This window comes from Glycine max, chromosome 9 (assembly GCF_000004515.6).
Source record: "Glycine max cultivar Williams 82 chromosome 9, Glycine_max_v4.0, whole genome shotgun sequence".
Classification (NCBI taxonomy): Eukaryota; Viridiplantae; Streptophyta; class Magnoliopsida; order Fabales; family Fabaceae; genus Glycine; species Glycine max.
In genome coordinates, this window is record NC_038245.2 from 42,618,954 (window position 1) to 42,907,311 (window position 288,358).

The 288,358-nt window shown below is 31.4% G+C and overlaps 23 protein-coding genes, 2 long non-coding RNA genes and 3 pseudogenes across 49 annotated transcripts in view; 16 read left to right on the plus strand and 12 right to left on the minus strand.

Moving 5' to 3' along the window:
* Positions 1–7,355: 7,355 nt before the first annotated feature.
* On the minus strand, positions 7,356–10,881 carry LOC100803222 (rac-like GTP-binding protein ARAC7). Of its 2 annotated transcripts, none has more exons than XM_006587464.4 (8): positions 10,515–10,881; positions 10,080–10,167; positions 9,870–9,979; positions 8,833–8,896; positions 8,661–8,725; positions 8,471–8,536; positions 8,204–8,316; positions 7,356–7,605 (listed from the first exon to the last, which is right to left on the minus strand). In XM_006587464.4, the coding sequence occupies exons 1-8, from the start codon at positions 10,614–10,616 to the stop codon at positions 7,578–7,580; spliced, it is 636 nt and encodes a 211-aa protein (XP_006587527.1). In that variant the 5' UTR covers positions 10,617–10,881; the 3' UTR covers positions 7,356–7,577. The 2 variants fall into 2 exon arrangements, with proteins under 2 accessions (XP_006587527.1, XP_003534211.1); XM_003534163.5 differs by having other exon boundaries at positions 7,356–7,608; positions 10,515–10,864.
* A 3,363-nt stretch (positions 10,882–14,244) lies between these two features.
* LOC100306620 (uncharacterized) lies at positions 14,245–15,825 on the minus strand. Its single transcript, NM_001250734.2, is given in 3 exon segments — positions 14,245–14,675; positions 15,225–15,304; positions 15,617–15,825. Coding segments are annotated over 3 exon segments (489 nt in total). The 5' UTR covers positions 15,772–15,825; the 3' UTR covers positions 14,245–14,421.
* A 914-nt stretch (positions 15,826–16,739) lies between these two features.
* LOC100306098 (uncharacterized) lies at positions 16,740–18,181 on the plus strand. Its single transcript, NM_001250568.2, has 3 exons — positions 16,740–17,165; positions 17,263–17,376; positions 17,929–18,181. The coding sequence occupies exons 1-3, from the start codon at positions 16,785–16,787 to the stop codon at positions 18,052–18,054; spliced, it is 621 nt and encodes a 206-aa protein (NP_001237497.1). The 5' UTR covers positions 16,740–16,784; the 3' UTR covers positions 18,055–18,181.
* A 13,431-nt stretch (positions 18,182–31,612) lies between these two features.
* LOC100803754 (auxin-responsive protein IAA27) lies at positions 31,613–35,159 on the plus strand. Its single transcript, XM_003534164.5, has 5 exons — positions 31,613–32,465; positions 33,171–33,394; positions 33,738–33,879; positions 34,277–34,338; positions 34,794–35,159. Exons 1-5 carry the CDS (start codon positions 32,008–32,010, stop codon positions 34,829–34,831), a joined length of 924 nt encoding a protein of 307 aa, XP_003534212.1. The 5' UTR covers positions 31,613–32,007; the 3' UTR covers positions 34,832–35,159.
* A 53-nt stretch (positions 35,160–35,212) lies between these two features.
* On the minus strand, positions 35,213–36,042 carry LOC106794636 (uncharacterized; annotated as a pseudogene).
* Positions 36,043–39,249: 3,207 nt separating this feature from the next.
* LOC100779831 (uncharacterized) lies at positions 39,250–41,199 on the minus strand. The gene is made up of 2 exons (XM_006587465.4): positions 40,616–41,199; positions 39,250–39,986 (listed from the first exon to the last, which is right to left on the minus strand). Exons 1-2 carry the CDS (start codon positions 41,091–41,093, stop codon positions 39,592–39,594), a joined length of 873 nt encoding a protein of 290 aa, XP_006587528.1. The 5' UTR covers positions 41,094–41,199; the 3' UTR covers positions 39,250–39,591.
* A 5,930-nt stretch (positions 41,200–47,129) lies between these two features.
* On the plus strand, positions 47,130–50,124 carry LOC100780366 (rRNA N6-adenosine-methyltransferase METTL5). Of its 2 annotated transcripts, none has more exons than XM_041005038.1 (4): positions 47,130–47,518; positions 48,179–48,267; positions 49,125–49,184; positions 49,690–50,124. In XM_041005038.1, the coding sequence occupies exons 2-4, from the start codon at positions 48,202–48,204 to the stop codon at positions 49,822–49,824; spliced, it is 261 nt and encodes an 86-aa protein (XP_040860972.1). In that variant the 5' UTR covers positions 47,130–47,518; positions 48,179–48,201; the 3' UTR covers positions 49,825–50,124. The 2 variants fall into 2 exon arrangements, with proteins under 2 accessions (XP_040860972.1, XP_006587529.1); XM_006587466.4 differs by lacking the exon at positions 47,130–47,518 and adding an exon at positions 47,533–47,812.
* Positions 50,125–50,759: 635 nt separating this feature from the next.
* On the minus strand, positions 50,760–57,494 carry LOC100804285 (polyprotein of EF-Ts, chloroplastic). The gene is made up of 6 exons (XM_003534165.5): positions 57,300–57,494; positions 54,263–56,040; positions 53,967–54,062; positions 53,442–53,681; positions 52,056–52,773; positions 50,760–51,660 (listed from the first exon to the last, which is right to left on the minus strand). The coding sequence occupies exons 2-6, from the start codon at positions 55,980–55,982 to the stop codon at positions 51,027–51,029; spliced, it is 3,408 nt and encodes a 1,135-aa protein (XP_003534213.1). The 5' UTR covers positions 55,983–56,040; positions 57,300–57,494; the 3' UTR covers positions 50,760–51,026.
* A 13,440-nt stretch (positions 57,495–70,934) lies between these two features.
* Positions 70,935–72,883, plus strand: LOC100804813 (uncharacterized). The gene is made up of 5 exons (NM_001255780.2): positions 70,935–71,357; positions 71,440–71,553; positions 72,253–72,320; positions 72,495–72,540; positions 72,682–72,883. Exons 1-5 carry the CDS (start codon positions 71,145–71,147, stop codon positions 72,796–72,798), a joined length of 558 nt encoding a protein of 185 aa, NP_001242709.2. The 5' UTR covers positions 70,935–71,144; the 3' UTR covers positions 72,799–72,883.
* Positions 72,884–80,741: 7,858 nt separating this feature from the next.
* LOC100780906 (aldehyde oxidase GLOX1-like) lies at positions 80,742–85,284 on the plus strand (annotated as a pseudogene).
* Positions 85,285–87,732: 2,448 nt separating this feature from the next.
* Positions 87,733–89,886, plus strand: LOC100805352 (probable xyloglucan endotransglucosylase/hydrolase protein 26). Its single transcript, XM_003534167.4, has 4 exons — positions 87,733–87,937; positions 88,350–88,450; positions 88,630–88,823; positions 89,178–89,886. Exons 1-4 carry the CDS (start codon positions 87,772–87,774, stop codon positions 89,584–89,586), a joined length of 870 nt encoding a protein of 289 aa, XP_003534215.1. The 5' UTR covers positions 87,733–87,771; the 3' UTR covers positions 89,587–89,886.
* A 2,350-nt stretch (positions 89,887–92,236) lies between these two features.
* On the plus strand, positions 92,237–97,551 carry LOC100805890 (casein kinase 1-like protein 3). Of its 11 annotated transcripts, none has more exons than XM_041005039.1 (18): positions 92,237–92,603; positions 92,721–92,761; positions 92,921–92,990; positions 93,209–93,357; positions 93,611–93,706; positions 93,818–93,888; positions 94,084–94,145; positions 94,228–94,291; positions 94,401–94,485; positions 94,557–94,683; positions 94,948–95,030; positions 95,106–95,163; positions 95,243–95,376; positions 95,543–95,737; positions 95,834–96,278; positions 96,556–96,633; positions 96,954–97,034; positions 97,128–97,551. In XM_041005039.1, the coding sequence occupies exons 1-14, from the start codon at positions 92,528–92,530 to the stop codon at positions 95,723–95,725; spliced, it is 1,299 nt and encodes a 432-aa protein (XP_040860973.1). In that variant the 5' UTR covers positions 92,237–92,527; the 3' UTR covers positions 95,726–95,737; positions 95,834–96,278; positions 96,556–96,633; positions 96,954–97,034; positions 97,128–97,551. The 11 variants fall into 11 exon arrangements, with proteins under 11 accessions (XP_040860973.1, XP_040860975.1, XP_040860976.1 ...); XM_041005046.1 differs by having other exon boundaries at positions 92,259–92,603; positions 95,261–95,376; positions 95,834–95,957; XM_041005041.1 differs by having other exon boundaries at positions 95,261–95,376; positions 95,834–96,633.
* A 1,573-nt stretch (positions 97,552–99,124) lies between these two features.
* LOC102666737 (uncharacterized) lies at positions 99,125–102,143 on the minus strand. 4 transcript variants are annotated; one of them, XM_006587468.4, is made up of 2 exons: positions 101,661–102,143; positions 99,125–99,740 (listed from the first exon to the last, which is right to left on the minus strand). In XM_006587468.4, the coding sequence occupies exons 1-2, from the start codon at positions 101,665–101,667 to the stop codon at positions 99,268–99,270; spliced, it is 480 nt and encodes a 159-aa protein (XP_006587531.1). In that variant the 5' UTR covers positions 101,668–102,143; the 3' UTR covers positions 99,125–99,267. The 4 variants fall into 4 exon arrangements, with proteins under 4 accessions (XP_006587531.1, XP_006587533.1, XP_006587532.1 ...); XM_006587470.4 differs by having other exon boundaries at positions 99,125–99,793; positions 101,661–102,141; XM_006587469.4 differs by having other exon boundaries at positions 99,125–101,139; positions 101,661–102,140.
* A 1,079-nt stretch (positions 102,144–103,222) lies between these two features.
* GLYI-11 (putative lactoylglutathione lyase) lies at positions 103,223–106,811 on the minus strand. Its single transcript, XM_003533348.5, has 9 exons — positions 106,599–106,811; positions 106,102–106,300; positions 105,883–106,007; positions 105,685–105,749; positions 105,283–105,495; positions 105,147–105,194; positions 103,955–104,062; positions 103,595–103,735; positions 103,223–103,474 (listed from the first exon to the last, which is right to left on the minus strand). Exons 1-9 carry the CDS (start codon positions 106,696–106,698, stop codon positions 103,433–103,435), a joined length of 1,041 nt encoding a protein of 346 aa, XP_003533396.1. The 5' UTR covers positions 106,699–106,811; the 3' UTR covers positions 103,223–103,432.
* A 6,049-nt stretch (positions 106,812–112,860) lies between these two features.
* Positions 112,861–116,197, plus strand: LOC100806416 (ninja-family protein mc410). 2 transcript variants are annotated; one of them, XM_003534169.4, is made up of 4 exons: positions 112,861–113,010; positions 113,144–113,282; positions 113,861–114,923; positions 115,274–116,197. In XM_003534169.4, exons 3-4 carry the CDS (start codon positions 113,981–113,983, stop codon positions 115,768–115,770), a joined length of 1,440 nt encoding a protein of 479 aa, XP_003534217.1. In that variant the 5' UTR covers positions 112,861–113,010; positions 113,144–113,282; positions 113,861–113,980; the 3' UTR covers positions 115,771–116,197. The 2 variants fall into 2 exon arrangements, with proteins under 2 accessions (XP_003534217.1, XP_006587534.1); XM_006587471.3 differs by having other exon boundaries at positions 113,144–113,277.
* Positions 116,198–118,731: 2,534 nt separating this feature from the next.
* Positions 118,732–120,660, plus strand: LOC100806950 (E3 ubiquitin-protein ligase ATL42-like). 2 transcript variants are annotated; one of them, XM_006587473.4, is made up of 2 exons: positions 118,778–118,946; positions 119,034–120,660. In XM_006587473.4, exon 2 carries the CDS (start codon positions 119,073–119,075, stop codon positions 120,330–120,332), a length of 1,260 nt encoding a protein of 419 aa, XP_006587536.1. In that variant the 5' UTR covers positions 118,778–118,946; positions 119,034–119,072; the 3' UTR covers positions 120,333–120,660.
* Positions 120,661–124,252: 3,592 nt separating this feature from the next.
* LOC100781992 (protein phosphatase 2C and cyclic nucleotide-binding/kinase domain-containing protein) lies at positions 124,253–133,914 on the minus strand. Of its 4 annotated transcripts, none has more exons than XM_006587475.4 (16): positions 133,024–133,914; positions 132,246–132,922; positions 130,607–130,738; positions 130,259–130,474; positions 129,957–130,082; positions 129,715–129,777; positions 129,204–129,286; positions 128,185–128,416; positions 127,799–128,109; positions 127,619–127,682; positions 127,475–127,541; positions 126,715–126,995; positions 126,549–126,614; positions 125,380–125,501; positions 124,893–125,049; positions 124,253–124,782 (listed from the first exon to the last, which is right to left on the minus strand). In XM_006587475.4, the coding sequence occupies exons 1-16, from the start codon at positions 133,388–133,390 to the stop codon at positions 124,534–124,536; spliced, it is 3,213 nt and encodes a 1,070-aa protein (XP_006587538.1). In that variant the 5' UTR covers positions 133,391–133,914; the 3' UTR covers positions 124,253–124,533. The 4 variants fall into 4 exon arrangements, with proteins under 4 accessions (XP_006587538.1, XP_006587537.1, XP_040860983.1 ...); XM_006587474.4 differs by having other exon boundaries at positions 130,259–130,489; positions 133,024–133,913; XM_041005049.1 differs by having other exon boundaries at positions 126,715–126,992; positions 133,024–133,912.
* An 11,128-nt stretch (positions 133,915–145,042) lies between these two features.
* On the plus strand, positions 145,043–154,677 carry LOC100783066 (sugar transport protein 14). The gene is made up of 12 exons (XM_041005500.1): positions 145,043–145,184; positions 145,538–145,860; positions 146,792–147,421; positions 148,025–148,462; positions 150,761–150,850; positions 151,429–151,472; positions 151,587–151,663; positions 151,983–152,145; positions 152,701–152,806; positions 152,951–153,133; positions 153,632–153,868; positions 154,564–154,677. The coding sequence occupies exons 1-12, from the start codon at positions 145,043–145,045 to the stop codon at positions 154,675–154,677; spliced, it is 2,547 nt and encodes an 848-aa protein (XP_040861434.1).
* Positions 154,678–159,820: 5,143 nt separating this feature from the next.
* On the plus strand, positions 159,821–163,314 carry LOC112997790 (probable glycosyltransferase At3g07620; annotated as a pseudogene).
* A 17,138-nt stretch (positions 163,315–180,452) lies between these two features.
* LOC100784134 (ethylene-responsive transcription factor TINY) lies at positions 180,453–181,883 on the plus strand. Its single transcript, XM_003533352.5, has one exon. The coding sequence runs from the start codon at positions 180,737–180,739 to the stop codon at positions 181,424–181,426; it is 690 nt and encodes a 229-aa protein (XP_003533400.1). The 5' UTR covers positions 180,453–180,736; the 3' UTR covers positions 181,427–181,883.
* A 32,316-nt stretch (positions 181,884–214,199) lies between these two features.
* On the minus strand, positions 214,200–224,402 carry LOC100807481 (kinesin-like protein KIN-14I). Its single transcript, XM_003534171.5, has 24 exons — positions 224,138–224,402; positions 223,600–223,814; positions 222,967–223,039; positions 222,646–222,777; positions 222,336–222,574; positions 221,881–222,208; positions 220,006–220,105; positions 219,737–219,918; positions 219,509–219,624; positions 219,264–219,366; positions 218,850–219,002; positions 218,589–218,735; positions 218,295–218,501; positions 217,867–218,031; positions 217,689–217,796; positions 217,439–217,579; positions 217,164–217,358; positions 216,911–217,037; positions 216,602–216,804; positions 216,332–216,514; positions 216,004–216,096; positions 215,483–215,680; positions 214,727–214,998; positions 214,200–214,597 (listed from the first exon to the last, which is right to left on the minus strand). The coding sequence occupies exons 2-24, from the start codon at positions 223,755–223,757 to the stop codon at positions 214,411–214,413; spliced, it is 3,810 nt and encodes a 1,269-aa protein (XP_003534219.1). The 5' UTR covers positions 223,758–223,814; positions 224,138–224,402; the 3' UTR covers positions 214,200–214,410.
* Positions 224,403–234,477: 10,075 nt separating this feature from the next.
* Positions 234,478–239,175, minus strand: LOC100808019 (N-acylphosphatidylethanolamine synthase). 4 transcript variants are annotated; one of them, XM_006587476.4, is made up of 5 exons: positions 239,046–239,169; positions 238,536–238,923; positions 238,294–238,379; positions 236,922–237,059; positions 234,478–234,907 (listed from the first exon to the last, which is right to left on the minus strand). In XM_006587476.4, the coding sequence occupies exons 2-5, from the start codon at positions 238,870–238,872 to the stop codon at positions 234,623–234,625; spliced, it is 846 nt and encodes a 281-aa protein (XP_006587539.1). In that variant the 5' UTR covers positions 238,873–238,923; positions 239,046–239,169; the 3' UTR covers positions 234,478–234,622. The 4 variants fall into 4 exon arrangements, with proteins under 4 accessions (XP_006587539.1, XP_006587540.1, XP_003534220.1 ...); XM_026123816.2 differs by lacking the exon at positions 234,478–234,907 and adding an exon at positions 234,932–236,348 and having other exon boundaries at positions 239,046–239,175; XM_006587477.4 differs by lacking the exon at positions 238,294–238,379 and having other exon boundaries at positions 238,540–238,923; positions 239,046–239,170.
* Positions 239,176–244,119: 4,944 nt separating this feature from the next.
* LOC100808547 (subtilisin-like serine-protease S) lies at positions 244,120–249,704 on the minus strand. 2 transcript variants are annotated; one of them, XM_014762285.3, is made up of 11 exons: positions 249,247–249,704; positions 249,051–249,164; positions 248,828–248,925; positions 248,546–248,704; positions 247,736–247,847; positions 247,000–247,531; positions 246,381–246,475; positions 246,041–246,283; positions 245,826–245,940; positions 245,253–245,436; positions 244,120–244,833 (listed from the first exon to the last, which is right to left on the minus strand). In XM_014762285.3, exons 1-11 carry the CDS (start codon positions 249,321–249,323, stop codon positions 244,271–244,273), a joined length of 2,292 nt encoding a protein of 763 aa, XP_014617771.1. In that variant the 5' UTR covers positions 249,324–249,704; the 3' UTR covers positions 244,120–244,270. The 2 variants fall into 2 exon arrangements, with proteins under 2 accessions (XP_014617771.1, XP_003534221.1); XM_003534173.5 differs by having other exon boundaries at positions 249,051–249,145; positions 249,247–249,701.
* A 5,676-nt stretch (positions 249,705–255,380) lies between these two features.
* On the plus strand, positions 255,381–255,782 carry LOC102667984 (egg cell-secreted protein 1.3). The gene has a single exon (XM_006588234.3). The coding sequence runs from the start codon at positions 255,381–255,383 to the stop codon at positions 255,780–255,782; it is 402 nt and encodes a 133-aa protein (XP_006588297.1).
* A 1,926-nt stretch (positions 255,783–257,708) lies between these two features.
* On the plus strand, positions 257,709–258,994 carry LOC100809085 (uncharacterized). Its single transcript, XM_003534174.4, has 4 exons — positions 257,709–258,021; positions 258,097–258,270; positions 258,393–258,560; positions 258,705–258,994. Exons 1-4 carry the CDS (start codon positions 257,944–257,946, stop codon positions 258,834–258,836), a joined length of 552 nt encoding a protein of 183 aa, XP_003534222.1. The 5' UTR covers positions 257,709–257,943; the 3' UTR covers positions 258,837–258,994.
* Positions 258,995–270,274: 11,280 nt separating this feature from the next.
* Positions 270,275–276,551, plus strand: LOC100809628 (diacylglycerol O-acyltransferase 2D-like). Its single transcript, XM_003534175.4, has 9 exons — positions 270,275–270,777; positions 270,885–270,959; positions 271,101–271,186; positions 272,557–272,663; positions 272,747–272,902; positions 274,795–274,881; positions 275,089–275,186; positions 275,691–275,778; positions 276,195–276,551. Exons 1-9 carry the CDS (start codon positions 270,563–270,565, stop codon positions 276,294–276,296), a joined length of 1,014 nt encoding a protein of 337 aa, XP_003534223.1. The 5' UTR covers positions 270,275–270,562; the 3' UTR covers positions 276,297–276,551.
* A 6,284-nt stretch (positions 276,552–282,835) lies between these two features.
* LOC121172774 (uncharacterized) lies at positions 282,836–283,095 on the minus strand. The gene is made up of 2 exons (XR_005886395.1): positions 283,033–283,095; positions 282,836–282,935 (listed from the first exon to the last, which is right to left on the minus strand). It is a non-coding gene; the product is annotated as an uncharacterized lncRNA (long non-coding RNA).
* A 4,514-nt stretch (positions 283,096–287,609) lies between these two features.
* The window catches only part of LOC106794640 (uncharacterized), a 4,536-nt gene continuing 3,787 nt past the window's right edge, over positions 287,610–288,358 (plus strand). Inside the window, exon 1 of the long non-coding RNA XR_003262874.2 lies at positions 287,610–288,358. This exon is cut by the window's right edge and continues 2,848 nt beyond it. This is a non-coding gene — a long non-coding RNA (uncharacterized lncRNA).

Sequence of the window (288,358 nt, forward strand, 5' to 3'; positions counted from 1 at the left end):
TAGCAGTGTGCCTGGTTTTGTAGCCCACTCGTTTAAGGGGGATGCCAATGTACTAAACTCAAATTTCAATAATGTCTAATTTTGTCTTGGGTGTTTTGCCTAAACAACTCGACAAAAAAAAAATATAAGAAAAATAATAATTAATGCATCTAATTTTTTTTTAAAAAAAGATAAATAAAATTTTTAAAAAGGTCTTTATAATTAGAAATAATGAAGTAATATTTACTACTTTTAAATAGAGTCTTACTATCTAATGTCCTTAAAATATTATTGATTAAGAAATTAAAGAAAAAAATATCATTATTAAAATTATAGAAGAATCTAAAAAATGATGTGTATATTCTAAAAATAAACATTATTCCTTTTAGTCTTTTAATCATTGTATTAAGAATATTGGTTAATATTGATGTTCCCTTCATTGTATTTATGACGCACAACATCATGTAATGACAATTGCATAAATGTGTGGGTCCTTGGGAGCTTGCTGACACATCAGGACGTGTGACATAATTCTCCCCCGAAGGTGCCACAGCCCACAGGCCCCACAGCAATGATGCCAACATATCACATGGGCTCCTTAACGGTGTAACAAGTGATTGCCAAAAGCCCACAATGATGTGGCTTTTCCAAATCATTATAAGGAATCAGTGACAAGAAAGCAGACTCTGCTGGATCAGGAGTTCAAGAGGGATACTCTTCAATTTCTCATTAATAGTACTTAACTAAAGTTCCATACTTTATAGCAATAATCTTATTTTAGTTAGAATAAGCGTTCACGTTTACTATCTTCAAATAAAATTACTTTTCATTCTATGAATGATAATTGCTGGAAAAAAAAAAAGTAAAAGAGAAACCATATAATCCTAACTTAAATACCACATAACAACAACATTATTTGACAGCAAAGTATTATGTGTCAACAAAATATTATTTGACAGCAGAACATTATTTCTTTTTCCTTATATATATTACATTTATGAGTTGTCCACAAATAATACAAGAATATGCTTTGATTTTATTTTGTCCTCCTAGGTTCTAGGTCATTCTATTTCCATTATACAGACTATAAATAATGTAATCATTATTATTATTGAACGAAAAATTTCATACCAATTCTATTTGTCTCATTTCCTTTATTTTTCTGTTATGGTATCAAGAGCCCTTTAAGCTTCCAGTCGCCATCTCCCTATGGCTACCTCCGGCTCATTTGGTGAGGACGATCTTACTCCACCTCGCACTCCACCATCACCACCTTCCTTGTCTCACATCACAATGGCCCAATACTAACAATTGATGGATCTTCTCAGCAAATCCTCTGGACCTGGTGGTGCAAGCTCAGAGACTACTCTTACACGAGCCAACCTCACTCATTCTAACCCAAATCAAATTCACAATTCTGATTTTGGTAGTCATTTTGTTTTTTCTATTCCCACCACACACACACCTAACAATCTTAGTTCACACACCGTACCATGGATAATTGATTCTGAAGCCATAGACTATATAAGTTGTTCCTTAGATTGTTTTTATACATATTTTAAAATTGCACCAGTAAAGATTCATTTACCTAATGAATTCACTGTACAAGCCCACATTTTGGGCAGCATAAAATTCACTCCAGATTTTATTATTCATAATGTTCTTTTTGTCCCTGATTTTAGCTTCAATCTTTTGTCTATTCCAAAGTTATTATATACTTTCCCATGTCGTATTATTTTTTCTAGTGATCTTTCTAAAATTTCTTGTGAAATACAGGACATGAGCACGTTGAAGACGATTGGTTTGGCTGACTTGAAGGAAGGCCTTTTTCACTTGATAATTGGAAAGGATAAAAGCCCATCTACCAACAATATCATCACCACCAACACCAATACCTCCAAGCTTTGGCATTTTAGATTAGGTCATTTATCTGGTAATCGTCTTAATGTCTTAAATCAACAATTCCCTTTTATTTCAAAAGATTCTAATGAAATTTGTGACATTTGTCATTTAGCTAAACAAAAACGATTGCCCTATTCTCTTAGTTCGAGTAGAAGCTCTAAAGTTTATGAGTTGATTCATATGGATATTTGGGGATCATTTTCTAAATCATCAATTCATGGACATATATATTTCTTAACTATACTTGATGATTTTAGTAGATATACTTGGGTGGTTTTATTAAAATCAAAAAGTGAAGTGAAAACACATGTTTAAAATTTTGTTAATTTGGTTGAAAATCAATTTGAAACAAAAATTAAATGCATTCGATTCGATAATGGTCCTGAATTTTTTCTTAAAGATTTTTTTTCTTCAAAGGGTATAATTCACCAAATTAGTTATGTGTATACCCCTCAACAAAATGGAAGAGTGGAACACAAACATCAACATATCCTTAATGTAGCTAGGGCCCTTATGTTTCAATCTAAAATTCCAACAAATTTTTGGTCCTATGCTATAAAACATGTCGTTTTCCTCATAAATCACGTTCCCTCTCCTATTATTTCTTATAAAACACCATTTGAGCTTTTATACAAAATTCACCCAGATTTTTCTATGATCAAAGTTTTTGGTTGCTTATGCTATGCATCAACTCATAATCAAACTCACAAGTTTCAACCTCGTTCAAGAAAAAAGGGCATTCTTAGGTTTTCAAAATGGTACCAAGGGATATGTTATTTTAGACATTAACACAAGAGAAATATTCATTTCCAGAAATGTTGTTTTCCATGAATCATTCTTTTCCTTCCACACAAACCAAAACCTCTCTACTAGCGAAGCCCAACCACATTCATATATAGACCCAATTTGACATACACTACCCACACCACCTCAATTTACCCCATCCACACCTATCACAACAAACATTGAACCAACAATTCCTTAACCCAATGGCTCACCATCACCTTTCCTAAATCCTTCAACTCCTCCTATAATTGACACACCAAACCCCAACATCATTGATCAGCACATCCAAGAACCATTGTCTAACCATGCTTTACCACGTCACTCCAGCCGTGACACTCATCCTCCTTCTTACCTTTCTGATTATCAGTTTCAAATTCCTTCCCTCAAGTCTGCTAAATCCTCATCAACATGCACATATCCAATTCAGAGTTTCCTCTCATACACTCATGTCTCTCCTTCTCATCGCCATTTCCTTATGACTTTGTCATCTAAGCACGAACCCACCAGTTTTTATGAAGCTATGAAACATCAATGTTGGCGTGATGCCATGAAATGTGAGATCAAGGCTCTACAGTTGAATCAAACCTGGGACATTGTTCAAACCCCTTCTTATGTACGACCAATTGGGTGCAAGTGGGTATATAAAATCAAACGACTATCGAATGACAACATTAAGCGTTACAAGACTCGTCTTGTTATAAAAGGATACTTTCAAATTGAGGGCATAGATTATTTTGAAACCTTCTCCCCTGTTGTTAAGATGGCCACTGTTAGAGTTGTTCTTGCTCTAGCATCGATTAATCGATGGCACCTCCATCAATTAGATGTTAGCAACGCTTTCTTACACAGGGACCTCAGGGAGGACGTCTACATGGAGATCCCTCCTGGCTTGCTTGGTTACACATCAAGTCAAAGTTGCAAATTGAAGAAATTACTCTATGGATTAAAGCAATCCAATAGACAATGGTATGGAAAATTATCTAATCTATTGTTGACTTATGGTTATTCACATGCCCATGCTGATCGTAGTCTATTCATCAAGGCTCATAATTCTGAATTTATCGCTCTAATTGTATATGTTGATGACATTGTGCTAACTGGTAATTCCCTTGCTGAGATTGAACGCATTAAGCATATTCTTCACACTAATTTTCACATTAAGGATTTGGGGAAACTAAAATATTTTTTGGGGATTGAAGTTGCACATTCTGATAAAGGAATTTCATTATGCCAACATAAGTACTGTTTGGATTTACTAAAAGATTCAGGTATGCTTGGGTGTAAGCCATCCTCCACTCCTATGGATAGTTCTCTTCAACTCCATAATGATTCCTCTGGTTTTCTTGACGATCCCCTATCTTATAGACGCCTAGTTGGAAGACTAGTCTATTTGACAAGTACACACCCTGATATTGCCTTTGCTACACAACAACTAAGTCAATTTATGTCAAAACCAACAAAAGCCCATCATGCTGCAGCTGTCCGTGTTCTTCGATATCTCAAAGGGTGTTCAGGCAAATGCTTATTTTTTCCAAGGACTTGCTCTCCTCATATACTTGGGTTTAGTGATGCTGATTGGGCAACGTGTATTGACTCTAGGCGCTCTATTACTGGTTATTGCTTCTTTATAGGCAATTCGCTTGTTTCATGGAAAACCAAGAAGCAAACTACAGTCTCACGTTCCTCTTCTGAGGTTGAATATCGAGCACTTGCTTCCGCAACTTGTGAATTACAATGACTTTCTTATCTTCTAAGAGATCTACGAATTCCCCTTTCTAAGCCTTCCGTACTTTACTGTGATAATCATAGTGCCCTTCACATTACTGCCAATCCGGTCTTTCATGAATGCACCAAACACTTGGACATTGATTATCATCTAGCCCGTGAAAAGTCCCAAGCTGGACTGATGTTACTGCTCCTAGTCCTTTCTTTAAATCAAGTTGCAGATATATTCACAAAGACTCTCCCTCCTCAATCCTTCAGCACCAATCTTTCCAAGTTGCAGTTATAAAACATTTTTGCACCTCCAACTTGTGGGAGGCTAACAGAGAAAACATATAATCCTAGCTTAAATACCACATAACAGTAACATTATTTGACAGCAGAGCATTATATGGCAACAAAATATTATTTGACAGCAAAGCATTATTTCTCTTTCCTTATATATATTACATTTATGAGAGCATTATTTCTCTTTCCTTATATATATATATATATATATTACATTTATGAGTTGTCCACAAATAATACAAGAATATGCTTTGATTCTATTTTATCTTTTTAGGTTTTAGGTCATTCTATTCCCATTATACTGACTATAAATAATGTATTCATTGAAGAATTTCATACCAATTTTATTTGCCTCATTTCTTTTATTTTTCTGTTAAAAAAGTTACGAAGCAAATTATCGAATGGATTAACTTGTAAAAAGCTTTTCTTTGAATACTTGGATTGATTTTTCTCAATTTGAATATGGAAAAAGGTTTCTCACAAATTCACATGGAAAAGTGATACATACCTTTACTCACCTAAATTTTATGAGGAAAAGGGATTATGTAGTAAATACCACACATTACATTTACAAAACTGTATTTTATATTCAAAAGACTAATGTGGGAATACACATGTAGCAAAGTAAATTATTCAGCATGTACTAGTTATAAAAGCATGGAAAATAATAAAAGCACGTATCAAATTGATTCCTAGATTGTCGATGACACGGAAATATAAATTGTTGCATGAAAAATGTTTTGATACGGTACATGTTTGGATTAGTGTCAATAAAATTGATGTGATTAATGTAAAGATGTTTTCATTACAAGTTATGAGTGAAAATAAAAAATTATTCAGGGTAGTATCAAAAGAAAGTGTCAAACATATTAATCAAAGTCATAATTAAATTTGACTTACTCTAGACTCAAATTTAATGATTTCAAACGTGTAACCAAACAACTTTCTTAAAATTGTTTCCTAAATTGTGGATGACACGAGAATATAAGCGGTTGTCTGAAACATGCTTCGATATCCCCTTCATTGTTGCTCATATAAAGAGGTGGCGTGATTCAAAATGATCTTTACTTGTGATGAAAAGACACGAGTCCGAAGTCTCAACCGTCTCTTTAAGTAGTATATCTTTCACTTAGCATTAAAATGTGTCATATTATGTCTTGTAAGGGGCATGTAGTTATGTATTAATGAGATATCTTTGACTACCAAAATAACATTTTACAGTATATTTTTCTTCACATTCACATGCATTCTAAATTAAAAAAAAATATTTACAAGAGTAAAGTACCAAGTTGATGCTTAAAAAAGTATTATCTCTTCTCCTAGATGATACTTGAAGTAAAATAAATTAGGTAGGCTAATAAATATTTTAAAAAATTCTGCTAAATAGTCTCTTAAATATTAAACTCTTCAAATTAATCCTAGGAATATATCAACTTAGATATTAAACTATTAAATATTCAACACTTCAAGATTATTTAAATAGTAGTTTGAGAATAAAGAGTCTAGTTCAATTAGTTAAACAAAATATGCGTGTTAAAAATCTTCTGATACTTTGTTTAATATTTATAGATAAAAAATAATAATAATAATAGTTTGAGAACAAAATTTCTTATTTACAAACTCTTTAATATTCTAGGAGAAATACATAACCATTTGTCTTAGTTACTTCAGAGAACACAACTAATTAAATAAGTTAATAGTATGTTAAGTTACACCATTTGGGATGTGGTTATTCATATTTACAAGGAAAAACTATTAAACTAAAGCCTGCACATTCTTTAGCAAATTGACGTGGTTTCTCACAGGCTCACAGTTGTAACGTGTGTCCACACTCCACACAGTTCACTTCTTGTTCTAAGTTAGTTTACTGAATTATGCTGTTTACCCCACATTGCAAGTAGTAGTGTAATTAAATTGATTAAGTAGAATATTTGAGTTATTATAAATTTTAATTCCTAGGTATAAAAAAAAACATATCCCCACACACATTGTTATTTATTATGACACGCCAACATCAATCTGATGAGGTTCAGTGGGGTCCTTAGGACCTTGTTGGCACATGAGACATAACTCCCCGAAGGTGCCACAGACCCTACAGCAATGAAGACAAGTGGTCACATGGGCTCCTCGAAGAGGTTAAAACCAACCACATGTCATTGCCAAAAGCCCACACTTGCCTTTCTGCCACACTTTCAAAATCACCAAATTGGACCAATGACTTTAAAAAGTAAAAACAGGCTTTGCAGATAGCAGGGGATTCAAGAGTGATACTCTCCTTCGTTGACTGTCTCAGTTCTCATTTACACTTTCTCCTAACTAAAGTACCATACTACTGCAATCATAATGGCACTCAGATTTAATACTCATAAGTCAAGTCATAACAACCAACACATGAAAATGCAGAACCAACTGCAAACTCAGAAAAAGATCTTTTTTATTCTAATGCAAAATGTCAAGGAACGAGAAATTGTTCTTCATAGTTTTCTAAGTTAGTGAGAGAGAACATGTCACTTTTTTTTTCTCCCTATAAAAATGGATATCTGAGATTTTGGAATGCTGCTGCTGAGAAATCATTATATATCCTCTGGAAAGTTTTATAGGGCATGGGCATGGGCATGAAGAAGCATTTCAAGGAAAAAATAACAAAAATTGGCAATATAAAATAAATACATAACAACTGAGAGAATGAAAAATTCCCTTCAGTGTCTAATAGGGTCTTGTAAAATGTAAAGTGGAAATAACTGGATATTACTATCTTACATCTTACATAAGTTACAATACAAGCATAAGGATACATTTAGATATGCGATCAGATGTCAGGGTTTCCACACTTAGATCTTGAAGCTTTTGCAAAATAACATCCAGTTCAAAAGTAAGTGACGGTGCAATTGATGTGCGTATTAAGCAGCACAGCCTCCGCACATAATACTTCTGTCAGACAGACCGGTAAAGATACAAGTTAGCATATATAGTCAAATAATGTCAATAGTATACATACAATTTCAGCATGAATGATCAAAATATGTATTCCAAAGATTCGAGGATAGTAATATCCAGTTATATATAAACAATGAATATAGACATGTGAATATCAGTATGAAAAATAATAATTTCTTCCTTCTCAACGGAGACTAATGCTCTTAACAAGACACTTCATGCAAAAGCTTGATTAGTGATCTAAACAAAACACATTCTCAGTTGAGACTCAATTTAAACGGGTTCACTTTTAAAACTTAGTCATAGTCTTTAATCCCTATTCATGCTTTTTCAGCAGCAGCATGGTCTTTGGTGCAGTATTTTTCTTTTCTTTCCTTTTTTGGGTACCAGCACCTATTCAACTTTGTCCATTCATCAATATCCCACAGCATAAGTAGTGACATCACCTAGCCCAGCAATTCCATTTCCTCTTTAGGAAAGTCTACTTAAATTACACAAAATCTTATCATCAATCTCATCCACCAAAATGCTTTGCAAAGATCAATGATTATAATAAGCATGCTTCAAAGTATAGGACCAAGGCACTTACACAAATGAGCAACCAGACCTTCTATGCCTTTTCTTCCTTGCCATTTCTTTCCTCCTTGGAGGTTGAGGTTGGAGAACAACCTTAATTGCAGTGTCAAACACTGCTTTGACATTCTAAATCATGAAAATATAACTTTATCAAACTCTGCATAAGCTAAGTTTATTGATTTTAATAATAAATATTTAAAAGTCATATCAACGATAATTCTTAGTGATAGACAGTGTAAAATTGTATACACTGATAGTGCATAAAATTTAAACTCACTACCTGTTGAGTCTTTGAACTGCACTCAATGTAAGCTGCTGCACCAATTTGTTTCCTCAGTTCTTCCCCCTATTAGCAATGTGCCATGATTGATAAATGATATCCTTTTCTTTACTTATATACGTAATACATAAAGTGCTTCATACTTATCAAATAAAATAAACTGAAAGAAGCTAATTTAAAGAATAGAAACCTCAGCAGATGTTATGACATTAGATCCCATGTGATCAGCTACATAACCCCGGTCTTCACGAAGATCTAGAATCAATAATTCAATACTTTATGTCAATAACTTCTTCTCTCTATTCAATTAGCAAAACAGCATAATAATAAAATTACAAAAGTTTGCATGTGCTGCTGCTTACCTAACTTCGTACCAACAAGAACAATTGGAACATTAGGTGCAAATCTACGCAATTCCGGCATCCACTGAAACAGAAAAGAGCATAAATGCAAAAGTTTAAGTGCACATAAATGCTATGTTGAAAATTGTCCATTATTGATAACTCCCAATAGGCTAATACTACAATGAAAACATGCACGTTCCATGCTACTAGTAAAGTCACAGGCCTAAACAATAATATAACAGCTACTCCATGCTTAGGCTTTGTTGGAATATGGGAAGAGAAAATTAGAGCAATAGAATAAGACAAAATTTTCCTCATAGTAATTTGAGAAAATATCATCTTTAGAAAATTAATTCTCATTCAAATATTTTCACATTATAAATTAATGTACCCGTTTAATATTATATTTTCCCTTTTGGATCAGATTGAACCGTTTGTTCCCCTCCCTCATTCCTACGGTACTGTTTCTTTTCCTCTTTAGTTTTCTAGGGTGATTTTCCTTTTTCTATCTTTATGTAGCCATCAATAGCCAAAAGTCAACAAAGGCATTTTGGCAAAAATCAACATAAACCAGTGATCGTTGAAGCTCCTTTCAACCAAACACTCTCATTATTCAAATGGATATATCTCTGGCCCGTGATCCTATTTGAAAATTGAAGCCGTTAATATATTTGCTACATTTTCATTATCGTTTTAAATAGTTTATAAGAGATATACTTCTAACACCTAAAAGTTTATATTGCACACTTTTACATTTGCAACAGGATACTTCACAAATATTGCAAACAACATTTAAAAAAAAAACAAAAATGGCAAGGAAGACACAGTAAAATAAAAAATTGTTATCCTTCATATCGGTTTTATGTACTCTCAAATCAAAGAAAATGGTTTTCATCATAAACTTTCTATTTTCCTTTCATCCCATCTTTTCCCCTAATCGACAGAGAGCCTAAAGGAAAAAAAGACTCTCACTTTCTAAAACTTAGAATCCAAAACTAAAAACAAGAGAGGATAATATGCAAAACAAGAGCAAGAAGAGATAGATAGATATGAACCTTCTTGAGAACATTTTCATAGCTAGCTCTGCTAATCAGTGAGAATGCTAAGACAAAAATGTCTGCTCCTCTATAGCTCAGTGGCCTCAACCTGCTATAGTCTTCCTGGCCTTTTAAAAACAGTGAAAAATGCAACAAGAGTTAGAGAATGATGAGCAACCAAAACACAGTTTCTGGACCATAAAAGTTCATGCGGGAAGCTCCTAGTACCTGCTGTGTCCCATAGCCCCAAATTGACAATGCTTCCATCCACAGCTACATTGGCACTGAAATTGTCAAATACTGTTGGTATGTAATCCTGCAACCCAAAAAATAAAAGAGAAACAAAAACACTAGTGAGTTAGATGATAAAAAAGAGAAGGGTTTCATCACCATACAGTTGAATCTTAGACAAATCAAATCAGAGATAATGAAACAAATCAACACATAGGAAAAGGAACCCATTTACTGATATTGTGTCTAACATTAAACCTAGGTACTATTCAACCCCAAAACCTTATCTTGTTCTTACAGTGTGAGTCTGAACAGAAAAGTACCATTCAGATGAAATACCTCCAAATTTCAAAAAATGAAAACAAGGGAGCTTAATGGATAAAAGAAGCATCTTTGATGGATGGGGTCTTATTATTTTTTTGAGGGACTTACAGTGGGGAACTTGTTGCTGGTGTAGCAAATGAGCATGCAGGTTTTCCCAACAGCTCCATCTCCAACAGTAACACATTTAATGAACTTTGAAGCATTCATCATATGAACACTGTTAGCTAAAAGACTAAAACTCTTGTGTGTTTTTAATAGAGAAAAGACCCTCAAAAGTTGAGTTTGAAACTAAGAAAGTGGTATTATTTTGATTCTCTCTAGGTTACATTAAAGGGTGTGAGATGAGATAAATAGAAAAAGAGAAAAGACCCTTCTTGTAGTTTCAAGAAACAAGACATAAAAAATACTAGTGAGTGAGAGGAAAAAAAATGACTTGAGCTCAAATGCAATGCATATTATAGTACTATAGTTTAGTTAAATGGTGTTCGTTGCTGAACTTTTTCGTTCCACTCAATACATTTCAAATCCAACAGAATTTTTTTTTGAATTACACAAATGGGGCCCCTCTTTCAAACGGTACCTAAGCACAGCTAAAACCTCTTCATTTGTTGGTTTCCAACTACATCTCATTAGTGACTGATAAGTGCTCATTACTGCAAATTAAAGTCACCGTTTCGACATTCCAACTGTACCCTGGGCCGGCTAATAATCATATTTGAAATATAATTTGAATATCAAGTTAATTCTTTGAAAAAGTAGCTCTACGTATTTGAATGGATGATTGAACAATAATAATCCATACAATAAAGGCAACACTAATTTTTTTGTATGCATATTCATTATCTATTTTATCCTTCAACTGTTATTAAAATTGCACAATTTTCATATTTTATCCACTCTCTTCTAAACATGATATATTCCTTGTACAATTAGTAACATGATCAAAATAATATTTAGGCTAGTAACTGTTATTGATTGATGAGTCTATTAGACCATCAATTATTAAATCGTTATTAGGTCATTCTGATAAGAATCACATAGACAAGATGAGAAGAAACTTGTTTGAACCTCATCACATTCACAAATGTCCTTGTTCCAAATGTTCACTCTTTAATGAGTGAGAGTGTATGTTAGAAATTTCACATTAATTAGTGTAAATAATGAAGACAAACTCATCTCATGAGCACAAACCTTTTTAAGTTTGAATTCAAACTCTTGAGTTTTCAATTTTCATTCAGCCTTCTCTCTTTTATTTTAAGAAAAATAGTAAAAAAATGCAAACATAATAGTATCAGTCTTCCCACTGCTACTAATAATTATGTGTTGAATCAACATTAAACTCATAATAAGATAGCAAAAACTACAATAAAATGTTGTACTGTTTTCTTGGCAATCTCGCTTTTGACTCATTATTACTTGGAGAAGAAGAATTCCAATTTTGAGACATGAATAAAGTTGTGACAGAATAGAAACGACGAACAAAACGCACACATGTCAAAACTCAACAGTCAACAGTAATATAATGGTCACCAGAGTCACCCAAGTGAGCCACTACAATACATGACTACATATTATTATTATTAAAAGTTTAACATATTTGTTTCGGTGAATTAACAATTAATTTAGTCCTTAATCTAGTTTTGCTCGAGAAAACAAAGGGAAAAAGACGATATTCACAAGATGATTAAACAAAAATAGGATAGAAAATGTCGATAGTTTGTTGTCTCTGTTGATGAACGTGAATAACATTGGGAAGGATGGACCCACGTGTCTACTACCCCACCACCCCCAGGTTTCCAGTTACTAAAAAAAACTCATATCCCGACAGATTCAAATTGTATTCAACCGTTTGAAGCTTTTTTTTTGTCTGAATCTGAACACTGCATCTGTCTCAGAAATTAAAAGCAACCTAAAGTACCTCAAGGTTAGGTAAGTTCTTCATATCCCGAATTAATCGCAGGGATGAATATATGCTTGAAGATTTTTGGTTATATTGTTTTGTTTCTATGTGCAAACATGTGATGTGAGCATATTAATATTTCTTACATAACACGTGGAATTTGTGAAAAAGCATCAAAATTTCATCTTATGTCAAAACTAAATTTGGTAGAGTGATAAATTAGGACGAATTGAGATGAAAGTGAGAAATGAAATTGAATGAAAGGAGAGAGTAAAAAAAGTAAAGATGAAACATATAATCAAATATTCATTTTATTACATTAAAATAATGCATGTTTTATATTAAAGGTATCACAATATTTTTTTTAACTAATTGAATATTAGTAGTCAATTATGTAAATTACATAATTAATTATGCACTTTCATCTAAAACCACCTAAAAGCAAAATCCAAATGATTGACCACCTAAAAGCAAAATTCAAATAATTGATCACCTAATTGACTATGTTATAAACATAATTGATCATATTACCATATGCAAAGAAGATGAATTTTTTTTATAAAGAAAATAACATGAGGGCCTTCTCATGGAGGGTTAATTTTGGTAAGTGCATTAGTATTCTAGTGTTATGTTTTACCAACCCTTACTTTCACTCCATTTTGAGATGAAAGTAAAAAAGGACTATGCTCATTTTTTTTTGTTCAAATTTTTCATTTATCTTTCTCCACCAAACATCCTTCTCTCCACTTTCACCTTAATTCAACTCAGATTATTTTCACCTCTAATTTATTCCCTTAAACCAAACACTACCTTATACATGTTGAGATACATTTGGTCAAATGGTTGCTCGTATCAGCCTTTTTGTCTTGACATAGTATTTCTCAATCTCGTGTAAAATACAAGTAGTATGTGAGATCGCAATTTACACAGTACTACTCGAATCCAGCTTAGAATGCTCACAAGAACCAACACTAATAATCAATTTCAAATCAGGACATTTAAGATTTTCTTTTTTAAAACTTATATTAAAGTGAATTAATACCAGCAATTTCTTGCTTACTTTATAGGTTTTCGTTGTCATCAGAAATGCAACATCAATACCTATTTCCTTTAGCGTGGTTTCATTAAAGGAAACAGAAGAATGTTGACGATCATCCGAAAGTGTGAAATGAATTCTGCTAAAGTTATGAATATTCCTAAAATTAAACTGGATTTCAACAGTATCCAAACTAAAGTGCTCGTGGGTTGTCGCAACTAGCAATGAACATGCATGCGCACTTTATTTCCCCATGTTTGCGCCTCTAATGTTAACATGTCCAACTTTTGTTAAACATTACCGTGGAGATTGGAGTAAAGTTTGGGTAGCTAAAAGCCACATGCATGGTTATAAAGTTCTAAATGCCATTTATGCAAAAATGACCCAAATATTTGGACCCATATAACAAAACTTTTTATGAAATTATCATAATAAAGTACAATAAGTTGATATCCTCTTTTTATTTGAAAGAGTTTTTTTTTACAAGGTGAAACCTCTTTTTACTCAAAATCCCAAAATTACCTCCATCAAATGCCCCTCTAACATTAATATTAGAGGACATTCTCTGGATTTTGAACACCTACTTAGCTGTGCTATAGCTCTGTTGCAGACGCTACAATAAAGAGCCATAACAATGCTTTTAGCGGCAGAGGCAGAGTCCGCTACACCACTTAATGCCGCTATAGTGCATAATTGACAAATATACAAATGCAAGCAATTGACAAGGGTCTTGTGGGGCACAACAAATTAATAGGCCAAATAATGGCCACGCATTTTCTGGTTGTGTAAGTATCCAATTTCACCTTTTTTTCTCTCTCTTAAGAATGAAGAGTTTACTACTATTTGATTCCACAAATATACCAAAACAAGCAACCATCAAACTTGGCAACAATTGACAGCATTTGAAACAAGAAATCTTATTTATTTCCATAATATGCACCATATCATGGCCCTTCCCAGAGCACACAACACAATTACATCTATGAAAAGGAAAATGTTTCTAGTATATTCTTGCATCAAAAGAGTCTCACACCACACATTAAAGACAGTTAAACAGCCAACAAGAGGATTCAAGGGTTTTAAAGGGCCTTGATGATCTCTTCAGCACTGGAGATGGTGAACTCTCCTCCACTTTCAACATTCGCAACCTTCACCTTGAGGTCTTCCACCAGCAGAGCAAACCTCTTTGAGCGGACGCCGAGACCCTTGTCAGTGAGGTCAAGCTCAAGACCAAGGGCATTGGTGTATTTGGCTGCACCATCAGCAAGGAACTTAACATGCTTGTTCTCTGGGAATGTTTTGGCCCATGAGTTCATCACAAATGGATCATTCACTACAAAATCAGAGGCAATTTCAGATTAGCCATTTAACAAACGATCTATCTTCAAGACTTCTATTACTAGCACCATGAGTAGTTTCTTTTGTAGGTCATAGTATGAGTATGGTTTCTCACCACACCACACAAAAGGCCAGTTCAATCCATATAGAATTATACCCATGATAAAAGCAAATCAACAATCAATAGCCAATAATTAAATAAACAATCAAGCAACAACAGGCTATTAGGAATCCATGTCCAGAAAAAACCCGGAGGCTCAACAAGTAGAAAAAGGATGGTGAATTTCAAGGCAAGTACCTTGGAAATTTAGATTAAATCATGCAACAATTGAGAAGAATTTTCAAACACAAGTCAACAATACTACAGTATACATCACTTGGCCACCATCATTATCAATTGATTGAACAATCGACCATCCCAAGTCAAATTAACCAACAAGTACACCCCCTTCATCTTCTTATGCTGACATCCCAAATCAATAACCAACAAGTATACAGCCATGCACACATGGAGGGGGAAATTATGATGTGTTTAGAGTCTCACCACTGATACAGATTATTTCGTCCACACCCTTCCCTTTCAGCTCTTCTGCTCTCTCAATGAAGCCAGGAACGTGCTTCAAGCTATTACAAATTCAGATCAAAATATTTAAAACACCACCATCTATACTTTATCAACACAAAACCCTACTAACAATCGAAACAACAACAAAGTAGCCCCAAAATTTTGGGGATTCAACACCAAAACCCATTACATAAGAATCAAGACCCTCCAATATCCAATTCATCATACCCCAGTTAAAAAATCACTTGGATCAACAAAGCAACAGTTCATATCTAATTTAAAAATAAAAACTTTGGGGGTAAAAATGCTGAATCTCAAGTACCCATGAATCTGTTTCAGTTTAGTTTATGGTGAAAAGGGAAAGTAAAGACCTGCAAGTAGGAGTGAAGGCACCGGGAACCCCAAAGATGATGACTTTCTTGCCGGTGGCGAGAGAGTGAATGGAGACAGTTTGGGGTTTGTTTTCTTCATCCAAGTAAGCCAAAATGCCGTCTGGAATCACGTTTCCCACTGCAATTGGAGCCATTGATGCTGATACTCAAAATAACACTCTGCAATGAAATTCGTGTTGTGTTTTCTTACTTCCTCCTACAAATCCAACCCGACTTATATAGCAAATAGTCCCGTGTTTTAGTTAAATACTGTAATTTGTTTATTAGATTTAGAGGTAGGACTAGGAACTGCCAATGCAGAAGCTTCTGGAAGAGAGGAGGCCCATCACTTTTTTTATTTTATCCTAAAAATCGAAGATTAGAGTTTATAATAATTTGTTGTTCAATTAAGTGTGTTAAATTTCATCAATTTTTTGTTATATAGAGGGATTTTAATAAAAAATTAAAATAGAAATTATGAAATAAAAACAAAAATTAAGTTTTCCATGTATTAAATACTACTTTTTTATTTCTATATTATTGTTTTTAAAAATAAAATTCATATGATAAATTTTGTTTTATGTTATATAACCTTATTCGATTGGAGTAAAAACATCTCTAGCTAAAGATACATATAAAATTTATAAAAAAAATATTATACATATATCTACATAGTAAGAGATTTTACTCTATTAATCAATATAAATTATCATATGCCATTATTTTATTATTTTATATTATATCTGTTGTAAAATTGATTTGCATGAATTACTATAAATCCTTAAATAAATTTATTTGTTTTCACATTTTAAAAATTAATCTATTTGGTTTCAAAATTTTAAGAACTTAAAAATTAAATTAAAATTTTTAAAATAAATTTAAAATAGAACTTTTATTATTATATATTTTTTCTTAACATGGAACTTTAGTACTCTGTTGATAAATAGAGACAAGTGATCTCAAAATTTAAAAAATCAGGAAAATTGATCACACGGTCCAATTTATTAAAAAAAATATAAGAATGGATAAATTGATTAAAAGCAGTACAAGATATTTTAGTACAGATTAAAACCAAAAAAAAAATATTTTAGGTATAGACATAAAAGCAATAGATTAATGAAGTAGGTTGAAAAGGCGTGCGTGCTCATCCCTTTAGGGTGAAAGAAGAATGGTGCTTTCGGAGGAGGAAATCGGTCGTCTATACCGAATAAGGAAGACGGTGATGCAGATGCTGAGGGACAGAAATTTTCTGGTTGGTGACTTCGAGATCAACATGTCCAAGCACGAGTTCAAGTCCAAGTACGGCGAACACATGAAGCGCGAGGACCTCGTCATCAACAAATCCAAGAAGGACAACTCCGGCGACCAGATCTACGTTTTCTTCCCCGACGAACCCAAGGTCGGCGTCAAGACCATGAAGACCTACACCAACCGCATGAACTCCGAAAACGTCTACAGAGCCATCCTCGTCACCCAGACCAACCTCACCCCCTTCGCCAGAACCTGCATCAGCGAAATCTCCTCCAAATTCCACTTAGAAGTCTTCCAGGTTCCTTTTTCCCCTTATTTTTCTTATGGTTTAATTACTCATTCTTTCTCTCTCTATGCTTTTCCAATGTGATTTTTATGATTATTTGTTGTTTCAGGAGGCGGAGCTGCTGGTTAACATTAAAGAGCACGAGCTTGTTCCCGAACATCAGGTTCTCACTGACGCCGAGAAGAAAACCTTGCTTGAGAGATACACCGTCAAGGAAACTCAGGTCGTTCATTTTCTTCATGTTTAGGGATTAAAATAACCGTGAGAGTTGTGTTTAGGGTTTTATGGATTAATAATGCACTTTCCGAAACTAAACTGGCTGTTTACTTGATTATTTAATTGGTTTAGTCCCTTGGTTTTCTGCAATCATGAAAATAAGGATTAAAATGATGGAACTGAAATGATATTTTTTGTTTTGGGAAACTCTATTGAATGAAACGGTTCTAACTAGAATGAAACTTTAGTGCATCACTCAAATTATTTAGTTTGGGAATCAATTTAGTGTATTACTCATTTTTACTTTATTTTAACTAGAATGCATTGATAATGTAATTTTTTTACACTGTTATCTAATCATAGACCATGGTGTATGGGAGAAAACTATTCTAATTGGTTGGCAGTGTGAAAGATTTTAGAGTGCTATTAAAAATATTGAAGTCAATTTTCGTTTTCTGTATGGGTTTGAACTTAGATTGCAATTCTAGTATTGTGCCCTACAACTTTCTGCTGATACTGACATGGTGCTTTATTCCTAATTTTTGTGGGCGGTTCTCAGTTACCTAGGATTCAGGTCACAGATCCTGTTGCGAGATATTATGGATTGAAGCGTGGACAAGTTGTCAAGATTATCCGGCCAAGTGAAACTGCTGGCAGATATGTTACGTACCGATTTGTTGTATAGGAATTTGCTTTAACATATTGGCAATATTGCCAGAGTGATGGATAGGGATATAAAGCCTTCTTTTTTTGCATGGGGGAACTCTTGATTTACAAGAAGTGAAATGTCTGATTGTTGAAACTTTTGGAATCAAAACTATATATTTAGATGATTATATCATAAATTGGTTGACATATGTTGTTATGATTAGTGTCAATCTGTTATATGGAACTTTGTTTCTGTTTATTAATAGCTATTAAGTTCTTTTGGTAATTTAGTGACAAGGAGAGCATAGGAGGGAGGTTTCATTTCTTTTGTCATTTTTCTGTGCATGATGCTGGTCCGAGTCTTGTATAAATTGGTGGCTTGTTCCTGCTTCATAATTGTCTATTTAACCATACGATTTAGGTGCAAATACCAGAATTATGATAAAGTCCTTCGATGACAGACGTTAACAACATTTGAACTTATGTGTCTTTAATTTTTTTTTCTTCTTATATTCATTCTCATAATTTTATTAGAGTTTATTCTTTATTTTTTTATATTAAAAAACACTTAACACTCATCATTCAAATGTCATTTCCTTATAATGACAAGAATTATGATTAATCTCCAACCCTGCTTTCCCTAGCATAGCAAGATTAAAAGCTTGAAGTTGTTTGAAACCCATACCTCCAAATTCTTTTTTCATAGTAAGCTTTTCCCATCTTAACCAGTTGATGCCTCTATCAGAGTTTGATTTATTGTCCCACCAAAACTCTCATGCAGTAGGTTGGGATTGATTGAGCAACAAACTTAATTAAAATTTCTTTACCAGCTTTTGAAAATTTTTCAGAAGATCAATGATTGAGCCTCTTGCAAATTCCTGTCTTTGATGAAGGAAAAAACTTGTTTCTTTCTTCTTCCAACTATGGGGGGAAGACCCAGACATTTGCCTCTTACGATGGTTTCAAGCACACCCAGAGTTGATGTAATGGGGGAGTGTTTGAGCCGAAGAGAACTTCTGACTTCTGGAAGTTGATGAGCTAGCCAGAACATTTGTCATAAGTATTAAGAATGTCTTTTATAATTTTTGCTTGGGTATCATCTGTTCTGCAAAAAAGAAAACAGTCGCCAGCAAACAAGTGTGTGAGGATGGGAGATCCCCTACCCTCCTTCACACCATGGATATCACCCCTCACCCCTCTTCTCATATTTTTATAAGAGATAAAAGTCCATTTGTGCACAAAATAAATATGTAGTGCGTCACCCTATCCAAGTCATCTTCCTGGATAAATTTTTTCAATAGAATCACCATTAATCGCAACTGAGGAATGAATAGACTGAAAACAGAGTTTGATCCAACCAATCCAAAAAGAAATATTAACAAAAATCAATAAAATTCAAATCTTCCTGGATAAATATGTAGTGTGTCAAAATCACTTTTAAGATAAAACTATTTAAATATAAATCATTTGACTTTAAACTCACCTTTAATAAAAATCAATAAAATTCAAAATTACATTTGTAAACGCTTACCCTTGTACACACTAAAAACATTTATTATTTATCCTTTCTGCATAATCATACAGATACGGAATCAATAATTTTCTTTTTGAGGTCTTTTCTCTAAGAAAACAAATAAACTGAACTTGTCTATGTAAGAATTTATAAACTTGATAGTCAGTTTTTATTTTATTTTTTAAAAAAGAAAAATGAAATTTTGGTAAAGATATACATTTCCTTTCCTCTAAGAAAACAAATAATACACTGATCTTGTTTATCTTATAAAATGTCATCAGGCCCAACTCTATATGGACTCTTCAGGTTCTTAAATGAGCCCAGAGTAAATTTTATTGAAGCCCGAGAAAGTGGTTTAAATCTTGGCCCATATTCGTGTCTAACATTATCTGTTTCTCCAATGGTGTACCCTCATTCCCTCGTTGAGTTGTATAATTTAATAAGTATAATTTTTCTATAGTCCTCGTGATTCATCATATTTTTTATTTTATGCAATTTAAACAATTATTTATTAACAGTATAATTCTAATGGTTCCATTACTTCCATACATCACTTCATTTTTTCCTTCTTTTTGTTGAGGAATAGTTATTTGTATAAACACTCGTTTCTTATATGCATTTAATTACCTTAGGCCTTAGCTGACTCTACTAATGCAACCGCATAAAATACTTCTATTTTTGTTCTATGAAAAATATACAATTAATATCTTATTTTATGAATACAAGAAACGAGTTCTTTAAAAACACATGCAGCATCATAATTTACAAATATTGATTAGATATTATTGTCATAATTTTGTTTTCAAATTAAGGATTTTAATTTTTATGCATTGAGAGTATAAAAAATGAAAAAAATATTCATTTATTTCCTATAGTGACATAAACTTTACTTTTTAGTTTTTAAACTTAAAATAATCCATTTTAATTCTTGTATAAATATTTTTTGTTCTCTTTTAATTTAGTTCCTACCTTATGCAAAGTTTATCTTTTAATCCTTGTCATTTTATAACAACAAAGACTAAAAGAGATTTGAAAGTTTTTTACATGGACCAAAAAGATGATTTTTAAGTGTAGAAACTAAAAGGTAAAGTCTATATAATTATAAAGATCAAATGAGTAGGCTTTTAAAAAAAATACACTTTCAATCAATAAAAAAATTAATAAACTTATCATATATGACAATTTGTTATTAAACAATAATGTAAAAATACTTCACGCTATTAGTGTATACATTACTTACTCTATAAGTTAATTTTTTTAAAAATATCATTGGTTAGTGAATTTTTTTGCTATGGCCTTCTGGGTCATGTATATGATAGTGGCTTCATGTACACACTGCTAGAAAATAAGCTTTGGTTGCACAATTTTGTTTCTGATTTGCATGGTTCTGTGTGTATGTACTTGTTAATGGGACTTTGTGCTGGTGTGAAAATTCTTTCATAGCCTTAGGCCCCAAAATAGGAATATCATTTTGGTATCATATTGGTATGTCAAATGTATCATGCATATTAATGTCATGTTTATATTATAAATGAAGTTTAAAAACCATGGATGAACATCAACAAAACTAGAAGGAAATGACTAACATAATGATGAAAATTAACAAAGAATCAAATAAAATGTTCAACACTGTTCATGTTATTGATCAGGTTAGAAATTATTTTAAGACTATTATAAAATAAACACGACTTGATATATAACAATACTTTTGCTTATATTAGTTTGTTTGTTAAATATATCCTTACGGTGAAGTGAGTAAGTCATTTGCTATAAGATGGAAAGATGAACTAGAGCTTATGTAGCATCTGCTATACCCTAGTGGCAACATGCACTTTGTCACATATAACTAAGATTTGGTGAGCCCAACTCTACTTGCTAGATGGACGAAACTTTGAGAGTTCTATAGGCTCACTGAAAATCATCATGTCACCTTGACCCACTATGAATATATTATTTTCTTTCTTACCTTCTTCAAAAGCAGCTCTGAACCAAAAGCTTTTCCTAAATGAGACTCTTTGTACCACCAAGTTCCTAACCCAGTCACTTTTAAAGGCTTACTCACTAAGTACAAAGTGACTTGTAATAGTTTGATGAGTAATTAAGCACTTCTCTCTGTATGTCAAATTTTGATATCATGTAGTTATCTAGTATGAATTTCTTTTGCATTTCAGGATGTACCAAGTACCATATACTGATTTATGAAAGTTACAAGATTCACTCATCTAAACTTGGAAGGGATGGAATGTAGAATAGTTTATAATCATCATAGGAAGACTACAAAAATTGGAAATGGATGGAAGACTTTTGCACAAACACATAATTTGCTTCCTGAAACTCAAATTCCAGATGCAACTTCTATCTTTGTTTTATTTTGACTTTATTTGCAATTAAAGTACATTACTACTCTAATATATTATCAATTTGTAAATTTTTGTTTATAATATGTTATTTTGTTTAGAAATGTTTATAACTACCATTGGTGCATAATATATTGATATACTTTGTTTATAACTTTTGGTGCATGAATGATTTATGCATTTTTATACAACTTTGAACGATAAGTTGTGATCTGAATTAATTACTACATGTTGTTAATTAAAAAAATAAATATGATATTTAAAATTAAATCATAAAACAACATCGGTTTTTAGGAAAATCGATGTTGTTGTTTATTGACAACATCGATTTTTCGTTGGTAAGAGTAAAATAACATCCATTATTCTAAAAAATCAATGTTGTTTTTTACTATAAAAATATTAGTTTTTAAACAATCAATGTTAATATTAATAAATTAATATTGGTAATTTTAATATCAATTAATAACTAATATTAAAAACGTATTTTCTAGTAATGTTATCGTGGACTTGAAGAAATAATTCCAATTGCCCGTCAAATCATCCCAGACCAACAAAGAATGGACAATTAACACCACAACCACCACTTAATCATAAAGAATAAGACAACTAGACAAGTAGAATCCCCACAAAGAGAAGCACAGTTGCAAAAGCAAAGGAGAATGGAAGAAGTCTACATACTGCACCAGTATTTTATTTTATAATAAAAGAAGATGAAATAACAAGCTTAAGAATCAATAAGCACAAAGGTAATGATTTTTAACACAGAGATCGAGGATAATCGTGTCGCTCAATCTCTTGCAATGGTGTAAAGATTGTATTCTAGCTAGCTAGCATCAGTTTGATTTTATTCTTTTATGTATTGAAACTTTAATTATCAATGATATTATATAATTCTCTTTGGTTAAAAAAAAATACACAGTGTAATAATTAATCATATCTCAGCCATTACTTTACACCCTTAGGAAAGCGAAAAAAACTAGTCAAGTAATTGTCCCTTCGGTTTTAACAACAACCCTAAAACACAATGGACAACATCCAAATATGGCCCAATAATTCAAATTACAAGTTAAATTGTTGTTCTTATTCCTGTTTTTGTTAAGTTCACACCTTAATTTTCTTAACAAAAATACCCTTTAACAGAAACATGCTTTTGTAGTGGTCAGTACACAATGAAACGTGTTTTCATTGTGATAGAGGCTGTGAATTCACCATTAGGATCCCGCAGTAGGAGTACGGTGATATTGACTAAGATGAAACATTTGAACCATATGTGTTGAAAATGCATTAGAATAAATTATTTTTGTGATTATTTGTAATCTTTTTTTGAAAAAAAGAAGAAGATAGGAATAGGAATAATAGCTATGAATCAAATTTTTGACCACAAATATATATCCTCTGAAATTATATATGTCCTGAATATTATGCTAAAAGTTAGTTAGGTAAAGATGGATCATTTTATGCTTTTCTCTATTTTCGACTCCAGCGGTCCTCTTCGCATTCCATGGCCTTAAACTGAGTTGACCACGTACTCGGTTCTTTATGTCCTTCAATTGTTTGTTTGGTAGGGTTTTAGGTGGTGAAAATTTATGCAGTAAGTTATGCTATAGCCAATATCATGTACACTTACAAATACACTTTCAACATCTTTTATTTTTCTCTTTCTCTTTATGTCACGTGATATCTTCAATTTTATTAATTTTTGTATTTCTATTTCTCTCAAGATATATACACCTAGATGTCCAGAAGAATCATTTTCCAACAGAGAAAGACAAAGAGAAATGGGAGATACAAGTTCTAGAATTTTAAGTATCGGCATTAAATTAAAAGATATTGAACTGCAACAAATATATATAACTGTTCTCTTTAATTGTACAAGATGAGATACAAGTTCTAGAAGATTTTTTATTTTATTTTTTATGGTATGACATCATGGCACGCGGCACTATCGAGTTCAAAATAAATTAAATGGCGCAATAATTAAAGATAATATTCAAAATTAATTAAGGTCCAGAAGAACTCAATGAATGTTCCAAAGATTTTTCTTTCTTCTCTGCTAATTAACCAACCAATCCAAGCTAGTAATGTACTTCAATATCAGAAATAAATCCAACTTAGTACATAAATTTTAGACACTAATCAAAAACTGTACGTGTAATTAACTTCTCTGAACAATACCAACAGTACAAGGTAGTGATTCTTGTCGTTTGAAGATACACTTAAGAGTTAAGACAGACCAAGATGTTTTAGTTTTGGAAATAAGCAATGAATTCCCTTTTTGATTTGATCATCATGTTCCTCATTTCCTGCCTCAAGTTCATTTTGATGATTTCCCATATATTATAACCACTCAATCATAATGACATACAAGTCACTGTTACTGAAAAAAAAAATGATACTTATATTATATGGGTTCATATAGTAAAGGGTTGCAGCAGCACTAAGAAAAAAAATCATGCAATGGATTTCAGCTGCTACAATAAAATTGTGGTGATCCTTGAGTTTTAAGTTAAATCAAGGTACATGGAGTGGGAGATGCCGACCCCTTGAGTGTCAATAATTTCATATCTTTGATGAAAGGGTCCCTCAAATGGTTGCAATGCAAGTTGGAATGCATTAAAAAACCATATATGCAGGCTTTTTGCAGTACGTATCCACTATATAATGTGCTAGATGACAAGCTTGAATCCTTTGCCTTACATGAACGTTGATAAGATTCTCCTGAGTGAAATAAAAAGGTATATGAATAGGCGTTTCCATTGAGCACAAACAAGACCTGGCTGATGATCAGTTAGTGGTGTGCATTGGAATATTGCTTTGAAAATTTGTAACTTAATCTTCCCTTTGCAACATGATGGAATTAGAAGACCTACGGTCATGAAATGATAATTTCAGAATAGAATCAAGACATTTATTTCCTTTTGAAAAATATAATTAATGCTGGTGCATGCCAACATATACTTAAATATTTAAATTCTATATAGTACTCTAGTATATTATTGATGCCTTACAGTTCTTAGGCATCATTAATTACTATAATGAATGGTCCTTATTACAGCAATTAATTGCCAAACCGCGAGTGTTCAACATTAATTATAGTATTTGTACAGTAGTGGATTACAGTATTTGATGGTTGTTCCCTTTTGAAGTAACCATGATATGCATGGTTTCATTTAGTTCTGCAAAAAGGTTTGATGCCGTTGGCCATGTACTACTAGCCTTTATGGAGTTTTACTACTCAATGCTTTTGTTTACGTCCCTCTCACATTCCTTCTGTACGGTTAGATTTACCTCTAGATTTATTATGCGGCCATATATTATATCAACTCTGCGCACATATGTTCTCCCTCTATTATCAGAAAAAAATGTTAGTTAATCATATCTAATAGTATTAATTTTAATTAAAAAATATTTTTTAAATTTATTCTTTATTAAAATTTGATACCAAGAGTTATGGAAACTAACAACTCAATTAAACGAAAAATATTTTAAAAATAATAACATTGAATGAGATAAAGCTAGTTGAATTTTTTTTACATAAACAAAAAATATATATTTTTCTTATATTTAAAACTAAAGAAATTATGTATATTAAGTTATCAATATGTTCTTGTATCGAGATTCAATCTGGTTTGTATAAATTACTCGTATGTTCTAAAATATATGATGTTTAAGGTTTTTGCATAAATATTAAGAAATATATTTAATTTGTTCAATTTAAAATAAACATAAGGTAATTTTTTAATATGTTTTTTTTTTATCTTTCTAATTAATGATTCATTTATTTTTTTCTATACACTACTCCCACTAAATATTTATTAAGGGTATCCTTGAAAAAAAAAAGTATTTAATGTAGCATTGACCTTATAAAATAACATATATTTTGGAATAATTTTTTTTTCCTAAAACGTCATATATATTCTGAAACGGAAGGAGTAATATAAACACAATTATCATATGAACTAGGTAAGCTGATTATTAATATTTATACAATATTTTTATTTATTTTTCGGGTGTTGTTTTTTTTTTTAATTCTTGTTATATTATTATATTATATTTTTATTACTTTTTTTATTCCCTTCTTTTTATCTTTTATATCCCAAAATCAATATATATCACAATTCTTAATTATATATTAGACTTAACTATTTTTTCCCTAAAATTAGGGTTTTTTTAGTCCTTTAAATGAAAATTTATATTTTATTATCCATCAAATTTGAAAAAAAAAATTAGTCCCTTCGATTCCAGTAGAATTTGAAGGACTAAAAATATAAATTTTTATTTGAATAGATGAACTAAAAAGAGTATTTTTTTTAAAAAAATTGAAAAGTAAAAATGTTTTATTATTTGAGAAACTAAAAAAATACCTTAATTTGAAAAATTAAAAAATAATTAAACCTGTATATTATTATCACTATTATTGTAGATTTACTTTTTCTTCCATTTCTTTTTTTACTCATTTTTTTAATTTCTTTCTTAATTGTCTTGTCCATAACATTATTTATCATACCTTTCCCTTTCTCTTTTCCTTCTATTCGTATATTAAAAAAATGAAGTGTAAGTTACTCATTTTTCATCAATTTTCACTGTAGAAAATCCCTCTACTTTAGAGTGTATTTGGTTTAAGAGAAAAAGTGAAATGAAAAAAAATAAAAAATAAACAAAAGATGAGAGTATAAAGTGAAAATTAATGTTAATTCTGTAAAGATTTTTTTTTAATTTTTAATCTTTATTGTCAAGTAACAACGTTAAATAATTTTATAACAATGCGTTATAAAAAAAAATGTGATAAAACAGTTTACAAACATAATTACATCTGATTGTTCTATTAAATTCTTTAATGATGTATGAAGTTAATAAATTATCAACGTCATAATTACACGTTATTTGATGACGATAACTAAAATAAAAAAACATCTCTTTAAAAACTAAAACAAAAAAAGTAAAGGATTAAAATAAAAATAAATTAAAAACTCATTACAAAATGGTTATTTAAAGCATTTGAAAAACATTTTGAGTTTTTTCTAGTACAAACCATCTCATATCACATATCTTATATAGGAGAAGTATTTTTTCTTGGATCAGCTGCTAAGATTATCATAAATAGTAAAGCTTATATATATATATATATATATATATATATATATATATATATATATATATATATATATATATATTTGAATTAATTTCTCTTCTTCTGTTGTTCAGTGAGGAGAATCTTGTACGAGAAACTGAAATAGCGGTATCAGCTTTCTCTGATCAGGTGTGTCAGATGTTCAGAGTGTGACGTTATTCATACATGACTATAGTAATCCATTAATTTAAGACACTATAAAAATGAAAATAATAAAAGAGGTTGGGATTCCACTACTCAATATGCCTTATTCAAATTCTAGCTAGATGGGTCAAGGAAGTGATGCTTTGAAGATACATGCTGTCTCCTACCCCTTACCAGAAAGTCTCTGCTACGATCATGACAACTATTTCCACACGTTGTAGTTAGACATTTCTTTAATTAAGTCCCTGTTTGGTAGCTGCAATTCTTTTTTTCATTTTCTATTTTGTGTCGCTACTATAGCTTGGGGTTGGCCTTGTTGACAGATCCTTTACGTTGGATTATATTTTTGGCTAATTGTTATCTTAAAAATAGAAATAAAATGACTGGAGCCAGATATTGTAGGTTAAAGGGTGGTTATTTTTTTGTTAGTAGGTTAAAGGGTTATTTAATATTTATAGTTATAGTAATATAAAAATGTACTGTTTAGTCGTTGTCTCGTGTTGATTAGACAATAAATTAGATTTTTTTTTATCTTTTTATCTTTTACTCTCTCCCTTTTGCTCTTATTAATAATCGTGCAAAGCACGGGCCCATAATTTAGTATTTGTATTTGTATATATTCCAATTCAACACTCCAGCTAACTGGCTGATTTATATGTTATTTCACTCAAGTTTTATTGAAATTTTCTATAGTGGAATTGAAAGTAATTGTTGGAGTTAACAAAAACAAAGTTTTATATATCATTCAGTGAGATTATATATATTTTGATGATTAAATATTAGTTTAGTTTTGTTAATAGAGATGATTGAATTTGTTATCTTTTGTTTTTACTATTCAACTCATTTTATATCTTCATGAGATTTACTATATGAATTATATGATTGTATTTACCTTGGTTAAAAACTAAAGTTTTAGGATATTGCTGTAAGAAGATTTTTTATATTTTTTAAGTGATAGTCTATGGATTAATAGGAGTACCATTAGTATCTGATCCAATGATTCAATGAGTTAGACAACACATGTAATTTTTTATTTAAGACAAAAAAAAATAGAAAAAATTAAAAAAAGAAAACACTAAAATTTAACCTCAACTATTATTTGAAAACTACTACCCTTGTATTTAGTATGAGATCGAGCTGAAAACATTGTGCGGATTATAGATTCAAACAAAGCCTAAGTAGAAAATAACCAATTGCAACTGGCACTATGAAAAATGAAAGCTACCCCATGATGATTGACGACGACTATCAACTAAAGCCTATTATTCTATGCAGAAATGGATGGGATGCTTTGAGTAATATTGAGGGGGAAATATGAGTAAATGTATTCGCAAATTTATACAATAGAGGAAAATAGAAATATTAGAAAAAGGTGTTAAAACACTAAAATTATAGTGAAGGAAGTTAGTTCTCTACGAATTCAGATTCAAATTTTCATAGTGGGAAATATATTTATATTTAATATCTGATTGTATCTCGATTATTAAAATTATTTTCAGATGAATATATTTGTGAGGAAACAATGTATAAAAATATATAAGAATCTTATGAATAATATTGCTTAAATAAAAAAAAAAAAACTAGCATCTTGCAAGTGAAAGGTTAAAAGCCGAGAGTTCGTATCCAGTAAGCACGGTGGCTATACTGTAGCAAAAGTGCAAGGCAGGTTGGACCCACAAATTGCCACAAACAAACAACTATTAAACATATAACTGCTGGTAGGAGAAAACTTCATGATAAGATAGTGGAGTGGAGTGGCCATTATAATTGTTTTGAGGAGAGAATAAAAATGTTAAGAGTGATTGATGGAGTGCTCAATAGCAATGCTGTTAGCACTACTGTTCTTTGGGCCCACCAACTACGAGTTAGAAACTTAGCATCTCTAATGTAGTTTTTCAAGTCACTTTTATATTATACGTAAATTTGTTTGTTTTTTTTTTTGGTCCATACACAATTTTGTTTTATTGGTAAGAAAGTTAAAATAAAATAAAATTAAAAACTCATATTTTTGTTTTTATGTACTTGGCTGATACTAGTTTATGGAAAGAAAATAACTTTTTAATGCTAAGAAAGAATATAATTTTTTATTGCTAAGAAAATTTTTTTATATAAGTAACTATTGTTATTTTAAATAAACTTATAATGTCACTAAACTGTCTCTAATGTGAGATTTCTTAACGATTTATTCTTTTAAGAAACCCATTAAAAACACCTTTTATTGAAGATATTCTAAGAATTTTTTCACACGAATCCACTTCATAGATGTGGATCTTGTCTTGGATTCTCTTGGTTAGAATTTAAAACGATTATAAAGCAAGGGAGAAAATTTTCTGAATCCATCTATGAGTCTCATACTTTTTTTCAGTGTCTTTTATTTCCACGTTTTATATTTACATCATTTGTATCAATAATTATTTTTTTAAGATGTTTGTGATACAATTTGGTTTGATTTTTTTTGTTAAAGTTACCGGAGTCAAATATAGAAAGGATATGCAGTTTACTTTTAATATAATATCAGATTCAAATCAAACTAAACTATTTTTTAAGGTTATTTAGTTTGATTTTTAGTTAAAAAAGTCATTTAAATCAAATATAAAAATTATATACAGTTTAGTTCGAATGCAATATCAAATATAATTTTTTTTACGGTTTGGTGTGGAACAATTTTGAGATTTTTAATATTTTAAATTTTATCTTAATATGGTTTTTAATTTTTTTTTAATTTAACTCACCAAAAAAGCTTAATGCAATATAATAGAAAAAAGGGTTAAATATGTTGTTAGTTATTTAAATTTGAATATTTTTTTTAGTTCTCCAAATTTAAAATTATTTTTTTAGTCCTTAAAATTCACAAAATACTTTCTTTAATCCTTCTGCATAATGTGAATAAAACAAAATTAGAGATATCCAATTTGTAAAAAAAATTTAATTTAATTTTCTATTTTATATTTTAAAGTGTATTTTATAATTAATTAATGAGAGTATTTTAATTAAGACATAATAATGTGCTGTTAAAAAAACCACATAATAATGTGTTATCTTAGTTTTTTTATTGGAAATGTTTTATCTTTGTACTTGATCACTTGATTTGCACTTACTAACCCTAAAAAATATAGCTCAACTTGATTGCACATTTTGTCACCTATTTTTCAGGATTTTTTAATCATGAATTATAATTTGTAAACTGTATATAGTAATCTAATTAATTTTTTTTTCACTTCCACTTGCATGATATGCTGGATTCTTAAAGTTTTGTTCAATCATAACCTAACCATGGCTTCATAAACATATTATTTTACTGTAAAAAAAACATATTATTTTAGTTCAAGGATAAAAATAAAGTCTACACACGCGAAGGACATGCGAATAAACTTGAATGAAGTATACTAGAATGCACCAAGTACAAACACAAATTTCCAGAGTCATTTCCTTTTCACCTCAGAAAAAAGAATCCCCACACCACAACCCCCCATTCCCCATTCCTCTTCGTCCTATCTACTTTCATGTTTGCTTCTTGTTTGATACATTGCTTTGTTTGGCAGAACTCAGAATTAAATTAGTGATTATTCTTTTATAAGATAAAATTTTCTTCAAAGCTGCGTATAAGCCAAGAAATTCTCCACCAATTTTTTATAACATTTTATTTTTCTTAATTAATGGTTAATAATTTTCTGAACCACTTGGAAATTTGGCTTTTCGAAAGACACTCTTCGTCCCATAATTTTCTCTGCCATTACTTGCTTTCCTTTTTGGAGCCTCAGTTACCCTTTCGTCCAAACGCTGCCTCCAGCGCATCTAAGCTTTTCTGCTTTTGGCGCAAATTAAACAAAATGTATAAGATTTTAAAAATATAAATAAATTACTCTAACTTTTCCTTTACCTTTTGTTTCTGACATTTTCTTTTATTTCTATAACTTATAACTTATTTCATTTTATAAATATTACAAACTTAAATTCATATTTTTTTAAAAAAATAAAAGCAACAAAACAGGCTCATGATAAATTTTGAATAATTAAACCAAATATTTTTTATAGTTTTATTTGTTAGATATTAAATAAATTATTTTTTAAATAAAAAATTATTCCTCTGCGTTTACATGAGAAAAAAAAAAATACAAACTCTTTCTATCTTTAATTAAATCAGTCGAGTGCTTACTTTATATTTATCCTCTAGTATTTACTGGTTGAATTAAATTACTAACAGCTTTATTAATTTTATCATACTATAACACTAATCTTAATTGCTATACTTAAATAAATTATCCAAAACAACAAACAAACTAATTTCTTATAAAAGTCATGAATGACAATGAAATTCATTTCCCAAAAGGAATAATAAAACGGGTAAAGTATGCCAGGGACTTTCTGGGCTTTGTCGGAGTGGTCTCCCACAAAAAAAGATTCACAACACGAATTATAAAACCTGAAAAAGCACATTCTTCAAAGGAATTTTCTTTTTCCATACAAAAATTAATTAATTTGAAGAATAAAGCAAACATCCAAAAACAGTTCCATATTCTCTTTTGCACAGTAATGCAATCACAATCTCTCATTCCCAGTTCAATATTCCCATTTCTTCCTTTTTCTTTTTTTGTTACACCACACACAATTCCATTGCTACCAGTTTAACAGAATGCATAGAGTTTTATAATAATATCATAGAAACAAACTGAACACATAAAAATTCAGTTCAGAGAAGCTTCTCTTCATCAAAGCTTCATATTTTTATTTTTATTGTATAAACTCTAATTCTCAACCTTAGTTTCTGTTTCCTTATCTCTCTCTTGTTTTCCACTTTTTTGAAAAGAAGTGATACTGTGTGGTAGTAGTGTGAGCTGAAGTTTGATGTCTGTGTCATTGGAGCAAGAAGGCTATGTAGGCTTATCAGAGGTTCCTGCAATGGAAGGTTGTTCTGAGAGGACTGGTGGTGGCTTGAACCTCAAGGCTACTGAGCTGAGGCTTGGTTTGCCAGGTTCTGAGTCACCAGAGAGAGAAGAGGGTGTGGAGGACAAGAATGTGCACCCTTTAGGCATGGTGAAGTGTTTGGTGTCAGGGGCCAAGAGGGGTTTCTCAGACACCATTGATGGGGGTTCTGGGAAGTGGCTTCTTTCTGGGAATAGTGGATCTGAGGTGGGTTTGGGGAAAGATGGTGGCTTCTTCTCTCCAAGGGGTGTTGGTGTTAGTGTTAGTGCTGCCAAGGCTGAGTGTACCAACCAACAAACTTGTGTTGTAAAAGATAAAGTTCCTCAATCTCCAAAGCCGTTGAATGAGAAGAAGCCTCAGATATCTGCTCCTGCTGCAAAGTAGCACCATCTTCTCCTTTAGCCTCATCATCATCACATATTATATGTGTATAATATGTTTTCTTTGTCAAAATATTTCTCCACTTTTTTTTGTTGTTGATGTCATGTCCTGTTTATAGCTTTTTCACTTGTGTGTGTGTGTATAAATATAGATAAAATGTTGGAAGCAAGAAGAAAATCGGATAATTGAAATAGAGGAACGAATTTTATTTTATTTTCTAAATATTTGATTGAAATTTAAATTGAAAAGACGGGAGAATAAAATCTATCAAGATGAGGTTTTGAGTTGATTAATTCTTGTTGATAATTATCTTCTCATGTTACTATGTTAGCCTCTAGTGTTGGAGAAGCTGATAACTCTTTTCTATGTAATTTAGGGGATGTTCCTTCTATGGTAATCATCATCCAACGGTTGATTTGGTTGTTCTGTAAATTTTCTTTTTCATCTTTGTTATCAAATTGTTTGCTTTTATGTATATGTTAGATTGAACTCCTCGGATTATTCAGTGTCCTAAATAACTAAAAGATCAATTTTCATGGTGAAACTTTTTTTCCCTCTTTCTGCCTTCTTTTGTGTTCTTAATTATCAATTGTTTGCTGTTGTTTTGAAGTTATGATGACTGACCTCTGCACAGATGGTTATCTCAATTGAAGCTCCTTGTACACTCCCTTTAATATAGTGTAATTTTGTGTTTTGTGAATCAGGGAACAAGTTGTGGGATGGCCACCAATCCGTTCTTTCAGAAAGAACTCAATGGCCACTCAGCCACAAAAGAATGATGATAATGCAGAAGCCAAGTCGGTATGCCTTTATGTGAAGGTCAGCATGGATGGTGCTCCATACTTGAGGAAAGTTGACCTCAAAAACTTTGGCACTTACATGGAACTGTCTTCAGCACTGGAAAAGATGTTTAGTTGTTTTACAATCAGTAAGTTTTGGTTTTCTTTACTAGCAAATTTTAATCAAGTTGTTACCCTCTTGTACAATTGTGCATAGCTTGTCAATTGGTTATATACCAATTATTCTCTTCATTTGATTTTGATGAGAGAAATATAAAGAATTAATCCTGATCAGAACTGGCACCCTTTTAAATCTATTTGGATGATTAAATCAGGATCCTAAGTCTTCCAATGTCACAGGCTCAGGCTGGTTGGTTCCATGAGCTGGGGAATTTTTACAGGAGTGCTATGAATAGGTCAACTAATTCTTTATCAATAAAATGTTACTTATGGTACAGATTCTGATTATGTTTTCACCAATGACAATTACAGGTCAATGTGGTTCCCATGGAGTTTGTGGTCGAGATAAGTTGACTGAAAATAGATTGATGGATCTCCTCCATGGTTCAGAATATGTGCTCACCTATGAAGACAAGGATGGTGATTGGATGCTTGTTGGTGATGTTCCATGGGAGTGAGTGCACATAATATCATATTGCTGTGCATTTAAATACCATTCCTTAAGTACTTTTCTTGTTCTCTATTCAGAATTGAAGTTTCACTTCGAGAATCCGAGTAATAAAAGTTAATATTAAACGTTAAAATAGATAGCTGAAGTAAAACTTTAATTCTGATTGGGAAACAATATCAAAAAGTACGAACGTAACTATATTTAAGTTTTATCCTTTCTGATTTGATTTCCATTTTTGGAGTTTTGTAATTATTAAAAAGTATTATTCCTGCTGTCAATGAGTTTAAACTATGATTTTCACAAATGCATTTTATTTTATGAAAAATATCAGAATCAACGACAACAGAGGACAATTTGATGAGTAATTAATTCTGAAATGATGTTATTGTTCTTGTTTTAGGATGTTCACCGACTCTTGCAAGAGGTTGAGGATAATGAAGAGTTCTGAAGCAATTGGACTAGGTGAGGCCGACACATTCAACAATGTGTTTTCTTTTATATCTTGTCGTTGCATTGAAAACCTCATCAGTCACCATATACTAGTCAATTAGCAAGACAATCCTAGCTTGATTTAACTCAATTGCAATCAACTAGTTGTCCTGCTCTGAATTACTTGACTAACACTACACGATGATAGCTACAACACTAAGTGGGTGAAGCTGTAAAATATAGTTAAACTATTTATGGAATTCATGGATTCTAGCAGCAAATCTTTCTTCCAATACGAGTATACTTTCTTGAACTCCATTCAATTATATATTTAATCTTACTATATTTTCTTAAAATGATGTCTCATGAAGGTTTTAATTGTCCAATATTAATGAGAGTTCTCATTTTGGAATTCTCTTTTACAATATAAAGAAATCGTTAGACACAAATTTATTAGTGTACTTACTAGCTACGTCTGATTCCTGCAGCACCAAGAGCCATGGAAAAATGCAAAAGTCGCAACTAGCAAGATGGTGTTGATACAGAAAGATGAATTATTATTATTACCTTTAAACACGTACATCATACAAGAGTCCAGAGGCAAGTGCAGGGCACAAGCTGGGGCTTTTCTTGCTTGAATATGTATGATATAATCCTACATATGGGATCCAAGTATCCTAGACTTTTTAGTAGGCAAGATATGTTTGTTGTAGACATTTAAGGTTTCTTAGGCTTGTTTCCCCTCACTTCTCTTCAATCACTGTCACTGTGGACTTCATAAGACTGAAGCTACGTCGTTACTATGTAAATTTTGTAACTTAAGTCTCATATATAGATTAGTTTGAGATGGTTAATTAGAGAATATTAAAAATGTCTAAATAATAAATTAGAGAAAGTGAAAAAATATATTTGTACCACTTTCTAGGACATGCAACATCACAGACCATAATAAAGTCCATTAGTGCAAGTGAAAACGAGCAGATCGACGACTAGAATGAAAATCCTTACAGATAAAATTCTAGAAAAGTAAATTCTGTAAAGAACTTAGAGCTGGCATAATCAGTGTAACTTGATACATCAAGTCGTAAAGAACTTCTTTATAAAAAATATAATATTTCTGTCATATAGTTACTACCGTTACCATCCCCAAGGAACTGTCCATTATTTTTTGCGCTTTGCTCATTACTAACATGAACTGGTGCAGCATGAAGGCTGTCACTGTCTTCATTCCTTTGAATATTTTCACAATGTGGACATGCTGTAGGCTTCCAGATCCCGGTTCTTTCGACTTCTTCAAACATGTAAAATAATGTCGAAGAAGGGTGTTGGACAGGGGCCATCTACGGTGAAATCCAAATGGCCATTATCTGATACTCGAATCTTTGCCACCATTGAAAGACCAATATCTATTCTACTTGGCAGGTAATTTTCTACGTTGTTACTGTTAGCATAATGATGCGCCAGGGTCAATATGCAAGCCTTTTCATTTCTTTTCTTCTTCAACTCCTCAACTAAAAGACCCTTCCTAGTTCCGGACCCATACGGGATAAGGCTTGTTGCCACCACGACCCCGAATGAATCATTGGTATATGTCGTGCATGGTGTATTCGTTGACGAAGCAACCGAACACACTCTGCTTCTGAGTGTTTTGGATGATCTATGGGAAAAGCGAACGCCTTGAACTACGCCATTTTGCATCCTATTGCTCAAATATTGAGTATATTCGTACAACATCATCATTGGTTTTTTCTCGATTTAGATTGTCTTCGATGCTGATCTCTAATAATTCCTCTCTTGAATTTCTTCCGGTTGTTTTTGTCATGAAGATTGCGCCAGTTAATCCTTCTACGTTGTATGAGGCTTCCCACGTCTGGCTCTCTTTTCCATTTTGTGCCCTCTTTTTCTCCCCTTCTTTAATATCAATGAAAGCTGATTGTCCCAGTTGAAAATGGGAAGAACACTATCCATTTTTTGAACACGGCCATGACTATTACCCTTGTCTATGTATATAAACATGGAAATAAATCATAAACATATACTCCCTCTTTCTCATATATATATATATATATATATATAACAAAGTAAGATTTTTAATAATTAATTTAAGAACAAAGTAAATCAAAGTCATTACATAATATGTACATAGGTGTCTATAAAAAAAACTTGGAATTGTTCAATAGAACGTTAGGGGGGAAATGGTTGTGAGAAAGATTGTTTGTGGAGGAGTGTTGTTATAGAAAAATATGGGATAGGAAGTTTGGATAGACTTGTGGGAGTTATTTAATATCACTAGAAAGGATTCTCAACGGTGGTGTGACCTTTTAAATTCAAAAGGCATATTGGGGGAGGAGGTGAGCTTTTGGCATGACAAGTGGTCGGGGGAGGTGGACCTATGATCCAAATTCAATAGATTATAGCTAAACTCGAAACAAGAAGGGTTCAATATTGCAGAGGTTGGTAAGTGGGAGGGGAATGCTTGGAGGTGGGAGTTAATTAGTGCGGAGAAGACCTTGGTTTGTTTGGGAGCATGAGGTGGTACAACAACTATGGAATGAGTTAGGGGACATAAGGCCAAGAAAGGAATATAGTGATAAGTGGGTGTGGCCAAGTGGTGGAGGGAAATCCTATGTGGTCAAAGAAGTATATATATAATGTTTTGCACATACATGGAAACTTGGAAGGCGAAAGGTTTTTCCAGCATATATGGAAACTGCAAATTCCATCAAGGGTCAAGAGGTTCATATGGAAAATAACTCATAACAGAATTCAAAGCAAGGAGAACCTACACAAAAGAAATATTCTTCCAGCCGGGGTAAGTGTGAACTGTGTGTTCTGTGAATCAGAGATAGAATATCCACTGAGCATCTACTTTTTGGATGTCGGTTCTCTTATGAGATATGGACACGATGTCAAGACCCATTTTTGGCAACACTTAATTGGGTTCTATACAAGGGGAGAATGCCATCATAGTATGGAGGGCTGTTTGGGCTAGCTTCGGTACTATGGGCAATATGGAGGCATGGGAATGCCATATAGGTATCATTTTTGCAAGACACCTAGTTTGTATGATTGTACGTAACAGAATGATTGGAAGACCTTGTGACATAGATGTCTATCTAAATAAAATAAACACATATATACATCATCATAGTCTACCTAACACACACACACACATATATATTTATTGCTTTGAAAAAAAACATAGATGTCTATCTAAATAAAATAAACACATATATAACATCATCATAGTCTACCTAACACAATAGATCGATATAGTTCTGAGCAAGAAGTCATAAATATATGAGAAAGATCGGTTTCAATACTAGCAACACAAAAATGAGAACCAACACTATTGGTTTTCAAAGAAGAAAATTGGTAGAGAAGAGAAAAATAAAATGTATGGAAATAAATTAATAGAATAAATAGAAATAGGTGAAAAATTAAGTGAATTGAAAAGTAAAGATATTTAATTAGTTTAAAAGTGTTTCAGTATATGTATAAAAAAAAGTGTTTCGATATAGGTTTCTGAGACATAAATATTCGAGATATAATAATTCTGAAACATAATAATTTTTTAGATGTCATAATTCCAAGTCGTTGAAGTAAGCCCAAGCTACGCTCTTTCCTCCTGCAATGAATGGCAACAGTAATTAGTTCATTCAACACCACACATCACTGATAGAGAAAAACTTATAACGTAATAGTTAATGAATAATGAATTTAGGCATGTTTTGTTCATTTTCTTTTATAAGTCAAGTAATGGAGATGCTTCTCTTAATCAACAATTATAACTAAAAACTTCTCATGATAATAACTTTTTAAGATATTTTTATATCCGTAGAAATAAAAAATAGTTCATGGGTTTTGTAATAATACCATTTCATGATCTTAATTTTGAAGTGATGGAGAGGTTATAATGAAATCGCAATTTCTTACAATAAAAATTAAAGACTTATTTCTCTAAATAACCATATGAGCTTAATTAAATAAACGTGATAACTTCAATTCCAAAAAAATGTTAAAAATTGAAAAAAAAAACTTATTGTAATTTAAAAGTCATATTAATATTTTTTTATTACAAAATCATATTTTAATATTCATGTATTCAAAGTTTTATATTTTATCTTATTTATGAAATAGGATCTTAGTGTCAAAGTATGGAAAATGAAATTTTTACATTTATTTTTATTTTGTGGAACAAATATAATTCACAGATAAATACTATGGAATACATTATATAAAATGTTGGTAAATGTAAATCTAATTTTAATTATGAAATTCACTAATTATGGTATTATAGTATACAATTTTAATATTACATCTTACGAAAGCAGTTAAACTTATAAAATAATAAGTTTTATTAATCTCTTTCAACATGAAAGTGAAGCTTTGGCATATATTCAATGCATCATTATTGGACACAACCATCAATAAAATGACACATTATTCAAAATTTTAATCAGAAAGAAAAAAAAAGGACATTTATTTGTTAATATGTGAATTTGGGTGGGTACCATACATGGACAAATATATTTTAAATACGTATACAAATAAAATTCACTTGATTATTGATTTTGAAGTAGAATAATCAACCTCTCCCCATATTATTTCGATAATTGAAAGTGAAAAACTGCAAAACAATGCCCGCAATCAAAGTTTTAATACTACACATTAGAAAAAAAATTACGTAAAAAAAAGTAGCTAGTGAGGATGTTTATAAGAGAAAAATAACATGAAAGAGAAAAGAGTGTCATTATCTCTAAATGGATTATTTTTTCTATATTGAGGCGCTGAACAACATAGCATTTCCTCTCTTGTAATCTTATTATTGAGATAAGAAAATTTATATATATATATATATATATATATATATATATATATATATATATATATATATATATATATATATGTGTGTGTGTGTGTGTGTGTGTTTTTCCTTACAAACATATAGGATGTGTTTGAAAAACTGTTTGTACTTGTTCCAATGTACATAAATGGAAAAGCTTATCCACACACATTCCAATGATCCAAACGGAAAAACTTCTTTCTGTATGGATTGAAATGAACGGATGTTTGAAGTGTTGGAAAGAAAATCCAAAACACACTAATAATAATTAAGATACAAACACAAGTTGGACATCTGGGGTTGCTCATGTCATAGCACCTAAATTGATTTTCTTCCTCAAAGACTGTCACTGCATGCATGCAGTACATATATATGCTGCTATCTTAATTATAAACTTCTTATTGGCAATTCAGCCTCAGCTAAAGGCCTCGGATGTTTCCTTAATAAACATTAAAATTACGACATCTAATCTTACCACCATTACCGGTCCCCGCGAACCTTCCCTCATTGGCGAACAATCTTGCATGAGGGCGTGCCACGGGAACAACACTATCTCTACTACGCGGTCTGGGATCTTGAGCAGCACAATGAGGGCACATGCTAGGATTCCAAACCCCAGTGCTTCTGACTTGATCAAACAAGTAAAACAAGGCAGAAGAAGGGTGTTGCTTGGGGCCCTCCACATCTATAACCACATTCCCTTTCGATGGTACAATCCTTGCTATCACAGAGAGCCCAAAATCTGCTTTAGATTTAGAGTAATCATTGATTCCGGGACTAGTAGCATGATAGTGCGTCAGAGTTACGGCGCAAGGATTTTCATCCTGAGCGCTACCTGTTGGAATATTATCTTTCAACAATTAATACTCTCTCCTCTTTTATGTATATATATAAGATTCAATCTCATAATTCATCAACATTAAAAAAATTAGTTTAGTTCACAATAATAAATTTATATTTTTTAAAATTATCTCTCTAATTAATATGTTTTTCTTTTTTAATTGTTTGTTAATATATTTCTTCTTCTTTAAATTAGAGATATTTTTAATCTAAAGATAATTAATACAAGAAATATTATAGATTGGGTTTTATAAAAAAATATTATTTTAAATTTAAATCTTATAAATAAAAAAATATGTGTTAATATCATAAAATATTTATATTAATTATTTATAATTAATGAATTTTATTTTATGATATTAAATTAAGTGAATATGTGATTATTAAATAAAATAATATGAACTTAAATAAAAAAATGTATAAATCTTAATTCATTAAAAAATAATAAGAATACTAGATTAACACATTCCAATAAACATTATATAAAAAAATACTTAAATCTGGAAACAATTAGGAATTCAAATATTTAATATTGAGACATGTTATACATGCTAGGCGTTTTGATTATTGTTGAATTTTCAGTGAATAAAGAATAGTAAATTAATGTTAAAATTGGGAGAGTACCATTATAGTGCCTTTGGAGAACAACAAGGCCAGCTTTGTGTCCCATCCCATACAAGAAAACACTGGTTTGCGTGACGCTGCCGTCTCCATAAATGGACTTAGTTAGTTGGAAGCATAATTTGTTGTTACGGTAAGTTGCTTTGCTGTCGACAAACAACAGATCATCTTTTCCATCTACAGTGGTTACGTCCAAACGAAAATCAAGGACCGAAACATGATTATTTGGATCGAGTTTATAGCAGGTTGATTCGCTGTGGAGTAACAAGAGCAAAGCCTTGATGTCACCATTCTCCATACGTCTCCATAGTTGCATTTCACAATCTGTAATGCCTACTTTGTATGACATAGTCCACACGTGGTTGTTTCCCTTTTCCTCCTGCAGTCTTCCCGAAAAGGCAAGGGAAACATGACTTCCTAGCTTAACATCCTCATCTATCCAAGCATTACTCAGAAGACTGATGCTTATAATGTTTCCCATATGCAAGAGAACAAATTGGTGTGGGATATCATGACACTCAAGAACAACAACACTTATTTAAGGGGCAATTTATTATCAGACTATAGAATCTTTTCACCATATCCGCAAGGGTAGCGTTATTCTTCCGCAGACTAATTAATTCAATTACATTCTTATTCTCTATCGCACTTTTTTCTTTTTATTCTTTAACTTGATCCTTCCCTTGCTCTCTTTTCTTTTTGTTCCATCGGTCCTTCCACTTGCTATATATATATTCTATAATATATGAAAATTGTAAATATATGTAAAAGTGAAATGGATCAGTTGAGAGTTGAGACATGAAAGTACGTATTATGAGGAAGGGTACGCAACAAGAGGAATGCAGTGCATGTACAGATACTGAACAAATGGATAACTAAATTAAACTAGGTCTTCTCTCGTACGTTATTGCATAGTTGGAACTTTCACATATGAAAATTATAAATATACGGATTACAGAATAATCTTTGTACTCTAATCGACTACACGTACGTACGTAGCATCTAATTAATTCTCTATTATATTTCCCAAACTATTTTTCTCTATATTGTGCCATTACCTTTTAACGATTGACTTATTATTCTTCAGCAATTGTTTGATTCTTGATTCATTTCCACTTGTTCGATTCTAGCTTTTATATCTAGCGTGGGGGGTGTTTGTTTTCTTTTAAATATACGGAGTAACATAAAAACTTGGGATAGAGTTTCAAAACCATTTTCTTAAATGACTTAAATTTTTGTGCAGAAAACATGAAGAAATAGCTAGAAACAAAAAAAAAAAGAACAAAAATAATCATGCAAAACATGATGAACACAAACAAATTAAAGATTTTTCTCTCGTATTATAAAACAATAATTCTGTACGTTCGTAGTAGAATATACACAACTATAATTGACAAGGTAAACATAATTTGTTTTATTTATTAGTGAATCACGTGTACTTTATATAGCTATTTTAAAAAATAATTCTTAACTATATTATATATTTTTGCTTATAAAATAAACTATATTATAGTTTTATATGTTAATGTCACATTTTAATTATATACATGTATACTGTAAACGAGTAAGTATATACAATGATTTTTTTTAAATATACTATAATTTTTGCATTTTTGTGGGATTTCATTTGTTATATTTATATATACTTTTTTTATGGATATAGGATTTATTTTTTAAAAAAAATGCAGGATTCTAAAAAATAAAAAATAAATATAAGAATAATAAAGCGTAAAAGTAAAAATCAAGAAACCTTGTTTTAAGAAAAGAATTTAAATAAGTATATAATAGTGTAATAAACTAATTTACACACTAAATGAAATTAAAATTCTTAAAAAAAAGTTAAAGGCGACATTAAAATAAAAAGAATATATTACATAATACATGAAGTTGTCTTTGATTAAAAATAAATAATTAAAATGGTTAAGTTGTATATAGTGGATAAATATGCATATGCAGTTGTGGAATTTCTAGGTGTGGCTTTAGTCCAGATGAAAATGAAAGAGACCGATGTTGGTTTCAGTGAATGTTGACTGATAAATATGGGGGTAGTGGTGGGGTGTGAAGCAGTTCTGTGTGTTTTTATTCATATGCATTTTGATTTTGATTTTTATTGTTCATTATTTAAGTTTATGCTCCTTCATCTAATTTTCTGTGACCTTGAAACCCTTACTTTTTTTTCTTCTTTTTTCTTTTTTTGGTAAGCTTGAACCCAGCTTTGGTTGTCAATTCAAGAAAACAGATCAGAACATGAGTGACCATTGACGTGTGTGTTTGTGCAAGAGAGAGAGGCAGAAAAACCACATGTTAGTAGATGCAATAAAAAGCAACGATTCACTAACCTTACCATTATTAGGAATAGGACCCCCTTCAAAATGAACTGCAGAATGTACGCAGTTATGATTCTCATCCTTCATATTAATTAGATTAATTAAATTTCTAAAGATAAATTTACCATTTAACAAATTAAATCAAAGGACCAATTTGGTGCAGAGAGTCTATGTATGTGACTACGTGGTGTGGCCTGATGATGAAGGACATATGAAGACTGAGGAGGTGCTGAGAGAAAGGTCTGGCTCTTTTCTTTTTTTTTTTTCTTGGGTAAATTAACTGCTGTCCTTTTATGCTAAATAAGTTGATAAATGATAATTAGTGTTTTTAGAGGATTGATTAAGAAAAACTAAAGCAAGAAAAAAAATATGTAAAATTATATTGTTGATGATTTTTTTATAATTTTTATAATAAATATTTTTTAAAATTTCTTAATGAATGTTCTAATAACTCTGATCAGCAAAACTCAAATATTTAATAGAATTATGATATTTAAACACTTAAATTATGATATTCAAACATGCACCTGTCCAACATCTTTCTTTTTTTATTATCACTTATAATATTTATATTTTTTTATCTTTTTATTTTTCTCTCACTAGATGTAAATACCTCGGAAAAGAAACAAAAATGGTGAAATCAGTACAAATTCAGAAGCATGTGTCATACCACCAACTTGTATGAGAATTGCTAGCCCCCCTGTTTTTCTGAGAAGGTTAATTATGCAAATTTTGATGGGCATGGTTACCTGTTGGGGACTAATTAATTTGTCAACAAGTGAGATGTTTGGAGAACGTTGAAAAAGAAGACCTTGTAAAACTATTATCAAGAAATAAAACTTAAAAGTCCTTGGTAGAATCATACACACCTTATTAAATAGAACATCTTGGGGTTCTTCATATAATACAACCAGCTATATATAAACTACTTATACTACTGTGCTACTATATATGAACAAAGTAGTGCGACACAGTGGCCGCATTAGCCTCTTCATCGTCCCTGCTATTTTTCTTCGACTCCACGACAACAATTGGCATTCCCATACGTACGTCAACGGTCCTGGTTGCCTTTGGCGACGAGATAGCATCAAAATAATAGGTAACTAAACTAGGTTTGGTGGTCTTCTCAGTAGAGCATGGTTGGGATGTTCATATGGGAAAACTATAAATACACATATTCCAGCTTAATCTTTGCACTCTCACCGCAAGGGAAGCGTTTTTCTTCCGCACATAATTTAATTATGTAGCATATAATTCTCCGTCATATTTTTCAAACCACTTTTCTCTCGCTAGTGCCGTTGCTTTAATTTGGCTTAATGATTCTTGATTCTTTTTCCCCTTGTAACTCATTAGTATTGATTGGATTCATTTAAGTGGCCTTAAGTACAGGAAACTTGCCGATAATAAGCACCTGAGAGTTGAGTTTTTTCATTTTGTGGGGGATGTTTTGGGCTTTGGAAGTTACGTAAATGCTGACTGAAGGAAAAAAAAAATACTATCAAGTACAGTAAAATGAAGAAATCCTAAAGTTTGACATTATTTTGAATTATTGGTGGAATGAAATGAAACTTAATTGATTGAGTCTATCATCCATCCCATTTCACGTATTACAATTACTTCTTTCTTTAGTTTATATGATTAAGAACGGTTTTTACATGTGTTATCCTTCTCATTCTCTTCCAACGATGAACTCAGGTTTTTAACTTTAAGAACCAGAAATGCTCTTACTACTAATGTTAATTTATTTAAATTATGAATGGATTACAGAATTATCTTTGCACTGAGTGCAAGGTTAATCGTTACTCACCCACAACTTAATTTAATTACATAGCATCTAATTCTCTATATATCAAATTTTCCAAACCACTTTTCTCTATCTTCATGTTCTCGTGTCATTGCTTTTTGTCGTTTGATTCTTGGTTCTTCCATATTTAAATGGCCTTAAGTACATGAAACTATCCTATGATATAAGCATCTGCAAATTTGATATTAATTATATATTTGTCAACCTATTGAAATTCACTTCAGATATAATTTTTAGAATTATATATAAAAATATATATATTCAACAATCTTATCACGTGTAATTCATGATTAAAGTATGATATAAAAATGTTTACACTCTCAGTACATTCTAATTAAATTATTCTTTTTATATGTAGGATGAGTGTTTTTTTAATTAACAATGTAAAACTTGTGATAGAAAACATTAAACATTTAATTGCTAAAAAACGGGGGGGGGGGGGGGGGGGGGAAATGTCTGGTCCCAGTTAGGGAAATATTTTTCCTGGTTTTAATTAATTTGGACCCCAATTTTTCTTGAAATTTAACCCAACCCACTTTAAATCACTCTTATATACATCATGACATAAAGTTGAATCTGACTACAAGTTTATATATTTGAAGAAGTAATCTAATAAAAAAAATCCTAAAAGACTATAACACTTTAATATTTTTATAACCAAAATTAATTATTTACAATAATAATAATTTTTTGATAAAAAGAAATAGAATAAAGGTTTTGTCTGGGTGAGTGAAAATAGGTCAAATTACAACATGTGTGATATTCATGTTTTTCCAGTTTAAGCTCAAGTACGTGAGTACAAAGTACATATATTGAGAGTAGTTAACCTTTTTAAATAAATTTCAGAATTTCCAGAGATTAGTTCTTGAATTTCTACATATACACATTGACATTGAGTTTGTGGAAAAAAACACTTAAGTTTTATCCCATGTAATACATTCTTGAGAAGGATGGGTAGAATAAAAACAATCACCAAAAAGAGAGAATAAGCCCAATTAAGTTTATGCAGATTGATTGGGCTGGGCCTTCCCAATGGAGATGGTAGAAGCAGAAAACGAAAGGGATGATACAAAATTAAGGTAGAAACGATGGATGGAAGTTGCCGGAAAACATGAAGCTTAAGCAGTTGGAAGGTCTCCTCGGTGGTCTCCAACAGTTCCCTCAACCAAAGGTAGAAAGGGGAACTTTTACCTTGGTGTATTTTTTTTTTCCTTTTGAGGTCGATTTTAAAATGTCATAAGCAGTAACATGTTACAAGATCGATTTTAAAATGAAATAATCAGTAACAAGTGTTATGACTCATTACAGATGGTAACATTTAGTATTATTATTTTATTTTATTTTTTTAAAATTTTTTTTATTTATAACTTTAAAGTCATATATTTTTTTATAATCTTACTCTTTAAAGTTGTAAGCTTTTTTTTTTTTTTTTTTTACTTTTAAAAGTTTTTTCTTTTAAGTTTTTTTTTAAATTGAAAACAAAACAAAAGAAAAAAAATAAATGAAAATTTTTGTAAAAAAGAAACTTATAACTTCAAAATACTAAGATTAAAAATAATATATATATATATATATATATATATATATATATATTTGAAGTAGTAAATAAATAAAAAATTAAATTGAAGTTGTAAAAATTTTATAACTTTAGTTAAAAAAAAATAATAATAAATTATAATAGATGTTAAATTTTTTAACTCAGACCTTATAATACTATTTCATTTTTTATAATAATTTTAGAATCAATCCTAAATAAAAAAATTACACCCGTTTAATAAAATTGAACAGAAAGGTTTCACCTTTCTCTCACTCTGTTTCACAATTTCAACATTTTTTATTCTTCTGTCAATCGTTACTATAACATTGGACAATCATTTCTTCCTTGTTTCTGGGTTGTGGCATCATGCTGGTGGAGCTTGAACAGTACCCAACAGTTATCGCTTCTCGAATGCTTTTTACTGTGCTCCCTCTTTCCCTTAATTCACCATCTTCCCTTGTTTCACTCTTTTATTCATCAAATATATTAAAGTTGGATTCTTTTGCCTTATCCCATGTCCATCATGGGGTGCTTGTTAATGGGTATCTTTTTTAATATATATATATATATATATATATATATATATATATATATATATATGCTTGTTTGTGGAAGTTGACCAACCTAGTATATGCAAAAAAAGGGTACTTGTTGGTCTCTTGTGGCAAATTGACCCCAGAGGTCACTTTTATAAATTTTTTCTAAAATTGGATTTGTTTTGAAAGTAATTTTCAAGGATTTGTTTTTGAAGACTTTCCGTCATTATTATAAGCGAAACATCACATGGTAGAGACAACATGACATTTCGCCGGTGGGAATAGGCATGACATTTCGTTATTGGGGTTGGTGAAACAGGCACCCATCACATCATGACAGCAGTGCCTTTTGTTGGTGGTATTAGCAAAATAGGGGTGATAGTTTCGCAGGCACCCATTTATGTTCAGGAAAATCAATTCCCATTTATTATGTTAATATTTTAATTTTAGTATATATTTTTTCTTTCCTTTTTAAAATCCTTTTTAATTTTAGTATATATTTTTTCCTGTGGCCATTGCATGCACGCCACGTTAACCACAAAACTCTCATTCCTATTTCGTTAACATCACCGGCGAAACTCTCACTGCTGCCGTGACCTGATGGATGCCTGTTTCGCCAATCCCAATGACGAAATGCCATGCCTGCCACATGATGTTTCACTTACAATAATGACTGAAAGCTTTGAAAAACAGACCCCCTTGGTAATTACTTTCAAAACATACCCAGTTCCGGAAAAAGTTTATAAAAGTGAACCCCTGGGTCAATTTGCCCACAAGCTTAGTAATAAAATTCTGTCTTTATTTTTCAATCAACCAAGTTTAGAGTTTTTCTATTGATCAAGAGGTTTTGTACCTGGAACTATTTGTATTTGTAGTTGAATTTTATGGACTTCAAATTATTCTGATGAAGTAGATCTTGGCACTTTTATGTTTGTAATTATTATTGGGATTTTGGAGCAACACCAGTCTGAATGAAAGCTTGTTGCTTGGTGAAATGTACTGATCTCTATCTCCCCAACACAATTTTTTCACTCTCCAAGTTGCTTCAAATTATGTCTCCAGAGAAACTATAATTGAGAGTTTAATAGATTAAACTGTGTTTCTGAATTGAGTCTTTAATTCTTATACTAACAGGCATATTCTTTATTATGCATTATTTATGACTCATGGACATTGTATGCTATTTACAAGTATTCCATGTATGATGACTTGTTCTAGTAGTTGTTAAACAAAATGATCAAGTGAGCAAGTCATCGATTTAAGGGGAAAGCTGGCTGAAAATCAATTCTGACTCTAGATTTTATATGTTGCTGAAAATTTTTCTATAACAAACTCATATGGTTATCTTGGTATTGTCTCTAGGTCCAATTGTTGATACAGTTATAATGAATTCTCCATTTGGTTCTCGGAAAAAAGGTGCACATTTGGATTTTCTCTCTGTTGCTTTGAAGGTAAGCAATATCATCAAAACTTAATTATAAATATATGATTTATGGGAATTCTAATATTACCTTTTGTCAGGTTGCTTCTCAAACTGTTTATTCCTTGCATAAGACTTCAACAAGAGATCTAAGTCGTTTTTATTTTAAATTCTAAATTCTAATTATTAGATTGATTAATTGAGATTTGCAAGACTGATCAAATGGTTTTAGACTTGTTATCCCCTGCATCATACTTAGTTTTTTTTTTTTCTTTTTTCACAGAAGGTATATCTGGCCACTAGTTACTAAGCTTCCCATTCCACAAGGATGCCATTAATGTTATTTCCTTGAACCTTTCTATTTGGATTTCCACTAGTGTGGCATCATTCTATTAACCTTGTTCTATTCTTCCTCCCAGTTATTCTTTTGCATCTAGCTTGCACTTCAAGTTTAGGCATAATATCGATTATATGTTGTTAGACTAAGACAAGTAGTGGTTCAGGTTGCTGGTTTAATATGAAATTTTAGCAATAAAGTAATTTTGGAAAATAACCATTCTTTTAATCATTTAAATTTTAGTGAGACGTGGTATAGCATGACCAGTTATTGTACTTTTGCACCCCTAGACTTCATATCTTTGGATGATTCAATGATTTAGTACTCCTTGAACTATCCTCGTTTTTCTCACACAAATTTTCCCCACAGTTGCAAGCTCAATTCTCCTACAAAATACAAACCACCACCAATGTCTGTCTCACTGATTGCTTGCTTGGTTCTTTTATGTTCATTGATGCATTAGCATGAATTCACATGTAATCTATAATTTTGTGTGGCTATTTTCTCCCCATTTGTGACAATACCATGTTTTCACTTTTATCTGATTGCAGCATGTGAAACGAATAGCATTAAGGGATTTCAATGCTAGCAGTGCTGAAGTTATATGTGAGGTGAGTGAAGTTTACCTCATACTTGATGTTTTTGAGTCTTATATTAAAAGTTAAATTTTTTCTGCATGCATCAACGTTATTTTTGCATGAAGAAAAGGTAAATCCTATTCCTATTTATTTCCTTGTAACGAACAGATAAGATTACTTTAACTATCAATGATAAGTTATTTTAACAGCTCCAGTTTACTCAAAATACTTCTGTAGGGTATCTGGTAAAACTCAATATTCTACACCTATGATAGTGAACCACTTTCCAGATTAATCGAATTAAGTGTTTGTATGTATGCTATTTCTAACAAAATGTGATGAGCCCATGAGTTTAAACTCAGGCCCTCCATCCCCACACCACGCAACTTTAATTCTTTCATAGGCTAGGTTTAAAAATTCTTCCATTCCATTTAACAATTCTACCTGTCCAGTTTTCTTATGGCAGTTATTTGTATAGTAACCATAGTGCAATTTACCTGACTCGTTGAAATCTAATTTTGAATTCTTGCTTTGGCAGCTTCGATTTGATGTACCGAAAATGTACAAATTTCATAAGAAGGAAGCAGAAATACTTGATTTGATGCAGAAACGGATAGTGTGTATTGGAATAGACGATAAGATTGCAAGTAAAAAGAAAATTTTTGGTACCTAAAAGGAGTAGAAACCTTCTCTATGTAACAAGCTCTTGCGCTTTAAGTTGGGTGATGTCACTTCTGTAGTTGTGTGTATCTATAAATTTGAGCAAGTTACAGTGCTCTTTCTGCTTTTATACGTAGTACAGAGCATCTTCTTGAAGTTGGTTATAACAGTTTGTCTGATTATGAAACCTGGTGATGTTTTAATTATCAATGCACGAAGTTGCATAAGATCTTGCCATCATAACAAGACAAAAGTTATAAACTTTTTTACCTAGCTCCTCATATGGAGCATGGGAATTTCTTGACCATGAGAACCCTTCAGACAAAATATAATACTCCCTCCTTTTCATATTGATTATCGTTTTAGCATTCTTTTTTTCCCATATTGATTGGCGATTTCAGTTTTTAAGGAGATATTAAAACTTCTATTTCAATTTTACCTCTAATACTATTGTCTTGTAATACTTGATGTATTTATAAAAATTAAGAGAGTAACATTTTAATAAATTGGTAAAAAAAAACATTTTAATAAAACTAGCTCTCAATAAATACTATTGTCTTGGAGTAATTGTCTTTCTTAATTTGTTAAAAAAATCTTAAAGGTCAATCAGTATGAAATGGAGAATAGTGAAACTGTTCAGTTTAATTTATTGAGAAAAAAATATCAGCATTTTAAGTTATTTTGAGAAAAAAATGAGATTTATTTTTCAGAAGAAAAAAAAAACTCGACATGCTCTAGATTTTGTTGTGCACAATTTTCGTATGTACTTTATATGTGAAACAAGTAGAACATGGCACAAGATGGCATGCCAATTTGGACATGGCACGAGAACTATTTGACTTTTGACAGCAACAAATGCCTTCCATCAATTAATTAAACTATACCATGCAGTTTTAAATCAATCATTTACATGAGAAGCAACGAGTCAATAATTAATGAAACCAGTAATTCAAAACTTAATAAAACTTGTAATTCAAAAATGCATCCACTAATATTTTTCAGCATACAAACTGTAGAGAATTAACACAAAATTTAGTCCTCGTGTATCCTCAATGTAGATACAGATTAGGAAAAAGTGTCCCTGCCGATTGCACATTTGGTTATTATGAAGAATCAATTGCTGCTGTTTCCAACATTAGTCTCTTGGACTTTTGTAACATGCATATGGATTCCCCAGTTACCATTCATGCTTGCTTGATGTTACTTATCCTAAAGTTATGCTGGTACTGTTGTTTCTTTTTCAGATGTCTCCCCAAGCGTAAACCGAACAAAACGGCGCACTTTAATGTTCTCTCCGAGTGCAGCTACAGTTTGCTTCACCAAGTCTTTCACTAAAACACTGTCATCCTTAATAAAAGGCTGCTCTAGAAGAGCAAGCTCCCCAAGCCTCTTTGAGATCCTTCCCTCAACAATTTTTTCTCTGATGTTCTCTGGTTTCGAAAGCAGGTCCTCTCTCTGCATTTCAAGTTCCTTTTCTTTGTTCACAATAGTCTCTGGAATATCTTCAATGGATACAAACTGCACCTGTGGGCAGGCTACAACTTGCATTGCAAGATCATCAACCAACTCCTTGAATTTCTCACCTCTACCAACAAAGTCAGTTTCACAGTTCACTTCAATTAGAACGCCAATGCGTGAATCGTGAATGTATGAACCAATTCTGCCTTCGGCTGCTAGCCTGCTGGATTTTTTGTCAGCAGATGAGAGACCCTTTTTTCTGAGGTATTCTTGGGCCTTTTCCAGGTCCCCTCCAGTTTCAGCTAGAGCTTTCTTACAGTCCATCATCCCTGCTCCAGTTTCTTCCCTCAGTTGCTTAACCAATGAGGCTGAGACTGCAACTGTTATTTGCCTGCAGCAGAATGTGGAACACTTTAAGATTTGCAGAGACATTACGTGCATGCGTGGGTGAGGGCAATGATTATGTCAAGAATAATTCAAAGACAATACATGCATGCACACGTGTGTGACTGTGTGCAGGTAAGGTTGGTATAAATACATGCTAGAAAACATAATATTAAACCTATTGATACAGTTAGTAGTAATGAGTCAGTTCTTTGAATTATTGTATATAACTGAGTCGATGCATAATTAATGCCATCAGCAAGACAATGTCTCCTTTGGCATAATTATGGCAATTATAACTCCTGTTTCTGAATCTTAAATAATGCACATTCCAGTAACTAATAACCTAAATTTAACAATTTAATTACTCAATAATAAGAAAGAATTCATAGCACTCCTTACTTTGGCTCGGTCTCCTTGGCTTCTGCATCTGCAACAGCAGGCTCCTCTTTCACCAGTATAGGTGCTGGTTTTGCTGCAGTTTGTGCCGCTACTTCAGCAGCAAAATCCTGGCTTTTCTTCTCTAAACCTTCTCCAAGGTTGAACCGCACAAACCTCTTAACTTTAATATTTTCTCCAATAGTTGCAATAGTTTGCTTGACGAAGTCCTTTACTGCTACCTTATCATCCTTAATGTAGGACTGCTCAAGCAATGCCAGCTCCTCAAGTCTTTTTCTTATCCGCCCTTCAACAATCTTTGATCTTATCTGCTCTGGTTTTGACAAAAGATCTTCTTTCTGCATTTCTATCTCTTTTTCTTTGTTCACAATTTCCTCGGGAACATCTTCAGTAACAAGAAACTCTACTTGAGGGCATGCAGCCACTTGCATGGCTATATCATCGACAAGCTCTTTAAAAATTTCACCTCGTGAGACAAAATCTGTCTCACAGTTTACTTCTACCAAAACACCTATCCTGCTGTCATGGATGTAAGAACCGATCCTTCCTTCAGCAGTTACCCTGCTTGCTTTCTTGTCTGCACTTGATAAGCCTTTCTTCCTAAGGTACTCTTGTGCTTTAATAATGTCCCCACCGGTCTCTGATAGTGCATTTTTGCAGTCCATCATTCCAGCTCCTGTTTCTTCCCGAAGTTGCTTCACAAGTGCTGGTGATATAGTTGCTGCAATCCAAAAAAAAAAAAAATGGGGGCAGATATTTAACTATTAGAAATCTTATGTAAGAATGTAAAGAAAAATCAATAGGGTGGAAAACCAAAAAATATCAATGAACGTAAAGTGTTGTTGGTAACAATTGTCATAATTTAATTCCCCAAAGGCAATGCCATTGATCTACTTGGAATTGCAGCCCTGAATTGGTTAGTCCAGTGGCAATATAGCAAACTTGTTATATATATATAGAGGAGGGATCAAGTTACACCAAGAGTAACTCTAAGAAAGTTACTCTTCATCCTCACCATTCATTTTCTTGAAATCTAATGGTTGTAATGAATGATTAATCAATAACCATTAGATTTCAAGAAAATGAATGGTGAGGATGAAGAGTAAATTTCTTAGAATTACTCTTGGTGTAACTTGATCCCTCCTCATATATATATATATATATATATATATATATAGATTGAAAATGAGAAGTATACAGATTAGGTAATGAGCAGTTAAACTACATAAATACAGCAACTATGCGCCCTCTATTATGTGCTCCACTTCACCCTGACATTTAAATATAAAAACTATAATACATGTATAAATTCAAGTCTTGCTAGCATACTTCAGTTTGATGCAGAAAAATGTGAAATGAAATAATATGAAAATCAGATGAAATTTAAACCTTTACTCAAGCTTTCTCCTGAAGTAGCACCAGTTTGTCCATCAGAATTAGATAAACTGCTATTTTTATCAGATGCAATTGCAACCTCTTTGTCTTCAACTTGTGAGGTAAAAGAATTTTCATTCTCTGTAGCCGGAGTTTGTTTTTTTGCTTCTTCTTCAGGATCATCAATGGAGGTTTTTACTACTTCAGTGGCAGAACTTTCAGGAGAAGGAACCTGATCAGTTTCTTCTGTTGCATCTGTTGACAGAGGATTAACACTTTAAGAACACTCCTTTTATAACAGTAAATGGAAAAAGAAAGAAAGAAAGAAAAGAAGAAAAAACCCAGCCTGCAAGATAAGGCGATTATAAGGTCAATTATTTTAGTTAAATAAAACTAATTGATTGGGCTCACCGTGGAAATGAAAGGCATGCAATATCATGTAATATATGAACATCAATTTTGTGAAACTTGCTAGCAATTCTCATTCATCAGCCAAAATCAACCAGGAAAATAGGAATTGAAAAGAAATTGAAGCATAACCTGTAGTCAAGCTTCCCTCAGGAGACAACTCGTCACTTTGTCCACTCAAACTAGTATCGCTGTCAATGTTCTCAGTAATAGCTCCAACATCATCACCTGCTTGTGATGCAAAGGAAATATTATTTGATAAATTAGTTGGAAAGCTCTGGTGCATGCATCTAATTACACAAAATATTTTGATTTTAGACTTACAATCCATATTTCTATATGTAAATATAAATTAGAAAGAAAAATAGACTGGCAGTAGACTGACAGATTTGTATAGCAGAGAGAGTGGTAGATAGATTAAACAGAACCTGCACTTTCTTGGGGAGCTGGTGCACTCGATGTAATATCTGATTCTGTAATTGCATCATTTTTATCAGGGCTAGGTTCGACCACATCACTGTCTGTTAGTACTGCAGCTGCAAACTCTTCCATTGCATTAGGAGTTTGTGATTGTTTCTCATCTTCTGCAACAATTTGATCAACTCCAGTTTCTATTACATTTTCATTAGCTATTTCAACAGGTGCGTCAGTTTTCAAATCGATTGTTGTGACATCTGTCTGAGTAGCTTCCTCAATTATTGGATTTACAGTAGATAGATCCTCTTCAGGAATTAAACTTCCAAAAGCTACCTCTTCTTCCTTCTCAATGGCACTATCTATACCTGTCTTTGGGCTAGAAACATTGCTGACTAGGTTACTTTCATCATCCACAATAGCTGTTGACGAGCCATTAGTTGCACTGGTTCCCACATTTTCAGAAATATCATCTTCAGCAGAAGGAACATCATCTGTCAACTTGCTGCTTTCTGGTTCCCCCTGCACGTCAGGAACATCCAATACAGTTTCCCCTTGATTGACAGTTCCCTTAATTTCTTCCAAAGTACTAGCAGTGGATGGTTTTAGAACCTCAGTCTGAGTTTTCTCCCTATCATCCAAAAAAGAAGCAATATCCTTATTCTTACGAAAAGCCACCACAAAAGGGTTTGTTGCAACATGGACAACCCCTTGGTTAAATGTTGAGTCCAATCCTGCAGTATCTTCCTCCTTCTTCATAGTCAATGTTACTTGTCCTCTTGTGATACGCAAAACTCGTACATTAACTTCTTGACCGACCTCCAGCGTAGTGTTCCCCATAACATTATCAAATCCATCATCAGGTTCCTCAGATACAGGTAGAAATCCTTCCTCCCCTTCAGGAAGTGATATAAAAGCACCACTCCTAGCCAAATTCTTCACTGAACCAACCAGTTGCTGCCCAATGGCAAATTTTGTGCTTTTCGTCACATTATCTTTCTTTGGACTGGGTTTTGAATTGTTCCTCTTCCCAGGTCCAGCTTTCTCTGTCTTGGTGGGTGCATCTTTACGCTGCTTACCAGTGTCAACATTTTCACGCATAGAGAGAGAAATACGCTGAGTTTCCGTATTCACTTCAATCAGCTTCACCTTCACTTCTTGGCCTACAGAAACAACACTTGCAACATCCTTAACATAGCTATCACTCAACATTGAAATATGAACAAGCCCATCTGTGAAAGCACCAATATCAACGAAGGCACCAAATGGCTGGACAGATTTCACTTTCCCAGTAAAAGTTGCCCCAGGTAACAAATCCTCATTCTTTACAGGAGGCATCTCACTTTTCCTTGCAGGTCTTGAACGTCTGGCTTTAGCTGGATCAGGGTTGGCATCAGACTTAGTAAATGAATCTTCACTTACTCCAACTTCATTTGAAGGAAGTTCACCAGAATCTTCATCAGCAACAGGACCTGGTTCCTCCACTGCTACATCTGTTTCTGTGGCTGATATGGAGGTTCTAGACTTCTTATGAAAAGAGAGTATCCTTTTGTTTTGTGGAAATGCTCCACTGGCAACAAATGAAGGTAATAGAAATCTCCAAGATGATGATCCAGGTTTTACAGTGCTCCTTGACAAGTTCAATCTTGTTAAAGTGTTATTCTTCCTTGTTGAATAGGTGAATCCAGGAATAATTGAAACATTGCCAATAGAGCATGGTATTACAGGATTCATGTTGGCTTGAATTGTAAAACTTGAGTTATATATTTCAGGATTAGTTCATCTTTGCCACCTTGACAAAACATATGAAGGATATGAACATTAGTAAGAACTGAGGTAACAAGTTTTTTACCTATGTGACAACTATATCAGCATATGTTCACAAAAACATCAAGCATAATCACATCTTTTACAAATCACGAGTAAATTCTTGACTACATTGCAGTTTAAATGACTCCATAATAACTACCCCACATGAATTTTACGGCAAGAAAGACAATCAATGAATCAAGGCTACATGACAAATGCTAGGAGATTTGGTATATCAGGATTTCCATTTAGTGTAGTAGGGGAACTAACATCACAAATGCAGTTTTTGATGATAATATAAGAATCTGTGTGGTTTGAGAAAATGTTTGCTGTCTTCATTTCCTATTTTCAAAAAATCTGTATGCTAAACAGTGAAAACAACACCAAAATTTCACCATTTCCTATACAGATGTTGGAAAACATGAAACACAGTGAAAACAAGGTAACTTTATTTTAATTATTAATTTAAAAAAAAATAGAAACAAAAAATGTTTTTTCAATCAAAGAGAGCCTGGTTTTTCTTAAAATTGTTTATCCACTCCTGCAATATGATTGGTTACTTTCATCTTACTGGTTTATTCATACATGATGTTTAGAAGAATTCAAAGCTCCAACTTAAACTATTTCACCTTGCTCAAAATCCTAAAAACATTGAGTTGTTGAATTTCAATATCTGGTTTTGGCAAATCCAACCACGTAACAAGTTCAGTTATCTCCTTTGCGTCATCAATGTTAATTTCAAAATAACAAAAACACGAATTATCAGCCTGTGAAAATTGGCATTTTCATCAGAATGTAACAGGCAGCATTAAACATGTTAGAATTACCACAAGTAAATACAATTTGAAAACCCCACCCCACAAATTGTTTAAGAGTCTAAAATGTAAATCAACCTTACAAATTGAACCAAAAAATAAAATTAAAATGAAAAAACAAGTCCTTTTAAGTTCATTTCATTGAAATACACACTACACATGCACATAATTGGCAAGGCCATTAAATCCCACGAGTCCTTTCGCAAAATTGACAAAATTAGCTTAGTGAATTAACCGTATTTTGTTTTAATTTCAAGCACAGTGCGGCGGAACTAGAATGCTCCGAGGAAACATAGCAACACTAAGAACTGAGTCCAAAGTTCAATTGAGCAACTTAAACATAGTACTATAAATTCCGCACAATGATAAGAAGTAGCACAGAGAAAAAACAACAATGACCCATCATAGTTTGAAGCAGAATATGTACCTCGGAAGCTTCAAAAGGCCAAAAAAAAAAACAGAAATTTTGGGAAGAAAAGAAAAAAAAGAGACTGAGTGTGAAAAATGAAGTCTTTGTGGTGAAACACGAAATGGATATGGATGATGATGAAGGAAGATAGATAGAGGGTGGAAGTGGAAGGAGGCAAATGAATGGCGAGGCTTTAAATCCTTATCTTGAGTTCACCCAACGTTGTTGTTTCTTGTCTTTGGTTCCAAATACACGCTCAAGCTGTTCGGCTTCGGCTTCGGCTTCAGCCGAATGGACCACGCTGATTACTGGGACTTGAAATTGGGCTTTGGAGCCCAAATCGACAAGCCCCTAGAAATTGGATCTACGGCCACTTCGGACTTGAAAATCTATATCCAGTTGTATTCACGTATTTTGTCAACCGAAAAGGAAAAAAAAAAAAAAAGAATTCACGAATTTAAATTTTGTTTTGTGAATTTTTTTGTGCATATAAGAATATCTAATCATAATCATTAAATTAAAAATGACCGTTTAAAAAAAATGATCATGCGCCGATAATGTCATTCAATCACTATTCTCAATCCAGGCATGATTTGAGTTAGGATTCCTATTCAATTACCCTTACCCTACTAATAAAGGCATGATTTGAGTCAGGATTTTCTTTAACAACCCAATCCAATGTTTTAGTGTGTCTTTAGTTATAGTTTTTATGACTTTCAGAGCATGCAATCCGAAAAATATGTTTTTTAGATGAAATATTAAAAGGATCTAACTCAATTAATCCAGCTTATGAATGTTATAAAACTTTTAGTATTGTATTTAACTTTTACAGATAAAAACATCTAGATAAATTGAGTTCAACCGAATATTTTATTAATTCAATCTCCAGATTGGTTTTTAAACATTACCTCGGAATGTTTGGTAATTTCAAAATTTTGATATTCGGTAACTATGGGACAGTTTTGTAGCCTTGAAAAAAAAAATGGGACAGTTTTGTAGATATTAAATTATTATTTTTAAAGAACTCCTGAAAATTAATTCTTATGGGTCTTTACTAAATTTAAGGCGAAACTAGTTCTTATCAGCGAAACTTAACTTTTTTTTTCTTGTAATTCTGAGTGAATTGAGTATTTGAAACGTAAGCTTCGTTTACTACAAGAAAGGAAAAAAATATATTTGATCCACGAAAGAGTTTTTTTTTTTTTTTTTTGAAAATCCATGAAAGAGTAATATTAAAGTTTAAATTTGACTTTGATTGAAATAATAAAACTTGAACTCAACTTATTTAGCACATTTATAACTTTTTATTTTCATTTTACCAATTGTCTCCTTAAAATATTTGTTAAACTTATTAATTTATTATTGGTAAACATATTATATTAAAGTATAAACTAAAAATAAGAAGATAGTGAAAAACATTTGAATAAGTGATTTATATGATAAAATATAGAATTATAATTTTTAAATTAATAGTTTTACATAATACCAAGTAATTGCAATAAAATTACTTATAAAAACAGCAAAACAAATTATGATTCATACTAGTTTCTTATTTAAAATCTTAGTTCCTTGACATTATATATGTGCATATATAAAAAAACATGCATTATATATTCGCAGGTTTTAAACGTTAAGCATGCAACACTTGAGATTAATTTATTTATATAATGATGTCTAAATTTAATAGTAATCTTGTTAGTTTGTTTAATTTAGTAAATGAGTTTGATTAAATTAAATACTTTATAAGTTAAATAGTTAGTTCATCGATAATTTTCATTGGTACATAAAAAATACTTAATGTTCAAATTTTTTATTTATATTTCTTTTTTAAATAAGAAGAAAGAGACCGATAGGGAGATGCACACCAAAGAAGAAGAAGAAGAAGATATCGATATAAATTTTAAATATGACCATATCATGTTAAATATTATTCGAGATGTCATAATTTTCTATGATAGATATCCGGTTCTATATTTAATTATGAAATCAACATTCTAATAAGATCACGTTTTGTGTGTCTGTATTTAGGATTAGGAAGAGTTTATGTTTATCTATAGATGAACTACTTGTCCTCAATTATTATTTTTTATTAACTAAAGAATTAACAATAAAACGTACAACTTTTAATATATGAAGATTTTTAAAAATAATCTAAAGTTTAATTCTACTAATTCAATAAAATTTATATTTAATTCCTCACCAAATACCTATTGAAAACATTTACCAAGAAAAAAAAATCAGAAAGCTCAATTAATATATATTTATTTCTCGAAGAGCATAATACTAGTATGATATAGCAAAAAAAAAAAAAGTAAAAATATCACTCGACACGTTACAAATTAAATAACTTATAATAATAGATACAATATTTAATTTGGCATATGATTGTATGTATTCACACCAGTTAGGCAAGTTCAAATGTGAAAAGAATATACAATAGCTAGAAAGAAACAATACATGATTACAGTGATGATGTGAACCGAACAGCTACAGCAGTAAAAGAAATATATTATGATATGATAAAGATAAAGATAAATTTACTTAAAAGGGGAACTATTAACTGAAAAGCAATGAAATTATATCTTTAACAGGATCATTAATCCAACTTTAGGTTTGTAACTTTTCTGTGAAAGAAAATTAGCGCCCCAGCTGAATAGTCCCAAACTATGCACGGCTGCACACATATTCGAAACCTGGGGATAGAAACAAAGGTTATCAGACATACAATGTCCAAATACATTTTCAATTATAATGGGCTCATTTTTAACCAATTGATCCATTTAAAGCACAATTCGTATCCAATATCAATTTTATTGTTTTTAGTGGATTTATCTTAAGTGTGTGACTCTATATGTTTTCTTGGATTTTATTTTTTTTTATGGGCAAAAGGGCCTATGTTTTCTTAGTAACAGGCTATAATATATAAGTTTTTTTATCAATAAATATTAATTTATTAATTTTATTAAAAATATGAGTTAAAAAAATTCAAACCCATAACCTTAATCAGGTTACAGTATATAATTAAGTATAAACATGCTACTTTTTAAGATTGCGAATAATTAGCGGTTTCTAAAAATACATTGCTATTATCTAATATAGAGAATATCAATGATTTGACATAATCATTTTGTGATTATTATTTTGTATAGGTCGACCTTTTGTACAAATTATATCTATTTGGACAAAAAGTATAGACTATGTCATCCCCTTATATAGTTTAATTTACGCTTCTTGACACTTTTAGTAGACTTTACTATATAAATATCTCAAATTTATATTTTTGAGTATGACCATGCATTTAACAATCTTACATTATCAAGTGAAACAATATTTAGATGTTACCTATAAAGAATATAGATCTGAACCCTGATAAAGATTGTGAATGCTGAACCTTGGCACCAAAGTAATGAAGATGATGCCCTTAATAAGGTAATTTAGAATTAAAGGAAAAATCATAATATAATGAAATAAAGTTAAGAACGATTTTTATTTTTTTTTTTATCTATGAAAGGTATGTTTTTCTCTTTCCAGGAAACACACACGGCCTTATTATAATTCAACCAGTATGCCTAATAAATTAGCTAAACCATGTGTGAAACTCTGAATAATATAATTTCAACACATTGAGGGAAATGACATCATCGGTATGGTTGAGATTGCGTTTATTCATATATTAAAGTGAAAGTACCAAATTGTTCTTTAAAATAAAGTTTATGATGAGCTGATTCTTTTATTCAAAAACAATCAAATTAATCCGAGAGAAGAAAATCTCGATGACACGTGAAAAGGACAGAGTATCTGTCATGTCATGCATGACCGAATGTGGCTGCTTCATGAGTCAATACTAGACAGAACTAATCAATTAAAGCTATTTCAAATTCACGCTTTATTATATATTTGAAATCGAATTTAGGGTGTGGGTGTATGTTATCAGATGATGAAGAAATAATTGAAGAACTTGAAAAAATTGAATGTTAAATGTAATATTTTCGTATTCCCGATCTCCGAATGCACGCCCCAATTAACCTGTAAAAGCTATCAATGTTTTAGGTTAGGGATATATATATATAGTCGACACAAATAATATTCAAGCAGACCAAGATTCATTGGTAGCCAGCAAAAATGCAAGAATATTTGAAATTAATACTTTGTGTTAAGATTCATGCATGCTTCAGACCTAAAAGAGAGGATAGAATTGGGAGATAAAATAGAACTGAAAATAGGATATGTATCCATAGTGAGAAAAGGTGTGTGCAAAGTGATTGTTTCAATCTTCTATATAGGCTAACAAACTAGCTTAGCTTCTACCCATCTTTTAACAAATTTCTAATCAATTAGATCTCTAATAGGTCCCCCAAACGGGAAGGGGAACAATACAAGTGTATAGGAAATCAAAGTGAATATGTAATAAAAAAATTGTCAAAAATACTTCGCCTAAGACGAATACAATAACAAATCAAAAGTCAACGGGCAAAAAAGTTTAACCATTAAGTTGAAGCCACAACTCAAGGCTTAACTACTTAACCAAAACTAAAACTAATAGGCTTAACCACAAAAAAAAAAAAAATACATAAAAAAATGAATAACAAATATTAATGCTTAACCACCATAAACTAGAAACACCAAAGCTTAAACAACAGAAGTCAAGACATAATGTTTAGCCACTCAAGACAAAACCATAACAATATCTCAATGCTTAATCATCTATGACCGAAACTAAACACAATGCTTAATTAATATTTTGTAAATTATTCAAACTTCTCTATAGATTTTAAGTGAAAGCAACGTGTGGTTTTAAATTTTCTTATTAAGGAAATCTGTAAAGAAATTTATGGATTATAATTTAGGATTTAAGATATTTTGAGTTTTGTCCAAATCATTGGCAATTTACAAATAAGAAACATAATATAATAAAAATAATTAAGAGAAAGTGTGTGATAAAATAAATAATGTAACAGAAAAATATAAAATAATACTATAAAAAATATTATAACTTTTCGTACGATGGTGAATTAAATATATATTATGCTGTAACCACTGTACTAGTGCCACTGAATCCTTCCAGCATATATCGTGTCAAAATTAAATTGAACAAATAAAATTTTATTATCTGCTTCCTCAATAACGCCGGATATAATTAATTTGAAATATATAAACCGTAAAGGTCCTCTTAACATATATGATTGAGACATAAAATAATAATGTAAATTAAAGCAGACGATGCGTGCTCCTAATCAATACAGCGCACACAACAAATGAAATTAGAGATCGGATGATTAATTAATTATTAAACAAACTTCACATTTATTTACATGATATCAAAATCAAGTGTATCAGAAAATCATATCCAAGATAGATTATAAGAGCACTAGGGGATGTTGGTTTTGTGAGACAAGGAGGACCTATCGCATTAATGCTGCCACATTTCCAAGTAATCAGTGGGACTTTATAAACATTTTATAATAAGGGATTCATATCTAAAGGCAAGCCAATTAAGTGTTGAATTTTTGCATTTTTCTCTCCACATGTGGGTCAGGACCATTCCTTGTAGTTTCCAAGGTCCCAGTCCAGTTGTGCCAATTATATTATATTTATGCATACTGTCCATAGAGACTTCTTCCATTTTTATTTTATTCTGAGAAAATCTTCTACCAAAGCAAAATATGGATTACATATAGATCAAAATATTTCTTAAGCATCTTAAGTAAAGATATCTAGAATTATAAGGTATCCACAAGTTTTAATCTGTACACAGATCAATCATGCATTTTAATTATAGTGCAGGGGCAGGGGGGCTGACACATTTTTATTTTTTTTATATATATACACTCATTTTGAAATTAAAAGAGACAATATTTTTATTGTCCAAATGTTTCTATTCACAAAACCTTTTTCTTATTATTAATTGGGCATCCAAATTATTAAAGATAAAAAGAAAATCTATAACAGCAATATAGACAACACCTTGTGACAGCAAAACTCGGTATGGTTCGGTTTATAAAATAGATTAAGACAAATTGAAGCATGCATTTTTACACATGCAGGATTTTGTGGATAATATATTCTTTATTAGAAACAAAATGAGAAATCTTAAAAGTTGACAGATTCCTAGTTTCTAGCTACATTTTATCGATAAATCATTGGCTTCGTGATTAAACCTCTTCATTGAAATGAAGAATTATAGTGAAATCCAATATATCACATGATTAATAAAATATTCTTAATAACACATCATTCTGTGTTGCGGTAAAGTTAAATTAGAAAAATAAAATTATAAAATATGTCAAATTATATTTTTTAAAATTTAATTACTACAAGAAAAGCGGAGTATAGCTGCGGACACTTATTACTTATTAGCGTTGGCCAACACAACTAATTAGTGTCGGTATAAGTTGATGTAAAATTGATTTTCATAATGTTTCATTTTATCTTCATTAATGTAATTCAGAAAGAAAATGATAGGTATAAAAAAACATAATAAAGAAATATATTTAAGAAAGCATAATATAAATGTAATGATAGTCTGAAAAAGAAAAGAAATACAGTTAAAGAAATATATTTAAGAGATAAAATGCAATATATAAATGTGATAGATACTAGTTTTAAATAATAATTTAAGAAGTATTAATGATACAATTAAAAAGTATGTAAACTTTTTTTTGGTGGAAAAAAGTATGTAAGCTAGCTCTTACCAAATAACACAGTCAAACTTCACATAACAAAAATTAAAAATTCACATACAAAAAATACTATGAAAGATCTCTCTCAATATATATATAGATAGATAGATTTGATTTGAACGTATATGAATATTTTTTATTCCATGCCACTGTTTTTCAAAATTTGGTAAGGTAACAATTAAAGTGATGAAAATGTAATCTTAGAGAGTTAATTAGTCTTATACTAATTCAATACATAAACTCTAATTGCCTTGATCATGATGAGAGGTAGGCACAAGTCCCCGTGTGTGTAATACTTATACCAGTATATATATATATATATGCGTGTGTGTGTGAAAAAAGAATTGATCGAGAATCTGATATAATATGAGATTGTGTGGATTTGAAACTTCTGGTGGTGGGAAGCTTTTGCTTAATTATATTGGCTTCTCTTACTAATGCAACCTGTCAGTGGTTTGCATGTGGCCACAAATCTACAGTAGATACCATATATTCCCTACATCTCTTTCCACTTCCTTTTGTCTTCGTTTTCTTATTTGTTACGATACAACGTACACACGCACACAATCACCCGCTTAGCTCTATTCCTAACAAACAACAGAATCAAACCCCATCAACATACATAATCCCATGTTTCCATCCCCATTTTGCTCATCTACGAGGGTGTTTATGATGGTGTTTTCTCTCGCTCTTCCCTTTTTTGTTGTCAAGGTTATCTCTCTGTTCAAAGTTAGAGAGACTAAACTAATACATCAAAGATTAAGAAAGTTTAGTTGAATTAATTAAATAGATACATGAGTTATTTTGTATATTTTCCAATATCTATCTTTGACTCTCCCAAATTAAGAAACTAATACATCAAAATATAAAGATCTATTTAAGAGGCTCATTTCTTTAAACAAATATTTTTTTACACACATAATTATCTGACAACCATGCTATCATATTAGTTCCCTCTCCCTAAAATGAGACGGAGCTAGAATATATTTTTTATTGAAATTAACTAGAGGAAAATAATTAAAACTTGTGATTATAAGTGTTAAAAATAACTAATGATCTTAAATTTGATTTGTGAAAATGCAGTTTGAATAAAGACACTTATATATTATGATTCTACTTTATTCAAATAAAATTATCTTTCATAAAAAATATCAGTGGCCTCCATGAAAGATAAATGCGACCGGCCTTGCATATAAATAATATTTTTTATATGATATTTAATTTATGTATTATAGTAGTAACACCGAATTTTTAGAAATTTCTCTCTCAATATATTCAACTAATTTTTTTAAAGAAAATTGTTTTTTTCATTTTTTTATAAAAATTATTTTTTTAAACTCTTTTACTGTATAGATGCTATTAATTGTAACTGAAAGTGTTAACATAAGCGATTGGTTTTCCCTGTTCCTCCCTCCCCTCCCATGTTTTATACAGTACGTGTGATTCCTTGTTCATTGTGAAAACATATGTTTGTTCTTTTTTATGTCTTATATATAGAACCATTCAATGCCTTGAATTATAAGCAAGTTCCGAAGGATGACCGTGAGGTTTAGCAAAATACTACTATATATTCCACAATAAGATGAATGTGTATTCTCTGTGTTATATCCTTAATTTAGAGCTATAAATCAAAACCTTGAATTATAAACAACAAGTGAAAGAGACGCAAGATTATGTTTAGTTTACCGAACTAATTTATTGATTATTACATTAATTATCATATATATCATCAGAAGAATATTTTTTAATGTCATCGAACATGATGACTAACAATATACGTGGCATGATTCTATTAGCAGTTTAATAAATCGCATAAATTATTTTTTTTATGCTAGAAAGGAAAGTGCCAAGTTAGAGGAGACGAATTTGGTTTACCAGAAAGAATTATATATTGAATCACCTGTTTCATGATTTGATTGAATTCGTTTTCCGTTAATAAATCATAGCTGAGTAGACTTCGTTTATCTTAATGCTTAGTATCACGCGCAATAGAATAATGATCCCGGCCAGTGGAAAGTATATTTACAATGCAAGCACAGCTCAAAGTAGTCTAACATAATGTTTGACAAAAAACGACTGAAGAGTTATTGTTGAAAAAATAGTCAAATTAAAAATGAGTTAAAAAGTTAAAGATTGTTACGTTGGTTATTAAATTTAAATCGTTTAATAAAATCAAAAGTTAAATTTATTAAAAATGTAAAATAAAATAAAATAATATGTTTATATGATTATAATATATGGATGGGGATCAATTTATTATGTGATAAAATCACATTTTCCACGCTGGTTGGCTAGCATCCCAAACTTCCATATAGTGTATGTCTTTTAAGTTTTAACAGCTTCTCAGATATTTTTAGGCCAAGTCTCAGGCACCTGACCATATCGTAAGACGTTATTGGCATCGTGTCTGAGATTGAGAGCTGTAACAAAATTTGTTATATGATTGAGCTCATTCCAACTGTTATAAATATATATCCTATACATGACCTAATAAAAAAAAAAAAGAGAATATATAAGTTGGAAGATAAATTTTTACTTCACCCCACTGGGATTTACTACATCCCAACTTGAAGATTCAACCCTTGGAAATGGAGCTTGATGATTCAATAGTATCATATCATCCTCCATCACCATTTCTTACTTACCCATTAGCTTGTAATTTTTTCATGTGTTTGATAAATTCATTGTAGTTAGGATTAGATGAACTTTATAAAATTGCTTTTTATAAGAATCTTTTTTGTTGAATATAGTTCCTTATTATTGGAGTAATTTTCACTTTATTTTTAATAAGTCACCAAAAACATGTAACCAAGAGAAGAATTAACAATCAGTAAGCAATTCCTTCCTCTATTCTAAAATATAAGTTGGTTTAGAGAAAAAAAAATATTCTAAAATATAAGTTTTATAAAATTAATACTACATTAAATATTTTTTTCTAAAATTACCCTCAATCAATATTTCATACATTAATAGGACATTCTTTTTTTATTCTTCTGAATTCTTTTGCCTAAGTCACTAGTATTTAGTCATATACTTATATCATTGATTAATTCTAAAAATAAATCACTTATTTTTTCACAAGTAGCATAATATACAATGGAGTTAATGGAGTTAGTTGAAGTGAAAATATCTTAGTCCATTAAGTTTGTATATGAATTTGTTATTATTAATGAGAATTATATGTCTTGAGAGTAAATAAGTAGAAGTACCATTTAATTAGAGATAAAATTATATATTAAAAAATCATTGATATTTTTTTTATAAAATTCAACAAATTAATTATTTTTCTTAATATATATGTAACAACTTTAAACAATTTATATTTTAGAATGGAAGGAGTATATATAAGTTGATTGTTAATTCTTCTTTTGGTTACATGTTTTTGGTGAGAGAAAATAAAGGGAGAAAAGTTGTGAGCCATCATATATAGAAATCCGTTATCATTGTAGCAACGACCGTATGACACCATCGCCCAAGTTGTCAACGTCAACATCTCTATCCAAACCTATATCCTCCAACTGTAAGGAGGGAGAAGGGAATAGGATGTGAGGAAGAATGGGGTGAGAAGAGAGGTTGCCAATGGTAAAAAGGTCTTATAAGTGATGACTAGATGGTCTAACCTTCACTTACTAGCAATGACCTAAGTGATTGGTGTTTAAGTATACAAACTTCAATAACAAGAAAGTACAAGAGGCTTTTGGATTAATGCTCAAACCAAAACCCAAAGAGGAAGTGTGATTTTATCTATAACTATTAATAAAGATAATTAACCTATTTAATGTACATATTTTTTATATTCTTAAATTATCCTTTAATATATAATTATTTTTATTTCTTTCATGAACTTTAAAGATGTAATTATTATCGCTCCCCCTAAAAAAATGTTACCATTACTTTTTTTAATTATTTTTTCTTGTTCTTTTTGAAAAATAAGGATAGAGGCACAAAGTGCCTCTTTTTCAACCTGTAATAAATAATGTTATTTTAAAAGTTATTCATTAACGATAGCTAGTCGTTGCTATCAGTCTCAATATATTATTGTTAATCGTTTACCACTAATTAATTTGTTGTAATGGCATGTTTAATGATTATATTAATAATATAATAATTACTTAAATAAAAAATTGGTCTTTATATTTTATTCAACCCATAATTTTGGATCTCTTATTTTAAAATAAAGATATTTGATTTCTTATTTTAAAAAATTCATAGTTTTGAATTAATTTTTAATTTTTCCTACATTTTTTAATATTTTAATTAATTAATTAATTCATTTATTGATGGTTCCTTAAATGAATATGTTTGGTTTAACTTTCAATTGAACTAAAATAAAAGAAATAAAATTAAAAATTTGACCAAAATTATAATTTTTTTTAAAATAGAGTATACAAATATCTCTATTTTAAAATGCCAGAACTAAAATTACACATTAATCAAAATAGAAATGCCAAAATTGTATTTAGTTAATTTTATAATAATAATGCTCATATAATTATATTAGTAGTATAAGACGTTATAAATACTAATAGTACATTAAATGTTAGTGTGCATTATATTAGTTTAATTTTGTTAGGCAAATGCTATATTATTAATGGAGAGAATTCCAATGCTTAATTTTTTTTTGGTTAATAAATAATTTTTTTAACAATTTTACTTTTTAAAGTATTTTTTTAATTTTTTTCCTTTATTTATTTAAATATTATTATTTATTCAAACTTAATTAATTGATAGTCCTACAAGACTGGTACGAGTTTGTTTCTGTTAAGCAAGTCCACACAGTAATCCTAAAAGATTGAAGCAAGATTGTCTTCCTTGAAATATAATTATAATTTAGACATAAAAAACTAATATCATTCTTGTAACGGTCTGTGTTTTAAAAATAACGTGACAAAACATTTTATATATTGACGTAATTATAGGAACCTAAACTGTAGCTGGTAAACGTTCACTAAACAGAAAATTAAAAATTGCGTTTGTTGACTTTGGCTGGCTTTTCAATTGAAGCCAAAGATAAATTTTCGTTCGTCAAATTGTTTACGCAATTCAATACATAGTATATCTAATAGGGTTTGATCCATGTTAAATAATGACTTTTGTTGCCAAAACTGATTTTTTTTAGCCACAAAATTTTAAGGTAAAAGGATCTCCACTCTTCCTTTTTAATTAATTTCGGATTATATTATTAACCTTAACGACAAAAAAGTATACAGTATTAATTATGAAATTTTCTTTTAACAAAAAGTTTTTCAAGTTACTATAATTAGGCTACTATAAAGATATTTTAGTAACTTACCAGAGAAGGCTGAGATGATAAGTTCACATATTAATTAGCAGTTACTATTATACTAAAAAAAAATATCTGAACGTGATTGTAAAGAAAATTTTCAATATTTGAATGAGGTGAGGCCCCAGGTCCCTAAATAGATAGGTTTAGTTCAAACCAATTGTCAACATTTTCAAGTCACAACTGATTATTCTAAGTGGATGCAGCAATGCACGATAAAAAAAAAAACTAAATTAAATAATTATGCAGTGCCTTTTAGGTCAGCAATTCCATCAGCCCCCAAGAAGATTAGAAGAAGAGAGGAAGAATGAAAAGGTAATTAGAGAAAGTAAAGAGGAAAAAAAAGGGAAGGGAAGCAGATCCCCAAATAACGTAAAGCAACAAAATCCTATTTTCTCTTTAACTATAACACTTTGTAAATATTTATAAATATGTCATCCGCTTAAGAAACAAATAACATACTTTTGGTGGGGTTAGTGGGGTTTCTTGTAATTTGCATGGGTTCACATGTCTGGCTAACAAATTAGAGGATATTCTAACTTTCCACCACACAAACAACTCATAAAATATGACCCACAAACCATGCGTGAAACAGTTCAGTTTGATCATTTGGTATCTCTAACAATTAATTATAACCCCATTATTATTATAATCATATATTTGGTATCTCATGTTGTATACTAATTATTTGTTGACTTATATATAATTGTTTGAGCTATCTCAATCTTTACTTATGTCTCCCTTCTTATTAGTTAAGCAACTTTTAGATTTAGATCAAGATAAAATAAATTTGTGGATTCTAATTAATTTACTCGATCAAAAATTAATTATTTTTTTAAAACTTAAAAAATGGTAAATATTTTTGGGATTTGCAATTCATACATGATTTGGTCTCAGATTAACATTTTAAATAATATTACTAAATTTGATTTATTACTTTCCCTTCTTAACAAGTTACTTATATGGAATTTTACAGCTGGTGCTTTTCAGGTCAGGCCCTTTAGGGTACTATCAGCTGAGACAAATTGACCGAGAACTAGGAAACCACATGCAGAGTGGAACCTACTTAACTCTTTGTTATCTTTTTTTATATATATTTTTTTCTTGGTACACAAAGCTTTGTAATTAATCTACTTTGATCAGTGTAATCAAAATAATCTTATATAAAAAGTACCCTAAGTAGAGAAGAATCAAAGACAATTAATTAATAATCTACATGCCACTTTAGAAGGCTATATATGCTGATTGCTGTGAGACTGAGAAGTGCCAACCTCATCATCATCACCATCCTCGGCATATATAGCGTAGCATACACTAACCAATTTTTTTAATAGAAAGAAAGTTTGAGCAAACATCTACAAAATGAGAGCTTATATTATATGGACAATAAACAATGATGTAAAATAAATATTAAAAAAATAGCATATATTATTTGCAGCCAACCTTGTGGCGCGTGGCTGCATAGAGTCTTCCAGTACAGCTTATTTAACATTTTAAATGTGAGACAATCGCTTTCAGAGATAGTCTCTAAAATCCGTATATAACAAATGGGCAAAAATTTAATTAAAAAAAATGTAATCATTATTGTCTCAAAAAAAATAATGAAGTTATTAAAGGGTAGAGAAGGAGAGAGATAAGGAGCATAGAATCTAGGCGTATATATATAACTTAACATTGAAATGTATACACAATCTGATCCAGCGATGCAATTATTCCTGGGTTTTGCTAGAAGCTTAAAAGAGAGAGAGCATAGGAGATCTCTGATTTCCAAGCCAGAAAATTAAGTGGAAGCAGTTCTTCCGGGATTTGCCAAAAAGCTAATTACCACAACCTATAGCTCTCTCTCTCTCTCTCTCTCTCTCTCTCTCTCTCTATCTATCTTCAAGACAAGAGAAAGTCATGGATAGTAGTTATTTTGGAGAGCCAAACATGGGAAATGAAAGAGTAAGTGGTTCTTCTTCGTCTTCTTCAAGAAAAGGGAAGAAGAATAATCAAGACAAGCCAAAGCAACCCCAAAGAGGATTAGGTGTTGCTCAATTGGAGAAAATCAGATTACATGGTCAAATGGCTTGTGGTGGCTATCACCCTCCATACCCATCTAACTTTAACAATGTAAGACCTCTTCTTTTCTCTGAAAAGCTATCTATATTTTTGGCTTGGATTTTGGTACTAAATCCTGATCAACAACATGCAGGAAGATCCAAGGGTGCAAACACCCTATTTATCAGTACCATCATCCTCATCTTTTTCTTACTCATCCTCATCTACATCTTACTCACCTTCATATGGCTTCCAACCCAACATTGTGGTATGTGTAGTTTTGGCTTTTCTTCAACCGATCTCAATTGATTTTACACTTCTACAGGCATATATATATACTATAGCTTTATTTTGTACCATATATGTTTAACTTATTCGTTTCAATTTTTTGTGATGAGTACTGAACATGTTCCACACATATATTTTCATAATTGTCAGTAACTATGACTTAAAACAATATATGCAAGTGGGCTTAAATTGTCCCCAAAGCAATTCAAGGTGGTTTATTTTTCTAACCCTTGTTTTTTTTTAATTAGGAAATGATTGACATGATATTTATCTTCTTATTAATGAAAAAGTTTATATATATAGCATAGCCCTAGCAATCTTCTTTTTGAATCTGGATTAATTGTCTCCTATTTGTTGGGTTGAATTTGAAAGTGCAAGGGTAGTACTAATTAACCCTAGGAGAAAAAGGGATGGACGGGGTGTTCTGCTAATTGAAAAGTATTTGAGTTAAATATAAAGTGATTAAAAGAGCCAAAAAATGTCATTCAAATCATGTTTGTCGTTTTAGTTTTGCTAATTAGTTCTCACATCTAATGTTGCAAAAACGTACAAGTAATAATTCTCGTGTTTCATAACATGTCCATGTGAGTGTAGTAATATAAACATATATATTTTTTTATGGCAAGAGTGGGTTTGGATCGTGGATCTTGAAATTGGACAATACTGTTTGCTTGTGCAGATGTCCCTACCCGAATATGAAAGAACAAACATTGGATATGGAGATTCACAGCCAACAAATATTGCAAGGTACTTAAAATCTTCCAGCCCTATTAGATCCTTTCTCATTATATATGAGCAAAGAGCAATATATGTGTTTATACATACTGGTTGGATTTTTGTTCTTCTCATTTTGTTCCATAATTCTTTGTCAAGAAGAATTTCTAGGCTAATATATATCTTTAATTGTTTGTTGCAAACCAGATGGGAACATTCCACTGCTCAAACTAGACCTTTACTTAACCTATATGTAAGGATTTCTTTTCAATTTGTATAAATCTCATTTGACATTCTACACAGAAAGCATATATTTGCCACCCAATATAATTAATCCATCTGTAAATTGAAAATGACCTTCATTATATATGTTGGTTTCTATAATTATATATAGGACTCACAACACATAGATACCAAGAAGTATATAAGTGGTTCCGGTGGTGCAAGCAGTCAGAACTCTGAATCAAGTGACACTCAAGAACCAGATTTGGAGCTAAGACTTTCTCTTTAATCTGCCACTATAGTAAGAGTGGCAATTCTAGTAATTGTAATGCTTTTATTTACAATTATGAATTGAAAAAGCACATGAACAAGCCAATGTGTTTGTTTTAAAGTTTCATCCTGAGATATCATATATATACTCTTGTGTCATGAAAGATATAGATTAACTACTCTTTTGCATAAAAGCAATGCAAACTTCTCTTTTAACGTATATTATCAAAGAAACTAAAGAGAAGTTATTGTATGATCTCTTGCTCTTAATTATTATTTTATTAGGTTAATTTCTCTTAGTTAGTATGCAGAATATATCTTTCATGAATTCAAGAATCTATCTTCGTTAATATGCTAAGCTACAAGGTTCCATATTATGTGACTAATGGTACTGAAAGCTGGGAAGGGGTTGATCATACGGAACTGAGAGAATATATACTACATTTTTTTTCTTCAGCCAATATTAAATTGGAATATGCATGTTAGAAAGGTCATTCAGAATTACTTTTGTTCAATTTTTATGTGTAAGAACCCCTTATGTAGCCTCAAGTCAAAATCAACCACTTAATATGATAAGACTCGTTTACAAACATATTGTCACAGACACAAACACATGCTGCTGTGAGTTCTGCTGTAACTGAAATGAACTTAATTTCACTAAAAATACTAATTAAGGTTGTATCTACCTTCAATTTTCTCCTGCAAACTCAAACTCTTGTCATTGTGAGTCTCTCATAGTCTCTAAGCTCAAATTTAGTTATCGGCCAGTTGGGCAGCTCCTTGTGAGTGAGTTACATAAAGGCGTGAGTAATGAACATAAGAACGTTAGCCCTTTAATTACCAAGAATAACATATTAGCAAATTACTGTACAACCTAGTAAAAGGTGGTTACAGTGGGAGGAAAGTGCGATTTCAGGCAGACTTTATTAAAGTTCAGCTGAACATATGCATATAGTGTATAAAGGCTCCGATTAACTTCTTCATGAACAATAGGAAAAGAAAATGAGATAACAATGAATTGGATTTTTCTAAGAAGTTGAAAAAGACAATTTCTATAAAAGTTGAGTATATAGGTTTATTTTAACTCATGAAAAAATTAAGTTCATTTTTATTTTATTTTTTTATCTTATAAATGTTTACGAGAAAATTTATATATCCAAATCGTCGAACCTTAATGAATTTTCAAACATATTAAGAAGCTTATGTGATTTGCCAGGCATAAGAACATAAAAATGGATGAGAGAAATTTAATCTATCATAAAATTTTCCACTTAAAATTTGTTAACACGAAAATTAATAGCTAAACATAGAAAAAAAAATGTTTTTCTTCATTTTCTTTTTCTTTTTAAATGAGGAAACAAACGTTTAAATTAAATCTAGCTAATACCTTTAGAAAACTAGTATAGTACTCCAGTAGCTAGCCACCACTAGCTAGCTAGCTCAGCTCTAAATTCCTTAAACTGATTCTAAGCATGAAGTTATGAGTTTATTATTTTCAAGTTGGTCCATCCGCAGCTAAATCGATGCATATATATAGAATTTTCCGTAGAAACGTGATACAGCAAGAATGTAAGAACTGAAAAAGAAAAGCGCAAACAGCGGAAGACAATAATTGACTAAGAAATTAATGTTAATCACTCTCCATGTCTTATAATTGAGTCGCAAAGTTGTATTCTAGAGAGGCACCTATTTCTTGTTTACAGCAAGAAAATCGAAGCACTGTTCATGACATGGAGTTTCTGCCTCAATGTGTAATGTGTAGTTGTCAAGGGGAGATTCGTCGTGTAGGTCAATTTTGTTAATCTTTTTTTATCAACAGAAGAATAATGATATTGTTTACGAACAATGATCAAGTACAGATAATAATTCTTCGTAATTAAATTTCTATCAAAGATTCTCATTAATCACATCACATCAAATGTCTACTCCACGTACACAAGTGCAGCAGCCAGTGAGAAATTCGTTTCTCACGTGTGAAAATGACAAGGATTAGGCAATCAAAATAGAAAAATATACCTCGAGAGCAAGAAAAGTCTTTAGATGACACGTTCAGCCAGGAAGTTAACCAACGGTTAAGTTGAAGGTTTTTGACAAATAGGGAAGTTTTGGTGCATGTACAGTTTAAAAGTTTCGTAGATGCCTTTCTAATTCTAGTTACTTAATTTCTTCATCTGCCAGTTTGTGACTTTTATTATAAGCAGCTTTAGGTGCTAGTGTGACCCCTTTTTTGACAAAATTTTGACTGAGACATTCAAAAGTAAAATTAAAAACAAATAATGGAGAAAGTTGGATATTCTATAAATTAAAGTAAAATCAATTTACTTAAATTACCTTAATAATTAAGACATTACATTTTTCACTATATAGTTAAATGATATATAGCTAGCTTTTGTGATAGTATGTTCCATATGAAAAAGCTAGATTTCATAGAAATCCTTGAAGAGTATCTTGCTTATAGAGATAAACATGTCAATGCTTCTTAAAGTTGGTTAGTTTTCAATATTTCCGTAACCAGGTGATATATATGTACAGAGTGTTAAAGCTATCAGTGAATCAACATCTAGAGACAAATGATGGAAAAACAGCTGTAATAATGTCAATCAGTGAAAAGAATAATGCAGACAAAATAGTTAATAGAGATCACTCCAAGTGGATGCTATTAGATCGAACATGCATAATCATAAAGGCTATATCTTCCAATTGATTAGTGCTAACTCCATTTTGATTCTATGCATATCTCACTCATAATTTTCAAAGAATCTTGCGTTCAATTTTGCTTTCACGTCAGATATATACTTTTGATGAAAAGATAACTGAAGGAAATATAACCCAACAAATGGGCATTAGTTCCAATAAAAGATTGTTATAATTTCAGACGAAGAATTTCTTTCAACTGTAATGTTAGAAGTTCAAATCCTAAAGTCTTTAAAAAACTATTTAATCATCACATTTAACTCATCAAGTGTTACCTTATTATCTGCTTTGTTGTAGATAGGAATATATCTGGTCAAATATATTAATTAAAAATAAAAATGCAGCGTTAATTTTTTTATTTTTAAAATCAATACACTCCACATGCATATAATATACTACTAAGTATTTCATGCATATTATACACGTTTTTTTTAATTTAAGTAAGAAATATAAGTAGTTTAGATTCAAGAAAAAAGTAAATTATAAAAATAACAAAAAAATAATTTAATTTATAGCATAAATAGTAAATATTTCAAACGAAAAAATAATATTAAAAAATAACTAAAGTTAAGATTAATTTGAGAGTTTGAAATCATAAAATAAAAAAAAGTTTTATTTTGAAACATGTATATAGTTAGTGTCAGTTAGGCCAACGATAATTTGACTATGCCAAATTAGCTTTAGTATTGTACTTAAAATAGCATTGCCCACGTCAACGCTAATATTAGAGTTATTCTTTTTTTAATAGTCATAACTTCCATTTTAGAATCGACCACACTAAGCTAATGTTAAGTGGCAACTTTGACAAAAATTAATATCCACAACTAGAAAAGTTTGATTTAAAGACGAAATTTAGAGATGGAACCTATTCTGTCTCTGCCAGAGACGGAAACAGAGACCAAATTTAAGAGGCAGAGACGGATAAAAATATGGATTTTAGAGACGAAAGACTCCATCGCTGTGACTTACCCCTGATTCATTTCCTTCACTTGTTTGAGTATGGTAGTTAGAGCAATCATCCGGTTCATTTCGGTTACTTGTTTTGTTTTTAACTTTTTATTCCATTTTCTTCTTGGGAAAAAAATATTACAACCAAGTTTAGCATGAGGCATGCCAAATTTGTATCTTGTAGGCGAGGATCCATAGTCCTTTTGCTAAATGAGGTAGGAAATTATTACCTTTAGACATTGTATTCTATGGGAGATAAATTCAGATTTGTTAATGATTATAGTTATAATTATAATGACTAAAAGTGGTGGGTATATTCTCACTTTTGAATTTGAACAGATTAGAGTATCTACTCTAATCTATGACTCCAAGTAGTTGAAGTTCAATGTACTTAGACCTTTTCTAATTTATGTATCTAAGCTTATCTAATCCTTTGCATACTGATTTTGTTGCTGCCAAAGATATTGGCTATGAAGTTTGAAGGTCCATTCTTAAAGTATCTTGGCTACTTGTGTTCTGTGTTTCACAACATAACATATCTTCTTAACTCAAGGGCTTTTTAAATTTGGCTTTGACAGCTTGAATAATTGATATTATAAAGTTCTGATATTAACGACAGGGAATCTTGAGAACGCGCGCGGGGGATTGTTGTGGATGTTTTATCCCCATATGCTAATTTAATTTTATGAGTAAATCGATCTCCAGTTTACAACTAGCATTGTTATTGCCTTTTATTTTAGTTTTTGATTTTATAAAACTTATAATTTAATGTACGTTTGCATGATTTTGTTTAATAGGATAAACAAATGGGAAATGAAGAGTGTGTTAGAGGAAAATAGCTCTTTTATTTACAATGGCTGCCACAATATACTTCACCAGACTCCTTATCTATAGGGAAATGAAGAGTATTAGTGGAAAACTATAGGGACTTATACTTCAACCTTTATATATATATATCTTTGTTGTGAGCATCAAACCTTCCGTATTACAACTAGAAATTAAAATTTTAGTTGTAATTATGAATTGAGTTTCAGAATTTCTGTTTTAAAGTAATGTCATGGATTACTTGATGTTTTTCTTGTTGTGTCTTCCCTTTCCACGATGTCTTTAATGCTTGTGAATTTTTCTTCTTTCAATATTTTGTTATGTTTTACCATATGGTTAAGCATGTACAAATGCATTAGTATAAGGTTGAAAAAAATTAAACTCGTTCCTTTTTTAGGCTTTATTTTAGTGTTGTATGGCATGTGTTTTTAGCAGTACCATTAGCAAAGTATAAGTTTGTACTTAATTTTTTCTTGGAATCAATTTTTTTTTTTTTAAAACAATGATGTGTATATTAAAAATAAGGTGGGCACTGAGGCCTTACATCATCATCAACAATATTAACAATTTGAGGGATCACCTCAAACCAGACAGTATCAGGATTCAAAAAAGTTAACTTTGCTAAAGTATCTGCTCCTCCATTAGCATGTCTATTCACATAAGACGAGACTTTCAAGAAGTTGCTTCTTAACAGAAAAGCACAGTCCTGAATAATCCCTGCAAAATAGCTATTCAAAGAAAAAAGATTAATTAGTTATTAAACTGATGAAAGTATAAATTTAAGTTATTCATTAGTTTAATGTGATTCAACTATAGTTTAATTGATAATAATTTAGCATATAATTTTAGTATTATGTAATATATTAATAAATTAACGTAAAATTGTAAAAAAAAGTTAAATAAAATTTCAAATTAATATAGAAAGATTAAAATGTTGTATACATTTTAAGATAAAATATTTATAATAAAAGGTTAAATAATAATAATAATTCATAAATAGAATTATTTGATCATTATCTATATATTATTAAAAACTGTTCAGCAGCAAACCATGTGTGAACGGAAGAGTGCAACATTATTATTTTTTTATTTTTACTTGTTTTTCCTATTTTCTCAATTTAATTTTTTTAAGAACCGTGTTTTGCACGGTTCCACGGCTAGTTTATTATAATATTAACAACTGTTTGTCTACTTTTTCTGTAAAAGTTTAAGCTAATTTTTTTATCATTAATTTTGAGCGATTTTAGATTGATTTGATCGTTTTTGACTGCTTTTCCCTTCTGTCGATTTTTTAAGTTGTATAAACTTAATAATTTTATTGATTCATTAATCTCCCATTCGAATTGACCGGTCCATTTCTACTTTTCATTTTACGTTTAGAGTTTAAAGCATAATGGAGTCAACCAAAAATGAACAATTAATGGGTATGCATTAACAAAATTTCACACAAATATCGATAGAAATAATAATTAATGTCACTGTGAAATATGAATTGAACACTGTTTTTAAAGATAAGAAAGGGATTGTGTGTCATCCTCTTGTCTCTTCTTTTATGTTTTTACCTGCGGGGATGAGCAACTATTTTTTTTTTTTGTTTTTACCTGCAGGGATGAGCAATTATTTTTTTTTTATAACCAGAAGGGTGTAATTTTTCTCTCATCAAATTTATTTATTTTCAAGATAAAATAATACATCAGTTATTATCTATACTTAAATCCATCATTTCCTTGATAAAAAAAGAAATCCATCATTTATATTTAAATGGAGATTAAATCTCAAATTCAAGTATTAAATTATTTGTGCTAATAATTTTTTATGACGAGTAAATTATCTTAAAGCTGGACTCTCACACATTCTATCCTTTTATTTACATCTTTTTATCCAGTCTCCCATCTTATCACATATTGGGTGTCAAGTCAACCAGTGTGACTTAATTGAAAAGAAGCGAATCCATTCTTTCTGCTGTAACATTATAATTATAACTAGTGGGTAAGTGTTTTTCTTTTTCGATGTTGCTAAGTATTTTTTACAAGAAATATTGTTAGATAAAATTACTATAAATAATAAAACTTTTTTTAAAATATTTAATATGACGCTGCTGATTCATGTACTCGGTAATAGAGATAAATTATCATTTTATGGTATATTTGTTTGTGAAAAAATATTTTTTAAAGCAATGATGTATTTTTATTTAATTAAAAAGAAAATAAAAAATTCTGACTGTAAAATGTCAGATTTTTTTTCTTTCTTTATATTTTTTAATTTTTTTTTTACCTGAAACGCAATTGATTAGCATAGTAGCTTATGTTAAATTATTCTCTAATCTTCTAAATAAAGCTTAATATGAGTGAATCAGAAGAAGCCTTTTGTCTTTCGATTCTCAGTAGTATTTTAGCTTATAAAAACAAGGGCTACCAAGTATACTTGATTGATATTTGTTTAATCTATTACTAAACAAAAAAAAAGTCTTTATTAATAATTTAGCATTAGATTATTTTTTCTTAATATAATCTTTAGATATAAATAAATAAAATCACTAATATCAACACATTATGAGTTTGTTTTAAAAAAAAACATTATGAGTTTATGCTAACATTATGATCTATTATTAAATAATTCCTTTAACCACACTCAACTCTTATTTAATTTTCATATAATGTAGTTTTAATTATTTTGATATTTAGTCTTTGATCAGGGTATTTCCATGTGAGAATGGATTTTCAACAGCGATTTTTTTATTGTATAATTACATTTTAGAATAAAGTAAAAGTTTACAAGAATAAATAATGAAATCATGACACTTAATTATGTAAAAAAAAATCATTGGAGAGAATCTCTTCCCCATATATATATATATATATATATATATATATATATATATATATATATATATATATATATATATATATATATAATAGTTTATGTTAATCTCCTTAAATATTGTCGCGTTTAGGAACTCTTGTAATAACTATCCTTACCAAACGGCACATATTATAATATTAAGCACTAAAGGCAACTTCTTTTTATAAAGGTAAATTAAATCATATATTTTTTTAAAAAAATGGTACTCAATTAGTACATGCAAAATTGTTAATGCAGGTTGGCAAAAAAAATTACTGTTACGAAACATATGTATAAAACAAGAAATAATAGCAACCATACAGTGATTCAATCAAAATCAAATCTTAAATTCAAGTAGTTGGTGATTTATTTTTGTATATACTAATTAAAGGGGCATCCGGTATAATATCCACCTTACACAAACAGAATAACAGATACACCTGTCACTAAGGAAAAGCAGCTCTTTAAAAACAAAAAAAATCAGCAAAAAATTATATTAAATTTACATCTACACATGCCAAAAACATAACTTTTCCACAAGCTAACTAACTATTCGTTACTTTGTATTTAAATCTAAATCAATTTAAATAACAAGTAACCATAGCAAGGTCCCTATTCCCTTTCCCCACTGATACATGTTTATGAAAGTAGAAGATGACGGTAGCCGTGAACCTTTGTATTGGCACGCAGTTTTCATCCATATCAGGAGAAAAATATTGTGATCATAATCAACCATTCCACAATCTACATCCCCATCCACTTACTTCAATCACATCCTTATCCCACTAGGCATGCATGTTGTGAACAACTCTTTTAAAAAAGGAAAAAGGAAATAGGAAATATTGGCAACTTGATTGGAAAGTTGTGCTCTGTTGCTTGGTAACATTTGCTTCCGGACGAAAAAATACTGTTTAATTTGATCCTCCTGTTTGCCTTCAAATTAAAGTAGTCAATATGGTCACATGTTTTTTTTTTCTCAAATGTAAAAGTTAATCTAAAGAAGATATATATTATTACCGTTACATGTGCAGATAAAATCACATTTATTGATAAAATAGTTTAAATCATTTTTTGGAGGCAAAATGAGTTTATTATATTACAAGAGTTAGAGAGTACTCATCCCATAACTTAATGTAGTATAATCCAAGCATTCAAGGTAATCAAAGAGAATAAAACAAGACCAAACGTCGTGATGTTAAGTCTGATAGAAACCTAGCTCTCAAGTTTCTGGACTAAACTAATTAAAAGCACATATTAGTTAATCAAATGTGAAATAAATAGGACTGAAAATTACTTCTAATTATATAAATCGGGTCAAAACAAAATATCATTTTGGAGTTTTACCGACAATTTGCTTGGGCTGATAGAGATCCGGTATTTTTTAAATCTTTATGTAAAGAATTAAAAAAAATCAACAAAAATGTGAATTATGAATGATTGGTCGAGGAAATATGAATCAAAAGTTTAATCTTGACATAAATTAAAATAATATATTTTTTTACCACAAGTTAACGAGAAGAGTTGTTTATTGACTCTTCCAAACTCGTACTCTCTCTCCCACTATAAACAGTGTGTCGAATTAGTTCAGGAGCTTAAGAACCGATAACTATTTATAAATGTTTTATCATCAAAAATACATTTACAAGCCTTTATTACACAGCAATAAAAGTATATTAACTAATAACAACTATTCATAGAAAAAATATTTTTAATTTTTTTAACCAGTATCTTAATTAAATGCAGTACTTGTTACGTAACATTTCATTCTAAAATTATTTGAGTCTTCACCTACAGGTCTGAGGTATTGGAATATTATTAGTTTATGATAATAATTTATACTAAAAGTGGATATACTTTGTCAGAAATTAAGAAATCAGAAACACCTTCTACCTTGCGTTACATTCCCTAATCAGAAAATTGCAACTTACCGTTTATTACAAGGCAGTCTCCAATGGCTAAAATCCATTTGCTATTTTGGCTAATGCTTAAACAACCAACGGTCATACGAAAGCCACCATGAAGGTTTATTAAACACAAACCTAACCTAAGGAACATAAACTAGACCCACCCAAGAGATCGATCTCTTTGAGGTTTCTCATCAAACACCTTTAGCCAACATTAATGGCAACTTTACACAGTGTTTTTGTTCCTCACCTTCTTGTTCCTTGCGGAGGATGCCAAGCACAAAAGGCAAAAAGTCAAGAAGAACAATGTTTTTCACAAGATTCTTGGAAATCCAAAATATTCCTATCATTGGAGCTGAGCTGAAAGCAGGCGTTGCGGATGGTGGTAATATAGCCATGCCAGATTTTGAAACAAAATACCTAGGGAAATGGAAGTTGATTAATAAGCAGTCGGGTGTATCCGCCATGCAAATCAATTTGATGCCCAATAACAAGATAGTTGTATATATGATGCCACCGTTTACCGTGTCTCTAGACTCCCATATCCAAAAGGGATGCCATGTATTCAATGGCATGATGATAACCTTAAGCTAGACCAAGAAGATTGTTTTGCTCATTCAATGGAATACGATATTGAGACTAATCAAGTTAGACCACTCACGGTTAGTGCCATCTTTATATATTTCTTCTTTTCACACATTACTACCAAACTAGCTTAGTGTTGTTTAATTAAAATGTGATGCATCATACTAATAACATCATCTAATAATAATAAATGAGTGTTTAATAACTATACATTGAAAACTAATTAAAAATTATCATGGATATAATTTTTAAGATAATCATTATAAAAATTAACAAATTTATTATATATAATAATTTATGATTTGATAACAATATGTAAAACACTTTCTATTTCATTAAATTTATTCTTGTCTCTTTTCATTTGTCATCATATCATGTATTGTATTTATCACTTTTTTTCTCTCCTCTTTTATTTTCTCTCTATCTCTCTCATCCTTCCACTCATAGCCGAAAATTTTGTTCCTTTGTAAACTCATGATTGTATTTTTATTAGATTAGATTTGGTATATTTGTACAAATGAAAGGAAACCTAATGTTCAACCATGATGAAACATTTTTCTTTTTCGTGACACACTTTCAAATTAAAGGGTACAAAAATGTGAAGAATCGATTAAATGCATGGCATAATGTAAACCTTAATTTGGTGCAGGTAAAGACAGATCCATGGTGCTCATGTGGAGGACTTACACCTGATGGTACCCTAGTTGTTGCCGGTGGTTTCGCAGACGGAGGGAAAACCTCCAGATACTATGGCGGTCAACTTGATTGCCAAGACTGTGACTGGAGGGAATACCCCGATAAATTGAAAGAGCCTAGATGGTACGTACGTACAATATTTATCCACTATAATCAAAATTAACATTTTTACTTAAATCTTCTGCAATGTTTACTTAAATTAGTGTCCATTATGAGTTTCTAATTGCACGCTTATGTTTATATATTAGTTTTATTCCCTTGTCATCAAGATATTAGAGTATTATAGTCTGTTTAGATACAACAGTAAAAGTTTTTTTTTTAGAATTTTTTTACTATTTTTTTTTATATATTTCTAATAGAGAAGCTCTGATAAATACTTATATCTTGTATCCAAAAAGATTCTTAGACCAATTAGCATGTCTGTTATTTTCCTACAAAAACCATGCATTATTGGTTTGGATGTTCTACTACTCTTGTATATGCTAGGTATGCTACTCAAGCAATTCTTACCAATGGAGAGTACATTGTGATAGGAGGTCGTAGATCTTTCAGCTATGAGTTCTTTCCAAAGGAAGGAAACCTAGTGAGAAACCCATATTTTTCCCATTCCTCTATGAGACCTCAGACATTGAAGAAAACAACCTTTACCCTTTTGTCCACCTCTCTTCATCTTCGCCAACAACCGTTCCCTCCTCCTCAACCCTAACACCAACAAAGTTGTCCGCACCTTCCCCGTCCTCCCCGGCGGTTCCCGGAACTACCCGGCTTCCGGCATGTCCTCCATCCTTCCTATAAAACTCGACGGCGGCAAATAAAGTAGTGCCGCCATCAAGGTAGAAGTCCTTGTATGTGGTGGAAACAGTCATGATAGTTTCATCTTAGCCGAGATTCAAAAGGTTTTCGTGCCAGCTATCAAAGATTGTAGTAGAATGGTGATCACAGACCCTAACCCTCAATCGGACAGTGAAGAGATGCCTTCAGGGAGAACCATGGGGGATTCTCTTATCCTCCCTACAGGACAAATCTTGTTCATAAATGGTGCACAAAAGGGTACAGCTGCATGGTGAGATGCTGATGAACCTAATAACTTCACACCAGTGTTGTATTTGGCTGAAAAACCTAAGGGTAAAAGGTTTAAGGTTTTGAAGCCTTCCAAAATAGCTAGAATGTACCACTCAACCTCAGCAGTGCTTCCTAGTGGCAAAATTTGGGTTGGTGGTAGCAACACACATGATACTTACAAGGACAAGGATAAGTTCCCAACTGAGACTAGGATTGAGGCTTTCTCTGCTCCTTACTTGGACCCAAAACTAGACAAACATCGACCCCAAATTGTTGAGAAATCTTCGGAGAAGAATGCAAGATATGGACCAGAAGTTGACCAAGCAAAACATTAAGGTCTCCATGTATTTTCCACCTTTCACCACTCATGGCTACTCTATGAATCAAAGGTTGTTGTTTCTCAAGACTTTCATTGTTCAAAACTCTGAAGGAATTTACAAGGTTATGTCCAAGGCACCAACTTTCCGTGAGGTGGCTCCCCCAGGATATTACTTGCTCTTCATTATCCATCGTGGAGTTCCCAGCAAGGGAATGTGGGTGCAAATTGGGGGGGGGGGGGGGGGGGGGGGGGGGTATGGTTATTAATTACTTACTAGCTCAATTTCAAGGCACACATGCATGGAGATTTTTGCCAATTTGTTTCTGTGGTAGTTTTTTTTAATATCTAGGAAATCCTCAATTTTGAATTACAAAATAAAAGATAAAGGAAGAGAGAGTTGTGTTAATTTTCGCACCCTTTTCTAGTCATGTAAAAGTTGAATTATTATAGTTCATGTACAAATAATTAGTTTGTCAACTTCTACATAGGAAATATAACATGTAAGGGGGACTTTGAGTAAAGAACGTACATGATCTAAAAGATGTCGTAATAAAGTAAAGTGAAAAATGATAAACTCACTCTTTAAAATTATTCTTCTTAGTTTTATCGTGAACACGATTTGAACTTGTGACCTCGTAGAAATTGTCCTAACTACCTACTATTAGGTCAATTTTAGTAAGTACATCTTTTAATATTAACTTGAAAGTAGAATTAATTTTTGCATAATTGCATTTATATATTTTCTTTTGAACTAGCTTTAATTATAAAATAAATTGAATAGAATTCATTAGTTAATTTTTCAATTTTCAAGTGATTCGCCATATAGAAATTTTTTAAACTTGCCTCGTTATACTTAGTGATTAATTTAGTGTAATAGCAAGAAAAGAATAAAGAAAATAGATACATCGATCGTGGGTTAATAGATAATGAAAAGAAATAAATGTAGTAGTTTTTTTACTAGCTAGTCATTTTAATTAACTTATAATTTATTTCATTAATTTATAAACTTATTTAATCAAGAAAAAATATGGTAAACAATATTATCTCATCATCTCTTGTGGTATTTTTTATACGTTGTTTGAATTTATAATTTATAATTTATAATTTTTTTTCTAAATTTTATGCTCAATATTTCAAGTAAAATCTATCTTAGAATATTATATTATTATTTTAAATCATTATACTATTTTTTTTATTAAAATATTTTCTTTAAATAAAAATGGTAAGAGTTCAAAATTAACTAAAAAACTGTAAAACTATAGTTATTTTAAAACATATGTTTTTTCTATAAAAAAAATGGAACTTATATAAATATATAATTTTACGTCGCCTTATAATTATTAGCTAATTTAACTACTAATTTTACCAACAACCAATTTTATATATAAGTTAATTAAGGAAGTTGAATGAGTGAATATATTTTAATTATATATCTATAAGCGGGGGTTTGGTAGGAAAGGAATTTTTTGTGTCCGACTAAAAATTATGAATCTTGAGAATCATGTTTTTTGAAAATCAGTGAAATTATTTTGGTTCACCAATAAAAATATTTAGATAAATTTTCAAAAAAATTAAAGAATTACATAATATTTTTATTAATTATTTAAATTATATATTATATTAATAAAAATAATATAACATTTTTACTCTAGTAAAAAAAATTAAGCTAAAAAAATAAGATTCTCACCTCTATCCGATAAGAAAACTAAAGTTTTCTTGAGAAATTTTGTAAAACAAATACTAAACAGGAGAAACTAAATATTCTCAACCCAAAATTTTCCAGAAAACTCAAATCATCTTCCTTACCAAATGCCTCCTAAGTATTTATGTAACTGGTTGTTGAGTCCATTAATTTTGTATGCCCCTTGGACTGGAATGATATTTCCTCCCCCCTTAAATTTTATATCATAAAAAATATAAAAAGAAAAAAATGTTCTAGCTTAATCTTAAAAGAAAGAGCTAGCATGTAGTCCAAATATATATATATATTCCTCGATCAGGGGTGCACGACCTTGGTGAAGAATCAACAATGGTAGCTGGATAGTCCAATATTGCACTAGTCCTAAGCACGACATTCCTCTCTTTCTCCGCGTTCCAGCTTCCCAGCGCCACTCTTTAATTATCATGCACCCTACCATGTAGTAAGTTGTAAACTTATAAACATCAAATAATAATCCGTTTCTATTGATTTTAAGTTCTGATTATACCAAACTCAAGTGCAGTGTTTGTTTTCTTTGTTAGCTAGACTCCTTTTACTGCATACTTTGTATTTATTTGTATATTCACTTAAGAGGATAATAAATAAACTATGAAATATAATAATAACATTTATTATTTCTATCATTTTATTTATGATAAATGTACAAAGTATTTAAAAGTTAAATAAAGATTTGAATATAATTTAAAATAGGTTAAATTAATTTTTTAATCTTTTAATTTATTTCTTAAATTTAAATTGATTTTTTAAATTTTTTTCGTTCAATTTGATATTTATTATTTTTTAAAATTAATTTAATTTAGTTCTTAATTTTAAAATATAAAAAAATCATACTTTATGACAATTCAAATCTATCATTAAGTGATTTTAAATCATTACAAAATATATATATTTTTCAAAAAAATAAATCATATTTAAAAATTAAAAAAAATCAAAGTAAATAAAAAAATTTAAAGAATCAAATTGAACTTAAATAATAAATTAGTGGGAAAAAACTTATTTAACCATAAAAAAAATATGATAGCTGTAAAAACACAACGTTACAAACAAGACATTTTGTTGAGTTTTGATCTTTATATTTACATATATATATTTGACAAAAATAAAGATTAACGTAAATTCAGCAAAAACAAAAAAAAAGAGAGATTAATATAATCCAAAGGACAGCTAATCTTATTAAACTTATTTATGATACCTGACATTAATTTTTTTGACTCTCTTCAAAAAACTAATTTCAACAAATCAAATCTAAAGGAAATGGTCAATACTCGGGAACCAGTTATTAAATTTTTCAAATATTTCCAGCAGAATATGTCACATTTTGCTACTACTATATAAAGACAGCACGAACCAGGAAACTATGCATTCAAGTTTAATTTCAATCCATAGAAGTTAATTAACATGGCACAAATTGAGAAATTGTTGGTAGCTTTGTTCCTTTTTGCAGTGGCACAAAGCATAATCCTCGTAGATGCCACCTTTTCCAAAAGCATGTACATCACTTGGGGTTCTCAACATGCATCAATGCAGGGTGAAGACCTCCAACTTGTGTTGGATCAAACCTCAGGTGAAAACTCCATATATAATTGCATCCAATTTATATTATCTCAACAGATATATTTGTCTTGGACAATAGAAAACATTTGCATTTATGATCAAGAGAATAATAAAGTTGCAACTTGCAACCATGCTGCATTCTTTAATACTATGTTGCAATTGAAATGACAGGCAATAATGATCTACTAATCCAATTACATACAAGTGCAGATATATATCAGGAGAAACAAATTAAATTAATCATTAATCTATCTAATGACTTAACTCTTAATTGACTGCATTGTTAAACTGTAATGAATAATTCCTCCAAAATTTCATCTTAATTAGAATATTTCAGTATGTTGATAGTTTATAAGGCTCTTTTTTAATCTCTCCAAAATTTCACCTTAACTAGAATACTTGGTGTTGCATTTGAATTTCAGGATCTGCAGCTCAAACAAAGAAAGCATTCTTATTTGGAAGTATTGAATCGAGAATCAAGCTGGTCCCTGGTAATTCTGCAGGAACAGTTACTGCCTACTATGTAAGTTCACTGGTGCTGAAATTAAGCACCTGATTTTTTTTCCTATTAAAAAAAGATGTAGTAGAGTTTCAGATATCAGCTAACTTCAACAAAATTGAATTAGTGAATAAAGTGGAAATATATAGATTTTACAAAAGGTAAAGTGCTAATTAATGCTTCATCACATAAAACGTGTGCAGCTATCCTCTACAGGAAGCCAACATGATGAGATAGATTTCGAGTTCTTAGGCAACATTTCAGGACAACCATACATTGTCCATACGAACATATACACACAAGGAAATGGAAGCAGGGAGCAACAATTTTACCTCTGGTTTGACCCAACTTCTGACTTTCACAATTACACCATTCATTGGAACCCCATTGAAGTTGTGTAAGTTGAAAAACTACTAAACTCTACCAGCACAAAGTTGATTCATTATTCATTTTTCTTAGTTCTATAAGAAAGAAATAGTCAAACTAGTCATATACCTTTTTTCAATTGTATCATGATCTATGTTATTGATTTGTTATCTCAGCCTAAGGTGATGGCATATTGATAGTTTGTTAGTTTTTTTTGTTAACAAGAGGGATCGAATCTGCAACTTTTTCCTCCTTCCCTTATTTTTTAACCATCCAACTAACCTATGTTTCCGTATATGGATAGTGTACCAATATATTTAGACTATTTAATAGTTAAACCTTCTTCAATTGTATTATGATCTATATTATTGATTTGTTATCTCAGGTGGTATATTGATAGTATACCAATTAGGGTGTACCGAAACTATGAAAATGAGGGCATTGCTTACCCAAACAAGCAAGGAATGAGGGTTTATACTAGCCTGTGGAATGCAGATGATTGGGCCACTAGGGGTGGGCTTGTTAAGACCAATTGGAGTGGTGCACCATTCATAGCCAGATTTAATCATTTTAGAGCAAGGGCTTGTAAGTGGAATGGAGCAGTTAGTATCAACCAATGTGCCTTAAATTTCCCTGCCAATTGGTGGACCTCTCCCACATACAAGCAATTGAGTTATGCCAAATTGGGACAGATGAATTGGGTCAGGAACAATTACATGATCTATGATTATTGCAGAGATACTAAAAGATTCAATGGAATGATGCCTCCTGAATGCTTCAAGTCACAATTCTAAACATAATGAAGGCATGCAAGCTGAAACGTGTTTTTTCATTTAATTATTGTTTTTTTTGTCCCATTTGTTTGTGTTTCAATCTCTGTGATTTCATTCTTGTTAGCCAATTCAATTGAATAATGTACACTATTTTGTGTATTGCAATTCAGTTTCATCTTCATTCCATGCCCATGGGTTCTTAGTCATACCTGTATTATCTTACCTGTCAGAGTAAATTGATTATTGGACATTGTTTAGATGACAAATTTATTGTTGCTATTGATCTTACCAATATATTAGTCTACAAAGGGTTCCTACTTTCCAGCATACTCTTTATTGTAGATAAAATTTGTGTAACCTTGTATTTGGAATTGCGTTTTCAAGCTACGTTAACACAGAAGCTACACATTGTAGCATATGATGGATGCAACTTTTTCATTATCTGAATGTGAGACACCCACTAAGATATTGTGCATTTGAATTTCTATTGGAAATCTCAAGACCATGGTTTGGGAAAAAGCTTGTCTCTTGCAGCTTTTCCTCAAACCATGATTTAGAAGTTATCAACTGAAATCTAAATATGCTATAAATAATATTGTGTGTCCTAACCTAATTAAATTTATTTAGAAAAACTAACATGGATTCACCAATAATAAAGATCATGTCTAATTCACCGAAAAAAATATCATGTCTCTTGTAGCTTTGATTAGTATAGTATAATATATAACTACGATGTTCAAATTTCCTCAAATAAGCACTAACTCGAATAAGAACAACCTACCCTATAAAACAACATTCAAACACGAAACATTGCCCTGTACCGCAAAACATGGCACATGTACACCCCATGGCAATAAAGCAGAGCTCCATGCATCATAATCAAGGCCTAGGATTCTACTTCAATATAGTCATCTCAGGGGACCAAAATTCATCATTCATTTCTTCAAAATCATTACTTGAAATACTTAAATTGTCCTAACATTTTAATGAATTAAAAAATTTTGATCCTCAAACACATTAAAAGAATAGCATTTAGTTAATATATCGGATAAAGTAATCAGTCAAGTCGAAGTGACATCTGACACATCCAAATCAAACATAATCTTCGACCACGTATCCACATATCTCAAATAATACATCTCGACCTTTAACATGTACAAACAATAAGTATCATTCGGTCATGATTATCATCACTAAATCCGCTTAAGAATAATCACTCAGTTAGAAACACTTAAACATGATTAGGGGGAGTATTACTGTCTGGTGACCTTAAGCCTAGCTAGGTTAGTATAAAAAGGAGTAGACATCAGGTAAAGAACTGATTCATTCTCACTTACTCACTATATATCATTAATAATTCTGAGTCGAACCCTCACTAATGCCTTTTACAGGTATCTTTACTTATGGACTCGAATTTTTAACAAGAAGTAATAAGCAGACTCCCTTCGACTCTAGAGACCCTTCAGCAAAAAGAAGAGTACCCGTTCCATTATTGACAGGAATAAACTATAATAAAATCAAGTATACAATCAAAAAAAGTTAATGATATGTCAAATATACAATATCTAACCAAGCTTTCAGTGAAAACTAGAACAAGTATCAGTAGACAAATAAAGTTGGATACTCTACTCTCTTGCAAGAAATAATTCTTGCGCTGAGTTCTATAACTAACTAACGATGTTGGAATTTTGTTCCTTGGTTAGGAATTTAAGCAAAAGACAACAAAGATAACTTTTTCAGCGCAAAGGAACTGTAAGCAAAATAGACAACCGTTATACTCGCGCACTCGTACGCTAACTACAACAATACCCGTACTTAGAAGGAGTTGTATAATTAAGGCGGTTGCTTCGGTGTTATATATGTATACATCACCGTCTAGTGTGGCCACATAAGTCATACGTCGTTACATGATTGAATTATTTTTAAGTCACACATCTAATCAAAGTAACTGTCTATAATTAAAAGAGAAATGCTAGCACACTTTTATTGTCTTTTAAAACTCTCTAATTAGAATTTATTATAAATTATCAGATTTTGTTTCTTATTTAATAATTCTATCTCTTTATTTGTATTAAATGAAAAGTGAAACTTATTAAAATGGATGATTTTTAATAAATTTTAACCAATAATAAATAATGTTACAAAGAATGTCACTATTATTTTTTAATTTAAAAAAAATCATATTTTGCTGATAGAATATCATTTAAATTTCTTTTTCGAAAACTTTTCTCATCATTTTTTTCTTAAATAGTATTATAATCTTGGAAAAAAACATGGTTAAATATTTTTTTATATACAATCATTAAAACTACATTATTATATTTTATTGTTATTTTTCAGAAAATTATATATAATTTTAATTTATGTAATACGCAATATTCTGTCGATATCTGATTTGTTATCTAGTGAACACAAAAAGTAAGTTAATAACTTAAATAATATTATATTCTTCGATTTTATTTTCCTACAAATTTTTATATTATCTCTTTTCGTAAGTATTGAATAAAAAATAAAAATATTTAATATTTTGAAACTTGAAAGTTTTAATGCATTTAAAATTTATCATAAAAGTAATAAAATAATTTGTAAAAAAAATATAATTATTCTGATAACTTATCAGTTATCATGTTTTTATCTATTTTATCTTTATCTTTGGCCGGTTTCATATCCTAACTATCAAACCAGCCCTAGATCTTAAAAATGTATTAGGATTGAACTTTCCAAAAAAGATTCTGACGGTGGAACTGGGAAACAACCTAGAACCGGGTCCGGTTGGGCCGTTGGCCGGGGTTGGAGTGAGACAAAATTGAAAGGACAAAAATACCCCCCGGATGCATATTTGTGTTGTTCTGTTCTAAGCGAGTGGTTTTGGTTTCGGTGGTGTTGCTCTGAGATCGAAGCGTTTGTTATTGTAGAAGCAGCTGATACATAGATAGATAAGGATAGGGATAGGGTTAAGGCCATGGAGCGCATCATCGGCGCCAAGTACAAGCTAGGTCGCAAGATCGGAAGCGGATCCTTCGGCGAAATCTACCTCGGTCTCTTTCTCTCTCTGTCAATTTTTTCTTCACAAATCTCAATTCCTGATTTTTATTATTGTTGCTTTCGATGTTGATGCTATTATGTTCTGATTGCGATTCAATTCAATTCTGCAGCCACTCATATTGATACCTTCGAGATCGTCGCCGTCAAGATTGTATGCTACTCCTACGCTTTTTTTCAAAAAAAATAAATTAATTAGTGCAGTTTCAGCTTCGTTTCATTATTATCTGATTATTTTTTGCGTAGTCATGCATTTTAGCGGATTCGGATTCTTAAACTCTTCGATTTTTGTTTTGTTGTTTATTTTTTGCAGGAAAACGGTAAAACGAAGCATCCGCAATTGCTTTATGAGGCCAAGCTCTACAATATTCTTCAAGGAGGAAGTATGCTCTTTTTTTTTTCTTTTTTCTTAATAGCTTGGTGCAATTTGAATTATTCTTTTAAATAATTGTTAGTATTGTGCATTTTTGTATGTGTGGTTAAGTGAATGAATGAATTGGTGTATCCGTGTATGGACTATGGAGTTGGAGAGTTTTACTTTTTGAGGAACTTGGTGAGGTTTGAAGATTTTGAATTTCTTTTTTTTTTTTTTGGAATCCAGGTGGAATCCCGAGCATAAAATGGTGTGGTGTAGACGGGGAGGATAATGTGCTTGTTATGGACTTGCTGGGACCTAGTCTTGAGGATCTTTTTGTCTACTGTGGAAGAAAGTTCTCTCTCAAATCCGTGTTGATGTTGGCCGATCAAATGGTAACCGGTCATCTCTTTTAATTATTGGGCATATGGGTTACAATGTTGTCTGCAAATTGTTAGTGATAGGTTCAGCTCAAAGGGCAGCAAGACCTCTTCCCTCTTGCCTCTTAGCCCTTTAAGTCCTGTCCTCCCAGCCTTATTCTTTTATTTAGTCTCGTGGAAAATTTTGCAGTCAGTGTCGCTTTGTTATAAATCTTGTTATGTGTGTGCAGTTGATGCTAACCTCAATTATTATTATTATTTTGTGCAGATGACTAGAATAGAATATGTGCATTCTAAAGGATTCCTACACAGGGATATAAAACCTGACAACTTTCTCATGGGACTTGGTCGGAAGGCAAACCAGGTGACTATCCTGTTGTGGTTTCGTCTTCATTTGGAGTTGACTTGCATTGTCATTCCCTCAGTTATTAGTTGGCATCAAATTAAATATACATGATCATGGTGTACTTGACAGGTTTATATAATTGATTTTGGGCTTGCAAAACGATATAGGGACTCCACAACTAATCGTCACATCCCTTACAGGTTTCTAACTTTCTACTATAGTATTCCATTGAATTCTCTTTCTCTCTCTCTTCCTTTTTTTCTTTTGGGTTTGATCCAATTTCTCAATCACTTTTCATGAATAACACTACTTTTGGAGTATTTCTTTTTTTGTTTCTTCTCTTTTCATCCCTGGTAAATATGCCAGAATTAATAATAACAAATTGTACTGCACAGGGAGAACAAAAACTTAACAGGGACTGCACGCTATGCTAGTTGCAATACTCATCTTGGGATTGGTAAGTCAGACGAAGTTATTTAAGCCCCTCACTCCAAATAAAATTCAATTTTTGTTTATGTTCAATTTCTATTTTTTTGTAGAGCAAAGTCGACGGGATGATTTGGAGTCACTTGGGTATGTGCTTCTGTACTTCCTTAGAGGAAGGTATGACATTCTAATCTAGATGTTTTGCTTTCATGGGCATTTTTTTTAATCTATTGAGAGCAATATAATGAAATGTTCTAACTTGTAATGACTGAACATTTGTGTTTAGCCTTCCTTGGCAAAACCTAAAGGCTGCAACAAAGAAGCAAAAGTATGACAAAATATGTGAGAAGAAAGTATCAACTCCTATTGAGGTAAGTGTTTGGACATTTATTTGATGTGTAGGGTTTTGATCACGATTCTTATTCATTTTTTATTTTCACAGGTATTATGCAAATCTCATCCTGTAGAGTTTGCTTCATACTTTCATTACTGTCACTCTCTGACCTTTGATCAGAGACCTGATTATGGATTCTTGAAGCGCCTTTTTCGGGACCTATTTACTCGAGAAGGTGATTATTTTGATGATTTCTTGAGTAACATGGAATCAAATTACCTGCAGAATTGTGTTTATATTCCTTTGAATATGGAAGTTATTATTATTATAACCAAAACTTGAGATTCAACATATTGTTTAGTATGTCAAAAGAAAGGAAGTGAGTTTTTTAAAATAAAATTCATGTTCAAATGTGGTGACAGTAGCAATATTTGTCTTTGTTTTCGTATCTACATTTATGTAATTTTCCTTTTCTATTTCTCCTTATTGGTATATGCAGGTTATGAATTTGATTATGTATTTGATTGGACTATTTTAAAGTACAAGCAGGCACAAAAGAATAGAGTCCAGCCTCACATATCTGTTAGTATATTTCCTTTACATGAATAGAGGTTTGAGTCCTCCCATGCTTATAATACTCATTTTGTTATATTGCAGACGGTCCCTGGAACAAGTAGCAGTCCTGCAATGCCAATGGATGTGGACAACCATCGAGGTTGGTGCATCTGAAATTAGTTACATAATTTTTATGATTCTGCATAAACAATGTTGTGTTCAGTATTACTTATTGGCAGGTATTAATGTTTATTCAGGGGATGTCTCAGCAGAACGTATTAAATCAGGCAATGTTACTGGTTCTGGTGTTAAAATTCAGTTTAAATCACCAGTTGGTAAAATTTTGGGCTCTGAAAAGCCTCTGGACAAGAATGTAAGTCATCTTTGAGTAAATAGTTATAAATTTTTTATTATGACTGTCTTGCAATGCTAAAGTTACAATTCATTGATTGCATGCTATTATGTTTCAAAATTATGAAATAGATCAGTGTTTAAGATTTAACAAGCATGATTAAATCAATTTCTTCATTTACTTGTAGATTTTTGGTGAATCGAATATACCCTCTACCTCGTACTCTATTGCTGGTACCTCAAGAAGGAACACCATGAAGCCCGCCTTGTCCACTGAAGCTCCTAAACCTGGACATGGGCAAGGAAGTAATAAAATTGGCCCTTCAAGTAGCTGGATTTCATCTGTGCAGCGCATATCTTCTGCCAAATGAATAACCAATATGGTAATTTTCTGGTTCATAATAAATGTGCTGCGGCAAATGTTATTGTCTCTATGCCCCACTTCTATCAGTGACAGTTTATATTATGTGTTTTTTCAGGTTTGATTCTGATCAAGAAGATTCCCTGTATGCATTCCGCAAATCCGTGGTATTTGCTTGCTTCAACTGTACAGGTCAAGAATTTTCAAATGATCTATCCAGGGAGACTGCCAATTGCTGCAAGGTTGATAAATTTCAAAGCTCATCTTCTGAGACCTTCTTGTGTTGCTTTTTTCCTAAGGTGACTGCAAACGATTGTTTGGTATAAATTACAGACTACCCAGGCTTGGCTGCTTTGCTGTATATAGATTTCAAATGTGACACGCAGCAATCTTGTGTATCCATGTTTTTATGTAAAATTAATGCGTGAATGTAGCCCTGTTTCCCCTTTTTGTTACTTGATGATAATTATCATTGGGCCATATGTTATATGGTGACTCAGTTTCATTTAAATTGATTGACGATATTATGAATTGTAGGTGTATTTTCAGTTGGTTCTGTTAAGGTATATTTGATTTTAGTTTTTTACTTTTGCTTGTAATTTATTTTTACACGGTTATGCTATTTTCACTGCCTAAATAATATACCATGTAATTATATATCATGCTTTAAAGCTTCCATAAATGAAATTTCTTTGAATGTGGGAAAATCTAAACTGGAAAAGTTTTTCTCATTAATATTTAATCAATTATTTTGGTGTTCTGACTTCTTTCATTGCTGTCAGATCATTTGCCTCTGATGATGCCAAGTTGATATTCCTGTTTATGTGGTCATGTTTTCAGAGAATATAACTATCATATCAGAGGCAGAATTTTGCCAGAATGATCCCTGAAATAATGGTTTCTTAACAGATATCAAAGGTAGTTTTGGTGGCATATATTTAATACTTCCAAACATATGATTGTGTTATGTTAGCCTATGAAGTTACTTAATTATTAAGATTTGTTTCTTTTTTTTGACAAATATTGAGATTTGTATCTCATCATTAGTTTTTTCCTTTTTGATAAATATTCAGTCTCTTGCCAGTGTCAAATTTTGAAATTTATTTAATTACCCATAGTTGGAACAATCAAAGATTTGCTGCTTTAGATTGCCTCTTGATTTTTATCAACTGATTTTTATGAGTTTTCAAAATTTTCAATTCAAACGTATTGCTCAAGAAGCATTTCTTTACTTGTAGGTAGCTCGAATTTGACTATCAGTCAGATTAACTTGTATTGCATTCTTGGGATGAATGAAAATCTGATTTTATTAGTTCAAGGTTTGGATAAATTACTGTATATTTGTTGTTCCTGTGATAAAAATAATTGTATATGAACAGCTCAATTATCAGTTCACACTTTCTCTTTTGCAGGATTTCTTTTTTCAACCTATATTGACTGAAGGATGAAATAGTGACTGACAGTTGGTATATATGGATGCCATTATCAACTGGAACATACCTCTCCATACAGATTGGGTTGTCGTAGCATTTTGGGAGTACTTCAGCTTTGTGACAAGCTTGAAATGAGAATTGCTTTTGATATGGATGTTGGTTAGCAAAGATAATTCAAGATCTATGATTCTAACCAACATTTCTGTAAGGTTGACAATTCATTTTTCAGTTGATGGACATGATCTATGATCATTGATTTTGTTGCTGGTTACAAGTAGGTCTCTCGAGGAAAGTTATAGTAGAGAAAACAATGCATCTGAAGGAAGCTCAGTTTCATATATTGAGAAACATTTGTTCTTAACAGTGTCAAGATGAATATTGAATTCCTTTTTTGGATAGACTATATACTTGGTGTCTATTGGTTAGAAAGATTTCCCATGACTTTCATGGCCCATGCCACTCCCATGTGTACAAGTTTAGTACAGTGATCAGCTTCACATTTTTTTACTAACATGTATACACTGTTTTGCATTATTGTCTAACTACAGACCTTGTCGAATTGATACATGTAACGGTGAACGGAAGCAACACAATGAAACACCTTTGCTACTGTAGATACCCAGAGTGAGGTATTCAAAATTTAAGTTCTTGTTTGGTATGAATGACAAACAAAAAGTCTTTTAAAACATGAATGTGGGGACTCTGGATTCCAAGTTATCCTACATTGCTTGATGTTGGTGTTTCACACACATCCAAGGCATGAGGTGAAAGGAAATTTTACTAGAAAGCAAGGAAAGCAGCATCAGAGGTTCAGCTGGTTATAAATTCTGAATTTCATGAATGAATACAGATGGGTTTAACGATTTTTGTTACGTATGCTGACATAATTGCATGAAGCACCTATCTTCTTCCACCTTTAAAGATCCTATGTGCCAATTAATGGACATAACAGAGTCTTGGAAGCAAGAAAAATGACTGAGGGCATTGTGCGTTAACATGAAAAGGGATTATTTCATTCTCTTGAATGCAACCTAGTCTTATATGCAGTTAATTCTTATCAAGTCTTTTTGAATAAAAGCTTTTATGATAATTATTCTTTTTATATATATATTATGTTGATTTAGCCTGAATAGGCCGAAGCAACTTGTATAGTTTGAGTTTGATATTTTGTTGTCATGGAGCTTTTCTTGGTAGGTGATTTGTGAAATTGGCTGTATGGACTAAACTCAAATTTTTTAAGAGTGGAGAATTAAATATCTCAATCAAACAATGGGAAACTAAAATCATGAATTTGAAAAAATAGAGAAAAAAAATTAGATTTTAATCCTTTTTTTTTCCTGTCCAAACATCAAAGTCATGGTGTATTTTAAAGAATAAAGTATAATTATATCACTTAACAACTTTATAATTATATATTATTGCAATTTTAATCGTTTAATTAATGATTATAATCATATTTTATCTCGTTTTAAAGAATCAAATTTCTATTTGATAGAAGGCGATTAGCTCTTTGTTGGTTCGTATTTTTTTATTTGTTCCTCGGTTATTTATTTTATATACTTTTTATTTATAGTTTTGTTTTGTAAAATATTGGTAAGCTAACCAGTAAAGTATATGCGATTTTATATATAATAAAGTAACTGCCTTACTAATTATTCTTTTTTATTTTTGGAACTCTAAATTTTTTTCTGTATTTTGAGTAATGTTGTATAATCTCATTCCTCAACAAGAGAAAAGATTTAATCAAATAGAGACTGGTTAGTGGATAAGTCAAAATGTAAAGTTACTTGGATGCCATTTTTTTAATTCTAATTTAATCATATCAAATAAAGTCAAATTGATATGATGACGACCACCATCACCCACCAAGAAAAAGGTTATTTTCTTTCTATCGTTGCAAGTATATATGGAAACTGTGCAAGTGTAAGGAGTTATTTTGCTTTTAAATTATTGAAACCATCCCCCGTGATGGAAGATTTTTGTGCTAACTAGCTTAGAAAATAATCAATTGGAAATTTCTCAAGCTCAATATCTCATAGGTGTTACCTAAGACACATTTCAAAAGGTACAAAAAATGTTTGAGCCCAACTAAAATTCTTAACTTTGTTTAAGCACTTAACTAATACTGATTTATCCTCTTCAAAACCTTGAGAACTCTCACTACTTCATTCAACACAATTGCTGGATCAGTAGTGTCAACTCCAACCATTGCAGCCAATAGTTCCATTTTCTCCTTTGTTTTTCCATCAAACAGCAACTCATCCAAACTCATCATCACTTCTTCATCTGATGCATCACCAACTCCCTCATTAGATGAATCTGTGTCTGACTTGGCACTAGAATGCTCCCCAAGAACATCACAATAGCCAGATGAGTCTTCATTTGGTGTGAAGCAATTGGAATTGTTCAGATCATTGAATTCCATGGTAGAAAACATGGGGCAGAATGTGCTTAAAAGGGTGTGATTATTTGGAGTGAAGAGGCTGAAAGAAGGGTAGGAAAAATATGGAAAAGTGTATTGTTCTTGTTCTCCAAAGGGTACCTTTGAGTTTTCTCTGCCATGATCCATTGTTGAGTTGCTGAGGAGGAACACTTTGAAAGAACAAAGGTTGTTTGATATATAAGGAAAAAATCAGTGCGTGCCTCTTGAAATGCCATAATGACAACCGTTATCAAGTTAGGCCAAGTGAAGAAAACGTAAAGAGTAAAAGTAATAAGGTAATTATGGACCAAGGAAAGAAAACAAGGTAATTATGGACCAAGGAAAGAAAACAAGGTAATTATGGAACATGGTTTTAGAAATTTGGGTGAGGCCTAATACTTTTCATATTTTTTTGGTTAACTATATATGGTCCCATCCTTTGCACACTGCTGTTTTCCTATATAGTATATTTGACTTCTGTAGTTTTAGAAAATATATTATATAACTTATATGCCATTTTGTTACTTCATACCTTCTGATGAACATTTATGAGTTGAGGTTCTATAAGCCCCACTCACTTCTCTTCAACACACATGCTAGTTCAGGCAAAAATGCAAATGCACTCAGCCACGCAATTACAATCAGACACAATTGAGTACATATTTGATTGATGAAACTAGATGAGTAGATTCTGCAACCATTGTATATGTTTAAAGATAAACTAAGGTGATTTTCTGGGTATGCTATGATTGTTAATTTCTTTTTAGTAACAATTTATACACATGTATTTTCAAGATGTGTGCCACCCTATTGGATATTCAATAGGAGTTTGGCTCATCTTAACAAGTTGGGACCTTTTAGTGTGTTTGTAAACAGTTCAAATGCCCTTGAACGAGAATTCAATACATTTATTGTATCACGTTAAGTTTTTTGGAATGTTGAAAATGGAAGTTGAAATGGCTAAACAAACACACCTTTATTTTATATGTTAATATGTCGGTCACAGTTTTACAAAACGGTTTGCAACCACAGTTTTACTGATAATGTTAGATTTTTTTGGGCTCATTTTGATCACATTATGAATGTAATTGTGGTCACATTGACTATATTTGTTTGTAATTTCTCAAAATAAAAATTATGACCACAATTTAAAATCTTAAAGTTGATTGTTAAGAAAAACATTGTTCACTTCTAGAAAGTCCATAAAATCCATAGACATAAATCCTTTGACACAAGGCATCTAGGCAAAATTAAATGGCAATGGACATTATAAAGCAGGGACCAGGACCAAAAGGAACAATAAGTGCCTAAAGCAGAGCTATGAATGGGAATCAAATCTGTCCTTTTCTGTCCAGCCCTAAAATGATGTCTACTACTAACTAGGAAGGTAAAACTTAACTTCAGGTTAGATTGAATATGATTGCTTCCTGTCATTCACTTGAACCACTAAATCCCCTAATGAAACCCAATCCTACCAGAAATAAAGTCAACGCCTCACTGAGTCACTGGTCACTGTACGATTTCAAGTTTGATGTGTTTCATACATAATCAAAACGCATCACAACTTCACTGTACCAACACAAACACACTGTTTATTATTGAAAATCACCAAAAATGTGTTAGTCCTACTTGTTATTTAATGAGCTCATTCATAATTTTATAGTTTCCAATAATTTTTAACCAAATTGTTTTAAGAAGATATTAGATGTATATTGCAGATACTCATCTTGACATAATGATTGCAGAGTTAACGGTGTTCTTAGTTTCTGAAAAATGAGTTATCTTCAGTTTTAGACCCTAATTTTTAAAATCATAATTTTTTGTTCCTATATTTTTCAAATACCCAACTAGTCTCTAAAATCATAAGTTTTCAACCCCTATAGAGCTAGCTATAGGAAATAAAGTTTGAGTATTTCAAAAATACATGAATGAAAAGTCGAGAACTAAAACTAAGGATGAACAATTTTTTAGGAACTAAAACTATGATTAACTGAATTTGAAGTGTATATTACAAGTTGAGGAATAAATCTAAAGATGATCAAATTATTTAGGAACTAAAAATATGATTAACTCATAGTTGAAACTCTCACCTCTCATCCTCTGCACTCTCCTTCCTCAACCACAGGATCCACACGCAATGCGCTCTCATCGATTTTCATACTTGTGATTTCTAGATTTCCTGAGTTGGATTTGAAAGAGCCTTTCTAAACCCATTGTGCAAAACCAAAGAATATTGTGGAACTGCGAGGAATTAAAAGAGAGCGTTTTTAGATCTACGATTTCCATATTTAAGACACTCATGTTTATTTTGTTTTACAAGTGACTGAGATTTGTGCTTGTAATTTTTTTTTTTCTTGTAAATTGACACTTTAATTTATTCTTGTAAATGGTCAAGAAAATTGAAGTGACGAAGGAGAAGACAAAATCCAGATGTTTTTTTTTTTTTACTTTAAATAATTCTGAAAGTTTTTAAACCATCATATAAGTTGTAATTTTTTAAATATATTTTTTTAGCCATCAGAAAATTATACTTTAAAATTTTTAACCGATGACATACAATACAAATTTTAATAAATATTTTTTTAGTAAAGATCCAAAATAAATTTTGTTAATTTATTGTAAATAGGGGTGGAAATAGGTCACGCCGACCTACATATAAAGTCTGGCCTGAACTAACTTATTTAATTAAAAGGTTAGGCTCGGACTTTTTTAAAAGCCTATTAAATTAAATAGACCAGGCTTAGGCTTATTAAAAAGCCTTATAAAGCCTGATAGGCCGGCCTATATATATATATATATATTATTTTTTGGATACTAATATATAATATTATTTTTCGGATACAATTAAATTTTTTTGTAAACTATTAGACTTTGATTACACATTACTACTCCATAACTCCTATTCCTATCATCAAGGACTTACACATTACGACTCCATGACTTCTATTCCTATAATCAAAGACTTTAGTGTCATGTGTCCTTTCATATTACTTTTTTTTTTTTAACTTTCCTATTACGTTCCTACTCCATAAAATATTAAATATTTATTGTCAAGAATGTTTTTAAAAAGACAGGTATTTATTATGAAGAATGCTTTTAAAAAGGCTATCAGGCCAGACCAGGCTTTTAAAAAGGTCAAGCCGAGCCAACATAAAAGTCTTTGATAGGCTATAGGTCTGACTCAGGCCTCAAAGATTCATCGTAGGCTAGACTCAGGTCTTTCAAAGTCTAACATGCTCTGTCTTATTCTCACCCCTAATTGTAAACCTCAAACACATTTTAGTTTATTTTTTCTAATTCCTTAATCCACGTCATTGTAAACTCAAGTGTTCACATCATTGAAAGGACACACGTCAACAGAATACAGAGATCCCCTAACTGTAGGAATCCAAAGAAAAACTTTTAATATATTAAAAGCCTAAAATTACAAGAAAAAAAATTAATAAAGATCCAGAATAAAAATTATTAATTTATTGTAAATCTAAAATATATTTAAGTCTACTATTAATTAATTAGTCTAGTGTGAATTAAAGTAGCTAGAGCTGCATAAAATAAAATAATAATAAAAAGTAGCTAGAGCAACTTTGTCGGGGTTCTTCTCTTAGTTCTTAAGATTCATCATTACGTGCCACGATACAGTTCAGAAACAATGTAGACAAGGAAAAAACTTGGTGTTATTGCCAAAACCATGTGTAATTGAAATTGTATAATGCAAGAATCATTTGTCCATGACCTACAAAAAATGGACTTGCGTATGATACATTCACTAACTCAAAAAAACTTCAACAAAGAATACCATTTCCTCTGCGCCATTGTTTTGATATTTAGTCTCCCAAAATTGCCATGATGATGACTCAAAAAACTATTCCAACTCCCTACGAAAGTCAACATTATCTACAAAAACCTGTACATTAGAGTTGGGAAAAAAACAAGTACAAGTTAGTCTCAACACAAATGCTTCACTATAAGATAATGAATAAACATCGTAATGGAAATAATGCTTAAAATGACCAAAGAAACATACAGTTTTCCAACCATCAGGATCAACACACAATGTGATCTTCGTTTTGATACCAGGTACAGGTCCAGGTTCCCGAGTAATCTTCCCTCCTGCAAGTTTGATTGCTTCTGCAGTTTTGTACACATCATCTGTGCCTATTGTAATCTGTGAAAAGAGAATGAATAGAAGAAATTATCATGAATGGAGGGCAAGAGACGTTTAATGATGAAACACACGGTAGTAAGCATTTCAATAAAAAACTCTCATGAAACATCAAGCATTTTGTAACTACAGAAAACAAAAGCAAAACTGGAATAATGATTACTACTTAGCAGATTCAAATGATATTATGAGGAATAAAAAAGGAGAGGAACTTCTGTCTACCTGAGCATAAGCATCTCCTTTATCATAATCTGTGACTCCATAGTTGTAAGTCAATTCCAGGACAGTGTTTTTTTCCTCTGGACCATAACCCAGTATTGCTATTGTACTCTACCAAAACGGGAAGAAGAAAAACCATGAATGATTGTGGGTGAAGAAACAGCAATCACATGCCCAATATATCAAATAAGTCACAGGAAACAAATTTTGGGCAAACAAAGCAAGCAAGATTAACCAAAGAATGGTAAAGCCGGCTTAAACCTCAAAAGACCAATAGATGATACATATATTTCAAAAGAAACAATAAAGGAATAAATTGAAAGCAGCATGGTAGGGCTGCATGCTCATAATTAATTTTGTTTATGAAAGGTGCTTCTCCCATTAGTTGTTTAACTAGCTTACATTGGATGATAGGTTTGTGTCTTCTTGACAGTTGTAACCTCATAGGGATACTGGTCTGCTAATCTTCACAGGTAATTTTAAGGACAATTACATACATATACAATTCAAGTGACATCTAAAACCAATTAAATACAAATGGATTGTATTGGAGTCAGCAACAATAAAATCCTCGGTGTATCATTAGTATCATGTTCATTTGTCTCAAAGGCACGAGCTGTTCAACAACCCTCTGATAGCCCCAGGAGAAGGCTGATTTTCACCACTAACCACCTGAAAACCTAACAATCTTATTTATATCCAGTTGATTGCTGCACACTCAGACATAGAAGTTCACATAGTAAAACATAATAGTCATTTGGTAGAGCACATACACAGAGCAGTCTTCCATTCTAAACAAGTCTTGATTCAGCATATTGCTGAACTGAATATATTTTTGCACACCACCAAAATTAGGCAAAAAGGACAGCATATTTTATTAGAATTATGTTGGAAACTCAAGTTATTTTATAACAAAGACACCAACATACATTCACGTATGGTCATAGAACAGAATTACTTTTTGCAGTACAAACCCCGGCAAGATCATTGCACCTTAGAGAGGATTGATTACATAGGAATCCCGTATCTATTGCCCTGGGGCTACATTTTATGAACAGTGCCCCCACAACAATCATATATAAACCATAAGTTCTCATTATCTTCTAATTTTTCAGTTTTAAGTACTTAGGCATATATTAGATACATTAAAAGATGTCAGTGCCAAATATATGTAACAAAATAGATATCAAGGCACCTTAGACTCTGGATCATCTTGTGTTCGAAGTAGCTCCATACCAAAAGCCTAAGCAGCAAGCAATCACAAACAAATCAATGTTGTGTATAGAAAATAAGAAGACTGTAAAACATCATAAAATTGCGTTGACCCTCACCTTCTCATAAAATTTAATGGAACGATCAAGATCACCCACTCGAAGCATTACTTTGCTCAAAGGCTCAGGAGAGGAAACCCTTTCGGAAAGTTCAAATTGATAACCATCAGGATCTTCAATATATGCAATTGTTGAGTTGCCTCCCTTGACAGGACTAGGCTCTCTAGTAATTTTCCCTCCCTTGGCTCTAACAAGTTCCACTATTCTTGAAATCTAAAGACAAGGAAATCATATTATACATTGGTCAAAAAGAAAAAAAGGAAATCCCAAGTAATAACCAGAACTGCATCTCCATCCCCACAACAAGAACAAAAGGATACATTTGGAGTAGTTCACACACAAAAATACATTTCACCAGTGAAAGATGTTTATAAATTATATCAGTAGGTTTGGGAAACTCACATCATCAACAGCAAGACCAAAATGGCCAAATCCATCTCCAATGTCATACTTATCAATCCCATAATCTGAAACATTGTTAAAGGAAAACCAACATTAAAAGAAGGGTTTCCACTGCTCAAGGACGCAAAAACTGGTTTCACAAAATGCAAAATTCAGTAATTATCAGGAATGCCAACAACAAGTTAGTCACATTCTTACTGTATGTCAGTTCAGCAACAAAGTGTGCATCCTCAGGGCCATATCCAAGAAAGGCATTAGTATATCTCTGTTCTTGCATGTCGCGCTTTCTGAGCAACTTCATTCCAAGGCACTCTCTATAAAATCTGAAATCACAACAAGTTTGTCCTCCCATGACAATGATCACTGTAGAGAATCATAGATATAACTATTTTGTAACTAATTTAATATTGGGCATACTTTATGCTCTTGTCCAAGTCCCCAACACGATACACAACATGAAGCATTCTTCTCTTGTCATGTTTGACCCAATCGAGCACATTTTCCTGTGTAGCAGCTGTGGACATGTTCCCAGATGCCATCACTCTCATGCACTTATTATCATCATGTCTTAAAAGCCTAGAAGATTTCAGGCCAAACTTATGATACAGTCTAATACCTGCATAAAAGAACCCAACAACAATCTCAGTTCATAAAAGATTACACACACGCCTCGACATGCAAGAGTACTACCAATCCATGTTAAAAACATGTCATGTCATGTCATGTGTCAAAAACATGGCAAATGCAACATTTATAGAAACAAGCACAATTTCATAATGAAAAATGGACAAAAAAAAAGCATTTTAAATTGGATACAAAATCTTGGATTGATCAAAGAGTGGATGAAAAAAGATACAAACTTGGGGGGACTATTTGCAAAAGGGTCAAAGACAACAGAGCTTATTAAGGCTTACCGCTACCGAGATGAAAAAGAGAGAGCTTTTCAGAAGGGTTGCAAGAGCGGAGGGAGGGTAACATGAAGGAAGAAAGTGAGGGACGAATTGAAGAAGCCATGGAAGGAGAAAACAATGTACAGAGTGAAGTGAATTAATGTTGTGAAACAGAAAGAAAAGAATAACAAACTCAAATGTTTAAAGCTAAGAATAAGATCACAGGGCTTTTTATGAAGATGATCAAATGGTTTAAATAGGGGAATCACGAATGATTCAGATAGGATCGATAAGATTAAGGAATTTTCTTTTATCTTAAATTTTAATCTTTTTATTTTTAAAAAATTATTCTTTTTTAAGTGTTAATTTTTAATCTCTTTCTATCATATTCCTTTTTTTTTTTTAAATCTTCTATCATATTCCTCTGTTCAGAATAAACTTTTAAAATACATAACTTAGAGAATGAGATTGAAAGAAGAATACGATCGAAACAGATTAAATTAAATGAAATTCAATTTAAAGATAAAGATAAAAAAATATATAGTAGATTAAAAGAAATAGACAACTAAGAAGATCAAATATGTAAATAATATATATATATATATATATATATATATATATATATATATATATATATGAAAATGAAAAGAGTAATTTGAGATGGTGAAAGTGATTTTTTTATCTAATTAAAAAGTTGTGTGAACCGTGAAATACACCTCAAAAGATGAGAGAAAACATTAAAAATGTTTAACTGCGGTAACGAGAAGAATATAAAAAAAAATATCTATAAGAAAACAACATTTTAATGTAAAAAAAATATTTTTTCTGTACAAAAAAAAAAACTAAGCCAAAAAAGTAACTTTTTATTTTATTTTTTTAAAAAGGTAATCTTTTTGTTAAATACTGCGGCTTTTTTAACTTCATTAATTTATTCTCATTAATTACAAAGATTTTCAGGTTCACAAAAATTACAATTATACGCTATTACAGAATAAGCATTTGCCTGGAATTATAAATATTTTTGAAGGTAAAATTACTGTTTTCCCTTAAGTTCAATATTTTACTAATTATTACTAGTATTTATTTACTTTATCTTATGCTCTAAAGTTTAACCATATTCAATTCAAATTAGGGCTTAAATAAATCCTTTTGGTTAAATTTTAATATTTGAAGTCCTATTTCAATTTATAAATCACGGAATTACAAATTTATCTTTTTTTTTATGTGAATTCAAATTTATCTTTGTGCGACAGTGTGAGTGAGAGAGTTTTAAAATCTAATTAACCTCTATTTTGGACTAAAATTAAATTTTATGGAGTTCTTTTTTATGTAGTTCTTTTTGGTCAAATCTCACTAATCCCACTGGTTACTTGTATTTGGAGTTTTAATCACTAATCCCACGGATTTTATTAAGAAACATAAAATTTGAATTTTGGAGTTCTTCAAAAAAAAAAGTTATGTGTAAATTGTTATAAACTTGTTAATACTTAATTTAATTCAATTTGTATGAATAAAAAAAACATATCAGTCATTTTTACAGCTTTTATATCTTATATAGGTCCTTGTATAGTTGTATACAATATTATACTTTAATATGAACAAAATTAAATTCAATAGTAATGCAGTAAAAAAAATTCAATAGTAAAATTTCATGAGAAATATATCAAAATTATCCATATGTAGATATTTCTCTATCTATACACCTAATCATCAAACCATATTTATCACTCATAAATAGGAAAAGTCAAATTCATTAATATACTTGCTAAAATCATGAGTGAGTGAACTAAACATGCAAAATATCAATTTCAATTCTATTATAACGAGTGACCTGAGTTTACTATTCTTTTAAACAAGAGAAAACTATAAATTTATAATTATTAATTAAAATTAATACGGTATTAGTTAAGAATTATAATTCCATGTTTAGCAATTATCAAACTAAATCTAAAGCCTTATCCTTTCTTTAGTGTGTGTAAGTTTTATCCTAAGTATACCTATAGGCTTTAGCCAATACATAATATGGACATATATGGACCAAAGTAACAAGGCATATTTGTTTTATAGAATTCATTAAATGAGAGTAAATTTTGAATTAATACTCAAATAAAGATAAGTAGTAAGATTTTTCACTTGTACGATTATATATATATATATATATATATATATATATATATATATATATATATATATATATAATTAGTGGTGAGAAAACAAATAATTAAAAGCTAAAATTAAATAAATTAAAACATAAAAAAAATATTGTTTCGACAGTAGTTCGCACCAGACCAGTAAGAGGAAGAAGAAAAGAAACTGAAATGACGGTAATCCGCACTGGATCAGTAAGGAGAGAGAAAAGAAAATACAGAGACAATTGAAAGTTTTATTAGAGAAGAAAGAAAAGCTTACAAAGATTGTTTATGAGAGTCTCTCCCTCTAACTTCTCTCTAAACTCTCTCTATTCCAAAGGGTACTCCACAATATGGTTGATGACTCATTTTATAGAATTGAAAAATACTGTAGCTACAGTTCAAGTCATTTTTACTCGAAACTGTTTATATAGCACATGTAACAAAGATTTTTTAATCTTCAGCTAAATTAATACCAAAACAGTTATCTTCGTTCTAGTAGAAATCTTTTGAAGAGTTCGATGAGTTGGTGTCTCCTTCTTCCTGACATAGCCTCTGAATCAAATGATAAATTTGAAATAGATCTCAAAACCCTAATCCAAATAGATCTCAAAACCCTAATCCAAAAATCTTCAAAATTTATCTGCAGTACTCAAGAGGGGAAACAAATAATAACCCCAACAGCAACACCAGCCCCCAAAACTTTCTAATAATTATATTTACAAAAACAAATTTTTAATTGTTTTGCAGATGAAGCCGAAATATTGGAACAAGAATCCCTTTAAAGCCACAGCAAAGGCCTTTCCTCTTGAATTCCATTTTAAACCAATAGCCAACAATAAAACAAGAACATTTTATGAGTTCATTTTAATAGATTCAAACTCGGCATATATTAAACATTTCAAAGACCCAAATGACCCTCTTCTAAACACTCATTCAACAATCCAAATTTTAAAGGTTTAATCCGGACATTTTGGAACCAATCAACATAAGTACAAAAAATTTTCCGAACCTTTTGACCCGATCGGTTATACTTATTGGGACTATATGAATGCCTAGACCAAAGTTTTTTGACATCAAAATAGCAAATACAAGCACTCATGGTTGATCTATTTCAAGACTAACACGATGTACAATTTTCCAAATTGGTTCCTTCAGTGGTGGGATTTTTTTGGACCAATTCATGAGATTTTTCATGAACAAGTTCAACAAGGATTTGCTAGTTCAAAAAACTTTTCAATTTTGAGGAATCATGAATTCTAGCAGAGCTCAAATATTTTTTTAGTTTTGCTCTTGCATGGATATTTTCCTGGCAATACAGATACAACAAAACAGAACACAACAAGCAATTTCCATCATTAGAGAGACATGCCTTTCTTAAGCGGTGGAACCAATTTGACACAACAAAAGCAGAGTCGGACAAGGTTAAAATCCGATTCAAAGCACATCCAGAGTTCCTTAAAGCAGCTGATCTGGAGACTTCATTATTTCTCAATCAGAAGTCCAAGCTAGTAGCCTTCCTAGCAGGATCTAAGTCTAAGGACCATCTAACCAAGAACTTAAAAAAGGTTCTACAATTACTTCAAAGCCAAGAAGAAAGAGAGTCTTCGTCAAAGAAAGCAGACGCCAACTCTTTAAACTCTTCAGAAGATTTCTACCAGAATGAAGATGACTGTTTTTGTATTAATTTAGCTGAAGATTAAAAAATCTTTGTTACATGTGCTGTAGAAATAGTTTCGGTAAAAATGACTTGAACTGTAGTTACAATATTTTTCAAATCTATAAAAGGAGTCATCGGTCATATTGTGGGGCACCCTTTGGAATAGAGAGAGTTTAGAGAGAAGTTAGAGGGAGGTGCTCTGAGAAACAATCTTTGTAAGCTTTACTTTCTTATCTAATAAAACTTTCAATTGTCTTTGTATTCTTCTCTTCTTTCCCCTTATTGATCTAGTGCGGACTACTGCCATTTCAGTTTCTTCTCTTATCTCTCCTACTGGTCCAATGCGAACTACCATCGGAACATTATTCTTTTTATGTTTTAATTTCATCTTTTAATTATTTTTTTCTCACCAGTAATTTCATACTTGCATATCATTCTGTTATTATATGTGGTTTCTACTCCTTTCTGTCCGTCCGATTTTTCGTTGAGCTCTGGTTTCAGAGCCTTATGGAAATATTGCTAAAATATAACTTCCAGTATCTTTGTCTTCATTTGGTTTTGTAGAAATATTTCCACAAGGGTACTTGTTACAAAATTTCTTGGATATGGAAACTTCACCCCACATGCACACACACGCAAACACATACTAAAGTCGTAAAAAATGAATGATTTCTGTTTTTTATATGAAGTCATAAGATAATTAATGACTTAAAAGTCGTCCATTTTTTTAATTAATTATTTGAAGTCGTAAAACGTTGTATGACTTCAAAGTCATCCTAATTTTTTTTATTTTAAAATTATTTTTTAACAACTCTAAATTAGTTTAAATTTATAATTTTATTTAATATATTTTTATATTGTTTTATTTAATATTTTCTATATTTTTGTTAATGTTAAGGAGTATTATTTGTTTTGTAAATTAGAAAAATAATGTAAGCAAAAAACTTAAATTTTAATCAAAAAATAAAAAAGTAATACATGTAAGAAAAATATTAATAATAGGATGATATCCCATAATGAATTCTTGTGGATATACATCATCGCCTTTTATCTTGTTACACTTGATTGATTTGTTGGTGATTGTTATGCTCGATTAATATATATAATAAGATGAACAAATCAATTTGAAATAAGCCTAAAAAATACTTATTGTATAAAATTGAAGGACTTGAAAGTAACAATTGCCCATATAAACAAGTTAATGAATAATATTATTTCTCCTTTTTCAATTTTATGTTTGTATTTAATTTATATTGTTTATTTTATATTAATGTATTATGTTATTTTTATCTTAACAACTATTTTTATTACTAAATTATTTTATGTTGTAAATATTAAAATAATTTTATCAAATAAAATTAATTAATAATACTTTACAAAACTATTAATTTACTTGATGATAAATATTAAAATTAATTAAAAAATATTTTTTAAAAATTTAATATTATTTCATAGATTTTAAGTTGTTATAATTAAAATATTTAAAAAGAATTTAATATTATTTAATAAATTTTAAGTTAACCTTATTTGTTAATATCAGAAACAAAAATATTAAAAACATTTAAACAAAAACACCAAAAATTAAACATTAAAACTAATTTAGAATGGTTAGAAATTAACTTAAAAATAAAAATTTTAGGACCACTTTAAAGTTGTGTTTTATAACTTCAAATAAATAATTTAAAAAAATGAACAACTTTTGAAATCATTAATTATCTCATGACTTCATATAATTCTTTTTTAGAAAAGCACAAGTCGACAACTCGTTCACTTTTTTACTTTTATATTTTTTGAATCTATTTAATTAAATATACTGCGATGGTTGCATTATTTTTTATATCATTTTGTTATTCAACAATTGGAAAGTTTTTTTTTCATATGTTATGTTTTCTTCTAATTAAAATAAAAATTATTAAAAGTTGTCTGGTATGAAAAAAAACAAAAAGTTTATATAACACTAAAATTAAACTAGTTTCCTGATCCATCAAATAAATTATAAGTACCCTCTTTTTCATACTACTCTTACTATATGTAATCAAATGATTTAAAAAACAAAAAATTATAAAAAAAAATATTCGTTCTGTTTTTGTATGACTTCATCATCGGAAGTCTTGAAAAACACTACAACTTATCTTTATTTGAATATTTATTCAAAATTTATTTTCATTTGGTTGAATTTCAAAAGAAATTACCCTTTGGTAAATTCATTATCAGGAGTCTTGATATGATTTTTTATCCTGTTCTAAATGTTATTTAGTTTTTAATAAAATAATTTTACAAAAATATAAAATTATCAATATATCTTAACCTCTAATTTAATGGTTTGTGTTGAATTAATTAAAAATAATTGACAGATCTGATTAAACCATTCCAAAGAAGTTTACTTTAAGACTTCAAATTTTAACCAAATGGACCCACCTACTAAACAATGTGTCTATATATATCTGTCATAAAATAAAATAAAATAAAAAACAATGTGTATATTATCATCATCATTAAATAAATGGAATCCAACGTAAGAATGACATTGCCAACGTTAGGAGATTACTTGTTATAAATATTATCTTTAAAGCATTTTCTATACTACTCTCAATCTTCCACTGATTACAGAGTCTAGGGTTTTGATCGTCCCTCTTCCCAATTTCAGGTATTCCCAGTTTTCCCCTATTGTTCTTCTCCACTTTTTTCAATCATTGGCGTGTGAACCCTAATTTCCTTGTTATGTGCTTTTTTTTTTATTTTTTTTTATGCATCTCCTTCTGCCATCGTCCATCTCACAGGGTAAGCTTTGGATCTCGGATCGGAGCCTTACCCATCTTTTCTAAATCTTCAAGGAACGCTTTGGGACACTAAAGTTTCCAAATTGTAGAGAAAAAAACAGAATGAGAGGGAAGACTTGAATCAGGATTCAGGGGTGAGGTGAGGTCTTTTTTTTTTTTTTTTTTGTTCTGTTTTGAGTCTATTTTGAATATTTGTTATTATTCTAATCTGCTGTAGATTTTGAAGTTTTATTTAAGAGTGTTTGCTGGATTTTTTTTTAAATTACTATTGTTTATTTGACTATAACATACCCTAGATGGTGTATGATGATTCAAGGGAGTCTTCAGCTTCCACATGGAGTTTTATATTAAATGAAATCTGTCCCATCCTTGATAATATAGATAGGAATGAGTTCTTTGTTTTTATGTCCCTTACCTTAAGTGAAAGAAGAAAACCTAGATACAATTCTTTAGGTGTTGTTTTGTTGTTCTCTCCAATCAGAATTGGAATTTCACCTTGATAATCCTGGCATAATCCTTTAATGTAAACTTTTATTACATGAATTGCTAAGGTGGAACTTCAATTCTGATTGAAGAACAACACATACAATACTTAAGAAACTGTATCTATGTTTTATCCTAAGTGAAAACCATGATTTTATTAATATTTTTCATTCCGTAAACCTGTGTGATGCCACTGATAATGGCTTGCTTTGTTTGACTGCAAACTTAATGCAGATATTTGAGGATGGTTACTTATGGTGAAAGGTGGGCTGATAAATAGGGAGTAAGCATGGAAAATTTGGTGAGCAAATAGTTTGATCTGCTTTGAATTTTGATAGGCTCAGAGATTACAATATGGAGGATGAGAGTGGGCTTGAGCTCAGCTTGGGTTTATCTTTTGGAGGCTCGTCAGCCAAACCCAAGGGTAAGAATGGTAGCTCCTCAGATGCTAGAGATGAAGAAGTTGGTAGGGGTGGCAAAATGGTGGATGACTTTAAGAGCATGTTTGATAATGTTCCTCAGAAGCCCGAATCTATTACTGGTACCCGAACAACTGATTCCCCAAAGCCTGAGGAGAACTTCTTTAGTGACCTTTCAAAGGCCAAAGAAGACAATGCTTCTTTGAATTTAAATGAGAGAGGATTTCTGGTTGCTAACATTAATAAGCCGGTTGAAATTGAGGAAGATAAAAGGTCCGAGGCAGCAAATAAGCGAAAAATGCCTTTTGATGAGATACCTAGAGCCTCTCATATTTCTATAACAGAGGATGGTTCAACCGCAGAAAATGAAGATGTGGCTGACTCTGAGACTGAGAACCCCACCTCCAGGCCCATCTCACACCACAGTGATGGTTCCAAAGGATTCATTAGAGTTAGTGCTTCTTCCGATGCTGCCAAAGAGGTTCGTGGAAGTGCTGACTCAAATGCTACTGACTTAAGTGGGCAGAAGAGGTTTACTGGGTCATCAGAAAAAGATTTTAAGCATGCCGGCATGACCTATGGTGCTTCCTTTTCTGTTCAACCTGTAAATATGTTGAATGTACCTTACCCTTCAGTAAAAGAGTCCAGCTCAGTTGGGGTACCAAGCCCTCAGATACCTGGAGTGATGCATGTGATGCCTACTGCTGCCACTGGTGAACGCTCAGGAGCCCAATCTGTGAGTAATGGGAGTTTGCCTGTGATGTTTGGATATTCACCTGTTCAGCTTCCTATGTTGGAGAAGGACAACTCATGGGGTTTGGTTTCTCGTCCTCAACAGTTACACCCTTCCTTTGTTGGCAGAGGTCCAACTAACTCAGGTACTTGTATGAATGGTTTATATTGCTAAATGATTGATCTTCCTAACTCAAGTACTTGATGTGCATGTAAGATCAATAAATTGTTAAAATGTTTTGGATTGTGTATATATTCTAAAATGCATCATGGTTACAAGCTTGATGAATTAAACCATATATGTTTGATCTCTTGTAAGATTGAAATATTAAACTTTTATGTCAGAGAAGTTACAGGTTATAAATTTTTGCATTTCTGTTCAGACTGCAGTTTAATATATTCTTGTAATGATTACAAACTCTATTTGTTCTCTGATAATTGATGCATACTGAACTTTTAGTAGAAATGACATTATATTGTTATTGTGTGGATGTAGCTGCACTACAAGTAATCTCAAACAATATATCCGAGGCCATGCCTTATGAAGGAAGGCCGTTAGAACGAACCAAAGGAGACGGTAAACAGCGTGTCACTGAAGAAGGCTCCTCCTCACAATCTGAAGATGTGAAAGCAATAAGCACAAACCTTAGGGCCAAAGATGCATCTGATAAATCAACAGGAGAAGGTGCAATCATTGATTTTTCAAATATTAAGCCAGGTCTTGCTGCAGATGTGAAATTTGGTGGATGTGGTTCTTATCCTAATCTGCCTTGGGTATCCACCTCAGGTTCCGGTCCAAATGGAAGGACAATTTCTGGTGTTACTTATAAATACGGCACTAACCAAGTCAGAATTGTATGTGCATGCCATGGTTCTCACATGACCCCTGAGGAGTTTGTTCGCCATTCAAATGAAGACCAGGCAGCTGCAGAGGGGAATACAGTTTTGGGGACAGTAGCAAACGGCAATCCTGCTGCCTCTTCCCACAGCTAATCTTGTATCGTTGTACGTTAATATTAAAGTTCTCAACAGGAGAGTCAGGGAAATCGAGCTTTGATTTTTGTATAGATGAATGAGATTCCTACCATTTTTCTGTATACACTTTAATAACTTGGTATTTGGCTATCCCGCTTTATTTACTTTGTAGCCAATGCAATCAAGTTTGCAGTTGTATTTAATAATGGCCCAGCTAGGATCATCTGTCCAAAGATCAGTAGTATAGGAATGTTTCCAGATTGCTAAGGACGTGTTATGCACCGAATTGGACTTCAAAAGGTGAGGATGACCTAGTCCTTAGAGCAATTCTCTGAGCTTTTCTTAGAGCATCTCCAAGGGAGTTACTTATGGAGTTCTTAAACTTAAGAACTAGTTCTTGTACAATTTCACCATTAAGACAATTGACTTAGCCGTTCTTATACAATTTATGATTGCTTATTTAAACGACAGTTCTCAAGGATTGCAAGATAATTGCATAACTTATTATACTATTAGAAAATTTAGTTTATGTTTTTAAATTTCACATGGCAACGTGGGTTACTAAAAATGAGTTAAGTAACTCTACTATGATTGCACAAGATGCCCTTGAGTAGTTGAAGAGAAGATGCGTTGTACATGCAGGAATACAACAACAAACGTCATGCTCATGCATGTCTCTTCACATTGGCTCATCCAAACCAACACGTGTGGTTATGATTACTCATTGCATTGAATATTGTTCGACATTGCTTCAAACGTCAAGCTTCCAGAAAATCTGCACCCGATTTTCACTCCCACCGATGCCTTTCTCTTCCAAACTCCCCATTCTAGAAACGTGACAAGGCCAGTGAAAAGGGTATGGGCAAAATTCACTTCCAGACCCCTCAAGGGAATTAATTACACTCTTGAACTAACTGCCATTTTCCTTTGTTTTCTCCATGACCAAACGGGGCCTCACTTATTGCAAAGGATCGATCTTAATAAGAAAGAGATGAAGAGTTGTTGAGCCAACTTCTATTTCTTTTTTGTTGGACAAGAGGGGCAACAACCCCCTCAAGAATCAATTAAAACCCATGCGGGAAAACAGTTGAAGCTACATCAGCCATAACAACCACAAAAATTAAGGGAAACATATAATCATAGACTTTGATATAATCCATGATTTGCCAACAAATCCGCCACTTCATTTGCTTCTCTCAAGATATGATTCCATTCCAACGCACCACCAGCCAACTTCTATTTCTAGCTATGGAGCTTCAAATCTTACACATTTACTTTTATCATTAATATTAATATTTTGTTTTCTTAGCACAATTACACTATTATCTAGTCATGTGTTTCAAAGTGTGGTAACACGTGATTCAACATTGATAAGAAAAAAAAAGTACTACATCAAAATTAAACTTGCTTTTTTACTCCTTCCTCATCTAGCAACATATAATAAATAATAATCATCCAAATCTAGCAGTTTCTATTTTTAATTTTAAGAGTTTAAATATGACAATGTGCCAAATAGAAAAAATTACACCCATTAATATTTCGTGTTTATCACGTATCATTAGCATTATCTTTTCCGCTAGTGTTGTTACCGTACAAGCAAGGAAAAACATTTATTTTGACCAAGCATGTTATATTTCTTCTACTCTTTTTTTTAATTATGAAAAGTTTATGATTTGGGTTTATAGTTAGGACAAACCTCTAGATTTAAGGAATGCTGACAGAAATACTTATAAATTATTATTTTTTAATTATGAAAAGTTTATGATTTGGGTTTATAGTTAGAACAAATCTCTAAACTTAAAGAATACTGACAGAAATACTTATAAATTATTCATTATGATCATCACATCAGCAGCAAAAATTAAATTTATGTCTTTAAGATATGAATTGGTTTCTTATCAATTGGATCAATCTTTGTTTGCAATGGCATTACCTTCTACTTCTTTGCTACGAAGTCTTGGAACATTACAGCTTTGATTAGGCAGCAGCAAGACGAGCATGTCCTTTATTGATTGGTGTATTATAATTGACTAAATCAAACTTGGAATTGGTATATTGACATCGTTTTTCAACACTTTCTTTTTTAAAGTTTCTTTTGCAGGGTCAGCGAAACTAATACTGTTAACTTGGCCTCTATTGGTAGTAAAATATTAGAACTTATAGGAATATAACAAGTTGTTAGGAAGGTTAGTGAAGGATTCATGATCATCATTGAGCATTGATAATACATTAATTCAAACAGCACCAAATATTCCATACTAGATGCAGCCAGATCAGATTATCTTTTCTTTTTTCTTGTCAATCTAATTTTTCATGTACTTTTAGGTTGATGATTAGATCATAAAAATAGCACCTTTTAATTAAGAGCGTGTGCCATTTCTGGTGCGTTAAGACCCATCATGTCTTTGATGGTTTGCCTAAGCTGCAAAGGTAGACTGAACCCAACACCTTCACTCGTGGGATGTGATGTGATAACTACTTTTGACATTTTTTTTTTTGGTTTTCCAAGGGTATTTTATTTCTGCACCCTTTGGTCATGAAGCCATGGGTTAAACCCTCCTCACAAATGACTTTTGTATTCCCTTGAAGCACAGTTTACCTACCACTGTTCCTAACCCTTTGTGGGGTTCACTACTTTGACATTTATATCACAATATCCTTTATGTATTTTTTTTAAGAATAAATATTTATTTCCTTTTATATTAATTATTTTAAAAATCATATATTGAAAGATGATTTTTGATTAGATAATAGTGTAAAAAAATTTAAATTATTAAACTCTTCTTTAAAAGGCTAATTTACTGAGTTACTGAAAGATATTGAGTTTTCATGTATCAGATTAAGTAGTACAGAAGAAACCAAAACGGAGTTCAGTTTAAATATTCAAATACAAGGTGAAATTAAGGAGTAATGTTCCATGTCTTATTAGCAGCAAGGTGGCGTAAGGATTAAACTAGTAAATTTGGCTTTGTCATATATATACCATATTATGTCATTGAGACACACACGCCTACCAAGTCAAAAACCCGAGTTAAATACACTTGTAGGCCAACCCCACCACCTTGTGGTCACTACTGAGTTCTGAATATTTTAAATGAAGAATCAAATTCAGACGCAAAACGCAGCCTGAGAAGAAACCAAGAAAACTGACATAAGGAAGGGTTGCTATTTGGGGGAGGATCAATGAATAATGAGTAATGTCTCCATGCACACACACCAACCATCTCATTATAAATTGCTAAGTTTTTCAACTCATCATCAATTGGCACTTTTTGCTTCAGAATGAATGCTTGAGGTTGAGGAGAACCAGAACCAGAAGCATGAATCAACTTGGTGGTGTTAGCGTTATCCTTCTGGTTCTCTCAGTCTTGTGTTTCCATGTTAGAGCACAGACTTCTGCACCTTCTTCAGGAGATGCTGTCTCCAATTTCCAGCCAAGCCTTGCTGTTGTCATAGGAATCCTTGGTGTCATGTTCTTACTGACATTCTTTCTTCTCATGTATGCAAAATTCTGTCATCGCCGCCATGGCGGCGCTTCGGCCGTTGGAGACTCAGAAAATCAACTTACTTTTGTGAGATCAAGGTCTAGATTCTCAGGAATTGACAAGACTGTCATAGAATCACTCCCCTTCTTCAGATTCTCTGCACTCAAAGGGTTAAAGGAAGGGCTGGAGTGTGCAGTGTGCTTATCAAAGTTTGAAGATGTTGAAATTCTGAGACTTGTACCAAAGTGCAAGCATGCTTTTCATATTGATTGCATAGACCACTGGCTTGAAAAGCACTCTACCTGTCCTATTTGCAGGCACAGAGTCAACCCTGAGGACCACACAACCTTCACATATTCAAACAGTTTAAGGATGTTAGCAGGTGAGGAATCTAACATAGAGATCTTGGTTCAGAGAGAAGAGGAAGAGCATCATGGTTCATCAAGATTCAGTGTAATTGGAAGCAGCAGCTTTCGGAAAACGGTCAAGGAAGAAGAATTACTCATCCAAAAAGGAGCAGAAGATAGTGATGGTAACCAGAAAGGGTATCATAAACACAACCACAGGATTACTATATCTGATGTTGTGTTCAAGCACAGGTGGAGCAACGTGAGTTCTTCAGACCTTATGTTTCTGAATTCGGAGATGCTCAATGATACATCAAGCAACAGATTCAGCAGCAACCTGGAATCAATTACAAGAGGGGTAGTGGTGGAAAATGAGCAAATTATGAACATCAAGGAGGAGATGGAGAGGAAGATTTCCTTTGAGAACAAAGTTGTTGGTGCACTAAACAACATCGTTTCAGATCATAAGGAAGATCCTCCTTTTACATCAGATTCTGCACCAAAGTATGTGAACCCGGGTGAGAAAAGGTCAATGTCAGAAATCACTGCTGTTTCTAGATTTGGAGATTTAGGCATGAAAATGAGGGTCTTGAAGGATTCTGATTCCCTTCAAAACAACCTTAAAGAGGAAAGAATGAGGCAGATTTGGTTTCCAATTGCCAGAAGAACAGCTCAATGGTTTGTGAATAGAGAAGAAAGAAGGTCTCTGCAATCTCAGAATAATAAACAACAGCCATTAGATGTATAATCCAATCCAATCCAACCTTCCCGAGGTACACATGTTTGGTTTCATTCCTTGATTAACAACTACATGTAGATTTCAGGCTGTTTTTTTGTTGATTAGTATATAGTTAAGTAAAGCAGGTACCGGTTCCTTGTTTTTTGTTTCAATCTCTCTAATTTTTTAATTCTTATGATCCGCATAAAAACTTTGTTAATCTTTCTATGACAGAAAATTTAAGGACCCCTCGTGACCAGAATAATAGAAACACTTGTAGACTTAATTGTGTCTTCTTTTTCATTTCCTAATCAAATTTTCTATTGATTTTCAACAAGAATTATAGAAGACAGCTTCATGCCGCTGTGCTCGATCAATAATGTTGTGTATATGTGTGTTAGCCATTTAATTTAAATATGGTCATCTTGGTCATATTGTATATATCTCTTTCTCTTCCATTCTCTTTTGCTCAACACATAAACATTGCACATTATTAACAACTAAACTTAGGAACAATTAGCTGAATACCACATTGGGTTCATTAATCAAACAAGTTCTTTTTCTTTAGCTCTTCTGATTAAGCAAGAGGAAAAAATGGATCAATAACCCGAAAAAGTTCAATAAACTAAAACACTAAAATTTGATTGAGCAAGTTAATTTTTATATGCTTAACCAATCCTTAAACTTCCAACCCCTCCAAAGTTTTGCACCTCTTCTCTTCAATTTTTCCTCCAATGGATTAAATCTAATAACCAAAGGCAAATTGCCAATTAACCAATTTGTAGCCGGTCAACCAATAGAAAAATAAAACTAATTAAGTCTGTAATTTATGTCATTAGGTTGAATAATGGCATATAATATGTATAAACTCCAGAAGGTTTTCAAAGTGAGTGGTAGTTTTTGTCAGTTTCTTCTGTCTGAAGTGTGCATATTAATTCATGGCGCAAGACATGCAATACAATACGCAAGAAAAATAAGTCCTATCCCATTGTCTTAATGGCAAAATAAAGGATGCCATTGCCAAATGTGACCTCAGCAATTACATCAGCCAGTTTTTTACACACTTTGTCTGCTATGTCAATAGTTTTTGTATTATGCAGCATGAGTCAGCTAGGTACTTACAAAGACAAGGTGCTTATATGGTGCAGAATTTTTTTACTTTAAGAGTATTTTATAGAAGACAAGAGGGCTGTTTTTGATCGTCAATCCGTCATGATAGATTAATTGTTAACATTATCTTATATAAATATTATTAACATTTGTCAATGTAGTTTAATATTAGTTACATTTTTTAAGGGGTAGGTCTCCTTATAGGCATTATCAGATTAAAATATTTTGGTTGGGAGTATGGGGGAAAGCGATTAAATAATAAACAAAGTTTAAAACCGGAAATAATTACATGTGCCTAGCTATCAGGCATGTGATGACATGATGATGAAGTTAGTCATCTCGATGTTATTATGTTCTTTTAAGTGACCTTGATTGGCTAAGCTGTAGGGTATAATTTGTAAGTACAAGGATTTGATTGTCGAAGTACATTATATTTTTCTTATGATGCATCTTGGTATGAAAGATCACTCAATTTGAATGGCCATCATCACATAACATGTTATATTTTTTAAAAAAAAGAGCCGAAAAGAAGTACTAAATTGAGCCTGCATTTGCTTGAAAGGAGGAAAGAAAAACAGTTCAGCATATTACTGAAAATGGGAAGGACAACCTCTTTTTTTTGTTTAATTCATGGGGCAACCTTGAATTGAGCATAATTTGTTAGTAATTTGAAATTTTCGCCAACACTTCGAAAAGGTTCCCTCATGTATATGGGCAGATGGGCCTAACAAACACACTAAAGCTGAGAAAGGCATGCAGCAAAAATCTATTTATAATATATAAATTATGAGTTACAAAATCATGTCACCACATTAAGCGAATAAATAACTGTATTTAAAAAATAAAATAATAATGAATAATAAAATGTATTATATTTTTTTGTTAAATTTATAATAAAATATTTGTATAGAATGAAGTATTTATTTTTACTCATGTATATTGCAATAAAGTTTGAGACATAATAATAGTATTAATAATTTAACTATCAAACATGCATATGCCATATAATAATAATAATAATAATAATAATAATAATAATAATAAAATTACATTTCATTTTAATTATAATCACTCTTAGTTTGTACTAAATAATTGTTGAAAAAAATCTATTTATTATGCTTATTTAATTTATTGACTATTAATTTTCTTATGGCATAAATATTCATTTTCTATTATGATACAAGACACATAAACTTCTTAGTTACATGTTTAGAAATTCCTAGTTTTCTCTTTTGGGACTGTTCCTTCCATCCCTTGTACATGTTTTCTTTTTTGCTTTTCTATCAATGAATTTCAGGCTCGGTTTGGTTGTTTTGTGAGAACATAGTTGGAATATGATTCCATTTACCTGTCTTTTAAAAAGAAACACATAAAATTATATATATATATATATGATATTAGCAATAAATATATATTTATAATTTTTAAACACTATCACACTTGCATACTATTGATGATTATAAATGAAAAATAAAAAAATAATTACAAATTAATACCTTTAGATTTTTTTCATTTTATATTTATATTATAAAAAATTTAAAATTATAAATATAATAAATAAATAATACATAATAATCAATTAATAAATACATGAATTAAAACCTATTATTCTTATATCAATATCTAATAATAAATATGCATTTAAAACTTTACTTTCTATTAATGTTACATTAATTAATACTATCCCCGGGTACTTATTGTAAGACACTTTAGATATAATCACATACCAATAAAAAGAGTTAATGAGATTTATTTTATTGATTTTTTTAAAAAATGTAACTAATTTTACTCTTATTAATAATCATTAACGTGTTCAAAGTAATATGATAATATTAAAATTTAAGAGTATTTTGAATCATTATAAATAAAAAAAACACAAATACTTATAGTATTTAATAAGGACAGTTCTTGGGAGAAAAAATAAATGTTAAATAGGAATGGTAAAAAAAACCATCAATTCTTTCTAAATAATGTCTTATAATAAAAATGAGAGGAGTATAATTTATTAAATAAATAAAAAATAAGTACAATAAATACATGAATTCAAATATTCTCTAATGTCACCATTAAAACCTATTATTTTCCTATATCTAATAATAATTATGCATTTAAAACTCACTTTTTTATTAAATATCTTAATTTTTTATTATTCTGGTCTTTTGTTACTTTATTTCAGTCCTTATAATATTCTATTTTTTTATTCATTTTTGTTCTCGTAATATGTGAATAATTTTTCTATTATTTCTTTTTTAAAATAACAAAATATTACGGGGACAAAAAAAAAATAGATATATTACAGTAACTTCAAAAAATTACAAGAATCAAAATAATAATAAAAATTACAAGGACCGCTTAAATTTATTTTGTAAAACCTAATTTTACAAGGAAAAAATAAAAAATATTATATTATAGGGACAAAAACATATCAAACCTAATTTAATATTTTTTTAAATGAAGGAAATAAATTAACCATGCATTTAATATCCAAAATATTTTGTTCACCTTTATAAATTTTATATAGTTTTTAATTTATAAATAAAAAATTTGATTTCCCTTTCCAATCCCTTCTAAAACTATACTCCAAACATACCCTAAATATTGCATTGTGTAAATAGCCCAGATATGCCAAAAATAACCCAGGTAGAAATACAACCAAAAGCTAATTAGACTTTACGGGGTGTGAATATAAAATTAAAAATAAGACAAATTCAACTGAACCGGGTAAACTTGAAATGGACGCAACCACAAGTTCCGGAAGAACAAAAATAAGATTACATTTTGTGTGCTAATATGAATATTATTCCATGAAAAAACTAAATTGCTTGAATTGCAATTGAAAATGAAAAGAAATTCAATCATTTACACATATATAATATTTACAGAGGAGGGAAATTACCCCCAAAAATAAATTAGAAAAGGGAGGAGATGAAGAAGATAATAAACCTACCCTACCCATTTTGCAACTAAAATATTCAAACTATAGGGAAATTCTGCATCTATTGCTCTCTTTGCATTTTCTGGTTAACTGCATTCTTGGATTGCAATTTGTCCAAATAAGCAAAGGTAAATACTGGTGCAGAGCCAAACTTCAAAAAGAAGACAAAACGTAATGGTGATTCTTCTACCAGTCCTCAAGCCATTCAGGCACATTAAGTTCTTTTACCTCCTGTAATGGGGAACCCAGATAACCAGTACTACAATCCTCAGAATGAACTTCCAAGTGCTGTGTTATACGAGAAATAATTTCCTGTGGAACGGGAAAGGTGTGGTTTCTAATCCCTTCCCATTCAACACCATTAAACCATGGGTGATTCTTGACAGAATCAGGACCTTGGCTACCAAGTCTAGTGTTTTCTTCCACTTCAAGTAGCTAAACCAATCAGTCAAATAAAACACAAATAGAATAAGTATGCATAGATGTCATTTTAAGCAATGCAAACTAAACAGAGTATCTTGAGAGAGTCTTAGTTCTTGCAATACCTTGGAGATGAGATCAACAGCTTCAGGGCTAAAAGTCTCGGGAAGATGTAGCTTCCTTTTTGCAATTTTGGCAACTGTATCAAGTTCATTTTCTCTCCATGATCCAAATGGCATCTCACCACGTAACATAAAATATATTAAAACTCCCAACGCCCACCTGCATAATCATCAATGATGACATTCACAAAATGCTATCGAGGAACATAAGTCAACCATAAATGCTTTACATGCTAGAGATTAAGAGTTTCTCCATTGTCAATGTATGCTAATACTGTTTGATCCAATTTGATGTAATGCAAGTCAGATGTAATTACAATCATATTGGTTGCAATTCCAAGGAATTTTTAATTTTGCATTCAGCAAATATAATGCTATTTTAGGTTATCTTTATATCTTGAGGAAATAAAGAAAGGAGTTTGCTACTGACAGGAGGAATTGTGAGGTTTAAGGAGAGAATCAACGTGTTTGGACAAGGTTTTATTTATACCAGTCAGCAGGGAAACCGTGGCCTTTTCCCAAAACAATCTCTGGAGCCAGTGAATCTGCCATCCCACAAATTGTGAATGTTCTCTCACCTGAAAGCTGTTTTCCAAATCTGAAGTCCACCAGCTGCAACCAGTTCAAGAATAATTGATCACATTATGCCATAATATGAATAATTTTTAATAGATATCCTTTTATCAGGTAAATTTTAGGACCAAAAAAATATTAATAGTGACATAAGTCACATAAATATCAGTGTTATCAAATTGCTTCCATGGTGGAAATGGCATGAAGTAAATTGCTCAAAATGTGATAGCAAGTGCATGACATTGCAGCAGGTGATGGTGCTATGGCAGCGTGGCAGTATGATGGAGTTGTGATTCACATTGTGGATGACTCCCATTTCTAAAGGATATTTTAGAGTTTTTTAACTGTAAATTACCCACTTGACAATTAACAATGAGAATGATGACAACATCAGGAGGGAGCAGCCGAGCAAGATTATATTTAAAATTTATCTGTCTCTACTTGATTTGTAGTCATTATTGCTACTTCTAGTTTCTAGTGGCATTAAGAAAAAAAAAATTGTTATATTTTTTTGACTTATGTATTCATCTATATGTTTTGTGTGGTTTCTATTGCATTCAGATACAGATTGCAAAGGCAGGGGGGCATGTATGATCTGTAGGTATCCCTAGTTTACACTTACCTTGGAGGTCCATCTCAAAAACATGTCACTCAGTATATTTAACATGTACGATAATTGATTACTTACTACAAATGTTTTTTACATGATAATTAAGAAGTGGATTTATTTCATTTTTATGAATATACTGTATGCTAGAGAGATTTTCTTCAACTTGAATGTTTGAAGACATATAACTAGGTTTATTTTGGGTCCCTCTCCCATTAAAATTCTGGCACTGCCTCTGATTGCATTTATATAACAGTCAGGGAATTGTGATAACTTTAATTTGATATGTTAGAAAACATTTGAATTATCTTCATAATTATTTATATAAGGTGTAAGATTTGTTTTAGGTATATTATGCATATGCATCCATCATTTGCCGCAATGCCATCTGCCATAACTCAATGGCGGATTCACCATTAATAATGCTAATAAACATGGATATGATATGATGAAAAGCAATAAAACAAAAGTTCCCAAACCTGTATATGTCCTGTCTGTTCCAACATCAAAACATCAGGTGACACACCTCTGTAGAGAACCCCATTCTGAAATCCAAGTATGAAATGCATAAAGTAAAAGAGCACCTTAGCCACTAGCCAAAAAAAGGCATAAAAACAAGACAAAAAAATTATTTAGATACAAGACCTTGTGCAAGTCTTCTAAGGCAGTAACAACAGAAGCCGCACAAAACTGCGCTGCTGATTCACTAAAAGGACTTGAAAGTATGGAAGACAAAGGGCAAGCAAGGCGAGTATTTAAAAGTATTCCAGCATACATAAGATCAGCACAAGTGCATAAAACCTGTGGTGTACAGGCTAAAGAGCCCATACCCATAATCAAATCTCTCTCTTTAAAGACTTGTGATTCCTTTCCTAGCTTTTTCACCTTTGGCTTAGAAAATCTCTTCAAAGTAAGCAAATTTTCTGCTACCAAAAAGTATTCATGCAGCAATGTTTGATTAGCAAAAACAAAAATCCAGCATACACTATTTCAGTATAGATTACAATTAAATGCTATTAATTGATGTAGGAAAAGACAACCAAGATACCAAAGAAGAAAAATAAGTAATTTTTTTTAAAAGAAAATATTGATATTTGGCCACTAAAAGATTAGGTTTACATCCATTTAGTCCTTTTAAATATTTTTAACACCCACTTTCTTCAAATTTGATTAATTAAGGGAAACTAATCCCCCAATGATTAGGTACTAGGTAGGTTTATATCAATTTACTCTACAAAAAGACTTGACTGAGTCAGATTTGGGAATTGAATTGATGGAACCATTGATTCATTCCATGTAAAAAGTAAAAAATTAAAGGATTAAATTTATGTAAATCAATTATTCCCCGGATTAAACCATTCATTAGTTATATTTTAAGTGAGAAATTGAAGAAATATTTATCTACCTGAATCTCTAAAATTTGCAAGCCCTATTTCAGAGCAGTCAGTGGAATATAGTGTCTTTCTCCACTCCTACCAGAAAAAAAGGTCCATAAGCTAATTTGAGGATCTCGTGCCCAATGAATTGGAAAGCAACAGAAAACTCTTACCAAATCTGAGAGCTGGACCTTATCGAGGGATGAAAATTCATAATTTCTAGAATAATCCCTTGACCTGTGATTAAATTAATGGTGTCAATGATATGAAACTTGGTTCTTGAGTGCAGTATATAAGCAAATAAGCAGAAACCACAAAGTTGTTGTCTAACATATGAACATATTAAAACGTACTTGTGATCTTCCTGAGAAATCTTTTGTAAGGAGCCAATAACAGATTCAAATTTTTCCTTTGTTAGTAAAGCACATACAACATCACCCACAGCAACAGCACTCAAGGAACCAATATTTTCACCAAGAAGGGCCCATTCACCAAAATAGCTTCCCTCAGGCTTCTCTATTGACAGTTCTTTTCCGCTCTGTACATCATCCTCACTTTGGATGTCAGGCTTGAGGCTGTAGGCATTTGGACAAGACAATAAATCAGAATCCAAAGTGATTTTCACTCGTCCCTTTTGGATAATGTACAATGCAAGGACTTCATTCTGCAAAGACATACTGAAGATCATTAGGAAAGGAACAGAAAATAAATGGACAAAAGCAATCAAGCAATAGCTTACTTTGTCTATTATTGTCTGCCCATTTGAGAAGGAAACTTCAGAAAGGGAGTCAGAAATCTGACTGAGTTGTAAAATTGACAACCTTGAGAGGAGATCTACAGACCGAAGCAACTTCAATGATGACAAGTTAGAGAATTCTGACATTAAAATCCCTCGAAAATCTTCTCGTTTTAAAGACCAAAGAGTTCCTTTTGTAACAGCACATACAGAAGCCTGGAGGGGTTTATTGTACCTGTAATGCCATTTTGGGAAAAACCAATATGTTAAAAATCTGCAAGGCAAACAACAAATATTGTCATGGCAGCTACAAGAAAAAATATAAGACATAAACATGACTTCAAATACAAAAACAACCATACTAAACCTTTACTGTTGTGTCAAGGCTCACCTTCATAAAAATGACTTCACATAATTCCAACAACAACAACAACAACAACAACAACAACAACAACAACAACAACGCCTTATCCCACTAGGTGGGGTCGGCTACATGGATCAACTTCCGCCATAATGTCCTATCAAGTACCATACTTCTATCCAAATCATTAAGTTCGAGATCCTTCTTGATAACCTCTCTTATAGTCTTTTTGGGTCTTCCTCTGCCTCGAATTGTTTGCCTTCTCTCCATCTGGTCTACTCTCCTCACTACAGAGTCTACCGGTCTTCTCTCTACATGCCCAAACCACCTAAGTCTATTTTCCACCATCTTCTCTACAATAGGCGCTACTCCAACCCTCTCTCTAATAGCTCCGTTTCTAATTTTATCTTGTCGAGTCTTCACCGCAACATATTAAGAGTTTAAAATTGGGTTGGGAAATTTATAAAATATTTCCCATATTCTGGAATAATGCATTTATAGTTGCACTTTATATGCCTGTCCGGATAACAGTCCTCAACAAAATCAATACCTAACCTAGAGGAAACTTGAATTGCCTCACAGCCAGATATTTCTCATGCCAAACAGAACTACTTCAATTTAGTAGAAGAATGAAGGTAAAAAGTAAGATTGAGTGACTAACATTAGAGCAAGTTCTCCAAAGCATGAAAGTTTTTCAGCTGTGTAGTGCTGCAAAACCCTAGGTGCCTCCCCATCTTTTTCTTCCTGCCATTGAAATAAATGTTGAGCAAGAATTGTAACACGTCTCATTGACAATACAGAAACAAACCAAAATATCAGAAAAGAGTCAAAAGACCAGGTACAAGCAGCATTCATTATCTTGAAACATGATTTCAACTTGACTATACCAAAGGCAAAGCCAATTATAAGAGCTGAAGTGGTGGACTGGGGTTTAAAAATAACAAAAAGCTGGTTTTCAAAAGAGGTCAAATCTTGGGAACCAACTTTATCACAAATGAAAAATTACTGGCTTGGAAAGTTGAGAAGAAATATTTATAGAAGTTTTTGAAGCCTGCAGATGCCACGACCCTTGCCTTTGCCTCTGACTAGGATAATTTTCAACATTTTCCTAAAAGAAGATCTGTGGAGCCATCACAAATTGATACTGCAATCAAATGACAAAGTTTATAAACCTGAGTCGCCGAGACCTCAAATTCTCCACTACCAACAACATAAAAACAATCACCTTCACCACCCTGCAAAGTATAACTATTGTCACAATTGTGCAATAACAAATATAAATGAAGCTAAAATAAAGAGAATTTTTTAACAAGATCCAAAGGCAATTTCCAACTTCATTTTCAGCCCCAGAAATCTACAAAAGTAGAAGAGTAATAGCAATCAAGAATTTTCGAGTTTCAACTAGAAAACTGACCTGTTTGACTATAATATCCCCAGGTTGGACTTCCACTCTTTGCATGCAATCCAATAAAACATGACACTGAGAATCAGTAAGTTTTCGGAAGAGAAAATGATCATGCAACGCCTGCTCTATGTGTGCCTGTGGCATATGAAGATGAAGCACCATCAAAGGCTCACAATTATTGAACTTGCCAATGGGAGAAACTAAATTTAAGACTTCATACTAGCATACCAGTGTGGCTAATGTTAATTCGAAAAGTGAATACCAGAGGAGTTAAATCAATTGTAAAAGTAAAAGATGAATCGGGGGTTTACTTCTTCTTCCCATGTCTTTCTATGGGCTGAGGATGGAGGAACCCAGGTTTGACCATTTTCTAGGGAATTTTCAAGTGCTCGGAGGCGTGCCCTTGACAATTCATGCCTTACGCGATGGTTTCTAGCGCTCCAGCCAAAGGTGGAAGGGGATTCTGAACCTGTCACCTCTACAACTTGAGGCACAGGGTTTCGCAAAACATCACCATAACTTGCTGACTGACCAACAGCAGACTAAATTGAAAGATTAGATAAGATACTAAAAACGAACAAGGGGAAATGGATGCGTGACGGTTTCTTGGAAAAAATATAAATGAATAGAAGCAGGAAAAAAAAGGAAAAGTACCATACTTCAGTTAGCCCATTTACATGCACAATGATGACTGTAATGTCATCTGTACGAGTTTCATACTGCAGCCAGAGCCGATAAGATTCTGCCACAATTGCAGCACAAGCATCACGAGGATCTTTAAATTTTGCAACCTGGAAATACAATGGCAATTAAAAGAAAAAATATTTGGGTTAAATTGGATGATAAACCAAATCTAGGTTTCAAGTTGCTTTAAATTAAATTTACAAAATCTGGTTTTAAGACCAAATACACATAGTCATCATTTACATGTATCATTATCAGAAATCTATAAGGATTTGCTTCATGATTTAATTTAGACTTTTGAAAGATAGGTTGCAAGGTCAATGATGTGTCAACCTAGTCTGTACATAAGAAATTTCTGACAAGCTTCTATGAATGAAGACAAGCCCTAGTACATTCCACATCAACAGGAGGACAACTTGACAATAATAAAGCACCTCACTGGAAAAAGAAAATATCATTCCCCAAAAAAACTGATTTTTTAACTTCCGTATTTATCCTACACGAAGGAGAAAGATTTACAAGATAAACATATGCTTACATGGCACTGAAATGAATTACCAAAAGCATCATGCAATTAAATAATTTGGGTCTCAAAATTAAGTTTCAATTAATTTTTACACATTTCAATTATTAGGCTTAATTATGGACAGGAATGTAGACACAAAATATTAACCAATTTGAGCATAACCCATGACTAGTTGATTATTCCACTAATAACAGAAGATTAAATTCAACAATTTTGAAAGTGAAACTAATAAATTATAATACTTGTTGGGACATTGCAGTAGCATTGCACCCTCCTAAAAATCATTTCTCTAGTTAGAATCAACTTCAGGCACAAAATGGTGGGCTTGGTTTAAATTGGATAGTGTGTTTGCAATTCTACAAATGCTAATCTTGCTTGAAACAGAAAAACAGCTTCATAATGAAAAGACTAATTGCTCCCTCTCATTTTTAAAAATATATTAAAAAAGAAAAAAAAATCCACAATCTGTTTTGGTGAATTATCACTAAAAGTGACTATTCCTAACAATACTAAAAAAGTTTTCCTTATTAAATAAAGGTTTTGAGAGTAGAAGGAATGTCTTTCAAAAAGAAAAAAAAAAAAGAGTAGAAGGAATTAATTATAAAGTGCTTCGGAACTGTGGTTTCTGATGCTGAAGTGTGGTGTATTTGGTTTGAGTATAATTTCAAATTTCCAGAATTCCAGAACAATTAGCTGTAAATTTCTTTCTCAGCGCCTTATATGGAAAATTCTGTTTCCCTTAACTTCCTTAAGGCTTTATGCTCAGGAGTGAATTTGAATATTCTGTCAAAAAAAGTCCCGAGTTGCATAAGTTGGTTCCCCTAATTTTAAGAAAGATTCATAATCCCTACTTCCTAACTCTAATTCCAGATACGAGAGAGACACAGTAACTAACATTAATCGTGCCAGATCGTGATTGCTACTGAAACGAAATAATAACAACCTAGCCACCAAACTTCTTTAGGAGACAAAAAAAAAGAGAGAGAGAAAAGAATATATGCCTTTTCACAAGAATAAAGCTGGCTTAAAAGAAAAGCAAGAGACATACATACATAGCAATAAAAGAGATCTATCTATCATATTCATACCATTTCAACCACAGTCTGGCTAGAGAGAAACTCAAAGACCCCATCACTGGCCAGCACAAAGAAAGGGTGATCCTGCGTGAGCTCAAACACAACAATCTCAGGATTGGCCACAACCCCAATAGTCTCAGCAATGGAATCACCAATGCTCCGCGTAAACGCCGTCCCCGGATACATCCCATTGGGCACCCACAACCTCGGAGGGTCACCATCATCACCTTCCTCAGTGCCCCAACACTGCACATCAGGGTTCTTCAACCCCTCAATCTGATCCAAAGTAAGAACCCTCGCCCCACACATTTTCACCCTCTCAAGCTCATCACTCCTGAAAGGCGTCTGATCAATCGACAAATCAACGGCCACAACTTCTTCCTCCTTCCCTCTCCTTTCCGCGATCACCGCCCTTGAATCGCCGGAATTCGCCACGTATATCGTCCTCCCTCTCACCAGCACCGTGATCGCCGTCGTCCCGCTCATGCTGTCATCCAGAACAACATCATTGTGCAGCTGCGAATTCGTCGCTAAAAACGCCGCGTGACAAGCCTCAACAGGATCGGCGCGGAATTTGGAGTTCCTGAGCAAATTCTCACACAGTTTCCTCTTCACGAACTGAGAACACTGAGCTCCGAACTCGCCATGGCCGTCGAAGACACCGAAGAAGTGGTCGTTAGGGCTCGTACCTGTTCAGGTTAAAAATAAAACACTCACTCTCACTCACACTCACAATGAGAATCACACACAAATAGAAAGAAAGACAGACAAATTTAAAGAGAAACAGTACCAAAAGGTGTGTGGATGCAGAAACTGTCTTGGTTAGCTTTATCGAGTGCATCGGGGTAGTAACCTCGTTGCGACAAGAACGAGTATCGCAATTCGAAGTTTCCGGAAGGAATCTTAACGATTCGGGAACCGTCGGGTGGAAGAAACTGCGCGGAAACCCTAGCAAGTCTCCGGATTCCAGCTTCGGAGTCTCGAGTGATGCTCAATTGGTTCAATTGGTCTCTGATTTCGCCTTCTTCAACATCCGAAGAGGAAGGGGAGAAATTCGCGACTTCGGCGACGTCGTTTCGGGCGATAATGGGGTCTCCGTTGATGCTTGAGCCTCTGCAATTGTCGCCTATGCAGACTCGCGAGTAAATGCAACCCATTAAGAGAAGAAGAAGAATGGAGGCAACAACGCTGATGCTAAAATTGGCATCAAGGAGTTGGAGTAGAGAGAGAGAGAAAGAGTGGTGTGGGGAAGTAAAAGTTGTATCCTAATATGAAATCTCAATTATTAAAAGGAAGGAATTTTGAGAAGAGGGAGAGCCACAAAATTCTTTGCAATAAATGAGCATGAAGCATGATGATTTTCACTTGGGAAATTAATGGTGAGTAATTAAAATACTGTATTATACTTTGTTGTTAATGTTGCAGTGAGGAGATATTTGTGAGAATTGGTGTGAATGTGGTATTAGTTGGTTGAATTGGGTGTCTCAGTTAACATAAACTCTTATTAGTCCCAAGTTTGTGAAAATTGATGGTTTTTGTGTTTTTGATTTTTCTAGAATGGATGTTATTAAATGGAGTTTAGTTAGTTGATGTGGCGTGGAAGGGGGTATTTGGTGTAGGCGTGGATGTGGCAAAAATGGTGTGGTTGGGTTAAAGAGACATTCAAAAGAAGAGAAAAAGGGGAATTGATGAGAGTAGCAATTTTGGAAAGGGGCGAAGAGATGGCATTACACTACCATGGTAGTGCACTGGTGTGGAGAAGTGGTGAGAAACTTTACAAGGGTCGTTAAGTTTAGATCCATGATTAGTTCTTTAGTTAATTAAAAAAAATCTTTGTGGGACATACTTTGAGTTCAAACATAATCCTCTTAAAATTCTAATTACAGTTATTATTAGAAAAATATTTATAATATATTTTTAAGAGTTAAGTTTTGTAAAAAAGGACTACTAGTATTCTTTCCATATGAACTTCAGGTATTATTTATAACTTATAAGAGATAATTATATTTAAATCGAGTATGTAATAAAGTTTTGTTTTTAAATATTTAATACATTTATATACTTAAAGATATTAATTATATGTATGTTTAGTTGTGCATCTTGGAGCGTATTTCTAAAATTTCATATTTGATCATTAAAATTGATGTAAAAGCTAGTAAGACTTACTTCAACCATATCCATGTTTGCTTGTGTTAAGTTAGAATAATTATATATCAATTAATTTCAATGAAGTTATGATCATCTGTCTGTCAGAACAAAAAAAAGAAGGAGTAATTTTGTATCAATAGAATTTACTTGGGTGTAAGTTCGGGATATTCCTTTAATCCACATTCCCAAATTATTTAAATCAAACAATTAAGATATACCCAGAAAAAAATTAATGTTTAATACCATGACAAATCAAAATTTCAAATTGTATTATTAAAAAGAAGAGGAAACGTATCAGTGCATGTGTAAGGTCAGAATCACAGCTTTTAACGTTTTCACGCGCCAAACCTGTTCCTTCACTGATCGCTACCTTTCATTATGCCCACCATCTGTCCTCAATGTTTAACATTACATAGTGTTTTCTTTATAATTTAAAAAATTAAAGTGAGAAAATTATTGTTATTGGTTTTTAGTCTTTTTTTAAGTAATTATCAGTTATTAGTCATAAGAGTCAAATTTGTGTTCCATTGATATTTTTATATGTTAACTTATCCTTTTGTCATTTATGAAGCATAAATTCCAGGGTTTATTTAATGAAAATTTTAACTAGTTGTCACTGTCAATACTAACATTCAATGTACGTTTGATTTAATTTATTTTAAAAAATAATAATTACTTGCTTTTATTAATTTCTTAAAAGAATTTTAAAAATAAACAATAGTTTATTAAAAAAATGATCATTTTAAAGCATATATATTATATACGCGAATTTTTAATAGAGGCAAATTTTAATTTCGTTGAATCTTTTTTTAGTTATTTCATATTAATTTATTTGAGTTTATAAAATTAGATTTACGTAATAGTATGCAATGTTGCATAATTCAAAAAATTAATTAGAATTTGAATAAAAAAATTCTGATATCAACAATCAACCATGATTATAATAAAATAGAGTATAAAAAATGGACCCGCTAAAAATTAGTTATCATGGCCATGAATTCTAAATTCTATCATTCAGCAACTTTTGTAGATTGTAGGGTCATTAATTGATGGTTTCAGTGACAGAGTTGTTATTTTTTCATCATTTGTCTGCATCATAAATCCCTTCTTACAAGCTCTGCAATGTGCAGCATACACACACCATGACTGTTCCTGATGCAAGGATCTACTGATTCTGTCACTAACAATGCATGACCACAATAGATTGATAGTATTTAATAAGTACTAGTATGGTATAGTTATCTAAGAAGTATGGTGTAGAAGACCATTCGGATCCACCATAATTCCTTATGACACATCATTTCCTTTTCTAGTTTCTTAGGTGGTCCCTCACTTTCTTTTCTCCCTTTCTTCTCTAACTTTAATGCTCATCCATTTATTTATTTATAAAAAATTATCATAGTGCATGAAGGATATTCTTGAATCAATTTAATTCAATACAAATTATAGAAACTGAATTGAAAAAGTGACTGATTATTATAGTACCATTATAGAAATCAATTTCAGAATATTATAATAATATCTACATAATTTAAAATCATCTAATCTAATAATTAGCTTCAAAATATTTTTAAGCTTAGACGTGTTTTAAATTCCTATAAATACAATTCTATCTAAATTTAGTCCTTATGCAAAAATTTTACTATTACTTTAGATCGTGATAATTTCTAGGGTTCTTTTTTAATTTTTAACCATTAACTATTATTTTTTGACATGTCTAACAAAAATGATGCTTAAATAATTTTAATTATTATACTTTTATATTTATTTTCAAAACCAACAGAAAAAAATTTGTGAATTTAATTTTTAATTTTTAAAAAGAGCACTCTCTATATTTTATACAATGATCATTTTTATTGTCACCATTAACATCATAGCCACCATCACCATTATCATCACCATCCACACCTAATATTGCATTGTCTTGGTCATGATTATCAATTCTATCATTATCATTATCAACATCAATATCACCAATATTTTCATTGTCGTTATCATTGACGTTCCCACCATCATTAATATCACTACTACCATTATTGAAACTTTCGTGGTTATATTCGTTATCGACATGATTTTTTTAATGTTAATTTATTTTTGATAAATAATAATTACTCACAATCATTTAAGTTACTCCCTTTAAGTCCTCCTCCACCGTAGGCGTCAATCCCACTAAATCCTCCCCACAGCCATCGCCTTTAATCCCTTCAGCACACGCTACCAAGTCAGGATATCAACTAATCACACATTCTTGGTAATTAATATTGAATGAATTATATATATATATATATATATATATATATATATATATATATATATATATATATATATATATATAAAACTAAAAAAAAAGGGGAAAACAATGTTAGTAACATATAGCATTATTACTCAACAAAAGAAAAAAAAACATTATTATAACATTATCCCTCTTGAAAAATATAGTAACATGGCAAAATCATCAATCATAATGTAAGAACTTCCATTTTCTTTCCCTTTATTTTCTTGATCATATCCTACCTATTTGTTATATTAACAGTGATGCTATTCACGTTACAATGTAAAATTAACACAAAAAGCAAAAGATTGTGATTTGACTTACCCATTAACAAACTATAGGTGGTTGCAGTGAAAAGTTGAGTATTAACCAAACACGTTCTGTTATTCATACTGCTTTTTTTTTCAACAATCTTTGGGTGCAATTTAGCTTGTTATTGTAAAGAACCAAGGATACACAAAATGGCAAATTAGCTAATAATAACTGGAAAAGAACTACGCACATAGGTTTGTTACATTCTTCCATTTTCTTAGCTCATTCTTTTGAAAGTAACAACAAAGGATAACATGTCAGTTTTTGCATGGCGAAAGGTGCGCAAGGCGACGAGATCGTTCTCCCCCAAGCACTGTAGGTCACAGAAACTGAACCAGCCTCGGTTTAGCACATAGTAATGATTTGAAACCTTAACCCATTTCTTGAGCATCATATCAAACTCATGGCCACCTTTGTCATACACGCTCACTGAAATTGCCTCTTTAACATCTTCACCATCTTTCAAGAACCCTAAGATGATGTCTTCAAACCCTAGCACGGACAAGAAGAGGTTCCACTTGTCATTGCTCAGTTTCGTCCTATATGGCATGCTCAACTAAGAATCTTTCACAATGCCCACGTTCACTATGAACTCCAGCTGCAACTCATCGTTAAATACAATTTCCTTTTCTACTGTTTTCTTGTTGCCTTCAAAGACCATGTTTTTTCCCTTCCCCGAATTTGATGAGCTCTCTGCCATAGCTTCTTCTTTTCCATGTGCAGAGAGGAACACAAATCTAGCTAGCTAGGAAATTTGTTTAAAATTAATGTTAATTATCAAATTTTTACGATGCTGTTTAGGATGATGTCTATTTCTATATTTAGGAATTTGTTTTTTTTTCTATGATTATAATACAATACAAGGTATATAAATACATGTTGTTTTCAAATTATTATGATTAGTTTTCCAATACTGGTTTAAAAAATAAAATTTTCAAATATTTTTCGTATCTCATACTGATAAATTATTAAAAAAACATCTCTCGAATTTCAATTTATCACGTCAATTACAGATTTAAAGAACACATTTTAAAATATTTTTATATCATTTTAGGATAAGTAGTTATAAAAAAATACTTTTCAATTTTCAAATTATCATGATTAGTCATCAATCACCGACTTAAAAGAATTTTTGAATATTTTTCATATGTCTTTGGATTAAAAGTTATTAAAAAAACCTTTCAAATTTCAAATCATTATGATTTGTTATTAACTATTGTCTTAACTCTTAAATATTAAATATTAAATATTTTCATTTTTTTTTGGATTAGAAGTTATAAAAATAAAAATAAAATAAGTTTCAAATTTCAAATTATCATGCTTAGTTATCGATTAGTGACTTGGTGATTAAATTTTCAAATATTTTTTGGATTACACGTTATTAAAAAAAACACCTTCCAAATTATCATGTTTAGTTATTGATTACTAACCTGAAGATTAAATTTTTCAATATTTTCCACATCATTTGATTTGATGAATTTTTAAGTTTTGTTTTAAAGTTCTTAATTCAGGTATCATATTTGATATATTTTATTTAATTTATTGATTTTAATTTTTTTCCTAATTTTAGAATGTCATATAAAAGTTAAGTAATCTAATATATTTGAAAGTATTTATTATTTAATGATTTTTATTCATGTTTTACATTTATTAATTTTAGACTCTTGGCTAAAGTAAGAAGGGAGCTTTCACCACCAGTGATATACTTAGCACAATTTTTGAATGCTTGTAATTTTGCTCTCTCTTTTTTCTTCATTAATAAAAAAAAGACTCTGGTCTAAATTTGATTGTTATTATTATGGATAATGTTTGACTAAATTACTTTGTTTAACAACAAGCAATATGTTAAAAAAAAAGAAGCAATAATGCTGTAAAAAAACAAGCAAGGATTATTCATTTTTCCAATCATACAATTCAAACCCAATTAGAATTGGGTAGGGTAACGGCCCGAATTGGGTCATTTAGTTTGAGTTAGCCTTTTCTTAGTGCACTTAATTAGAAGATATTTATTATATCTACTTCCCTCCTTTATTTCTAAGTACATTCCTCTTATTATTGTAAATACTTGTTGTACCCAAAATATGCCTATATCATTTCACAAAATATATTTTAAAATTAATGTTTAATTTTTTGTATTTTGGAAAATATTTTCTGAAATACAAAAAATTTAAACATCATTTTGAAATGTACTTTTCGAAATACATAATTATAGGTTATGAAAAGTAGTTTTTGGAATACAATTTTAATTTTATATTTAAGAGAGTACCTTTTGGAATTCAAAAAATTTAAACATCATTCTGTAATAAAAAAACATTAAATTTTGGAAAGTACTTTCTGAAAAAAAATTTACTTTCGAAAAGTACTTTCTAAAATAAATTTTAAAATTGTATCTCGGAAAATACTTTCCAGAAGTCAAAATTTTTTTGGAAGGTAAAATTGTGTTTTGGAAAGTACTTTTTGAAAGTAAAAAAATTTCTTGAAAGTACTTTCCAAAATTTAATGAAAAAAACATGTTACAACCATTCTAAAATCCAAAAAGATGGTTATTTCAGTATAGTAACAGACAAATAAAACATTCTAATGTGTTTATATCTCATGACTTAAACCTTTAACCAAATTACACAACACGTGTAGATCATGTATGAAGATTCAAAGCTTATAAGCACTTTTCTTAATGATAAGTAAAACCAAAAAAGTGAAGCAAGGAATATTTTATTGAAGGAGAGCATTATGGGGCGGGGGGCGGGAGTGGAGTGTACCATTATGTGAAGGAAAAAAGAGGATTTGAGATACTTAAGTCGTTTGAGTTTAAATAAGCAGAAAATAAATGTATTTAAAAACAAAAGGGAGTATATATAACAAATGCCAATTAGAATTAAGTTAGATTATAGGATTTATGAGTTTTAAATCCGACCAAATTCAACTAAATTTGACTACAAAAATAAATATATGATAAGAAATAGTATTTGTTTAATTCTTTCTGTGGGCTGTATGTGAAAAAGAAAAAAAAAACTAAATTCTCATCCCATTCCCTTGTAAGTCACAACAATTTATTTTGATTTTAGAGATTGTAAAATAATTTTAATGATTTTATTGGATACTAATTACAATGAGTTATAAAATATTGAAGCAATGAATACTAACTACTAGCTTATAGGAATTTAAGAAGCAACAAATCAATATTGAATTATTGATTTTGAAGGATTTTTTTTTTTTGTTAAAAGTTATAAATGACAACATTTTTTAATTACTCAATCTAATGACTCAAGCTAACCTAACTATCCAATTAAGGTCGGGTCGGTTGAATTGGATTGTGTTGCTAAAAATAAGACATTTGCAATATTTACTTTTCCTCTTTCTTACAATCTCCTTTTCAATTTTTTTGAATGATCTAGTCATAGATGATCTCGAAATCATTTTCTGAAGATTTTCTATGATTGGAATAGATATGAAGAAAAATTAAAATGAAAAACAAGAATTAATGATTTGAGCGATCAAGAAATGAATAACCATACATATATAAGTGGTTAGAGTGAAAATTGAGAAAGCAATGGACATTTCAGTTCTCTTATTCATAAGTTTTTTTGTAACAATCTTTGGTACAATTCAGCATGTTAATTTGCTATACGAAATAACCATAGTTAAGCAAAGTGGCTAATTAATTGACTAGCTGGAGAATAAGCACTACAAAGACCCTTATTATTATAACTGGCACCCCTTAATACTCTAACCATTTCTTAATTACCACGCCACTCTCACGTAAGTAACAACGAAAGACAACTTGTCAGTTATTGCATGGCGAAACGTGCGCAAGGCAATGATATCGTTCTCTCCCAAGTGCTGTTGGTTGCAGAAACTGAGCCACCCTCGGTTTAGCACATAGTAACTGATGGAACCTTTGTGAAATTTCTTGAGCATCATCTCGAACTCATGGCCATGTTTGTCATACACGTTCACTGGAATTCCGTCTCTAACATCCTCACCTTCTTTCAAGAACCCTAAGAAGATACCTTCAAACTGAGGCGTGCGCAAGAACAGGTTCCACTTGTCGCTGGTCAGTTGAGTGATATACGGCATGCTCAGCTCGCAATCTTTCACGATGCCAACGTTGAGCAGGAACTTCAGCTGCGACTCGTTGTAAGATAGGATTTCGTTTACCAATCTGTTGTTGTTGCCTTCTTCACTTTTTCCACTTTCTTCATGTTGTTGTTCATCAATAATGTTCTTTCCCTTCCCTGAATTTGATGATGAGTTCTCTGTCATTGCTTTGAGGAACAAAAATCTTTGGTGTGGTTCCTTGGAGCAATGTGTAGGTTATAATGGAAAATTGGCAAAATATATATAGGTAAGTACCACACACAAACCCTCACTCGTGTCACTCTCACTTTCATTGGCTCAATCTCGTCATTTGTATTTTGACCCACCGGATATAATTTCCTTATTGGGTTAGAATATTTAGAAACACATGTTTAAACATTTAATGTTTACTCAAACTTAAATTTGTTTTCATATTAGTATAACATTTTTTTTTTCAATTCATTCATTCTCCTTTGAACTTTTTAACTATTGGGATTCAAATAAAAGTCAAAAGTCATCAAAAGTCATTTCATATTTTAAAATTTGTTCAAATAATCTATAAATAAAAGAGAATAAATTGATACTTTTAAGAACACATTAATTTCTATTGTTTGAATTTCTTAATTTTACTACCTTGATTTAGTGGGGAAAATTAAAGTCAAGACCAATAATATCAAATTATTATTCAATAAAGCATAAATTTGTTTCAAGATTAATATAATATTCCTTTTCAATTTATTCTATTTTAAAAGTTTCCATTATTATTTAGATTCTAATAAAATAGTAAAAAGTCAAAAGTTATTGAAATCTATTAAAATTAATAAGCTATGAATAAAAGAAAACAAATAAATTAATACGTATATTTAGATTCTAATAAAATAGTAAAAAGTCAAAAGTGATTGAAATCTATTAAAATTAATAAGCTATGAATAAAAGAAAACAAATAAATTAATACGTATATTTAGATTCTAATAAAATAGTCAAAGGTCAAAAGTGATTTTATCTTTTAGAATCTATTCAAATTAATAAGCTATGAATAAAATTAATTAATTAATATGTATGTAAAATAATCAAAACCAATTTTTTTATAAGAACCAAAAAAAATCTTCAATTCATATTATATCTATCTGTCAAACATTTTTAGCTAATTTCTTACCTTTTTAACTAATTGAAAAACCTCTTTTACCATATTAATAGTAGTCGATAAACAATTTGTTTTTATTAACTTGTAGCATTTGATACTTCAAGTAGGATTTTAACTTTTAATTAATTTTTTATATTTTATTTCATTTTTACCCTAAAGTTATTTTGAAATAGATGACATGTTTATTGTATTTTATTTTCGCTATTATATTTTTTATTTTATTTTTGTATACTAATTTTATTTTAACTATTATACTATTTATTTAATTATTTTAGCATTGCACTAGAAGATATTTATTATTAAATAATATGAAAATATTAACACATAATTATATTTAAAAGTAAGCAATGATATTATCATATTAATTAACGAGGTATAAGTGTATAACACATATTAGGTGTATATTATTTTTATTTTATTTTAAACTTGATTACATTACTAAAAAAATTTACTTTCATCTGACAAGCCAAAGTAATCCTATCACTAGAAGTCAATAATTCAAAAGTAAATGTACAATTAATGAAATTTGACACCTTAGGCGACTAGCTAGCCTGGTAGTGACGGTTATTAACCTTGTAGGCTAGTACCATAGGTTTTATATATAGACATATTTTTACATATAGTAGTTGCATTAGAGTGTGCAGAGGTAATAACCATTAACTTAATTATACCTATCATCTCTCATGTAAGTAAAAGCAACACATATGAGTAAAACAAATAATGTTTACCTATGCTAATTAAACTAAAAAGTATTTTATTCTCCTATTATTAATAATATATAATATATCCTATGAAATATATTATTTGCATATAATTACATCGAAATATTAGCAAAAATATGTGAAAATATTATTACATTTCTCTAAAATAGATTTTAAATTAATGAAATATAATTAATAATTTTATTAAACTAAAAGTGTTAATTAACACCATTTCCTACCAAACCGATGAACCTAAAAATGTTTCTTTTATATATTCATTTTTCTGTCAGATTATTGTTCCATGTGAATAATTAATTAGTTGACAAAGCAGTAAGGTCGAGAGGTGAAAGCCTTGTTGTAATCAAATACTTGCACAATACTACGATATAATACTGATATGAAATACTCGAATTATGCTATATAATCATCAACAGAACTAAAATATGAATGTCTGAAAGGAACAAACTTTCCTTAATTATATAACTTCATGAAATAAAGATTGGATATATACAAAACAAATCAAAAATAAAGAAAATAACAAAATTTAATATCCCTTTGCTGTCATCAAATACAATTGCATAGTAGTACAATATAATACTCATCTAAAAATAGTCGAATTATGCTATATAATCATCAGTAAAACTAAAAATATGAATGTCTGATAATTTAACAACACAATTCTTTAATTTCATAATTAATTGAAGTCAAGCTTTCTCAATTAATGCATTCCTAATGACTTTCTTATTTTCCATATTACAGTGTGGCTAATGTACGTATTTGATACATAATCCCTTCATTATTAAACAAAGTTTCATCCAAAAAAAAAAAAAAATTGCCAATCAATAGTTTGAGTAGTTCACCAATAGCAAAAATATCTAGGACACCATACTCACTTCTAAATAAGAACTCACCAAAAAGCAAAGCACCGCCAATAAATGTTGTCACACCGAGAATAGGCAAGAGAATCGAGAGTGTACTCAGGAAAGTGCACTGAAATTTCTAGGTGAATTAGAAGTGACAGTTATGTAGAGATCACAAAATGAATCAACATATGCATGGCCTACTACACCTGTTCAACTGATTAACCCATTAATTACAGCTTCAACCATTGCATATCTCTACACTTTAAATCAGGATAATTTTTTTAACGTAAAAAATATATTTTTATTTTTTACTCTCGGTGTGTAGATTCCATTTAAGTGCATTATTAATAGCTGCCAGAGCCATATCTATGCGAGTATTCAACAAATTAAACCACACCCTTCAACCAAAATAAGGGAAAATAATATGTATTCAGTATTGCCATCAAACACAAACACACATACAGAATATCTATTCAGTATCCTATATATCCTATCTATTTAGATGGCCAAAGTGTAAAACTCGAGATTTAATAAATCTTACGTAAAATTGATCTAATAGTAAGAAAATATTAATAGCTTGGTCGGTAGCTTCTGGATAACATTCTACTTTGACTTTGGAGAAGAAATTTATACTTTTATAGAAGGTATAAGATGTAAATATACTTTGACTTGGGAGAAAAAAAAATAATTGCTGCATGTAAGTAAAATTATAAAATTTAACATACGTGAAGACTGAAGATATGGAGAAAAAATAGGTCAAGAACCGGGAAACACGAAAAACGGTTAAGCTATCAATGGACAATAGACTGCCCTGTAAGAGGGATGGAAACACATAATTGTTTTCGACATACTTAATGCAAGGAATTAGTCAATTTCAATTTTCATATATAAATATTTTTTTCCACTCAATTTGTTAACTATTGCTACACTCAGGCCTTCTTTCTTGTACTTGAGTGGCTTACACAGAAGAACTATTAACAACCCTCCAAACCCATTAACTAAATCAAGGAAAAGTGTAAGGATAAAAAAAGAAAGAAAGGAGAACCAAATTCGACCTTGGTATTAACTAACTGTGCCATCTGCTGTATGCATGCAAATTAATTAATATATGGTTTTTGAATAGTATGCATGAGAGATTAGACACTTAAATCAGATAGCGAGATCTGTTTTTCTGGGTGATATGCATATAACGTTTGTTTAGTCGTCAAGTAGGCTCTTATCTTAACCAAGACAGTGATTTTGTCACTGAATTAATTGATAGATAGGCAAATAATATAAAAAGTGAGGCAAAAATGGCAGGTGGAGGATTTTCTGATGCTGGAACACTCAAGAGGGCTCATCTTTACCAGTACAAGATTACTGGATATTTCATCTTTTCTTGCATTGTTGGAGCTCTTGGTGGCGCTCTATTTGGCTATGATCTTGGTGTTTCAGGTGAGTTAATTCTAGCTACCATCTTCAAAATAATAAACCATGGGAAATTTAGCACTTTTTTGTTTTAAAAGTTTTTTTTCTTAAACAATTCTACATTATTGATCAGCAATTAATTTCTCACGTAATTAAAATCTATCGAATTTTGTAAATTATTTTCAAAAAACCGTTTAAAAACCAAAATATTGAATCAGCTGAGAGATATTAACTTCTCATTCTTTTCTTTTGTTTTTACAGTTCTTTGTTTTCTAAAATAGTAATCAAACAAAGACCTTAATGTTCCCTGCATGTTTTATTAAATTTTGAAAGATAAAATAACGTTGGAATCTTTTATCACTTGTTGCTTGGTAATACAGGTGGAGTTACCTCCATGGATGATTTCCTCATACAATTCTTCCCAAAGGTGTATGAAAAGAAGCATGCACATCTTGCGGAGACAGATTATTGTAAATATGATGATCAGATATTGACACTCTTTACTTCATCTCTATACTTTGCTGCCCTTGTGTCCACGTTTGGTGCTTCCAGTGTAACAAAAACCAAAGGCAGAAAAGCTAGCATCTTAGCTGGTTCCGTAAGCTTCTTTATAGGAGCTATTCTGAATGCAGCTGCCAAGAGCATTACAATGTTGATCCTTGGGCGTATCCTTCTTGGTGTTGGCATTGGATTTGGTAACCAAGTAAGTTTAACCTTAACCAAATAACCATTTCCTCAAATTGAAAAAATTAACGGAAATTAATTGTCATTCATATAAGCCTTTACACTCCCGATTTGGCTCTTCTAAATTGAGTAAGGATAAAGTAGTAATCTCAATCATCACCGATAAGAAAATCAACCTTTAATATTCTAACAAATGCATGATGTGTTATATATGCATGTGTACCACATAATATTGTTTGTGATATTCTAACGCTTGCATGTATACCAGTGTACCTAATTCTAGCACATGCATGATCATGTGTTATGCATGTCTACATAATATCTACTGTTGATTTTCCCAACTAAGGATGGATAAAATAGATGAATTAAATTGAACCGCTATAAAATTGAACTGATATGTAAAAGTGGTTTGGACAAATTGAATTAAATTGTATAATAGTTCGAACAAACTGAGCTATGTATGAATTCGGGCGAATTAGGAGCTATTCAAATTTTAAAAATTGAATAAAAATCAGTTCAATATTTTATTCAAAATAGTTTAATTTTTTTAGTGTGCTGAGTTGAGTTTTGAATCAGAGGGCGAGCCCTGATGCAGCGGTAAAGTTGTGCCTTTGTGACTTGTTGATCATGGGTTCGAATCCGGAAACAGCCTCTTTGCATATGCAAGGGTAAGGCTGCGTACAATATCCCTCCCCCATACCTTCGCATAGCGAAGAGCCTCTGGGCAATGGGGTACGAAGTAAAAAAAAATAAAAATAAGTAAAGTAAGTTGAGTTTTGAACCAGTTCAGTTTAGTTTTTATTTTTAACAACCCTATTCCCATCAATGACTGATGTTGCTTACTTTAAAGCCAATATCTCCCTTTCAGAGAAGTTAAATCCTTATTACACCCCACTGGTGTTACCAATTTTAATTACTTGCATTATTTATTTTTTCTAATTATTGTGCAGGCTGTTCCTCTCTATCTTTCAGAAATGGCACCTGCAAAAGTGAGAGGAGCAGTGAACCAACTCTTTCAGTTAACAACATGCTTGGGAATTCTGATTGCCAACCTTGTGAATTATGGCACCGAGAAGATTCATCCTTGGGGGTGGAGGTTATCCCTTGGTTTAGCTACAGTTCCAGCAGTTTTTATGTTCATTGGAGGCTGTTTGTGTCCTGAAACACCCAACAGCCTTGTGGAACAAGGCAGATTCGACGAAGGACGAGCGGTGTTGGAGAAGGTTAGGGGCACTCCAAATGTTGATGCTGAATTTGATGATCTTATTGAGGCAAGCAGAGAAGCAAAATCCATCAAGAATCCATTCCAGAACCTTCTTTTGAGGAAAAACAGACCACAGGTGATAATTGGTGCCTTTGCTATTCCAGCATTCCAACAGTTAACTGGCAACAACTCCATCCTCTTCTATGCTCCTGTTATCTTCCAAACTTTGGGATTTGGATCTGGGGCATCTCTGTATTCATCGGTTATTACAAGTGTAGCACTTGTTGTTGCCACACTCATCTCAATGGCTTTTGTAGACAAGTTTGGCAGGAGAGCTTTCTTTTTGGAAGCCGGTGCTGAAATGATAATCTGCTTGGTAACTATACGTTTTTCACAACTTTTAAGTTTTATATATCCTTAAAGCTCATGCATAAAACATAAATGAAATGAAAAACACTGTTAGAAATAATTACATCAAAACTATTCATGCATATATGTATTTTTACTTACCTGTTTAAGTTATTAGAATTGTTGGTTAATGACTCTGATGACTAAGTTAAACAAGTACTTGTTCAAAAAGAAATCTTGAGATGATCTTGTATTAACTTGTTGCATAAATTAAAATAAATTTTTCGCTATTTAATTCTCTTAAAAGTTCTCTCATGTAGTTTTTTCATAAACACCTATAAATTTATAAGGATTTTTTTCTTAAGTCAAGAAACTGTTATTTAATTATCTCAATTAATAAGCTCCCATGATGAGTTAGAATCTGATCTAGGTTTAAGTGATTTAGAATTTGATCCTTGCTTCTCTAAAATTAAATTTCAGTGCATGGTAGGGCAACTATTATGTGTTGTAACTAACTAAGTTAACAGTTTAAACTTTTGGAATAGTTTTCTCTACAACAAACTAAACATGATATCCTCTACTAATTGTGTTGTTAATTTGAGGATTATATATTATTTTTATCCGCATGCAGGTTGCTATGGCTATAGTTTTGTCTGTTGAATTTGGAAAAGGCAAAGAACTGTCATATGGTGTTAGTATATTTTTGGTTATAGTGATTTTCCTATTCGTCTTGGCATATGGAAGATCTTGGGGTCCCTTGGGATGGTTGGTTCCTAGTGAGCTCTTCCCACTAGAGATAAGGTCAGCAGCACAAAGTGTTGTGGTGTGTGTCAACATGATCTTCACTGCTCTTGTGGCACAATTCTTCCTTGTATCACTTTGCCACCTCAAATATGGAATCTTCTTGCTGTTTGCAGCCTTAATTGTCCTTATGAGCTGCTTTGTTTTCTTCCTCTTGCCAGAAACCAAGCAAGTCCCAATTGAGGAGATTTATCTTCTGTTTGAGAATCATTGGTTTTGGAAGAGAGTAGTAGGAGAAGGGAAAAACACATCTGGGTCATCATCAAATGTATGAAGCAAAATCTCAAATGTTGTTCATTGCTAGGACAGGAACATTAAATTAATGTAGGAAAATAATAGGTGGACACCTAACATCTAGACCACACTTAGAGAGAGAAAGGAAGAGAAGACATTGGTGTATAAGTACATGATAGTTTATGTAATGTCATAGAAAGAAAAAGATTAACAGAAATAATAAATGTTGATGGAAGACTCTTGAAATATATGAGTATTCATATATTATTACTCTTGAATGTATGGATGTAGCAAAGCTAATTTTTTTAGTGATACATGTATTCTTTATAGAAAAGATAACTTTGTTTTAAAGCGACAAAAATCTTGTTCTAAATATCTAATATAATACAACTTATACACAAGCTTGAACATGCTGGTTCTCTTGCTCCTATATATTCTCAAATGCAATAGGAAAATCAAAAGATACGTGGTTCTCACAATGACCAAACAGAAAGTATATCTAAAATGATTCTTATTTGTCAACCTATTTTTCATAATTTGGAAAAAAATAGGAATTATCAAGTTGTCATGACTTAAACATTCACTAAAACCCGATATATTTGTGATTTCAAATTGAAAGTGAATCCAAAATAGTTACCGCTAAGAACTCTCCTTTATTGAAAATTGCCGATTTTAATATGAATATATGATAATAATAAATCATTTATAAGAATTAAATTTAATGATAAATGAACTTATGTAAATTTTATTTCTTTTTTAAATTATTTAGGGTTTTCCTTATGTAAATCATTTAAATTTTATTATTACTAATTTTTCCTAAATGGTTTATATAGATAACATATAAAAAGAATATTTATACAAATAGTAATTTTTACTTAGTTTGATTTATAGGTTTGGATAAATTTTTCCTAAGTGGTTTATATAAATAGTAATTTTTACTCCTTTATAGGTTTTGATAAATTTTGATCTAATTTTTTTTATAAATTTAAAATTATAAATATGTTAGTTTGATTAATAATATATTTACTTAGTTTTCAACATCACATAATTTTTCATTATCTCTATTTTTTAGTTTCCAAAAAAAATATACTGAATGTTGCAAAAATAATATTTAATATATTTGTGCCTAATGTTTTTTTATATAACAACTAATTAATTATTTTTTAGTACATTAACCTTTTTTATTTTTACTTCTTAATTAGATACTTCTTGATAATTAATTAAAAATATTGGAAAATATGAAAAAAAATAATACAATTAAGATTTTTTTTCCTAATAAGTGTATTGAAGAATTGGTAAATGAAAGAAATAAAAAAATGTATTTAAAAATATAATCATTTATTACATTTTGTGCCAAACGAGTGTATTAAAGTATACGAAAATGAAAGAAATAGGAAATTAATTTATTTAAAAATCAAAGTATTTATTACTTATTGTCCTCACTAGTACATTAAAGAATTTTAAAATGAATAAAAAAAAATAATGTATTTAAAAGTCAAAGCATTTATTACTTTTTGTTTAATTATTAAAAAGCATTTATTACTTTTTGTTTAATTATTAAAAAGCATTTATTACTGTAACGGCAATTCTCTTTACACGTATCAAACACAAAGTTGTTGATATGGTCTCTCGAAAAGTTAGTTCCTCAAGTCTAAAAGATCAACCTAAGAAATACTGGAACAATGATAAGAATAAGAGAATAAAGAGTGGTACATATAGGAACTATAATATTCGAAAGAGAACCACATTCACGAATACATGCTCTCGTTCAAATGCAAATATCTCTAAACTTCAATCCATTGAGGTATTAAAATTAATACACACATTTTATTTATTATTTTCTCCTTGATTTCTCATTTCACATTATTTATATAATTTGTGCGTGTTTTTCAATTAGTTCATGAATTATAGGAAAAAAAATAAAAATATAGTTCTCTTCATATTTTGGTATATCATTTCTATCTTCTTATTATAGTAGGCACTTAGGTTTATAATTGAGAAAGCAAAGATATTGCCATTTTTTTTTTACAAAATTCAATAAAAATGAGTCTTTTGACCGGTGAACACATTTCAAGGTCCAGCCAAAAACATTTCTCATACTTCTTCTACCCATGATTGAGATACTTTCAACTTGATCTTTTGTTTTCATGACTGTGGACGTGATGGTTGTTTGTAGTAATTGACATGTTGTTTGTTGTTCGATTTGTAAAATAATGAACATATGATTGCCCATTATTGGTGTTTTAGAATGTATTCTTAAGGTATAATAATGAATATTCCACACACAATTTTTTTTTCTTGTACATTCTATCAAATTTTCATTATCTTGTAGGCTAACGTTGAGAAAAGTATGTCTGAATTGAAGGGAGATGACCATCTTATAAAGAATCTTCGACGAGTAGCAAGAAATGTGAATAAGATTGTAAGATTTATGCTTATTTGTTTGTTAATTTTTTTCCTTTTCATTATGACAAGTCAAAATTGGATCTCAAACATGGTTCTATCACTCTTTATAATTGTTATGTCAAATTTTATCTCATAATGCATGTGTTTCATGCATTTATAAGCATGTTAGCATGAATTAAGATTTTTCTTAATTCCTTTCTTTTATGGCAAAGTCAAATCCCCTCCCCCTACTAGCATGCTGCTTCTTGTTTATTTAGAAAATAGTGACATTTAGATATGGGCTTCTTGTTATTTATACCTTGTGCAGAATAATATATGTTTTCCTATAATCATACAATAAGTCAAGAATTTAGGTTTAATTTTTAAAAATTTCATCACTGTTTCACATTTAAGTTGTTGTTTTCTTGCTTATGAAATTCATACGGTGTGGTTTGTACTTTTTTTTTTCTTCTTCATATAATCACTTTCATGAGTTTTTTTTTTCTTTTTCTTTTTTCAAGAATAGTTTGCACTTGTATTGCATTTTTACTCCAACGATGATATATATGTGTATTCTAAGTTCTAACATTTGATTTCAATTCTTATGTTAATTAGGTTGCTGAAGGACAAATATCCAGAGCACCTTCTAGTTATCCTTCGTACGTATCTGTATACCCTCTTAAAGAGTTGTAGCGTGTAAGCTCTTTAAATATGCATCAAATTTGTAATTGAGCTAAGAAGGATATATATGGTTTTCTTAGTTTGGTTTGTAGGGACCTCAGCAATGGTCTAGAAGCTATACCCATTCCAGTTACTAATGAGATTGATGATTCTCCTATCACACCTAACGGTAAGTTTAATTAGTTTAAAGTAGCAAATTCTGTTAATTAGAAGATATAATAATAAAATTTCAAAGTCAGTGCAATTTTTTTTTAGAAACTTTCACTTTAGCATTCAAAGTACGTAACTATATGAATAATTGTTTGACTATATAGAACTATTTTGGCATAATCTAGTTCCATTTTTTCCCCCAAAATTTCTATGGTTCAATATCATATATGTCTATTGTTTACTTGGTATTTTCACTTCTTCTGATGTTTTATTTAAGAAACTTCTTTTTGTCAAATCACTAACTTGGAGTTATCATCAATATTGTTTTAAAATTGCAGGCTTTACATATATCACATCTAGCCAAGTTGCAAACAACGTGAAAGTTCCATCTAGTGATGACTATGGTTGTCAATGCAAAGGAAATAGTTGTAGAACTAACAAGAATTGTTGTTTTAGACTTAATAACATGTATCCATATGTTCGTCGTCGGAAATGTAGCAGGTGATAATTTAATTTAAGTTTTATTTTCTTCTATTTAATATATAAGTTTATTGCCATTGAAGACACCGAAAGTTGGAGACCTACCTTGGGTAAATATTATAAATCTAGATAATATGACCAATATTAATTTAGTTTATTTATTTTCTCCTCTTTACCTTCAAATTGAATATTTGAAAGGGTCGAACAATCTGCAAAAAATGTTCCTTTGCCTTCTTGCGTTTCATTTAGGGATATAGTGCGTTTTAAAGTAAATTGACATATTCTTTGTTTTTCTAAGATTATGTTTTAATTTATTTATTTTTTTCTTTGAAAAAGAAAATTGTTTACTGCCATTCAATTTTTCCCCATCGCATTTCAAAAGGCATATTATATCTAAATTTCTTATGTATAACCTAATGGATTCTTTCTTTTCTAAACACTGTTGAAATCATGTTTTCTTTGCAATATTCCAAAACTTTTTTTTCTAGTTGATTTTCTATCTTCTATAAGTCATTTCTTTTTTAGACATCTTCTACAAGTCATGTTATTAACATTCCTTGTTGGCTATACCTTTAGATTGATCCAAGCTAGAGATATTGTGTTTGAATGTGGTCCAAGATGTGGATGTGGTCCTGATTGTGGCAGTAGAGTATCTCAGAAGGGTTTGCAGTACCAGCTTGAGGTCATTTATCCATACTTTTAAAAAAATTCTTTTTAGCTATCACTTATGCGTGGACATGCACATGACAAATTCATAATATATATATATATATATATATATATATATATATATATATATATATATATATATATTTCTTTTGCCTAGGTTTATCGTACGTCTGACAAAGGATGGGCTGTTAGAACTAGGAATTTTATTCCTGTTGGAGCTTTAGTTTGTGAACTTGTTGGGGTACTAAAGAGAACTGAAGACTTGGATAATGATTCACACAATGACTACATAGTTGAAATTGATGGCTGGGAAACTATAAAAGAGATAGGTGGACGAAAGGTAAGAATAACATTATTCATTTAATTAAACTTAAAAAATTTATTTAAAAGTTTTTTTGAATGATATAACTTTTTAGCTTAATTTGAGTGTTTGATATTAAGTAGTTATTAATATCATAAATGATTTTTTTTAATTGTATAAATTGTATTACTTTATAAGACATTATAAACGTAATAAAATACTAAATTTTATCTATTTATATATATCATGATATTCAAAATTGTTTTGGTAAAAGGTTAAAAAAAAATTACATGCAAAATACGGGCAGAATGATATTGAAAGTATTTGTGCAATATCAACATATAGATACATTTGTTTGACACAAATACAACACATTTACAACTATTATTTAGAATTGTCCATGCTTCTGATAACTAGTAATTGATCCAGTACACTATAACAAAAGGAATCAAATAAATAACCATACTTCCAAGTATATAATTATTACATTACTTGAAAGTGTGGTATTGAGATATTTTGCATGATCTTTTTTCTCAGAAACGATTGCCTGACGAGCCATTGCCTGCAAAAATTTTCCTTGAAAATAAGGATGATGAGACAACCAAAAATGATCCAGAGTTCTGTATAGATTGTAGTTCTTTTGGTAATGTGGCTAGGTTCATCAACCATAGTTGTGATCCTAACCTATTTGTTCAATGTGTTTTGAACTCCCATTATGGGATCAAACAAGCTCGAATTGTACTATTTGCTGGAAGAAACATACGTCCTAAACAGGTAAGAATCTTACTTTAAGTACTATTATTAACAATTTTGTTATTCAAATTTCCACTCATGCATGTGCTCTTATATATTATTATTATTATTATTATTATTATTATTATTATTATTATTATTATTATTTCATTTTACTCCAAGATAGTATAAAGGGATAGACTAAGACTTATTAATCTAGTCATTAATTTCTTGCTAGCTAGATTGTTGTCATATATATGATCTAATCTTTATAATATGTTGATATACATATATATTGACCCTTTGTATCTTGCTGTGAATTGAATCATTTATTCATCTCTTTGAGAATCAAGAACACATCTCTTTGAGATTTAAACTTTGTGAAAAAAATCAATAGTGTGAATTGGCTATGCATCATGTCATGTCCTTTGGTAAATAGTTAATGTGCAGATCGATCACTACATTGGTTTTTCAATCCCTTTTTACTTGTTGTGAGTAGAATCATATTATCCTTGAGATTAAGAACATTTCATCACCTAATTCTCACTTTTTTCTCCTTTTTACTCTTAATATTACTAGTAGTACTGCTAAAAGATTATTAACCCATGCCACCTTTTAAAGATTGTTGTTATGCTATTATATACAATATTGCTAGATATATACATGCCTCGTAGCTGGTTACTTTCTACATGTGGGACATCTTTCTTGGAATGATAAAACGTGATATGTTTCAACAGGAACTTACTTATGACTATGGTTACCGACTTGATAGTGTTGCTGATGTCGATGGAAAAATCAAGCAATTACCATGTTACTGTGGTGAAGCTACTTGTCGCAAGCGTTTATACTAGTTTGGTAACACAGGCAGTGCACATCTGTCTGATTTTAGAGTGGAGTTATTACACAACATTGTGTTTAAAAATGATGATCCAAAATTTGGAAGTGTATGAGTTGATTAAATATGAATCTTTGGTTTGTTTGTCTAATAAGATGAAGAATGTTTTTCCTTTTCTTTTTTTGAATGGTCGATGAATCTCATGAAAGACTTTAAGGGTTGAATGTTATTTGGCAGGGTTACTATGTTTTTCTAAAAGGATTGGGGTCCCCTTAATTATTATCCCTCACTTAGTACATTGATTTTCTTGCCTATTTATTGTTCTTGTATAATTATTATTAGTTTATATGATGACATCAATGCGTTTGGTTTTATATCATGAATGTCTCATATCAAATGTTGATTATGAAGAAAAATAAGTAAGATTGAAAAATATATAAATACTTAACTAACACAATAACTTTCTTTACTTTTAAATATGTTTTTTCTTTTAAAATAGGCTTAAATATCTGTTTTAGGCCCATTAGGATTCTTGTATTTTAGCACAAAAGATCATGGTTTGAAAACATCATGGTTTTGGCTAATTTCCACATAACATGTATTTGAGGTTTATTGATTTTTCTTATAAATTAAAAAATAATAGATATGTGATGTTTTGAGATCATACAATAGTTTCTCTTCACACACTTTTATAATTTATTGAAAACTATAAAATTTTGAGTATGATTCCTTGTATAAAAGTGAAAGCTACAAATTTTGTAATTTTTAATAGTAGACTTCAAACAATAATAGTGTTTCAAAAGAGTGTGGGAAAAATGTATTATCAACATTTCTCATTTATTTACTTCTAGTGACACTGTCAAAAGATTTTAGGAGTGTGACCATCTTGGCCAAAGGAACTCAAAATTTTTGAAACAACTTTATATATTATTAAGTATAATTTTTTAGACTAAAATATATTTCATATCTATATTTTTGGTCAAACTTAATTTTGGTTCTTATAGTTTATAGTTTTGAATTGTTCAATTTTGTCTTTATACTATAAAAAATAGATGAATTAAGTCTTTATGCATTAACAACCAAAGGACCAAATAGGGATTAAATCTAACTATTTTTTAAAGAATAGGAACTTTGATTTGAAATTACAAGGAATAAAATCAAATTTAACTGCACACTGGAATTTTTTTTTTAATTCTTTTGATCAAATTTAACTGCACACTGGAATTTTTTTTTTTAATTCTTTTGACAACAATTTCATCTTGTCGATATTTTTAAAACTCATCTTGTAAAGAGGTAAAGATATCAAGATAATGTATAGGAATTAAGAATATACAAAGTAACCAAGACAATACAATGGATAGAGATAACATAAATAATGATTTTTTTTTACATCAACAATAATGATATTCTTCCCTACACAAGTAACAAAGAATATCATTGCTAACAAGTTTACCTACTTTTGATACTGCCAATTGGTATCATTTCAGAATTGCAAGTTTATCTACGTTTATCGTTCTATGTGGTACTACTACATTCAGAGATCCCTAACCATATTCTTTTCTTCTAATTTTAGAACTCTTATCCATTTTTTCCCCTTTCATCGTAACACTGGTAATTTCTTCTGTCTCTTTTTACAATGATAACCTGTCTAGGTAGCTTATAAACAGGCTCTGGTGGAGCTGATTTACCAAAAGCCACTGTGATTTGATAAATGTAGTCATCATCCAAATATTCATCGTCTAAAACAAGTGCACTGCCTTTCTCAACAGCTTGCTCCAACAGTGATAAAATTCCTTCCATGCAAAGTGCAGATCTTGAGGTCTCGCTAACATCTGCTGCTCCTGAAAACTTGTCAGAATAAAGATCTACTATGTTACTGCCAGAATTGTTATTAGTTCCAGGCAACATTTGTGGCTCGCGAGAAATGGCCATGACATCTTCTGTGGTTTCAGCTTCACAGGATTTCATAGGAAGTGATGCAGCATCAGTAACCACAGGCACTGATAGATTGCTATTTTCAGTGGGACAAGACACAGCCTTGTGCAAACTGACATCATCTGAATTAGATAAAATGCTTATGTCAAGAGGTTCATTGCATAGATGCTCAACTGGATTCTTCTGTAGACACAATGCTTATTAGTTTTGCTCCAATCCTTCGATAGTCGCTTGTATTTAGTTCTTGGCAATTTATTCGCACAAGCTCACACTCTTCAAATGCCTCTCTGATATTAGTTAGAAGGTCCCAATAAACACCATTTTTTCCTGATACAACAAAAAGTTATGCATGTGTCAGTTTGAAGAAAGAACAAGAATTTTCATTTCTCTGTTATAATGGATGTTCAAAACAATCTACCTAGCTTGCGTATGGGCATCAAGTCCCTTCTCTTTTGACGCATTTCAGTTGCTTTTTTGAGTGTTGTTTAATTAGCCTAGGATATACTGGAGACACTGGTTTCCACCGCATGAAAGGAAATCGCAGACGAGTTTCGTAGTTGTAGTTTTTGCCCCGGAAAAGGTACACTGTGCCACCCTGTCTGTAAATGATTAAAGAACTGCATCTAAGTATTAGACTCCTACATTTTTCTAAACAAAGCAATATAAACTACAAAATACTAATGAAAAACACAACCTCTTCATAATAACAACCACATTATCCTATTTTATCAGAAAAGTGGACAGACACAAGAGAATATATGAAACTTCGAATATATTAAGAGAACTAGAATATAGTCACTTTGATTCAATCACAAGATTTCTGATTAGTTAACAATTTTTACATTGACACATCACAATCAAACTTTATATTATAAAGAAAATACCAATGTTTAGTTGGCGCGTAGATTTCTCTGTGGCCTTAATCAAGCGATTGATTTCATCCTTTGTCAACGGTTCTCCTAAAACCTCATCTCTCGAACCGGTTCAACCTCTTCCTCATCCGGCGGCGGCAGAGCGAGCGCGAGGAAATCCTTCTCCGTCGTCCCCGATTCTGACGTTGGTAACATCCCAATTTTTCGTAAATAAATTTAAAAAAAAATCTTTTTAGTAATAAATAAATAAATAAATATAGAGCAAATAATAGGCTGAGTACCCTAGGTATAAATAGTTATGTTAAGTCAGCTGACTCCTTTTGGCCTCATTTTCGTTTTTCCTCTTCTCCTCTCAAAACCCTTTCTTTTTCCCGCAGCCCACCAAACCAGTCTCAGAAAAACGACGATCTTGAACCCGTTCACCGTTGGATCGTCGTGAAATTTGAGTATCATGTTCGCAACATAATTCCGAGAATTATCACCGTCGGGAATTTCGATATCATGTCTGAAATGAGAGAAAAATCCTTCGTATTGTAGCCTTTTTCTTTCCCGCAGAAACCCAGAGCTGTCTTGGTAAAACTACGATCCCGATTTCATTAACCGTTGGATTATTGTGAAATTTGGATATGTTGTTCGAAATTCAATTCCGCACGCTTCCACCGTTGGGATTTGCGAGATAATATTCGTGGAGGGAGAAAAAGGAATCGTATGAAGACAGTACAAGTGGAGGTTTCAATCTCTTCTCCGTCTCTCTGACGTTTGGGAATTCTATCGGAACAGTCGGATGAATAATTGAAAGAATTTCCGGGAACCGCTAGAGATGTTGCTATCACTGGCTGAAGACACGTGAGCCCGCTTAGAGGTAAGGGATGAGTTATTCACAGTCGGGGATTAGTGAGAACATGTGTAGGGATCCTTAGAGGATTAAATTGGGATTTTATTTTGGGATGTTTGTTAAATTGCAATTTTTCCTTTATGATTATAAATAAAATATTGATGTCCTGATGAAAATTGCTTGATAAATTGTGCCCTTGATATTTGTATATTTGGACCTACGATTTGGATATAATTGTGTAATATTATTTGAGGGGTTTTAGTCCTCATGTTGTGATAGTCTTTTATATAAATTGTTATATTGAGGATATGAAATGATAATTCAAATTGTGAGTATGTGATGAATTGAAGAATAACATGTTGCTTTGAGATTATAATATTGTTATTGAGATTGAGTATAAGTGTAAAGTTGAACATGTGTTAATTTGTGAGATACGTGTAAACATGTGATGGTGGATTGTGACACTATGAGATGTGAAATTGTGAATGAGTTCTAGTTGTGGATAAGTGTGTAGTTAACACTTGATGTGAAATTACTTGTGTTGTAAGCTATGAATTGTACAATACCCGACCAGCGTTATCTTGAGAAAAGCGTGGATGCGCAGTGTTAAAGAGAAAATGTAGGTTTCCTATTTAGGAACCAGTGTTAAATCGTAGCGCAATTGTGTTGAACGTGTTTAAAACACGAGTGTAAGGTCGTGGGTATTGTATAATTCATGAACAGTGTCTGCATGTAAAAAAAAAATTTATTTTAGGGGTTGGACCTGAATCAGGAGGAAGAGGCCCTGACGGACTCTTTAGAGTGTAGGCCTTGGGGGTCACCGGGTTTGAGTGCTCCTTTAAGCCTATGCTGATCTCATATGGTTGGAGCATTCTCGCAAAACATCGTGACCCTGACTGGTCTCCCTATGATCTTACTTAGTGAGAGTGACCTGACAAACCCATTGTGTGGTGTGTCTTGTTATGTACTCCTAAGCGCCCTATGGTGGTTTTTCACTGACATGGTACCACATTGCATATAGAATTGAGTCTTAGCATAACTATTGCATATGCTTGCTAATTGATGTGTTATTATATCTTGATCGAAGTGTGGGATTCTTGTGTAATGTGATTGATAATTGAAAAGTGAATTTTGAATGACGAAGTGGTGAAGTTACGTGAGCTATGTTTAAGCAAGTGGTATCTCATTTATATAATATGTATATTTAATTGTCTTGTTTCTCTATTAGCTAGGAATGTGATAACTCACTCCCTGTGTGTTGTTGTGTTTGGATCCTGTGATGATCTTGAACTTGTGTTCGGGGGAGCATATGAATAGGGGGATGACTATGAAGAACCTCATGCTAGAGGACACGGAAACACCACGCTCTGATAGGATGTGACATTAAGATATAGGTTCTATATTAATTGTATGAGACTTATATGACTTTCTTTGAGTATAGATGACTTTATTATTTATTTGGAGAAGTTTGAATATGATGGAGAAGAAAATGAATGTGAGCCTTTTACCTTTGAAAAGCTTGTATTTAAAAATGTTTTAAAAATACTTTTAATTAATATTTGAATTTTTATTCCTTTATTAATATATATGTGAGGGGTAGAGGGTGTCACATTGTCGACGGCCGTGAAGCGGCGAGTGTGACATGTTTCGTCTTCGATTTCCTGGAGCGTTCGGCGGCGCCGGTTGAACTTGTCGGCGTTGGCGTTGTTCCAGCGCGAGAAACGGAGCTCCGTGGAAGAACGCTCGCGGGTCGGGTTCGGGTTAACTGGTGGGGAGAATATGGGCAATTGAATTGCCACCTTCAGAATCGCATCCATTTCTTCTTCTCTCGATCCTGCACTGCCATAAACCCTTCATAAAACTCAATCACCATTGGCAACGACATCAGCGACGTCGTTTTTTGATCTTCGGGATAGTGGCAAGAACGTAGTTATATGCACTAACAAGGATATATTATTTTCTGCTGCGTTTGAGCAACAATACAGTCTACAACTGAGAAACTGTAGAAATTACACGGTTTTAAGGTAATAATGTTCCTTGATCTTCCTTTTTCTGTGTTTTATGGTTAAAGGGTGTTTGGTTTTGTTTGCTAAGTTGAAGATTTCTTCCAAATATGGTACTGGTTATGCTTTCAGTTTGGGGGGAAGTTAACCAGTTGAGTTTTATATGAAATGGGTATCTCTGTTGTAGTCATGAAATTGTGTCATGTGGCAATTAGAAGGCTCTTAATTGTTGGCGTGTTCGTTGCTGTGATAGTTGTTTTCCAATGTTGTTGGACAGCGTATTATTCTTTGTTGGATGCTGGTGGGAGCTCAGTGGCTTTGCCAATTAAAGTTTTCCTTTCTGGAACTTCGCAACAGGAGGGTGTGTTTAGATCCACAGCAGCAACCAATGTCATGTTTAATGTTACTTTTGCCTCTCATTCAAAAGAATATGCTTCTGAGAAAGAAGCTGATTTGGAATCTGATGGGGGCACAAGTTCAAGAGAGGGTAGCATCCCCAACAAGGGTTTTAAAGTGGCAAGTCATCATGAGGATGCAATTTACAGTTACACACAGAAAAGACCTAAGTATGCTGATTTGAGCACATCTGATATGTTGCTTGCTGTGAAAAAACCTTCAAATGAGAGTATAATACAAAGTGTGGAAATGAAATCTCAAAATGAGAATGCACAAGTGTTGAAATCTCCTTTGTCCAAGTCAAATAGTAAACCTAAGATGGGTACTTCATCAACGAGTAGTAAGTTGGTGTGGCCAACTTCAATAACACAGATGAACTCTTTGATGCTTCAGAGCTTTAATAGTTCTGCTTCTATGGTATGTTTTTCAGCTTCGTGGTTCCTATTTGAGCCACTGTGGAATCTTTGGAGTCCTAATTTTCATGTATTATGTATTGATGACAGAGGCCAAGGTGGTCTTCTCGACGGGACAGGGAACTCTTATCTGCAAAACTAGAGATTGAAAATGCCCATGTCATGTCAAATTCTTCAGGACTTTATGCTTCTATTTTCTGGGATGTTTCCAAGTTTTCAAGGTATCCTAGCAATTCTTCAATATGTTAGATGTATAGCATTGCGTTAGAGTATTATTCTTTTATTATTATAATCTCATATATCAGTTGCAAGTTGTCCTGTGGTTTTTTGGTTAGTGTGCTACTATGATTTGATTAGATTTGGAACTTTTAAAATCAATTTCAAGAATTCATGTCATTTAATCCTACAAGTTTAAATATGCACATTGTCAACTAGACTTCCTCTGTACCAGCAATAATTTGGAGATCATTCCATCTGTTGGCCTGGAAAACAACCCCCTCCAAAAAAAAAAAAAGAATTCTGTGTTGATGCATAGGTCCTCTTTCAGTAGATAACTGTAACACATTTATACATCTGTTCTTCAGGAGTTATGAACTGATGGAGCGCAAGCTCAAAGTTTTTATCTATAGAGAAGGAGCAAAACCAATATTCCAACAACCAAAGATGAGAGGAATTTATGCCTCAGAGGGGTGGTTTATGAAGTTGATGGAAGGAAATAAAAGGTTCATTGTGAGGGATCCCCAAAAAGCTCATTTGTTTTACTTACCATTCAGTTCACAAATGCTAAGGGTTACTCTTTCTAACCGGAAACAGATGAAGCAACATCTTGAGAAATATGTGGAGCTAATTGCAGGAAGATATTGTTTCTGGAACAGAACTGATGGAGCAGATCATTTTCTTGTTGCTTGTCATGATTGGGTGCGCTTCCAATGAATAACTTCTATTAGTATTCATGTAACATTTTTACAGGATGGTGCTGGTAAATTTCTCTTTTAAGATTGGCATCCTTTTAGAAAATGCTTTTAAGCAAACAACCATATATCAATTCAGAAATTTGATCAGATCATACTCAGCCACATATAGTTGAATTGATCATATACATCACAAGGTGGCTCACGCACACAACTTGACATGTGTACAATTCATTTTGATCAGAGGACCTTGTTTTTAGAATGATGTGGCTAAGTTATGCCATTGTTGAATACTTGTTATGCTAAGTCACGGAATATTCCACTTGTTTTACACAATAGAATTTGATTCAAATTCTAAGATAAATTTTGTCCTTTTGAAAATATTCGGCATAGTGCTTATGTGTCTAGTGAAAAGGGATAATGTCCCCATGCTAATGTTATTTCAAGTTGCTGAACCTGGATCTATGGTGCAGCTTAAATTTTATGCACTATGAACATAGGGTGCTGTATACAATTGCAGGCCTCTCAAATCACTAGGCAACCAATGAAAGGTTGTATTAGGTCTCTTTGCAATTCTAATGTTGCTAAAGGCTTCCAAATAGGGAAGGACACTACTCTACCTGTTACATATGTACACTCTGTGATGGGTCCACTAAGACGATTTGCAGGGATTCAGAAAGGTCTATTCTGGCCTTTTTCTCTGGAAGCATGCATGGTTATGTCTGTCCGATCCTGCTAAACCACTGGGAAAATAAAGAACTTGACATGAAAATTTTTGGTCCAATGCCACGAGATTTGGAAGGCTAAAAGATGTATATGGAATATATGAATAGCAGCAAGTATTGCATATGTGCTAGAGGCTATGAGGTTCACACCCCAAGAATAATTGAGGCCATTTTTTCTGAGTGTGTGCCCGTTATCATATCAGATAATTATGTGCCACCTTTATTTGAGGTATTGAAGTGGGAGGCATTTTCTGTGTTTGTTCGTGAAAGGGATGTCCCAAGTCCCAGAAACATACTTCTCTCAATCCCAGAAGAGAAGTACCTGACACTGCATTTGGGAGTAAATAAGGTTCAGCAGCACTTCCTGTGGCACAAAGTTCCTGTTAAGTATAACTTTTTTCATATGATTCTTCATGCAATATGGAACATTGGCTTTCTGAAGAAGGTTTCCCTGCAAATCAATTGATGTGAACAAGATTTAGTATAAGTCAGCATGAAATACTACCAAAATGATAGACTAAGCAACTTTGATAGCAAAAAAGTTCTTTCTCAAGCTTTCAATATGTTGGAAGGCTTATAAACCCAAGCTGCACTATGGATTTTGCCCGGTTGAACTTGACCCTCTCTTTAATCTCTTGGGCTAAAATCATTTTTGATTACTGTAAATGGTCTTTTGGACTGTTGTGTAAATAAAATTCTTCTGAAGCCATTTGAGGTTTACCTTTCTTGTCCATGTTTCCAGCACCCATGATGAAACAAATTTTCTATACAAGCAATCATATCTTATTTAATGAAATGTTCAATGCCCAATTCTAAAGGTCTCTATGCATTGAGATGTTCAATCATTTCTTTGCAGGATTGCACTAGATTACAAGTTACTTGTCTTTGTTAAAGATGTGGGATGCAGGAAATTTCTGATCGCAGACTGGGAAACTATTGGCATGATTGTATGGTTATGTGCAGAAATAAACTCATTTCTCACTTTACTAGTTACTAGTAATAAGTTAGGGCAAGACAAGACTTTCCCAAGTATCAATCTGTCTCAAGAAATTTCTTTGTAAAGCATGACATCACTATATTTTTGCATGATGTTAACAATGCTGCATTATGGGTACTAGTACTTTAGTGGTACAAGTAGATGCACATTGCACAGAAACTTTTCTGGACACGGCTTCAAGTCTTTAACACATAGTCTAAAAAGTCGGCTGCACATTTTTTGCAACCTTAAATTGGTGGTGCAAAGGGCAAACTTTTAAGTCAGAGAAATAACGCTGGCAGATACAAGATCTATAACTTTCGCAGCTTTTAACTATACTAAATCACTGCTTGCAGATCTTTGTATTTTTTTCTTTCATTTTTCAATTTTTTATTATGAAGTCTACAGACCAGTCCATTAGCTCGCAGCAAAACGCCAATCAGATAAAAACATAGTCCATTTAATTAGTGAGTTAGCTAAGTTCAGTCCATTTATATGCAGACCAAAATAGACTGAACTAAACAAATCTAACTAAATTTATAATTTTTAATGCTGGAGAGTGCGAGAGCCAGAGCTAGAGAGAGAGTGGGTGAGTGAAAGAAACAGAGTGAGGGTGAGAGAGGGATCCCGACACAACTAGGCTGAAAATAGGCATGGCCAACAATCAACGAAGACACTGGCGCTACGACGACGTGAACGTGGAATGGCAAATTAGAGGGACGCACCGGGTGTTTGCTCTTTCTACTTCACAAGATTTTCAGAGGAGATGGATGAGAAGGATCTGTGGTTTGAATTTAAGAAATGAGGGGATGTGAGAGAGGTATTCATTACAAAGAGAAGAAATAGAGGTGGGCGGAAGTATGAATTTGTTCGATTCAAAGGAGTGGACAATGTAGGGAGGCTTGAACACCAGCTGGATAACATGATAATCGAGGGTTTGAAACTGCACGCCAATCGCCCAGAGCATGAAAGGGAGCCAACAAAAAAGGGTGAATCTACCATTGACGTGAAACACAAGGTGGGGATAGACCATACGTTCTGGAACGGCGGAGCACTGAAACAACAACAACATCCATGTCGAATACAAGCACCAATCTCGTATGCAACAGTGGTGGCGAAAGGAAGCAACACCATGGAGAGGAGATGGTTCCCAACGAGATCAATCTCCCATTCGACAATGTAGATTGATATACCCATAGAAGAAAATAAATGGAAGACTAAGGAACTTGGAGCTATTCGATAAAATGGAGGACAAGACATGACGCCTAAATACCTAGGTGGGGATATGGTATTATTGATGGGGCTGACTGACACAAGAGCTGAAGAAATGTGCAGGGAGGGTGCTGCGAATGGAACAACATTATTCTACTCGCTGGAGAAATGGCAGTCAAGTATGAGGACTAGGTTATTGATCTTCGACGACTGGACAAGGCTCAGGTGCTGAGAGGAGTTTACAATCTATATGACGAAGGAGACATGCTACAGTGCAGACACTTGTAAATGGCGGTCTAGGAGCATGGTGGGGTCGTCGGAGGAAATCAGTTCCGATGGTGGGGTCGACGGAGGAAATGGAGTTGCCATTAACAGCGGCGTTTGAGTTATCAGTTTCCAAAACAACAACAGCGAAAATGGAGTAGGAAAGCTGAGAGAAGGTTCTTGTGACAAGCACTTTTGAGACGTAAAGATTATCAAAGTGGATTTTACTTTAATAACGTTTTCTTTGTACCCACGGTCAAGAAATTAAATCTCTATCGGCATACCTTAAAAAACTCAATCATCTATTAATTATGCTGGGCCTTGTTGATGAAAGTCATTGTATTATAACAAAGTAAAATATTTATACAAAACAAAGTTCTTCACAGATATTCAATATAAATGAATACATATGATTCAAACTCAATTTATGTATTAATGTTTGATTTATAAGCTTGATAGCAAACATATAATATGTTCAATTTAAGTTTAGTGTATAATCAAACTAACAAAACGAAATCACTTTCTTAAAAAAAGTAAGATATCATGATAGCTCAAAGTCATGAGACTATATAATCTTAAGCTTTAGAGATTATTTAAATAAGTTTTATCTCTCCCAACAAAAAAATTTCTATATGCATAATCAAGAAATTAAACTTCTGTCAAGATATTAAAAGAACTTAGTCATCTAACAATGTTGGCAACCAATGAAACCACATTCTCTTTCTTTTGTTTTGATTAACAATTAAATGAAGCCACATACGAATTGAATGGATACATATTATGATCGCGAAATCTCGTGTAACTGTGTTGTATTGTATGTATCATAGTTAACTGCTACTACATACATATGCATCACCGGGTTGGGCCATTAGCATTTTTTCCCATAACTTCCAGAAAGTCCAACAGAACCTTTATGGCCCGTGCAAACAATAAAGACGGTGTTAATTGTGAAAGGAACTACACAGAACTTGATTCATCTAGAAAATATTTTTTCTTCATATTGATTATTAGAATATAAATTCATTAAAATGATATAAATATCTTTAATAAAAAAAATAACATTTCAGACAAGAATTTAATAACTATTACATTATCAATCAATTAAAAATTCTTATTAATAATACTATAATATAAATACATAAACTATTTTCTCTTAAAACAATTGAAAGCCAATCACTTTTGCGGAGAAAACTATGTGTGGCATGCACCGTACGTAGAGTACTGTACAAATGTATTGAGGAATCGTAACTGACAACAAGACTAATTCTAATTCCATCAAGTGCCCTATTGAGATTTATTAATTACTAGTAGTCCTATAAGTTTTTGGAACCTGACATTTTGTTGTAGTAAAATTACAATTCTATAGTATACAAATAAACAATTACAATTTCATAGGTGGACAAAAAGGATAGAAACCCTATATTATACAAATAAAAATATTATTTATTATGAGTGTAAGTACACAAGTTAATGTTAAAAATTTGTAAGGCCGGGGATTGTTCGATTTTTGCTGGTAGTTTTTCTTTGACGATATACATTATATAGGCTTAAATAACCTTTTATCCTTCTAAAATAGAGTATTTTTGTACGATAATGTGATGTACGAATATCATTATCCTTTCAGCAGCTTATGACACTCAAAATTTGCAATGAAGCAGCTGTTTCCCAAAATATTTTTTTATGTAACAATAGAAACAATGATATTTAAACCTAAAACTTCATGTAAATTATCCAAGATTTCACTACCATTTAATTTTTTTTTTTTATATTTTATCAGTGATATGTTCATTTTTTACATGTTCATATATTATAAAAATTTATTATTAAATCTAATAATTTGGTGGCATCGATGTAAAGAACAAATAAATATAAATAACTGATCGTTTTATATTTTTGGGGTTTGACTTCCCATATTCAAACTCAAGTAAGACTCATAATTAAGTTTTAATATAATTACATTGTTAAAATCACAATTTTAAAAATCTGACTCGTAATCTATAAAAATAAATGGAGCGATAAGTAAATCAATGAAAACACTAGTTTACCGGTTTATTGGTCTAATTGCAATTAAATTGTGATTTGAATCAGTAGTAATTAAATTTATATTTTTCATCCTATATATATGTATAATATTTTATATAATCAAAATAATTAAAAATTAAAAATTAATATAAATAAGTAATTTTTTATAAGATAAAAAATGAATAATAATTGAAATTAATTTGTACCTTTATGTAATTCTTAAATATATGTTTTTATTTATTAAAAAGTATTTTAGATCAAATTAAAAAATAAAAAATGATTTTTTTTTAAATATCACTTTAAATTTTATTTGCGCGTACTTTTTTTTACTGCTTGTGTACAAGTTCAAATGGTTCTTTACTGATTCTGAAATAATTTAATTTTTTTCAATTAACATACCGATCACTAAACTAGTTCTAAGTCGGATTAATGAAACCGGCTAATTAATTCAATTTAATTTAAAAATAATGGTTAAAATTCAAACTCGATATTATTTAATTAAAACCATTAATTCATTATTAAGTTATCTACGCGATTGATGTATCAATTTTTATTAAGGATAACTTTATAGGTAGCAATTTGACAACCCACATGTATGAAATGAAACTAAGATGAGAAGGGGTTGACGATAATTACATATACTTGTAACATGATTAAATTGTTCCATTTTTCCTATAAAAAAATGAAACCTACTATATAGATTAGTTGTATGATTTATTTATTTTAATTTGTATCTATTATTTGCATAAATTTAATGCTCATGCACTTGCATTATTGTGGTTGATGAAAAAGCTTATATTATTACTATTTTTAATTTCTAAAATTTTCGAAAAGGTAGCTCTCTGCATTTCAAGAAGAAGACAAACCATTAATTTTTTTTCGCCCAATTTATAATAGAATTATACATCACATAGACCTACTGACCAAAATTTCTTGCATGACCAAGTGAATTAAGTCCGTTATTTAACAACATGTTTTCTACTATTATATATTGGCTCAGGGCCGGTCAAATGATAATAATTGGCTATGTAAAATAAATAGAACCATCCAAGTTTTTTTAAAAAAAATAAAATAGTATTTATTCCCAGTTACAGTAATGCTCAAGAACAAAACCTAGAGTACATTTCTGTTAAAAAAATAAAAAAAATTATAGAGTATAGTATTTATTCCGAAACAAATCATTAATATATTAATGATCCAAGCCAAAAACGCATTAAACAAGTCTAACCTACCCATTACTTATTTAATTAAAAAAATAAATTTTTCATTGATTAACTACTTTATGAATAAATATATCCAACTAATGCATGTAAAATATACTATTATATTTTTTAAGAAGGTTTTACAAAAATAAAATCCAACATTCGACCAACGAAGTTAAGATTATTTGACCCAATATAAATTACGATAAAAACTAAATATGTTTGGCAGTTCATTATGCATCTAGTAAAAATGATGATTCAAACTAACCAATTTGTTATTTTTTATTTTTATAATTAAATGAATTAGATTTATGAATGAAAATATAGGATGATAAGTATATAAATAGAACGTGAACGATGTGACGTGCCAAACCTCAAGATCTAAGGCGTTCAGCGAGAATCAACATTACGGTATTTAATGCTAAGGAAAGGAACAGCTCCGTTAACATCTACTTATGTGCAATATTCAATTCGATTCACCAATTCATATATATGCAGTTATTGAAGTTCAGACTTTAGAGAGATTCATTAACCCAAAAAAAGACTACAGAGAGACCAAAGGTTTTTTTTTTTGGCGTATGGCGATAACAAAATTTAAACCTAGGACATTATGTAAATTATCCAAAATATCCTACCATGATTAAGAACCTACTAGTACTATGTAATTGACGAACACCTTTGAGAAAGTTTTGAATTAAAAGAAACAAACATAGAAAAGCCAAACTCTTAGAAAGATATGACAAGTTTAATTAATTTCAGGTAAGAAAGTTTCCTTATTTGTCTGATTTGATTTGTTTAAAGGAAATTTGAAACAAATTAATACCTTGGAAGAAATGGCATCACTAGTACTAGCTACGACGGGGAGGCCCTATATATGATGGTGCAGGAATTGCATGTGAATGACGATTGCATTCATCCAAAAACAAATTGAGAGGAAAAGGAAATCGAATAACAATGGCTCCACTCATTTATTAGATTAAATAGTTTGGGGGAAGCTAATAACAATGGCTCCACTCATTTATTAGATTAAATAGTTTGGGTCCTATAATTTTCAGAATCCATGCATATATTGCACCTTCCACTATAGGCCCAGGAAGAAAAAATAGGTGGAGGATATTGTGCATTTGTGTTGAAGCTTTTCTCGTACCAATTGATCGATCTCCTCTTTTCAATAATTGTTTGAAAAGACACAAGACATATATAACTTAAAATGAACGAAAGAGAGATATAAGAGGTTATAACTCACTTGGTTAATAAGTTTGTATGAGTTGTTGCAAACTCCCTAATATTTAAATTTGATTTTTATAGAAAAAATAAAAATGAAAGGCAGATTAGAGACAGATAATGAGCATGTAAATTATCAACATGATATGTTTTAAACATTTCTTTATATATATTTGAACTTTTGTATTTTATTTTCCTCCGACTTTGTGTGCTAATATTAGAAGCTTTATATATGGACACAAAAGGCGTGCAAGACCAGCCTGGCCATTCCCCAAAGAAGATATTTTCAACCCCAGCAATTTATAAATGCAAATTTAATAATAGAATAGAATTTTTTTTATTTAAGTAACAATAATAATAATTATTATTATTATATTAATAATAGTTTACCTTTTTTTTTATCCATATTCACCTTATATAATAAATTATATGAGAAATACATGATACTCTAACGATATAAAATAATTTTATACCGTCATTTAATTTTAAATCATGATATATAATAAATTTGTTAATTTTATAACAATTTTTATACAAATTATTTTTAATCAACTAATAATATAAATAAATTGTTTTACATTATTACTACATAATTTTATATCGTCATTTAATTTTAAATCATGATGTATAATAAGTTTATTAATTTTATAATAATTTTTATATAAACTATTTTTAATCAACTAATAATATAAATAAATTGTTTTACATTATTAATACATCACTATTAAACTTAATTAATACACTCACTCTTGATGGTGAAATAATTTATATTTTTATCAATACATAATTTCATTAATTTTTGTATCCGTCAAAGTTTAAAGGTATTTTTTAACCCATTAAATGAGACTAATATCACTCATATGTTGATTCAAGAGAATTTTTACTATCATTAATGTATAATCTTGTATCTCTCTTCTTCTATTCTAATTTTCATGTTTAACACTCATAATTTATTTTTCGTAATTATGTATTTATAATTTTAAATAAATTTACTTAGACAATTTTCACATTTTAAATAAATGTTATATAAATTATCAAGTACATATACTTTATAGAGTAGTTCCCACAAGGGTAAGAAGTCGAAGCTACATCAGCCAGCACCTTCACAAAAGCAAAGGAGGGCACCTTTATTTTTATATATTCCACTGACTTAATATTTTTGTTTTCTCTCGCTCTCCTTTTTTTTATTTCTTTTCTTTTTAACTTCAATTTCTGTTGAATAAAATATGCATATATTTTTTCAAGTTAATTATACCTACTTCCTTCATAATATATTTTAATTTATATTTATTGAAACTTTGCCTTTATTTAAAATTTCCGTACAAGGATGCTTGCGATGTAATTTACTTATAAGACGAAATGCAAGCATTCCAATCATTTAAAAAAACATATGGCTCCACTCATTTAATGTATGAGATTTTGTGGCATGCGTTGTCGTGATAAATTTATTTTATAGTTGTAATAAACAAAGTTAAACATTTCAACTTCTTAAACTCTATGTAATTTATTGTATTTATCACTGTTATGGAGTTAATTCAGCTTAATCAATAATATTGGTCCTAGCTAGTACCTAGATTTGTAGTTAAGTTATATTACTTCTTACAGTGATTCTACGGAACTCAATTCAAATAGAATTGCACTGTATCATGAAAAATACAAGAGATATCAGTGATACATAACAACTGCAATTCTTGCATGCCCACATTTCTTGAATCTTGACCCTTACAGCCCGAGTCCTGAGTCATAAATGGGAGACTGTAAAATGTAAATAAAATAGGACACTATTGAATCAAGTTGGAACTTTTTAGATGAAGTAGGTATTACTTATTTACAGTGCCCACTGCTCATTTCTTATCTAGGAAACAAGGATACGGCTATTAATTACATAAGTATTTACATGACAGTATATGATACAATATTAATTTAAATATTACTTTGTTTGTCTCATAATGATTCTTGTGTAAGAAAAAATTATCTCAAAATAATTATTATTTTAAGTTTTTAATATAACATTAATTATTTTTTTTATTTATATTCCTTATAATATTAATGATATGAGAAATAAAAATTAAAAATAAATTAATAATGATAGAATTAATTTTATAAAATTGATATTTTTTTTATTAATTAATTTTTTTATTTATATAAAATAACCTAGGACGTTAATTATAATGAGATTCAGACAATGTATATGATATAATGCAACTAAGCATCATATAACATTCATATACTACTATCATGAAAATATAAATCTTAAATTAAAATATACATAGACATTGATGTTTAATTTTATAAGTCTCTTTAGTTTTTGGAGATATAATAAAATATTAGTGTTTATCTAATTATTATATATGCTATTTATTTTACTTATTGTGATTCAAAAGTTTAAAATAGTTATTAAAAAACAGTAAGTGAATTAAAGTATATATATAAATCATATCAAATGTTGATAAGCATGCATTAATAGGTTTAACCAAAAAAAAAAAAAAGTACTGCCGTACGTAGATATTTCATCTTTAAAGTTTACTCCATTATACCCTGAACCCGGATCTCTTAAACTAAGGAACATATATACTTCCAAACTTATACAAAGCAATAATAATGTTATGTAAAAAGAAAAGAATTGAAAAAAAAAGTATTCCAACTAGTCCCTGATATAATAAACAATGTGAAAGGAAGAAGAACGAAAAATTAAGTGACTAAGAGATGCATCGATCATACATGAGAAGCAGTTTGAATACAAGAGAGTGGATTATAGCATTGAATCTTGAATTCGATCTTTTTTATTTTTTAAGGAAAGAGAATAGCATTATAAATATTTCAAATACATCTTAATTAAGGTATTTTTATTGAACATATCATAATTAAACCTTCAATACGTGCTCCAGTAATGAAGCCACCAATACAACATTTCTATATGAATAGAACAAGCCATTGGTTAATGTCCATCAGATTTTGAAACGCATGAAATAGGGATTGCCACAACATTCAGCTAGCGACCGAGGATTCTCCTAGATTTTGCCAAAAACCATCTCTATGAAGTCATTTTTATATCCTTCCAAAAATTGAGATCAGTTCGCACCTCTTGTTTGGAAAAACGACCTCATTTTAATTCCCATATGGATCACACACCATCACAATTAAGATCATTGATCATGTTTTCTTGCCAAAAGAATCTTTTGCCATAAAACAGAATTGAAAGAAATAGTTGAAATAAAAATCAAGGAATAGGAATGTTAACTCTCCACCAATTGAGCACATAGTGTCCTGGGATAAAAATGTATGCACAACCCGTTATTTGACACTTTAAGAAAGAAAGAGAAAAAAAAATATAAGGATGATAAATGATATAATTTGATTTATTAGAAAGATAAAGATAAAGAAAACAGATTGGTGTCACATAGGTTTGTAATACATGATTAAATATAGTATCAATTATAATCATCATTTTCTCCACATAAAACATATATTAGAGCATTATTACTAAGAGATATTTCTATGAGATAAATTCCTCCTAGTAGATATTTTGTTCAAGAACATCTTCAAGGAGGAAATCCATCACCTTAGAAGGGGCCAAGCTTTTTCATATATTCTCAAAAACCTTTTCTCCAGCTCAAAAAATTCCAAAGCAAAAGACACTTAAGCTATCAACTGTTAAGGACAAACATGATTGAGCCCTCTAAAATAATAACAAACAAGACATAATTTTTTTTGGTAAAGATCCCATTTTTTTCTTTCATTAGCCTCTACCTCCATTTCCCAAATAAGCTTAAGTTGAAGAGAGGAAGATTATTAACCCACATCCCCTCATTACACTTAGGCTTAAGCCATCTTGTTTAACTGATCAAGCTATTTTTCTCCTGTCCAATCCCTAGACCTATTCCGGAGGAAACTGTGTTGAAGTTGAGTAATATTTTTTGCACTTTCACCAACATTCTCAAAAATTAAGAGATCAAATAGATAAGAATATTGATTAACATTGAATTAAGAACAATTTTACCATCCAACAAAAGACATGTTTTCCACAAAAACAATCTTCTAACAATTATGTCCACTAATGAATGTCACACTATGACATTTCTTAGATTGACACTGATTGGGAGACAAGATATTTTAAAAGGTACAAATTCAACATTAACATTTTAAATATCTATTGCAAATCTAATAAGTTTCTTCCACTTGAACCCTAATATGTAACACTACTTTTATAAAAATTAATTTTTAACTCTGACACAAGTTCAAAACTTATCATAATGATCTTCTTACTTCCATTTACAAACACCAATAATTTTTCATTATAAATGTGCACCTTTATTTATGATCTCCATTTGTCACTAAATCCAAATATTTTCAACATATAATTTAGAAAGTTCCAATTGATAAAATCACATGCTCTTTCAAAATTCACTTTTAAGTGATTTATGCATTCTTTTCTATACCTTTTTTAAGAATCAATGACCTCGTTAATCACAAAAATGCTATAAAAAATATGTCTTTTAGCAATGAAATTATATTGATTACATACAATTAAAGAGTCCATCCCACCCCAACCTCGTTACTAAGACCTTAATTATTATTTTAAACAAGTAACCTAGCTATTAAAAAAAATAGGTAAAAAATCTCCAATTTTACGAAGGCAATATATTTTTGGTATCAATGTCACGGGAAAGTTAATAAGCTTTTCGGTAACTTGGCTTTTAAGTAAAATTCCTTCATCATAGAATAGACATATAAAATAGTCTTTTTCCTTCATTAAATCCCAAAACCCCTTAATAAAATTAAAATTGTTGGGAGATCTTATTACCATCACTTACAACCTCCTCAATTTTAATTTTATATTCAAAATCAGACAGTAAGCTAAAGTAATTTCATGTTAGTTGGTTCATGCTCTCATTAATTATACATTTGTGCATTTTGTTATTTTTTTTTGCTGAATATATGCATTTTGGTATATGTAGTAATTGCAAATTCACGAGATAATAAGGATTTTAAAAAAAAATCATTTTCTTTTTAAAATAAAATTGTCTTTATAGTAAACTGAGAGTGATGAATTACTCAATTTAAAGTTTATTATAATCTTAATATGTTGAATTAAGAGTATCCAATGCAGCATCCAATCAAGAGAACCTCAGTACAAGGTACTACTTGAGTATCAGTCTTATATATATATATATATGATGTACAAGGTACTACTTGAGTATCAGTCTATATATATATATATATATATATATATATATATATATGATGTGCATGTTAAGATGCAATTATGCAAAACAGTAGTTAATTGTTGAAAAAATTACCTGGTTTAATTTACAGTGACAGCTAGCTCAAGCAGATCGATGGTACAATCGTACTAATTTTCTTCAAAATTAGAACACACAAGTTAAATGGGTTTCATGCCGAGGAAATATACTTGAGCTATTTTAGTAAATCTAAACTTTAATGATTGTACATTAACTTGTATTGGGCTGGATAGAATTATAAGAGGAGCCCCATAGAGGAATTCGAGGTTCAAACCTCTAATTTTTATGCTTATCATATCGTGTTGTCCGGTGCTTGCTCCTTGATGTCCATAAGAAAAGTATTGATGTATTTTCTTGTTAGACTCTTTTGCACAGTTTAATATTCATGCTAAGCTTGAGACTTTTTTTTTTCTCTATTGCACAATATCAATTAATGTAAGATAAAATCAATCAAAAAAGATATTACACTCTTCTAATCTTTTAATTAGAATATTTTACCCAAAAACTCTACTTAAGTGGAAAAAGTCTGCCTAACATATTTGAATCCCAATTATATTAATTACTTTTTTGAAAACTTTTTTGTCAAAAAAGTAGAGTCTATTGATTTGTCAAAAACTCTATATTTATATAAGTGAATCTATTAATTTTATTTCTTATAATTTATACCCATTGAGTTAGAGTCTTGGATCTCTCACTCAACATGATGTTAACTTGCGCGTCGGTAGGATTGGGAAGTACACGTCTCTTTCTCTGTGATGAGTATGAAGGAAACGCTTCTCTTGTTGAGGAGACTTGGACAGTTTATTGATTCTTAAAAAACAATAATGATAATATGAGTCCTCTCTCCTAACCTATAAATAAATTGTTTTGGATTTTAGCCACTATAAAATTAAATTTGAGATAGGACTATTATTGCTGGGGCCATTAATATACGCACATGCAAGTATAAATATGTCTGTTCAATTTTATTGTAAGAAAATTATATATTCTGAGTGTTTAGAAATCAAATGTGTTTCTGGACGTGTATGTAAAATTTTAATTTTAAAAATTTTGATTTTATAAAATATTTTTTTGAAAAATAAGTTAGTAGTCAAATGATATGTTTAAAATTTTTATCTTACAAATACTTTTATTATAAAATTATATATATATATTAAAAATAAGTTTTAGTGAAATACTTAATTTTAATAGACAAAAACATACTTTTCTTTTACAAAATTATACTTTCTGCTTATAATATAATTACGCTTACTTCCCATACTTTAACTTCTGTGCATGTTTTAATCATCCTAAAGTTAATTAATTTATATTTAGTTTTCATAGTTCTTAATTGTTCAAATCAAGTGTTGATAATAAATAAATAAAAAGTTCAAGTCAAGTTTCTAGCCATAAAATTTCGTAGTTATACTTTGTGCTCATAATTACTTGTGCTGTTACCTTTGAATTATAGACATGTTTACGGGATAGATGAGAGTCGAATTTCCCCCTCTCAACCCCCACCTCATCAAGAATGTAATGGTTTCAAGATCAAACGTAAAACGGAAAATAAAAATTTTAAAATAAGACCGTCTTTGGTAGAGTTGGGAAAATAAATAAAGAGCTTACTCTAGTAATTCTTTCTAATTTATTTTACTTATACATTTATGAAATAAATTATACATGAAGTACATTCTAATTACAACAATATATAAATATTAATAGAGAAAAAAGAAATTTCAAAATAAATTATTTTCCAATAGTTATAGAAAAAGGATTTGTGAGGATAATTACAATTTTATATATTCATACATGTATACATGTGTGCCTATGTAATTTATTGAAAAAAATACTATCAACACATTTTTTAACATGCTCTTTTAAATACAAAATTACAAGTGAATATTTTTAAATTAAAAACAATTTTGTAAGTTTCAGAAAAAATTAGTATATTTAAATAGTAATATTTTTAAAATCAGATTAGTCATTGAATCGATCAATGTACTAATTAAAAATTTAATGATTGAATTGGAATTTAACAGATATGATATTAATAAAATAATAAGAGTATTTAAGCAATTCATAAAATAATATTAAAGAAATATAATGTCATAACTTAATTAAAAAAATATAACTTTATAAGTTCCTAATATTTAAAGTAATACAAAAATTCAAATAAAATCTACTAAAATACGTAGGTTAATGTTTAAACCATACCCATAAAACATTTATTAGTAATAAAAAAGTTTATATTTAGAATAAAAAAGAAAATGACAAAGAATTCAATTTGATTTTCATTTTTCTTAAAAAAAGTCAAAATGATGTTGTATTACACATTTTTCATTGACTTTCTACAATTTTTTTTTACAGATTGTTAACTCATTGACAAATGTATCAAATTATTACAAATAGTAAAGTTATTCGAAAGTCCAAGTGGTACTTGAGTTGAAGTATATCTCAATTTTTAAGCAAGAGAAGGGTAGAGGAAATGAAGAATTATATATGTAAAATTTGGAAAAAGTCAAGGATAAGAAAGATAAGAAATTTAAAATAGAAGATAAAGAGATGTAGGAGATAAGATAAAAATGTAAAGAGATAAGAGATTTAAAGATAAAATAGACAAGAGATTTTAATGTAAAAGATAAGAAAAGTAAAAGATAATGATAATAAGTTTGAATGCTTAAAAATGAATTCAAATGCAAAGGTGTTGGGGCCTAAAAACTAATTGTGATGCAATGTTAATAAATTTTTTCTATCTAATGTTATTTCAGTTTCCATCCACATCTATTATGATACTTTGTCTTTGGTTTCCCGAACGAAGAATCTAATTTATCTATTTTTCTCTCCCAATTTCTTTGCAAAGATAAAAATAGTAAATTAAGATTGAAGATGCATAAAATGGGATAAACAAATCTTACTCTATTTCTAGCAATGATTTCATTTAGATGTCATTTTCCGGTTCTTATAAAATAAACATTTTTTAATGCATTACCTCCTAAACAATACATGAACAAGGGTGATCAAACCATAATTAATAAACAATAAAGCACAGAAAAGAGCAATAAAAATTGGATTGCGTTAGATAGATAATAGGAAAGAATTACATTATAAGAGTTAGTCTATCAGATTTCCAATAATGGGTGATGTGAATAGAAGAAGGGAAGGGATGAATAAAGGAAGAGAAGAGAATAATGGACATAGAATGAAAGTTTTCCCTATTTGAGCTTGACGAGTATGGTGGTGATCACGTGTTTAGCTTAACACTCATTTGGGCTTCTCCACATTAAGCTTGGGCTGACCCAATCTAGTCCTCATTATTCCATTTTAAGGATCTGGTTTATGGGAATTTGACACCCAATGAGTCATGAGCAACCACATAAGAGAATTTGACACTACACTTTAATCAAAAACCTTAAGGATTTAGTTTATGGGTCTTCTCCTCACTTATATGGTGTTCAACTTTTCCACTTCTACCCGATGTGAGACTTCACCTCACATTTATACTCTCATTATTATCCACAAGTATAGTCATTAGAGCCCACATGCTCAAGGTACTTGCGATACTTGCATCGCCGCTCCATCCACGAGACACGTCGCTTGGACCCACCGTCTGGACCCACCGTCAGGAAGACTTTCGACACAAGGGATCCCCAAGGCTAAGGATCCATCATCGTCATCTTACTCGTCTGAGCCGGTCACCAAGTCGAACCATCGGCTCTGATACCACTTTGATAGGGAAAACATGTCAACACAATAACAAACTCAATAACAAAGTAACAGGCAACAGAAATAAATTTCCCTAAACTTGTAAGAACATGTGAGGAGTACTAATAAAATATAGAGAACAAAATAGAAATTAAGAAAAAATACAAAAGAGACACAATTTGTTTAACTTAGAAAACCCCTCAATGCAAGGGTACAAACCATGGGTCATCCAAACCAAAGAAATAACTCCACTATAATCAATAAAGATACGAGAGAGTCTCCAACAAGAGTACTGACATGCTACAAACAGCCAAATCAAAACAAGCCCTCAATTGGTACAATAGAGACAAGAAGATGAAATCCTAAAATGTAGAGCAAAGAATGCGAAAAACTTATCTCTCTCTTCAGATGTCTTTTTGACGATTCAATCGAACAATTTGAAGTATTACGTGTATAGAATTTGCTGTCCAAAAAATCAACCCAATCCAATAGTGAACGAATCCGCAGTTGCAATATGAAAAACATTCTCTCGTGGGTGTGCGAAAATGATATTGATTTTTCCTCTCCTTTGTCTCTCAATGTTTTGTAACTATTTTTTCCTCTCAAATGAGTCTCTCTCTCACACCCTAATATGATCATTATCCACTTAAATAAGTGAGACAAAATAGGTCGTCTCATTTGAACCTTTACTCCACATAAGAAGGGAGTCCAAAAAATTCAACAACTTATTCTTTATCTGCTTACGGGTCTATCTCTACAATCGACTACATTATAACTCGTTGTTTTTTTTTTAAAATCAGCTAAACAAAAAAGTAATAATAATAATAATAATAATAACAATAATAATAATACAAGGGATACCATTACCCATATACACAAATAAATCAACTTAGAAACCCAAGTTTACTATGTTTAGTACTTATTTAAGCCGAAAGAGACCTAAATAAATGGTAACCACAGAAGGCTGATCCTGCACCCACATAGTTTATCTTATTATTTTAATTTCGTAATTTAATCATAATTACCTCTACCAAAATTCTGTACTTTGGTCTATCTAATTTTACCGCGACACTAATAATTTTCTTCCTTTCTTTGGGAGGGAGGGGGGACAAAAAAACAGACTTCACATATACGAACGTTTTCGCATATAATCATGTGTGTATTTTGTCGAACGAAGTACAAGCCATGGAGGGCAGATGAGTCATGTTTATAGTGTTGGCTACTGCGTAGCCAAAAGAAAAAACAGAGGATGGGACAATAACAGTATCCCTAGTGTCCAAATCATGCGTCACCACAAAGGGCGATAGGCAAAAAGATCAAAGAACAATTAACCAATATTTATATTTAACCTAGATAGAGGAATGCAGTAAAACAAAGGTAGTAGCAAGGCATTATTCAATTCCAATCTACTTTCAGTGATTCTTTTTCTATTACACTACCTGTTATTTTTATTATTTCTATTCTTTACTTATTTCCCCCCTCTTTTCTCCCAATCTATAAACAGTATAAGGAGAGTGTAGAAATAAAAATTGACATATTATATGATAATATCATGGTTTTAAATTATGATTCAGGTCGAGATTATGATCTCGTTACATTGAGTAAGAAAATCTTTAGGTTGTGAATATTTATACAAAAATCCAACTGACCTAATTACAATTGTAACCCGCTATTTAAAATCATGATTAATAGTATCATGACCCCAAGAAAAATCAGGAGAGAGGAGGACTAAAAACCTATGCCAGGCTGTTTGTGACCTATTCATGACCCTTGTTACCTTCCTCCATACTTGACCACCTCCTTTCTTCTAAAAACTAAAAATAAAAGAAAAAAAAGATTGTAGTATATTATTAGTAGCCGTGGTTATGAAAGTACCATGATATATGCTTTGTATATATGGATCTACAGTGTACACTAACCCCACCATCATGGGGTTTTGAAAGCAGAACCATTCGTGTGTGGGACTCTGGAGGGTCCTTAAGATAACCCCTCACGTTTTTTATTTTCCCTCATTTTCGTCCCTTCCTCTCTACTAAAACCCCCCCTTCCCCCCACACCCTCTTCACCTCATTTTCATTCATTTTTCTCACTCTCTCTGTGTCACTGTCATTCATTTTCACATTCACACATCAAACCCAAGAACTTTCTATTCCTTAAAACAATGGTCGAGCCTCCTGCGGCAGCAGCAACCTCAGAATCAGACACAACAGGAAACACCAACACTCCTTCACCGTCTTCTTCATCCTCGTCGTCAAGTTCTAAGAAGCGAGCAAGAGACAACAACAATAATAGTAACAGCAGCAGTAACAAGCATTCTGTGTATAGAGGTGTCCGAATGCGCACGTGGGGGAAATGGGTGTCGGAAATCCGCGAGCCGCGAAAGAAGAACAGAATCTGGCTCGGAACGTTCGCCACAGCCGAGATGGCGGCGCGTGCGCACGACGTGGCGGCGCTGACGATAAAAGGCTCCTCCGCCATCCTTAACTTCCCCGAACTGGCGGCCACGCTGCCCCGGCCGGCCTCCAACTCCCCCCGCGACGTGCAGGCCGCGGCCGCCAAGGCGGCGTCCATGGAGGCGCCGCCGAGGACCCCTCCCTCGCCGGCCTCCACGCCGGCGGAGGATGACCTCGGCGAGATTGTGGAGCTGCCGCCGCTGGGAACGAGTTTCGACTCGCCCATCGACCCGATGAGTACCGAGTTCGTGTTCCTGGACATGGACGACGGGTGGCCCTATTCTCACCCATGGTACCACGGCATTTATGATGGTGGGTACTTGATTAGCGACATCAACAACATGGTTTCAATGCAAGAGTCAGAGAGCATGCTTCTTTCCTTGTGGCCTTCAACTTAAGCCAATGCTATACTCATTCCAGTATGATTATTTTTGCGTCAGTGATATGATTAACAGATCATCATGCTTTGATCTCTTTCTTAAGTATGCGATTAGAGGTTGAATTTCCAAGTCCGTATATATGAAATAACATTTATCGGCCAACATCAGTCTCTTGAATGGACATCATGGCATCAGAAATTAATCTTCCACTCTCCATGGATATTCTGGGTTTAGTATTTTTTTTTATAAATATTTTCTCCTTTTTTTTTTTCTGAATTGCATAGTATATTTATTACTTAACCTTTCCATGTGGACCCTTCGCCAATTTTTCTTTTCAAGGGCCATAATATATATAGTTTTTCTTGTTTCTCAAGTGAGCTACTTTGTGTTTGTAATTTGTAATTTGTAATTACTTGATTTGCCTGCTCTTTTCTCTCTCTCTTTCTTTTTGTATTTTTTTTGTTTATGATCCTTGTCGTTGTAATGAGCTATACATACAATGCTAGTAGCGGAACTGGTGTGGTGGTTTTATGATGATGATGCAAATGAAGTGAAAGATACGTGTAGAAAGTAGTTCTAAGCTTACATTATATAGTTCTGCTTTTAGAGGACAAGAATAAAGGCTAAAGGAAGATTCTCCATTGGAGTTTTTATTTCTATTTTTTACAGCTCATTCTTCCTCCTTTTATTGTTTTTTGGTTTTTCTGTTTTAAGAAGAGAGAAGACCGTCTTGGCGGTAGCAAATTACAAGTCTACATCATCGTAATATTGAATGAAACAATTAATGATTTAATGCACTGTGCACAGTGCACCCTTTGATTTTATATTATACTGTCAAAGGGGGATGAAGCTTCAATTCGAATAGAAATTCGACTCATGGTACATATACAGCTTGCAATGAGTGATATTGTCTTCTAGACACGCAACACGAAAGTTCACGTTTTAATTTTCGTTATTGCATTTGGAGGAACTGGAAATTCAAACGTCACTCCTAATCACATTATTATTTTACAAAAGAAAAGAAAAGTTAAAAAGTGAATTTTCCTATCTTTTAGTTTATTTATATTAAGGAAATATATATAGGATGGAGAGGTGTGAAAATAATACAAGGCGGGACTAACATTCTTACATTAAAATACATAGTGCAAGCTTAGCATGTTCTACAAATTTTGGTAAAGTCCAGAGTTTTTTTAAAATAAAAATTGGTGAGAAAATTAAAGATCGAATTAAAATTTTATTCCATCCCATGTTAGGCTAGCTATCTCATATATTAATGTGACGGTTTGTAAGAAAGATACACACATCACATATAGAGGAGAGATAGAACTGGTGGCAGGAATTTGATTAATATAGGTATCCGTATTTGATAAAAACAAATATTGCATTATTATGTGGAACTATTATATAAGCCTAACGTATATTCCATTTACTTTAGTATTCATGCAGTGCTTGCTAGTTACTTCGAAATGCAATAATTGAAAGGCATGATACATGTGATTTTTTTGTTTTGCATTAATTAATAAAATGGTATCCTACTTTATTAATTTTATATCTCCTCTCACAAAACAAATCATTCCAAAAAAATCTTAAGGAAAAAGTAAAAACTGGTACTTTTTCCCCCTTTTCTACTTCATTAATATATACACCTGACTTTAGTGGCCTTGTGGGGTTCTAATAGCTCTTTTCTAGTGACAGTTTATTTGTATGCCTTTGTTGTGACGCGTGTGTACGTATGCTTATGCTGTCTAGACATTACAATATGGTCAAACGTTAATACGTACTCACAAATTTAAGCTTGAATGCTAATATTACACTGATAGGTGTAATAACCCACTCTTTATTTTTCTTTCGTTTTTGTTTTCATTTTTCTTTCTTTTCCTTCCTTACTGTATGGCTCTCGATGAGCCAGTTCAAATGTCAGTGTAACTAATGTTTCTTGAAAAAAATATATAATTCGTATAAATTGAGGTGTGCTGGTAATATTTTTTTAACACATTTTTTTCTAATAAGTTCTATATATACTATTGATTAGATCTTGTTAAAACTATAAAACGAGCTAGAGAAACTTATTAAATTTTAAGTAAGAATTATAAAATACTGTAATTTTTAATAGATTTTAATTAATAATAGAAAACATATTCAAAAGAGTATGTTAAAAGATAATTATTAAGATGTCTAGTATGATTATGTGTTTATGATTCCAAACAATATTTAAGTAGTATATATTTAATTTTTTTTAATTTTAAGAAAAATTTATTAATATTTAATTATGTGTCGTGTGCATATTGATAGAGATCACGATGATCTCGGATCACCACCCAGCTAGTAAATTTGTGTTAAGAAATTATCAAGTCATTTGTAACTATTATGTGTACCTCCATATGGTTCGATTAAATCTTATCTGTCGTAAAAAAATATGTTGCTAACATTTTTATAAGAGGATTAACAAACTTTCTTCTATTTGTCAAAATTTATAGAAAACAATGAAATAATGAGTAAAATTCATTATTTTAAGTCAGTCCTGTATAATTTTATAATTTTTAATAAATTTTAATCAATAAATAATATGTCAAAACATATGTTATTACTATTTATTTTTTATTTTTTTTTTATTACATCACCCATCAATCTCTTTCTCTTCTTTTTCTATATCTCTTTCTTTCAAAAAAAAAAAAAAGCGCATTTATTATACAAATGCAACTTCTCTTTCTCGTTATAAGATACCCTGAAATTTTATGACCTCTGGTCGACACTGAAAATTTAGGTTGGTTATCTAAGAGGCATATATATATATATATTGAATTTAAATGTATTTTAGATAGTCATTGTTATAGGGTCTGAATTTATGGTTAGGAATGATAAGTATCCCAACCTAAAGCACAAAAGATAGAATTGAAGCACCATAAGAGTTGCAGCTTTCAATAATTGCCACTGCAGAGGTACTTTTGATTGCAAATATTACAAAGCAGTTGTGTTTTCAACGAGAAAAAAAATTAAAATATAATTTTCGTTCTCATATTTTCTTAAATATATATTTTAAGTTTTTTTATTTTTTAATTAAGATATTTTATCTCTTATTTTCAAAAAAATTACAATTTTAATTTCTTATTTTTAATTAAAATATTTTGTCTTTCACTTTTAAAAAATGCACAATATTAATATTTGTGATCAATTCAAGCATTGATCTATGTATTTTATAAATCTTCGTTGACAACGATTTATTTATTATGCACATGACAAATATTTTTTTAAAATTATTTAATTTCTAACCAGTTTAATTTATTAAAAAATTAAAAATACATAATCAACAAGTATGAATTAATTAAGAGAACTAAAACTATAGATTTTTAAAAAATAAGAGATAAAATATATCAATTAAAAAACAAAAAAACTAAAATTACATTTTCAAAATGTCTTCATTAAAAATGAAAGAAATTAAAATCACAAATTTTAAAAAAATAGAAAAACGATAATAACATTTTAATTAGCGAATAAAAAACAAAAAATTCTAGTAAACAAGTAACGGTAAAGCTTAGACAGCCCAACCTAATAGAAGAATCTCCTCGTTTTCTTCAACCCCACGATGTGGAGCAAGTGATTTCAATATATACAAAAATGCTGAAAATTCTGTGTTCACACCAGTCAAATTTATTGTGCAAAATTAATTAGGCTGTAAGAATTTGGTTTAGTGTTAGACAAGCATGCCCTAACTTCTCTAACACGACATTATTGGGAGGAAAACCAAGGGTAGGTGGACTCAATTACAAATAGTAACTTCTGTTTCAAAAATTGAGCAATAGCCTTAAACCATTTCTTACGCCTGTTTAGAACTTCGGACGATTGCTTTCCCCACCAACAAAGGAACTCAATTCTAATTTCTTCTAAATATCTAGTATCGGTTAGTACGGAAGTCTAACTTCATGACCCCATTGCATAGCTGTAAGATGTGAAGCAAAAAGGGGCACATTGCTTTGCATAATATACCATCCTTCGCTTCTAGCTAATACGAGATTTGGGTTTCTTTTTTCTTATGGGGTTGGCAATGGGAAGATCTTGTTTAATTAATTAAACTAACAAAGAGTTTGATTTGAACTAAATATTACTTAGTGGATGGAAATTCTTTTCGTGATTATTTTATCTTCCTCCTGGCTTTTCTTAGTGTAGTATCTAAGAATAATTAACCATCCAATCAAAACATTATGAAACTTTGTTTTAAGGGCCATTCATGTGCATCCGTGTAAACATAGGAGTGATAAGTACATCTTGTGTTAGAACAAATCTCTTTTAACCTGTGATATTACAAACTACAAAGAAACACAGGTTATTAATAAAATGCGGAAATTACAGATCAAATCATACCTCCAGCCATTGCTATGAAGAGTTTCTTGTTTTGGTTCTTCCAAGCTCTCTCTCTTCCACTCTCTAGATGGTGTATAAGACTGAATTCGAAGGGATGAGCTCAGGGACCAAATTCATGTGCTTATATAGGCATTCTACCATCAAGAATGCATTTATCAGCCATTACCACTCATTATTGGCTGTTACAATTCTTTATTGGCCATTATCATCCATTAACAACCATTCAAAATGGCTTTCAAAACTGATGAGCGTTACAAAATTTCAAAATGTTATGACCATGAATTATTACATTCTCCCACTTGGTCCAAACATTTTGACTTAATGCTCAATCTTCTTAAGAAATGAATATATGAATCATAGTGATAGTTCCTCTTATAACGAGTAATATCATCTATGTATTACAATATACTCAATTTCCCAAGCAGTATACTTAAAGTGGTAATAAAACTTCATGAATAAACCCAATGTTTATTCTTGGTCCAAAACATAATTTTTCTCAAATAAATCAATGTGCACCAAAATATGAGAAAATATCATAATATAAAAGTTTCAATTTTTACATATATGTATACAATCATAAATTGGAACCAAGTCCCATTCTTTCTACATGATCCTTAAATTTAAACGGTGGCATGCCTTTAGTTAAAGGATCAGCGATCATCAACTCAGTGCTTATATGCTCAATGACCACTTTCTTGTCTTTTACTCTTTCTCTAATGGCTAAGTACTTAATGTCGATGTGCTTACTTCGACTTCCACTTTTGTTATTCTTAGCCATAAAGACAGCAGCTGAGTTATCGCAAAAAATTCTTAAAGGCCTTGAAATAGTATCAATTATCTTCAGCCCAGAAATGAAACTTTTAAGCCATACACCATGTGATGTAGCCTCAAAACAAGAGACAAACTCAGCTTCCATGGTAGAAGTAGCAGTCAAAGACTGCTTAACACTCCTCCATGAAATAGCTCCACCAGCCATCATGAAAATGTACCCAGATGTTGATCTACGAGAGTCAACACAACCAGCAAAGTCTGAGTCTGAATAACCAATCGCATCTAGATTGTCTGTCTGTCTATACATAAGCATGTAATCTTTGGTCCCTTGAAGGTACCTCAACACTTTCTTAGCAGCTCTCCAGTGATCAATACCTGGATTACTCTGATATCTTCCTAACATTCCAACTGCAAAAGCAATGTCAGGCCTTGTGCATACTTGAGCATACATGAGGCTTCCAACAACTGAAGCATAAGGAATGTTTTTCATTTGTTCCCTCTCAAAGTCATTCTTTGGACATTGGTTCAAATTAAACCTATCACCCTTCACAATGGGAGCAACACTTGGTGAACAATCTTTCATCCGAAATCTCTCTAGAATTTTGTTAATATAGGTTTCCTGTGATAGACCCAAAATACCTCGAGATCTATCTCTATGAATCTTAATGCCGATGACATAAGATGCATCACCCATATCCTTCATGTCAAAATTCTTAGAGAGAAATTGTTTCACCTCATGTAGCAAACCCCGATCATTGGCTGCAAGTAAAATATCATCTACATATAAAACAAGAAAGCATATTTTACTCCCACTAACCTTGTGGTATATGCATTGATCCATGGGGTTTTCATCAAAACCAAATGAAGAAATTATCCCATGAAACTTAAGGTACCACTGACGGGAAGCTTGTTTTAAACCATATATAGATTTATTAAGCTTGCAAACCAAATGCTCACCACTATTAGAGGAGAAACCTTCAGGTTGTTTCATATAAACCTCCTCCTCTAAATCACCATTAAGAAAAGCTGTTTTCACATCCATTTGTTGCAACTCAAGGTCAAAATGAGCAACTAATGCCAAGATTATACGAAGAGAATCTTTCTTAAATACTGGAGAAAAAGTCTCTTTGTAATCTATTCCTTCCTTTTGAGTAAATCCCTTAGCAACAAGTCTTGCCTTGTATCTCTCAATGTTGCCTAATGAATCCTTTTTGGTTTTAAAGACCCATTTACATCCAATGGCCTTCGCCCCATTAGGCAACTCTACAAGGTTCCAAACTTTGTTACTCTGCATGGAACTCATCTCATCCTTCATGGCATCATACCATAAATTTGACTCTTTACAACTCATGGCTTGATCAAAAGTTTCAGGATCATTTTCAGCTCCAATATTATAGTCAGATTCTTGCAAATATACAATATAATCACTAGGAATAGCTGATTTTCTTACTCTAGTAGACCTCCTTAATGTTGCATCAACATTTTCTTGGGGATCATGTTGTTCAACTGGTTGTTCATCATTTTCATGAATTTGATGATCAACTTGATCTACTGGATTATCAACAACAGTTTGTGGAATGCCAATCATGTATTGTTCATCATCCCTTTGAACTTGAGGGGTATGAATTACAACCAATCTTTCATTTGACGTGGAAGGTTGAGATTCTATATAATCAATTTCAGAACCTAAGTCCCTCAATTGATCACTCCCACTGATCAAATCATTTTCAATAAATTTGGCATTTCTTGATTCCACAATCCTAGTAATATGATGTGGACAATAAAACCTATAACCTTTAGACCTTTCGGCATATCCAATGAAATACCCACTAATGGTCCTCGGGTCAAGTTTCTTCTCTTGTGGGTTATATATTCTCACCTCAGACGGACAACCCCAAACGCGCATATGTTTCAAACTCGGTTTCCAACCTTTAAATAACTCAAAAGGTGTCTTTGGGACAGCCTTGGTTGGAACACGATTTAATATATACGCTGCCGTCTTTAGTGCTTCAGCCCACAAGGATTTAGGAAGATTGGAGTTGCTAAGCATACTCCGCACCATGTCCAATAATGTTCGGTTCCTTCTTTCTGCCACACCATTCTGATTCGGAGAACCAGGCATAGTGTATTGGGCAACAATCCCATGTTCTTGAAGGAACTTTGCAAAGGGACCAGGTGCTTGTCCATTCTCAGTATACCTGCCATAGTATTCTCCACCTCTATCTGATCTCACTATTTTTATTTGCTTGCCACATTGGTTCTCAACTTCAGCCTTAAAGACTTTGAAGGCATCCAATGCTTCGTATTTGTTATGAAGCAAATAAACATTCATATATCGTGAATAATCATCTATAAAGGTGATAAAATATTTCTGACCATGTGCATCCATATCTGGACAACAAATATCAGTATGAATTATTTCTAATATGCTTGAACTCCTATTAGCACCTTTCTTAGACATGTTGGTCTGCTTACCCTTAATGCAGTCCATACAAGTCTTAAAGTCAGCAAAATCTAGAGTATTGAGTACCCCATCTTTCACTAACCTTTTAATCCTCTCAATGGAGATATGTCCTAATCTCCGGTGCCATAACATAGAGGAATTCTCATTAATATTACACCTTTTAATACCAGTTTGAACATGCATAGAACTATAAGTGGCATTATTTTGTAAACCAAGAAGATAAAGACCATCAGACAATATACCATTCCCAACACATTCAGAATTATAAAATAACTCAAATGATGTGTCTTTGAAATTAAAGGAATATCCAAACGGTACAAGCCTTGAAATAGAAATCAAGTTTCGGGAAAAACTTGGTACATAAAAAGTCCTTTCTAATTTTAAAATAAAGCCACTACTTAAAGTCAAAATGCAAGTTCCAATGGCCTCCACATGTGAGCCTAGCTTATTGCCTGATAAAATGCTTTGCTCACTTCCCACTGGTTTCCTTAGGTTTTGCATACCCTGTAAAGAATTTGCAATATGAATAGTAGATCCAGAATCAATCCACCAGGTGTTAATATTAACACTAACCATATTAGATTCATAACATACTAATGAGATTGATTTACCTTTCTTCTCAAGCCATTTCTGGAATCCGGGGCAATTCTTTTTCATGTGTCCCTTCTTCTTGCAAAAGAAACACTTTGCCACCTTCTTAATATCAGCTTGAGGTGGTATTTTACCATTCCCCTTCTGATAAGCTTGAGACTTAATTGCTTTGTTCTTCCCATAAGCAGTAGTCAGTAGTGCACTCTCACCCATCTCCATTACAAGCCTTTCTTCTTCCTGAACACACATGGTCATTAATTCATTGATAGACCATTTATCTTTATGTGTGTTGTAGGAAATCTTAAATGGCCCATATTCATGCGGAAGGGTGTTCAAAATGAAATGCACTAGGAAGGACTCAGACATATCAACCTCTAGTTTCTTAAGTTGAGCTGAAATATCTCGCATTTTCATGATGTACTCACGCACACCTTTCACACTGGTGAGCCGAAGAGAAGAAAACTTCATGATCAAGGTGCTTGCTAAAGTCTTATCTGAAGTGATGAACTGGTCATCAATGGCCTTAAGCAAGTCTCGGACCTTTTCATGCTGGTCAACAGAACCACGTATCCCAGCCGAGATTTTAGTCTTAATGAACATCACGCTGAGCCGGTTGGATCGTTCCCACCGCTCATATAGCGCAACGTCAGCTGGGCTACTTTCATTTGTGATTGCAGGTGGTTCGTCTTTCCTTATAGCATAATCTATGTCCATCCACCCCAATTGTAAAAGAATTCTCTCCTTCCATATCTTATAGTTATCTCCTTTGAGTTCGGGAACATCACATTGAATATCAGAAAAATTAATAGTTTGAGAAGCTGCAAAATTCAAAGGCTTATGTCAAAATTTGAGGCATACTAATCTTAATTGTATCTTTTACCAATGTAAACATACCATAAAATTGAATCTTGTGACAAAAAAATTGCCTGTGGGCTAAATTTTTAATTCAATAAGAAACAATTAAACCTTATGATAGAATAATCAAATTATTTGCTTAATATTCATGCTTTACGGGTACAATATGAAAATAATTTAATTTCTATCGTAAATTTTTACTTTATGATAAAATCGACAAATTATACATACATCATGATGCCTGTGGGTAAATCATGAAAAATAATACGTCATTTTATCCCAATTAATTATACAGATATAATAAAAATTCTTGTGAGATAAAATTCATTATATAAGTATAATTAATTACAATATTATGTCTAATTCCTTATATGATCTTTAACCAACTTAATATATAATTTTAATCAAATATAGATGTTGTGGCTAATCCATAATTAATCAAAATCATAAAGATCACTTAGACATAAAAATTTATTATATGAGAATAAATAGTATTTTGCATTTCAAAATCAAGATACAATATAATTATGAATAAGATTCTCATATAATTTTATAATTGAAATATAATATTATGCATTTGATTTCATATATATATGCATAGAATAAAATGTTCTAGAATATATTCATGCATAAATTAAATCAAAATTCAAAAAACTGTAAAGCACAATGTGTATATAACGTATTAAAAACGACAACATATCAAAAAAGCTTTACTGGTTTAGTGGTCTGCACATACATTAGTGTTCTCGGAGTCAAGGGTTTGACACCCAGCTAGCACAAAACGTAGGAGTTTTTGTCTTTTTTTTTTTTTTTTTTTTTAAAACACTGTTCATCATCTTCAACCTTTAGCGGGTCAAACCCGACCCATACGCAGACCCGTTCGTTTTTCATTCATTCGGACACCATTTTTCACGATTCAAAAGCCAAAATTAAGGAAATCAAACGAAATACATATTTCTAATTTTATTTTTTAAGAAACAAGGCCCTTCATACCATAAACAAAATCAAATCGGAAAATACCGAAAAACGAAAATGGACAAGGCAGAGGCAATTCTTGCTCTGATACCAAATGTTAGAACAAATCTCTTTTAACCTGTGATATTACAAACTACAAAGAAACACAGGTTATTAATAAAATGCGGAAATTACAGATCAAATCATACCTCCAGCCATTGCTATGAAGAGTTTCTTGTTTTGGTTCTTCCAAGCTCTCTCTCTTCCACTCTCTAGATGGTGTATAAGACTGAATTCGAAGGGATGAGCTCAGGGACCAAATTCATGTGCTTATATAGGCATTCTACCATCAAGAATGCATTTATCAGCCATTACCACTCATTATTGGCTGTTACAATTCTTTATTGGCCATTATCATCCATTAACAACCATTCAAAATGGCTTTCAAAACTGATGAGCGTTACAAAATTTCAAAATGTTATGACCATGAATTATTACATCTTATGCTACCTAATTTTTTTTAAGGTGTTCGAAACTCTGTTGTTGCACCATATCAAACAGTAAGCGTTGATGCATTTTGACCCAATTAGATTTATAATAAGCACATATTAGTATTTTATTGATATGATGCTATTCTTTTTCGTTTCACACTTGCTCTTTGATCCGAAAGTTGACTCTAATTTAAAGGAGTTATTTGGGAATTTAGTTAAGACTACGACTGGTTTGCGTGCCATATTAGAAAATCAATTTGTTTTCTCAATAAAATATCTCAAAATATTTTTCTGTTTACTATTAAGACCATGCTTAACCTAATGAGACTTTATCAAAGGTGGTCTGCTAAGAGATTAGTCATTAAATATATTGACCAATACTTTTTTTTTAAAAAAAAAACTATTATGATACAGGCATCATCTCGAGTTGACCTAGTGTTTATTAGCACATGAGATGGGAAAGGGTATCAATGTTTTCCCATATAATTAAAGATCAGTTCCATTTTAATTAATTGTTGTAGCTTCACGTTTGTTTTTGGACGAGTGATTCTGATGACGTGATTAGTACAATGAAATTCTCTAATCTTGGCTCAAGACAAAGTACAAAATACAATCAAATCTAATGGGCACCTATCCTGCTAGTGATTGCACATTCAATGCAACACCATATCTGATCTTTAGAAATCTTAGAAAAGTGAAAAAGAAGTCTCACGAATCCACACAATGTTGAACTACTTTGGCCAATTTTATATTATAGAGAGAAGACAAACGAATGGTCTGCAATCACAGAGTACATAGATCAACTGATAGAACTTTATTTCATCTTAATCACATTAATGTCTTAATTATGTAATTGTTTTGGAATTTTGCCGTTTGCAGTGATTTTATGCGGCTCATATAAAATTGTTTCCAATATAATAAAAGATACTTTTTCGTCTCTAAAAAACACACATGGTCTGCATTTTGCAGCTCTAGTGAACCCCTAAAAGGTGGTTGAGGTGATTTGATGGCAATGAGAGTCCCTAGCTAGAGGGCCGGGAACCATGTCTCACAAAAAATGTTGTCTGTTAAGAAGGGTATGCAAATCTTATTCTTCCCATAGGACAAGTCTTGTACCCCAACGGGCGAATCCGATTTTGGGTCCTCATATCACAATAAGACAACGAAACAAAGTGATATGTGATAATTCTGGATTTTGATGGAAATTTCTATTTTTTTCAGTGTCAGATGATAATTGTATGAATCTGAAGATTTTACTCGACAAAATATTATATTATGTATAAACAAGGTTTGCCATATCTTTATCTATATATCATTTCATTTAGCCTCAAGGTTCTAGTTTTTAGTAATGAATAATGATATAAGGTTTATTATTCTCTTCATATACTTATATTGAAATTTAGTAGTAATAGTAACATGATAAATGTACCTACTAGCTGTCACCTGGGAGTTTGATTTATTTGTCAAAATAAATGGGGCAATGTATTAGTTGAAATTAATTAATAGGTAACCACAAAAAATAAAAGTATCAAATAATGCACGCAAGACGATTAATAGATTCTCGTTCCCCAACGGCCTTCTTTAATTTTTTCAGCTGCTTGCTTCTTTTGCTTGAAAGCAAGTGTCAACAAGAAAAAAAAGTCCCTGTTCAATATTCTCATCTCTGTTTCAATGTGGTCCAAAATTATATGTATCCGGTTTCCAGCTCTTCAAATAGGGCTCATTCAAAGCTCTTGTCTCGTCTACTACCAGCATAACTAATCAATTTCAGTGGATTATATAAGGACCATAGTGAATTTGAGAAAATTGTAGTTTTTAACCCTTCTTGGCTGCCAAGTGTCAAAGTGATAAATGGTAGAAATTTTTTATTGGGGCCCTCTATTTTTAAAGTGTAAAAAACATAAACTATGTGATATGACAATTGACAAGGAAAAAGAAAGACAGAAAAATAATAGTATAGATTAACTATGTGCATGAATATCATTATTGCAATTGGTAACATGTAATTATTACATAATAACCTTGCTTGAATGCCGTGTAATGGTGCAAGACCTTTCTCTGTTTGTTTCTATGGGGTTTAATTTAATAATGCTATAAAATTGAAGCCTTTTTCTACAAATAAGGCAAGTTGGGCATCCAGAAGGCAATAATTTGTCACATAATAATGCAAGAGTAATTAATGAATGGGGTGCCTTTTATGCAGGAAGTTGATGGGTACTAATCAGATGGGGACAGAAAGCTATTGGCTTGCGTAATGCGTCGAGACCAATTCAGTTATTCATTTTTATTTGCTTTTCTTAATTTGAACACTTTTCTTAATAGATTCCATCCCCGACAGTCAGAAATTCAGAATAGATTTTTTTTTATTTCAGAAATAATCTTATTTGATACATTATTAGACATCAAATGAGTATTTTTTCACCCAAAATTCAAATCTTAGTTGGCCATTTTATTAAATATTAATCTTTCACTTTAAAAAAAGATTAATCTTTACGTTTGACTTAATCCCTTTTGGCATAATCAGCATAGATAGATCATATTGCGAGCACCACCAAATAAAGTGATATTATATATCAAAGAGAGATTGGAGTTGTGCAGTAATTCTCTAAATATGCTTCTATCGATGGTCTTGACATTATATTGACATCCTACTAATTAGTTGTTTTCTGCTCTATTATATATATATAATTAGATGTCATTAATTGGAGGTAAATGCATGTTAGCAAAACACTCCTATATAATATAAAGGAATCAGTAGCTTAAAGGAGAAGAACAGTAACTTTTATTTGCAGCAGTACTCCAGTTTCAGTCAAAACCGTGAAGTATTTTAGAACAGAAAGCTTTCGGGCACAAACTCAGATATACATGTGTTTCCATATATACCAATTTTAATTATGAATTTTGTATTCTTTCAATCATGTTATTTTGTAACACATTAAGATCGTGTTAGAGAGAGAAAGATGTATTTTATATCAAACAATTACTGCTATGATTAGGTTTATGATCTATTAATTAAATTTAATGAAAATTGCAGCATTTCTTAACATGATCATATGTTTTGCGACTCGTCGACATAAGATGATGAAAATCCTTATATCATTCAGCAAAAGTTGTGGTGAATATATTTTCTCATATATTTAAAGAAATTAACACGAGAAAAAAGAGAGAGAAAGAAAATAGAAAAAATATTTTTTTTCTATTTTCGTTTTTATGCTAATTCTAAATTTTTATCTTTATTTTTTTTTCTTGATCCAAAACACGACAACAGTGTTGCTATCTGTGTTAGGATATCATTGTATTTTGTCAGAATGTATTTGGAACAGAGAAAGCCCAATCTCAAATAGTAGGTCATAATTCATAACGCAGAAAATCCTTGTGATTGTGTGTGGGGGCTTGGGACAGGGATAAATCATAAAATCCGTGTCATTGAGAATGGCCAAAAAAGAATGAATTCTTCTTAATGGAACACATATTTTAATATAAAATGTTAAATTAAAATTAATTCAAAATATATTTAAATTATATTAAATCGTTTAAAATTATTTTTAGTTAATCACTTCTGTTTATTTTAAAATAAAAATAAAAGAAAAAAGGTGGGCAAGGAAAGTCGTCTAAAATTAATGGCCCTGCACATTGAAACATCGTGAATCAGAAAATTCTTTTATAAAGGTACATAAGAAAAAGGAGAAGTTGTACTTATAAAATAAATCTCACAACATGAAAGAGAAAAAAATATGAGAAGAAATGCAATAAATGAAATGATAGAAAAAGATAAACATATAAAATAATATTGTATGAATTATTATACATGCATGTATCTAAAAAAAGAGTTATAAAAACTAACCAATTAAGATTAGTCTTTTTTACATAAGAAAAAATGAATATTTTTTATTTTTATTCTTAAAAAGCTATTTTTATTTTTTTATTTTCAAAAAACTAAATAAAAATGTATCTTTCTTTGTATCTTTTTCTTCTTTTTTCTGTTCTCTAAAAGACGGAATATTTTCTGTTAAAAAGAAAGAAAATGAAATAAAATAATTAAATGAGAATTCAAGAGATAGTATAAAGAAAAATATTTTACATCATTGTAATAATATATATACTTCCTTTTGTTTTTTTATTTAATTATAATATAAATTATGGGCATTTCTTACATCAACCACAAGTGAGAAATCCAAGACAAAAACACCACTATCTCGCGCTCGTAACTTTTCTTTTTATTGTACAATTATGATAATAAAAATTAAACTTAAGTCTTTGTGTATCTAGGTCGAACTTACCACTAGATTGACCCTAATTGATTAAAGTGATCCAATTGCGTTGATCAAAGTCCCATAACCTTACGACATATTATTTTTATATTTTTTTTTATCTTACGATTTATGTGTATAGGATAAGAGCAAAAAAAAAAAATAGCAAAAAGATTTATGATTATATCAATAAGAAAAATCATTACATTAAAAAATATTTTTTTTGTTCTTTTTGCTATATATAGAGAGAGAAAAATTGTTTGACTTTTATTTTTATTATTACATACAACGGTATGTAAACAGCAACCCCCGAAAAGGGGAATATTTCTGTAAGCAATAAATTTTATTTAACATGTAGAGAGAAAAGGGAAAAAAAAGTATAGACATAAATCAGATAGATAATATAGTATAATGAGAAAAGAAAAATAATAAATATTGATGAAAAGTATAATAAATAGAGGTCACAAAAAAGAAAAATAACTACTGATCGAGTTTCTTTTTCCCTTATTCCGTAATTTTTCAAGAAACAGTAATTACTAATTGGCGACAAACTTTTACCGTCTCTGACGTCTGCCTTACCTAAAATCAACCACTTGCAAGGAATCCATAAGCCTAAAAAGAGGTGCAACACCTTTATTTTAACAATAATAGTAGTAACTTTTTTATCATGAATGAGGATAACAACATGAAAACAACTCCTGTCACTTACTTGCTGGGCAGAGTCAAAGTGCATTTTCAATGTGGAAAGACCACGACAGAACATGCATGCAAATGTAAGTAAAATGATGATGACATCATTAACTTACCAACAACATTGGAAACCAAGTCCAGAGTTAATTGCCTCATTCTTTCATTTTATTCTGAATTTTTTAGGTTTAAGTGATGAACTTATTTCAAATAACTATTTCTTTCAAAATTAAGCTAAAATAAATGTTTTGGAAAGTTGAAATTTCACAATTTCAGCTATTTTTGTAAAGCATAAGCTATTTTTTGTTTTACGTTATCCTACCCAGTTCTGTGATCCTCTAATCTCCATGCATGCTTTCCGGAAGTAATGCATTAGTTATTTTTATCCACAGAAAGAAAAAAACTAATACATTACTTTCCACTCTTAATTTTTTCTTCAGAATAATTACACTGATTTTTTCAAAATATGTATATATTGTTTAAGGGAATTTTTTTTAAGAGATGCATAAAACTTTTTTCATTTTTTTTATCATACGCATAAAATATTTATTGACGTTATTGATAATTAATATTTATAAAAAAAATTAATTAATCTTTAATGAAGTTTCTCTTACTAATTTTTGTCAATGTAAAAATTTTACTAAAGTTATGAGCAATTCGTGACCAATTTATCTTTGAACTTTTAAATTATTTAATATTTAATTCTGTGAAAAATAATTATTAGAGATAAGGGTATAATTGGTTAAAAAATAACGTTCAATTAAATTTTAAAAATAAAAGATAAATAGAAATAATTTTTTGTTAAAAATGTATATATGACACTTAAAAATAAACGAAAGGAGTATTATAGTGGGTAAGTTAAGCCCTTGATAATATATAGCATATTACTATTATTTTCTTTTTCCTACAATTGCTAGCCAGACAAGAGTAGAAGACTCTGTCCTACCCTTACCTTCATTCAAACCAACAAGGAAACACAAACTCTTTCATTTTCTTTCACTATTTTTTTGACACATCTTTTCTCCTCTATTAAAATCTCTTTTCTTCTATCTTCTCATTTGAACCAAACACAGTGTAAGTGTTTTAATTATTATTTTTTAATTAAAATTGAACTTCCATTTTGATAATTAACACCAATCTCTAATATCAACTTTCATCATGTGAATTGTTGAAGCAAAATTCTAATATCAATTGAAAACAGTAGAAAAATATTTAACATACCACGCGTACATTTTCTAAGAACTATTCATGCACAAAAGTAACCAAAAGCCAATGAATTATTTTTACTTTATGTTTTCAATCATTTGAGCATATTGAATTGTCAACACATTGCTACATATACTGGGATTGACCGAGATTAAAAAGAAGGGGAGGACCACTCTCTCTTTTATCATTACTTGGTGAAGGAAACTTCGAGGAGGAAGATAGCTGCCAAAATATTTTTAACCCGTCTTGAGTGTTGCATTCGAAAAGAGTTAAAAGTCAGCGCAATCTTGCTAATAATGCTTAATGCAAGACAGAGAGAATACATGTATGAATTGAAAAGCTCATCCAAAATAGCTCCTGATTGGAAGCATGATTATAATTAAGGACTTAAAAAGAGGATTAAATTTTCTCTCCGTGTGAAATTAAATTAGAATGTAAAATGAACTAAAATACAGTATGTACTTTAAACCAGCAAAACAATAATTAACAACCTTACTAATTCGTTCTCAAGATCTTAAAATAATAGTTAAAGAATTAAAAATAAAGTATTGTTAAAAAATTGACTTTTAATGAATATTTTTCAGTTTGTTGTAAAAATGATGAGTTAATTAATACTTATGTATTTAATTTTAAATATAATTAAGTTGGGGCGGGGTGAGAGTGAAAGTGTGAAACAGATACAAAAAGAATTTTACCAATCCTACTGGGGACAGTTATGATGAGAACCTAGTAGATATTTCATATTTCCCATGAAAAACGATGAACAAACAGAAACAGTGGTTTATCTCATGGTTTACAACAAAGCAGTATATGATTACATTTCCATATCAATTTTGACAACAGAGTTAGGTGTTGCACCGTGTTTTGTCCTTTTACGAAAAGTGGGCCAAAGAGTAAAGTGGGTCTTATTCAGTTATTCTGCTGCATTGATGAGATTTAAAGTCAAGAAGAGTCTAAAAAAGGGTTGGCTTTAAATGACAGTTTATATTTACTTTCTGTAACTTTTCAGGATATGTTTTTTGACGTTTTATTTCAGAGTATAGGGAAGATGACAAGTTAGAATAATGCCTTCGTACCCGTACGTCATGCTCCACTCTCACACCTTCCCGGCAACATACATGATAGAGTTTTGATCTTCATCGAGAATCTAATTGATATAATAAACATAATTTTGTATAATGGTATAATTATTTAGCACTAACTCAAGATATAAGAAATAGCTTACGGTTGGTTCAGGTGATAGGGTGATCCTCCGCCATCTCTCAAGAATTCGCGCCACAAGAGGGTATATATATATATATATATATATATATGCAAGGGAACTTCAAAATCCTAGTTAACAAGAATGTGAGAAAATATAAGAACAAGGTGCACCTCGAATTATTTAGCAGCTTTACAGTATAAGCGAGAAAACCTACTCTTTAATATCATTCTCTTGAATATATTTTTTTTAACACGCCTTCTACTGTTAAATAAATAAAAGGAAAAAATTAATTTGTTATTATATTTTCGATCAAATGTAGTCAGTTAAGGTCCGTATATCTTTATAGCAATAAATTTGATTCACCAACTTTGGAAATATGTGAATTTAGTTCCTCATCTCTTAGAATCCATCATGTTTTTTAGGTTAAGAGAGGAACTAAATTTAGAGGATAAATGATTTTTGCTCAACAGGGAGCTAGGTCTGTTTTACTGAGAAGTGAAAACACATTTTCTGTGAGGCAAATCAAGTAGAGGATAAATTGTCAAAGTTTGGCCTTAATCTATAGGAGCCTGATAGAATTTTTTACTTTGTTCCTGATTTTATAGCCTTAGATCTCAAGGCTGATGTACATTCGGTAACTTTCCCTCGTGGTTATAATGCGTAGTCAGTATTTTTTAGTATTTCACCCAAATAAAAATCTATATGCATGTTTTTTAAAGTCTGAAAACTAAATCCATTAATATTAAAGTACAAGAACCATGATCATATTTGACCTTACATACAGGGACTAGAAACACATTTGTCCTAATTGATTTATTTTTAAAAAAATACAATTTTGTGTAAGTTTCACATTTGTCCTAATTGATTTATTTGATGTGATTTTTACCATGTTTATCTTGTTTGATTTGAACATTAGTTAGGATCCAAAAATTTTACGTACATAAATCCAATGAAACAAAATTCGCATTTTAAATCAATAAAAAAAAGTTTAAAATTATGTCAAAAAAAAGATCATTGTTTAAGGAGGGTAACATTAACCCAGATTTGAGAGATAAATGAGCAAAAGAAATCTTTTAAAAATAAAGGATCAATTTTTTTTTAGTAAAAACATAAGGAAGCAAAAATATTTTTATCTTATTATAATTCTTATAGTTGATTGAATGTAACAATAAGCTTCAAGAATAACTAAATCAAAATGAACCAACAAAGGTTGACACAAGTGGTAGAAGTGTGTATCCCTTAAACAAGTGGTCCAACGTTCGAATCCTGGTTGAGTATTGGGTATGGAATAAATTGTGTTGGAAGAGAAATATTTTCCTTGTGTGCACTTAAAATCCCCGATAAAGATTAGTCACCTATTTCAACGGGGATTACTTTGTACCAATAAGTCAGCAAAAAAACTAAATCAAAACATGGATGTCATGTGTTACTATTTTCAAAGCTTGCTTGGTTCAATTCAAAATTCATCTTAACAACATCTTTTTACGAAAAAAGGTATGAAGTGTTATACATGAATGTTTTTATTGTCTTCAATGACAAGAGAATTATGGATTATGTGTGGTGGGAGAAAGAATTAAAAATCTCATAAATGACATGAAAAATGAATAAGTTTAGGAAAATCTCAAGGATTTGAGTGAAGTTGTTGGGTGGGTATTGTATTTATATACATCTTACATGAAAGTTACATGAAATCCATTAAGATTTATCCTAAAAATAATTCATCAAAATTTATATACTTTTAATATTAAGAAATTTTTATAATTTTGAAAAAATCTTCATTGAATATTGTAGAAGCAAATAACATGAGAAGGGGGGTTAAAATTGTGTTTTTAAAAATTTTAAAAATTTTCTAAGACTCATAGCATGTTTATCGTCTAATATAAATAGACCTAAAATACTTAGAGATCAGATTATGTCACACAACGATAAAAATAGTTTTCTTTGTAAAACAAAACACGATATAGAATTTAAAAACAAATGCAAACTTTTTTGTCTGTTAAAGCAAAAGAAAGAAACACACAAAATTATATTAGTTCGTTTCAAACCCAAGTTTTCGTTTAATTCTTGACAATCACCAAGGTTCCACTAACTTATCAAAGTCACACTTGCAAGCTCTACTCCAAGCTTGACTTAAACCCAAAATTCTTTGTTCTACTAAGCCACTGTTGGCTCTAAATAAATCAATAATATTTGTTGGAAGATTGCTTTAAATATGTGATCGTCTTACAAACGGATATATCACTTAGTACTTTTAATTTTTTCTCTCAAGGTATGCAAGGTGTTTTGAGATCTTAGTATCTTTATAAGAATTTACAGGAAGCTTTACAGGAAAGAGTAAAAGAATAATATGTGTAGATGATTCGTGTTTTGTTTCTTCAAAGCTTATTTTATATATAACATTTTTCTCTAAGTATTTGTTGTCTCGATTGGATTCTTCAGTTTGCTTTTTGTTTGAAGTTTTGAATCCGGTGAAGCATTTAATGTTTGCATTAAATGCACGTCCCTTCTTTATACAAAGTTCATGTTGATAGGCTAACGTGTCTTGTACTCTAGGAGGAAAGGTGTTTCTTGCATTATAACACGCTTGCAACATCAGAGTGTGTCTTTTGATGAGGATCAACGTGTTTTCAAATTGTGGACTTCATTTATTCTTTATAAGACTTTGACAAATCCTAGGAGAATATTATATGTATGAAAGAATCTCAAATATACAGAGTATTAGATAAAGGTCTTAAATGCATTAATTAGATGTTATACCATATTGTCTTATGAGTGCATCATTTGAAACTTCAGGTGCACATATACATATTAGACACAATTTTTATCATTTGTATTTATTTATATCTCATCAAAATAATCATGAGTCATTATTCATTTTTATGACATTAATGTCTTTTGACTTAACAAATCAATTGTTATCTTTCTTAAAAAAATCTGATAGTCTTAATTAAATATTACCACAAGTATTATTTATATCATTTAAAAATCTTAATTAAATATTAAAATAAATCATTTGAAATCATAATACTATCCATTCCTTTGAATTAAATAATTCTTAAAACCTTAGCTCCAATTCCACCTTTCGACATTGGTTTAAATACATCATTCCGTATATATAAACATTTAATTTTATTAAGTTTATTGTACGTTTTTACAAACTTCAAATTATTCGTAGCAAAGTTTTAATTACAAGAAGCCAACGTACTTATATTGCATACGATTATCGGATTATGACCTACCCCACGCGTCTTCAATGTTCATTTATACACCAAAAAGTTAGATAGAGAACGAAACTTTTCTCTTTTGGGTTGGAAGAATGGCAAATTTGTGAAACAAGGCAGCCAAAAACAGACAAAAGAAAAGAAGAAAAAAAACTCATCCACACCAACACCCGCCACCATGCATATTGTACGTCTATATTCTGCTGCTCAACACACCGCCACCTCCTTTTTCTTCGACAAAAAACATCATATATTCATTCATTACTCTTTAAATTATTGATTATTAGAAATATTGCTTTAAAATGAAACATTTATTTGACTGCAAACTTGTCTACCCTGTTTCAAAAGAAAAAGAAAAAGAGAGAGAGAGACGAAAAGTATTTAATTAAGGTAAACGGAGAGGTCAGAGAGACACACACATGTGCATGCAAAGCAACGCAAGACCACGTGTCATTGACACTGGGGAAAGACCACGGCGTCGGCGGTGGAACCGTGTAGGTTTACGTGTTACTGTCAAAATTAAAAGACTTAAATATTTTCAGTTTATTATCTAAAACTATTTAATATTTTCAAATTTTTGCTTTTATATATATTGTTAGTCTTAGTTAAATGATATGATAATTTAACATAATGTCATATCATCTTAAAATAAATATAAAAATATATTTAAGTTAAATTCAAAAGTTTTGGGCTGAATTTGTAGGATTGTGTGTGATGTAATGCTATCAAAATAGAAAATAATAATTAATATTAAATAGAAATAGGTAAGGAGAAAGTTGATGAGATGAGGTTATGGCTGAGATAGGTTTTGGCAATGCTGACTATGACCATTCAGCTGTGGCTGTCGGCATTGTAAGCGTCACAGCACGTGCTCTTATTCTCATTTGCTTAATAGGTCGGCCATGAACAGTTGAACACATACACCACCACCATCTTTTTTCTTCTCTCCACACTACAAGAGAAAACAAAATGCTAATAATGTTATGCAGAATATTAACACTGTATATTATAAGTGGTATATATTAATTGACAAATAAAAAAATCAATGCATTTTCACAATATTTTTCAATACAAAATCTTTTCGTCAACATCAAATTGTTAATGTAATGCTTATTTAGATTATTTTTAAATACTATTTTTTAGGATTTAATATATTAAAATAAATTAAGTTGCTCTAGAATGATATATATTTCCATTTAATGCATGTTTTGAATTCTTCAAGATTTTTTTGTTTTTTATGGGTGAACAGAGTCCTTCAAGAAATACACACACATTATGTGCTTTATACACTTAAAAAATGTGATACACAAACAGAAAGAAAAGATATGTGCTTGCATTGTATTTATTATATAATAAAAAAAATTATTAGTATATTTAAGATTGTATATAATGCATTGTATTAGTTGATAGTATATATTAAATTTCTATATTAATAAAATCTTAGTAGCGTAGTTACCACGTTGATTTTCTGCTTTCCTTTGGTCAACGATCAACGCTTCTTCTTCTTTACAGCATAACATTTCATTATCTGTCTATGTCGCACTAATTCTACGAACTGTTACTGTTACTAATTATATATACTGCTTGACACCTCTTTTGTTTTCTTACTCCTACGCATGCTATGGACACTCTTCTTTCTCCTCATTTGTCGTTTCTCCTCGCATTCTTTATTTTTGTTTTCATTGTTTCCCCTCCTTTGGTAGATTTAATGTATTCACCACGGTTTATATTAATAAATTTTAGTAAATTTATTTGTGATTTAGTTTATAGGTAGTAATTGATGTTTGAATATTTTTCTATAAAAATGATTTCAATATAAATAATATTTATTTTTTTTATTAAAAACCATATAAATTTTACAATGAAAATATAAATATATTTAAAATAAGTTATATTAAATTGTGAGAATATTTTTCTGACATATATTTCATTATTTTTTGTTAGTTCGATAAAATTATAATTTTGATAAAAAAAATCAATTTTACCTCAAAAATATTTAATATATTGGTCAAGTAACTAATAATGCCTATTGAAATTATAACATTAATTTGGTAAAAAATAGTCAAATTTCTCCACTAATAAAAATTAATAAACTAACAACTAATATTTGTCGGTAAAAATCTAATAATGGTAATTTACATTTTAAATTGATTCTATAAAAAAAAAAAACTTTCAAACATGACAAATACTTCCCAAAAGAAGAGGACAAACGATGGTTGATAAAATGATATGTCAGTAAATTTATTTTATGAACCAAGACTTCAAGTCAACTTAAGAAAATGGTTGGTAAAAATAAACTTATAGAAAGACGAAGCACAAAGGAAAGTATATGTGCAAGGAATTTAAAGGAAAAAAAATGCTGTGTTAGAAACTAAGTCACAAGGAAGATAATTATAAGTAGTAAAAAGGATGTGAGAAATTAAAAAAGAAAAGTATGCAAGAAATTAATTTGCTAACCCAATTGAAAGAAGCAATACTTATACTTTGAGCCCCTTGCCTTAAAAAAATTTACACTCTTAAGTTAAGTGTGTGTTTGAAGCTTATAAAAAATGATAATTAAGTTCCTAAAATAATATTTCTGGTATCACACATAAATAATTTAAGTTCCCAAAATAAGGCCACTTTTCTTACAAAAATTCATTATATCAGCCACCATAATAAGTTTGTTTAGTCATTTTATCTAAATGTTGATTTGTCAATGGTCATTCCTCACACGATTATAAGCTAGTTTGATTATCTTATAAGTTAATTTGAACAAAACAAATATGTTTAATTAATATACGAACTTATTTTACAAATAAGTTTAATTTTAGCGCATCATTTTCATACACTACTTCAATTAGTTTATAGCTTATTTATATATAAGTGCCTTGCTATTTTTTCTTCTTCCAATTTCATCATGACTAATTTACTTGAAATTGTTTCTTACTTTTATTTTATTTTAGAAACCCTTTTTTTTATTGCCATACTTGTAGGGATTAAGAAAAATCATCGAACCTTCACAATTTCTTTATAAAATATAATTTAAAAAAATACTATCATAATTTTTTAGATAATATGTTATTAAAAATGAAATTCAAATAATTATATAGTTACAATTAAATACCTAAATATGTTTTTTATGTCATTTAGTATTTATCAGATGATTTATTAACTAATTATCTCACCAAATATTTTCAATTTAATTGGCTGGATTTCAACTTTTCAATTTCTAACTTACAACATTTAAGTTTTTGCTAGCTGACAAGAGCTAGTTTTGCAAAATATTCCCTAAGTGTGTGTTTGGAAAACCTTGAAGCCAATTAGTATCAATCCATCCTTAAAATTACTTCTATATTTTTTTAAAAAAAAATTGAAAAAAATTACTTCTATATTTTTGTTTAAAAAGGTGGAAACTAGTTTCCAAAAAAAAAATTGTAAACTTATAACATGCAGTTATTAAGATAACATCTCAATAAACCGCCTTTTTCTGAATTTTAAAAAATATTCATAAATGACCACATCACTAACTTTCAATGGTTGTTTATAACCTAATCCTTCAAGTTAACTTAGTGAAACTTCTCCTTCAATCATTGAATTTTGCAAATGTTTTATCTAAATGTTGACTTGGACAACCTAATCCTTCATGTTAATGATCATTCTATTTAACATTTTATTTGATTGTTAATTCATTTTATCAACCATCATAATCTTCAAGTCCTTTATAAGTGTTTCGTGAACACAAGACAACCCAAAAGAAAAGTATAATTTCCTCTCTTTTTTCAAAAAAAAAAATTGTTCGATATATGATAGACATCTCTCCTAACCAAGATTCAACCATGATCCATTGTGTTGTGGAATATAATTTGTTCTTTATAATCTTCTACTCTTGCTACATACTAACTTTGCATGTCAAAGACCATAAAAAAAAAAAAAAAACTTTGCATGTCAAAATAGATTTTAAATGTATCTACTCCTACTCTCTTCCAAAACTTGAGGACTCCAATTAAAGAAACAAGTAGTTAGCACCATATTGTTGGAATAGTCTACACCTCTTACACAATAATTTGTTTGTATCATATAGGGTTTAGAGCAAATCTAATGGAGTTACTTAAGTTGGTTCCGAAGGTTAATCAACTGAAAAATGCTAGTTGAGCAAATGAATTCTTATAAAGTTATTGTAATTTGCTTTTCAACTAAGGTTGGTTAGTTATTAAAAAAAATGTTTTTTAAGTTAACATGAGAGTTCTTGTATAAATAAAGAGATAATATGGAACTCCCTAAAAAGAGTTAAGAAATTAAATTGAGTTTTATTATTGAAGTAAAAATCAATGAATAATCTTAAATCTTATGCGGCAATAAGGAAATCAATATAAGAGAGCTAAGAATCCAATTTGAATTATTGTGTTAAGAAACCAATATACTTTTATAAATATATACTAGTATTTATTTCTCATTCATTTCATTTTTACATTATTTTCTTCTTATCTCTCTTTCTTTTTTCATCACATAACTTATCATATTTATCAGCTTTTTCCTCTATTTTTTTTCCTTCCTCCATAATTAATCTACTCAAAATGGGGGTGGACATTTATTGTTTTCCTATCATAGATATGGCCTTTGCATAATAGGCAAACTTTTTTCACTACTAGAAAATATAGAATTAACATCATTTCCTGATAAAACCGATGTTAACAAAAATGAGTGACATAATTATAAATAACGTGACTTCATTAATATCGATTTTTTGAAAAAACTGATGTTACCATGACTGAATTAACATCAGTTTGTTGAAAAACCGATGCTAACGAAGTAATGGTAACATTGGTTTTTCAAAAAACCGATGTTAGTAAATGATACATTAATATCAGTTTTTTTTATAAAAAAAAAAACTGATGTTAACATTAACATTACTTAGTTAACATCAGTTTTTACTAAAAACTGAAGTTAAAACCTACATTTAAAAATATATGAATTGTCTCTACAAACCTACATTTAAAAATATATGAATGGTCTCTATAAGCCTTATTTTAAAAATTGTCTGAGTTCCTTCACTCGCACGCGCTCTCTGCTACCAACGTCAAAATTCTCCTCCTCGTCTCTTCTTGCTTGTTATCCTCCTTGCGCCTCTTCGCCTCTCCGCTGTGTTTGCTCCATCAACAAGTAACTCCTCACGCCTCTTCTTCCTCGTATTCCAACGTTCTGTCGTCACCACCTTAGTCGCGTTTCGTCTTCTACATACCTTGTGAAAAATAAGCCTTATTTAGTTTCGAGATGACGAAACACAGGCGAGGAAGTGACGGCATCACAACGCCTTTGCTTTATGCTTGAAAATGTGCTCTTTGAAATTGATAATGGTGGTAAATGCTATGATAGTGTTGTTGTTATTGCGATTCTCTAATGAAGCTTGTGCTCATAAGTTATGGTAGTGATGTTGTTTGTTTTTTTATCTTTGCTTGGTTTGTGGTTATTACCATGGAAGTTAAATTATAAATGTGTTTTTAAGCTATGGTAGTGCATCCTGTTGTATATAGTTGTGACCTTTTGGGTTATGTATATGGTAGTAGTTTCATGTACTCGCTATTAAAAAATAGGCTTTGGTTGCATAGTTTTGTTTCTGGTTTGCATGGTTCTGTGTGTATGTGCTTGTTAATGAGACTTTGTGTTAGTGTAAGAATTTTGCCACAACCTTAGGACCCCAAAATAGGAATATCATATTGGTATCATATTGTGTTGTTGAGATAATTCTTGGTTGTGCAAATTTATTGGTATCATATAGTTATGTCAAATGTATCATACATATTAATGTCATGTTTATATTGTAAATGGAGTTTAAAAACCATGGATGAACATCAACAAAACTGGAAGGAAATGACTAACATAATGATGAAGATTAACAAAGAATTAAATGAAATGTTCAACATTGTTCATATTATTGATCAAGTTAGAAATTATTTCAAGATTATTCTAAAACAAATATGATTTGATATATAACAATACTTTTGTTTATATTAATTTTCTTGTTAAATGTAGCTTTACGGTGAAGTGAGTAGGTCATTTACGGTAAGATGGAAGGTGAACTAGAGCCTTCTTGGCATCTGCTACACTCTAGTGGCAACATGCACTCTGTCACATATAACCAAGATCTAGTGAGTCCAACTCTACTTGCTGGATGGACAGAACTTAGAGAGTTCTATGAGCTCACTAGAAATCATCAGATCACCTTGACCCACCATGAACAGAGTGTTTTCCTCCTCACCATCTTCAAAAGCAGCTCTGAATCAAAAGTTTTCCCTAAATGACCCTCCTTGTACCACCAAGTTCCTAACTCAGTCACTTTTACTGTCCTTTTGATTGACTACAAAGTGACTTGTAATAGTTTGATGAGTAATTAAATATTATTCTCTGTATGTCAAATTTTGATATCATATAATTATCTAATATGGATTTCTTTTGCATTTCAGGATATGTCGAGTACCATGTACTCATTTATGAAAGTTGTTGCAGGATTCATCCATCTGAACTTGGAAGGGATAGAGTGTAGGATAGTTTATAATCATCATAGGAAGACAAAAATTGGAAATGGATGAAGGACTTTTGCCCATGCACAGAATTTGATTCTCAAATTATATTTGAGTTTCCATATACAACTTCTAACTTTAGTTTATTATGAGTTTGTTTGTAATTAAAGTACATTACTACTTTAATATATTATCGATTTGTAAATTTTTGTTTATAATGTTATTTTGTTTAGAAATGTTTATAACTACTATTGGTGCACGATATATTGATATAGTTTGTTTATAACTTTTGGTACATGGTTGATTTTATGTTTTTATACAACTTTGAACGATAAGTTGTGATATAAATTAATTACTACAAGTTGTTAATTAAAAAAATAAATACGATATTTAAAAATAAATCATAAAATAACATCGATTTTTCAAAAAAAACCAATGTTCTCAATAAACAACATAAGTTTTTTTGAAAAATCGATTTTGTTTTCTTCTTACCAAAATCGATTTTTAAGAAAACCGATGTTGTTTACTGATAACATTGATTTTTTACTCATGTTGATAAGACAAAAACAACATTAGTTTTTTCAAAAAACCGATGTTATTTTTTGTTATAATAACATCGATTTTTAAACAATCGATGTTAATGTTGATAAATTAACGTTGATAGTTTCAACATTAGTTAATAATCGATGTTGAAAGTCTTTAATCATCAATGTTAAAAGCTTATTTTTTTAATAGTGTTTATTTTTCATAGATTCGCCAATCCTTGCTTTTAAGCTAGCAATACATGACTTTTATTTAAGCACATGCAACATGTAAAATGATTGAAACAATGAAGCAGGGAAAAAGATGAGACTCATGTGGGGTAGAAAAGGCCGGATAGCACAAAGTGATGGGGAGCCAAAGAATAATTGACCGAATGAGAACAAAATGTAAGAACGGCAAATTAGACCAAATCGATTTTCTGAAGATTGATAGGCAACGACAAAAAATGGTGCGTCGTAGGTGGGATTTAATTGGAAAGTGGGTGTCACCCAAGGAACCATATTGTTTTCTAAAGTCGATATCATGTAAGATAACGAACGTTTTTATGATATTATACAATTCAATTCCTATCCATATATAGAGAATGAAAGATCGATACGACATGGACGAAACCAAAGTCCAAAACCTTTTCTGCACACATACATGAGAAAATAAGAGCAAATTATGGCTTAAAAAGCTGAGTTTCAATCCCCTGAATAGTACTTTTGCTTTTTCTGAATTGTCAATTCAATCGGATTGTGGAATAGATGGTTGCTTCATACTTGGTTCCTCATCATTAAGGTGTAAATGAACCTAGCTATTTTGTGAATGACTTGATTAGTTAAATTTTCTATCAAGCCCACTTATTTAATTAAATAAACAAATTTAAGTTTTGAGATTGAGCTCCATTATTTAAATGATTCAAATTCAAATTTTACAAACTCAACATTAAATGTTTGAATAGCTCCCTTATATACATAAAAAAAATTAAAATTACATAAATGTCCTAATATCATACCACATGTTTAACACTTATTTTTATTTTTAGATTATCATCTAGTATTAAAATGTTTTATTAAATACTAAATTGTTAAAGTTAAAAGATAATTTATGATTTTTTTGTAAAGTAAAAAAAATCAAGATACAAATAAATTAAATAAGTCAAGCTCAAATTTTAGTTTTTTTCAAACAAGTTAAATTTAAATGAGTGAAAATTAAACTATTCATTTTTTTTCCCACAAGCAAGTCAAAAGGCTAGACTCATTTACATCCCTATTCATAATCTTCATTTTGATGTTGTTATATGGGTCGTGGGATCTTTAATGTTTCGTCTTGTTATGGAGCTCTATTGTTTTTATATTCTTGTTTTGGTGGTAGTCGTAGTGTAAAAATTTTCCAATTTGAGCTTGGCAATGATATGGTAAGAGAGCACCTTAAAACAATTTCAATTACATCAACCAGATACGCTATTAGTGGTCTTCTCTCCTCTCCCAAAGCACCACATTATTAATCAAGGCCATGCCACCACTAAGCCACTAACTACTTCAAGCTAAGTGCGCAAACCGTCATATCACTTTCTTATCTCTTTCTTTTTTCATAACAATTTAGCAAAACCTATCCATCCCACACGGGTATCTTGACCCCAGCTGGCGTCTAACATTTGTATCTCATAAATAAATAGTAAAGAATGACAACTCATACATAATTTTACTATTTTTTTTTAAATAAAGTAGTGCATAATTTAATAACAAATATATTTATATATAAAGTTCTGTCATGATATATAGACAAAAACGTACATTAAAAAGCCTTTATTATTAATAAATTATTTGTTTGAATGCATCAAATAGTTATTACCATGATTTAAAAATTATTTATCTAATTTTTCTCCTAGTTGTCTCTGGTCCCAACCTAGAGCTAAACCTTGTGACGTTTTATCAAGATTTCGAGGGAAAGGGTTAGTAAAAAAATGAGTTTAACGAGCAAATATTATAATTACGTTTTTATATTGTCAATCAATAAAATGTTATTCTAATTATTACTTTTAAAATAATTATTAAAAAAATCAATTAACTTATCATACGTATATAATAATTTGGAACTAAAGGATGGTGTATTTACTATTTATTCAAAAGAAGAAGAAAAAAATCCATGGAGAGAGAAGAGAAGAATTGAATGATGGAGAAATGCAATTTGAAATCAAACTTTTTTACAGTTTACTCCACATATATCATTTACTTAGCTCATAACATAAGGTATCCAAAGATTATAATCAGATGACTGTTAACCTTATAATAAATAGTTCAGTTAGGTCGACAAAAGAGCAAAACGTACAGATACTGTGGCCTTTCAATGTCATGTTTCTTGTGGAGTGTAAGCAGCCATTGTAGCCTTTGTACCACCGTATCTGTTTACACCACGAGTAGGATTGTACCGTCTATACAAAATTCACAAGTATCATCATATTGTTACAAGAGTTGTCAATATTGAAAAATTCTCGACAGATTCTTATTGCAACGATGGAAACTATTTCTTCATGTCTTCCTCATGTTGAATTGAAAGTCACCTATATTTTGAAAATTTAAGTGATAACTGTGTTATTATCTTTTATATTATGTATTTCAATTTGTAGCTTTTATGCCTTGATGCAACCAAGCGAAGAAATAATGTATTGAAATAGTATACCTTGTTTAGATCACAAATATTTTTTATTGAAAATAATTTTATTTGAATCAGATAAAATTATTATAAATGGTAAAAAAAATTCTTTAAATATTTAATAAAGTTATATACCAAGTAATTATATATTTAATTAATTAATGAACAAGTACATCTTAAGACAATAATTAGCAAATCTATTACTAGCAAAGAAGATTTGGAAATAGGTGGCAACAAATAATGGGGCGGTGTCGGTAGATCTAGGAAGAGTAAAGGGTCAATTTTAGCTTTTCTTCTGAACCTTTTTGGTGGGCATGCCATGGGTTATACACCACGTGCGCGAGTGCTTATCTTTTTTCTTTGTTTCTTAATTGAATTTGGACAAAAACTCGAAGAAAGACCACGTTGTGTATGCCATTGCCTCATTTTTGTAAAATAGAAATATTTTTCTCTTCTTCTTATATTCATTTTAAATTCCCCTTTTGAAGCATACATTATGCATGCCAGGATTAGTATATGTACTTTTTTGAAGAGAGAGAGATAATTCCACATGTATTCAACGACATCGAAAGATTTCCTTAGTATTTATAAGTACATTGATCATTTAACTTTGATCATGCTAAATTCTCAATTAAAAGTCAAAATACACATCATTTGGTACTTGGATGAGTTTATTTGGCTTTAATTTTCTGGAATGCGGTTAATCCATGTCTAGTAGTGGTGCCTTGTAGACCACTTCTGGTTTGCTTTGGCAGGGGAAGGATGTATATATGTGGTTATTTTTTATTTATGTAACATTGACAGCATAACTCAAAACTAACCGATAACCATTAATAGTTGGGTAATTAGATATAAGGATTTTCTCTTTTGCATTCTGATGATGTAGTTAATGTGGCGGGCTGGGTATCTTCTTGTACGTACCATGCTTCGATTTATATTAATATACCTATAGGTATATATTAATATAGATCGAATTCATTATTTCTTATTTGTTGCATGCTAATGGCTCAAGGAAAAAGAACTACAAGCGTATTTGCTAAGTTTGAAGGACTAAATAAAACAGAATTGAATTTGAAAGAATAAAAAATAATAATAAAGAATTTATCAAATTATAGCATTATAACTTAATCAATTATTATATTATTTTATAAGTTGATATAAAATGTAATTTTTATCAATTCGACTGTTAAATTATATTTACATACTGTCAAGATTGTACGTGTCAAATTTTGTCAAACTTAAATAATAATAAGAAAGTAATCAAAATTCAAATTTTAGTATATTTTGAAAATTTTATATTATGTGAATTTTAATTTGTATGAATGAAATAATAAATAATTTTGGATTAATATGAAATTTTCTATATATGATCTATGTGAAATGAACATTTAATCCAATGATAGATTATAAGAAAATATTATTCAATTAAAAATTATTGAACAATGTAATAATTAGTCAAAGTTACACTAGTATAATTTAATCTCTCATCTATACATATTATAAAAAACATATTTATTAATAAATATTAATTTAAAATTATTTAATATTACATTCATATATATTAAATATATAAAAACTATTTTATTATATTTTGATTCATCTTTAGTTTTTATAAAATTCAAAAATTTAAATAATAAATAATTATAATTAAACAGATAAGGGAATTAAGACTATATTTTATAAAATTATTGGATGATATAAAAGTATTAATTCTTATTCAATTAAAAAAAAAATCCTCGGAAGTAAGGCAATGAAGTTCCTATTTAAGAACTCGAGCAAAATGGAATGCATTTTTTGGTATTCAATCTTTAGCAAAATTTGTGTATTTTGAAGGTAAGAAATATTCAGATAGAATAATGAATAAAAAAAATGAATGCACTTGAATCAGTTGTATGTGTTTGAGTTCTTTGATATTCAATCTTTCGCAAAATTTGTGCATTTTGAAGGTAAGAAATATTTGGATAGAATAATGAATAAAAAAAAATGAATGCACTTGTATCAGTTATATGTGTTTGAGTTCTTTGATATTCAATCATTAGCAAAACTTGCGCATTTTGATGGTAAGAAATATTCATATAGAATAATGAATATATACTTATATGTGTATGAGTCGAAAGGATTAATACTATATACATAAGATTCAACTATACAGCCTAGATCCCTCTAAAAAGATATACAGTTTGATAAAATGATCATTAAACATTCCAAAAAGAAAATAGAGACCCTATGATCAATCCAATCTCTTGGTAGCTATTTGTGAACTCCTCTTTTACCTATTGCCATTACCATTCTCCTTAGTTGGTCTTTCATCTTGAATTTCTTCTAAATCATCATACTCAAGTCCTCTACCAGCTTGTTGTTTCCAATATGCAACCAACTTCTTCAGTCGTGCTACCTCTTTTGAGGAAACATTTTTGCTGGGGTCATTCACAATGGATCTCACTCGTGAGGCGTACCTAAATAACAGAGGAATTGTGTTAGAACAATAGAAACACTTTTCAAGTTAATTGTTGAGATCTCTAGTTGATGTGAGATCTCAACAATAATAAAATAATTATAATGAAAGAAAACGACAAAGAACATACATAAGAGAGTTATTTGTCTCGTCCAAATTTGATTCTGCAGGAGAAACATTCACAAACATGAGAGTTTTGGCATTACCACCAAGTGAATCACTCATCAACATGGTTAACTTGTGATTCCTGTATGGTGTGTGTTGACCACCAGAAGACAAAGAACTAATAACATCTCCAAGTGCTGATAATGACTTGTTAATGCTTTGAGCTTCCTTAAGCTGACTCCCAGTAGAACCTGACTTTTTCACTCTTTCTGAACCAGCAAGATCCACAAAACTCAGCTGCATATTGAATCCAACATAAAATAAGTAAGCACATGCCTCAAGCTCAAGAAACAATTGATGTTCCATATTGTTGCTTAACAATGAAGAAACATTTTCCTTGATTTCCAGCTTGGTTAACCAGGAGGCAGAAATAACAAAAAATAAATAATAGAAATTAAGGCCTGTTTGTTTCCTATTTTTGAAAACTATTTTCAGTTTTTAACTAAACAAAACGGAAAAACTTGTTTGATATAAAAATCCATTTCAATTTTTTTTGGTATTATCTTTTTCAGTTTCTAAAATTAAATAAAAAAACAAAACATCTAAGTTGTTTTGGTTTTCTACTTTCATACCTTTTCATCTTCCCTCTCTTGATTTAGAATAATAGAGAAGAGCACTTAAATAAAGTTCATTTCTTTCTATCTGTCTTCTACTTTTCTAGTCCTATTTCTAAAAGATGATATATTATTGTTGTTGAAAGGAAAAGAAATGTAAAATATACCTTTCCCCTTGCAACTGACTGACTTTGAAGGTTGGTACTTTCAATTACAATCGATAGAATGAGATGAGATCTTGAACTTTCATCGTTCATTTGGGTTCCAGATATATGTCGTCGTTCAGATCCTCTTTGTATTATACTATTCAATTCTTCAATTGTAGAAATAGACATAACTGTCACATTTTCCACAACTACCATTCCCTAACACCAAAAATTCAAAATAGAACAATTATGATTGTGATTGAGAATAATCCATGATGTATAAATTCTATAATTTTATACAGTTTTAAGTTCTATAATTCTCTCAGCTTATTTTGAGATGTTTCCACAAGGGTGAAATCATTGCTGAGTGAAATATGAGGATTTTATCACAGCCGAAGGTCAGTAAATTTTCTGTCTGAGAAATCAAAGCACACCAATAAACACTTTTAAATCCTTCTTAATATCTGGTTTGAAATGTTTTTCATTTAAGTAATATAAAATATTTACACGTTGAAATTAGCAATGACAACATAGATAATTACCGTTGAATCCTTCTTGATATCCAATTTTAAATGCTTTCCATTCTTTGGTAACAGATCTATAAGGGTATCCTGATACAACTCCACCATGTATGCCTGCATCATTGACACGAGAAATCAGCAAAAGATAAGAAAATTTTGCAAAACTTTTAGACAAAAAAAAAGACAATTGGAAAAGGACAATATAAACTTTTCAACAGCAATAATGTATTCAAACTTAATTCTTCAATAATTTACCTGTTGAATACTTTTTGTACATTGATCAAATGACATAATTTTTAACGTGAAAAGAGAAATGAAATTTTATTCACCTCCCTTTTAGATATGTTACCTTTAAGGAAAAAGAATACTTGTTATTATCTCTTCTTAAAATTCTAAAAAGTTCTGCAATTGCACGAGGGGTAAGTCCAGGGTTGTTGTCAGATCCATAGATTGTAAATGTCTTTCCAGAGCCAGTTTGACCATAGGCAAATATGCAAACATTATAACCATCTACAGCAGACTGCACCAAATACTGCATTGCAAATCCACGAGAAATTGATAATGAGTGTAAGTTATATATGTTCCCATAAACAAGAAATAAATATGATAAATGACTTGCCTTTGTATCCTCAAATACGCTTTCTTGAGTTGCATCGGCATCAAAAACTCGGTCATATATGTACTGCTTCAGTTTATCATCTTTCCATGGGTATTCAACTGTAAACTCATCAGTGGCAGTAAGAACTTCTCTTTCTTTCTCAGCAATCTCTTTTTCACTAAGAGGTCTTAGTCGACAGTAAACTCTGATCTTGCCCTTCATGTCTGAAAGAAAACCAAGTTCCAAGGTTGAATATGTGATCAGTTATGTATGTATGTCAACACATACTCATAGACTTGATTCCAAAATTAAAGAGTTTCAATCACCCACCTTCTATTACATTAAAATAGCGCTTCCTTAAAACCTGTTCTTCCTTATAAAGTGTTTCCATTTCAGCTAATTGAGCCCCTTGCATTTTCAGTATGGCAGCTGTTTGTTCATTCTTTCTGTCGATATCCTAAATCATAAAGCATGCTCATATGTTTTAAATTTCACAATAAAGTAAAAATAAACAAAATATTGAAACATATTTGGCTATTATACAATTGGAGCAGTGATAATAATGAAATAAAAGTATTAAAACCTCTTTCATTTCTCTCAATTCTTCCAATTCCTTCAAATTATTCTGCAATGCAGCCAACTCAGAGTCCTTCATTGAAATGGTAGCCTTAGCAACCAATAATTCTTGCCTACAACCTTCTATCTTTCTTTCAAGCTCATATGCTTCAGACTTCACAACTTTGCGTTCTTGCTCAAGTTTCCATTGAAGGGAACTAATCTGGCATTACAACAGCCACCATCATCTCAAATTGATTGTTTTTTTAATTTTAAATAGCAATTTTCAATTTTTTATATTACCTCTCCAGCATTCCTCGTTTGAAGTGCAGATAACTTCTGTTCCAAAACCAATTTTTCACTTTTCAAGCTTTTGATAGTTTCATTGGCTGATAGCAGCTCATATTTGCAAACTTTTAGCTCATCTTCAAGCTTTTGAGTCACCTATTGGTACCATACAAAGTCCATAGTTTATACACGAAAATAAAATCACCAATATTAATCAACAAGATAATAGTCAATGCATAAATAACAGTTTCATGGAGTATCTTACTTGTCTATTTCCAGCATTAGCAAGATCCTTTTTGGCAGTGTTCTCTATCACCGCATTATTTAACTTGGACATCCTAGATTCCATATTCCTTTTGTCTAGAATAGCAGCCTGTTAGATTGTACAATCAGTAAGACTAATTGATCAATAATGCAGAGATAAAAGACCCATTGATCATTACCTGTAGTTCCTTATCTTTTTCATTGCATAATGATAAAAGTCTATTACGGTCACTTGTAACTGCATCCAGATTTTGCTTATCAGCTTTTAAGGATTCTTTCAAATCATCCAATTCTTCTTGCATTTTCTCTTCTTGTTTTTGCTTCACACGTAATTCTTCAAGCAGCTGTTCAATATCATTTAGGATATAACTATTAACTAGAAAGCATGTATTAGGCATCCAAAATGATATGAACATAAAGTGTCCTAATAACTTTAGGCAGATGCAAGCCTCTTTGTTTTTACTCAAATGCAACTAGTATCAATCCTCAACTTTGACTAGACAAAGGGAAGAAAATAAGTCTTAGGTTTGATTTACTAAGCAACTAGAAACTATCCTAATACAACCAGCATAATATACTATATTATAAACTAGAAGTTAAGACTTACTTGATCAGCATTTTTTTGAGATTCTTCAATAAGTTTTGATAATTCTTGAACACGCTTCTCGTATAATTCCATATTAGGAGGTTTAGAATTACTAGAAATGTCTCCGTTCAGAGAACCACCACCAGCAGCAGCTGATCGTGCTTTCGAATAACGGCGCAGCATTACATCATTTATATGTGTCTGAAGAGCTACACAAATTTCTTCTCCCTACAACAAATAGATAAAATATCAGTGAGGCAAAATAATTCCAAAGAAACAAGGGTTTGTGTGACATCATCAACAAAGGTATTATACCTGCTTGGTTTCAAACTGGAATATGTGGAGAACACCTGCAACTCGCATTTTAAAGAAGACTGCAGTATTACTGCTTCCAAATTGCATTATGTCTCTCAACTCAGCTGAGTGCAAATATTCCTTAGGAACTGGACGGAAAAAATGAATCTATAGCCAATGGATCAAGAAAAGGCACACAATTAAAAGCACAATTCATTCTTTAATAATTGTAATGATAAACTATATAATGTTTAGTTTAACTAGTTTTTCATTTAGTCATACCCCTCTTTTATTAATTCCCAAAATTATCCGACCAGGTAAAAGTCCAATAGGATCATCAATCTTGCGAACATTGAAGAAAACAGAATTTCCATAAGGAAGTGCTCTCAATATACGCAGAAATTGTTGCCGCGCATCATCTTTTGTCAGATTCTCCTAATAAAAGAGAAAAAAACATTATGTAAGTGGAGGAAAAAATATAAAGAAACTCAGCAGTATATTTCATTTACTATAAAGTATATGCTAGAAGAAAATAAGAATTTTTATATTTAAAACTAAAACAAAAGTGGAAAATGACTGAAGCTATGTGTACAACGAAAGATTAAGTACAATTAAATATACAAATTAAAATTAAAATTTCTCATAATTGTCACTAATTGAAGGTCAGAGACAAATAAATAGATAGTCTTCCCATACCAATGAACGATAACGAGAAAGAATGTCATACTCCCATTCGCGTTTTGCTCGTGTCATTGAAATTTGTCTAGGCAGGAAACACTCCAGAAGTGAATTCCAGTCACTGAGAAATCCAGCATCTCCATCAGTGTCATAAGGATATAGAAAATAGAAATTAACAAGTTCACTCACTAGGATAAAATTTAAATGGCACTAAACACCGTTATGAAGTAGTTAATAACAATTGAACACTAAAAATCACTAACGTGCATGATTCTGGTGTGTTGAGAAATCCAATCTCAGCCAAAATTTGTAATGCAGAGAGCTGAGCAGCATCATCCCTTCCAATAGGGTAATTTCCCAAAATATAATCATGTTGCATCTGTAACAACACATCCAGTATCAGCAAATCTATAACTTGAAGGTAATTGCAGCTTTGTACATAAACTAGATATACTTGTCATCAGGTAAGGTTTCATAATGAAAAGGCATACTTGTACATAAGACAATTGCACAAACATAGGCTCTGTCACAGCTTCATCTGACTCGCGAAATAACTTTTTCTTGAATATCAGTTTACAGTGCAAGATTTCTCCTTTACTTCGATCCTTTGCAGCTTTGAATTCCACCAGGAGATCCCCAATATATTTGTTTTCATCTAACCCAATGTACTCCTCTGAGTAACAATAAAAGAAGCTGTAAGACTATTAACTTCAGCTTTGATTATAATATAACAAAAACAAGGAGAGGAAAAAAGACATGCCATTCCCAAGATCAGGTGCTTTGGAGCCAGTAACAACTTTACGACATTCAAATAGACTAAAGCTGGAATATGATGACAGTTTAATGAGCCCTGCAAGTTCCTGGAGTAAATATATGTTGAGTGAGGAATAAAAGGATATAAACTTCATGGTATAAAGCACAAACACAAGGGTTTGGGGTATCAAGAACTTCAAAAGAAGTAAACAAATAAACACTATATAGCATCCTTTTAAGAAGTTAACTTAATTAACCAAATACATTGTTCTGTTTATCAAACAAGTTTAAGAACAGAATGCTGCAATTTAGCAGCTACCAAATATGTAATGCAATCAAAAGGACACATCAAGTAGAAGAAACAAAAATACAGATAACGAGATTATGTTAGAAAAGTGAGCTGCCTATCCATTAGATAACAAAGCAGTAAAATAATGCGAGAAAACAGAGCATATCCATGAAAAACACTTTAAGGTGGCATCATAAACGAATAATGCAGGTAACAATTTTCTTCTTATTGATAGAATCTGAAGTAAAATTCACCAAATGAAACCCTTGCCCAATGAACAATATATTTCCCAACTTAGTCAACACTACGCACCTAGTTAACATAACTGATTAGAGATTACAGCTTTCATTTGTTTATTTTTTCCTCAAAAGGTAAAGATACCATATTGATCACTGCAAGCACAGCTGTTCATGAATTAACAAGACCCAACTCATGAACAAACATTTTTGGTGCCATTCTCAAAACCTTTTAGCAATTTAGTTTCCTAAAAAATATAAATATTGTTACACAATTTCGTTTTATTTATTTCAACAAAAGAGAAGAAAGGCTATTTGTGTATTTTTAATGGTACTATTAACTATTAAGTATCATGTCCATAGAGTCCATAGAAGGACTTGTAAGTCGCAGAGAAGTAATAAACACTAGCCTATAGCTTTTGTCATCTTATTGAATGCAAACATTAATGTAAAATAGTAAGGTAGAGAAAAGTAACAAGTGATAATCACTAGCAGGCTTTTATTCATTTTATTGAATGATAGCATTCTTGATAATTTAAACCTCATTCAAAAATAATTGTTGATTGAATCAATCAGTCCTTGATTTGAAGCTTAGAGAAAGGGGAAAATAAAAAATTTACTGGATGCTCTTCCACCACCCTTATGAAACTTGAATATTAAGTGTCAACATGAAGGTATTATTATAATTCTAGTAATACCCATCTAAAATCTAATACGCTTTTGCTGGCTCAAGCCCTGAATATTCAGTTTTTTATTTAAAGCAACTGCAAGTCTTAAATTGAAAAGGTTTGAAATTGGATGCATATGGATTCCCTTCATTAGAATGAATAAGTTCTTTCCAGAGGCTAAATATTTTCTCTAATTAATTTCATTAAGCCACTCATAAGTCTTGTATCTATTTCACATTCTTGAATTTTCAATCTTCCATAATATTTCCTATATATTGACATCAGTTAGAAATGTATGCAAATGCAAATAGACATACAAGAGTTGATGTCACATTTCAAGTTGTTGATTTAAAGAGACCAAAGCCTTCAATAGAAAAGGAATGAAACTGAATTACCTTCATTAGATTGATTAGATTCAAGAGACTAAATTTTTTTCTCTAATCACTTTCAATCAAGCCCCATAGTCTCTTACCTATTTAAATTTCACCTTGAATTTTCAATCTTCCATGGCATTTTTTTTAGTTTAATGGCTATGCACTGTTAGTGTCAAAACATTTACAATGTCAACCAATTATAAATAACCATTACTATCACTTTTAAGATTATTATTTCAAAAGTTAACAAACATACCATACATGAGTTAGGAAAGCATGCAAATGCAAAGAGAAGTATATAAGGGATTCAAGAACCTCAACAGCATCGGCAACTGTGGTTGACATGTCATATGTAATTTCTTCAAATGTTTCATCTAGGAAGAACACTATAGTTGTAAGCTTTCTCCCTGTCAACAGAGCTTCAATCTCCTCACGCCCAGGAATTATATGTCTGGGACCAGCCTTGACAGAATGCTTTAGAGCATTTAATGTATTTAATGCAAGGACTTGGATCTCAGAATCAGTACCCACACCATTTGCTATGTTATGAATGTATTCTGATAGATAACTGCTAATGTCTTTACTAGGAGACATTGAGGATGCACACAAATACATGAGCTCCCATGCTTTAATCAAGTATTGCCTATTTTTGAGAGACACATATTAATCACTAGTGCAAAAACCACAGTTGATATAGCTTCAATGAATAATGAATAAAGGCCAAAAAAGATGAAGCATGACACTCAATACTGAATCTAAATGTTGCATACCTCTCGGGGTTATTTCTTGTTTGCTTTGATATCTGAACAAAAAGTTCATCTCGGAGTTCTGGTCGTTTCAAACTTTGCTTGTACAGTTTCCCTACAAGCTCAACTCGTTCATCTAAGCTTATTGGAGTTACACGATCTGATGGATCAATTCCCATATATTTCAAAATTATTTGGAATAATTTTGTTGCCCGACTTACTAAATCAACATTTAACTTGAGCAGTGATGTTGGAATTGGATCCTACAAAAATTGGTAAGTTAGCTCTTCATACCACATATATTTTGAAAATAACTGGTATTTGATTTGATTACCTTTTGAAAACTCAACATGTCCTCAAATGTAATTTTTTCTCGAACTTGGGGCCCTACAGATCTTTTAGAAAAAAATCCACGTTTCCCAGCAGATTGAATTTGTTTCTGCATTAATTTTAAAAATCCATCCACCTATGACAAACAAAATAAACATAAGTGTGGTGATATCAAATGTTTGTGCTCAAAAGCAAACAACTTCAAACCATCATTAATTAGTTCAGGTAATTCGTTAGACAAATCATTGAGACACAAAACTAACAGGGAAAAATAAGATTTGAAGAAATTATATTTATGTCTAGATTAAAACATATATTTTCTCACCTGGAATCTGTTGATCAAGGGTACAGCTCCAGCAAGTTCTGCTGGAACAGCCATTGACATAGTTGATGGCGTGCTGCAACAAACAAATCATTACCAAGTTACAAAATGGATAATGTTGCACATGGGAAAACAGCAAATTCTCTTGCTTGACATAAAATTAGCCACTCAGTTCAAGGGGGAAAGGCAAGAAACCATGTTGCAATTGATCATTGTCAATAGGAACAGTGTTCATGCATAATGTTTTGAATGCATACAATGAAAGTGGATAAATGTCTGCCAAGAGGTTAAACTTCCCAGAGTTTGATATAAAGTTTCAAGAAAGTGTGAGTTATAACTTTAAAAGTATTATTTGAATGTTGTAGAATGTATTAAGGAAGGAAAATAAAATTTACAGGTTAACAAGTAAAATTTCTCTGTGATTCGAATCCAAAACATAACTTTTTACATCAAAGATACTTTACAATCTACCTGAGAAGATTATGACATGAGACTGTAATACACTATAATTGAAAAAGTAAATATACTAGATTTAAGCCAAATAAATAAAGTTTTCTAAAACTAAAATGCCCATCATCATTTCAAAGGGGGGGAAATCAAATTTTTAATATATCCAAAAGAAAGGATGATACTCACGGTGGTGCAAAATTGGAGCTATCACTATCATAGTCATCAACATTGATAACAGCAGCACCATTTTGTGCAGGGGTATCACCATTGCCATTGCTAGAGCCAAAGGAATATCTGCTTGACCTACCGTTTTGAGACATAGATGGGGGCACATCAGTGATCATTTTTCTTTCAATCTACCTCAATCAAATTTAACAAATTTGGCTCTTATTTTCCCTTCACTGCATAACACAAAGATCCAAACATGAGTCAAAAGAACACACAATTTAAAAATAAATAACAGCAACCATTAGAGCCTTTGCTGCCATGTGAGAATCCAAGCTCAAAATGAAAGAGAAAAGGTGTCATGATTGTTCTCGAAAACACACTAATGATGAAGGGAAAAGATAAACAACACGGACCCAGGAATGAAAAAGCTTCAAGCAACAAACATAAGATCCACAAATGTCACAAACTTTAAAGAACCAAAAACACCCATTTCCAGGTGCAACCTTGCATTGACCAGAAACTATGCTGAGAAATTCAAAACAAAAAAAAATGCAACCTTTGTGACAGCAATGAAGTGTCTGAATTACAATAACATTGGTGTCTGTCTGGAAAAGTGAGAGGTTGTGTGTTGCAATGAATAGAAGAGAGAGAGAGAGAGAGAGATCTCAGTGACAGTTCAATTTGGTTTACATGAAATGAAATGAGAGAAAGCAATGGCAAAGTGAGTTTTGGTGAAATGAGAGAGGGAAAGTCACGAGTGAATTATATGCGATGTGCCAACGAGGCTTTGGAAAAATCGTTCATCAAAATTACTATGCTACTTTTCATTCTTTTCCTTTCCTTTCTCGCTAAGAATAAAATGAAGAGTGAGATTTTAGAACAACAACAATTTTCTTTACCCATTTTTTTTAAATGTATTAATTAATTAATAGTCGTGTTTGTTGGAAGCAATAAGACCAAACGGTAATACGGCCAAATGAAAAGCTTCAACTCTTTCATTATTTACTTCACAGGTAATTTTATATTCAAAAATATTAAAAAAAAATAGCAATTATTACCGTTGTAAAGAAACGGTAGTATTCTTTTTATCTGTATTTTTATGTTTACATATGAAAATAAAGTTGACTATGCAATAATATTAAATCTAATATATAATTAATGTATATAAAACCATTAAATATTTTATTTAGTAAATTAAATTTAATTAGTTATTAGGTTTATAAAATACAAAAGAAATATTAAAAAATTTAATATTTAAAAGCATATAAAATTTATTGTTTTTTATTAATAAGAAAATAAAATACATATTAATAATTTATTTTAACCACGCTAAAAAAATCAACAATTTGCAATATTGATCTTAATGAAATTGCACATACTAAGCTAAAATATTGTCTATAATAAATGTTTTTTATGAACACTAAACAATAAATGATATATTATAAACTATAAATAAATAAACTTTATTTATTAACATATTTAAACTAAATTTTCTGATTTTTTTTCTCACCATCATAATTAGAACATTTGACTTTCTAGTATGATTCGAGGTATCTCCAATGATCACAAGTTTTAGTCCTTTGATTATTTTATTGGGCTAATTCTTAGTTTGAAACTAAGTCACATTTAAAGTTCCTCATCCCTCTTCGATCGAGGTTGACCAAAATTAACTCTATTTGAGGTCGACATTGGTTGAGGTTGATTGAAAATAACCATAGTTGAAGTCTGCAAAAAAATAACTATGATTGAGGTTCATCAAAAACATATTCAGTCAAGATTGGCTAAAAATAGTCTTGGTCGAGGTCAACCAAAACAACCCTAATTGATGTCGATTGAAAATAACCCTAATTGAAATCAATAAAAATAGTTTTGATCAAGGTTGACTGAGAACAAACTTAGTTGAGGTCGACTAAAAATAACTATGTCCATGGTCGACCAAAATTAACTCAATTGAGTTCAATCGAAAATAGCCCAACTAAAGTCAATAAAAATATCCTAGCCAAGGTTGACCAAAATTAAATCTACTTGAGGTCAGCAAAAAATAACCTTAATCAAGGATAGTCAAAATTAACCATAGTCAAGGTCGACCAAAAATACTTAAATCCTAATTGATAAGATTCTTTAATTAAGAAAAGATTAAATGAGGACTTCCACATAATATTATAAGGAATGAGAGCCTTTCTTTTTCGAATATTTCCCTCTGAGCATGTTTTGGAGATTTTTGAAGGAGAAAAGCATTATGAGAGCATATGTGACTACGAAGTAGTGTGGAGATCACAACGGGGTTTGATTCTCATATAGTTTATTCCTCTTTTTGTTTTCTCTTATGATTTATAGTTTTTCCATGATCATGGGGGCTAGTCCCTATTGGTCTATAATTGTAATGTAGTCATATTCTTGTACCTTTTTTTATCCTAATAAATTCCTTGGTATTATTTGATCATTAGATTTCTTCTTTACTCTTTAATGTTATTTTAGACTTTATCAGTCTAAATCTTGGTTAATTACTAGTCAATGATCATCTGCTTGAGATATTAATATGAGAATTAATCATTTACATATAACTTGCATGATCAAACAAGTTGTGTGTATCCACAATAGATTGTTTAATTAATCATTTTTGTGATTTTAAGAACTTACTCCCTTGACCTAAATTAATATATCTACAATTAGTTGAATATTGATTTAGGCCAAAGAGGGTTATTAGATCAAGATCAAAGGCCAATAGTTGAATTAGGAGAATACTGGAAATTGGCGATTAATTAGAATTAAATTGGGGGAAAGATGTATATATTAATTCACAATCATGGGCTTTTCTTAATAATTGTTTTCTCAAAAATTCTTGTTTGACTTCTTCTTTTCATTAACATGTAATTGATCATAAATCTTTCTTTAATAGTAAAACAAAATTGTCAAGTTGTTTATGAAATTAATTATTTGGGAGTGTAACTGGTCGGTCCTCTAGGCCTGATATCCAAACTTAAGTTGTTGACTTAAGTTGTTGTTGCTATTGTGTAAGAAACACTTAATCTTGTGCAAGTACTATTATTACATATCAATAATCTTGGACTAGCGCCAGCCCTAGTCTCATATTAAATGTGATTGTGTGGATTAGAACCTTATAGGACCCTCATTAGGTGCGCTAAGGCCCCTAGGACCATAATAGAGGGTCAAGTGAGCTAACCTTATGGCCTAAGCTCAAATTGAGAGATCTAATAAAAACTATTCAATTGTTATCACATATCAATTAGATAATTTTCAAATTATTTTTTACACTCTTATTTTTTTTAATTGTGCGATTCAATATTGTATAATATATGATATGATAATATAATATGATAATATAACTTGTACTACATCAAATCTGGTGATGACATAAATATATTTTATTAAAAAGCATAAACATATTTTATATTAAAAGGAGATAAAAATTAAACTCAAAATAATGCACCAACTTTTTATGAGGGTTAATGCACTTATATCTAATGGTAATATTATTTGCCCAATAATTTTACATGAAGTGACACCAAAAACTCTGATAGACTTGTGTAAACATACTATTGTGATAAAAACTTAATCATACGAAGATCACATCTTCCTTTTATTGTATTATTGTTCACCATAAAGAAGAAGAAAAAAGAGAAGAAGATTACCACCTGAGTGGGCAATCTATCCGCAACGCAAGGACAAGTATAAAAGCAGAAATCATGTGTACATAATTTGAAGCAGCTAACATTGGACCCACAGCTTTTGTGCCCCTTTTGTCCCTCCAAAAAGATTCGTCAGCTGAAGGGTGTTGCCAGCACCAACACACAACACATACCCCTTCCAAATTGGATTTTGACATTGCACACTCTATGGGTCCCCATTCTCTGAACTCTCAATTTTAAACTCAAAACCCAAAATCCCCCTCTATTCTATTGTTTTGGTTACATTGCTCCTTCTTTTACCAACACTTATCCCTCTCAATGTGCCTGTCATGTCAGGTTTGTTTTAAATCTTCTTTCAATTTTAAATTAAATTGTAAGTTGTGAATTGTTCATGCTAACTTCTCTGACGTTGAAACCTTCAAATTGAAGTCTTGGGTGTTTACCTTATTATTTATTTAGATTGAAACAATAATATTTTCAATGCTTTTTTTAAATATTTATTTTTTAAAATAATCATTCTCAAACTTGACTACTAGAAATGTTGGCTACTAGAAATGTTTTATTTGAACCCAGTAGTAAGAATATCTGCATATCTCTATTTTGAATTTGACAATTAAAAGGAAGAAATTGCTGCAGATAGTAAAATGGTTTCTTTTATAATTTTTTGAAATCTGACATTGCTAAGTATGGATGCTTTCTATGCAAAATGCAAAATTATTGATTTTGGACCAAGTGATAGGGACAATCACGCCATCGATCTAACTGTCTCATAAACATTTTTTTCTTCCTGAAAATTATATAAAAGAAAGAAAAGAAAAATACCCATACCCATAACTTTTTCGTAACATTACACATGAGATCAATGTTTGTGGGGTTATGCGTGTGGTACAAAAAAATAATTATTGAAGAGTTACGAGTCCTGGGCATATCATAACTAACAATTAAAACAGATAAATAATATAACAGTAAAAAAAACATTTTGATTAACAAGTGTACTAATACGAGACTAGTTTTGTTTTACTAGTGATCTAGATATTAGTATGAGTATGCATTTGCATTATTTTGAAAAAAACATTTTGTTATTCATAATAGTCCTACTCAATTTGAATATGATTGTTTATTTTTTATTATTATATTATTAATATTGAGTATATATTGACTTTAGTGATGAATAATATTTGTTGTTGTAAAACCTGATTTAACATCTTTAATGAGATATTTTTATCTCAATTATGTTTATCTCTCTCCAATAAAAAAACATATATAATCTTACTAGAAAAAACTCTTTAAACTTATGAAGAATTCTTCTAAAAATATAAGGAAAAGATATTTGGTATCAATAATGTGTTAAAGAAAAAAATATTAACGCATAGTAATTTACTCTTGATTGTGTTTTTCCTTCAACAAAATAAACCTTTTATTAACAGAATTAAATATTTGTAAGAAACACCTGAAGACGATATTTCTCTTGAAACTAATACAAATGTCGACAAGATTTTTTATTTTTAAAATTTATAGTAATAGAAACTTTCAATCCTAATTCAAACTTGTAGAATTTAAATTTATAGTTTCTTGTATAATTTCTTTTGCATTTAAAGTAATGTTCATCTTTTTTCACCAATCACTCATCAATATGCATTTAACAGCTCCCGCAACTACATCACTATTTACTAGTATTTTTAACAAACAATAAATGAAAACATTAATAACTTTTCCACATCTCAACAGCTATTAGAGAACATTTCAATTTAAATGCTAAAATAATACTCCTAGCAATGATTTTTTTTCTTATAAATTTTAATCCCTGTTCAGAGAAAAGAGGCAGTCTCTACTCAGTAATTGCTTATGATGTCTTATATTCTACTACTAATTATTACTGAAGTGGTTAAACGACTATTGTTTCTTACTATTACCAACTTTGTTCGGCATGTATAAATAATGCTTTCGTGCATATAAATAAATAAGAGAATTGAAATTGACTCATTCACACAAAGAAAAGAAAAAGCCAAAATGCATGCAAATAACCAATAAATTGGCAATGTTGCCGGCCAGGGCCAGTGAAATGCACACGCAAAAAACAAGATTGCAAAGAGAGAGGGAAAACATGGGTTTAATTAATGTGGATTTATAAGATTCACGAGAATGGTCACTTTGAATATTTCATACCCATTGGGCTACATTGTGAAATGGTTACTTCATTGTTTCCATTTTTGCTGGAAAAAAAAGAAAAATAAATATTTTAGGAGTTTATGAAAGGCAACCTTTGAAGTTACTCTCCTCCAACAACCAGAGCAGTGCTAGCTAGAAGAGTTTCTATTGGCAATTAAGACGAGCATGAGAAAGTTGGGGGAGCAACTTTAACTCTTCAATTGGGGTGGACCCAATTGCAAAAAATGAGCGTAAAAAGAAGCTAAACTTGATTGAAATAATCAAAAGTTGTTAGGAAAGGCACTTTTGGTAACAACTTTGAGAATTTTTGTTTTGGTTAACGAAAATTTGCTCTCAGGAAAATGATATTTGGTACAAAAGCTCACTCGTCGAATACACACGAAGGTGTGTTTTCTGTTGGAAGATATTTTCTATATATAATTTTTAGTTTTTTAATGGTTAAATTATAATTTTAATTTTCTTAATTTTTTAAATTCATCATTTTGATTGGTAACATTTAGTCTCTTAGTTTTATAAATTAATGATTTTTGTCCTCGTAATAAATTATTAACAAATAATTGTGATTGATTGAGTCATAAAGTTAATTATAAATTAATGAAAGTCATTAATTATTAAAAAAATAAATAAAAGATTATTAATATTAATTTTCAGGATACCTTGTTTCTTTTCTTTTATTCTCTTTTCTGTAGACACTTCTTCTATCTGCACACAACCCCACCAACAATAACACCACATCAATAGTCTTTTTTAATTTTTTTAATGATTAATAATTTTTATTTAATTTATAATTAATTTAATATATTTAATAATCATAATTATTAGTTAATAATGACTAAAATCACAAATTTATAAAATTAAAGAGACTAAATGTTACAATTAAAAATCAAAATCATAGATTTGTAAAACTAAATTAATATTTATTTTAAAAAATAACAACCGTTCATATATGCATCCGTGTGTTTCGTGTTAGTTGCACTTCGTGCAAAATAGTATTGTTCTTTGCTCTCATTGAAATGATTATGGCTTCCATTTCAACAAACGGTGATAATTAATCAATTAGGATTAACAAACGCTACTTTGTTTTTCCTTTTTGTAAATGAAAAATAAATTTTAATTGCATTATTGGAGAAACAACTAGCAGAAGACTGAGTCCAAGTCCTGGTTTGGATGAAGATAAATAGAAGGAATTTGTACAAAAAATATATAAAAAAAAAGTTTGAATTCTACAATTTTACACATTAGTTAAATTCAAATATTTTTTTCAATTATCTTTCATTCTTTTTCATTTCACACTACCAAACCACCCCTACTAAAAAGTTCATATGCGCATACACACGATAAATGTTACTGTCAGGCAAAAAATAGTATGCTCTATGATTGTTTCCGTTAATATAATTCTTGTTTGATAAAAATTAAACTACTATTTTAGTAATTAGAATGTTAATATAAATATTGCGAATATATCTTCATAATAGTGATGTAAAAAAGACACTCTGTGTCTACATTTACAATTTTTTTTTTTAAAACAAGAGAATAAAGAAAAAGTTCTAATATTTAAATGAATAAAAAACATTTAAATTTGTTCTTTTTATTAATGAATTTTCTATTTGATCCTCTTTCATTGTTATCAGTAATATTATAAAATCTGTCTAACTAGTGTCCCACACTTACACGTGTTAGCATTTTGTGTAACGCTAACCCATTATTTTTTTTCTTCGTCGGTTCATTCTCTCTATTATTGTCTCTCATTCACCTTTTTTTTTCTTGCTTGTGCAGAACACTAACACATTGCTTTAGTTTATAGAAAATCAAATGAAAAATTATACGTAGATATTATTAGAAAGAAAAAGAGAGAAACAAGTGAAAACATTTTTTATTATAATAACTGATACTATAATATCATAGGGAAATAAGATAAAAAAATATGTATAAATATAGAGTTTGTGATATTTTAAAGTGTTCATGTATAATTACCTGGATCGAAATAGATGAATGGGGACATATCATGCCTAATTCAATGTATAGATCAGTAGATGCTGCTAGCCCATAAGCGGCAACAAAATAACTCTTAGCCAAATATTGATCAAATTCTCCTAAGTTTCCAGTTGAAAAATGTTCAATGCAAGACAACAGAATTACATATATATAGCTGATATAATGACAATATGACTGTGACGTGTTAGCTTTTGGGCTTAACTTTTTGAACTATACATTACATAAGTAAAAAGAAATCATGTTCTATTTGTTGTGAAATGATAAGTAAGAATAATTGCCCGTTACCCATATACCAAAAATATAGGGTGAGTTTAGTTTCCATTTTTATTTGTTGTTTTCATTCTCTATTTTCATTTTCATGTTTGGTTTGACTTTTTGTTTTCTGTTTTCATGAAATAAAAATATTGAAAATGTATGATATATTGACGTCTTATCGTTTGTATTTCTAGATTTGCTTAAAATTATATTTATTGTCATCGCAATCTCATTTTACCTGAAATGAGGTTTTTGTTCTCAACTGAAAATAATGGACTTTATTATTTTTATTTTCTGGTTGTTTCCTGTTTTCAGAAATCCAATCAAATATATTTTTATCACCGTTTCCTATTTTCATAAAAATGAAAACAAAAAACAACTAAACCAAACACATCCTTAAGTGCATGGTTTGAGTATCAGTTGCTAACGGATGTTAGTAATGAAATGAGTTTTGCAAAAATATTTTCACCCTTTCTTTTACAGAATAAATTTTGTAGTGTCATTGATTTAATTTCAAAATTTATGCACAATAGGTTAGACTGAAAATTAATCATGCACTAAGTTATTTCCCAAAGATGCAAAATTGGTGTTTGATTAAAAACTTGCAATATATTAAAGCTGACAAAAATCATCAAGGAAATACCTTAGCAGTCTGAATTGTATTTCTGACCCTGGAGTGCGTTTAATTTCCCAAAAATATTAAAGAATAGCGGACTACATAATTTTAAAAATAATTATGAAACAAATGTAAAACAAAAATCTTCAAATTTGTTTCTCAATAAATAAATAGATTTTTTCATCATACGCATGTAAAAAGTAAAAAAATAAATAAATAAACTATTTTATGTATTCTCTTTCCCGAGTTCCCATCCGTCGCTCAACTCTCTCCTCTTCAATATTTTCTTCTCCTTCTCTTTGTGAAAATTGTATATATGTATATGGTCTACCAAGCAGTAGACAAAATTAAAAAACAAAAAATTAATTATAACTCAGCTATTGATATTACACTGTTCCATTTTATAGTTGACTTATATATATTTTATCTTGTGCTTCAAACTTGTCTCTCGGGCCCTTAAAATTCCGGAAGGTCTATGCATCATTAAATTTTAAGCATGGTAGATCAAGTTATCAGCCCTCCAATAGTCAGTAATTCAGTATCATTTAAGAATTTTAATAATTTGTTGGAAATTATTTTGATAATTTGTTAATTAAAAATTAATTGTATGTATGCCACTGATTCAAGTGAAACTAAGATTAAACCTCTTAAGCAAAATTTCAACTTCTATCCTTGTGGATGAAAAAAGAAATACAAAGTTGGAAGGAGATATTAACCAGTGCAAATAACATTTATATGATTGTGCCATAATCATATTTGGAAACCCTTATAATTAGGCAATAATAAATTGATTGATGATTTAATTAATATACACGCTTTTTCATGTGTTGTCTAAACATGGCGCAAACAAAATTGTTATTAACATTGTTATCCGAATAGGATGTCATCACTCCTTTAGCACACCACCTTTTCATTTATTTTTTTCACTTTCAAATCTTCAATAAACTAAGACTAACGCATCTTTTGTAATTGTTGTGTACACAATGTCATTACTTTCATATTGAAAAGGGCTGGGTATATCAAACAAATAATAACATGCGTTTCATACTACTTTTTTACTCTAATGGAATCCCAAGTTGACCCCACTAATAGAGGGAATCAAATTATTCAATGAGACCAGAATGTTCTCTTTATAATAAGAAAAAACTAAGAAAGAAACTGTAAGATTCGTGAACAGTCCTCATTCTCATGATGCAAATATGGAATTGGAATACAATTTTCACCTTGCAACATCGTTTACTTTTGTAAGGTCAATAATCAGTTAATTACAAGTATTTTTTTTTGAAGAAATTATTACACGTAATTTTCAAACCATATTTACATAATCTCTTAGAATGATTCATAAGTTCTTCTTCTTATTTTTTATTACAACTTTTTATTATTAATGTTCAATTTGAATAAACTTCTTAATAAACACTTAATCAACCAGATAAAATGAGTTAAATTTTTCCCACCAGTTGAAGTCAATCAATACACCTCAACTTAGAAATTCTCTCGTTCACTTTTTCACAAAAACAAAATTGATTTGTTTTTTCTCTCACTTAATTTGATCTTCTTTTCTTTTTCTACGAGGATTTGCCAAAAAATTTATCTAAATTGAGCTAAATTACTGCAAATTTAATTTGGCAAAAGTAACCATTAGTATTAGATTTGCCAAAAAAATCGAACTTCTCTCACTAGGAATGATGCTGCCCCTTGTTTTCCGCTCTTTGCAGTAAATTTATTAGCAAAAAACAGAGGTTTGTTGGGGACCACAGAAGAATGGAGCAAACCAAATAGGACCAGCACCATGTGGACAAATAAACACGGACGATACGGCAGACACATCATATGAAACAATGGATTAGGATGTTGTACATTACACAGGAAGAAATGAACAATGAGATCCACTTCAACTGTGTCCCCACTTGAAATGACACTCCCAACTGCTTATTTCTATCTATCCTACGTGACACGACACTACTAAAACGCTAAGGATCAAAGTCCATGGATGTTATTAGAACACTTAACTTAATTGGTTGAATAATATAAACGATAGATACATGTCTTTGATTTTTATAGATAAAAAAAAAGTTCATTATTATTCGTCAAGGACTGAAACTTTTATTTTTAAAATGAAACTTTGGATTTTGAAATACTAGCCCATCTAATAATTTTGGGGTGTAAATTTTGGGAGGGGGAGGAGCCATCTTACCCTACAAAACTAGTGTCTATTCTAATGAATGACATTTGATTTTAAGAAGCCGAGGTTAAGATCTCTCACTCAACCATCAATTACAACAACAAAGAATGATTCAATTGATCAACTGAAGATCTAAATTACCCTAATCTCCGACTTAGGTTGGTTTGAACCTACCTATGACTTCATAAAACTTTTACCCAAACACCTTAATCTCTCCATTGCAGCACGGATTTGCTCTGAAATTGTGGTGTAGAGATATCTTTGTGCTGCTTCATCCAAACCATCAGGAGTGCTGGGCCACCCAATAGTAGGGAATGACTCATTACGAGACTGGGAAATAGCCTTTTGCCTCATTGCTGGAAGATCAAATTCAATTGGATCACCAATAACTATGTGAATTTTCTTATTCCATAATGGTATAGGAGGTCGTTTACCAAACATGTAATTCTCTGGCATCACCTAGAAATTTAAGCAGAACCTAGTTTTAATAACCAGAATAAGCTTACAACTTAAAACATCACTGTTCAATCATTAAGCTAGCAAGAATTTTATAGACCAAAAACATGTACAAAGAAAACCATGAGGAAGCTTGCCTTAGGCATCTATAGCATTTATATTGGGACAAAAGACAACAATGATAGAAACCAATCTCTTACAAAGTGTATAGTACAAGAATTACAGAAAACAGTATGTCAGAAATCTTGAAAATCACTAAAATTTCCAAATATCTATCACTATTAAAAAGTAAGACAATTGCAGATCCAGTTTTCCCTAATGCAGAGAAACTATTTAGTGTGTCTGCTGGCTAATATAATATGAAAATATGAGAATTTATCAAACAATGAAGGACTACAGAAATCTTCATTTTTATCCTTAAGGAATTTTCATGACTTTAAGCATAGCTATCAATCTCAAATAGTGGAGTCAAGTGTGTAGTGGCTGGCCCCAAAATGCTACAGTACATATTGTTCATGTATGACTCCAGAAGGCTGAGCTAGCATAGACAAGGGGTGGGAATGAATCAATACCAGCCTAGCCTGAGAGACCAAAAGGTGAATATGCCTTCCTTGCCCAGCCTCTTTGGTTTTATACAAATTGTGCATTTATGGCGTATTGATTATTGAATGGAGAGAATAGCGAGCTGATTTAAGACTAAGGTGATGGGAATCATTGTGTGACTTCCCAAATTTTGCCAATTCCTTTACTCGTTGTTGAGTGGGCCTCAAGGTGACACAGGTTCTAGCAGTGATAAGGGAATTAGTTCTCAGCACTTGGACGAACAATACTTGGACAGCTCAATGAAACCCAGGTCCAACATACAAAGGGGCATAGAAGCTTGATGTTTTAGTACTTGAGCAAGCTATAATTGGACAGCTCACAACAACAAAAGGCAAGCAAATGATATATCTTACAGTCTCAAACATTTAAGATTTGTCACTCTACTATTATTCAGATGCCAGAAAACACTGGAAAGTTGCTGAAAACAGAAACAATGTGGCCACAAACAGAGAGAAAATCTGTCAGAACCCGAAAGAGAAGGTTACAATCACACAACAGGATTGCAGTTGCCAGAAAACTGCCGAAGAGAAGGTTTTTGGGGATGGGGTGAGCTTGCTTCAGAGTTTAGAGAGGGCAATGGTGGGTGGGAAACAGAAGCCACAATAGAGGGAAAGTAGGGAAAATTAGGATTTTCCGGTGGTCAGAAAAGGGGGTAGAATCTCATTTTTACCCCAAAAATGACATTGAAACAGGGACAAAATGGGGGGTTTAACCACCCATTGGAATTCTGCTGCTGTAGCATGCGAAATCTGTGATTTTGGCTGCAATTTCAGCTGTGATCGCAAAAACACTCCAAAGGCAGTTCTGTAGCAGCCAAGGACCACTCTATGCTGCTATAGCACTGCAGTACCATTATTGCATGTGATCAATAAGACAATAACTTCCATTTTAAGTAGCAAGAATTTGTTCTCTTGCTAATGATAATAACAAGAATGCCTATACTCGAGTAGGATTATAATTTTTATTTGAACAAACATTGTTATGAAAAATTTAAAAAATAGTATACCGAGAGCCTTGAGAAGGAAACAAGCATGAGAAGACAAAATCTTGGCCAGAGCAAACAAAAATGTATAAATTTATAGTGAGAGTGACAGGTCATGTTTTCAATACTTATTGATTAAATATTCATTTAGTCTGTGAAACATTGATAAATGCTCGCCACTATCTTCATAGTTCCAATTAAATGATTATTTTGAAACATAACTTTGCTAGTAATATCAAAAGTGTTTTCCTTGCTAGACAATATTGCTGATCTACAAGATATAAATGCTCCAATCCCAAATATGTCTAACAAATGAAGACAACTTATCATAGAGGCCAACAGACAAGATCAATGGAAAGTGCTACAGCTGTGTTAGAAGACTATAAGTCAGAATATAAAGTTTATAGGGAAAGCAGAGAAGTGCTGACTTACCTCATGAAAACCATGATGGACAATTGGCAATACAATTGGAGTTATAGGTGCTCGAACAATTAGACTAGCAGTTCCCCATTTCAATTGCCTTATAGGTGCATCTTCTTGATACACTTTTCCTTCTGGAAAAGTATGCAGCTGCCATAACAAATTAAAAAAGGATATATCAGTTCTACTTTACTAGTAATAAAGAATTTCCCATTTGGGTAGTAAAACCCAGTATCCCAGCATCTATCTAATTAAAGAACCATTTTTAAAGAACTTCTGAAACTAGTTCTCTTATGACTGTGGTATATCAATTTACACCTTCATAAAAATTGCATAAAGGCTCTATTGATCATTGGTCTTTTGAGTTTCTTTTTTGTACAAGTAGGAAAGAACACTTATGTTTAATTGGGTTTAAAGGAAAATGTTTTATAATAAATTTTTTCAATTTCATTCCCTAAATCAGAGGCACAGGCATCTTTATACTTTTGCAATTTTCTTTTCAAAAACAAACGGACATTCTGAACTCTGCTTACCCAGTGATGCAAGGGAAAGATCATCTTTAATAATTAAATAAAAAGAAAAACAAGCACCCACCACTCGTCATAGGAAGATGAATCACAAGTGACAACCATGATCCACCATGCAACTGTTTCATAGGAAGATGGTAGGAACCCAACAACGAAGAGTAAAAACAGACAGATACTCTATTGTATTTTATGTCAGCTTCAAAGCATAAAAGGGTAAAAGAAGAAAATAGAACAGAAAAGTACAAGATAGCCACTTGCTAACACTTCCCCAGAGTAAAGCTCCTATAGATACACCTCTTCCCTTGGCATATAACTGAAAAAGTGAAGAATCATTTATGCCCTTTCTCCTCTAACTAACCTCCCTATATAATCGTTCCCATTATGCTATGCCCATGTGGATGGATGCTACTCAGTAACTAACTTCCTCTAGCAGTCTCAAGTCACAACTACTTTCTTTGGCATTCTGTGTATACCATCCAAACATTTGGCTCATAAGACAATTGGTCTACCACCTATCATTTAGGATCATGTTTTATAGAGTTACTTTACAGTTGACATGACTTTGAAAGTTCATAACCCATTTAACATCAACATCCAAGACAAAACGAGAACTAATACATTTTTTTTTATTGACAAATGTTAATTGTTAGTTTTTTGTTAGAGGGAGGGATTCAAATCCACAACCTCTCCCTCCCCCCTTTTCCCTTCAACTAAATAACCAACCTTATAACTCCAAACAAATAAATTCTAACTACACTAGAAGTAGAAGGTAATAACAATCAGTACTTTCAAAATATCATCATAAAAGAGTTAAGCTTGTATGAGGGGAAAAAGTATTAAACGTTACATAGAGATACCCATTCTCCATCATTTAAGCGCTCAAGAGCTTCATTCATGTGCTCTTGATAAATTCCACCACCTCTCGTAATAGGTATGCATTTCCCTGAGCAAGTTACCGTTTTAGAAACAAAAAAACAACTAGAAAATCTTTTCAGCATATTTTGATGCGTAAATTAATAAACTTCAACCCAATCATGTTTCTTATCATAAAAAAAAAATACAATAAATAACATGGCAATTGAAATGAAATGAGACTTACCAACCCGAAAAATATAGGAATAGAGGGCATTCCTGAAGCAAATATCTTCGGCAGCGAGAACCCAGCGAGCTAAGTTGGTGTCGAAGATAGGAAAACCCTTGAACCCCCACATAACCGGATCATCCAAAGTGGACATGTGATTGCTAACGGTAATGAGGGGGACGCGGTGGGGTCTGGAGCGGACGAGGCGGAGGAGAGTGTCGCCGTTGTGAACATCGGCGGTGTTGAGGAAAGACGACACCGTTTTGGCGAATCCGCCCACCGCCGCAATCACGAGTTTTCTGGGAATGCCGCGGAGGTGCTCCGCCCTCGCCGCCCACTCCATCGTCCGTGACATGTTGCGTTGGTTGATAAAAATTGGGCCAACGACTCTTATTGCTCTTCCTCACTGATAGACAATCTTTACTCTTAAATTAGCTTTTAATATTAAGTTAACTAAAAATCTAAAATAATATATTTTTAAAATTAAATTAGATCTAATTCTAAGAATCAAGTCTTGAAAGCACTCACAAAAGTATTTGTCAAGATTATGACAGATTAACAACACTGCATAGCATTCATGTCAATCTTTATGTTTGAACTAGTAGCAGCTAGGAACCATGAAGATGAAATGCATCTCACTTGTATTTTAAACCAGACTTATTTATGTAAACCATTATTTTGAAGGTTAAATATTTTAGTGTTTTTTTTTTCACTTTCATATATTAATTAAATCTTATTTTAATTCTTTATATTATTAAAATTTTTATTTCTAACCGTAAAAAGAAAATGATAGCAATAACCCAGTAAAAGAACAATTATAAATGATAACCACATAATAAGCAGAACAAATATTTGCTTTCTACTATTTGAGAATTGCGCCCAACTTTTTTTTTTAATTTCATCTATTTGATTTGTGTTGATTTCAATGAAATTGAACTAATGCACGTTACTTTTTCTTCTGCGGTGATTCAGACGGGGCTATGTTAAATTACCTTCTCTTGCTTGTTCCAATTATATTTAAATATTTAAAAAATAATATATTTATTTATTTACATATTTTTCCAAATATTATTAAATACAAGTAATACTAAGTACAAATATAAAAAAATAAATTATAATTTAATCAAACTCAATACTCGTTTATACAATCTAGTTTATAGTTAAAAATGACTTTATAGAATTTCAAAGTACATACAAATAATATTATTGAATCTTTAATTTACAACTGTATTAAATTTGATAGTTATATAACGAAGGCTAATCGTTACAACATACATTAATTCTAACCTTGATTCTCATATATGATATCTATCCCTACATTATTCTTCTCATCATACTCCATGAACTCTTCAATATAGTTTCCTAAATGGGTACCCATCTTCGGAGAATTGGACTCACAAACCCCACCAATAAGTCGTGAAATTGAATCCAAAAAGGAACATTTTTTAGAGGTATTTGATCAAGAACATCACTCTATTGCACTTTCCCAATAATTAACATTGTGGCCAAACAACCAGGGACACTTAAGAAAATCCTCTCCATATCTAGTTTATGATCAAACTGGAATACAAACGTTCCCTACTTCACTTTCGCTATCCTCACTTCCTTCATCGGCCTCCAAATGCTAGCCATTAGATAATTTATGTTTGCAATGTCACTGTAAGCTATATCAACTAATTGGAAATTACTTTAAATATGAGTTTTAAAGTATTTATTATAAAAATTAATAATTTTCAATTATATGACTATTAATGTATTTTAATTAAGTTCAAAATATAATTGGTAAATAATTAGGGAGTGCTTTGCATGTACTTAAGTGATGTATAAAAGTGTCATGATTACAAATCAATGGATCGGAGTCTAGGTATTCTAGCATAGTAGCATCTAATTTAATGCTACAGCATATGATTAAAAAATATAGCTAAGTAAAATTGTAGCTGCATAGATTTCGGACCATGTACAACATAATTACGGGTTGAAATATTATCAGAAATGAAAGATAGATGAAAAATAATTTTAGAATTCATTCATCAAAGTATTACAAAGTTGATTTATTTATACAAAGACAGAAAATAATTAACTTGAGTAGCCAACACTAACTTACTCAAATAACTTCTAATAACTAACTAACTGTCATAACCAAGTAACTACTCAAATAACTTCTAGTAACCAACTGCAACTGCTTAATCATGATACGCCTTAAGTTGGCGAATAGATGTTAATCATTCCCAACTTGGCAATGAAGTTACCAATAATCGGGCCTGGAAGTGCTTTTGTAAAAACATCTACAACTTGGTGTTGGCACTTGACAGGGACAAGCGTGACTACTTTGGACTGAACATATTCTCGGATGAAATGATGATCAATGTCAATGTGCTTGGATCGTTCATGATGAGCAGGGTTTGAAGCAAGACTGATAGCAAATTTATTATCACAAAATAACATCACAGAGGGCACACCAACTTCAAAGTAAAGAAGTAACTTTCTTAACCAAACAATTTCACTAGTAACAAAAGACAAGACACGATATGCAACCAAAATCAACCAAGACTTCATGGTTGACACTATCTCGACGGAGAACGTCGAGATGGAAATCGAGTCTACCATAGAGGTAGTCGATTGGGTCGATCATGAGAACCATGATACCTGGACCCCAATCTTTGGAGTGGATAATCGCCTCCATATGGATAACGAGCTTTTTGTCGTTAGAGACAAGAACCATCACCGGTGGAAACCGATTTCTTTTCTCAACCTCATGGAAGAGGTAAGAGTCAGCTTCAACGAAGAGATGAAGTCTATCCGCGACCATTGGAGGAAGCGGAGAGCCAGTCTTGAGAGACTGGATAAACTCATCAAGATGAGATTCTTGAATGAGGCCCCGATTTTCGTCGGGTGAGCAGGGAAAAACAAACCTTGTCCAGGAGCAGATTTGATATACTGTAGAAGATGATGTCATCTACATATACTAGTAAAATGACTAAGGAATTTCTTGAGCCAATGGTGAAAAAATTAAAGTGTGGCCAGGAAAAAATGATACTATTGTTGCGATGCCACAAAGCATGAGTTGAGTGACCAAAAACAGGTTCAGGAATTGAACCATCGACAAACCCATATTTGTTCTTCCCATGAAGAGCCATGCACATTGCTTTCTTCCAAGTGTAACATCCCATTTTTCGTAAACTAATTTAAAAGGGATTGTTATTTATAAATAAATAAAGTTTTAGAAAAATGATGAGGTTTTTATAATTAAATAAATAAGGAAAAATAAATGTATTAAAATGATGGTTTGAGAGAAAATAAAAAGGATATTTTATTTATTCATTTGATAGGGAAGAAAATAGAGTTCCTTTATATAAAATAATAAAAATAAATAAATAGAGTAAATAATAAGCTGTGGATATCCTAAGTATAAATAGCGATATGTTAGATCAGTTTTCATATTGACGATGCCTCCTTTTAATAGCGATATGTTAGGTCAATTTTCATAACTGTTGGATTGTCATGAAATTTTGATATGTGGTTTGTGATTCAATTCCACACAACTTCACCGTTGGGATTTGCAAGATAATATTCATGGAGAGATAAAATGGAATCGCACGAAGGTAGTACAAAATGAAGATTTCAATCCCTTCTCATTATCTCTAACGTTTGGGAACCCTATCAGAGCAATCAGAGGAAAAACTTGAGGAATCTCAGGAAATTGCTAGAGATGTCACTATCACTGCCAGAACATACGCGAGTCCGCTTAGAGGCAAGGGATGAGCTATTCACAATTGGAGATTAGTTAGAACATGTGTAGGGATCCTTAGAGTATCAATTGGAATGTGTTTTGGGATATTTTTTTAATTTTTTATTTTATCCTTATAATTATAACTGTGAATTATAAGTGTGAATTATATACTTTTGATGAACCAGTTGATGTCCCAATGAAAAATTGCTGTGAAATTGATGTATTCTTGTGTTGAGTGAGAATCCAATAAATTGAACCTTTGTCTAATTAGCGTGAATTGATGAAATTAAGTAGAAATTTAGCGTAAGAGGGAGTAATATATTGCTTTTATATTTTCTTCTTTTCATATTTTTTAGGTTTTTTTATATAGTTTAAAATTAATATTATATTTGAAATTGACCAAAGATTTCTAGTAGACTATGTGTTGTATTCTTAGATAATATATATGAATTCATGTATACTTATATATACGAGAAAATGTTCATATAATTATTTAGAATTGGTACATTGAAAGCTTACTTTGAAATTCACGATCCAATATGATGTATGTTGTTGGTTTTATATATATAGATTTAACTATATATTTATTTATATTAATATTTTATGTAAAGAATATTGTAGTGTTATTATAGTGTGATTCCAAAAATTATTTTAGTGTTGTAGTTTGAGAATATTATGGTTAGATTTGAGATACATGTGTGTATTGAGTTGTGAGCTATGAATTATACAATAACTTGACCAGTATTGATATTGAGATAAGTATTGATGCGCAATGTTAAAGAGAAAGTATAGGTTTCCTATTTAGGAACCGGTGTTAAATTGTAGCGCAATGCGTTAAACGTGTTTGAAACGCGAGTGTGAGGTTGTAGCGCAATGCGATAAGTATTGAGATAAGTATTAATGCGCAGTGTTAAAGAGAAAAAGTAGGTTTATTATTTTAGGGGTTGAACCTGAATCAGAAATGTTGAGAAAAAAAAAAACCAACCAGGCATTTGAAAGGTCCTCTTAAAAATCGGTTCATAATGGGGTGGCCTACCCAGCTATATAAGAACTTACCATGCTCGTTAACCACCCGATGTGGGACTCGCAACATGCCCCCTCGAGCCAGGGCTCGTCACCACAAAGCGAGGGCTAGCGGTACTATCCATACTACTGGGCAGAACTAGAAATAACTTCAATAGGAAGCAAGAGGCACAGAAGTAAAAACCTCTGATACCATATCAGAAATGAAAGATAGATGAAAAACAATTTTAGAATTCATTCATCAAAGTATTACAAAGTTGGTTTATTTATACAAAAACATAAAATAACTAACTTGAGTAACCAATACTAACTTACTCAAATAATTTCTAGTAACTAACTAATTGCCATAACCAAGTAACTACTCAAATAACTTCTAGTAATTTCTAGTAACCAATTGCAACTGTTTAATCGTGATAAATATGTCTGATCTGAGATGTCATAGTGATTGTGGTTACTCTTTTACTTCCTATTTCCTTTTCTTCTAGTAGTTAAAGGTAACTAACTATTGACAAGGAAAACAACACAAATGACAAAATAACTTAGCTACTGAGCCACATCTTGCAGTTTGCGATCAGAGAGGTATTATGGGAGAGGGAGAGAGTGTAGAGACAAAAGATGTAGAAATTCCCAGAAACCTAAACAAAGAAAATTTACCAAGAATGTCAAGAATCCCATCCACTGGGGCTTCAATTTTACAAATATTTGAGTAACTTGGCCTATCTCATTTATCTGCATGTGGATGTGACTGTTTTGCTGGTTTTTCAGTTCAAATAAAGTATGAGTATGTTGCAACTATTAATAAATAATGAGTTTCAGACTAATTTAAATGTACCATCTCTTTGGACACTATTTTTGGTAACTGTTGCTACTCCAAGCACATAATGAATATAATTTTGACAGTGATCATCTAGTTTGGATCAGAAATTCAATAAGAATGGTTGTTCTAGTGACTATAGTATTTTCAAAGCTCTTAAGCTAATATAGATATTTACAGGCCTTGTTATCTGACCAACCCATTTTTTCCAGGGGCAACCCGGACAACCAAAGGACTAGTGACTTGTGATATTCTATTCCTCCATGACAAGAACCCAAATGCATATCCCTTTGAGGGAGCACTTAATTTGAAATTCACAGTGAAATTGATTTTCTGGCCAATTCTCGTGAAGATTAACCGGTTAGGTATAACGCTGACTCTAACACCAGGCGGAGAAGACACTACAGCTTTATAAACACTTCTTGCTTTGCCAACATTGGTCACAATCCTAGTGACTGAAAAGTTGTCTTTAAGATTGGGAACTGCAATAGATGGGTAGTTGAGATCAGATGCTGTGCTGAATGCCCTATCACATGTGCTGTTGTCTCTTGTAACTTGATGGAGTGACCTCTGATCATAGCCAAGTGAACACAGGAATGCAACAAAATCTGCTGGCTTTGAGTCATAGATGAGACCAGGATCAAGAACTCTTGCAGGGTTCACAAACCCCGATCCGTAATCAAATGCATTAGCCCTTCTTTGTTCTGGATCTGCAGTGATGGGTCTGTGGTGCTTATCCAGAACTGTAGCTGCATAATATAGTTTATGATTAGTCTCTTGAGTGGAACTAGCAAAGCCACTGCACTGTAAGATGTACAATATATATCATGAGAAATGTTAACAATGCACTCTTTAACAAATTCTTTTTAACACACTTTGTTATTGGATGAAATTCATGTTTAATGTGTTTCATTCAGTACAAAACCTTAATGAAGAGTATGTTGGAAAGTGTGTAGGTGGTATTTTCTACGTATCATTTTATTTCCTTTTGGTGATATAGTAGAAATCCTTTATAATGTCCAGTTTCTAGATTTATAAGCATTGACAGATGAAATTTAATCTACTATGGGGTTCTGTTCCAATTTGTCTGATTAAGAAGAGTCTCTAACATAGTTTAGTTTATATATATAGGCCTCTGGAAAATGATATTAAGATCAGTATGTATTACCAGTGGTCATGATGGCAGATTTGATAGCAGATGGAGACCATGAAGGATGGACAGCTTTGACCAAGGTTGCAATTCCTGTTACATGAGGACAAGCCATCGAAGTTCCTGAGAGAATGTTGAACATATTTCCTGCTGCTGGAGACCATGCTGCAAGGATATTTAGTCCTGGAGCTGTGACATCGGGCTATGGATCAACACCAGCACAGTCAGAAGTCCAGGAATGAAGTAAAAAATAATAATAATGAATAGGTTTGAATACATTTTTGTCTCTCAAATTTGGGCTTAGTTTTCTCTTGGTTCACCAAATTTAAAAGTGATTATTTTCATTTCCTAATTTAGAAATAACTCACTTTTGGTCCTCAAGGGACATAAAAAATCACAAAAAATAACCTTAAAACATGACTCGTAGGTTATTTTCAAATTACTGGACGAAAATAATCACTTCTAAATTTGGGGAACTAAAAGGAAACTAAACGCAAATTTGAGGGACAATTTTTTTTAAAGCTGATGAATATTAGTTTTCAAATCTAGAATATACATAGAAATTCAGTTGCATACTAAATAGAATGTCACCTTCAGAATTTCTGGGTTTAAAGCATTGGGGCCTTTAGAAGAAAATGCAGCTACACGTGGTGCAGGATGAGCTCCAAGAACTGTCTTTGCTCCAAATATTCTTGATACAGGCTTACTGTTCAGTACATAACAGGATGCATGGTTAGACTTTGGAGACAGTAGAAGAGTACTTCACAGAAATCTCATTTTCTTTCATTAACAAAAAGAAAACAAACCGTGTAGTTCTGAGATAGGATAGAATCTTTTCTCCTATTTTGTTTCCAACAATAGCTGAAGGGATCACAAATGGTATGGCAACATCTTGATCTGTCTCATCAATAAGTATCATGCCAACTCCACCCGCAGCTTTCACTATCTTGCTCTTTAATACCTTTGACTCTGTTGAACTCTCTGCATGTCTACACACCAGAACCTTGCCTTTGCTCTTTGTTTTATTCAGAGAACTCTCCAAACAGTAACTGCAGAAGCCAATAAAAGAGAACAAAATATAACTTTAAGAGTCATCTTTTTGCATTGATTTTTAGGCAGCTCTCACTTTTAAGTACCTTGCTTCACCTGGATTGATAAGGAGTGAAGTATCCTCCATTGGCTGCAGAAGCAGAAATTATCCTTGTGGAGGCATTCATTTCAAAGAGACTGAGACTTTCACCCTGTTTCAATCATGGAAAACTAATCAGGGTCCTCATAGTGTGCCAAAATGCTACCTTTAAACAAAAAAAGGCTTAAATGTTTTTTTATTCGTGAAAATATGTCTTTCTTCTAAAATTAGTTCTTATTTAAATTTTGGATCCTACTAACTAGTGTCTTAAGAACATCAGTTAAGAAATTAATAGATTTTTTTTAACTAAATTCATGGTCATTGGATATTATGGTGGAAGTACATTGGTAACACTTTTCTATAAAAACTTTCTAATTTTTATTCCTTCTTATAAGTGTTCTAAGAGTACCTATTAGTGTTTTCCTTAAATTTGATTCACTTTAACTTCTAAAAATTACAAAAATCATATACTTTTAACCTCAAGCGGCAGGTTAAAAATTGAAAATTCGGTGTTTTTGTTGAATGTAACAACTCAAAGCTAATAAAAATTTATATGTTGACTCAAATAAAAACAAAATGTAACACTTTTCAACTACCAAGAATATACTCAAGCCAGCAGTAAAAAACAAGTTTTACCATGATTTTGGCACCATTTCCCAGTATGATATCAGAGGTGAAATCCCTATCAGTTGAGCTGGCAGCAACAGTGAGCATCCATGGAGCAAGGTTAGTGGCAGAGCCAGCACTGCCTTCATTTCCAGCTGACGCAACAACCAGCACCCCACGACTAGCAGCATGGAATGACCCCACAGATATGGCATCACTGAAATAGTCTCCTTGGGGTGATTCAGCACCCAGAGAAAGAGACAAAATGTGAACCCCATCTCTTATGGCATCATCAAAGGCAGCTAGTAAGTCCACATCATAGCATCCAGAATCCCAACATGTCTTGTACACTGCAATTCTGGCCATTGGTGCACCTCCCCTTGCTCCTCCACTTGCCAGTCCCTTGTAGTTCATGTTTGCCACAAACCTCCCTGCTGCTATGGAGGCTGTGTGGCTTCCATGGCCAGTGCTGTCCCTTGCAGATATGAAGGACTTTTTTGCATCTGAATCTCCCTCAGCAGCTTCATATCCACTCCTGTAGTATCTTGCTCCTATCACTTTCCTATATTATATATTCCACAAAATTGTTAGCCATTGAAGATGGCAAAAGCCATGTGGAAGACGATAACATTCGTCACGGTTAAAAACCAAACTTTCAGAAATATTATTATGCCTGAGATCTCTCTTGATGATTTCCTCCAAATGCCATTTTTGGTTTGTGAAGTGAAAAATGAAACCAGATGAGGATAAGGTTTCAGCCACAAACCTGTTGCAAGATGAGGCATTGAATCCCTCCCCTGATTGACATTGGCCTTTCCAGCCAGGTGGCACTGCAGGCATGTCGGTGTCACTGAAGCTTGGGGATTCTGGCCAAATTCCTGAGTGAATATTGATTTTGAAAAAAAGAAAAGAAAAGAAAAAACTCATTATCATTCCCAATTTATTATCAAAATCCAATAATTAAGGCTGCCATGTTAATTGAGTATTTTTAGCATCAGTGCCTAATGTCCTATACCATTTTTTTTTCTAATGTATGTTTTCAAGATTGAGTTTCTTATCTTGCAGGAAGAAGAGGGCTAGCAATATACTTCTTAACTCATTATCTTTTATTGATTAAAATTTATCAAAAATTGTAAAATTATGAATGAGGTTCATTAAATAAGGAGTGTGAGTCACATAATTTTGTGATTACTAACAAATTTGAGTAGTGTGGTGTTTGTTGATATTTCTCTTTGCAGGAATTATACCAACAGCAAACAGGAGAAGGAAAAAGTATACTATTTATTAAGGTTTTGCATTTCTCTACGGAAGATGATTTAAGTAACTGAAAAAGTACACTAGTAGTAAGAATTTGACTACCATAGTAATGCCATTTGAAGTCCAATTTCCAATGTTATTGATTATACTTTCCTTAAGTCTGCTAGGGCTAAAAGGAGGGGAATAAAGGGACCGAGACTCCACTAAAGTAATAAATGAAGTGTGGACCAGTAAATGCAATTATGCTACATAGAAGTAATCAACTTATCATCAAGACCGAAACTTTTCTGCAAAGTGGTAAGGCTGCTAACTAACTAACCAGTATCAATGAAACCAATGATGATATTTTCTTGGTTTCTGATGGAGTAACCCAGAGTCTCCATGGTTTGGTCATCAAGAAGTCCCATAAAATCCCATGAGTGAGTTGTGTGCAGCTTTCTTTTAGAATTGGGAAAAACAGAAACCACTCCTGGCATTTCTGGTTAAATTTGGACACACAAGTCACAAATCAAATCATTATTAAGACAAGTTCTGAGGTTAAAATTAAGAAGTTGAGAAAAGGGAAAGAAAATATAGCAGCAGGAAACTTCCCCTGACATACTAGAAATTTGGGAAGCCTGTTCATCACTGAGTTTGGCTGCAAAGCCTCTGAAACCATGTTTGTAGGTATAAATATGAGAAGCTTGGGCTTCTTCAATGCTGTCAAAACATTACAGTGAGGGGGAAAAATCACTTATTTAAAACAAGGGGTGATTAAGAAATGCAACTAACTGAAAAGACTTGCAGAATTTGCCAAGAAAAGAAAAAGTGGTCATAACTCTGACCTTCCACTATGAACAGAAGCAAGAATTTGATGATTTTCCTTCAGAATATCATCTGGGTGTTCCCCACTTTTGCTTCCCATGTACACTACATAAACCTGCCAGCCAATCCATATTCTACACTTCACTTAAGAACCCCAAAACCCAGTGAACACCATAACCAAAAATGCTAAACAAAGAAGCCACTGTTTGAACTTACCTTGGTGGAAAAGCAAAAGCTAACTTTTGCAGCAAACACAGCCAGAAACAGAAAAAACAAAGCACTGCTTGTAGCATAACCAGAAGAAGACATTGTTGTTATGTGTTAAAAGTCTCAACCTTTGCTGACTAAAAGCAGTGTATATATCAGCATATAGTGATAACAGCAAGGATGTAGGACACAAGAACCGGGTTCTATAAATAAAGAGTGGTAACCATAAACCACCAATTCAAGATTCTGAGAATGAAAAAATAGTAAAAATAATAATAACAAAAGAAAGCCCTGATGGAAAAAAGGAAAAGGAAGGAAGAATCATGGTTGAAGAGGAATCATATTGGTGTGTGACATGTGTTAGTGTTGAACGAGGTTGTTTTAAATAACAACAAAAAGTGGCGAATTCAACGAGAAAACATGGAGTATAGTACTAGTAGTACTAGTAGTAGTGGTGGCAATTAGCAAAAAGCCAAAGGGGTAGTAGCACTAGTGGGAAAGGGTGTTTTGGATGATGACTAAGAGAGAGAGAAAGAAGAGAAAGGGACTAATGCAGTAATGCTTTTGTAACAATGCCAAGCAAACACAATTCACAAAGCATATTCCAGTTTTTGGTGTCTACTCAAATGTCAATATGACCCTCTTATTACGGAGGCTGTTAAAAGCAATGTAATCCACACTCAAGCTAATTAGTGGAGGCAAGGTGGCTAAAAATGCATGTGACCTTAGTATTGATTATTCCATTATTTTTTAGTAGGAAAAAAAAGAGTATCTTATCTGATCTAATCTATTTTATAGGTGGTGGTGATGTAAAATTTGTCACTTGTGGAGTGTTCTGTCAATAAATAATTAAGGGGTAGTATGTGTCTCAAATCCCAATGCTGAAGGATCAGATTCTTGGAAATACTGTATACTATAAACACTTTCTCATGTACCATGCTCTAAAATGATGGATGCACTTGGGATTTTTTGATATCACACTCACACAATTACTCTTGAAACCCAGAAGAGACAAATTACGCCATTCATTGATAGCCAACAAAAAGCAAATTGGAGCATGTTCATGGTTAGAAATAATGCATCCACGCCAATGACAGCGAAATGTCAACCCAAACGGTAACTCCTTAGAAATAGCACATTTCCCTTTACCCAAATAGATATATTCTCCAAGACTATATCCTATAATTTACTGTTGAGATTTAAATAAATCTTTAATTCAACATGTATGTATATATTTAATTATGGTATTAGTTGTTAAATTTCAATTAATAATTATGATTTTTTAATTTACTCTTTAAAGTAAATATCTAATTTTAGAAAGATCAAATTTTAAGTTAACAAGTTAAATTCTAATGAATTTTTGAAATTATTTTTATTTTTATTATCATGATATTTGTAGAAAACTTGATCAGTTATTTTCAATGAAGTCTCTTTTCTAATATTTTGTTCTAAAAGAGTTCTGAACACGTTTTTCTTAATTACTAATTGGGTGAAATTTCTGTGACTTATTAAATAATAATCGAAACCCGACCTTAACTTGAACCCACGTCATATAATAAGATTTTCGTAAATTTATTCAGTAACAAAAAATGTTAAGAGAAAGTGTTATTAACTTTTTCTTTTTTGTTCACGCTCGTCAATGTGAAGAAAACAGACACACTGTGATGCAGAGAAACTTTACCGTTACCCTGCATCATTCTCATGGAAATTCAGTGCCTAAAAGTCAACATTCTGATGGATGTATGCTCAGTTATCTTCACCTAATGATCAAATATGATTAGCTCAACGGCAGATGTATCATCAATTACCATCATTATGATCGATTTCTTTCATTACCAGAAAACATAATAATTACTTTCGTAAGGGAAACCAATAAGAATTACCACAATCATTAAACTATTTCATGGTACCAACATTTCCACTATAGCCATGTAATTTACGGAATCTTAAATCACATCGTTGCATATGGTGTATTCCCAAATCCCAAGTTTTTATCCAAACTTCTCAGGGGTTAGTTAGAAGCTTACTGTTATTTTTCCATCTTAATAGAAAGTCCATTAAAAGGAAATCAGATTATTCATATGCTCGGAAATCATATTCGTTATATTTAAATTTGTGTTTTTTTCTTGTGATTATTTTAATTTGAGTTTGAAATGTACAAATATTAAATAACAACAACTCTGGCCACTCAACATGAAAAAACCAAGTATATTTAATCATAAATACTTATAACTTATAAGTACAAAAAATGTATAATGGTTTTTTTTTAAGATTTGTATAATGGGTTTACTTTTGACTTTTATCTGATCATTATGAATGGTATAATAGGAATCAATCATTTACTTTCTCTCTTAGGATATTAATTAGGACAACCTTTGTTAAAAAAATAAAGGATATTAGGACAACCTTAACTTCATGTGCAAGCCAACTATCTTACAGTTTTTACCAATTCAATTTATCCTGGAAATTATTGTCTGATGACCATAGAACACTGGTTATTATGAACAGGGTGATCTGTTATGATTCTCCAATCATGTGATATCTCTTTCTTCACCATAACTAAATATCTATACAAATTAATACCAAATGCAAAACTTAGTTAGTAGGGTTTTTTAATTTGACCGCAGAATATTTTATGAGTGCAGCTGTATTAAAATTTAAAGAAAAAAAATGTTATTAACAATAGTTTTATTCAATTTGACTTATTAATTAGATTAATCGGATTACCCATGTGGTATCTAAATATTGTTCATCCTAAATTACACATAGGAAAGGGATCAAATAACACTTGTAATTTTAAATTATATATGTAATTCATGGTTAATATAAAATTCTGCATATCATTAATAAATAAGATTTAATTATGTTACACATGTTTGCGATAATTGAATATTTATGCACATCACGTGTAAACGAGATCTATTTATTCATTTAATTTTGTTTCATTTTTTTTCCTGCCAAATGAAATGGAGTCTTACAGCTAGTCGCCATGATAGAAAGTGTTGACCATTACGGAAATAACACCGAAACCCTGTCCTTACATTATCTATATTAATTGATTCTATTTGTGTTTTTCTTTGTCTACTTTTATCATCACTCATTTTCTATTTTCCTTGCTTTGTTTCTTGCATCATATCAATCATAGGCACAACTTTTCGGTTTACTATCATTTTCTTTACCACATCATGAAGGCACAACTTATCATAAAGATAAACACATAAAAGGTACTTTGGATAGCTCAGCTCTTAGACTTTGATGTGTATGATCACAAGATGAGGATCAATTGTATGATAACAAGAGATCTACATCTTATGATGAGAAAGTGACTTATTAATATATTAACATAGCCATATAGATGCACTACAGAGTTCAGGATCACACATGCAATATGTATATTTAAACAACTTCACAGTATGAAAACTATTTATATATATATATTGCAAAGGTTGAAAATAATTAAGTCTATATACTACAAGACATCTAACAAAAAAAATTATATCAAGAGTAAATGTATTTTTGGTCAACCTTGGTTAGTCAGGACCAAAAGTTTCTCTACCGATAATATTATAATCTTAATTCTTATATAGTAATTTCCTAATTTGTTAGCTCAAAAATCCAATATTCCAACAAGTAAAGAAACGAAGCATCACTATCTACTATATATATGGACATTAGTAGATTTTGTCTCATCTAAATATGAAATCTAGTTGAAGAAACATGTGAAATTGTTTGACTTAAATATCTGACCCGAATTATTTGTCATAATAATAATATGTATCATTTAGGTGCAATTGGAGAGTTTAGTGGCGGTAGCTTACCATTTTATATCTCCGTGTCTTATGCCTGTGTTTCAGAAGCAACCAAAATTAAAACCTCAAGTCATGGAAACATTTTTTTTTTAAAAGCGTATATAATTGAAAATTGTTTGAGTGAAATACTTAATGATATTCTTTATTCTACCCTCAGACTTGTTGCTTTTGAAAAAAAAAATTGCATTGTGCATGTGTTGAGTTGGCAACTAGTTGTTGTCTATATTAAAATCTTCTAATTCAACAAAAAGTGGGATCTTAATTGCAGTTCAGATGTTGTAAAAAATTTCAGTTATTCTTTAACACTGAATATTAATTCTCGAATCATATTTTTTTATTTATTTTTTATTGAATATATTGTTATTTTTTAGAAAAATAAAAAATTCTCGTCTATTGCTCATATATTTAAAAAAATTGAGTAAAATTTAAATATAAAAACAAAAGTATAATAGAGAAGATATTAGATAAAAGTATCATCATTGTTAAATAATGGTAAAATCACTATCGATCTTAATAAAAAAAAGAAAATATACTAGACGTTTTCATTATTAATCATATAATTTTATTTTATTATTTAGGAATTAGTTAAAGAGAAAAATATAGAATTTAAAAAGAACTTAAGGAAATAAAAATATTTAAATAAAGAAATGTCATCACTATGTTTATTAATTTGATATTGTGATAAAGAAATTCAAATTTTAACTGTGATTTAATAAATTTGTAATAATATATCAAGAGGAATGAAATAAATAAAATGTGTGGGATACTTGATATAATAGAAGTCACGTGACTTATTAAAAAGAGATATTAATACTAAAATACTTTCATTTAAGTGTAAGTGACTAAGTGTGCAGATTTATAGTATAAAGAAAAAAAATTGTAATGGAGAATTATTCACATCAATTTATAAGTGGTTGGTAAGTGACAATGTACTTGAATCTCATAAACAAGTAGTTAATAGTACAAAACTACAAATACAGAGGGAAGAAAAATTCATATATATATATATTATAGAAACTTATGAAAAAAATTATCACATATATAAGACGTTAATGAAAATCCAAGCCTATGATGAGAAAGGCTATAGCATAACCCATATCATAAAAATAAAGGCATTAGCCCATGCATGGTTCAATAATACAGAAGATTAAAACAATATTTTTATGTATAAAAATTTAATTAAAATTTTAGAAAAGAAAATTAAAATTAACGAAGTAACTGTAGAAGATGACCCGTTAAAATATTACACTACTATAGTGGCCGGTTACTACGTACTAAAATTAGATGAACTTATAAAATAACAATCAAGTAATGTCAGAACTCTTATGAATAAAAAAATGATTATCGTACCTTTAATCAGCTCATTATTTTTTTTGGTAAGAATATCAACAGTAAGCATATGAGTATTTTTTAAGAGAGATATGCTGATTTTGAATTTTGTTTACAAAAAAAGCATAAGTAACGTAAAATTGAAAAATTGAATGAAAGTAAATAAATGAGAATGTATATATGTACATATGGGAGTATCAAAAGTCTCACCCATGCTAATGTATATTATTTGTTTTTTTTTCTTGATTACATGCAATAAATTATTCATTTTTAATTTATATAAATATTATTAAATTTGTTATTATTAATTTTTTGGGCTGAATAGCAATCAAAGTTTAATACTTTTTTGCGATTATTGCTATATGTTTTGAAAATTGAGAGAAAATATGATAAATCTGTAATAAAAATAGTAGTAAGGTAAAAATGTTAACTAACATATAAATGAGAAAAATGAAAAGTTAATAAAACATAAACATATAAAATTATAAATTAAATGAATAAATTTTAAAAAATGACATATAACAATCATATATATATATATATATATAGTGGAATATTTTTTTTTATAAAATAATATATATAACTTGTAGCACGTAATATATAATTAATACGAATTTGCAGACTCTTTGTTTAGAAATGTATAATTCCCTCATCTATATATATCTTTTTAATTAAAGAAACTAACGGTCTAATAGATCATTAACAAATCTCCATCAAATTATAAATTAAAGGAAACAGGAGAGACACTTATTGAATCAATTTACGTTTAAATTTAATAAAATTAATCTTGATTTCAATCAATGCACAAGATTATTCATTTTCGTTATTCATTCATTCCCTTATGTAACCACTGCAAATTAAATTAATAATTTTTCACACTCTTCATATCCCCCACACAAACTGTTGCTAAACACACTCCCCATACCATTCTCTATATAAACCCCAACCAAGGTGTCACCAGAAATTAAACCATATTTTCATCTCTTCTTTTCTTCCAAGACTAAAATGGCTTCCACTCACAACCTCTATATCTTTGTTTCTCTTGTGACTATAACTGCATTGGTCTCATCAATGGTTGAGTCCAGATCACTCCCTAACGCTTCTTCGAGCCTCACGGTTCGGTTGAAGCTCGAGGGCGAACCCTCCAACTGTTGGGACTCACTATGGCAACTCCAAGCATGCAGTGGTGAAATTGTAACGTTTTTTGTCAATGGTGAGACTTACCTTGGACATGGTTGCTGCCAAGCAATTAGGGTTATTGGACACGATTGTTGGCCCAACATTGTTGCGTCTCTAGGATTCACCAATGAAGAGACTGATGTGTTGGAGGGTTATTGTGATCAAGCTGTTGATTCTCCTTCACCACCATCTATAGTAGTTGACTCAAAAGATGACATTGTTCCATAAAGGAAGTTACTTTGGTCTTGTTGGTTTCCAATAAATAATTAACTAATAAGGGTCTTGTTTTGTTTTTTCTTCTCAATTTTGTATGTTGCAACGGATATGGGAAACACATGCAATATTCTGAATCAATTAATGATATGATATGCAAACAGGGTTGTGTGTTTTCTATGAATAAAAGGTTGTTGCACATCGGCATTTCGCTTCTTAATTTATATTATATGGCTCTAGTTTTATGTTGAAACTTGAATATGTACAAGTAATTTGGATAGATAGCGCAGTTAATACTGAATTCATCATTCAATATATAGCAAGGAAATAAAAATGGAGTTACACTATGGAAGGAGAAGAAAATGATGAAATCTAGGATATTGCTGCTCTTGATCTTCAACCTTCCAGAGAACCTTGCGCCAGCACTCAATTTTGTCAGGGCTTCTTTTAAAAAAAATAATCAAGAATTAAAAATTAAATAAAATATATACACATGGCATGATTAAGAAATTAGCTTGGGGAGATTGATCATTAACAGAAAAAAATGGAGTTTATGATCAAATGAAACCACAATAGGGTGGATGCTGGATGGATTATTTTTACGAGAAAAAAAAAAAGCAGATGGAGGAATAAGAGGTTTGATTCTTGTTCAGTTCCTCCATGAAATATCATATGTTGATTATATGGATATTTGTTCAGTTGCACATAATGATTGTTCATGTACACGAGTTCACTTGCACATGATAATCATTGGTATATATTTTCATGAAACTGTTAGAATGATCTTGTATTTATTTATTTAATTTTGTTTACTGTTAGCTCTCATGGGCACATAGGCGTTAGCTCTTTTGCCTCAACTATTAGGAAATTTGATTTAAGTTCTTTGAAATTAAGGACCCACCGGTTTGTTGCGGAACATTGCCATGTTAGTATTTTGCAATTGTGGAGTTATAAGGGGCTGGGTTGGAAACTTGGAATGCTCAATTTCTTCTTCTTTTTTTATTTCTTTTTCATAAGTTTATTGCGATTCAGTTTTCATCTTCTTGTGTATTATTTGACTCTTGAACTAGCTTGTTTTTAATTTTCATATTAATTTCAAAATATTTATAATTTTTTTTATTTTTTCTCAAATAAATTTGATGATAATTCATTTTTAATTTACTTCTTTTAAAAAAAATTGAATAATAAGTGCAAATCTCTTAAAATAAAATAATGCAGTTTTTGGTAGTAAGCACTTGATTGATGACTAAAATCATAAACTTAATCACCCCAGATTCATTCTTTATAGATACTCATTTATTCCATTTCATTTTCCTTGTTTTTAGTAAATTTTCACATGGATAAAATAAGAGAAGAAATAAAAAGGAAAAAGGAAGAAAATACTTTTATAAGACTTGTGTAATTATAAAGGAAGAAATTGTTATTAAATATATGTTTGGATATAAACTTCTCCAAAAATACTTAAATGAGAAAAAATAACAAAAATACAAATTAAAATAACTTATAAATAAACTAATTTGTAGAAACTATTTTACATTAGCTATTTTAAAAAGCTCATTTTTAACTTATTTCCTAAATTTTTCAATTTACCATTTCTGAAGTTTAATGATTGGATATATACATTTCATTTGATCGCTAAGAGAATCAGCCAAAAGTAGACTCTAATTTTACTTATACAATGATTGCACACAACTCATTGTGAGCATGTATATGTGAACAAAAGAAATCGACAAAGTGACCCATCCATGTTCCATACTTAGATATGTGAACGCAATAACAATATGACAAGAAAATCACTGCTGTTTTTTCTACCACCATATGATAAAAGATCAAAATTTCAATCTCTACACGTATCTGAAGTTAATGATCCATTCCCTTGCCACGCGTTGTGAAAAAGATCTCTCCATGCAATAAATACGGAAAATAAAGTATGGGAAGGTACTTAAAATTTAATATATCACTTTATAAAATCCAACAAATACCCACCAAAAGTTGAACTTCAGACACTCTTCTATACAATTTGTTCTGTTTTTCTATTGATCTCCGTGTGAACGTTAATACCACATCCTGCTGCAATTATTACACACTATTTTTTTGTGGCAGATACTCAATTAGTATTTCATAATTTTCAGGTAAGCGTGTATTTGTAGTTTTCTTTTTTATTGGTTCATAGAAAATGATGAACAATGATGAAAGAGAAGAGGTTAATCCACCCTTTTCGATTCTCCAGAGATTGGATCGCCTTGAGCATCAGGTAAATTAATATTTTCTTCTTCAAGTTTCATTCATGCTTCAATCCATAGAATAACGGTGATTCTTGAAAATGCAGATGCTGTTTCTGGAAGAAAGGCACGGTTATGGAGCACCAAATTTGGCTGTTGTTGCTGACAAATGTCTGAAACCAGAAGAACAGTGCAAGAGCATGTTCTCTGCCCTTGAAGAAGTTCACCACAAAGGCTCGTTACTGGAGCGGGTAGCAGTGCTAGAAAATCGATTAATTCAGGTTGCTAATTAAAGACCCAGATAATATATTTTATTAGAATTTTTTTTATTTGTAGTTTGTAGTTCTTGCATGTTATAAGCAAATTTTTGTGTTATATATATGCTTTGTTTTAAATCATTCAGCTGAGTAGGGACATGGACTTGGAAAACACATCAAGGTCTAGTTCTTCCAATGCTGCAGTAACTGAAAAGTTGGGAAATGGGTTAGGATCATTAGAGGCTAGGGGACCAAATGAGGGTATGAATATGATCACCACGATTCAAGAGAAGCAGGGTCCTTTTGTAACACAAGTAAGTTTACAGATTCATATTTCAGAAACATTCACATTATAAAAAAAAATAAAAAAAATACTTCTTTTGTTTTTCTTTGTTTATGTATTCCACCAACCAATTAATTGCATTTTAATGATGAGCTTGAGCTTTATGGTCTTACAGGGTGAGGATAGCATTGTTCTGGAAGCTTGTTCATTAAACTCACCATCTTGTAGGGCACAAAGAAGACGAATCAAGGCCATATCTAGAATGGGTTGTTACAGGATGCTCAAGTGGTTGAAATTGGGATGTTGATGTTAGATTTTGTGGCATTGTATCTTTCAAAATTTCTATAATTCCCGGCTTAACTTGGAAGTGTTGTAAGTTGTAACCAAATAATTATATCTATTGGCTTGATTTCATTCCACAATAGAAAAACCATAAACACATAACCCAAGTCATACATTACAAAATCGGAATGTTCTTGATCAAAGTGCTTCCAAGTTTCGTCATCATACAATTGAACTTCTCATGTTCTCATAGTGCTACCTCATTTATCCGGTGGCTTGCATTGATGTAAATATTTTTTGTAGTCTTCAAGTTTGAAGCAAATATAACATCCCTTTTGATTGAAATAAGTTTGTGCCTACTTCTCCCTTGTGACTGTGCAAAAACCGGTTTGATAAAAATAACCCGAACCAAATCAGATATAACCATTTTAACCAGTTGGATCTTTAAATCCAAATTTACAAACGGTTTTGATGAACTAGTTTGAAATTGAACTAATTTTAAAAAATCAACTTTGAACTGGTTCTTAATTGGTTTTAAACTGATTTAAGAACCAAACTAGTTTTTTAAAAAATATTATAAAAGCAATTTGATTAATTGAATCTCTTTTGTACAACAGTTTTTTTTTTTTTCAAATCAGTTAGGGTGAAAATCATTTTGGTTTTGGTTTTGTCCAAATCCATTTTTTTGCACACCCCTGCTGTCCTGCCAACACGATACCTCACCATGTGACAAAATCTACACTCGCTTGCATGGTCCACATGAACGACTACTAAAAATTTGGTTGGTAGGAAACATGTTAATACTCTAGAGTAGCATGATTTCGTAGAAACGACAGTCCTTTCAACATAATTCATTGAATAATCGTGCAGTTCAAACTCAAAATCACACATAAGATAATCTGGAAAAAAATTGTAAGGCTAGAATTCAAAATGGAAATCAAGATTCGAATAAAAAGCACTACTCAATGAAGAAGGGAATTGATGCTAAGCTCATGCTCTATAATATAATATCAAAGAAACAATTGTGTCAAGAAAGGATCAAAATGGTTGAAGCCTCCTAATTCCATTGTTTGGAAAAAATGTAACTGATTGTAACATGAATAAGGATCTGGATTTTGGCAGAAGGGGGAACCTCAACCCTTAAGTAACCTTGCCGATGTTGCCAACGTAGAGAGGAACCCTATGATGTGCTAGATGAAACAAGAAAGATTTCACAACTCTCAGCCTACATAAAATCTTCTCGCCATAAAGGTGATGAAGAATAAGCTCATGGAACTCTATGCAGCAAAAAGAGAATTTATATTTAGGGTAGGTGCATAGTTCTAAATTCTAATACTATATATGTTAGTAAATATGATTGAGTCCAAGAGAAAAAAGAAAATGTACAAAACTAAAAATAAAATTATATTGAATTGAGAAAGATGATTTTACAAGAATATAATAGAATTTAAGAATTTATTAAATTAATTCGAAGAACTAACCTCCTAAATAATGTGCTTCATGGTCTCTGTTTTTTATTTTGTTTGAAGTGATCTCTCTGTTTTTATAAACAACTTCAATTTGAATAGAAACGACGGACATTAATAGGGGTGAAAGAAACAAATGAACTGAACCAAACTGTGTAGAAACTAAATTGAAATATGATTCGCTCAAACCTAACTGAACCAGAAAATTTTTCACGCCTGAAAATAATTGAATTACTATTTGGTTTAATTTGGTGTTAAATTCGAACCCGAATACTAAATTAATTGTTTTCGGATTTAACCAAACTACTTCTATGCATTGATATGCAAGAAAAAAGATTAGAAGTAGTAGAATTTTTATCCTTTATAAAAATAGTTTGGGTTTTATGATTTAATTAGGTTCGATTTAATTTCAAACAAAATACTTCAATTTTTTTATTTATTATAAACAGTCCATATAGTTTTTTTTAAAAAAAAATAGTTCAATGGTTATAATTCAATTCAATTCTAAAACAATTGTTTTAGTTTTTTTAGAATCCGAATAACAACTCTCATTTTTATGTATTTTTTTCTATTATACTTTTTTTCTTTAGGTGTGGGATAAGATATCGAATGTCTATCCATTATTTAAATTTTTTTAACACCCGTAAGGAACAAATAGGATTAGTTCATGTATGTAGGAGATTAAGTTGAAGAAAGATCTGACAGATTCAGTATTAATGTGTTTGCTTGTGCGGCTTTTAGTTTTAGGCACATCCATTTGTAATTTCACGTCAGATGAGAAAACAGTACACGAAAGATACTTCTTCAGCAACATACAAATATTAATTGGCAAGTAACTTCGCATTTCTCTGATTGTTAATTTTAATTAATAAAAAATTCGAGTCCATGACTTTTCTTTTTTTCTCTTTTCTTTAATTACCAAGCTAACTTTATGTGTTCATCTTTTACATATCTTTGAATTACAGTTTTAATTACAATTTGTTCATTCATGATGTTAAATGGGTTATGCAATTTGCATTTCAGGGTGCTCGTGCTCAAACCTGTGGATGAGAATAGCATTTTTGGTCAAAAATTGGCCAAGTAACTTCGCATTTCTCTGCTTTTTTATTTTATATTTTATATTTTATACTTGGATTTCGTTTTTTAAAATTCTTTTTACTTGGATGTTTAAATCCCACTATTAATTTGAGCAATTTCTTTTTGGCTATATTTCAGATACATATGCAAGCACATTTGCTCCTATTTTCCCATAACGCTTCACATAAAAGAAGCAAAAGCGTTTCGTCCGGATCAAGCTTATGGTTTGTACTTTGTACCAATCCATGGACTTAATTAATTTTCACATTTTTTATGTTTTAACCATTAAATTTTATCATAACTAGTCGAAATGAAAATACTTTAAGCCATGTATTTTTTTATAAAAAAATGTCATTGTCATCATTAAATACAAATTAATGTGAATTTGCACTTGGACACACACTTGACATTATTTTTTTTGGTGAATAACACACACTTGACATGACACGAGATAAAAACTAAAAAATCTTGTTTAGACTTTTTTAGAGGAAGCTGGTAGTATAGTACCTTTTTAATTTGTTGAGTGATGGATCTTGGGAATTTGCACTCTAGGAAAGGGGCTTATGAGGAATATTTACTGAGATCATCATGTCCCTTTTCCCATATAATGGGTATTTAATTGGTGAGGGATGCGTCAAGTTTAACATTACTACAATTTATGGAAGGGGTTGGGTTGGGGACCATTGGTTCAGAAAATTGACACTTTTAACCATTCTCTATTCACATTATTCTTTTTGAACTGCTTTTTATTATTCTCATTTTAAAAAATGCCTTTGTTTTTAATTTCTTGAATTATGGTCAAATAAGATATTGTGTTAATTATCTGATGATGAGCTTATGGGATTTAACTCACTTAAAATTTTATTTTAAAAAATAATATGTTAATCAAGATTTAAACTTAATTATCAATACATTTTAATTTTAATAAATGAAATAAATCAAGATTTGAAATCTCAAGCACAATAGTATAAACATATTTGCTTTTTAGTAAGCTGAATTTGAATATTAAGTGTGTTGGTTTAAACTTAAAATAAATAATTTTAAAATAAGTATTTTTAAAAAAAAAACTGAAACAGATAATATTTTCTTATTAAAAAAATAAAAAATTATTTATTTTAAACAAAAATAGATACACAAAAAAATCTTTTATTTTATTAAAAAAATATTTATTTTAAAAAATAAATGTAAACAAACTCAGTCATCTTGTATCTAATCTATCTGTCCTCTCTTTCTCCCTTTTTTTATAATTCCCTTTCTCTCTTTTTTTTAAGTTGACAAGGGTGGACTTAAGATCCATCTGTCCACTTTCATTGAATGCATGGACATTAAATTTGCTTCCGACATAGGCACATTAATTACTTGAATTCAATCTAATGTGTGGACCGTTTCAATTTTAGATTATTTAAAAATAATTCATTTATATCTATATTAATTACCTCAATTCTTTAAATATAAATATTCCAAAGATTGAAGACTCTCTCTACGGGATGAAATAATATATTTCGTCCTTAACCTTGACCAGATCAGAAATAAGATTTACAAAGTTAAGTAAACATATTGTTTTGGCTTACTTCAGTTTTGGGATGGAATTGTAATCAGCACAATTTAATTTCATTAATGAATATTTTTAGAATAATTTTTCTTTGTAATACTTTTTAACAATTCTTTGTTTATTTTTTTTTTATCTTTTTATTGCATCACTAGGCTTATCCTAAACTTCTATTTTTCTCTTTTCTTGTTTTAAAAAAATTATTATGAGATATTTTTGTGCAAATAGCATTATCCCGTGATGATTATTCCTCTATCGTTTGTATCTTATTATCAATCGAATCATTGATAATAGTAGTAAGTAGTAACAACATACCCTCCAATTGGCATTGTTGCACTTGCTAGTAGCGCCGCAAGGTTTTTACTCAACCTTCAATCTTGATATTTTTATTATTTGATTGATGACCTGAAAGGTTCATTAATTGCCTACTAGATGAAAGATATAGGCAATTTTGGTCCATAATTTATTTTGAACTAAAATAATTTTAAATAATTTTTACGTTAAATTCAAAATTTTATATTAAAATTTATTTTTAAATTAAAAAACATCCAAATATAATTTATATCACTTTTAAAATTAATTTTAATCAAAATCCACTTTACAAAATCAATTTTATCACACTGATCCAAACATATACATCTTCGAAATCCAATGAATTAGTGCCTTCCACAAAGCCCAAAGAATAAGAATAACAAACCAGATTACTGTACCACTTTTTGAGTCACTGCCAGAAACTACAAAAAATTCTCACGTACTGCATTATGTACATGGATCCAATCCAAGGAGCCGAAGAGGAGTCTTGGCCCTTTCTTCTTTTAGGATCCTTTCTCAATGTGTGTGTCTATGTATATATATAATTAAAATTAAAAATATTGATAAATAAAATATATAAAAAATATAGTTTTAAGTTAATATTTACTTAAAAAATTTCTAATAATAGATCATATCTATAATTTTGTTCATAAAATTAATAATAAATATTTAATACACTTCTAAATTCATTTATGCTCTCAACCATTTTAGACATCGAAAATTGTTGACATTCAGCACATATGCCAACCTTAAAAGAGAGTATTCCCCTTGTACACAAATTATCTCTTGTTGGAATTCTATTCTGTATCCCTCAAATTTGTTTGAATAATTGCCATTTGGTTAACACGAGAGTAGCTGAAATTGAGAATTGTGCATAATTATCATGCTCTAAATAAAGAAAAGTTGCCTGACATTTATTGAACAAACGATACCAAGAAGCTTGCTTAAAAAACAAAAAAACAATACCAAGAAGCTGATTTGAACATGAAATATCTTTCCCTCTTGTGTGCATGTATGATTTATGATTGTATCATTGTGGAGTCACAAAATTTAAATGTTATGAAAATTTTATCAGGAAAATTTCATCGGTTGATTAATATTTTGGTGATTAATCTTGACGATTCCAATAAGATTGTTTTTTATTTATGCAAATAAGATATTTCTTGCTCTTTGGTTTTGGGACGGAATGACGAATATAATTAATCAGTTTATAAATACTGTTTGTATAGGTAGGAAACAGAGGATTCTTCATAAAATGGTTCCTTCAAGATAGACGACTTCTCCATGTTTATGACGTATTTCAACTTCAAATGGGTTAATAGTAGGTTTAATTATTCATTTATTTAGTTGATATAATTTTTAAATTTATTCTTTTTAGTTTCTATAGTTAATAAATAATTTTTTTAATTTTTAAAATTTAATAAGTGAATTTTTTAGTTTCTAAAATTTGTATTTTAATTTTCAACCGTTGAATATTTTTAACTCCGTAGGTTAAAGAATTTTAACAACATGGATCTTTTTTGAGAATTAAAATATAAATTAAGAAACTAAATAATTCGTTTATTAACTATAAAACTTAAAAGAGATAAGTTTAAAAATTATAAGAAATAAATGAATAATTAAACTTAGTACACACATATAAGAATAAAAAAGTTACTCTAACTCCTTGAATATCTCTTTGTTAGAGTTATTTTTCATTTTTAACTTTTATTTTCTTCTAATTAAAGAAGAACTACTCCTTAGAATCATTGGATTAAAACAAAATAAGAGTAAGGATGAAGAATAACTTTGTATATATATAACTTACAATTGATGTTGGCTTCAAGCATCAAATTCATTAAAATATTAAAATTAAGAGAAAATAACATATGTACTAACTAACTTATATAAAATAATTTTATACTATTATCTAATAATAAATTATTATTTTTTAGAGAAATTATAAATTATTATATATAATAAATTTATTAATTTTTATAACAACTATCTTCAAAAAGTGATACTAAAGTGAGTTTAAATTGGCTAACAGAGTTTACGCTTAACCATACATAACAATTAAACTCTAATATTAAAGACTACCATATCATATTTCCATATCTTTAAATCTGGCCAATTATCATCACTAATTTTAATTTTACTTGTGTATTTTTCATTTTCTGCGCCTATATGTACAAATTCATCATCTCTCCCTTTTTTGGTCCAATCTTTGTAGACAGACGCCTATAAATGGTGGAAAGCTCCAGGAAAGTTAATTCAAAATCTTGCAAGGTTTATGAAGATCATTCCATTATTTTTCTGGGGAATTTATGGGTGAGTTTTTATCTCTTTTTCATGTCAACTGGCTTCCGCATGTGATCCCTACTCTCGTTGACTTCTTGTTTTCACCAGCAAGGGATTTATGACGAGGAATGAATCAACTAATTTTCTTTCAATATGGAAGATATTCATATACTCATTGAACAGTTGATTTTAGAAAGAAGAGTGGTATTCAATTACCAGGGCTGGGTACAAAGCTTAAACAAGTTAGTACAATTTGTTGTCAAGAACTATATTATATGTTAATATATATCACAGAATGTTCAACTCTTGTTTTCAGATCTCCTATACCATTCAAAAATCCATTGTATATCGTCGTGGGTAGACCAATTGAGCTAGAGAAAAATCCAGAACCAACAATGGAGCAGGTATATATAACAAATGCATATACTATCACCCAGATTTTGTACTAAGTAACATTCAACAGAGCCACACATGTCACATGATCCAGCTAGTGGTAACAAGTTTTCAAAAAATACGTTTGTAACTTTATTTTTATTGGATAAAATTTATGTGGGTCCCTTTAAATATATGGATCATATATGTGTGAATTTCTTTGTAATTTAAAATTAACTTATGTATAAGTTAATTTGTAGAATTTTATAGTTTTTTAAAGGATTATTTTAACTTACATATAAACTAATTTTAGTGAATAGAAAAGTTTATTTTGTCTTATTTCTTCTTCTTTTTTTGCTGAAGTGATTTTGGATAAGTTTATCCAAACAAATTCACTTTACTTGTTTTCAAGTTACAAAGTAAATAATTACTGACTTGTGTGTGGGGAAGAGAGTAATAGGAGAGTTTTATTTAAAACGCTACTTAAGGAAAAATTAGGATTTAGTGACTTCTATAACCTCTCTCTCCAAAGCTAACATTACCAATTTATTATGAGTTATCAACTAATGTGAATTGTAGTTGAGTGAACTTTTTTTAATCTTCAATTATACTTTGTTTCAGGTTGCCAATCAGTTTGTTGAAGCACTTTAAGATCTTTTCGACCGACACAAAGTTCATGCTGGATATACAAATCTTGAGCTGAAAATATTTTGACAAAACCATAGTCTGTTGGTCCTTGTGCCAAGATTTAGTTATCTACAAGTAAAGTTATGCATTTGAGTTTTGTGAACAGGAAAATAAAAATCATTTAGGAAGATTTATCCCCATAAGGTAGTGTTTAGAACTTCTAAAAGTTCAGACGTGAAAGTAATACAGCAGTGAAATGGACTAAAAATATTGCAGGGGTGTCATTTGAAACGTCTGAAACCAAAGTGGAAAGAGCATGAAATGATGCAGGACCCACACAAAAAACTTTCACTTCAAAAAAAGAAGATGAAAGCAGCTAAAATCTATAGTAAAAAATGAACAATCCAAAATTGTCGTTCTGTTTTTACATGAAAAACCGTGTGGGCCGTCTCCCAACAACGTTAAAAAGCTTCTCTCTCTCTCTCTCTCTCTTTTTATTTTATTTTATTGAAGTATTAAGCACATAATCAATTTGGGTGAAAAACATAATCGATTATGGCCATTCAATTTTTTTTTTTTGAAAAAAAACTAAACTTGGTCATATAATCTGACATAATTAATAACATGTCACATTGATATTTATAGAGGGAAATGTAATCCTCAGAATACCATCACATTTATGAACACTTTATTATATTTTCACCAAGTACTTATCAATATTGCTTATTAAGTAATTGTCACAATATTTTATTTAACAAAATCAATCTAGCTACTATAATATTGACGAGTATAATTCTAAGTGATTTAATGGTTTTCTAAACTTTAGAAGAGAACGATCTACTTCTAGCACAATGCATGATGGTGCTCCCCTAATTATATTTTTATTTTTTTATTGATAAATGATAGTTTGTTAGTTTTGTTAAAAAAAAAGTCATAAATTCAAACTTTCAACCTCTCTTATCTTTATCTCTTCACCCTTATATCTCTCGTTTTTAACCATCAAATTAACTTTATATCTCACATTTTCAACCTTGCATAAGAGAATTTGCTCCCACATTCGATTTGGGAATGAGACCTTAACCTAGTTTTATGATTAAGACTTTATTATAGTGATGAATATCCCGGAACACCAAACCCCCTTCCTGTTTAGGCTGGTAGAATCTATTCCACATAATTATATCATCATCACCATGGCCCTAAAAAAGTCCCAATGCATCATTTCCATCTTGTCACATATTTGATTAGGGAGAAGCACTTTTTGCATAATGTAGGTGGACAAGGTTGCTATCACCAACTGAGCTAAAGTAACACTTGATAAAAAAAATGCCATTTTAACATTTTTCGGATATCTATAAATTCTGGTTTATATTTTGTTATCCAATAACTGACATTATACATACATATATATATAGAGAGAGAGAGAGAGAACTATTTTTTTATAACACGTTCAACAAAATGGTGACAGCAGATTGGTATACTTGAATAGTTGAATTATTAGGCAACTGAACCAGCAAATGTACAAAAATATCATGAAGTGACGTATAAATTTTTTAGGAAGGTCCATGTAAAGGCTATATATGCATGCCCCAGTAGGCGAACCAAACAAGCCAAGTGTCCCCGTCGTTTATGATACTTGCCGTGACCTTTATAGACTCTAATTATTAATAAAGACGACATTAGTAAAAGGTGTTACCCCACATATATTTTTATTATGTATAGGCAATATCGTTTTACAGGATGCATACAGTATTATATAAATTTTTTGATTTGTTATGTTTTCTGTTGTCATAGTAAACATTATTTAAGAACTAACAGGTGATCACTTTCTTTTTAAGGAAACACCTTATCACTTAACTAGTTTGAGATAATTTGTATGGGATTATCTGTTTGAATTTCATTATTGTTATTGTATACAAAAAGTGTTTTAGTTGAGACATAATTTAAATTTTAGTTTCTATGATATCGCGATTGTGAGATTTTGGTATGTCTCTGATTTTAATTATGTAATTAAATTTTCTCTTATTTATAGTCAAATTTCATAATCCTGAATATTTCATCTAATGTATGTCAGAGTTAATTAAGAAAAACTTGGCTTGACATAAAAATGAATAAATGTAAGAATAAATTATACTAATCAGCTTTGAGATTTTGTGAAGTTACACAAATTAAATCTCCTTATTTTTTTTAACGTTTATATATTGTTTTTTAAAGGAGTTTTAACATTTATAATAACCATCCTTATAGGAGAACCCAATGTAATTAAATCATGTTCATTAATTAATACTTCTTCTCTATTTTTATTTGCATTGATGTCAACATTGTTAATTTGTTTATTCAATAAACAATAACCTATATTTTAAATGAGAGTGGGGTGACTTGAGGGAGAAGATAAATGAGAATGTGAGAGTTTTAAGAGATGATTTTAGATTTGTAGGTATTTAGAGGAGGATTTTAGGAGTTTTTGGGCCCCTTCTCTCATAAAGGCCCTTCTAAACACCCCCTTATATCAAAAGCTCAATTCTTAAGACCCAACTACAAAAGAAATAACTAAGCTCATCCAAAACAAATTGAAATAAATCATTAATTCAATTTTAATATTTTAAATCATATTTTAATTTATAAATCATGAAATTATACATTTATCCTTTTTAAATATATTTTTCATTCTAATTAAAAAAAAAAATCAAGGGGAGTCCCCACAACAAGTATCAACCTACAACCTAACTAAACTCCGAAAAGTAACTTCAAGTAAATATTGAGGGAGCAAAACACAACAACCCATAGGAGGTCTTGGAGGCATATTAATGTCAATCTCTTGAGAGTAGGCAAGGTTGGCTCACCAGTCTACCACACAATTTCCCTCTTTAAGTCTTTATAAACATATATCGCTCCTAGCACGCATGCCATCACTTGATATGTTGCACCATATTTACAAATTTCCTTAAATTTATGGTTAATTTAGATCTCTTTCAAACATTTTTTTATTTGTTTATTGATAAAACTTAAACTCAATGCTCTCTTAAAAGAAGATTGGAGGAAAAAGCTTTTCTTTAGTTAATTTCTAGCCCAACTTATTTTAGGTTTTCTTTTCCTTGAGAAATTAAGCAACTATTAAAAACAGAAAATAAAATAAAAATAATACACCCTTTGCAATAAAAAAAATCCTAATTCAAACAGTCCCTTAATTTTTATATAAAAAATAAGTAATTTACTAAAAAAAACTAAGTGAAAGGTTTAAAAAATCTCTTTCTCCCTATTACTCCTCGCCCTCTCTAGTCTCTCTTTTCTCCTCTCTTCGATTATTTCCTAACCGTTCTCTCTTTTCTTTTATTTTCCTCTCTCTTGAATAATCAAAAAATAAAACAAAAATATCAATAATCTTTAATATATTTTTCCGCTTTAATTTTTTTTCAAAATCTTTTTTATAATTTTTGTTGAAGATCTATGACTTTTGTTTTTAAAAGTCAGTTTCAAAATGTATATGGATTTATCCAATTGTATAAATAAATAGACTTTAGTTGCCATGTTTATTCCAACTTACTAAATTGGTCTTGTAATTTAATTTACTAATTTAACCTTTTTTTTTAATTTGTCTATTTGAGTTCTTAACCTCCAAATTAGACATTATCACATGTCATAAAAATTAATGTCATCATGACAAGTGATAACCAATGTTACTCATTAATAATTAATTCAATTTCATGATTGAAAACTCAAATAATAAAATATAAAATCAAAAATTAAATTAGTGAATTAAATTAGAAAGATCATCAATTAAGATAAATAAGAAATTATTTTTGCAATTAAGTCAAATAAATAAACTCCCAACCGTTCGGACAAAGTAGCCTTTGGCATTTACGTTTCCATGTGACAATGAGTGTCTGAACAAATAAAATAAAAACAAATATTAAGACACGAGACAATCGAGTCGATGGAAACTCCGAGAAGAGACGAAAACCCACGTGACATTTTTGCCCCTCACACTTTCCCCTATTTACTCCACGCCCCTCACTTCCTTGTTCCTTCATAAAAACAACACTTCCTCCTCTTACATTCGGCAACCAAACCATGCAGCGCACGGCGGCGGCGACAGATGAACCACGGCGGCGCTCCGGCGACGCGGAGGGGGAGAAGGTGTTCAAGGGGAGCGAGGTGTTCGGCGACACGTCACCAAATTACTTGAAGACCATTTTGGCCCTGGCGTTGTGGCTCGGAACCATTCATTTCAACGTCGCGTTGGTGCTCTTCGCAATCTTCTTCCTCTCTCTCCACAAAGCACTTTTGTTCGTTTCTCTTTCCTTTGGTTTCTTCCCTTCAATTATACACACGTGTATATTTACACGTGTCTCTCTCTCACTGTGTGATTAAAATGAGAAGGTTGTTATGTCAGGCTTTTCGGTTTGCTTTTCGTGCTCATGGTAATTCCTGTTGATGAAAAGAGCAAATTCGGTCGAAAATTATCCAGGTACTTTTATAATAATAATAATTATTATTATTTATTATTATTATTTGCTTTTTATGATACACAGTTTAAGTATCGTGCTTTTGTGTTTGAATAAAAAAAAAAGTATTTTTTCCGAAGAAAAAAAAATTGGGTGTGTTTCAGGTACATATGCAAGCACGTTTGCGCTTACTTTCCCATCACGCTTCATGTGGAGGACATGAAGGCCTTTCATCCCAATCGTGCTTATGGTGTGTACCAAACTATTCATTCAAAATTTGACTTTTGAGGATTTTTCTTAAAAGAATATGCACCTTTGCTTTCACTTTCAATTCTTTACGGTCTATTAGTGTTTGTTTGGTTTCATAAGTTCATAATTAATTTTAATTTATATATTTTTAGATGTTTGGGTTTGTATTAGAAAAAAAAGTTATGAATTGATTTTGAGTTGAAGTAAAGCATCTCTGAGTAGCAACTATGACCAACATAGTGCATATAGAGGGGCAGGGGTGAGGGGTTGAATTTGGCTCAAACTCAAATTCTAAGTTGGTATTTGATCCTATCCTAGTGGTTATTGTTTGGCTTATTGAGTCACCCGTTATCAGACCATCTGCATATGTTCAATTCTTGGTGTAAGGGAGGTGTGTTGGAGATTTCATATTGACTAATGGTATGCCTAAATTAGTATATAGAAGTGAGGGGTAACTCTTATCTCATGAGCAAATTTTTTCTTTAAAAGTGGCAAGAGATTTTAAATTGAATTTTTCTTTTTTGAGTAAGTTGGCTATGTGGATTTGATATTGGGGGAAAGGATTGTAGGAAAAGTGGAAATATTGATATAGGAAGGTAGAGACTTGAGATTATTGTTCCCTTTGTTTGGTTGCTTCATTCATAATAGGTGCTGGGTGACAGATTGACAGTTGTCAAAAGTATAATTTAGCCTGAATTTTTTTTGAAGATGACCGTACTAGATAGGGTGGTACTGTTGGTACTCTTAATTGCTGAGTAACTGTTTTGAGTTTTAATTTCTTAAAGGTTTCTGGCAGCAAGCTGTTAAGGAGCATTAATTACACCCTATTAAATGTTTCCAATGGCCTAAAACAGCATGCATTCAATGGTTTCTTGTCAATAAAAATTTTCTATTTGTTTTTTTCTACCAATGCTCTGAGTATACTAGTTAGTATTTGTGTTTCTTAATTTGTCATCAATTAAATGAATATAGACAAGTATGAATTTGATTAATTAGGGTTTGACTTTAATAAAAAAAAGATTAATTATTTTAATTTTAGAAATTGCAATTAGAAGTAACTTGTTTGAAGTGTGGATAGGCCATGAGAGTGCTGATATCTCTGCTGAAACAATTTTTTTTTTCCAAACAGGCTTTTACTAAGATTCATTTTGAAATGAAACAATTCCTTCATTTTAAAGATTCAACATTGCATAAATATGACTAACTGTCCTGGATGAAGTGATTTCTTGCTTATCCTTGGGCAGAGCTAGATCTGAAACATTTTTACAAATTTTAAGCTAACATCTCTCTCTATGGTGATGGCTCCTATTTTATTTGTATTTTATTGTTAGTAGTTCATCAATATTAACAACAGTATGTCTTTTCATGCAGTTTTTGGTTATGAACCACATTCAGTTTTGCCAATTGGAGTTGTTGCGTTAGCTGACAACACAGGTTTTATGCCTCTTCCTAAAATAAAAGTTCTTGCTAGCAGTGCGGTAAGGCTTTTATATACCCTTTTTTGTAATGAAGGTTATTGAGGATATAATTTAAAAATTTTCTTCTCGCACTTAACAAATAGATATTTTACACACCATTTTTGAGACACATATGGACATGGTTGGGCTTAACACCAGTGACAAGGAAAAGGTTTACCTCCCTGTTGGATGCTGGCTATAGTTGTATCTTGATACCTGGTGGAGTGCAAGAAGCATTTCTCATGGAGCATGGTTCTGAGGTACATTGTTTTTCACTCTCATGGAGCATGGAAAATGTTTATTCTTTTAGATATAATATAAGATTATGACTGATGCCAAGTTGGAGTAATATGTTGGTATAGGCTTTTTTCCTTGCTATGCAAGTGCTTTGGCTGAATTACCATCTCACTGCCATATGTTTGATAGTCATAACACTTTGGTTTTTTCCCACTCTGATATTTCATGTCTAATTTATATCTAGTTTGGATAGAAAATTGGGAAAAATACATTCTTTTGATTCATTTATATGGGTTATAGACTGAATTTTAGGATCAGTAGCCTGAAATGTTTCAGCTATGATATGGCAGTATGACTTGCTAATAACACTGTTAAGTTGTATCTGATTCTTGATATTAGAGTAATGTTGAATACAAGAGAATATATAAATTGTGGATTATGCACAAGTATCAATACACTAAGAAAAAAGGTTGATCAAGCTTGCTTTATCTATTACACAAATTAGAAGCTGTTGAACCAGAAAGAAACATTCACTACAAATGCCAATAGAAACTTGGATTTCTTTTTTAAAATATGAAGAGTTACTCCCTACAGCAGGCTAGTTGTATGTTATCTCTCAAAAACAGAAACAAAACAAGAACAGAAATGTAGATGGTTGCAAACACTTTGAGGGGTCTGCTTCCTCCCTGCCCATGGGCCCAAAATGCTCCAGGATCCTTCCCTACCTTTTATCCTTGCTCCTAGCTGTTACACGCCCCTGCCCATGGTCCAAATTCCTCTTCAGACCCTTACTTACATCATATTCATTGCTTGTGTCTGTATTCCCTTTGTACCCTTTCTATTTCTCTTTTAACATGCACTTCTGGGAAGCCTAACATAAGCTGATGGAAGAAGGCAGTTAGATACTCATATCCTTTTTATTTAGTTTTACTCATTTCATATTGCATACTGTCTTCAGTGTCTTGTAGTGTGGGGTCAAGCTATGGTTGAACTGGATCATATAGGGTATATATATATAATGTGAGGCTACAGCCAAAGAGTGAGAGTCTGTCAAAGCTTTTTAACACTTGATGGAGAGCTATAACAAGGAATGGAATGATTCTAAGGTTCAGATTGACGAAGAAATTCTAGAATTTGTGAATAGACCAAAAAAGTTGAAAGTTTGGAAGTTTCACCGAGGAGTGCTGCAGCTTTGGATTTTGAAAGGAAAGTTTTCATGTGAAGGACAAGACATGTAAGTTAAAGAAATACAATGACCAACAACAAAATAGTAGTTAGAATAATTGAACAGCAATGTCATTAGGCTTTTGGTTTAAATGGAGATAATGCCATAATAATTGAGAAGCAATTTAATGAGGTAGACATGAGCCATGATACTACTGGGTGCTATTAGTGGCAGAAAACTCATACCTGCTTGCACCGTGTGATGTTTGTAATAAAAATGTAAAAGAAATTGTTCATTTAATATGCCTCATGCAAGGTAAAGATCAGTAGTGCCATCACAGTTCTGTTAGTTTGAATTCTGACACTGGCCGTGATGTCATTTCAATTTGATTACTGCAATGGGCCCAACTGATTTCAATCTACCATTTAAGCACCTTGTCATTGTGCATGTTTGGTTTAATGATTGAATCATTGTACAGTCACAAAATGCCTAAAAAATTATGCTAAGGGTATATTCAGGATACGTACATCATCATAGTGGTTAGATAATTTGGTGGCAATATCTTGCTGATTGTTTAAAGGGTGATATCTTTTACTGTTTGGTTTTGGGTTGCTTTTAACTTGTTTCTACTGTTTGTAAAGATAGACAGAAAGGGTTTCAGATAAAATGGGTCTTACAATATGAAACTTCTTTATTTTATGAATTATATTCATACAGGTTTAACAATATAAAGAATTAATTGCTTTCTAGATTGCCTATCTTAAAGCAAGAAGGGGATTTGTCCGCATAGCAATGGAGAAAGGAAAACCCCTGGTTCCAGTTTTCTGCTTTGGTCAGGTATTTCTTTATTGTCCATGTATATTTTATTCTTAAGGAAAAATCTTGCCGCATTTTGCTGACTCCCAGATTAGCTGCAGAAAACTGTTAAACTAAAATGTCGCTGTACATTATTTCCCTATCTTATAATGTTGCTAATTCATGTTTCTGATTTTTTCTTTTCATTCAAATAAACTCTCACTTCCCTTTGGTGCAATTTTGCTATAGTCAAATGTCTATAAGTGGTGGAAACCAGGTGGGAAGTTAATTCTGAATTTTGCAAGGGCTGTCAAGTTCTCCCCAATATATTTTTGGGGAATTTTTGGGTATGTGTTTCTTTTAAATGTCAACTTGCCGCCTTCCTGTGATCTCTTTTACTCCTATTTTCACTAGTCAAGGGGCTTTTGCATGATGAATGAAGCTAATTTTTTAAGTTCAAACTTGAGGTTGCCCAATAAATTAAATTCAACAAGATGGAACAATAGAATAAGCCATTTCTAAAACGTCAAACCATTTTGAGAATCAGTTTGGTACATAAATGAAAGGTCAGCTTTTGTCTGGTTCATGGCTTAGAATATTTGCTAAGAATGAGATTGGAAAAGGTGGATTCAATTAATGTTTCGCAGATTGCATGCCTTTTATAGTCAGCTTTTAGCAGTTTTTGATATATATATATATATAGAGAGAGAGAGAGAGAGAGAGAGAGAATGGAATCATTTATTTGCGGACAGCAGTCATTTGACTGGTGTATCAGTATGAAACTTAAACTAGTAAGCATAGAATTTGTTATCTGGAACTAATTTTTAACACTAATTATCTCTTCTCTTCAGATCTCCGATACCCTTTAAACATCCGATGCATGTGGTGGTGGGTAGACCAATTGAGCTCGAGAAAAATCACGAGCCAACTCCTGAGGAGGTATATACTATCATGCCTTTTTGTTTTAACTGGCATTCACCAAGTATCCAGTAACTCATGTCATCTCCTAGTTAAAAATGTCGGCCTTTCATCTTGTTAATAAGTTGCCAATATAGTAAAGAAATCTTGGAATAATAAAAACCTTCCATTTGACTTTAACTTTGAAAGGCATATTTTCTCTTGTTCTACATAGAAGATTTTGACTTCCTTGAAATAAACTTTTGTAATGTAGTCCTTTAGGCTTTAGTACAGCAAAATATACAGACGCTAATCCAAGATTTGCAATTTTGCATAATATGGATAAACTATTTCTAGATAGGTACTTGCAAGCTATGGATGGGGCCTGCAAGATATTTACAAATTTGAGCTGTACATGACTAAACTTTTGATCCCTTATTTCCTTCACTTTGTTTTAGGTTGCCAGAATACATAGCCAATTTGTTGAAGCACTTCAAGATCTATTTGAACGACACAAAGCTCGAGCTGGATATCCAAACCTTGAGTTGAGAATTGTTTGATATGGTCGTAACTTCGACCCATAGTTTCATGGGGGTAATTACACTTTTCTTCTCTTAGGTTAGGCTTTATTTGGGAGTTTTGAAGATGGAGTGGAGTGATTGGTTCATGATTAATTGGATTTGAATGGGGTGAGGTAAATAAATACTGTTGATTGATTGAGAAAGGAGTTATCTTTGTTGTCTTAGAAGTCACATTGGTAATTAATCATGTAAATTGTAAACTTCCAATTATGAGTCCGTGAACAATTTATATCAGATATATTTATAAATCTGAGATTAATTTAAAATGTTACGCTATGGCTTATGTAGCGTTTGGTAGAGATGAATGAAAAATAGGTGAAAGAGTGAAAAGAGGTTGTTTGGTTGAGATGAAAGAAAATTAAAAAGAGATGAAATAGTAGAATTAAAATAGTTAGGTAAGTAATGAAGTTAAAAAAAATTGTTTATTTATGAAATACCAATTTTACCCACCATAGGAAAAAATGATCATTTTTTTATTTAAAGATTTTTTTTAATATTATTAGGCATATTGCATATGCAATTTTAAAAAAATTATATGCATGGAGATAACATTGAGGTAGAGGTGACAAAATATTTTGGTTAATTGTGGCAACTCGAATCCGCCTGATAAAATATAAGACTTAGGATTAAATTTTTAACCCTAAATTAAATGTGAGCTTTTTAGTCTAACCCAATCATAGTCCAATGCAGGCTAATCCCATTAAAAGCCCACAAAAATTGAGCTTTTACAAGACTTGTGTTACTTTTTTTAGGTGGGATATGCTAGGTGCACCCAGCAATATTGCTGGTGCACCCAGCAATTCAATGAAAGGTCAATTTTGCCCTTCAGTTAAAAATATAAAAAGCATTTTTTTTCTTCCCGGAAGCATTCTCTCTTTTTCTCACTGTGTCTCTTCCGCAAAAAGCTTCTTCTCTTCTCTCTTCCCCGACAAGCTTCTTCTCCGCGAGCTTCTCCGACAGCCCTTGGACGAGGTAGGTGGCCTTCTTCTTAGCTTTGGTTTTGTTATGCACTACATTAGGGTAGGTTAGTGTAACGTTAGGTTAGTGGAACCTTAGGGTAGAAGACGGAACCTTAGGGTAGAAGACGAAACCTAGGGTAGAAGACGAGAGGGGAGAAGACGAGAGGACGCCGGAAAAAATGGCGGAAATCGCTGACGGAGGAGTCTTCCGGAAGACCCCTTAGGGGTTCTTCCGGAAGTTCCGGAAGAACGTTTTCCGGAAAGTTTCCGGAAGAAGTGTTCTTCCGGAAGTAACCAAACGTCTTCCGGAAGAACTCTTCTTCCGGAAGACTTCCGGAAAACGTCTTCCGGGAACTTTCCGGAAGAAGTGGTTCATCCGGAAGAATTCCGGAAGACTCGCACTTCCGGAAGAAGTTTCAAACTTCCGGAAGACCTTTCCGGAAGAACCCTTCTTCCGGAGTGTTTCCGGAAGAACCACTTCTTCCGGAAGTGGTTTTTTTGTTTTTTTTTTGTGTTTTTTTTTTTAAATTTTTTTTAAACAGAAATTGTTTTGTTTTTTTTAAATGAATTATTTTATTTATTTTGGTTATTTTTTTTTTAGATTTTATGAAAAATGAAGTTTGGGTTTTTGATGTCATATTTTTTTTATAATTTAAATTGTGTATTTTTACTAAATATTAATTTGTAAATTAATTTTTTTTTATAAAAGTAGTTGTGTTTGTTTTTGTTTATTGTTTTTTTTTAAATTAGTGTTTTTTCTTTAAAAATGAAGTTGTCTATTTTTATAATTAAAGTTGTGTGTTTTGGAAGTTTTATAAAAATACTAATTTTTTATAATTAATTAGTTTATTTTATTATAAATGAAGTATTTTATTTACTAAAAAAATTGTGGATGTTTACTAAATAATTTTTTTTTTACATTAGTTGTTTAATTTTTTTTAAAAATTAAGTTGTGGATGTTTAGTAATGAATTATTTTTATATTAGTTGTGTTTTTTTTTTTTATAAATGAAGTTGTTTAATTTTTTTTTAAAAAAATTAAGTTGTGCATGTTTATTAATAATTTTATTTTACATTAGTTGTTTTTTTTTATATAAATGAAGTTGTTTATTTTTTTTTTAAAAAAATTAAGTTGTGCATGTTTATTAATAATTTTATTTTACATTAGTTGTTTTTTTTATATAAATGAAGTTGTTTAATTTTTTTTTTTAAAATTAGGTCGTGTATGTGTGAAAATGATTTGATTTAAGTTAGTCTTATTTGTTTATAAATAAAGTTGATTTTTTATAAAGAAAATTGTGTATATTTTGACCGAAAAAAAAACGTGTTCGACATGATTTACAGATCATGGCCAGAACACGAGGTTTAGGTCGTGCCATAGGTAGATTTGTAGGCAGAGATAGAGCTGCTGGCGAGGATGCTGGCGATGTTCCCGAGAGGCGTAGGCCTACTGCCTCAGCCCGTAGGCTACGCGTTCATCAGATGACTACGGAGGGACGTGATATGGCTGAGGACGTCGCTGACATGACTGATGATGTCCCTGAGCAGCCTACGGAGGCACCTGAGATGCGTGCAGACGCACAGGGTGCTGATAGTGGTGAGGGGTCAGATGGTGATGATGCTGCAGAGGGATTCCCTGGTGGTCCACGTGACCCGTCAGTGCTCACATCATTTGCCGAGCATGTTGCACATGCCGTGTGGAGTGGACAGGTATTTTAATTTGTTAATTATTTGTCATTGTTTATTTATTTGTTTATGATTAATTTTTTTTTAATAATTGTATAATTTGTACTTCAAATCAGGAACGTCCTGATTTGAAGTTAGTGTCACATGGGAGGAAGCTGACACTGATTGGGAGGCCAGTGCCTGAGATTGAAGGCCTGGTGGCTGCCACAGGATTAAGTCCACTGATAGATTGTTCAGTTATTACTGGCGATCCTGGACTTATATCCGCATTTGTGGAGAGGTGGCACAGTGAGACTAGCACCTTCCACCTTCCAGTAGGAGAGCTGACGATCACATTGGATGATGTGTCGTCCATTCTACATTTGCCCATCACTGGCGCCTTGCACAGTTTCCACGCTCTTTCTACGGAGGAGGCCAGATTCTTGCTCACGGAGTTGCTGGAAGTGTCTGCGGAGGAGGCCAGAGCCGAGACAGCGCTCACACGTGGAGCATATGTACGATTAGGATGGGTTCGTGACATTTATGAGACCAGATGTCAGGCCCGGCGGTGGATTGTCGCAGCTCGCGCTTATTTGCTGCACCTTGTCGGTTGCACTCTTTTTGCTAATAAGAGTGCAACATACGTGCATGTGGTCCATCTTGACGCTTTCCGGGACCTCGCTCATAGTGGTGGTTACGCTTGGGGGGTTGTCGCGCTGGTTCATATGTACGACCAGTTAGATGAGGCTTGTAGGACCACCACCAGACAGCTTGCGGGGTACTTGACGCTATTTCAGGTAAATTTTGTGTTTATTAATATGTTAGGTTCGATTATGATTTAAACATGTTTTTATGTTATGTTAACCTCAATTATTGTGTAGTGCTGGATCTATGAGCACTTCCCTAGTGTGCATCAGTGCGTGACTGACGACACATACCAGGAGACGTCCCCACGTGCTTCCCGGTGGTTGACGTCGAAGGCGCACATGAAGGGCATCACAGGAGCACCCTACAGGGCACGTTGTGATGGTTTGACCGTCACAGATGTGTCCTGGTTGCCGTACACGGAGCATCGGGGTGTTAGGGCGTTTCAGGAGATTTCATCGTTCCAGGGTCAGCTCAGATGGGGTCCTATGATCGTCGCAGTTCGACCGGAGAGGGTGGTACGCCAGTTCGGTTACATCCAGAGCATCCCTCCGCCGCCTGTTAGTGCACGATTGTCACAGGAGCAGATAGATGACAGGTGGATGGAGTTTGCGGATCACTTACTACCTGCGGGTCAGCCTTGTTTAGTGCCTGGGCAGGTATCTGCGGATTACATTGAGTGGTTTTTCCGCATATCTCACCCTTTCATGACACCGACCCAGGCAGCTGACCAGCAGAGGGATGCACCAGCTGCAGACCCTGAGGACTACATACAGCCGCCCAGCCCCCAGGTTCCAGTGGCATTTGACCCCCCTCCATATGTGGTAAGATTATTTGCGCGTTTAATGTTTTATGAGTTGTTGTTTATTTTGAATTTCATAATAAATGTTTTTACTGACTTTGACAGGATGATTACGAGGGATATGAGGCGATTGCACAGAGGTTGGAGCGTGTGCTCAACCTTAGGATAGTCACTGCAGGCACAGAGTTATATGACATTATGCAGGACTGCCTGACGATCGCGAGAGGGGGACCCAGTGCTGATGGGACGGTCAGGGCTCGTCAGAGACGCCGCACGGACCATTGATCATTGTATTTATTTTGTTGTGTTGTAGTTGACATGAATATTTGTAATTATTACAGTTTTTGTTTAATATAGTTGGCGTGTTTTGCACAGTTTATTATTTTATAATATAGTTTGTTATTCCGATTGTTTGTGGTCCTTAAGCGAAGTTTACGGTTGTTTTAAATTTATTTTTAAAAAAAGGGAACCTAGAATCATGAGTTTTGTTTGTAAGAATTACATAAAAAATAAAAGTTTTTAAAATGATTAATAATTCATAAGTGAACCCTTTTTCCATGTTCAAGTACCCATGTTTGTAAGAATTACATAAATGAACCCTTTTTCCATGTTTGTAAGAATTACATAAAAAACATAAGTTTTTAGAATCATGAGTTTTGTTTGTAAGAATTACATAAATGAAGGGCGGCCATTTCTCATTTTTGGACGTCAAAGAATCCAAAAAAAATAGTCCCGTTCCCCAGTTCCGTCAACTAACACGTCAAAACAAAGCCTCAAAATCGAAAAAAATAGGAAATGAACCCTTTTTCCATGTTCAAGTACCCATGTTTGGGATTTTTTTGCGTGGGTGTGCCTGTGCCCTGAGACAATGGAGGGCGGCCATTTCTCATGTTTGGACGTCAAAGAATCCAAAAAAAATAGTCTCGTTCCCCAGTTCCGTCAACTAACACGTCAAAACAAAGTCTCAAAATCCAAAAAACTACGAAATGAACCCTTTTAACAATTAAATTTTTGGACCACTGAAACAACGCATTCAACTTTATTATGGGAATTAAACACGCCGTAAACATATAAAGGTTACATCAACAAAAAAACAAAAAATTAAACATGACATTCAGTTGTTTAGCGACGTCCCACTGACCTCGTCTTCAACATATTTAGTAAAGACAGCTAAAATTTCTATTGGTCCATATTTTTTCCAGTAGTTAGATTGTACTAACACCTTCAGCAGTTCTTCGTTGGTGATCAGCTCATTTATTTCATATTTTATAACCGTATCTGAATACTCAAACCGAGCTGGTTGGCGGAAAAACAATCGTCTTACCGTTTGTGATTCGTGAATTCCAAGAGGGGGGATCCCTTTAGGTGCAACTTGCTTGATTAAATTCTTCAGTTCATCGATGGTACATGTTGAAGGAATTTGAAATTTCTTAGGATTTTTTCCTGTGAACGCGCAACCAACAAATTTGTTCTGCGGTGGCATGTTCCATTTGCCGTTGTAATACAGGATCGCGTCATGAATACGAGGCATAGTGCGTTCAAGTAAGTTTATTATTCCATCTGGTGTTCTTCCAACGGTGCATAATAACTCAATCGGACCAACACAAGAAAATTGATCATTACACATTAACATTGTGTTGACATCGTCATCATTTATCAATTTGATACACTCAAAGCGAATTTGGTTACCTGTATCGGTGAATGGCTTCCGGTAGTGAATTTCATCCAAAAATTGTTTGTCGGATAGCTGAAGGGTATTGTGTATTCTGGTTTTTAGGCTTGCAAAATCACACCTATTTGGTACTCGAATGGGCACCGGAGTTGAAGTTTGGAAGTAAACCCCAGTATCATTGTGAATAATCGATCCATTTGGATAAATGAAAGCCAACCTTGAGTTGACAATCGTCTGACTGCTAGTTTCTCCTAGAAATGCCATAGTTTGTGTATCAGTTGGGAGATTATTTGAAAGCAAGATAATGTGTGATTTAGTAGCCTAGTCTGCCATATATATAGATGGTTGTGACCGAGCCTTTGTTTAACTTTGTTTACAAAAAAATAGACACGCGTAAATGTGTAGTCAAGTCAGCCAATGTGTTGTCGCTAATGTGTAGTCAAGTCAACCAATGTGTTGTTGAGCGACTGCTAGTTTCAAAATGTGTACTGAAGTCAACCAATGTGTTGTCACGCTCAAACTGTAACACGCATGCATGTCATTATGTGTTGTCAATTATGACAATGATGTATGCTGTACGCGTAAATGATTTTTGTTGGACCAACAATTTCCTTGCTTAACCAAACGAGTAGTTGATAATATTAATTGGTTAGTGACGGGTTACAACGAATTATATCGCATAATGAATACAAATAAATAAACAATGAATGTTTAGTCTTCATTTAGGTCTACATAGTGTGTTTTGAATGACATCAAGCTTGTGTATTCCTGCATTCTACTAATATATGGAATTGCCCATTGCTTTGCCTGAGAATAACAATTGGTTGACCACAACAGCGCTGGGGGCGGCAACGGACAATGGTCTTTCAAATAAACCTGTTGTACATGAACAAACATTATATCATGCGCTGACCGTGCCAAACGAACAAGCGAAGTCATTGCATAATTGTTACACTAACTATATTCAATGTACCTGAACAAAATGATTTCCAAACACGTGACCGACACATATGATACGGTGGCCAGAAGAGTCAGGTGGTGGTTGACTTCTAAGAGGGAAAAATGTCATGCTTTGTTGTTGGGACAACGATACAAGGATTACGTTATACCGTGAAGCAATCACATATCCCATGTCTGTTATATCCATCCACTTGTCCACACTAACCTGAATGAACCAAACATACACATGTAAGTAATTTAAACATTGTTATTAAAAAAAATTAACCTAAAAACATACCTTTGAAAATCCATCAACAAGTAGGGACAACTTTAATTGTTCAAATCTCTCTGTGCCACCGAAGAGGTTCATGTACTCATGCGACCACCTGCCAAGTTCTTTAAGCAATTCATTACGCACTAACGGCCACGAATCTTCCCCCATACCTAATAAAGCGCCAATGGACCGATATCCACAGTTACCGTCCGCTTTCACATCCACAACGTCACGAATGAAACCTTGAAAGAATGACGCAAATTGATCCAACATCGGGATGATCCTTGTTGGCTGACGCGGTTGAGAACATGATGCACTTCGTTTCACTGGAGAGTTGCTGCTTTGAACAGAATGAAAAGCATCAACATACTCCCAGTAAGACGGATCACGCTTTGTGGATGTTTGACTTCTTTTCATCGGTTTCTTCGGTGCACCTTTAGTGTTCACCTTTGATGGAGGAGGGCACATAGAGTTATGATCAGGGTATGCGATTTCTCGAAGTTTACTCTTCAGATTTACTTTGCCAGCCACATCAAGTTCATCAAACCTTTTAGATATGACCTCTATTTCTTCCTTGATGGTGACTTCCGTCTCACATAACCCTTGGTCTGAAAAGCAAAGTCTCCTCCAAAAAAGATGGACTGACTCCAATGGGATGCTGCTAGCAGTATACCTAGAAAGCTCACATGCACAAGGAAGCCCGTGCGTGCTTCTCATCACACAACCACAAGAAGAGAGATTGTTGCCGAGATAACGTAGACGGTCAATCTCAGAAGCAATCTGATTTAAAGCATCCCTCGAAACCATCCCAAGAAGCCTCTTGTATAAGGTTTTTTTATATACATGGCCAACCACATGCGTACTGGTTTCAAAGGATGCTTTAATTTCGACGTGTTGCAGCGTGATCATGTTGTTCATGGCATCCCAAACACTACATAGGTCTCCAACGCTATTTTGTAGTACTCTTTTGAGAGCCCAATGAGCTGATTCAACCCTACATTTAAAATACACAACAAACATGAAAATATACAACAATTAAATACCATTTAATATTAATCGTTACTAACAAATAAAATCAGTTGTTAATACCTGTTTGTTGTTGTGTTGCCTAGGTGCATGACCTTATTCGTCCATGCTGTAATAAATTTTTCCTTGTGGGGGATAATCCATGTGTCGTTAACATAGTCAACGAACATCGGCCAAGGCGAACAAACAACTTGAAACTTCTGATGTGACTCATGGAACTCGTATTCGGACGGACAATCAACCAAAGTACCCCAGTTATCCATTACATAGTCCCACGCATTTTTTTCCCCGATTAAAGATTTGCACTTCGCCTTCACATTCTTATCGATATGAAACCTGCACAACAAATTAGTAGACTCGGGAAACACAGTTTTCACTGCATTCATCAGTGCTAGGTCTCTGTCAGTGACAATAACAAGAGGGAGGCGATCGTGTCTTAAAAATAGGCCTCGAAATCGTTCCAAAGCCCATACAATATTATTAACACGCTCAGCCTCCAGATATGCAAACCCAGCAGAGAATGTCATCGCCGTTGGTGTCACTCCAACAAAGTCAAGTAGTGGGAGTCTGTACCTGTTTGTTTTGTAGGTACTGTCTATAAAAAACACCAGATGACATGCATTGCATAACTTTACTGCATCTGGGTGACACCAAAACAGATCACGTACCACAACTTCATCCTTCAATCTATGCCAATGAATGTATTGATCACGTTCGAGAAGCTTCATCAGATGCTGCATTTCGGTATCAGCTCCTCTTATTGAAGAACGATATGCACTTCTTGCATTGTAAATTTGCTTTATCGTGGTGTAACTGTCGGCATTGTGTTCCTTCAACGTTAGCAAGATGTTTTTCGGTTTCACCATCGACTTTGTCATATCAGCAATAATTTTCTTTTCTTCCTTAGTCAATCGCCCGGCGTATGGATGTCCAACTAAGGACTTCGCCAATTCATGATTATGAATCCCACAGATCAACTTCACCATCCAACCTTCCCCTCCACGCACTGGTTTCCCACGAAGCCTGAAGGGACAACCACATTTCCTACTCCCGGTGTCTTTTCTAACGAATTCTTTATTTCTACACTTGTACGTACCACTCCTTTCACACCCAATTAACACAAATGAACTTCTTCCTCTGCTACCGGTCTCTGTGTCAGATCTCATAATCACTGCAACAAATCCATTTTCATGGGCAACTGTTCGAGCCCATTGCAAAACATCATCTCGAGTAGTGAATACCTACAACGCAACCCTAACACATTAATTTTCGTACAAACCATCAATTCAACCAATGACTCAAATTATCTATGATTACCTGAGATGTATTAAAAGCATTTGAACAATCGACATGTCGTTCATTCACTCCACATTCTTCTTGATTATCATAATCATAATCCATATCAACTTCTTGTGACATCGCAAAGTCATACCTCCATTGATCTTCGTCCATCTTAAGGACATATGCATCATACACAAGTACATTCAAATTATCATATAACCACATCCAAAAATTTACTACACCTTAAATAACAAACATATTAATAGGACATATGCATCATACACGACTATATTAAAATTATCACTATATTCTAAATTTATAACTACATTATTTACTTAAACTAAACTTATCACTATAATAAACAACTAATAAAACATTTTTGTACCATTATACATTTAAGTTACCTAAATCATTTAATATTATACCATTATACCTAATTAAATCAATAATCCACAACATATATAAACCAGAAATAAAAAAAAATTATAAAACAGAAATATATATACCATTATAAAACAAAAAAAATTATAATCCACAATATATATCATTATACCTAATTAAACCAATAATTCATTATTAACTAACAGAAATATATATAAAACAGAAATTAAAAAAATTATAAAACAGAAATTAATAAATTAGTAATAATTTAACATTCCGGAAGAAGGTCTTCCGGAAGTTAAGAAGCCCAATTCCGGAAGAAGGTCTTCCGGAAATAGTTTCCGGAAGCACTTCTTCCGGAATTGGCCTTCGTAACTTCCGGAAGACCTTCATCCGGAAGTGGTCATTCCGGACCTTCCTCCTTCTGTGCCTAAAATTTCTTCCGGATACATTTTTTACTGTTTTTCTTCTCTAAAAGCTAACCGGAAAACGAAATAAACGCGTACCTCCGACAAAATAGGAACAACAGCCACTAATAAAACTTCAAATACGGAACACGGGACCACCAAATCTTCAAATACTTCACTTCACTGGACCACCAACAGACTGCTGAAGGGACCACCACCGAAACAACAGCAAACGGAAGAAGAAACAAAGCAAACGGAAGAAGAAACAAAGCAAACGGAAGAAGAAAGAAAGAAAGCGCAGTAAAACACAGCCTGAAGACGTTAATTTAAAGAAATTTACACAAGGGCAAAATCGTCATTACGTACGCATTAAAAAAAAAAAAATAACTTCCGGAAGAAGCTTCTTCCGGAAGTAAAAGTGCTGATGGCGGAATACGCCTCTTCCGGGAACGCTCGGGACGCCGGTCATCCGGAAGTTGGCTGTGAGTTTCTCCCGATTAAGGTTATTATTATACTGGAACATTTTTGGCATGTCAAATTATAGTCTGCAACCCACACACATTGGGTCGGATAGACCGTTTTGCCACTTATACATGCAGGTGAGTGGAGGAAGCATAGACTCACACTCACGGGTAAGGTTGCACCAATTTGATGAGCTAAGCTTGCATCAAAATAAAATAACCAAGGGCAGTAATGGCAAACCGTTTTTGGACATTTTACAGACATAATACTTCTCAAACAAGCATTGCACACATGTCAAACACTCATCTATTGTGTAATAATTAAAAAAAAAAAAACTCGTTTTTTGGCTTGGACATCTTTACAATACTATTTGGACACCTATCTAAGACAACTTAGGCATCAGCCGAGTGAGTGGCCTAGTACCCTCACCTTACCCTTGGCTAAATACTTCTCAAACACTAATATCATAAAAAAGTATTAAAAAAATCAGATCCTTTCACATTTTGCCTAATAATTTGAGAAGCTTGCCATAAATATCAATTCTAAATTAGGATCAAAAGGAATCACTCTACATGATGATATTTAACTCTCAAATCTTGTGTGGAACAAAGAAAATTTATTAGACTATAATAACTTAAAGATTAATGATTAAAATATATTTTTCATTCTCTAAATAAATTTATTTTTATAAAATTTTTAAGTTATTTTTTATGGTAAAGTTGAAATGTGTCAAATTATGGCCGGAAGCAAACCCACATGTCTGCTGACCATACACATAAGTCAAAACACTAACCTTACCTCTGTTTATCTAACATGGATGATTTAGCCCAAATTCCTCTCCTTACTCCATGTGAACCCCTCCCTTTGGTGGCGGAGGTTTGGTCGAAGGAGCCCATGGTTGTAGCAGGTGGCGGCGGCGACGTTGAGGGTCTCGACTTGGAGCAAGTTAGACTCGTGTGGGTTTGAGTTGGAGCAGAATCGGGGTTTAAAGAACTACGACTCGGGAATTGTAGGGCTAGAGGTGGTTGCAACTGGCAAAAGCGAAGGAGCTATTAATTAGTCTCTAGAACAAGACGTTGAAGGAGATCTAGTTTTTGTGATGGGTTTCGGATCTGAACTTTTCAACCAGATCTGGTTTTTTTATGGGTTTAGATGGGCAACAATGTATGTTTGTGGTGCATTTTTCCGACGAGGGTGTTCGCGGTGGGTTTCATGACGAGAGCTAGTTCGCGATTGCGATTGTGGTGGTTCGAAGGGTTCATGGTGGGTTTCACCATGGGTCACGGTGGTTTTGCGAGTTTATAATGTTTAACTTGGTGTTTAGCCTTTTAAGGCATTGTTCCTTTAGAAAAGGTTGAACTTATTTCATAACTAAATTTCACCTTCTAAGGACTATCCATTAGAGCAATTTGTTGGATTTCAAAAGTTCCCAGTTTCTAATATTGGCTTTGTGTATGGCCAAAACCCATTCTCTTTCATGAGGCTTGGCATAGTGAAACTGAAAAGCACACCCAACTTCTCTTAAACTT

Coding starts and splice junctions, on each gene's coding strand:
- LOC100803222 (XM_003534163.5), bottom strand. CDS start 10,616: ATGATGAATGCTTCAAAGTTCATTAAATGTGTTACTGTTGGAGATGGA. Junction 8,726..8,832: donor TCTTGTTGGTACGAAGTTAG/GTAAGCAGCAGC, acceptor TATTGATTCTAG/ATCTTCGTGAAGACCGGGGT. Junction 7,609..8,203: donor AGGTCTGGTTGCTCATTTGT/GTAAGTGCCTTG, acceptor TCTGTCTGACAG/AAGTATTATGTGCGGAGGCT.
- LOC100306098 (NM_001250568.2), top strand. CDS start 16,785: ATGGTGCTTTCGGAGGAGGAAATCGGTCGTCTATACCGAATAAGGAAG. Junction 17,166..17,262: donor TCCACTTAGAAGTCTTCCAG/GTTCCTTTTTCC, acceptor TTGTTGTTTCAG/GAGGCGGAGCTGCTGGTTAA. Junction 17,377..17,928: donor ACACCGTCAAGGAAACTCAG/GTCGTTCATTTT, acceptor GGCGGTTCTCAG/TTACCTAGGATTCAGGTCAC.
- LOC100803754 (XM_003534164.5), top strand. CDS start 32,008: ATGTCTGTGTCATTGGAGCAAGAAGGCTATGTAGGCTTATCAGAGGTT. Junction 32,466..33,170: donor ATATCTGCTCCTGCTGCAAA/GTAGCACCATCT, acceptor TTTGTGAATCAG/GGAACAAGTTGTGGGATGGC. Junction 34,339..34,793: donor TTCTGAAGCAATTGGACTAG/GTGAGGCCGACA, acceptor TGATTCCTGCAG/CACCAAGAGCCATGGAAAAA.
- LOC100779831 (XM_006587465.4), bottom strand. CDS start 41,093: ATGGGAAACATTATAAGCATCAGTCTTCTGAGTAATGCTTGGATAGAT. Junction 39,987..40,615: donor TCTCCAAAGGCACTATAATG/GTACTCTCCCAA, acceptor ATATTCCAACAG/GTAGCGCTCAGGATGAAAAT.
- LOC100780366 (XM_006587466.4), top strand. CDS start 47,788: ATGAAAGCTTGTTGCTTGGTGAAAT. Junction 47,813..48,178: donor AGCTTGTTGCTTGGTGAAAT/GTACTGATCTCT, acceptor TATTGTCTCTAG/GTCCAATTGTTGATACAGTT. Junction 49,185..49,689: donor GTGCTGAAGTTATATGTGAG/GTGAGTGAAGTT, acceptor TTGCTTTGGCAG/CTTCGATTTGATGTACCGAA.
- LOC100804285 (XM_003534165.5), bottom strand. CDS start 55,982: ATGAATCCTGTAATACCATGCTCTATTGGCAATGTTTCAATTATTCCT. Junction 54,063..54,262: donor AGCTCCCCAAGAAAGTGCAG/GTTCTGTTTAAT, acceptor CATCACAAGCAG/GTGATGATGTTGGAGCTATT. Junction 51,661..52,055: donor GCCAAGGAGACCGAGCCAAA/GTAAGGAGTGCT, acceptor ATTCTGCTGCAG/GCAAATAACAGTTGCAGTCT.
- LOC100804813 (NM_001255780.2), top strand. CDS start 71,145: ATGGATAGTAGTTATTTTGGAGAGCCAAACATGGGAAATGAAAGAGTA. Junction 71,358..71,439: donor ACCCATCTAACTTTAACAAT/GTAAGACCTCTT, acceptor AACAACATGCAG/GAAGATCCAAGGGTGCAAAC. Junction 72,321..72,494: donor CAGCCAACAAATATTGCAAG/GTACTTAAAATC, acceptor GTTGCAAACCAG/ATGGGAACATTCCACTGCTC.
- LOC100805352 (XM_003534167.4), top strand. CDS start 87,772: ATGGCACAAATTGAGAAATTGTTGGTAGCTTTGTTCCTTTTTGCAGTG. Junction 87,938..88,349: donor TGTGTTGGATCAAACCTCAG/GTGAAAACTCCA, acceptor TTTGAATTTCAG/GATCTGCAGCTCAAACAAAG. Junction 88,824..89,177: donor TGGAACCCCATTGAAGTTGT/GTAAGTTGAAAA, acceptor TTGTTATCTCAG/GTGGTATATTGATAGTATAC.
- LOC100805890 (XM_041005039.1), top strand. CDS start 92,528: ATGGAGCGCATCATCGGCGCCAAGTACAAGCTAGGTCGCAAGATCGGA. Junction 94,146..94,227: donor CAATACTCATCTTGGGATTG/GTAAGTCAGACG, acceptor ATTTTTTTGTAG/AGCAAAGTCGACGGGATGAT. Junction 94,292..94,400: donor CTGTACTTCCTTAGAGGAAG/GTATGACATTCT, acceptor ATTTGTGTTTAG/CCTTCCTTGGCAAAACCTAA.
- GLYI-11 (XM_003533348.5), bottom strand. CDS start 106,698: ATGGCTTCTTCAATTCGTCCCTCACTTTCTTCCTTCATGTTACCCTCC. Junction 105,195..105,282: donor CCATTAAATTTTATGAGAAG/GTGAGGGTCAAC, acceptor CTTGCTGCTTAG/GCTTTTGGTATGGAGCTACT. Junction 104,063..105,146: donor AAGATGATCCAGAGTCTAAG/GTGCCTTGATAT, acceptor CCGTTTTGGTAG/AGTACAATAGCAATACTGGG.
- LOC100806416 (XM_003534169.4), top strand. CDS start 113,981: ATGGAGGATGAGAGTGGGCTTGAGCTCAGCTTGGGTTTATCTTTTGGA. Junction 114,924..115,273: donor CAGAGGTCCAACTAACTCAG/GTACTTGTATGA, acceptor GTGTGGATGTAG/CTGCACTACAAGTAATCTCA.
- LOC100806950 (XM_006587473.4), top strand. CDS start 119,073: ATGAATCAACTTGGTGGTGTTAGCGTTATCCTTCTGGTTCTCTCAGTC.
- LOC100781992 (XM_006587474.4), bottom strand. CDS start 133,390: ATGGGTTGCATTTACTCGCGAGTCTGCATAGGCGACAATTGCAGAGGC. Junction 127,542..127,618: donor AGGTCCAGCTCTCAGATTTG/GTAAGAGTTTTC, acceptor TTTTTCTGGTAG/GAGTGGAGAAAGACACTATA. Junction 126,996..127,474: donor TGCAAATTTTAGAGATTCAG/GTAGATAAATAT, acceptor ACTTTTTGGTAG/CAGAAAATTTGCTTACTTTG.
- LOC100783066 (XM_041005500.1), top strand. CDS start 145,043: ATGGCAGGTGGAGGATTTTCTGATGCTGGAACACTCAAGAGGGCTCAT. Junction 145,185..145,537: donor CTATGATCTTGGTGTTTCAG/GTGAGTTAATTC, acceptor TTGGTAATACAG/GTGGAGTTACCTCCATGGAT. Junction 151,664..151,982: donor TTCTCCTATCACACCTAACG/GTAAGTTTAATT, acceptor TTAAAATTGCAG/GCTTTACATATATCACATCT.
- LOC100784134 (XM_003533352.5), top strand. CDS start 180,737: ATGGTCGAGCCTCCTGCGGCAGCAGCAACCTCAGAATCAGACACAACA.
- LOC100807481 (XM_003534171.5), bottom strand. CDS start 223,757: ATGATCACTGATGTGCCCCCATCTATGTCTCAAAACGGTAGGTCAAGC. Junction 219,919..220,005: donor AGCACCTGATCTTGGGAATG/GCATGTCTTTTT, acceptor ATTGTTACTCAG/AGGAGTACATTGGGTTAGAT. Junction 217,580..217,688: donor CTAATGCTGGAAATAGACAA/GTAAGATACTCC, acceptor TGGTACCAATAG/GTGACTCAAAAGCTTGAAGA.
- LOC100808019 (XM_006587476.4), bottom strand. CDS start 238,872: ATGTCACGGACGATGGAGTGGGCGGCGAGGGCGGAGCACCTCCGCGGC. Junction 238,380..238,535: donor TTCCTATATTTTTCGGGTTG/GTAAGTCTCATT, acceptor TAACTTGCTCAG/GGAAATGCATACCTATTACG. Junction 237,060..238,293: donor GCTTAAATGATGGAGAATGG/GTATCTCTATGT, acceptor TTGTTATGGCAG/CTGCATACTTTTCCAGAAGG.
- LOC100808547 (XM_014762285.3), bottom strand. CDS start 249,323: ATGCTACAAGCAGTGCTTTGTTTTTTCTGTTTCTGGCTGTGTTTGCTG. Junction 249,165..249,246: donor GCTTTTGCTTTTCCACCAAG/GTAAGTTCAAAC, acceptor AGTGAAGTGTAG/AATATGGATTGGCTGGCAGG. Junction 245,437..245,825: donor TAAACCCAGAAATTCTGAAG/GTGACATTCTAT, acceptor GTTGATCCATAG/CCCGATGTCACAGCTCCAGG.
- LOC102667984 (XM_006588234.3), top strand. CDS start 255,381: ATGGCTTCCACTCACAACCTCTATATCTTTGTTTCTCTTGTGACTATA.
- LOC100809085 (XM_003534174.4), top strand. CDS start 257,944: ATGATGAACAATGATGAAAGAGAAGAGGTTAATCCACCCTTTTCGATT. Junction 258,271..258,392: donor TAGAAAATCGATTAATTCAG/GTTGCTAATTAA, acceptor TAAATCATTCAG/CTGAGTAGGGACATGGACTT. Junction 258,561..258,704: donor AGGGTCCTTTTGTAACACAA/GTAAGTTTACAG, acceptor ATGGTCTTACAG/GGTGAGGATAGCATTGTTCT.
- LOC100809628 (XM_003534175.4), top strand. CDS start 270,563: ATGCAGCGCACGGCGGCGGCGACAGATGAACCACGGCGGCGCTCCGGC. Junction 271,187..272,556: donor TCATCCCAATCGTGCTTATG/GTGTGTACCAAA, acceptor CTTTTCATGCAG/TTTTTGGTTATGAACCACAT. Junction 272,664..272,746: donor AAGTTCTTGCTAGCAGTGCG/GTAAGGCTTTTA, acceptor CTTAACAAATAG/ATATTTTACACACCATTTTT.